This window comes from Rhamphochromis sp. 'chilingali', assembly GCF_963969265.1.
Source record: "Rhamphochromis sp. 'chilingali' genome assembly, chromosome: 4".
NCBI classification, from domain to species: Eukaryota; Metazoa; Chordata; class Actinopteri; order Cichliformes; family Cichlidae; genus Rhamphochromis; species Rhamphochromis sp. 'chilingali'.
Genome location: NC_137948.1, coordinates 40,490,160 through 40,778,517, shown reverse-complemented (window position 1 = coordinate 40,778,517; position 288,358 = coordinate 40,490,160). Strand labels below are relative to the sequence as shown.

The 288,358-nt window shown below is 41.1% G+C and overlaps 5 protein-coding genes and 1 long non-coding RNA gene across 11 annotated transcripts; 4 read left to right on the top strand and 2 right to left on the bottom strand.

The window, feature by feature from the left end:
- Positions 1 to 6,370: 6,370 nt before the first annotated feature.
- gtpbp2b (GTP binding protein 2b) lies at positions 6,371 to 38,314 on the bottom strand. Its single transcript, XM_080879400.1, has 12 exons — positions 37,920 to 38,314; positions 36,110 to 36,136; positions 31,600 to 31,784; positions 29,771 to 29,882; positions 29,355 to 29,552; positions 28,038 to 28,212; positions 23,897 to 24,116; positions 20,757 to 20,892; positions 13,068 to 13,126; positions 12,642 to 12,813; positions 10,274 to 10,438; positions 6,371 to 10,195 (listed from the first exon to the last, which is right to left on the bottom strand). Exons 1-12 carry the CDS (start codon positions 38,106 to 38,108, stop codon positions 10,007 to 10,009), a joined length of 1,827 nt encoding a protein of 608 aa, XP_080735526.1. The 5' UTR covers positions 38,109 to 38,314; the 3' UTR covers positions 6,371 to 10,006.
- A 45,046-nt stretch (positions 38,315 to 83,360) lies between these two features.
- On the bottom strand, positions 83,361 to 186,620 carry LOC308395830 (voltage-gated delayed rectifier potassium channel KCNH1-like). 2 transcript variants are annotated; one of them, XM_080880817.1, is made up of 11 exons: positions 186,334 to 186,620; positions 182,418 to 182,541; positions 182,209 to 182,315; positions 180,426 to 180,554; positions 159,285 to 159,403; positions 154,050 to 154,442; positions 140,254 to 140,683; positions 129,498 to 129,697; positions 127,950 to 128,202; positions 93,664 to 93,860; positions 83,361 to 86,012 (listed from the first exon to the last, which is right to left on the bottom strand). In XM_080880817.1, the coding sequence occupies exons 1-11, from the start codon at positions 186,404 to 186,406 to the stop codon at positions 85,173 to 85,175; spliced, it is 2,865 nt and encodes a 954-aa protein (XP_080736943.1). In that variant the 5' UTR covers positions 186,407 to 186,620; the 3' UTR covers positions 83,361 to 85,172. The 2 variants fall into 2 exon arrangements, with proteins under 2 accessions (XP_080736943.1, XP_080736944.1); XM_080880818.1 differs by lacking the exons at positions 180,426 to 180,554; positions 182,209 to 182,315; positions 182,418 to 182,541; positions 186,334 to 186,620 and adding an exon at positions 160,098 to 160,782.
- On the top strand, positions 165,478 to 169,033 carry LOC308395834. Its single transcript, XR_013971477.1, has 2 exons — positions 165,478 to 167,098; positions 167,778 to 169,033. It is a non-coding gene; the product is annotated as an uncharacterized lncRNA (long non-coding RNA).
- On the top strand, positions 184,235 to 215,991 carry rcor3 (REST corepressor 3). Of its 4 annotated transcripts, XM_080880824.1 has the most exons (14): positions 186,902 to 187,014; positions 187,795 to 188,593; positions 189,742 to 189,810; positions 190,347 to 190,403; positions 191,894 to 191,971; positions 192,097 to 192,149; positions 200,387 to 200,548; positions 200,728 to 200,852; positions 201,381 to 201,459; positions 206,335 to 206,550; positions 208,780 to 208,857; positions 209,070 to 209,127; positions 210,450 to 210,694; positions 210,926 to 215,991. In XM_080880824.1, the coding sequence occupies exons 4-14, from the start codon at positions 190,355 to 190,357 to the stop codon at positions 211,304 to 211,306; spliced, it is 1,524 nt and encodes a 507-aa protein (XP_080736950.1). In that variant the 5' UTR covers positions 186,902 to 187,014; positions 187,795 to 188,593; positions 189,742 to 189,810; positions 190,347 to 190,354; the 3' UTR covers positions 211,307 to 215,991. The 4 variants fall into 4 exon arrangements, with proteins under 4 accessions (XP_080736947.1, XP_080736950.1, XP_080736949.1 ...); XM_080880821.1 differs by lacking the exons at positions 186,902 to 187,014; positions 187,795 to 188,593 and adding an exon at positions 184,235 to 184,292; XM_080880823.1 differs by having other exon boundaries at positions 186,925 to 188,593.
- Positions 215,992 to 216,893: 902 nt separating this feature from the next.
- traf5 (Tnf receptor-associated factor 5) lies at positions 216,894 to 237,382 on the top strand. The gene is made up of 11 exons (XM_080880820.1): positions 216,894 to 217,032; positions 218,539 to 218,834; positions 219,154 to 219,217; positions 221,081 to 221,182; positions 221,467 to 221,631; positions 221,927 to 222,004; positions 222,566 to 222,640; positions 222,727 to 222,819; positions 223,294 to 223,434; positions 234,032 to 234,197; positions 234,863 to 237,382. The coding sequence occupies exons 2-11, from the start codon at positions 218,542 to 218,544 to the stop codon at positions 235,447 to 235,449; spliced, it is 1,764 nt and encodes a 587-aa protein (XP_080736946.1). The 5' UTR covers positions 216,894 to 217,032; positions 218,539 to 218,541; the 3' UTR covers positions 235,450 to 237,382.
- Positions 237,383 to 249,466: 12,084 nt separating this feature from the next.
- On the top strand, positions 249,467 to 274,682 carry LOC308395930 (creatine kinase M-type). 2 transcript variants are annotated; one of them, XM_080880982.1, is made up of 10 exons: positions 249,570 to 249,604; positions 250,062 to 250,108; positions 250,188 to 250,222; positions 250,902 to 251,100; positions 253,549 to 253,706; positions 254,028 to 254,160; positions 270,952 to 271,105; positions 271,908 to 272,031; positions 273,371 to 273,560; positions 273,921 to 274,682. In XM_080880982.1, exons 4-10 carry the CDS (start codon positions 250,923 to 250,925, stop codon positions 274,079 to 274,081), a joined length of 1,098 nt encoding a protein of 365 aa, XP_080737108.1. In that variant the 5' UTR covers positions 249,570 to 249,604; positions 250,062 to 250,108; positions 250,188 to 250,222; positions 250,902 to 250,922; the 3' UTR covers positions 274,082 to 274,682. The 2 variants fall into 2 exon arrangements, with proteins under 2 accessions (XP_080737107.1, XP_080737108.1); XM_080880981.1 differs by lacking the exon at positions 250,188 to 250,222 and having other exon boundaries at positions 249,467 to 249,604.
- The last annotated feature ends 13,676 nt before the right edge of the window (positions 274,683 to 288,358 follow it).

The following is a 288,358-nucleotide window of genomic DNA, read 5'->3' as shown; positions in this document are numbered from 1 at the left end:
GTTTCTTTAGAGAGTCTTAGCTTACATGTGTGTTTATTTCATATTTTCAGTTGTTTCCCTCCACGGCTAAATAAATCGGTTTCAGTAATGCACTGATATACAAGAATGGACATAAGGAGCTTCTTTCAAAGAAAAAACTCTGGTAGATGTTATTTTATATATTATGCTTTGTATGTTGTTCAGTATATTTCTATGCAAAACAAGAGGAACTTCAATACACAGCAGTTTATTCACAGTTGAAACCAGATATTTACACTTTATGGAAAACACAAGAACATTTTTTTACTGTACAACATCAATTTAGAGTAAACTTGTTTGTTTTGGATAAATAAATATTGAAATATCTTTTGAATTAGTTAAATGTCAGAATAAAGAGAGACAGAGCTTCTATTTTTTATCACTTTGATCAAATTTAGGAGTACATATACACTAAGTTTATTGTTAATTAATAAGAAAACTCCAGAGATTCCATTCTGAGCTGAAGAAGCTTCTGATAGGTTAGTAAGGCAAGGCAAGGCAAGGCAAGTTTATTTGTATAGCACAATTCAACAACAAGGTGATTCAAAGTGCTTTACAGAGACATTAGAAACAAGAACAAATAAAAAGCATGATTTAAAATTGAATAAAACAAGCAAATAAACTAACTAACTAATTAACAAACAAACAAACAACAGTATATAAAATCAAAACAGATAAAATCAGAACAGTAGATAAAATCAGTAGGTAAATGTAAGTTTTGAAATTTAAGCTTAAAAGTGTGGATTTGTTGCTTTATTCAAATGCAGCTGAGAACAGGTGAGTCTTCAACCTGGATTTAAATAAACTGAGTGTTTCAGCTGATCTGAGGCTTTCTGGGAGTTTGTTCCAGATATAAGGAGCATAAAAGCTGAATGCAGCTTCTCCGTGTCTGGTTCTGACTCTGGGAACTGATAAAAGACCAGATCCAGATGACCTGAGGGATCTGGAAGGTTCATACTGGGTCAGGAGGTCACTGATGTATTTTGGTCCTAAACCATTCAGAGCTTTATAGGCCAGCATCAGAACTTTAAAGTCTATCCTCTGACGGACAGGCAGCCAGTGTAAAGACCTCAGAGCTGGACTGATGTGGTCCACTTTTTTGGTCTCAGTGAGGACTCGAGCAGCAGAGTTCTGAATGAGCTGTAGTTGTCTGACTGATTTTTTAGGTAGACCTGTAAAGATGCTGTTACAGTAATCAAGCCTACTAAAGATGAATGCATGGACTAGTTTTTCCAGGTCCTGTTGAGACATCAGATCTTTTATCCTTGATATATTCTTGAGGTGATAGTAAGCTGACTTTGTTATTGTCTTAATGTGTTTTTCTATGTTTAGGTCTGCATCCATCACTACACCCAAATTTCTCGCCTGGTTTGTGGTTTTTAGATGTATAGATTGAAGTTCTCTGGTGACCTGTAATCGTTTTTCTTTGGCGCCAAAGACTATTACCTCAGTTTTGTTTTTGTTTAGCTGGAGAAAATTGTGGCACAACCAGTCATTGATTTCCTCAATGCATTTACCAAGAGCCTGTACAGGGCCTTGGTCTCCTGGTGACATTGTGATATATATTTGTGTGTCATCTGCATAGCTATGATAGTTTATTTTGTTGTTCTTTATAATCTGTGCCAGTGGGAGCATGTAAATGTTAAACAGAAGGGGTCCCAAGATGGAACCTTGGGGAACTCCACATGTGATACTTGTCTGCTCAGATGTGAAGTTACCTATTGATACAAAGTATTTCCTGTTTTCTAAGTATGTCTTGAACCAGTTTAGTACAGTTCCTGAAAGACCTGTCAAGTTCTCCAGTCGTTTGAGTAATATGTTGTGGTCAACTGTATCAAATGCTGCACTGAGATCCAGTAAAACTAGGACTGACATTTTTCCACTGTCTGTATTCAGACATATGTCATTAAACACTTTTGTCAGAGCGGTTTCAGTGCTGTGGTTCTGTCTAAAACCTGACTGGAAGGCATCGTAGCAGTTATTCTGTTTTAAGAAGTAACTGAGCTGTTGGGAAACTGCTTTTTCAATGATCTTACTTAAAAATGGGAGATTTGAGATCGGCCTGTAGTTGTTCATTTGTGTCTTGTCAAGATTGTCCTTTTTCAGTATAGGTTTTATTACAGCAGTTTTTAGTGATTCTGGAAACACACCTGATAATAAAGAAAAGTTGACGATCTGTAACAGGTCTGACTCTAAAGTCTTTGAGACCTTTTTGAAAAAACTTGTTGGCAGGACATCTAAACAGCAGGAGGAGGAGTTCAGTTGACCTAAGATGTCCTCCAGGTCTTTGCTGTTAATAGGTTGAAACTGTTTCATGGTGTTTAAACAGTTTTTTGGTGGACACAGTACATATCCTGGATCTGCTGTTGATGTACCAATTGCTTGTCTAATTTTTTGGATTTTTTCAGTGAAGAATTTGGCAAAGTCATTGCAGGCCATGGTCGAATGAAGTTCAGCTGCCACTGACACAGGAGGGTTTGTTAGCCTGTCAACTGTAGAAAATAAGACCCGAGCATTATGGCTGTTTTTAGTGATGATGTCAAAGAAGTAGGACCTCCTTGCATTCCTCAGTTGTAAATTATAATTGTGAAGTTTCTCTTTATAGATGTCATAATGAACCTGGAGGTTTGTTTTTCTCCATCTGCGCTCAGCTTTCCTACACTCTCTTTTTTCATTTTTCACCAGTGTGGAGTTTCTCCATGGAGACTTTTTCCTTCCAGAGATAACCTTCACCTTAATGGGGGCAATAGTGTCCATTACATTTAACATTTTTGCATTAAAGCTATTGACGAGCTCATTGACTGACCCTCTGGGCAGGTCAGGTGTTAATGGGAAGACCTGGTTAAAAATTGCACTACTGTGTTCAGTTATACACCGTTTTGTGATCACTGTTGTTGATATATTTATGTGGGCTGAGATTTTACTTTCAAAGAAAACACAGTAATGATCAGACACGCCCACATCAGACACAGTAACCTTTGAAATGCTCAGGCTCTTGGAGATCAGTAGGTCAAGAGTGTGTCCTCTATTATGTGTGGCCTCTGTTACATGCTGAGTAAGCCCAAAGTTGCCCAGAGTGTTACTCAGGTCTTTAGTCCCTTTGTCCTGAGGGTTGTCCACATGGATGTTAAAATCCCCAGCAATAATTACACAGTCAAAATCAACACAGATCACAGACAGCAGTTCACTGAGGTCATTAAAAAAGTCTGTGCAGTATTTGGGAGGCCTGTAAACATTAAGAAACACAACTTTGGATGGGGCCTTCAGCTGTAAAGCCACATATTCAAAAGACTGAAAACTTCCAGGAGATAGCTGCTTACATTGAAATGATTCATTAAATAAGACAGCAACCCCTCCTCCTCTCCTGCTCACCCTGGCCTCACTGATAAAACTGTAGTTAGGAGGGGTCGTCTCGATGAGAACAGCTCCACTGTTACTTTGGTCCAACCAAGTTTCAGTTAAAAACATAAAATCAAGGCTGTGCTCAGTGATTAAATCATTAATTAAAAATGTTTTCCCAGCTAGAGATCTAATGTTTAATAAAGCCAACTTAAGTGTTTTAGAGGTATTACTTGTCCCCTCATGTTTGGGAGCAGTCTGTGGCACACAAGGTATGTTTACTATGTTTAAAGATCTTTTAGAGTGCACCTCTCTGTGTTTTGACCAGGCCACATGTCTCCTGTCACCTAAAAGTACAGAGATTTTAAAACCTTCTAGTAAACAGGGTCCCAGCTTCTCCTGGGAAAAGTCACCACTGCCATAATCCTCACAGCCCGGACCCTCCACACATCACACATCAGACTGCGGAGACAGGGCATGAAGGTGGTAAGGAGGAACTAAGGGGGGCGAGGCTGGGCAATGTGACTTCGATTGCTCTGTTGAGGGCGGGGCTCGATGGCGAACCTTTGGCCGCTCTGGTGGGGGTTTATGGGGGACAAAAAGGGATTGGGACGGGGGGTAGATCTGAGCCCAGCATTGACCCGCTCCATCATCTCCTCAGTGAATTTCAGGTGTGGGGAGGAGGGAGAAAGGGAGGGGGAGGAGGGTGATGGCCTGTCAGGGGTTTGGGGGACTGGGGAAGGTCGTGGTCCCTGGTCCTGGTCGTTGGTGTTGTTGAGAGAGTTGGAGGCAAATAGGGACCCCTCTTCTTGCCTCAGATGTCTCTCCTTTCTGAGGCTCTTCCCGGGTGGGGGCAAATGGAGCTCCTCCTCAAGGTTTCTGCTGGGCTTTGTCTGTTCTTGGAGTACTGTTTGTTCCTCTTTATGAGATAACTCCTCGTTTATCTCAGCCTTGGCACCAAGCACGGATGGATGACGTATGGAATAAAACAAGTTGGAGGTGAACAGTTTCACCCCTGACTTGTTAAAATTAAATCCATTTGCTTTAAACAGATGCCTGCGTTCCCAAAAAATATTAAAGTTGTTGATAAAATGCACTGAGTGGTCAGCACATGCTGATATAAGCCATTCAGTGTAAACAACCTGCTGAATCTCTCGTCTCCTCCTCTGACCGGCGGTACAGGTCCACTGATGAATACAGCTGCATTCAGAGAGTTTACAGTATTTAATAATCCAGTAAAGTCCCGTTTCAGAACCTCCGACTGTTGTTTGGACACATCGTTTGACCCTGTATGCAGAACAATGTAGAGTCCATGTGAGTAAATTGGTGGCACAGCTGTGGATGCATATAAGGCAAAACACAGAGCCTGTTTCTGTGACATGGGAAAATCAAGAGATATCAACCAAAACACTCCTCAGTGTGTGGGATTGTAAGACTGGTACTGGTCCGTGGCCCGGGGGTTGGGGACCGCTGTTTAGGGTCTGTCTCTACCAGCTTTGCACATCTAGAGACTGAAATCTTTGCTCATTCTTCTTTGCAAAACAGCTCCAGCTCAGTCAGATTAGATGGACAGCGTTTGTGAACAGCAGTTTTCAGATCTTGCCACAGATTCTCAATTGGATTTAGATCTGGACTTTGACTGGGCCATTCCAACACATGGATATGTGTTAGAGCACTAAGGATTCGCTGAAAAATCCCCAACTGAAGATGGAGCCGAAGACAGAACTGTTACGAAAAGCTGAAGAGAGCAAGCTATCTTTCAAGAAGTGGATCAGCTCTCCACAGTCAACTAGCACTGCTAGTTGTGTAGCATCCCTGAAGATTGTAAAGAGGAGGAAGCCGTTCACAGACGGAGAATTTATGAAAGAATCGTTCATAAAACATCAGAGCATCTATTCTCCGACTTTAAAAACAAGCAGGAAATTGTTCCGAAAATTAGAGAAATGCCTCTTTCTGCAAAGACCGTCAGAGACAGGACCATTAAAATGGCAGAAAACATCAGCAGTAGGCAAATTGATGACATCAATTCAGCTCAATCATTTTCAATTGCCTGTGATGAGTCAAGTGAACGATGTTGAGCAGACAGTACTGTTATGCAGATATGTCAACTGTTATGGGCCGCAGGAAGAACTGATTGAACTCATACCGCTAAAGGGCCAAACACGAGGGCAGGACATTTGTGAGGCTGTTGTGAGTTGTCTAGAAGCTAAAGGAAAAAACACCACTCACCTGGTGTCAGTGTCTACTGATGGGGCACCCAGTATGAGATGAGCACATTAGGCTTGGTGAATTTACTTCAAAAGTCACTGGATCGATAGCTGATGGCGTTTCACTGCATCCTCCACCAAGAAGCACTGTGCGCAGAAACATTCACCCCGAATGTGTTGAAGTGATGAACCTCGTTATCAAGATAATTGCGAACAGATTAAGCCACCGACAGTTTTGTTCATTGTTAGAAGAAGTCGACAACGCCGATCTCCTGCTGCACAACAAAGTCTGGTGGCTGTCCAGGAGAGAGGTGCTGAAACGCTTCGCTACATGTCTAGAGCATGTGAAAACTTGGAAGGCTTCCGCTATCCTGAACTGGAAGACCTCGATTGTCTGGGTATATTTTACTTCATGGTGGATATGACAAGTCACTTGAACACGCTGAATAAAACTCTCCAAGTAAAGGGAAGCACGGCCCTGCAGACGCTGGAGAATGTTTTGGCATTTGAGCGCAAGATGACAGTGTTCGCAAGAGATGGACAAAAAGGTACGTTCTCTCACTTCCCCTCCCTAAGAGAGTTCAAAAAAGCGAACAATCAAAAAAATTATGATTATTCCCACCGTGCCATCATTGCATCAAGCAAGCCTGATCTAGAAATTGAACTGGCCAACATAGTGGATAAAGATTTAAATAAGTTCAAAACACTGACTGCTGGCTGAGAAAAAACCCGAAGAGGATGAGAGAACACTGACATGGACTCTGTAAATGGCCTGTATTTGTTTAGCGCCTTACTATCAAATCAAATCAAATCAAAATTTATTTATTTATATAGCACATATTAAAACAACAGTGTTGACCATAGTGCTTCACAGTCAGTATAAGCATGAGACAATTAAAACAAACAATAAAACAGGGCAACAAACAATAGGCAACAACACAACAAGCTAGAACAGCCAACTAGTTAGAATCAAAAGCCAAAGTAAAAAGATACGTTTTAAGACGTGATTTAAAAGACTGGATAGACTCGGCAGTACGAATATGAACAGGGAGGTTATTCCAGAGTCTGGGTGCCACGGTGGCAAAGGCCCGGTCTCCTCTCGACTTCATTCGAGGTTGTGCTAGGAGCCTGTGATTGGATGATCTAAGTGCTCTGTTGGGATTGTATAAGTGGAGTAGTTACTAGTTCCTAAGGACCCCAAAGCGCTTTACACATTCAGTCATCCACCCATTCACACACTGGTGATGGCAGCTACATTGTAGCCACCGCCGCCCTGGGGCGCACTGACAGAGGCGAGGCTGCCGGACATTGACGCCACCAGGCCCTCTGACCACCACCAGTAGGCAGCGGGTGAAGTTTCTTGCCAAAGGACACAATGGCCGAGACTGTCAGAGCCGGGGCTCGAACCGGCAACCTTCTGATTACAAGACGAACTCTTGAGCCACGATCACCCACAACGACGCTGTCAAAGACGCTCCTAATTTTCTTTTTAAAGCTGCTAAGTTGCAGCTAAATGTTTTATTTATTGTTTTATTTATATTAAAGTGGGTTGGTTTTTATTTTACTTTTACACAAATATAGGAAGAACTTACATAGGCCTACAGTTCAGTTTAAGATATGTCAAAGCAGGCCTACAAATGCACACTGCACTTCTGTTGTTTTATTTAGTTTTTAATTTAAAAAAAAAGATAAAAACTTAAAAGTTTACAAGTTCTGTTATTTTTTGCGGCTCCTGACTATTTTTTTTTGGGCAGATGAGGGGGCAAAATGGCTCTTTTGATGATAAAGACCCCAGGATTAGAAGTTCCCAAGTCCGGATGGAGGAAACAAATGCAAAAGACTACCATGATATGGAAATGTTATGGAAGATTTTTTTTAAAACGGACAGACTGACAGCCATAACTCAGAAAAGCTGAGAAGATGGAGAACAAAACCATTTTTCATAGTACGATGTCTAAAACAAACATCCTCTGTGTTAAAGTTGCAAATTGATGAAAGCAGAATTTGCATTTCTTACTGTTACTTTTTTATTTCTCACTAAAAGGGACGGTCAGTAAAAACTAATAAATTCACCCCATAACATTTAAATGTTCAGCTTTAGCATGTCACACCTTTCAGTACCACCTCCACGTTACACTGTACTGCAGAACTGGTAGTCTCCAACATGCAGAATCAAAATACAAAGTGCGAAATCAACCATCACTCCATTAAACAGCAATAAGATTGAAATGCTACACAGGATCAAGGAAAGTACATTCAATATTTAGCTTTACAATTGCACAGAACCCCAGAAAAATGAAGTTTACCTGCATAAACACTCCACCACATGTGTGTTATACTTGAAATGTGCGATTGTTTTTTAATCACTCAAAGGGCATGCAGGTTAGGTTTAGCTGCAAAAGCTGCCTGGCTTCTAAAATGTACAAACTTCTAATACAGCCAACAAATATGAATGGAGAGTTGGAACAAACTGAAACCTAGTAGCAAATATTTCTGCCATTCGTAAATGCAGATACTGAATGTACAGGATTTGATGGTTAAGAATTTAATACCAGTTTCTTCTACAAATTTTTTTCACCTTCTTGAGGGAAAAGGAACCTGTCACACTCCTGGAACACAGTGACTTATGATGCATTTAACTAACAGCTTAACTCCGGACGAAAATATATATTTCATCCAACATTCAGAAAGTAAATCATCCTCAAAAAATAACTGTAATGAAATCACCCGGTCGTCCTGCAGAAATAAGTATTAGCATGAAGTATGTTTTTACAGTTCTGAACACAAACTAGTACAATGTGATCTCAAATCAAAAGACCAAACATTTTTTTTGAATCATCAAAACATCTTAGGCTACGTTCACACTGCAGGCGAAAATGCATCAAATCCGACTTTTCTGACCCTATGCGACCCATATCCGATCACAGAAACTGAGGTTTTGGACTTGATTAGCATATGGGGAGACAATTCAAACAAGCTAAACGACTCCGTGGCCATATATACCTCTGCATGGAGCCACTGGTCCAAACGAGGCCATTGTTAAAGCACGGGCTCTCTTTTTTTCTCAGTGTCGTTCTTTTCCTAATAATTTTTCAAAATTATGTCGGTTATGACTGTGCAGAAATTGATAGACTGCTGAAACAACACCTACTAGCTCTGTAGCAGCCATTTTTACTTCTATAAGCAGAGCGTGTTGTGTGTGACGTCTTCTTTTGCGTCTTCTTTTGTGCATGCCGTGAACACTAGAGCGCATTTGCTGTTGCATTTTATTTGTAGTGTGAACAACCAGACAAAAAAAAGAGTCGAATTTGATCAAAAAATTGGAATTTAGCATTAAGACCTGCAGTGTGAATGTAGCCTTAGTCAACCATTCAGTACATATAGATCAGTCATTGCAATAATTAGTCCAGCAGTCCGCAACCCCCAATCTGTGGCAAAACTTCAAATTAATCTTCAGGCTTAAGTCCACTATGGTCATCCAGCTTAAGTTAAGACACAAATGTTTGTTGGAAAACAGCCTGAGTCATTTCGTACCGCGAGAGTTGAGGCTCGGGTGTGAAATTGATGGTTTTCAGGGTTTTCTATCATTAACTCAGTTAACTGGGTCTTTTCCCTTGTTGTAGTTGTGTGTCTTATTTGGAAATATTTACGCATTATCATAGCGACCAGCGAGCATTAAGGGTCAGAGAGGAGGATGTTACTCTCAATGTTGTTGGCGCATTTCGGGAGGATGTTGCTAATGAAGTTACACACTTCTGGTGATAATTTGAAATCACAAATTAATAGTTTGCCCACCAATGTTGTCAGATAATGGCGCCTGACTCATCCAATGCTTTGTGAAAAATACCCCAGTCAATGGCTAGACCGCGAAAAAACCACGGCAAGGGTCTAAAATGTTTGGCATCATAAGCAGACTCCTTAGAAAGGAATCCACCTAAGACTAATGAAAATAAAGTATGTGCTAAATATAATCTTCCCTCACCAAATTTCTTGATGAGTTTAAGCGTGCAAACATGTCTCTGAGACAGTACGAAGAGCGAGGTCAATCCGTCGTGCACATCAAGAGAAACAGAATTACACCTTCACTCCACATCAGCAATGAGTAAGCACTATTCATGCTTTTAAAATACTCCTGCTATCTTCCAATGACAGCGGCAATGATAAAAAGGAACCTTTTAATCAATCTGTGGCAAAACTTCAAATTAATCTTCAGGCTTAAGTCCACTTAATGGTCATCCAGCTTTAACTCAAGATATGAATGTTTGCTGGAAAACAGCCTTTCTGACATCACCGCAGGAACGGATGAGGACAGAAACATAGATCCAAAACAGGTGGGACTCCAACATGATGTGCATGGCTAAATTTGATCAGAGACCTATGTTCCCCAAGCAGTCATCATTCTCACTGCCTCAACATCTGTCTGTTTGATGAAGGAGCAATTTTTAATAATCCTGCAGGTTCTGGTCGTGGTTCTGGTTGTGATTCTGAGAAGGGGGCAGCAGGCAGGTGACATGGCCGATGCCTTTGGTGACGCCCTCCCTGAAGAGAAGCTTAGCGCCCAGGCGCAAGTACTCGGGGTGTTTGATAAAGCGGAAACGAACAACAGCTCTCTCGCCAGTACGCAGCTCATCCTGCAGCAGAAATCCAAGGTTACATGATGTGGTTACATAGAAGCTTGAAAAATAATCATGTATTATGTAATTTCAAACCTTTCCATGAAGGCACTCCACAGTGGCAGTCTGCCTGACATTACCAACGTGTATGGTGACCTGTGACCCCCGACGGAAAGTCTTGGCATGGAAGAGCAGGACAATGGCAGCTTCAAACTGACAGCAGATGGTTGGGTTCATCTTGGGACTGACCATCACCATGCCCTGTAACACCAATAACACACTGATGTAACCACAGGTTGTTATCAGCAGTTGTAGAATATTTGCAGGTCTTACAGGTATCAAAAAGCAGTCCTTTATCCATTAGTGCGCAACTTGTTACGAATAAATTGAAATTTTCCTACAACTTGGTTGTGCACACTCTCAGACATTTCCAGGTGGTAGAATCCAAAACTAGCTTCTATCATCCATAAGTTCAAGCTCACAAGAGAAATGTTTCATTTTTGGATAAATAATATGCCCACCTTCTAATACACAGGTTGGTATTTGAAGAGCAACGCTGGGTTCACATCCATCAACATATACAAGTTGTCAAAAACAAATGTATCAGCAATTTAGCATAAAAACATTCGATGGAAAGACAATACACTTTCCTCACATCAAACTATGCAAGTTAAGTGCAATATTGTCTCCTGTTGTATTCAGTTTGAATATTGATGATCTTTCTGTCAAGTTAAATGAATGTAAGACTGGGTGTATGGTGGGTAACCTCCATGATGATTTGGTCATTTTGTCTCCCTACAGTCCTGGTTTGCAGTAGTTACTTAGTTTGTGCTAGTTATAGTGCCCGGTATGATATTGCTTTTAACCCTTAAAAGCATGTTATTGTGATTGTTACAACTAAGGAGGATGACAAGGTAAATTTTCCATCTTTTCATTTAGCAACCAAGTACTGGATGTGGGGAACAACGTATAAAACTTGGGTCATATCTTAACAAGTGATCTTTGTAATGATGATGATGATGTGAAAAGACAGTGCTGTGAAGGTGTACGAGCAAGCTAATATCTTGGCACATACATCTGGCACTTTTTAAGCCTATTGTACTTTAAAAAAAAATACGGGTCATTTATGGTGTAATTATAGTAAAGCCATAACCAAAGCCAAACTGCAAGTGGCTTTTCAGGATGCATTTAGAATTTTCCTTAGACCAATTTGGACACCTGCAAGTCAAATGTTTTTCATGAGCAACATCCCACCTTTTCATGCCTTACTCAGGAACTATATGTGCCAATTTATGTGTCATTTGAACGAGTCAAGAAATTCAATAGTCTTGTGAGTTTTGTCTTTGTTGTTTTTCTTTTAATTATATGGACAAATTTTCTCTGAAAAAAAAAATACAATACAAAGCTACATCATCTCTCTGAACTTGTGTTCTCACCACTTGTGGTGTCTGCAGTTTCACCAATGACCTTAAAAATGTGCAGAGACCAAAAATGTGAATTTCTGTTTGGATTACCAGGAAGTAATCTGAGGGCTCAAATTACGGTCAGAAAGATTTTTTTGTTTTGTAACGTTGTAACCCAAAAAATCTGAACATGTTATGTTTGTGCATCCATAGATAAGAATTTCAGTGTGCGTAAAAAAGATTTGTGTTTGTAAAAAATAATTACAAGTTAAAGCTGAAAGGAAGAAATTTCTGGTCAAAATTTGCACTTTTAAGTTGAAACTCACACAAGCGAGGGAACTTGAGCACAGAGTTACAACTACGCAGTCTGATTTACAAGTACAAAATATTTATGGCCACAGTTAGAGCCCATAGTAATCTGATAACAGCAGCTGTACTGACAGCAGTCCAGAGGTGCATGAGGAGATGACCTACAAAGGTACACTGTGCAAATTTAAACTGAGTGAAGTTGTTGAGTTTTAGAGTCACAGAAGAAGTCACTATATCAAGGAAAGATAAATTGATTGAGACACTTTGTATGTAGGGTTTGCAGAGTTTTTACTTCCTAGACAATTCTTGCATGTACGTTAGAACATTTTGGGTTGTCGTCTGTCCTTGCCAATTATAGAGATCCTTTCCTCAACACATTGGGGGACAATTCAAAACAACCGTTGCTTCAAGTTACCTCTTTATATTGTAAGGTAAAGATCCTGAACTAATAACAGAATACTCTGTATTTTTAGCATGAGTCTGGTCTGTGTTTCGCAGAGAAATTAAACACCATTAATAAATTTGAAAAACTGCGACCATGAAGGTCGACTGCGATCCTTCCCTCTGTGTTTTCCAAATTCTCAAAGGAACTGCAAAGTAACTTCCAGTATAAATAAAAGAGAGCAAACAAAATATGCAATATACACACACAGAGATGTATGAATTTGTGCAAGTTACATTTAAAAAAAAAAACCTGAATCCCCCTTTAAATCATCTCCTACATCCTTTCATGTCTTTAGGTGGCCTCTAACCTTGCGCAATAGTGAACGGTCAAAGTTTCCCAAAGCCAGCGTTGCAGCCTGTCCAGCCCTCAGCACTCTGCAGGCAGAGCGGTTCCTCTGGATACTGCCCACCTTCAGACGCAGAAAACGGCCCTCATCAGTTGGACCCACCACCAGCCTCTCACCCTCCCTACACATTCCACTGAAACACAGACCGTCACACAAACACAAACTGTTCTTAGTGTAATGCACGGCACTTTCCATGATTACAAAGACCTGCTCTGTGTCCAACCAAGGACCCGTAAAATGAAAAGCTGCGATATATTATCAAAGATTCTATTCTTATAAAAGTCATGTGTTATATATATCTCTATGAATATTTGGGGTTCCCACTGTTTCAAGAATAAAATGTAAAATAATATTGACAACATATTAAAGCAGACAGTGCTATCTCACCTGTACAGAGTTCCTCCAACCACAGTCCCAACGTCAGGAACTGAGTAGATCTCATCAACCTTCAAACACAGAAACGATTAAATGTCAGTCTGTGCTTTCCACACTCCAGCATGCAAGTCACACACACGTCTCTACCACATTCTATTAGGGGCTGGTGTGTGTGTGTGGTGTGTTTTTGTTTTCTTTTTCCTTTTTCGGCGCAGGGTAGGCAGGGCGGTGATTCGCAGGATCACCAGCACACCTGTGGCAAATCAGGCCGGAGCTTTTATAGGGAGCTGACATCTGGTGTAAGAGTATTGCCTCTTCCACAAGTAGTAATGTGCGAGTTCGCTCTCTAGATTGGCATCTACGACCTGCCGAGTGTTTTAAGATCTTATTTTCCTTCCACCAGCCTGCCTCGCTCCCCGACTGCCTGTCTGTGCCTCTGAAGACTGTTTAATCGGTCTGAACTGGGAATCACCTTGCCTACCAATTCAATTACATTCAAATTCTTAATTACTTATTCCCCAAAGGGGAAATTTGTTTAGCAGCAAGACAACAATAAGAGTAAACAAAACAATAATGTTAATAATAATAATAACAATAATAATAATGATAAAAAGCCATTAAGTTATTTGACATTAAGGAGATGGGTTGCACCGCGAGCAGCCCACACACTCCACCTGCCTCAGCCTTTGTTCCAGTTAAACTTCTTTCCGAGTCTGTAACTCAGTTTGTGCCAAGTAAGCTCACCAACTCTCCTCCTAACTTATTTTCATCCTTGCCTTTTGTGTTCAGTCTCTAATTCTGTTCTCCTCCCATAGACCGGTCGAGTGCCCTGCCAGTTTTCCTGCACACCCCCGAACTGTGTTTGTGTTTTCTCTCTCTGTCACTGTGAATAAAACACAGTCACTGTAAACACAACACTGTCACTGTGAAACCCCTGGGGCCCGTTCTTCATACGTCGCTTACTACATCCAAGATCAAATGACACATCCAAGATCAAATCATCGCGCTAACCGTGAGCTCGCTAATCCGGTTCCCCGAACACACCTGCTGTTGACGATTACTACAGCTGGACGCAGTAATGTGAGATCACTGGGTGTAGTAAAAGGGGCTACGCATCGATAGTAGAAACATTGATCGGCAACCCTCTGATTGGTCGGCGAAAATGTCGAAGGAGTGCGCTCGGCTCGGTATTTTTCGGCAGCAGAGCAAGAACTCCTGAGTGAGGGATTTCAGGAGTTTCAGAGTTTAATCAGAACGCAAGGGAACACTGCAAAGGCTGCAAAAGCAAGGAGAGAGGGCTGGCAGAAAGTTGCTGACAAATCAAACTCGTAAGTAATTTAATAATAATAATAATAATATATTGGATTTATATAGCGCTTTTCAAGGCACCCAAAGCGCTTTACAATGCCACTATTCATTCACTCTCACATTCACACACTGGTGGAGGCAGCTACGGTTGTAGCCACAGCTGCCCTGGGGCAGACTGACAGAAGCGAGGCTGCCATATCGCGCCATCGGCCCCTCTGGCCAACACCAGTAGGCGGTAGGGTAGAGTTATCATATCACACCATATTATCCAATATTATATTACATTACATTATATTATAATATGTTATATTTTATCCTCTTTCACATTAGAGCCACGACAGGACCCACTAGAACATGGGAACAGGTAAAAGTGAAATATAAGAATATCCTACAGAATGGTAATATTTATCACTTATATTGCTTTTAGTCTCTTGGAAAGAGACCCTGGAATAATCTGTTTGTTTATAACAGCAACCAAGAAAAGGGCAGAGCAACAAAAGACAGGTGGTGGTCCTGCACCCCCTCGTCAACAAGTTGGTTAAGTAAATAATACCCTCACGGGAAAATCGATATCTCTCTATGAGCACACTGTCGCGCTGAGCTAAAGGATCCTGTCTGTCCCGCAATATACGCTGAATTCTGAAAACTCTCCTTATCAATCTTGCACCTTCTGCAATGGGTGGCTCGCGTATACGGACAGGACATGGCTGCGACAGACTTCCCAAATCCACCTTCGCTTTTATAGCCGTGGTCTCTCATCTTGATTACACGAAGTAATTTACAATTGGTACTCTGAAATATGAATTAAATCTGTAATAATCACATACATGTAATAGAATGTTAATAGTACATTTCCCTTTTTTAGGAAATGACCTGTATGTATCTGTGTGAAATCAATAAATGGATCAGGTGCTGCATTATCTTTAGTTACATTGATGTTATTTATTTATGGTGAAACAGTGGTGGAATATCGCTGTTGCTTTCGTATAAATGAAGCGGACATACCTGCGTGGCCGCGATCTAATCCTGTTTACATAAAGTAAACCTGCTCCCGAGCAGGTTTACGCTTACGGCTCTGTTGCTATGACAGCAAGTCCTGGATGAGCTTCGGGGAACCGACTGATCCAAGATCACGCGAAATCGTCAACAATCTAATCCGGCTAACCTACTTAGCGAGGTACGAAGAACAGGCCCCTGGTGTCTGCGTGTTCTGGGCCCACCACAGTTACTACCTAACACATTCTTTACCCTGTGCCAGGGGTCAGCAACCTTTAAGACCCAAAGAGCCATTTGGACCTGGTTTCCACGCAAAAGAAAACACTGGGAGCCGCAAATACTTTTTGACATCTGAAATGAAGATAACACTGTATATATTGTTTTTTACCTTTATGCTTTGTGTGAACAACTAAGGTGTGTTGCTTATGAAATCCATGAAGTGCTACAGAGAAAATTACATTTTATTTATGTAATTAACACATTTTGAACTCTTAAAGAAATATAACAAAAGGAAAGACACCCAGCTGAACGAAAATGATCCAAGTAGTGAACAAAAACTGCTGTGAGCCGCCACCCTTATATCGCCTTTGGGCTTTTGGAGCCTTGACCTGATTTTTAAAAAAGCACTATGCTGCTAAAAGAGGAAAAATAGATATTTGCAAAATTCTGCCTAAATATGTATTTTTCCTGGTTAATGTGTGTGGCGGGGTGTGGTCTGCAGCGCCGCTGCAGGAGAGGCCGACGCACCTGAGCGGCACCCACGATCACGCCTCACCGCCTTAACGTCTGCGCTATCTATGCTGTTGTGTTGTTGTTGGTATATGTCGGGCTGTGAGCTGAAAAGCTACAGCCGGCTGTATGCGTCAGCAACCGTGTGTGAAAAGTGGTCAATAAAGAGATGCTGAAAAGCATGTTCATGCAAACATCGCCGGGTCTGCTGTGATATGTTTACAACGGGACTTCTGCTCCTGAACCTCTGCGCACAGCGTCTGCAAATCGGGGCTGTACGAAGTCACTTTCATCTTTACGCAGGACTGTAAGCTGTCCTCTGTGAGGCGTGAGCGGTGTTTGTTTTTAACATAGTTCACGGTGGAGCTGCTGACATAATGTGGATCTATAATTGGCCTACCTGGGGTTGAAAGTCTCGATAAATGCGCGGCGTTTCGGCGGGTACACCGGCTTCCGTGAGTGTGACGCTTATTTTGAGCGATGAAAAAATAATAGAATATAATTGTATTTTTATATTTCAATATCACAATAATCTTCCAATTAAAAAAGAACTAACATAAATAAATTACACTTCAGCTAAATACTTCTAATTTGTTTGCCCAAACCACACGGAGCCGCACTACAAGGACTAAAGAGGTTGCCGACCCCTGGCCTCTACTTACACTGTGGTAAACAGATGCTGCACAATGAAGAGTGGTAGTAAGACTGCGAGTGCAGCTGCAGTAATGTAATAATTCATCTGCTTGCTTTCCTGAGTGTTTGGCTGCTAGCCTGTTCGTTACTCCACTGCCACTTTCCCATGCTGTGAAACTCAGTACTGTCATCATTACACTAATCCAATCATCTTCTTGCCCGCCTTCTTTAAAGCCAATCAGCCACTCTGTGTGGTTTAAATCTCAGTGCTCTGTCATTCCCTCTTTCAGGTTCTCATTCGTGTAACCCGATCAGAGCTCCATCTTCCTCACCACAACCATCTAGACTGGGAGAGGTCTTATCCTAACTCTTGTCACGCCTGAGAATCTTTTCTGCCATGATGGTCCATCAGAGTCTAATCGCCAAATACATTAGTTTATCTGTCACAGTAAATCATGTTCATATCATCCAAATGATCTCTAGTTATTGAACTGATGTTGTGGGGAGACATATCTGTTTTGGTACTGTGGGAACTCAACTTCTTTATATACACACGTATATAAGGAAATAAATATTTCAAATGTCAAAATATCTGTAAGGGAAATAATTACATTTAAGTTCAAACTTGGTTTGGTGTACGGTTATAGGAGGTTAAGTTGTGAGAGGTATCTCAATTCCCCTCATATGGTCCCCAGGCAGCTAAACTGTGGCGTGAAGGCAATAAAGTAAAATTAAAGTTAAAGAAAAGTTAGAGTTAGGTTAAGGTTAGGTTAAAATTAATAAAGTTTCGGGTACTAGGGCTGTTTGATATAACAATATAAAAATGTCTATCGTTTCCTATTATGCTATCGTTTGTTTCGTGGTGTCGCAAAATAAACTGTTTATGGCAATATTTTCATGATTTTGATGGTCATTGTAGTGGCTATATCAATTTCATAAAGTTCTCTCTTTCTCTTATGTTTAATATAACCACACCACAGATGGACAAGCAACTGTTTTTACGCGTTGTCGTTAGCAACAACGAGGTTAAAACCATGGCGTAGCTCCACCATCCGCTTGTTTGTTTTGCACATAAACCTTTCACAATAAAGTTCAAGATCCTGTTGAGACTTTTCAAAATAAACTGAATCCCGTTAAAGAGTGTGCAGAGTGTTTACAGATGAGAAGCAAAAAAGAGCCGCCAGGTGCTAAAAAATAAACCTTAGACTCAAACGTTAGAACAGGCTTTTCCCCGCAGCACGCCGTGTAATAAATAAACTTAAACCTAAAAATACCAGAATAGGGAGGATGGTGTCATCCTCCCTATTCTGGTATTTTAAAGAGTACTTAGCGGAAATATTAAGCAACCTAACCTTTTTCAAGAATAATTAAATAGATTCAACATCTTTCTTCAACAAATTTGCAGACTGCACAGATGGAACCTTCCCAAAGGAAAAAGTACTTTGGCTTACTAGGGTATATTAGACTTAATAGTTACTATATACAGTAATGGACTTCTATACATTTTACATCACATTAAAACTTTGGGTGTATGATTCAGATAGTTATTTATTAAAAGCTAGACATTTTAAATGAGAATAAGACAGAAAAGCATTTCATTGTGCCCTCCTTTTCCTGTTAATGCCCTACCTGCCCCCCTGGGAAAACTTTGCTAGACCCACCCCTGCACAGTTACCAGCCATCAGCTACGCAGAAAAGGATCCTGGTGTAATATTAAATAAATTCTAAGAACAGCTTATCAAGCTTAAACCTGCTGCTGTTGTTTAGCCTCTTTCTTGCGCAAAGTGGGCGATAAAGAAACAAGAGAGACGGAGTCGTGACAGAAAAGCCGATCAGCCGATTATTGATCAGTTTCATGATTGAAGTAGTGACAGGAGAGGGAGGGGGAGAGAGAGGCAGTCGCTCCATATATCGGTTGTTAAGCTTAACGTGGGAATGCTTTACAAACATTCAGAGATGAACTTATGAACTTGCTTTACTTCTCTCTGGGATCACTTTCTCGGAGATGAAATGCCGGTTTGGTAGTGAGGCTCCAAATACTCAACCAGACCACTGAGAGGTCTCGCACGCCACAGCCGCTCTATCACGTGACGCATACTGCTCGACGTGCTAAGGCTATGAGCCGAGTTACGCCATGTCACAAGTTTTGTGAGGTGCTTTTGTGATATTTAATGGATCGGATTAAATTTTTTATTTCTCTCCGATATCCGATCCAGTAATTTAGGCCAGTATTGGACCGATACCGATACGTAATATCGGATCGGTCCATCTCTAGTGTCATGCATCGGTTAAAACCAATGACTATTGGGTTTAACCGATGCATGTTCAATAATGAAGTACTGGGTAGAGTTATACTGAGGATAAAGTAAATCTCAAGGAAATTAATTTAAGTCAGGGCTATGTCACCAGAAGTGATGGAAAAATGTTGCTATATATCACTGACCCTACTAAATCATTGCCAAAAATTATGACAGTTCTAACTGAATTTGGGAAAATTTCTGGATACAAAATCAACTTAACAAAAAGCATATTGTTTCCGATTAGTTCTTTAGAAAAATTTGATAGCGCTACATTGATCTCGTTTCCTTTTACAATCTCAAATATCTTCAAATATCTTGGAATAACTGTAACCCGTGAATTCTCTGGCCTTTTCAAACGTAATTTTATTAATTTATACCATCAAACTGAACAGAACTTGGAAAGACTGTCTAAACTGCCCATCTCGCTTGCTGGCCGAGTAAATATCATTAGGACGAGCACTTTACCCAAATTTTTATTTTTGTTTCGATGTATCCCAATATTGATCACAAAAACTTTTTTTAAGAAAATAGACCAGTTAATCTCTCAGTTTATCTGGAACAAGAAGACACCCAGAATAAAAAAGATATTTCTCCAAAGATCCAAGATTACAGGAGGAATGGGGTTGCCTTGTTTTCAGTTTTATTATTGGGCCTGTAATATACGTTGTATGTCATTCTGGGGCGGGGAACATAGACCTGATTGGGAACGGATGGAAAGTATGACTTTTTTCTCTAATACTCTTAAATCTTTGGTTCATTCAAACTCAGATCTGGGTAAGCATAAATGTAAAAATCCAGTAGTGTCTGACTCACTAAAAATTTGGTCTCAAATTAGAAAGCATTTTCATTGGCGTCAATGTTCAATCTTTACACCATTAATTCATAATCAAGCATACACATTGCTCTCAGGATTAACATTCCAGCTATGGACTTCCAAAGGGATACACACAATCAAGGATCTGTTTATTGATAATCTTTTTCCTTCGTTTCAACAACTTCAGCAAAAACTTTCCATAGAAAACAGAGATTTTTTCAAGTATTTACAAATACGTCATTTTATTAAAGAAACGTTTCCATCCTTTCCCAATGAACCACAAAAGCTAGTTTCAGATGATCTGTTCCTAATGAACCGGCTAAAGAAAGGAGCCATTTTTAGGATCTACAACCAACTTTTGCAAATAGACAGTACAACTACATTGGACCACTTGAGAAATGCTTGGAGTGAAGAACTGGCTACTAACATCACTAAAGATCAATGGACTAAGGCACAAGAACTGGTTCACTCCACTTCTGTCTGCTGCAGGCACGGACTACTACAATTTAAGGTCCTGCACAGGCTCCATCTGTCTAAATTGAAGGTTTCAAGGATGTTTCCAGGGGCTGACTCAAGATGTGATCGATGTGGCCAGAATTCTGCCTCATTGTCACATATGTTTTGGACATGTCCTAATATCGCTACCTATTGGTCTAAAATATTTAAAACTTTGTCTGATATTTTTAAAAAACAGCTCCCCCCAGACCCAGTAATGGCACTATTTGGTGTAGCTACAGTTAAATACTTGTTTGCTTTGGGGTTTTTTTTTTCCCCCTCTCCCCCTCCTCTGAATATACTTATTTAGGTATATAAATGTGTATGTATAGACATAGATATATGATTGTTTATAAAAAAATAAAAAATGAAAAAAAAAAGAAGTGATGGAAAAAAAAGCACATGTGTGTACGTGGGTTTGGATACCTGAAACTCAGTGAGCTGCTGCATCAGCTCTTCCTGCTCCTTGCTGTTGCTCAGTGGAGGAAGGATGTTCAAAAAAACCTTCAGGAGGTCCAGATTCTCACCAGACACACTGGAAAGGGTGAAGATGGGTGTAATGCTGCAAATGTGCATCCAGCCAAACACACACACACACACACACACACACACACACACACACACACACACACACACACACACACACACACACACACACACACAGTGAAGTGAAAATTCAATTAAGTACATCATTAAGTGTAATATTTTTCCACTGTGGACATACAGATAAGTGAATTCACGATCATGAATAGATTGTGAATTCACCAACACAAAACCGTTCTTAATAGAAATACAAGTTGATAATGGGATAATACAGATACTACACACAATGTTACACCTCAGACACATAAAAGTTGTTGTGGAAATCTCTGACCAGTATCAATGGAGAACAAAGTAACTACAAGCTCCTGCTCCTGCAACAGAACACAAAGTGCTGTAATCAAATACTGAGCCACAACAAAAGACATAAAAGTATTTCATGTATGAATGACTTTTACTTTTAAGATTTACAATACAGTTTAGTGCAACTACTACATAGTCATTATTTTCCTGTGTAAATCGTTGGTTGTTATAATAAAAAATGTCAGTTGAACATATCATATAGCAGACACACACAGTGATATTTGAGAAATTACAGCCTCTAAACGCTTCCTGTAGGTTCCAATGAAAGTCTGGATTGTGGTTGAAGTTATTTTCGACCATTCCTCTTTATAAAACATCTCTAGTTCATTCAGGTTTAATAGCTTCCAAACATAGACAGCTCTCTTTAACTCACACCACAGATTTTCAATAATATTCAGGTCTGGGGACTGAGATGGCCGTTCCAGAACGTTGTACTGGTTCCTCTGCATGAATGCCTTAGTGGATTTTGAGCAGTGTTTCAGGTCGTTGAAAGATCCCGGCGCAGCTTCAGCTTTGTCACTGATTCCTGGACATTGGTCTCCAGAATCTGCTGATACTGACTGGAATCCATGTGTCCCTCAACTTTGACAAGATTCCCAGTCCCTGCACTGGCCACACAGCCCCACAGCATGATGGAACCACCACCATATTTTACTGTAGGTAGCAGGTGTTTTTCTTGGAATGCTGTGTTCGTTTTCCTCCATGCATAACGCCCCTTGTTATGCCCAAATAACTCAATTTTAGTTTCATCAGTCCACAGCACCTTATTCCAGAATGAAGCTGGCTTGTCCAAATGTGCTTTAGCAAACCTCAAGCGGCTCTGTTTGTGCTGTAGGCGGAGAAAAGGCTTCCTCTGCATCACTCTCGCATACAGCATCTCCTTGCGTAAAGTGCGTCGAATGGTTGAACGATGCACGGTGACTCCATCTGCTGCAAGATAATGTTGTAGGTCTTTGGTGCTGGTCTGTGGGTTGACTCTGACTGTTCACCATTCATCACTTCTGTCTATCCGAGATTTTTCTTGGTCACTTTCTTGCCACTTTGAGCCTTAACTTGAACAGAGCCTGTGGTCTTCCATTTTCTCAATATGTTCCTAACTGTGGAAACAGACAGCTTAAATCTCTGAGACAGCTTTCTTTATCCTTCCCCTAAACCAGTGGTTCCCAAACTTTTTTTGCTAGGCCCCCCTTTGTTTTACAAGAAAACTGTTCGCGCCTCCCCCTTCTCGCGCACGCACATGCACGAACACATCCTTCAACCACACACACCCATACTTTGCAGTTTCTTTCACACCTCACACATTTAGTAAACAATTAAGCAAATACAAGTAATCTGCAATAAATGACAGGTAGTGATAAAATAAACTAAATAAATAAATTTATCGAGTGGAAAAAAGTTGGCGTTCATCCTCCAGCTTCACTGTGCTAATGTTATGCTAACATAGCTGTGTCGCTAGCAATCATGTAGCGCAACATTATATACCAGGTAGTCCAACTTTAGTAACCCTGCAAACGCCACTGCTGTTTAGTTTCCTGTCTTCATTTATGTTGGAAGTGGTAGCAGAGCTGTACGTTTTAATTAGTTTCAAAAATCTCTCAGTCAGAACATGGTATGTCATGTTTAGGTGGAAACTAGCGAGCTAACTTCCTGTTAACTTCTAACTCCGTTAAATTTAATAAATTCTGTTTTCGTGGATGCCTGGATGTTAAACTTAATTGTTACACCTGCTAAAGCAGCAACGCTGATGATTTTCAGGGTTCGTACGGGTGCTGGAAATCCGTACGAACGGATAAGAGGAGAAATGATTCTCCTTTCTCTCAGTGTTCGTTTGACTTTGGGACCTGAAGCAGACGGAGTTTTGGACCCGGATTACTCCGCGAAGCTCCTTACTACGGCAGCCGTAATGCTCTGACAATCCATCAAAACATTTTTTAACAGATTTCTGCACGCCAAAATCGGTTCGAGGTCAGTAAGCACAACCAGAATTCATACATGAGACACACTCAATTTTTGAGAAAATTAAAGGATTTTAAGTGTGCCTTATAGTGTGGAAAATATGTTATACAGAAGAAAAGAATATATCGCGATATATATCGTTACCGCACGTGCTTCAAATTATATCGCGATATGGATTTTAGGCCATATCGCCCAGCCCTAACTGTGTGTGTCTCCTATATGATATATTTAACTGACATTTATTATTGTAACAACCAACGATTTATACAGGAAAATAATGACTATTAACAAGGTTGGCCAAACTTTTGCATCCCACTGTAGGTAGACCATGCAAGGTCACTATTACAGTGCAATATTAATATTAGTGTTCATTAGTTTATTTTCCTCCGTATTACCTGTTGGTGTCAGTCTTTGCTTTGGATGTGCATGAACAACAACATTGTGGTGATTACCCAAAATGCAATGCGATTTATGAATTCGACTTTAAACAAGTTTTCCGAAAATGTTATCATCCATTATAGAACAGTTATTTTGTGCTTTGTGTATCGTAGCAGTATTTCCATGACCTTCACTTATCATTTCTGCAGCACTATATACTGCTTTATCTATATATTAGTGAATTTTGTTTATACTGCTGTATACACTGTACAATTAAGCTATTCCCCGCCATACACAGTAGCTGATAAGTATTGAGTATTTTTACTCACCATGTGGACTGGGTGAACTGCTGTGCTGCACTCACAGCATCGTCAGGGTTCAACACCACCATGGGCACCTTGTTGCAGCCTGGCTGCTTCAGAACTCGCTCTAGTTGTCTGACTGTTCGCTCCACAGTGCCTCGGGAACACAGGTCCACTTTACTGACTACAATGAAGATAGGAACTTTCAGCGCCATGGCCAAGCCCAGGTGTTCCCTAGTTGTACCAGCTGGATGAAGGAAACAAATAAAATACTCAATTACCCAGAACACTTGTCTTGTGATGTTTCGCATCTTATGTGCATAGGAAATCTAAACGTTACAAGGCAGTTGGATCCAAGTGAGAACAATTCTATTTAATTTTTAAATATTCAAATTATTTGTGCCTAGAAAGTAGTCAGAGGCCTGGACTCTGTACTATGAAGTGAGTTAAACATACCTAGAGTATCTGTCAGTTATCTGGATTCACTTACCCAAACACTGGTAACCAGGATTAGAAGTGGAGAGGGAAAAAATTACTGTATAGTCGATTATAGGGCTGCTCGATTATGGCAAAAATGATAATCACGATTATTTTCACTGAAATTGAGATCACGATTATTTGACGATATTTATTTAACCCTTTAAGACCTACTATAGAACCAAGTCCACCAGAGCTTATATTATTTTTTTACATGCTGTAGTGCCATTTGTGGGAGCATTTCAAGTTGCTATACATCAATACAACTGTTATAGCCCATATTTTAATAATATGTATGCATTAAGTCCATAGTAATTACATAAATTGCAAAAAAGTGCAATAAACTACAAAAAAAATTGAAAATCGCTTTTGTTTTGTTTACATATATTTCTACTTGGAGAAATTTAAGAGGTTTATCCCTCAAAACTTTAAATACAATAAAGTTGCAAAAAATAGTTTACAACAACAGGAAATTTATTTTGAGTGTCTTCATAGTTTTATTTTGGAGATACACCAATTTTTATATACTGCAGGAAAAACAAAAAACAATCCTATGATGCAAATTTGCAAAGAAAACAGCATGTGCATCATTTCACTGTGGGAAGTGTTACGAACAGCTGATAGGAACGGCAAAACGTGTTTCTGGAATATTATGTTTTTGTTCCTGCAAGTGATTTTTATGCAATTTTTGCAAAGCTATATGTGGAACGAAACCGTGACCGAGGACAAGCTGATGGCATCAGATGTAAGTACAACTCCTCCGGTTTCATATGCAAAACAAATTATTGCGCTAGCTTACACGGTTCAGGTTCTACAGGGATTTAACAATAGTTACGCAAAACGGAGCATGCAGCTCTGACCGGCTTTAAAGGGTTAACAATGACTTTAAAAAAATAATATAAAATAGTGTGCAACACCACTGAAGTTTTTTTTTTTAAACTCTCTTTTCAACCAACGGCAGTCACTCTCCAAATAACTTCTGCTTAGCTTTCCGAGCTTCCCTCGGGTCCTCTTAATCAGCGGTCTCCAACCTTTTTTGCGCCACGGACCGGTTTATGCCCGACAATATTTTCACGGACCGGCCTTTAAGGTGTCGCGGATAAATGAGGGAGGGGCTAATAATCGGCTCAGTCATTTTTAATGATCGTTGAAAGCCCAGATCGTAATCGTGATTAAAATTCGATTAATTGAGCAGCCCTAGTCGATTATTGTTAAAATCACTCTGTGTCTTAAATGTTATAGGTTAGTAAGACCAGAAAAGAGGTGCTTTATCACTAAAGTGTAGCCTATTTGACACATGAAGGAAAGCTTGTAAAAATGCTGGGTGTGTTAACAGACTTGTCAATGCCTCTATCATTAAGTCACGGAAGAATCTGATGAGGTGTAGATGAGTATTCTGTTTGACTAATGTTTAAATTTGCATAAGACAGTTTTAGTTTTTATTCTTTCAGCTGCAGCTGCAGATGGTCGCATAATGGTCTGAAAGCAAGTAAAGAATAATTATAAAAACAAAATTCAAAGCCCTTTTTCCATTAGTACCTACTCAGAGCAAGTCGGCACGGTTTGCCAGTTTTTATAGGGTTTTCCATTAGTTCCTGTTACCAGGTACTTTTTAGTATCTGCTCGCCCGGGGTTCCAAGTGATCCCGACAGGTAGAATACAAGTGTGTTTGGACAGACAACACATCTCATTTGTTTCTTGTATCTTTTATACCACGTCATGACACCTCTTTTATCCAACTAACTCCTAGATAATGTCTTCATCAAATGAAACCCTACACAATCAAAGAGAAACCTGCTCTGTTCATAACGTACAGTGGGGCAAAAAAGTATTTAGTCAGCCACCGATTGTGCAAGTTCCCCCACTTAAAATGATGACAGAGGTCAGTAATTTGCACCAGAGGTACACTTCAACTGTGAGAGACAGAATGTGAAAAAAAAAATCCATGAATCCACATGGTAGGATTTGTAAAGAATTTATTCGTAAATCAGGGTGGAAAATAAGTATTTGGTCACCTCAAACAAGGAAAATCTCTGGCTCTCACAGACCTGTAACGTCTTCTGTAAGAAGCTTTTCTGTCCCCCACTCGTTACCTGTATGAATGGCACCTGTTTGAACTCATCATCTGTATAAAAGACAGCTGTCCACAGCCTCAAACAGTCAGACTCCAAACTCCGCCATGGCCAAGACCAAAGAGCTTTCGAAGGACACCAGGAAAAGTATTGTAGACCTGCACCAGACTGGGAAGAGTGAATCTACAACAGGCAAGCAGCTTGGTGTGAAAAAATCAACTGTGGGAGCAATCATCAGAAAATGGAAGCCATACAAGACCACTGATAATCTCCCTCGATCTGGGGCTCCACGCAAGATCTCATCCCGTGGGGTCAAAATGATCATGAGAACGGTGAGCAAAGATCCCAGAACCACACGGGGGGACCTGGTGAATGACCTGCAGAGAGCTGGGACCAAAGTAACAAAGGTCACCATCAGTAACACACTACAACGGCAGGGAATCAAATCCCGCAGTGCCAGACGTGTTCCGCTGCTGAAGCCAGTGCATGTCCAGGCCCGTCTGAAGTTTGCCAGAGAGCACATGGATGATACAGCAGAGGATTGGGAGAATGTCATGTGGTCAGATGAAACCAAAGTAGAACTTTTTGGTATAAACTCAACTCGTCGTGTTTGGAGGAAGAAGAATACTGAGTTGCATCCCAAGAACACCATACCTACTGTGAAGCATGGGGGTGGAAACATCATGCTATGGGGCTGTTTTTCTGCCAAGGGGACAGGACGACTGATCCGTGTTAAGGACAGAATGAATGGGGCCATGTATCGTGAGATTTTGAGCCAAAACCTCCTTCCATCAGTGAGAACTTTGAAGATGAAACGAGGCTGGGTCTTCCAACATGACAATGATCCAAAACACACCGCCCGGGCAACAAAGGAGTGGCTCCGTAAGAAGCATTTGAAAGTCCTGGAGTGGCCTAGCCAGTCTCCAGACCTCAACCCCATAGAAAATCTGTGGCGGGAGTTGAAAGTCCGTGTTGCTCGGCGACAGCCCCAAAACATCACTGCTCTCGAGAAGATCTGCATGGAGGAATGGGCCAAAATACCAGCTACTGTGTGTGCAAACCTGGTAAAGACCTATAGTAAACGTTTGACCTCTGTTATTGCCAACAAAGGTTATGTTACAAAGTATTGAGTTGTATTTTTGTTATTGACCAAATACTTATTTTCCACCCTGATTTACGGATAAATTCTTTACAAATCCTACCATGTGGATTCATGGATTTTTTTTTTTCACATTCTGTCTCTCACAGTTGAAGTGTACCTCTGGTGCAAATTACTGACCTCTGTCATCATTTTAGGTGGGGGAACTTGCACAATCGGTGGCTGACTAAATACTTTTTTGCCCCACTGTATCAGTTTGCGTTAAGGCACTGGAAGAGCAAAAGAACCCTGCTACAATCACGTCCAACTAGAAACAATATTCCTACAAAATTTACACATAGAATTTTTATCTTTTGGACATAGTGATGCAGTTGTTAAGTCTCTAAAAAGGTTCTTGGTATTCCTGGGCCATTTTTTCTGGAGTTTGCATGTTCTCAATTGACTGGATATGTAAATCTGTGGCTTACCCACAGGTTTTAGATATTAAAAAAACACAAAAAACAAAATACAGGCTACTTACCAATACCAGTGTTAGCGCTCACCACCAGCATGGCAAAGTCAGGGCAATAACTTGTGAGGCCGAAGATGGTGGTCTTTAAATACTTGTGGTGTCCTGCAAGGTCGATGAAGGTGATCATCTTGGAAGAACTTTCGCAGATCTCCTCAGCTGTCCTGGACTCACTGTAGTTCACAACCTTTTACAGGTAACATACAAGACAGGCTGCACCAAAGGACAGAATTGAAATAAAACACGTCTTTTGTTTTGTTTTTACAGTTTGATTGTTTATTGTCAGGGATTGTTTACAAATATAAATATGCTAATACCCTGAGTTGTGGTGTGCAGCAATGGCAACAACAACCACAAAGTGTTTTTTCTCTACCTGACTGATTTTTAAGAGTCAGGTAGAGAATCAATTAGGCAGCACATTAAAAATATACTTGCCAAATTTCAAATGCTGTAGTTCTTCACTGTGTCTGACACACTGCATTTAACACTATGGTGAGAGGCCAATCTACAAAGCAGAAATATGACCCATGAAATAAATTAGTCAATATCTGATATATAGTTGTAATGAAAAGTTTCCATACACTCGTCATGGGCATGATGGTAATTTTGGGCTTCTAAAGGTGAAATTGTTATACACCATAAATCTTTATTATTATTTTTTTTTCAGGATTTCATTAGAGATTGTGAAGGCAAAATATATTTTAGAACCTACTAATAAACAAAAGATAACAGAATACAGTCCTTAACATATCTAAATAATTTAGCAATGGTAAAAGAAGAGCATTATGCAAAATTTCAAACTGAACTTTAAATAAAGTTACAAAGCTGTTTCAAAAAACAGAGCAAACAAAAGTTAAATGTCCCACATTGACCAGATGCTTCTGGCAGCAATTAAAAAGATCCTGGCCTACTTCTGGCTGAATATTAGACCACTCTCTAGAATTTTAGAGTATTTGAAGTGATTTTCTTGAAATCAATTTGGCTTTTAAGCATAGTCCACAAATTTATATTTTTGTGTTGAGGGTGTGGCAAAGACCATTCCTTGAAGCTTAATGTTGGCCTGCTTTATCCATTCCAAAAGCATGCTCCAAAAATGTGACAAGAAATTTATATCAAGTTAAAAGACACTAGAACCCTCTACACCACTTGTTAAAAGATTTAAATTTGTTGTTTATAAAGTCATTAAAGATGTATACTGTACAATCATTCCACCCTGGAAAAAGCCCAGTTCAAAGAAATCACTAAAAGCCTCAAGGTAGCATGAATTCATGTCCATAGTGAATGTAAACTTCTGAATATTGCTAATATCCTAAGTGGCAAAGGGATTACCTCTCCTTTGCTGTTGAAGCCCAAGATCTCAAAGCTGATACTGGAGGTGCGTCCGGTCTGGATCTCATGCAAATGTCTGAAAAGGTTGAGCCGTGCACGGCCTCGTCCATTGTCCAACTCGCCTTGTGTCAGGACACCCAGCAAGGTTGACTTCCCAGAGTCCACATTGCCTAGCACTGCCACCCGCAGATCCAGGAACTGTTGCAGACCAAAACAGCAAGACAGAAAATGGGATCATATTTTCATAACCATTAAACAGCACTGTTTAAAAAAAGAACCCTTGGTGCTCTCTATAGTTAAAGCCTAAATGGGCAATGCTGTGATCCTTTTTAGAGTATTGCTGTGACACCACTGTTGTTTTGCCAGATTCAACTGGACTCTTTTTCCTCTACCATGTGTAACAGACAGACTCTTACCTGCTGATCATCAGGAACTTTTCGAACAAGGACTTCTGCAATTTTGCGCGTGTTTCTGTCTGAGTCGTAGTCAACCTCCCTCTCTCGGAGGAGAGTGATGTCAGCCCCGACTCTGAAATGAAAGAAAAAGACTCAAGTTTTATCATTCAATTTTCATTTAGTTTACACTGATCCCAATCAATTTACTGAGCAAAGCAGTAATAATTTTTCTTAGACGGCTTCTCCCAGTTTCAATTTATTTCAAACAGTGACTGGAAACCTGCCTAATGATTGTAGATTTATGTACCTAAGAAAATGTAATTAGGCATTCTGTGTCATGTGTGGAAAGTTAACTACAAAAATTAAAAGTGCTTTACATTACTATCAAAAAACAATTAAATAAACAAACAAACATTAGAACATTCAAGATTAGCAAGACTGCTAATGGTGAGTACAGCATAGAGTTGGGTATTTAGTACTTTAAGTAAGATTGCGATGGGATATGTCGCATTACATATTTAATAATCAATACTGATATACTGAACCTTCTCTAATTCCAGAGCTTAGTGTGTGTTAGAAAGTGCTGAGTTTTGGACAATGCCTGCCCAGGGGGTTGCTGGACATTCTGAACAGGGCCCGACTGCAGTAATCCAGCCAGGTGGTGACAAAGCCTTAATGGATGAAGTTATCTGAGTCAGTGAGTGATGGCCAAAGTTGAGAGAGATTGTGGCAGATTGGATATAAGCCTGGACTTAAAGTGCAGAGTCCAAAACAACACCCTGGTTGTGAACTTCTGGGGAAAGTGAGAGGAGGCGTCTGTCTGCGACAATGAGTGGAACACCAGTTTTCCACAGTAGGGCTTTGGGGGCCAGAACCAAGAGATCAGTTTTATTACTATTGATGCTGAAGTAGGTTAGATGACATCCATGTTCTGAAGCAATGCAGACATTTGACAAGCAATTGCGGGGGGAACTGGGTGGAGGGTTTGGTGCTGAGATAACATTGTGTGTAACAACACAGGCAGAGACCATCTGACAAACTGTGTTGGGTTGGAGAGGTAGGACTGAAAGCAGGAGATTACAGTACCAGTGAGGACAAGATATCTGGATATATGTGAAAGCTGGATGGTGTGAGAACAAGTGCCAAAAGCTGCAGAAAGATCTGGGAACTTGAGGATACTGATGTGGCCAAAATCATCTGTCATGATGTCATTAGCTATTTTGATAAGAGTAGTCTCAGTCCTGTGGTTTGTTCTGAAGCCAGACTGTACGGATTCATGGAGCTCATGGTTTGACATATATTGATGGAGTTGGGTGGCTCCTTCCAAACTTTTATGTCATGTCAAGTCATGTCACCAGATGAAGCACTGTTGCTGATAAATAAATTTGTTAATCTAGTCCTGATGTTTTTGTTAACAGTTCAGTTATTCAGGAGGGGCTCAGATAGGCCGATACTACTTCACATTGAAAGGAGCCAGCTGAGACTGTCGCCTCCTGGATAGTTTTCAGGCTAGGCATGTCCAGCATAGACCCAGGACCTACTGGAGAGATTACATCCAACAGATGGCCTGGGAATGATTCGATGTTTCCCCAGAAAATCAGGGTCAGTAATCTACATGTTACACTGATCCATATTATGAATGAAGCTTGCTAACCAAGCTTGCTAAGCTTAACAGATACTTAGCATGCCACCCTGTCCTCCAAACATAGTAATTTCTGGCTGCAAAAGAACCAGCATGACACTAACATTGTGGAGTCCAAAACTAATGAGTGACACCAGAGTGAAGACACTTATATATATTCTTTGGTGACGTCTTAATGTCAGCAAATAAATTGTACAAGATGACCTACTTCTCTGCCATCTTCTTTAAAGTGTTGAGTGAGGCCTTCATGTCAGCCTCAGTCAGGCCGACTAGCAGACCATTGTCTTCTACTCCTATCTGGTAGACAGCTTCGCCACGGCCCTCCTGCAGTCGCCACTTCAGCTGTGTGGCCAGATGCTCAAAGCGGTACTGTGTGGGGTTGACCAGCTTCAACTACAGTATAGAAAATACATAATGATACAGGTAGTAAATGGCCACAGTTTAACTAGAGCACTGCTTGCATAGGAGTTCTGAGGTAAAATAAAAAAAGTCAGCTACACTAAATCCAAGATTTTCAAAACTGAAGGATTTAATTCTTTAATTCTGATTCAGAAAGTCCTGATTATATTCAATTTAATTTTGACTCTGTCAGAAACATATACTTATGGTCATTTATCTTGGATACGTACCGTCGAAAGCACCCTCGAAACCTTGTAAATTACAAATATTTAATTCCAAACTATGTGACACTTTTTCTGCAATAGAGAAATAGTGTAAATCTAGGTATATAAATAAAGCTAACACTTCTGAGACCTCATCAGCATCACAGCAGATGCCATTGTGTCAAAGTAACTGATGATTAAACACAGAAAAATATGAAGGAGATTTTCCTGGCCATGTCTTTTTATAGCAGATACCCCCCCAAAGAAAACCATGAATCAACATATAGACATTACTTGTACAAACATTGATACTACTGAAAGTGAAAACCTACATAAGGGTTGTTGTTAATGTCTCTGACCAAACACTCAGAAACAGACTACAGGGTGGGCCATTTATATGGATACACCGTAATAACATGGGAATGGTTGGTGATATTAAAGTCCTGTTCAAGTTACGTTGAAACCAAGCACACCATTGTTTTTCTTGTGACATTACCAATAAGTTTGATGTGTCACATGGCCCTCTTCCTATTGAAAAAACAAAAGTTGTATCCAAGATGGCCGACTTCTAAATGGCCACCATGGTCACCACCCATCTTGAGGAGTTTGCCCCCTCACATATACTAATAACAGGACTTTAATATCACCCACCCTCTAGTGGTATGTGGGAAGTCTGCCCCACAAATTTTTAAGATTAAATAATATACCATGTTCTGACTGAGGGATTTCTGAAAAATTAAAACGTACAGCTGTGCTATCACTTCCGACATAAATGAAGTCAGAAAACTAAACAGCAATGACATTTGTAAGGTACTAAAGCTGGGCTAGCGTGCATATAATGATGTGCTATGTGATGGTTAGCATAATATAAACACAGTGAAGTTGGAGGATGAACGCTAATCTTTTTCCATTCAATAAAAGTTAATGTGAGGGTTCCCCATGGTTAGGGACCAATACAACTGCATGGCAGGATGCTGTAAACAAACCAAACTTTAGTCAGGAGAACAACTGAGATTATCCATCCACAATATGAGGTTAGTTTTACTGCTGCATGGGCTGGGCTGTAGTTATGTCATAAGGTTTTAAAAACTGAGCTTTAAAATGAACAGTGGTAATAAAAACGGAGAAAGGCCGACAGTGATCACAGCCTTTTTTAGGGGCTTGTTCATATTAAAGAGAACAAGATCCAAAGCAATAAAACATGTTAAAAACACAACAGCCTTAATAAACGCAGACCAATTTGGACCTGGAAGTAGGGTTCATACTAGGGTTGGGCGATTGGACGAATATATCTACTATCGACAATAGGCTGAGCCCATCAGCGATCGTTTTTATAAGAGCGATTTATTTATTTGTTTGCCCATGAGTAAGTTTGCTAATAATGATGGAGCTAACACTGTTTTAACTCTTTCATCTGCGAGCAAATGCACCCTCCTCAGAGTGTGCCCAAATGCTTGTTGATGGAGCTGCAGAAGCTGGTGATAGCCTAGCATACTCAGCCAGATGGTGGACACGTACCTGCTCATGCAAGTTATGCGCGCATAACACGTCTGTACAAGCAGCACACTGCTTTGATTACATCCTTAGGTTTACCTCTTTCATCCAGTTAAAAGCCAAAGAAATCCCAAATTGGCGAGTTTATACTTAATTTTTTTTTAGTGCTGTCAGCTTTAATGTGCCGTCATCATGACTAACGCGATTAACAATTAACCCATCTGGAGCGCAAACTGAGTCAAAATCCCTGAAATGTCTCTGTCAACACACTTCAGGCAGTTTGTTCAAAGGTTTTTCATTCTGCTGTCCAGATTGGTTGAGCGTGTTAAAAATTTTAATCACGTTAATCGTGACAGCCCTAATTTTTTGGGGGGAAATTAGTTTGTCCATGTCAGTCCGTGCATGACTACATTGCTCTGCCCATCAAAAAGTCTGCGCATGCAAGGATATTTTGCCCATCGTCGATTATTGGACTGACGAGGTGGTACTCATTGTGAAAATTTTGAGAACCACTGCTCTAGTGGGCCCTGCCCAGCACAGTGGAATCCAACTGGCATTTGCCATAGAAAATGCCATAGAATACCAGAATTAGCAGATCCACCACTGGCAGACTGCAGTTTTCACAGATGAGAGCAGAGTTACCCTGAATACATGTGACGGTCTAATTCAGCACAGCTATCCAGCCCATAAACAGATGACAGAGATAAAAAATCTGATGTTTTTAAGTGGGCAGTAATCAATTTTAGGAACTGTAAGGAGCTTAGGAAGAAGGATGCCTTTATGCCATTAGGCTAAAATCAGACAAAATTCGGGTTCCTTCCTGCTGGTTCACCAAGTTTATTTCAAAACTTTGAAGATATTTTAGGAACCTAAAGAAAATACCTATAATAAGAATATACAGCATTTAACAACAACCTCACCACTGGGTGACAGTTTTGATGACCACATTTTTAGTGTAGTTATCAATACCTTCCTAGTATGTTAAGCATTTTATTAGCCCACTGCTGAATTAATTATTCATAAAATGGTTAAAAATATGGAATCACCCAATATTTGTCCATTTATGTGCACGAACTAACTAATCAATCTAAGATATGCAACATAATTTTCCTAGTCTTTTCCACAATTATTTAATCCTTTCTCAGATAGCTGTTTTTAGTAGCACCAATTGACTCTTATTTTTTTTTTTTTTTTTTTTATTTGTAGCCAAACATGCTCTCTGTCACACAGTTGCTGCTGGTGGTAATAAGTTGGACTTTCTCTTGAGTTATCACATTCACAAGATTTTCTAAAAACTTGACATCTGACCTTGAGGTCAAGGCTACTGAGATTCAAACTCATTCGAGACTTTTAGCAGACATCAAACTGAAGCTAAATCCCTTCGTTCATGAGTTATCGCGTTCACAACCTTTTGTGTTCACGCCATCTGCTTGCTCATCGCCCAGCAGGTGATGGCAAGACCTTTTATGGCTGAGGGTTAAAAAACTTTAACAGCTTACAAATGAAAAGAAGTTCATCACATCATAATAGCTGACCCACATCCACCCATCCACATTAAGGGGACGGCCGTGGAGCGTGTGAGCAGCTTCAAGTTCCTGGCAGTCCACATCTCCGAGGATCTCATCTGGACGACCAACTACTCCAAGCTGGTCAAGAAGGCTCACCAGGGCCTCTTCTTCTTGAGGACTCTGAGGAAGAACCACCTGTCCTCAGACATCCTGGTGAACTTCTATCGCTGCACCATCGAGAGCATCCTGACCAACTGTATAACAGTCTGGTACAGGAATTGCTCTGCCTCGGACCGGAAGGCGTTGCAGAGGGTCGTGAAAACTGCCCAGCGCATCGCCGGAGCACCACTTCCTGCCATAAAGGACATCTACAGGAAGCGGTGTCTGAAGAGGGCTGGGAAAATCATCAAAGACCCCAGTCACCCATCACATGGACTCTTCACCCTCCTGCCCTCTGGGAGGCGCTACAGGAGCCTCCGGACTAAGACCACTAGGTACCGGAACAGCTTCTTCCCCACAGCTGTCAGACTCCTGAACTCTGCCTCCTGACATCTGACCCACGTTAACACACGGACTGGACATACACACACCCACAACCACCTACATACACACACAATGGACAACTGTACCCTCAAACACACAATAATAACATGGACTGAACCACCACTCACAACCACTAGCACTTTATATAGCCTCTTAACTGCACTACTGCATAGTTCTGTGTAAATAATCATACGATAATTTTTAATTCTACAAGTGTTTACAACTTGCATAGTTCCCATTTCTGTATAGCTGTATATCTCATATTTCTGTATAGTTTTTTTTTCATATTTATATCCTGTTCATAGCCTGTACATACTTATAGTTATAGCATATTCATAACATACTTCATACCGTGTACATATTACATACCGTAATAGACCCATTTCTGTAATATACTCACATATCTATATCATTGCTAATATATATTGTAATATATCTATATCATGGCTAAAACACTTCTGGATGGATGCAAACTGCATTTCGTTGCCCTGTACCTGTGACATGTGCAATGACAATAAAGTTTAATTCTATTCTATTCTATAATTTGGATAAGAAACAGAAGGTTAGTTACCTTATATTCAATGTTCCCTTCTTCAGCCTGGAAATGTAGAGAAATGTAGGGATAAGGTTAGTTAACACATTAATGATATGAACAAAACTGTTCTAACTATAACATAGATCATGTAGTCAAAGGTATGTTGCCACCCTGGCAACAGTTTTTCAATTTTCAAATCCAGAAGAAAGTGTTCAACTCCCCAGAATGTTGGTAACAGAGACACTCAGCCGTCATTCATCACTGCCAGGATGAACTAAAACACTAGAAGTCGCCACCCAGAGAGGTCACTGTGGGTGTGTTTCTCAACAGCAGGTATATAGCATATAGCAGCAGAATTGTGTCTCAACTACTTGTTTACCTACAACATGCTGTTGTCAGTTTCATAGTATAGGTCTTAGCATATGTATTGACTTAATGTGTTTTCATGTTTGAAAGGTTTTCTTTGTATTTGTTTGTCATCTTATACAGTCAGAAAAACACATACATATATCTCTGAATCTGCAATTTGTCATATTTATATGCTGTATTCTACTTATTGGAGGGCAGATTACTCTTTATATACTCCTTACATCTTGGATCTTTCTCTGTATTAGACATACAGACAAAAACTAAGAAACAAAATGATTTAACTACATCGATCTGCTTTTTTCAAGATTTAGTGGACAACCTCAAATTCTGCTTTTTCAACTTTTCAGGGCCTGACATTTTTTGGGCCATTTTCTTAGTTTCTCTTCGCACACTTTTCATTAATCTAGTAATGTATGTATTCTGGATGTATTCATATATGTGTGTGTGTATTCTCATTAAAATCTTGCTAATGTATTTATTTAAGTGAAGCATCAACTCTAAACAAACACTATTACTACAGTCAGGTTTCCAGATGTGCTGTTACATATCACTGTGTTAAGAAAACATACTTTTAGCTAAACATACTTATGTGGCCCCTCCTACTGCATGCCCTTTTCTGCCAACCGGATTTAATAATAATAATGGATTGCATTTATATAGCGCTTTTCGAGACCCCCAAAGCGCTTTACAACTCCACTAATCATTCACACACTGGTGGAGGCAAGCTACAGTGGAGCCACAGCTGCCCTGGGGCAGATTGACAGAAGGGAGGCTGCCATATTGCGCCATCGGCCCCTCTGGCCATCACCAGTGGTGAAGTGTCTTGCCCAAGGACACAACAACCAAGACTGTCCAAGCCGGGGCTTGAACCAACAACCTTCCAATTACAAGACAAACTGCCAACTCTTGAGCCACTGATTTAGTGAAATCCTCCTGCAATTTCAGTTTCCTGCGATAAATTACATTGTGATTAATCACAATCTAATGGATTGCTCAGGCCACTTCCTTTATTAAGTGGATTAGTATCTCAATTACTAGTCAATTGCCTTTGCACTGCGTACTTCATTTTAATATGTTTTCTCAACGGTTTGCTATTCCATATATCTCCCACCATTCTTAACTTTGCTCCAGTCGAGCTAAAACGTATTTGACTATTATAAAAATGTAGAAAAAAACACAGATTATTTTGCTGAATTAGTATTGCTGAATTCTTCACTTCACTTTATGAGAATGCGTCAAAATCTCTGGCCTGTGCGTGTGGAATGAGTTTCCTTCAAACCAGACAGCGGTAAAATATTGTTGTGTAAAATCAAGGTCATATAAGAGTATTTTCCGCCATGTTATAGGTAGCTGTATGGTGTAAACAAAGTGTAGCCGCAAATAACCTGCGCTCGACTATGGTTTGCTACAGTATCACTAGCTAGCTTAGCGGGCTGGAGGTCCCATAATCATGCCCAGGCTATAGAAGGGTAGCTACCTCCGGTGGTAAATACGGCGGTGGCGTTTTGTTCCTGTTGTTCTTTTTGTTCCTCCTTCTCTTTCCTCTTTTGCCTCTTCTCGTTCGCGACTTCTTCGACGTTATCCTATCATTATTACCCGAACCTGATCCCTGTCTGTCTCTGTTGTGTCCGACTGACACTGCACCACCTTCGGACAAATCCACCATCGCTAATCTTGGAGTGTCAGCTCCTAGCTTAGCTTGAAAGCGTAGTTTTCCGTGTAAGAGCAACTCACGGCAGTCAAGTAAAATGTAACACTGCTCGGCGTTGTAACATCACAGCGTATAAAACACACGGCCTGTGTGTGTGAAAACCTACAGTGAAGGATGCTCTCTCCTCAGCATCCCCACAACAGTTGGCTAATCTACTCACGTTTCCGGCTGCAACTTTCAAAATATTTCAGTGGGCGTAAACGGAAACGAACCTAAACTTCAAAATAAATTCATTGTTTGTTTAATGTTATAGTGTAACTTGTGTACTTTTTTTTAATTTATTGTATATTTTGAAAGCTTATCAGATAGTTGCTGGGGTAAAACAGTCCATAGCACTGGACAGAATTTTTTCCTTAAGTCCGTTACTCTAATAAAGGTAAAAGAGATGATATATGAGCAGAATTCCAAAAGAGAAGCATGAAGGAAAATAAATATCATGGTCCTGGGTCGGTGACCCAGTGTTTTTGGTTGTTGTACTTTTTCTTTTGATATTGTTATGTATTATGCTGTTGTGTTTTGGTTTCCCAGGGTTTCGTTTGTGCTCTCTCTGTTTGGTGTCATCCCTGCCTGTACCGCGCCGCATAAATTTCCTTGCGCTTTTACACCAGTCTTTACGGTAGCACCTTTTCGCTTTATGTGCCGATTGAAAGCCTATACCCGCGCACACGTGCTCGCGCGCGAACAGTCGCGCGCGCATGCGCGCGCACAAATTACAATGTAACGTCCCGATACAGTCAATACAATTATGGAAATGTCAGAAATTCATTAAAAATCATCCTGAGTAGTTGATGTACAACTTTCAACACATCCCCCCTCTGGGACACCTACTGTACCTGTGTGCCAAGTTTCATCCAGATTTACTGTAGAATTCCTCAGAAATTAAAGGAAACTTATATTCAATTCAATACAGTCAATACAATAGAATTATGTCAATTTTCAGAAATTCATTAAAAATCATCCTGAGTAGTTGATGTACAACTTTCAACACATCCCCCCTCTGGGACACCTACTGTACCTGTGTGCCAGGTTTCAGCCAGATTTACTGTAGAATTCCTCAGAAATTGCAGGGTACTTGTATCCAATGCAGTCGGCCAATACAGTAGAATTATGTCAATTTTCAAAAATTCATTAAAAATCATCCTGAGTAGTTGATGTACAACTTTCAACACATCCCCCCTCTGGGACACCTACTGTACCTGTGTGCCAAGTTTCATCCAAATTTACTGTAGAATTCCTCAGAAATTAATGGAAACATTTATTCAATCTAATACAGCCAATACACTACAATTGTGTCAATTTTCAAAAATTCATTAAAAATCATCCTGAGTAGTTGATGTCCAACTTTCAACACATCCCCCCTCTGGGACACCTACTGTACCTGTGTGCCAAGTTTCATCCAGATTTACTGTAGAATTCCTCAGAAATTAAAGGGTACTTGTATTCAATGCAGTCGGCCAATACACTACAATTATGTCAATTTTCAAAAATTCATTAAAAATCATCCTGAGTAGTTGATGTACAACTTTCAACACATCCCTCCTCTGGGACACCTACTGTACCTGTGTGCCAAGTTTCATCCAAATTTACTGTAGAATTCCTCAGAAATTAATGGAAACATTTATTCAATCTAATACAGCCAATACACTACAATTGTGTCAATTTTCAAAAATTCATTAAAAATCATCCTGAGTAGTTGATGTACAACTTTCAACACATCCCCCCTCTGGGACACCTACTGTACCTGTGTGCCAGGTTTCAGCCCGATTTACTGTAGAATTCCTCAGAAATTAAAGGGTACTTGTATTCAATGCAGTCGGCCAATAAACTACAATTATGTCAATTTTCAAAAATTCATGAAAAATCATCCTGAGTAGTTGATGTCCAACTTTCAACACATCCCCCCTCTGGGACACCTACTGTACCTGTGTGCCAGGTTTCAGCCCGATTTACTGTAGAATTCCTCAGAAATTAAAGGGTACTTGTATTCAATGCAGTCGGCCAATAAACTACAATTATGTCAATTTTCAAAAATTCATTAAAAATCATCCTGAGTAGTTGATGTACAACTTTCAACACATCCCCCCTCTAGGACACCTACTGTACCTGTGTGCCAGGTTTCAGCCAGATTTACTGTAGAATTCCTCAGAAATTAAAGGGTACTTGTATCCAATGCAGTCAGCCAATACAATTATGTCAATTTTCAAAAATTCATGAAAAATCATCCTGAGTAGTTGATGTACAACTTTCAACACATCCCTCCTCTAGGACACCTACTGTACCTGTGTGCCAGGTTTCACCAAGATTTACTGTAGAATTCCTCAGAAATTAATGGGTACTTGTATCCAATGCAGTCGGCCAATACAGTAGAATTATGTCAATTTTCAAAAATTCATTAAAAATCATCCTGAGTAGTTGAGGTCCAACTTTCAACACATCCCTCCTCCGGGAAACCTGCTGTACGTCTGGGCCAAGTTTCAGCCAGATTTACTGTAATATTCTTCAGAAATTGCAGGGAACTTATGTTCAGTGCAAGAAAGGCTGAAAGACGACCACCACTGAACAAGACACACAAGCTGAAACGTCAAGACTGGGCCAAGAAATATCTCAAGACTGATTTTTCTAAGGTTTTATGGACTGATGAAATGAGAGTGAGTCTTGATGGGCCAGATGGATGGGCCCGTGGCTGGATTGGTAAAGGGCAGATAGCTCCAGTCTGACTCAGACGCCAGCAAGGTGGAGGTGGAGTACTGGTTTGGGCTGGTATCATTAAAGATGAGCTTGTGGGGCCTTTTCGGGTTGAGGATGGAGTCAAGCTCAACTCCCAGTCCTACTGCCAGTTTCTCGAAGACACCTTCTTCAAGCAGTGGTACAGGAAGAAGTCTGCATCCTTCAAGAAAAACATGATTTTCATGCAGGACAATGCTCCATCACACGCGTCCAAGTACTCCACAGCGTGGCTGGCAAGAAAGGGTATAAAAGAAGAAAAACTAATGACATGGCCTCCTTGTTCACCTGATCTGAACCCCATTGAGAACCTGTGGTCCATCATCAAATGTGAGATTTACAAGGAGGGAAAACAGTACACCTCTCTAAACAGTGTCTGGGAGGCTGTGGTTGCTGCTGCACGCAATGTTGATGGTGAACAGATCAAAACACTGACAGAATCCATGGATGGCAGGCTTTTGAGTGTCCTTGCAAAGAAAGGTGGCTATATTGGTCGCTGATTTGTTGTTGTTTTGTTTTTGAATGTCGGCAAGGATTCCGCACGGCACTCCCCTCCATTCACCTCGCGAATCTCCGCTCTCTTCCAAACAAAGTCGACGAATTACTGCTCTTAAACCGGACTAACAAGGACTTTGCACGCTCTGCTGCCCTCTGCTTCACTGAAACCTGGCTCAGTGAGCGAGTCCCAGACGCTGTCTTAAATCTGCCGGGCTTCCAACTTCACCGGGCGGACCGCGAAACAGAGCTCTCAGGGAAAACAAAGGGTGGTGGAGTCTGCTTCTACATTAATGAAGGTTGGTGTACTGATGTCACAGTGTTACAGAAACACTGCAGCCCACACTTGGAAAGTTTTCTCATCAACTGTAAACCTTTTTATTCACCGCGGGAGTTTTCTTCCTTCATGCTGGTCGGAGTTTACATCCCTCCACAGGCCAACGCGAACAACGCACTGTGCGAGCTGGCTGACCAGATTACTACCCTGGAGAGGAAATTCCCGGATTCCTTTACAATTATTCTTGGGGATTTTAACAGAGCAAACCTAAACTACGAACTCCCTAAATACAGACAGCATATAGACTGCCCCACCAGGGACAACATCATACTGGATCACTGCTACACCACTCTAAAAGATGCCTATCGCTCTGTGCCCCGGGCAGCTTTGGGACATTCTGATCACTGCATGGTCCATCTTATTCCAGTTTATAGGCAAAAACTCAAACGTGCCAAGCCTGTAGTCAAAACTGTGAAGAAGTGGACTAACGCAGCAAAGCAGGAACTGCAGGACTGTTTTGACTCCACTGATTGGACTGTTTTTGAAGCTGCATCTGAGAACCTAGATGAGCTCACGGACACTGTGACATCATACATCAGTTTCTGTGAAGACGCGTGTGTGCCAACAAAGACCTTTTGCACATACAACAACAATAAACCATGGTTCACTCCTAAACTCCAACATCTTCGCAAGGCCAAGGAGGACGCCTACAGAAGTGGTGACAGGGTCCTGTACAAGCAAGCCAGGAACACACTGACCAAGGAGATCAAAGCAGCTAAAAGGATCTACTCCCAGAAGCTGGAAGAACGGCTCTCAGCCAACGACCCTGCGTCAATGTGGAGGGGCCTGCAGGAAATCACCAGCTACAGACGCCCCCCACCCACTATTGAAGCAAACAAAGACCTGGCCAACGAGTTAAACACTTTCTATTGCAGGCTTGAGACGGACAGACTCCCACGCCCCACCCTCCCCTCCCCAGGGACATTGCTTCAGACATTGACCCCCAACACACCTTCCACCTCTCCCCCCTTCACCCTGCCCCTCCCCAATCAAGACTCAACGACCACCCCCACCCTCCCCAATCCAGACTCAACGACCACCACCACCCTCTCCAACCCAGACTCAACGACCTCCACCACACCTCTCACCCCCCTTTCCTCCTCCCTGAAACTAAGAATACACACTCAGGATGTGAGCCGACTATTCCAGAAACAGAAGCCCAGGAAAGCCCCCGGACCAGATGGCGTCTCACCCTCCTGCCTCAAAACCTGTGCTGAACAGCTGGCTCCCATCTTTACTCGCATCTTCAACAGATCCCTGGAGCTGTGTGAAGTTCCCTCCTGCTTCAAACGCTCCACCATCATCCCTGTTCCCAAGAAACCCACCATCACAGGACTGAATGACTACAGACCTGTCGCCTTGACGTCTGTGGTCATGAAATCCTTCGAACGACTAGTGTTAGCCCATCTGAAAGACATTACAGGCCACCAGCTGGACCCTCTGCAGTTTGCCTACCGGGCAAACAGGTCAGTGGATGATGCAGTGAACATGGGGCTGCATTACATCCTGCAACACCTTGACCGCCCGGGAACTTATGCCAGGGTCCTGTTTGTGGACTTTAGTTCGGCTTTTAACACCATTGTGCCTGAACTTCTTTCCTCCAAACTCTCCCAGCTCAGCGTGTCACCAGCTACCTGTCAGTGGATCACCAGCTTCCTGACAGACAGAAAGCAACAAGTGAGGCTGGGGGAGATCACCTCTGAAACCCGGTCCCTCAGTATTGGTGCCCTCAAGGATGTGTCCTCTCACCACTACTGTTCTCCCTCTACACTAACGACTGCACCTCCAATAACTCTGCTGTCAAACTCCTAAAGTTTGCAGATGACACCACTGTCATTGGCCTCATTCAAGATGGTGATGAGTCTGCATACCGGCAGGAAGTTGAGCGGCTGGTACTCTGGTGCAGTCAGCACAATCTGGAGCTGAACACTCTTAAGACTGTAGAGATGACAGTGGACTTCAGGAGACATCCCTCAACTCTGCTCCCCCTCACCATATCAGACAGCCCTGTGTCGACTGTGAAGATCTTCAAGTTCCTGGGTACAACCATCTCCCAGGACCTGAAGTGGGAGACCAACATCAACTCCATCCTCAAAAAGACCCAGCAGAGGATGTACTTCCTGAGACAACTGGGGAAGTACAGTCTTCCACAGGAGCTGCTGATCCAGTTCTACACTGCGGTCATTGAGTCTGTCCTGTGCTCCTCCATCACAGTCTGGTATGGAGCAGCCACTAAACAGGACAGGAGCAGACTGCAGCAGACTGTACGGGCAGCAGAAAGGATCATCAGCGCCCCCCCTGCCCTCCATCCAGGATCTGTACCTCTCAAGAACCAGGAAACGGGCAGGGAAAATCATCGCAGACCCCTCACACCCTGCACACAGACTTTTTGATCTGCTGCCCTCTGGCAGACGGTACAGAAGCCTGCAGACCAGGACCACCCGACACAGGAACAGTTTCTTTCTCCTCGCCATCTCCCTTCTTAACAGTTGACCTGTCACACTGCTCCCACTGCCAGACTGCAACTGCACCTTATGTACATTTTGTAGTATTCATTCCACCTCATTCATTTCTGTATTTTATGTATATAAGGTTAGATTCGTTATTTATAGTTGGTTTACATAGCTTTGTGTATGTATGTGTAATGTGTATATATAGACACTTGTGTGTGTGTGTGTGAGATTTACATTGCTGTGCTTGAGAGCCACCATCTACCGGAACCAAATTCCCTGTATGTGTCTGCACATATACAGTACTTGGCCAATAAACACGATTCTGATTCTGATTCTGATTCTGATTCTGAGATGTATATTTGTGAATGTGGAGATGTTATATTGGTTTCACTGGTAAAAATAAATAATTGAAATGGGTATATATTTGTTTTTTGTGAAGTTGCCTAATAATTATGCACAGTAATAGTCACCTGCACACACAGATATCCCCCTAAAATAACTAAAACAAAAAAAAATAAAAATAAAAACTACTTCCAAAAACATTCAGCTTTGATATTAATGAGTCTTTTGGGTTCATTGAGAACATGGTTGTTGTTCAATAATAAAATTATTCCTCAAAAATACAACTTGCCTAATAATTCTGCACTCCCTGTAGGTCTGTTGACAGAGCTCTGTACAGGTCTGCTCGAGCTGACCTGAAAAGGGGTCCCACCTGTCCAGCAACAACACATGGCATGGAATAATAGACATCATAAACCACAGAGGCAGAACTGTGAAAACAGAAAACCTGAGTGTGCAGCTAGCAGAGGACATAAACAGCTTCTTTGCCCGCTTTGAAACACCACAACAGCAGCATTCATCTGCCTCAGCCCTGCTCCCATCCTCATCCTCACCTGGTTCCTGCACCGCTCCATTCACTGTAACGGAGCACGATGTCAGATGAGTGTTCCTAGCAGTGAACCCCAGGAAGGCGTCCAGACGGAATACGTGGTAAAGTGCTAAGACCATGTGCCCACCAGCTCACCCTCATCTCCACCAGAATCTTCAACCTCTCACTGGATGAAGCAGCCATCCCATCCTGTCTAAAATCAGCCACAATCATCCCAGTGCCAAAGAAGTCTCCCATCACCAGCCTGAACTATTATTGCCCTGTGGCCCTCACACCGGTAATCATGAAATGCTTTGAGAGACTAGTCCTTCAGCACCACCAAGGATTACCTCCCCCCAGAATTCGACCCCCACCAGTTTGCATACCGTGCAAACAGATTCACAGAAGATGCCATCACCCTCCACTCGGTGCTGAGTCACCTAGAACAGTGGCAGAGCTACGCCAGAATGCTCTTTGTGGACTACAGCTCACCCTTCCACCACTCGCCCATTGAGAGCCTACTAACTTACTGCATCACAGTATGGTACAGCAGCTGCACTAAGGCGGATAGAGCCACCCTCCCAGCATGTTTGCAATGAGTAGGAGATGCTCTGTATCTCACTGTACAACTGTATAGTGACAAAGGTATTGGGTTCTTTTCTAAAAATTGCTATAAACAGAGGAACCCAAACTGATGAAAAGTGGCGAATATTTTTTTTCAAATGACTATTTTTAGTGGATTTTTGATATAGAAGCAGAATGACAGAATGTTAAAAGAAGTTACTTTTAGTCATTCTAAGCTGGGCATTGCGTTCTCTGGCTGTTCAAAGCCATGGAACTTTAGACTTTCCAAGCAAATAATGATGGCCATACTGATGTTCTTTTCAGTACATTTTACTTTATGTTCATTTTCATTTTTATGATGTTTCTATTTTTACATAATTCCTCCCACATAGCAAAATTGGTATGGCCTGGATCTGTCCCACACAATGTGCTTACACATGGCCTGCGTACCGCAAAGAATGACGGCCCTATGGTGGCCCAGATCTGGTTTACCAGAGGTGGCCCACACATGAGCCAGCACAAGGCCAGTTGCAGACACACTGCTGGCCCTGTGCTGGCCCAGAACAGTTTCAGCTCTGGCCCCAGATGTCAGCCTAATGTGTACCTTAGCCATGTAAGCCATGTAATAACAACATGTGCTGGAACATAATAGTGCAAAAGTGACATGACGAAACTCTGTTCAGACAGTGAATGGACTGATTCTCATACAGCACTTTTTTACTCACCCATATTACTCAAAGTGCTCTATACAACATGTCACATTCACCCAATCAGGCCAAATGTGGCATGCCATCACATAAACAGTGCCATCTTACCATGCCAGAAGTCAGCCAGCAGTGCCGGCTTGACACCAGATCCAGGCAAGACCCGTCTGCTATGTGGGATGACTTGTTCTTTTGGCATTTTAGTTGTGGATTATGTTTGGACTGTGTCTCTTGCCCTTTCAGTATTGTTTCCTTGTGCTTCTAAGTGTCCCTTTGTTTCTTTTTAGGTTATGTAGTATGGGTTAGAGATATTTTGTATGTTGTTTTTGTTTAATAAATCCGCCTTTTGGATTATTCCCTGATGTGCCTGAGTTCTGTTATTTAGTGTCACTTTGAAAGGACACACATCCAGCATTGACATATAATTGTTCTTTCAATTTTTGATAAAGATTACAGTGAATTGAGATGTAACTTGGCCCAGAGGTACGGTAGGACGCCCAGAGTAAGAAAGTGTTGAAAGTTGGACCTCAACTATTATGGATGATTTTTAATGAATTTTTGAAATTTCCATAATTGTAGTGTATTGACTGTATTGAATTGAATAAATGTTTCCATTAATTTCTGAGGAATTCTACAGTAAATCTGGATGAAACTTGGCACACAGGTACAGTAGGTGTCCCAGAGGGGGGATGTGTTGAAAGTTGTACATCAACTACTCAGGATGATTTTTAATGAATTTTTGAAAATTGACATAATTCTATTGTATTGACTGTATTGAATTGAATATAAATTTCCTTTAATTTCTGAGGAATTCTACAGTAAATCTGGATGAAAATTGGCACACAGGTACAGTAGGTGTCCCAGAGAAGGGATGTGTTGAAAGTTGTACATCAACTACTCAGGATGATTTTTAATGAATTTTTGAAAATTGACACAATTGTAGTGCATTGGCTGTATTAGATTGAATAAATGTTTCCATTAATTTCTGAGGAATTCTACAGTAAATCTGGCTGAAACCTGGCACACAGGTACAGTAGGTGTCCCAGAGGGGGGATGTGTTGAAAGTTGTACATCAACTACTCAGGATGATTTTTAATGAATTTCTGAAAATTGACATAATTCTATTGTATTGACTGTATTGCATTGAATACAAGTACCCTTTAATTTCTGAGGAATTCTACAGTAAATCTGGATGAAAATTGGCACACAGGTACAGTAGGTGTCCCAGAGGAGGGATGTGTTGAAAGTTGGACCTCAACTATTCAGGATGACTTTTAATGAATTTTTGAAATAAACATAATTGTAGTGCATTGACTGTATTGCACTGAATATGAGTTTACTGTGATTTCTGAGTAATATTACAGTAAATCTGGGTAAAAACTGGCCCAGAGGTAAAGTAGGTGTCCGAGAAGAGGATTGTGTTGAAAGCTTGGCATCAACTTTTAAGAATGATTTTTAATGAATTTTTGAATATGCAACCAGACTGTCACGATGGCTGTATTGGGCTGTTCCATTGTAATTTGTGTGCGCGCGTGCGTGTGACTGTTCACGCGCGTGCGTGTGTGCGCGAGTCTAGGCTTTCAATCAGGATATAAAGCGAAAAGGCGCTACCGTAAAGACTGGTGTAAAAATTTATGCGGCGGATAGGAGGCGGCTGGCTTGACCGCGGCTCACAAATGACGGCTCACTTTACCAGTCTGCCCAGGGGCGGAGCGTGGGGGTGGCTTACTGGGCTTAAGCCCGGGTTGTTTTGTCAGAAGCCCGGGGTCTTTTGGAGTGTAATTTTTTCATAGTTAGATGTCTGGCTGACAACTGTATAAAACAAAAAGTACACACAATATTCGAAGCACATAGTGCACACTGTGGGAATTTACGACTGTGCGTGAATCCCCCCCTGATATTGGTATGATCCGAGCTCAGGCACTAAGTGACTGAGCGAGGGGGCGGGGCAGCTGCTGCCTGTGTGCGCTGTTGGAGAAACGGAGCCAGCCATACTAAGGAGAGCTTAAGTTTGACCAGTTACCAATGAAAATCATTCATACCGTACAAATAATGTAAATATGACGGTGCATCACGAAAGATTGATATCAAACTGATCACTTGACCAATATTACGTTACTCGCTCTTCAAGTGAATCAACAAATGGCGAAATGAAAAGCCGAACAAATGCTATTTTTTTAGAGTCTTAGCTTACGTGTGTTTATTTCATATTTTCAGTTCTTACCCTCCCCGACTAAATCGGTTTCAGTTATGTACTGAAATATAAGAATGGACATTAGAGGCTTCTTTCAAAGAAAAAACTCAGGTAAATGTTATTTTATATATTATGCTTTGTATGTTGTTCAGTATATTTCTATGCAAAACAAGAGGGATTTCAGTACACAGCAGGATATTCACATTTGTAACCAGATATTTACATACACTTTAGGGAGAAAACATAAAACATTTTTACTGTACAACATCAATTTAGAGTAAACTTTTGTTTTAGATAAATATTGAAATATCTTTTGAATTAGTTAAATGTCAGAATAAAGAGAGACAGAGCTGTCTATTTTTTATCACTTTGATCAAATTTAGGAGTACATATACATTAAGTTTATTGTTAATTAGTAAGAAACTCCAGACGATTCCATTCTGAGCTGAAGAAGCTTCTGATAGGTTAGTAGAGTCCATGTGAGTAAACTGGTGGCACAGCTGTGGATGCATATAAGGCAAAACACAGAGCCTGTTTTTTTGAAATGGGAAAATCAAGAGATGTCAACCAAAACACCAGGAAAAGAACTGTGGAGCTCCATAAGTGTGGCTCAATTTTGAATACAATTTGGTGCCATTTGCAATTAAGAAATACAGATAGTTTCTCTCTTTACTCTTAAAGTTAACAAATATGTTTTTTATATTTATCAATCTAAAAAAATAAACATTTAGTCCGATTTGATGTTACAATTAAAAAGTGTTTGTGTTTTGATCTGAACAGTACATAAATATGTGGTTTCAACTGTATATTTGATGATTGTCAGCACAAAGAGAGAGAGAGAGGAACAGAGAGGGAGATGGAGAACGAGGACAGAACAGATGAACAAGAGCAGGTGAGACACACATGTTAGTCAAATGGTTGTTTACCAAAAGTATCACCGTATCATAGGTCCTCATGTATCTCGTACCTAGTGTTTCTTTTTAGGTTTGCTATTTTTCAAATTCTATATTTATTAAGTTATGCAGGCTTGTTCGCACAACAAGGATAAATAATTATATAAACTTTTCTCAATCTAAATATTGTACTTTGGTGGAATTAAAAAATAAGTGTAGTGCAGGTCTATGATGATTTTTAGTGCTACTATCATCTAGTTCTGATTCTGGTTCTGTCTTGGTTAAGTCCTCAGTAGTCCTGATTTTGAACTGTTGTAGTCCTGTTTTAATTCCGGATCAGTTCTGGGTCTGGTTGAATTGGGGTTTAGTCCCTGTGTCTTGATACAGCCCCGACTTTGTTCTGCCTTGCTGCTTAATTAAAAAACTAGTTTAAGATGTCCTGCACATGTGATATATATTTTTCCCTATATGAAGTCATTCTTTTTTGAACAAAACTCAAAACAGAGCCTATTAATCTTTCAGTCATTTCTAACCCCCCCCCCCCAACATAAATAAATAAATAAATAAATAAATAAATAAAAATACCACATGCATACTACCCTTTAGGGCTAAGCCCCGGGTGTTTCAAATGTCTGGCTCCGCCTCTGAGTCTGCCTGTGTATCTTCCTCCGTCTCCCTGTGCATTCTCCCCGCGCTGTCCTCCCTGCAAGGTACCCTCACTGACGTTCAGGTTTTGTTGTTTAAGTTTTAGTTTCCCCAGTTTAGAGTGTTTTCAGTTCTGTTTCTCGCCACCCCTTCCTTTGTTTGGTACATCACTGTCGCAATAAAGCTCGCTCACTTCAGAAGCCACCATTGTTAATTCTCTGCGAGCAGTGAAGAACCAAAACTAGGACTTGCAAGTTTTGCCGTGCCCCAGTGGCCAGAGCGAAGTTGTGCTGCAGATCCCAGCATGAAAGCTGAGGGACCAGTCAGCCGGCAGAAAGGCCAGTTGATGCCTCGACAGGCTGGCGTTGCTTATGCATAAGAGAAAAGCAACAATACAGCATGCTTCACTGCTCCAAGACATCCGCGGTCCTTTCACACGGTAAGTATGTCTGTTATAGCCGTCGCTTCATAAATGGCTGTCAGCGCTAATTATTCAAACCCTGTCTAAAAGGCGACTCATTTGTTGTCCAAAAACATTTCCTCTAAATTTGCAAAGTTACTGATTTAAAAATATATATTTTCGATTTTTAGCTGGATGTCACACATATGCAACACACGATAGACTCTTGAGTATATTTAAATAGCAAAATTCACAATGGTATAACCATGTTAAACAAAAGATGCCCAAGTGTGCACCAATGCAGTTTAAATGCAAGCCTTTAAACTGTATGCTGATAAGTGCATGAAGTATACCTTTACCTCTATAGCTGAAAAGACTGTATTCATAATTTGTGGATCTGCTGATTTGTTTTTATGATTAATGAAAGACCAAGACAGACTTTTAATTCATTTGAAAGCCTGATGCTTAACATTGTCCACCCCAGTTGTAAAACTCAGAAACCAGTCTTACTTGTTATCATCTATCGTCCACCTGGGCCTTACACAGAGTTTCTGTCTGATTTCTCAGACTTTATATCTAATTTAGTTCTGAGCTCAGATAAAATAATTATTGTGGGTGATTTTAACATTCATGTAGATGCTAAAAATGACAGCCTCAACATGGCATTTAATCTGTTATTAGACTCAATTGGTTTCTCTCAAAATGTAAAAGAACCCACCCACCACTTTAATCACACTCTAGATCTTGTTTTAACATATGGCATAGAAACTGAACATTTAACAGTTTTTCCTGAAAACCCTCTCCTGTCTGATCATTTCCTGATAACATTTACATTTACAATAATTGATTACACAGCAGTGGAGAGTAGACTTTATCAAAGTAGATGTCTTTCTGAAAGCGCTGTAACTAAGTTTAAGAATATAATCCACCCACTGTTATCATCTTCAATGCCCTGTACCAACATAGAGCAGAGCAGCTATCTGAACGCTACCCCAACAGAGGTCGATTATCTTGTTAATAATTTCACCTCCTCACTACGTACGACTCTGGATACTGTAGCTCCTGTGAAAACTAAGGTCTCTAATCAGAAGTACCTGACTCTGTGGTATAATTCTCAAACACGTACCCTAAAGCAGATGACTCGTAATCTGGAGAGGAAATGGCGTGTCACAAATTTAGAGGATCATCATTTAGCCTGGAGAAATAGTTTGCTGCTTTATAAGAAAGCCCTCTGCAAAGCCAGAACATCTTACTATTCATCACTGATTGAAGAAAATAAGAACAACCCCAGGTTTCTCTTCAGCACTGTAGCCAGGCTGACAAAAAGTCAGAGCTCTTTTGAGCCAACCATCCCTTTAACGTTAACTAGTAATGACTTCATGAACTTCTTCACAAATAAAATTTTTATCATTAGAGGAAAAATTACCAATAATCATCCCACAGATGTAATATTATCTACAGCTACTCTTAGTACCATTGATGTTAAGTTAGACTCTTTTTCTCTAATTGATCTTTCTGAGTTAACTTCAATAATTACTTCCTCCAAACCATCAACGTGTCTTTTAGACCCCATTCCTACAAAACTGCTCAAAGAAGTCCTGCCATTAATTAATTCTTCAATCTTAAATATGATCAACCTATCTCTAATAATCGGCTATGTACCACAGGCCTTCAAGCTGGCTGTAGTTAAACCTTTACTCAAAAAGCCATCTCTAGACCCAGCAGTCTTAGCTAATTATAGGCCAATCTCCAACCTTCCTTTCATATCAAAAATCCTTGAAAGAGTAGTTGTCAAACAGCTAACTGATCATCTGCAGAGGAATGGTTTATTTGAAGAGTTTCAGTCAGGCTTCAGAGCTCATCACAGCACAGAAACAGCTTTAGTGAAGGTTACAAATGATCTTCTTATGGCCTCTGACAGTGGACTCATCTCTGTGCTTGTCCTGCTAGACCTCAGTGCAGCGTTCGATACTGTCGACCATAATATCCTATTAGAATGATTAGAGCATGCTGTAGGTATTACAGGTACTGCACTGCAGTGGTTTGTATCATATCTATCTAATAGACTCCAATTTGTTCATGTAAATGGAGAGTCCTCTTCACACACTGAGGTTAATTATGGAGTTCCACAGGGTTCAGTGCTAGGACCAATTCTGTTTACATTATACATGCTTCCCTTAGGCAGCATCATTAGAAGACATAGCATACATTTACACTGCTATGCAGATGACACCCAGCTCTATCTGTCGATGAAGCCAGATAACACACACCAATTAGTTAAACTGCAGGAATGTCTTAAAGACATAAAGACCTGGATGGCCGCTAACTTTCTGCTTCTTAATTCAGATAAAACTGAGGTTATTGTACTCGGCCCTGAAAATCTTAGAAATATGGTATCTAACCAGATTCTTACTCTGGGTGGCATTACCTTGGCCTCCAGTAAAGCTGTGAGGAACCTTGGAGTCATTTTTGACCAGGACATGTCCTTCAACGCACATATTAAACAAATATGTAAGACTGCTTTCTTCCATTTGCGCAACATCTCTAAAATTAGAAATATCCTGTCTCAGAGTGACGCTGAAAAACTAGTTCATGCATTTATTACTTCCAGGCTGGACGGCTGTAATTCATTATTATCAGGAAGTACAAAAAACTCACTGAAAAGCCTTCAGCTAATCCAAAATGCTGCAGCAAGAGTCCTGACAGGGACTAGAAAGAGAGAGCATATTTCTCCTGTTTTGGCTTCCCTTCATTGGCTTCCTGTTAAATCCAGAATTGAATTCAAAATCCTGCTCCTCACATACAAGGTCTTAAATAATCAGGCCCCATCTTATCTTAATGACCTTGTAGTACCATATCACCCAATTAGAGCACTTCGCTCTCGCTCTGCAGTCCTACTTGTTGTTCCTAGAGTATTTAAAAGTAGAATGGGAGGGAGAGCCTTCAGTTTTCAGGCCCCTCTTCTGTGGAACCAGCTTCCAGTTTGGATTCGGGAGACAGACACTATCTCTACTTTCAAGATTAGGCTTAAAACTTTCCTTTTTGCTAAAGCATATAGTTAGGGCTGGACCAGGTGACCCTGAATCCTCCCTTAGTTATGCTGCAATAGACGTAGGCTGCCGGGGATTCCCATGATGCGTTGAGTTTTTCCTTTCCAGTCACCTTTCTCACTCACTATGTGTTAAAGACCTCTCTGCATTGAATCATATCTGTTATTAATCTCTGTCTCTCTTCCACGGCGTGTCTTTTATCCTGTCTTCCTTCTCTCACCCCAACCGGTCGCAGCAGATGGCCCCGCCCCTCCCTGAGCCTGGTTCTGCCGGAGGTTTCTTCCTGTTAAAAGGGAGTTTTTCCTTCCCACTGTCGCCAAAGTGCTTGCTCATAGGGGGTCATATGATTGTTGGTTTTTTCTCTGTATCTGTTATTATAGGATCCACTGTACAATATAAAGCACCTTGAGGCGACTTTTGTTGTGATTTGGCGCTATATAAATAAAATTGAATTGAATTGAATTATTATACCTAGAACAAGAGAGTCTGATAGGTGTCTATGTTAAGAATCCTTAACAGCGGTTCGTGTGTTGAAACAACACTGTTCTCCCAGAAATTTGTCAGTTTCTTTTTCATTTTGAGTATAATTTTAAAATCTTAGTTCAAACTGCTTGAAAATGTATTTGCACAAGAAGTTTATTCTATCTCCTATAGTCTACTAGCAGAAAACTGTCTCTTAATGAATCAAACCTTTCTTTGTGAAGATGCATAAAGAGCCTTTATTTTACCTAGAATAAGCGATTCTGACAGGTGTCTACCCTAGGAATCCTTAACAGAGATTAATGTGTTAAAATGACAGTGTTCTCACTTTTAAAATCAAATCGAATCGATATTGAAATATTGATTCTTCTGATCCAGATATTTATGTTCTAAAACAGATTTTTATATTAAAATATTAATATTGCAGTCATTTGGGCTAAATTTTTGGTTGTAGTTAACAGGAACACAGTGGAAAATAAATATATTATTTGGATCGTCTAAATGATTGGTAGGAACTACTTCTTCCTCTGTCATTGTGATATGTGAAATATGCATGTGTAAATGCATCAAGGCTTATGTGCGTTCAATCCCTCAGTTGACAATAATGGCTGATCATAAGCATACGCATAAGCGGAGCTTTTTCAGCTCCATAAACAGCCAAGACTTGGTTTGTGACACGTGGCAAGACCACAAACCTTGTCATATACTATCAAAAGCAAATTATAACACCGAATATGATGAGATTATGATGAGGCGAACTGAAGAGAAGGAGAGGGACAGGTGCTGTAAAGGGCAAGTCTGACATTGCACTATCCAGGTACAGAGGGAGAAAATGTGGAGCTGTTGGCGACGTGTAGCACTGTTGATAAATTTTGGAAAATGATTAATGTCTAGGCTTAGGTTTTTGTGTCGAGTTTTAGTAATGTTAATTCACTTCATCCTTAAAACTACTGAATTCCCATTTGTTCAAATGTACACTGATTAACATGGTTATGAAATAAGTAATGAAATAAATACATGCTATAATACAAAGATGTATGAGTTTAGATTGGAGTGTGTCCCAGAGATCACCTCACATCAATCCAATTGGCTCAGATTTAGTCAGGTAAGGTTTAAAGTGGATTATATAGGCTAGGTGTCGTTAAAAAATACAACGTACATGGGGTAAAACAAGGTTTAGGTAAGGATAGTAAGATGATAACATGTATTTATAAAATGTTTCCCAGCTTTATTATTATTTTCAGTCAGTCACATGTGTTTTGAGTGATTGTTAATTAAATATTTTTAAATATAACCATTGACTTTTCAGATTTTTTATTTCTTGTATGATAATTTTTCATAATTAAAAAATAAGAAAAGGTAGTATGATGTCTTTTATTCAAGGTATAATTTGAAATACACTTTTTTATTTTGATTTTCAAAGCACATTAAGTTACTTGGTATCAGATTAGAAGGAAATGAGACATCACTCTTAGTTCAAACTACTTGAAAACCTATTTGCCCACAATGTTTCTTCTATCTCCTTTTCAATACAATTCAATTTGATTATATTTATGCAGCACCACATCACAACAACGGCTGCCTCAAGGTGCTTTATAATGTAAGGTAAAGACCCTACAATAACACAAAGAAACAGAGAAAATCTTAACGATCTAATGACCCTCTATGAGCAAATACTTTGGCGACCTCCTGCAGAACCCGGCTGAAGGAGGGGTGGCTGTCTGATGTGGCTGCTTGGGGAGAGGAGAAAAACAGGACAAAAGACATGCTGTGGAAGAGAGACAGAAATTCATAATAACTAATAATGGCACACATAGTGAGGTGAAAAAGAGGACTGAAGAAAAAACACTTAATGCATCCCCAGCATGGGGAATCCGCCAGCACACGTATTCCAGAGTAACTGAGTGAGGATTCAGGGTCACCTGATCCAGCCCTAACTATATGGTTAATCAAAAAGGAAAGTTTTAAGCCTAATCTTAAAAGTATAGAGGGTGTTCTATATCCTAACTGGAAAGCTGGTTCAACAGAAGAGGGCCCTTAAAGCTGAAGGCTCTGCCTCCCATTCTACTTTCTCCCATTCAATTTCTACTTTTATATACTCAAGGAACTACTAGTAAGCCTGCAGTCAGAGAGGGAAGTGCTCTAATGGGGTGATATTGCACTATAAGGCTATTATGACAAGATAAGGCCTGATTATTCACCAGCTTCTATGTGAGGAGCAGGATTTTAAGTTCATTTCTGTATTTTTTCCTGCTCTGTCTTTTTAGCCTGTCAGTAGTCTTGCTCCAGAATTTGGATCAACTAAAGGCTTTTCAATACATTTTAAGGACATAATAACACATTCCAGAATTCCAGCCCAGAAGTAATAAATGCATGAACTATTTTTTCAGCTTCATTTCAAATTTGAGAGATATTGCACAAATGGAAGAAAGCAGTCCTAGATATGTTGCATTGAAGCACATATCCTTTTTTAAAAAACCCATTTACTGAATTTTTTTTCAAAGTAAGCACATCACTACACCACACATCAGTAAGACCATTTCTCAGAGCTCATACCTTCTACCGTATGATATTTTATTTCTCAATGGATCTGTTGTTACAATAGGGACTGTAAACTTATTACCCAAGCAGAGAACCTCACAAACTTTAATTTTCTGATGTTGTGAGAGGATTTTATTATGTCAGGAAAAGTAATTCAATTCAATTCCATTTTATTCCATATAGTACCAAATCACAGCAAGTTGCCTCAAGGTGCTTGTGTAAGGTTCCAAAACTTTTTCTATGGAAATATGAAAAAGAGTTGTCCTCCCAAATTTACCTAAAACCTATAGGATGTAGTCTGCAAATGTTCCTCTAATAGTCAGGTAACAACTTAATGTTACTTGAGTGCGTGTCTTGCAACGACAGCACAAGTAATAAAGCAACTGTATTATTTGCTTTACTATTATTTGCAATGTTGTGATTATAGATATGACTAGTATATGTATTTTGCTCCTGTTTCTCAGTCTAGAAACTGAGAAATTTGTAAATCACCTATATATGAATGTGCTGATGTTCACATTTTCTTGGTTTGTAGGGCTCCGTACTTTGTGGAAATGAGCTAATTGAAAAGTTTTAATCTGACATAAGAATGTGAAGCAAGAGTTGATGCCCATCAAAAAGTTTAGACAGCAGGGTATGAACACAATGTCAGCTGTATTTGGTCTACTAAGAGTTATTCTCTGGACAGGAATAATGTAGAATAATTTAGAAGCTACCACCATTAGCGTCTAATGAGCCAAAACAGATGCATATTTGAAGAAACAGGTGAAGTTGGTAGTCCAGGTCTGGGTCTAATAATGATTAGTCCGGAGGTTTCAGTCTGTGTGGTTTATCCTCTAGCTTCATTCTGTTTTGTGGTTCTCTGATATTAGTTCGTTGCTGGGGCAAAGATCCAACACACAAGTCTTCTTTTTCTTTCTCTTCCGTATCCAGGAAGTACATCCTATCCTTTAAGGACTGAGGTGAAGTGGGGCATTCGGCTGCAGGTTCTGGAAAAAGAAAGGATACCTCATCAAAGTTTGTCATAGCTAGTATTCTTTTTTTCACAAATACAATCAGCAAGATGAACAGAAATTACTGACAAAAAAGTAAGAAAAAGTACATGCACAATCAGTAATGAAAACATGAACCCCATTAACATCAAATAAAGAATAATGAAATGACTGTGTTGGAAAAATGGAAAAATGGAGCCGCTGGAGACACCCTAGGGCAGGGGTGTCAAACTCAATTGCACAGGGGGCCAAAACTCAAGGCACACTTTAGGTCGCGGGCCAAACAAGATAAACATTTATTGAACATACTAAAAAAATGTTTTTTACATATAAATATGAATAAAAACAGGCAGGAATATTATTCCAGAATAAATAAACTTGGAAAAAATAAACTTTTAACTTCACCTTTAAATATTTTGCTCTCTATAAAAATATATCCTGTAAAAATTATGCAAGTTAGAAATATGAACATGCTGCCAAAAAACCCCAGAAAAAATGAATGAAAATTGTGCTTTTAAGTAAACGCTAAAATAACAACAAATCAAAACAATCAAAACAATGAGATTTTGTTGCTATTATGCCATATAAACTTTAAACTTTAAATAAATAAAGTTGATGATGATATATTAAAAAAACAAAATAAACTTAAAATATTTTGCTCTTCATAAAAATGTCTCCTGTCAAAATGATACAAATTCAAACTATAAAATATGAACATGATGCAAAAAACAAATTGTAAATATAAATAAAATTTCTGCTTTTCAGCAAAAGTTAAAAAAAACCCCCCAACAAATCATAACATTCAATTTTCTTTGCTCTTATGCCATTTTGTCAGAGCTAGATCAGAAGCTAGCATCTTTTAAGATGACAAGCTCGTTCAAGTTTGGTGTGAGGTCTTGTGTTGTAGAGATTCTCAGGATGGACTGCAGGTGTTCATCAGTGAGACGACTCCTGTGTGCTGTTTTGTTAACCTTCAACACTGAAAACAGCTTCTCACAGAGATATGTGCTACCAAACATACATAAGGTTTGAGCCGCATGTAGACGGAGCTGGGGCATTGCTTCAGGAATGGAACAGTAAACTGTGCGGGCCCTTCAGTGTCGTACTTTGTCTTGAGTGTGTCCCATTACACTGCAGCTCCATCAGCTCCATCTGAATCTGCACAGGTGCAGTTTCCATGTCAACTGTAAATGGGTTGCGAAGCAGTTCGAAAATCTCTTTTTGTGCTTCTCTCACCCCAACCGGTCGCAGCAGATGGCCCCGCCCCTCCCTGAGCCTGGTTCTGCCGGAGGTTTCTTCCTGTTAAAAGGGAGTTTTTCCTTCCCACTGTCGCCAAAGTGCTTGCTCATAGGGGTCATATGATTGTTGGGTTTTTCTCTGTATCTATGAAGCGCCTTGAGGCGACTTTTGTTGTGATTTGGCGATCGTGGCCCAAGAGTTGGGTGTTCGTCTTGTAATTGGAAGGTTGCCGGTTCGAGCCCCGGCTCAAACAGTCTCGGTCGTTGTGTCCTTGGGCAAGACACTTCACCTACCGCCTACTGGTGATGGCCAGAGGGGCCGATGGCACGTTATGGCAGCCTCGCCTCTGTCAGTCTGCCCCAGAGCAGCTGTGGCTACAATTGTAGCTTGCCTTCACCAGTGTGTGAATGTGAGAGTGAATGAATAGTGGTATTGTAAAGCGCTTTGAGGGGTCCCGAAAAGCGCTATATAAATGCAATCCATTATTATTATTATTATATATAAATAAAATTGAATTGAATTGAATTGAATTGAATTGAATTGAACCAAACCAAAGTGCCGTGCGAACTCAGTGCGCAGTGCACTCAATTTATCAGCAATGTCCGCATTTGGGAACACTGTTGCACTGACTTGGTTCAACATTACTTGGCTACAGGGAAAGTGAGGCAAGTTGCACTGGTGCATTTGTGACTCCCATAAGAGCAGCTTCACTTGAAATGTCTATACTGCATCATACATGCCATGTCCATGAACTGACAGATTTCCTTGCTGAGCTAAAAAACTCTATTGAGAACTTTCCCCAACTCAGCCAACGGACCTCTGTATGATGAGAAATGTCGGCAAACTCTGAATCTATTTCCTCCATAAAAGACTGAAATTGCTCGGATAAAATTTACAGTTTGTGTTATGGTGCTCATTACATGCTCCATTTTTAGGACTTTACCACACAGCGTTTCCTGTTGTATGACACAGTGATATGCTGTTAACTCACCAGTACAGTTCTCCACCTGCATCTTTACTTGCATCCTGCCGACTAGTCCACTTTTTTGTAAGTCCAACAAGTTTGTCCCAGGGCAGTTTCATGTCAGTTACACTTTGACATATGTTTTCAAAAATGTATTTTCCTGTCATTGTCCAGTGCATTGATTTAATGTCCTCTGTAACGCGCAAATTTGAGTCCACTCCACGGATGAAGATGGTCAGCTGTGTAATGTTCATCATGTCTGTACTTTGTTTCACAGCAAGAGAGTATGCAATAAAGTCTTTGCTTCTTTCATACAACTGTGTTCTTAAATCAGTGGCCGTCTCACAAACCCAATTAACAATCGTATTTCTGCTCAGGCTCACATTTGCCAAAATCTGCGTTTTGTCTGGACACAACATGTCACACACCTTCATCATGCAGCTCTTCAGAAACTTTCCCTTGGTAAATGATGGGGTTGATTTGGCTATCTCATCTATCACAGTAAAACTTGCTTTCACAACAACTTCACTTTGTGATTTTGCTCTGGTGAAAAACGTCTGCTGAGATGTCAGATTATTCTTTAGTTCTTCTACTTTCTGTATTTTCTGTTCTGCATTTAGGTTTTCTGGCTTATCCCGATGTTTTGTCTCAGAGCACCATCTTAAATTTAATTCCACATTAGCACACAAATAAGACACGTGGCATTAGGTACTGGCGGTAGGTACTGGCAGGCCAAGCGGAACACGGCTTGGGGAGTGATGAAAACAAAACGCGAATTTGGGAGGAGCAGGCCAAGGAAAAAGACTTTCAGGCTGCCTCAAAGAGATTTTGGCAAACTGTTAGATGACTTAGGAGTGGAAAAGTTCCAACTAAGGATATTGTTATGTAATGTAAGGAATACTGTGAGGACTTCTTCCCACAGACATGTCTTCCATAGAGGAATCCGATTATCTGGGGACTAGGGGTAAGGCTCGTTTATCACTGGGGATCAGGTCACTGAGGCAGTTAAACAACACCTTGGTCTAGAGCCCCTGGGTTTGCCTCTACAATGTTCATGGAGATGGTGAGTCCCATCTTCAGAAGGATGACTGTAGGGCATGCTCCAACCATCGGAGGACCACACTTCTATGCCAGGGTGCTTGAAAGGAGAGTCTCTGTTAGTTGAACCTCAGATACAAGAGGAATAATGTGATTTTCATCCAAGTCACCGAACATCGGACCATGTCTTTACCTTCTCTAGAAAATTTGAAATATGTGGTAAGTTATTATCTTAGTTCTATAGATTCTATACGTTCCAAATTATTATGCAAATTGTGTTTAAGTGTCATAAAGATTAAATAAGTTGTTTTTCAATTAAACCCATGGATGGAATTGTGCTCTTTGGATGATTGAAATCAATATTAGACACCTATGATCATTAGTTTGCCAGGTGAGCCCAATTAAAGGAAAAACTACTAAAGAAGGATGTTCCACATTATTAAGCAGACCACCATTTTCAAGCAATATAGGAAGGAAAAATGATCTCTCTGTTGCTGAAAAGCGTGAAATAGTTGAATGCCTTGGACATGTAATGAAAACGTCAGCTATTTCACGAAAACTTAAGCGTGATCACTATAATGTAAGAGATTTGTGGCTGAGTCACAGCACGCATGGGTTCGTGCAGATAAAGGCACAACGAGGAAGGTTTCTGCCAGACAAATACATCAGGTTAAGAGAGCAGCTGCTAAAAGGCCATTACAAAGCAGCAAATAGATATTTTGAAGCTGCTGGTGCCTCTGGAGCCCTGCGAACATCAAAGTGTAGGATCCTCCAGAGACTTGCAATTGTGCATAAACCTTATATTTGGCCACCCTAACCAATGCTCACAAGCAGAAACGGCTGCAGTGGGCCCAGAACTACAAGAAGACTAATTTTCAAACAGTCCTGAGTGCCGTGCAACCCTGGATGTGCCAGATGGATGCAGTGGTGGATGGTTGGTGGACAGCTATCATGCCTCAACAGGGCTGCAACATCAGCAAGGAGGTGGTGGAGTCATGTTTAGAGCCGGAATCATGGGGAGAGAGCTTGGTGTGAAAAAGACCTCTGCAAAGTATGTGGAGTTTCTGACTGACCACTCTCTAGAAGAACTGTGCCTTCTGCAACAAAACCGTCTTCATGCAAGACAATGCACCATCTTATGCTACAAGGAACCTCTGCATCTTTGGCTGCTATCGGCATAAAAGAAGAGAAACTTATGGTGTGGCCCCCATTCTTCCCTGACCTCAATCCTATTGAGAATACGAGGGTGGGAGGCAGTTCACATCCAAACAGCAGCTCTGGGGGGCTGCAAAGACATTCAAGTAGAAACTTTCCAAAAACTTACAAGTTACATGGATGCAAGAATTGTAAAACTGATATCAAACAAGGTGTCCTATGTTAATATTTAACTTGACCTGTTAAGATGTTTTTGATTGAAATAGCTTTTGATTTCAGTAAAATTGATCTACTAATGCTGCAAATTCAACAAATGACCATTTTCAATTCTTTACAACTATAAAATGTTTTGAAACTCTGTGTGCTAAAAAAAATCGACTGACTGTACTGCTGTCTTTATTGGCCTAGATTCTTAAAAAGAGAGATTTCTAATCTCACAAGTCTTATTTTTTCTTCCATGTCAGTTATTAATGGCCCGTTGGTATGTGTAATTTACAGCAAGGCTGAAGAATCCATGCCGGCAAGGGTGAGACTTTATTTTCATGGGCACACTATGCGGCCAATCACATCCAAAGACAGACTGGTATCATATCATTATGTGAAAGAAGGAAGGGGAGCAGACGCTCCAAGACTGCAAGTGTAGTGATACAGGCTGAGTACACAGAGAGAAATGGGAGCAGGGCCATTTTACAGTTCAGTATTGAAATACAATATCCCAAAAAGCTGATTTATCTGGACGTAGCGTTTTCAGTGGGAGAAACGTTTCGTCACTCATCCAAGTGACTTCTTTGGTCTCAGCTGACTGCAGGTTTCCCCAACCTTATAAACAGTACATTTGCATAATGACTGAAACTAGAACCACTAGGAGTGGAGCCAAACCCGAATACGGTATTCAGAAAGGTACAAATAACGTGTTTTTTTTAAGAATACTTATTTTGAACAAATACTTAAAAAAATATTCATATTCGGGAACAAGAAAAACTTTATATCAAAAAGCTGAGTTTCCTTATGAGACCGCTGTGCATGACTAGATGAGTGATGTGTAAAAGAGGTGACTGACATGGGCTGCTCCACACAGCAACAGAGAAGGCTCGGCTGAGCGAAAAAAGGCTGAACTGCATCACTATTATTGTTGAATAGATTTTTTTATACCTTAACTGAGTTCCGGAGGCGGTTTATAACTTTCGCGAAGATCGGAAGATTATTCTATTACGCTGCATTACTGAAATAGGCTGTTGACAGAGTAACGTTAACGTTCGGTTTAAAAGGTTAAAACAATGCTTGTGTAGTTGTGTTGAATTTTATGCACTTGTGGGAGTTATATGGTACGTTTAAGTTAGTTTTGCAGACAGCAAGATGTGGGCTATAGAGTAATTAACTTTAGCATAGCTTCCTGTCACTCATTAACTTAGCTGAAACTCCCCACATGGATTTGGGCAATCAAACAGAAAAGAGTGTTGCTGTGTGGAAGCATTTTACAGCCAGTACTGCAGATTAAACCAAAGTGATATGTAATGTGTGCAAAAGTCAAATCAGCAGAGGCAGATATATCAAACATCTGGCAACATCTGCATAATCACATGCACTTAAAGCATCCTCTCCTGGTACTGTCTGCCAACTCCCCCCACAAGCATCAATCCCCCCACCAGCACCAATTCATCATCACAACCATGTCCTGCCCCTGCAAGTCAGTTTCGCTGTCTGTTCAGTGTCCTCCAACAAGGAGGTGGTGGGGTTCATAATCTTCACAATGGTATTTTATCAGTTGGTGGTTTAATCATGGATGAGGCAATTGCTGTTATTTTCTTTTCGATGATGTTCCTTGTTACATATTCATTGCTGGATTTATGGAAAAACATCAACTAATATTGCATATCCATAATTATTATAATGGATATAATTAAAGAACACTTACACTATAACGTTAATTCGAAGTTAAACGCAAAAAAACTTGATTATTATGCCTATTTAGAATTTTACTCGAATGCACATACAAATACTTTTCCACCCTCAACAAATACAAATACGCCTGCTTTGCACATCTCTAAGAACCACTGAATAAACAATCGGCTGGGAGGTTAGTTCCTTGATCATTAGTATGCAGATTGTCATGACCGTTGATGAACAACCACTGATCAACACTCACTCATCAAATGCCACTGATCAGTGGCCATGAGTACCATTCACAGAGAGTTGGGGAATAGCTGAAATCACAGCATTGTAAGATGGTGAAAGATGTACCCTTAGGTCCCCTCCTCGATTCAGAGATGGTCTTTCCCTTTTCACGTAAATGGCCTCCTTGACTCTGCGCTCAAACCAGCGTTCCTTCCTGTCCAGGATGTGTACATCCCCATCGCTGAAAGAGTGTCCACTGGCCTGCAGGTGTAAATAGACTGCAGAGCCCTGGCTTGACGAGGTATCTCTGTGTTGTGACATCTGCTTCGCCGGAGGTTGTTTGGTTTCCCTGATGTACAAGCCAGTTCTCAATAAAAGGCACTATAGTTTGCAAAAGGTACCTGAAGGAATCTTAGACCAAAACAAAATGTTCAGGTCTAATGAAACAAGAATTGAACAATTTAGCCTGAACGCAAGCATCAGATCTCTAGGAAAGTCAAAGTCAAAAAAACTTTATTTATCCCCAAGGGGCAATTAAGAGAGGAGAAACCCACTCATCACCTGGCCAATACCATCCCTACAATGAAGCATGATGGTGGCAGCATCATTTTGGGGATTTTTTTTTTTTTTTTTTTTGGTTGCAGGAGCTGGGAGACCAGTCAAGGTTGAGTGAAAGATTAATACAGTGTAGTGGGGTTTGGTTTGAGGCTCAGCTGCAGGGGAGGGGTACAGCAGCATGTTCAGAGGACAGCTTCATTGCAGGTTGTGCAGCAGTGTTGGTGGTGGGGGCAGCTGGGACATTTTCCCCAGGAATACACGCTTACAGAGGTCAGGCAGGTGTTCTGTGTTGCTGAGGGGTCAACACCCTCCCTCAGTCCAGGAGAGACGTGCAACGTTCTGGTAAGATGCTAGGTGGTATGGACTATGGTGGATATAGTGAATATAGCCGCCAGGTTATGATGGATTTGGGTTGCATGCAGACCCTGGTTCACCAAACCCTGGTTTGGCCCAGGACATTATTGGAGGCGGAGTGGGTGAAGGTTAGGTTTATGTATGGAGAGATTCATGAAACAAATATTAGGGCAAAAGCTAGTTGGGAAGTCAGCACATAGCCCGTGCCTGACGCTTCCTATAATTCGGGGAAGAGATTCTCCGGGGTTCAATAACTTGTTGTGGGAGGGCATGGGGATGCTTTAGCAACCTTTAGTGGAGTGTTTGTGCTGCTCACAGCATCAATGTGGTGTTGTGCGACACTGACTCTGAGGAGGAGCAGACAGCGGGGCCTTTTTGCTCCACAGAAGATTTTCCACTGGAGCAGTCTTGACAATACCCTAGACTCACCCTTCCACCAAGTGATAAAAATTTATGGTCACTTGGTGCGCCCTGAAGCAGCACGCACCTACTAGCACTTTAATATTGATTAAAGATAGGCTGTATCAAGTGAGTTGTGACACTCGCACAGAAGAACATACAATGTTGTTGGTGCCTAAAAGTCGCCAGGAAATTAACCTCTTTTTTTTTTCTATTTTTTTCAGTACAACCCCACGGCAAGGCACATTGGATATGTTAAACACACATAGATATCACTTATTATTTGCTCTGGTAGACTTCTGGTATCTGCCTTTTTTTAATGAGGGACCACAATATTCATAGCTCTATGCAATGAGGATGTAACACTACTTCTAAAATAGTCTGAAGAAGCAAGATTTATGTAATTGCTCTGCATTGTGTTGACACTTGGCACTGAAAAAGACAATAGTGCCAGAATGACTTCTTTAAACTTGCTTACTTTACATAGATGCACTCTAATGACCTTTATTTCCCACTGCTGTGTAGTCAATTACTGTAAATTTACATTTTATTATTAAATAATCAGCCAACAGAGGATTTACAGGGAATATTGTTATAGTAAACCACTAACCAACCAATAATAGAAAACCTGCTGTACCTCCTGAGCCACAGCCATGCAAAAAACAAAACAAAAAAAACATGTAACTACTGGTCCGATCAGCGAGAGAACCAGAAAAATAATAGATTCCAACACTGTTTTAGCAATAGCCAGTCTATTGACATTTATTTCGACTGATAAATGAAAATTGAATGAATGACAAAGATAAGAATGTTGTCACCTGATTGGATCTGTAAAAATATAATCTTATTTTGCTGTGATATTTTTTCAATTTGTCACCAGTTGGTTCCAGCATTTCTCCATGCAACATAAACTATATTTACCGCTTACGTGGCCTTTGCTACTTTTGTGCGCTTCATCCTTTTCCGCCTCATGAGGGTCACCTGAGGCCTCTTCAAGCCTGCGATCAGTAGCAGCAACCTGGGCCGCGACTTGGTGAGCCAGCTTCTCAGTAGCGTCCCCTTGGGAAACCTGTAGAAATAGCAATATATTACAGCATGGAGAGCCACACAGCACTTTTTCATGCTTTCTAATTTTTTCTTCTTTTTAATACATAAAAGATTAACAAAAAAAAGATAGTATAATGTTTTTCCAAATCTCTTTAGCAGCATTTATTTAGTATACCTTAATTCATAGATGGATAGATAGTAAAGCATGTAAAATTTATTCATATTTGGGCCTGATCCTTGGGGTGGACCAATTATTTGGCACGGCGTGTTATGGGGTTTAAAAGCCACAGAGATCTACAGTCCTTCTGATTAATTGCTCCTTCCATAATTCCTCTTCTACACCACTGCAATCGGGAAATATAAAATATTTAGGTATTAATGTTTCTCCCAAGCTTGAAGATCTAACTAAATTAAACCATATCCCACTTTTAAAGAAGGTAGAAGATGATCTGGCTAGATGGAAATGTCTACCCATATCACTCATGGGAAGGGTTGCCGCTATAAAAATGATGGTCTTACCAAAAATAAATTATTTATTCTCAATGATCCCAACTAAACCGCCACAAGATTGGTTCAGATCTCTAGATTCATGTATGTCCAAATTCCTTTGGAAAAATAAACCCCCACGTATAAGCTTAAAAACACTACAAAAGACCAAGGATAAAGGAGGACTAGAACTGCCTAACTTTCAGCACTACTTCTTAGCCAACAGGCTTCAGTTTATCTCAGGATGGCTAAAACATACCCTCTTAGATGAACCTTGGCTAGATGTAGAACAAGCACTTTGCAATAATCTAGAGCTTATCAGCTCAAACATCCAACGACATGAATGCTTCAAAAGCGTCAACATCAGCTCTTCTCTGACAGCATGGTGGGAGTTTCTAAAATTGATGGAGTCTTCATTAATCCCATGCAAACGTACACCTATCTGGAACAACCCTGACATATTATAAAACAATAATATGATAAACCTTTCAGATTGGAGTGGTAAAGGAATCAAATATTTAGAACATATACTAGAAGGAACAGAATTTATTCCATTTGACAGACTGGTTACACAATATGGGATCAACAAGAAAAGATTTTTAGAATATCAACAAATTAAATCCATAGTAAAAAAGAAATTTAAACCGGGTCAAGTTGAACTACAAACACCACCAAGTGTGGTTCAATTTCTTACTCTTAAAACCCCCAAATTACTATCCAAAATATACAGAATGCTTTCTAAAACAGATGAATCAATATCACTTCCTATTGCAAAATGGGAAGCGGATTTATCAGTTAACTTAGACCAAAACTTCTGGTCTCAGATTTGCTTAAAAACCTTTCATCTAATCAGAAATCCCAGTCTTCAATTAATTCAATACAAAATATTACATAGAGTGCACTATACAGGTCATCGGATGTTCAAGATGGGCTTTACGTCTACCAACAACTGCTCACACTGCCAAACCAATTCAACGGACAATTACATCCACGCTCTTTGGTTCTGTCCACCAGTTCAGAGGTTTTGGCGCGAGATATGTGAAGACTTATCAAAGTGTCTGAAATGTAACATTCCAACTTCCCCTTTAGTGTGTTTGTTGGGCAGCTTAGATAATGTCACTACAGAAAAGAATATAGCCCATATGGTTTTCACTGCCCTATGCATAGCCAAGAAAACTGTCCTCATGAACTGGAAAAATAAAAATAACCTTAATTCTAACCAATATAGAAATTATCTATTAGATTACATTAGTCTTGATACAGCCTCTGCCACCACATCAGATCAATTGCTCTGGGCTCCTTTGATCAGCTCCATCACCTAGCGGGGGTGGGGGGTCATAGTTTGATCCCGCCTATGCTGTTGTGATTGGTGTGGGGGTAGGGACAGGCTTAGGGCGTCGGGGGTTCCCCAGGAGCATCTTCCTTGGAGGGCTCAACCCAGGGTAGCGGTCATGGCCTATTAAGGGCTCTGTTGGCTCTTAGGTGACGGTTTCCTCGTGGATGCGTGCAGAGGGGCTAGGGGAGGGTCTGTGCTGACGGACGTGGGTTACTGACCTGGTAGCCTGCCCTGGGGGGGGGGTCCGGGACGGACGTGGGGTTGTAGGGGTGCTCCGTCTCCGGGCTGGGGCCCTGGCTGGGCCTCGGGGGCTTGGGTCCTGGTTGGTGTGTTGCCGGGGTTGTGGGCGGGTGGGTGTATGGGGGCCCAGCCCTGGCGCAGAGTGCCGCCGGTGCATCGAGCCACCTGGGGGGCTCTTCGACTGGTGGGGGAGGTTGTTACATCTTGCAGGGGCTTTCCTCTCTTCAGGAACTCACTCTGCAGGAGGGGGAGATACAGGAGAGGTGGAGGAAGATCTCAGGCTGGGCGTCTGTTGTCTTATGTAGTCTGGAAGATGAGTGGAGGAAGGGGTGGGTGCAGTTTTCTCTGTGGTGGGGTCAGGCGGCGCTGCTGTACTGGGCCCCGGTCCGGATGGGCCTGGGCCCCCTTTCCCTGGTGGGTTGCAGAGTATGGGGTGCCTACTGGGGTCAGCGGGGGAGCTGGCCCCAGGGAGGGGTCACTTGCCCCTCCCTTCCTTCCCTCCCCATCTCCAGCTGCCTCCCTCTTCCCGCTCCACCACAATCACCCACACATGCAGGGCCTTTCCGGTAAAGATATGTCACCAGGGTGCAGGGGAGGTAGGGAATGTGATTGTGTGTACAGCGTCTCTTCATGTCTGTCTCCACGTTGGGTGAGTGTTGAGTAATTGCATATGAGAGCATGAGGGTGGGAATGGATGTTTGCATCTGTGTGTGCCTGTATGTCTGTGTCTATATGTCAGGTCGGGTATCAGACGCCACCTCTTTGGGGACATCCCAGGCCCTCCAAGGTATGGAGGCCTATCTCCCCCACCACTCCCCCTGGCAGTGGCAGACGCCCTCAGACATCGGTGCGTTGGTGGGTCTTTGTGTCCGGGGATGGGCGTCCAGGTGCACACCGGCTCACTCCTTGGTGGCTGCTTATCGGGGCCTAGAGCCTGGGGCTCGCTCGGGCCACTTCGGGGGTGGGGTGCCCTCGGCCTCTCGGCCTGGGGCTCGGTCACTCAGGCACAGCTGGCTGCCGGCGGAGCTCACGGGCACGTCACTGCAACCCCCCCTGGCTTCTGCTCCGCGGCTGCTGAGTGACCCCTCATCTGGGACTCTCCTCAGCTCTTTCTGGGACAGTGGCGCGGCTGCCCCTCTGTTGGTCTTCCTTGGTCTCTTGTGTTCTGGGGGCCTCTGGATGTCTGGAGTCTTGATCTCCTCCATACCTGCTTCATGCCCTGGTGGACGGGGCTGAGGCTCCCCACACCCTCTAACAGATCATTACATGAAGCAACCTTTTAAATACATGCAAGTGTACACACGGGTGCTCACACACACAAATGACACCCTTTTTGGCTCCTACCTCAAAGCACACTGTGCGCTGTCGATCTTACGTGCTGCACAATAATGTTTAATATTTAGTATTTACCGTTATATTCCCATATATCACAGGTGTCGAACTCCAGGCCTCGAGGGCCGGTGTCCTGCAGGTCTTAGATCTGTCCTTGATCCAACACAGCTGATTTAAAGGCTAAATGACCTCCTCAACATGTCTTGAAGTTCTCCAGAGGCCTGGTAATTAACTAATCATTTGATTCAGGTGTGTTGACCCAGGGTGAGACTTAAAATCTGCAGGCCCTCGAGGCCTGGAGTTCGACACCCCTGCCATATATCATTGTGATGTTGTTTATTCTATTGCTCTCGTTTTCTTCTGCTTGTTTTCTTTTTTCATTCTCAACAGGTGAAATTAAAAAAGTATCTACTGTTATCTACTGTTATTGTGATGGTGTTGTTTTTATTATGTTGCTCTTTGTTGTTTGTTTTCTCTTCTGGTTTTTTTATCTCCATACAGGTGATCCAGGTGTTTTGTTTGTTTTTTTTCTTCCCCCCTTTCTCACCATCTCTTCTCCCCTCTATTTTTCTTTCTCTCCCTCTCTTTCATTCTTTCTCCTTGTCCTATACCCCAATCATGTCTGTCCCGTCTTTAAAAAACGAAAATAAAATAAATACATAATTATGATAAAGGTCAATCAAATGGACCAATATGGCAAGGCCATGATGATCCACTTGGTAAGTAAATCCACTTGGCATCTTTCTTGGCCTTCAGACAACAATTCTGATGGCTAAAGATCCAAACGGGACAGGCAAAAAAAAAAAAAAAAAAGTCACCGTGTTTATAAAAAATGCATCTCAGCTGCTCCGATACTCCTGACACATATGGGATCACTACAGGTTTTCGCTTAGGCAGCGGTTGTCCTTCTCTCCTGGATCAGCTGGAGCTTTCTTTGGTGCTTTCCCAGCTTTGACAAATGTCCAGCTGGGATAACCACATTTACTCAGGGCCTTCTTGATGTGATGTTCTTCTGCTTCCCTGTCTGCTGTGTCTGTTGGGATGTGTTCGCTCTGTGTTGTAGCATCCTGATGACACCCAGTTTATGCTCCAGTGGATGATGAGAGTCAAACCTTAAATACTGATCCGTATGTGTAGGTTTACGGTACACATCAGCTTTTAGATGTCCCCCATTACAGATGGAAATCTCAGAGTCTAAGAAGACTAACCTGCCATTTTTCATATCCTCACTGGTGAATTTGATGTGTCAATCCATGGAGTTAATGTGATCCGTGAAATGTGGTACATCCTGAGATTTGATTTTACCCTGGTGTCACCCTGAATCAATGGCTTGGTGGTGTTCCAGGGTAGGATAGCAAAGCCCTCTTTTCCACTTCTTCCATGTACAAATTGCCCACGATGGGTGAAACTGGGGAACCCATGGCACACCCATGTTTCTGCCTGTAGTACTGACCCTTGTATGTGAAGTAGGTGGAATTAAGACACAGTTCATAAGGAAACACATTTGGTCGGTGCTGAGAGTGGTCCTGTTGCTGAGGTTGGGGTCATCCTGTAATTTTTTATGGACTACCTCAGTGACTGGAACACAAGTGAAGAGAGATGTAACATTGTCCGAGACCATAGTTTCATCTGCCACCATAATGACACCTCTCACCTTCTCAACAAAATCCAACGTGTTCTGTTGCTATGTTCAGATGGTCAATTTTGGGGAGTTCAAAACCAGTTTTTTTAAGTAATGCTCAAGCGACATTGAACTGTCAAATATGACATCCAGTTTCCTGAGATTCAAAAGAACCCAAGAGCCCAAGAAGCTTGGTATCACCAAATGTCATCAGCATCACTCAGCTATCCTGTTTTCCCTGCTGCTTGGGACAATCTGCTGGCGAAAGCTCTCTGAGGCTACACTACTTTCAGCTGCACCGTCTAGTGGACCCTGGCTAGCTACAGGTTTTTCAAGGGTGTGGAGCCGGGTCTCCAATTCTTGTGTCTGTGAAGGTCCTCAGTCATCCAGGTCATAGTAGCCATAGGAGCTTGGAAAGAAAAGCATCTGGACTTCTTTAAATCCTCCATACATGGTAAGGGGCTTTCTTATGATGTCAGTGGCATCTTCTTTGCCCATCTTATTATCCCAGCAGGGGATCTGATGCCTGTCAGGGCATAGGTATTGTCCAGATCTTGTTCTTCCCATGACTCAGGACTTGGCTTCCTCGCTACACATATATGGTTGGTGCAGCCTCTTCGTGATTTCCTTTTGCCTACAATGATGCCGTTTGGTAGAATGATCCATTAGACTACACAGTCTACAGCAATGACATTTCACTGTCATGAAATATACATGCTACATTTAAGATGGCGGCGCGCACAGACGCAGCGGCCCGGAGCTCCTACACTTTTGCACTTTTGGTGGTACTGTGTATTATTTCACACAGTCTGGGGTTACTTCAATACAACAGAGATGATCTACTACAACTAAGCCGTGGAGATCTTCAACTAACATCCGAGTATCTCATCCCCCCGGAGATCGTTAAGCAACCCCCGGGGCTACCCGCAACAGCAAGCCGCAGGAGGAGACGTTGCGAGCGGAGGCAGAAGAGAGGCAAGCGGGGAGGCCTGTGGGCACGGCTAAAGACTAGTCCATTTAAACCACCACTCCCGATCATATTCCTCTCCAACGCCCGTTCAATCCGTTACAAACTGGATGAAATACGACTGCAGATCGCCACTCGACGGACTTTTAATAACTGTTCGTGCATGATTTTCACTGAAACCTGGCTGGACAGCGCCATTCCCGATGCGGCTATCGATCTAGCAGGCCGCACCGCCTATCGAGCCGACAGGTCTGCGGACTCGGGTAAGAAGACTGGCGGGGGGCTGTGCATCTATATTAACAACCTTTGGTGCACGAACGTCACGGTAACGGAAAAACTGTGCAGTACAGAGGTAGAACTGTTGGTGTTAAAGTGCCGTCCATTCTATCTCCCTCGGGAATTTTCTGCCGTTTACATCTGCGCTGTTTACATTCCACCAGATGCTAATGCTAAGCTAGCGTTAGCACAATTGAGCAGCAGCATCAATAACAGCCTGGTAGCACACCCGGACAGTGTCTTTATTGCGGCTGGGGATTTTAACCACGCGGACCTGAAATCTGTACTTCACAATTTCCACCGTAATGTGAAGTGTGCTACCAGAGGAGATAGAACGTTGGACCAGGTGTACACCAACATGGCGAATGCGTACAGAGCCCAGGCTTATCCCCACCTGGGTCTGTCAGACCATCTCTCCCTTCTGCTACACCCAATATACACACAAAAGATCAAGAGCACTGGGATTACAACCAAAACCGTGAGAACATGGCCGCAGGACGCTATTCCGATGCTTCAGGACTGTTTCCACTGCACAGACTGGGATGTATTCAAGGTGCAGGACACTGACAATCGTGTCGCATTGGACAGTTACACCTCCACTGTCTTGGACTACATCTGTTTCTGTGTGGACAATGTAACAACTTGGAAACGATTCCGTGTGTTCCCTAATAATCCACCCTGGATGACACACGGAGTTCAACAACTTATTCGAACGAGGAACAACGCTTTCAAATCCGGGGACCAGGAGGCATACAGTGCTGCCAGGGCCAACCTGAGAAGAGGCATCAAGACTGCCAAGCAGCAGCACAGGAGGCGTATCGAGGCCAGGTTTGAGAACAACACAAACCCAAGGCAGGTCTGGGAGGGCATCAGGGCTATCACGGACTACAAAAGAAGAACACCATCACCCTCAGCCGACAGTTCTACTCTGGCTGAGGATCTAAATCTCTTTTATGCCCGTTTTGACAGGGAGAACACCGACCCTGTCCTGTCCCCTCTCCCCTCAACCGACCCTGCTCCGGTCCTGAGCACTCATGAGCTGAGGCGTGTGTTCCGGAGCATTAACACCAGGAAGGCGGCCGGGCCGGATGGAGTGCTGGGCCGGGTGCTAAAAGACTGTGCTGCGGACCTGGCGGACATCTTCACCTCTATATATAACACCTTGTTGTCCTGTTCACTGGTACCATCCTGTTTCAAAGCAGCAACCATCGTTCCCATCCCAAAACAGTCAAATGTCACATGTCTGAACGATTTCAGACCTGTGGCACTCACCCCCATTCCCGCCAAATGCCTGGAGAGACTGGTCATTAAACACATCAGAGCTGCTTTTCCACCATCCCTGGACTCGCACCAGTTTGCATACAGGGAGAACCGGTCAACCGAGGATGCGATCGCCACAGTGCTGCACACATTACTGAAGCACTTGGAACACAGGAACACCTATGCACGGCTCCTCTTTGTAGACTACAGCTCGGCTTTTAATACCATCCGGCCATACAAACTCCATCCCAAACTCCACCAACTGGGACTTAACTCCTCTCTGTGCAACTGGATTGTGGACTTCCTCACTAACCGTAGACAGAGTGTCAGAGTGGGTAAGAACACCTCTTCCACCCTTGTGGTCAACACCGGTGCCCCTCAGGGGTGTGTTCTGAGCCCTCTGCTATACACTCTCTTCACCCATGACTGTATTTCCTCCTGCGCGTCCAATCTCATTGTTAAGTTTGCAGATGACACTACAGTGCTCGGACTTATATCCAACAATGATGAGACAAACTATAGGACAGAGGTGCAACAACTAGAGTCATGGTGCCACGACAATAACTTGGTCTTAAACACCAAAAAGACCAAGGAGATCATTGTAGATTTCCGGAAGAGGGGCCATAACAACCATCTGCCTCTCTTCATTGGCAGTGAGGCGGTGGAGAGGGTGAGCAGTTTTAAATTCTTGGGGGTAACTGTGACCGAGGACCTGTCCTGGGGCAACCATATCACCTCAGTTGTACGGAAGGCCCAACAGCGCCTCTACTACCTGAGGAGACTGCGGAGCGCACACATTCCCAGATCTCTGATGTTGAACTTCTACAACTGTGCCATCAGCAGCGTTCTGGCGTATGGATTTCTAGTGTGGTTCCCCAGCTGCACCAAGGCCGATCAGCAAGCACTCCAGCGGGTGGTGAAAGAAGCTGGCAGAATTATTGGAACAAGTCTGCCAGAGATCAGTAATATCTTCCCCACTCGCTGTCTGAGGAGGGTGCACAGTATCCTGCGGGACCAACATCACCCTGCGCGCCACCTTTTCCATCTGCTGCCCTCAGGGAGAAGGTACAGGTCTATACAGGCCAGAACATCCAGACTGGCCAACAGCCTGTATCCACAGGCTGTGAGGCTCCTGAACTCTCTGCCCCCCTCTCACGGACAATAACCATATCCAACTTCTTAATAGCAATGAACTGGTCTGCATTGGTGCATCATATCTTTATTCTCTTCCCCCTCCTGCCCCCCCCCCCCCTCTTTCTTAAATAGATAACTATCATATCTGATATCATATCTCACAGTACAATAATATTGAATGGGTTGCATTGTTGTATTTTGTCATGTTTCTCAGGTCTTTGTCTGAATTTCTACGAACATTATTGCTAAGGATTGTCTTATTGCATTGGAGTCACACTGGGTTAAATATGTACACTTGGGTTTTAAGGGGTATTTATGGTTGTATGGAAGCCCCAAACGCAATTTCATTGTTCTTGACAATGACAATAAATAAATAAATACTAAAAAAAATATATTCAGTGTTGTCTCATTTTAATGTGACATTTGTTGTATTCTGTATCCATCTCTAATAATCGGCTGTTTACCACAGACCTTCAGAGAGCCCTGATGAAGGGTCTTAAGTTCCTGTTGATCTTGTACAGTTTTATGCATTCCAGGATCCACGTGTGAGACCCACAGGCTCAGCTTCACTGCTTTTCCTTGGAAATGTGGTGCCATTTACTGAGTGGGTCTTTGTTGTTTGACCTAGCTGGACTAAAATAAGAAAATCTACCTGTTAGCTGTAATGTTAGGGTTTGTAGAAGACTATGAATGAGGACTGTGCAGATGAGAGTCTGTGTAGGTCACCAGACTGACAAGTTGGAGTCTGACAGTAGGATTTCCCCCCCTCGGGCCGGGTCTACTGAGCTGCACAATCAGCTGGCAAACCACATGTTCGCAAGACACACTCAGAGCTGTTTTATGCAGTAACATAGTCTTGTTTAGCAAGCAGAACCAAGCAGTACACAACACAACAGTTTACTACATGCACATCAAACAACAAACATCACTATATTTCCTAACATCCATCAGCATGTTTGCAGGAAAAAAAATCTCAATGTTACACTCTTCCTCCCTTACATTTGGGCTTTGCTTCTCCTCATTTCTAATATCCAGTAACCGTGTCAGTGAGGTGATGTGAGAGAAAAAAAGGTCTCCAATATATATATATATATATATATATATATATATATATATATATATATATATATATATATATATATATATATATCTTACAGTTCTTATCTTTCACTTTGTTTGTAGTTCAACAATTTGGACAAATAACCAACTGACCAATCCCATTCTCACCTATCGCTGTTTTTCTCTGAGTCAGAAATAGAAAATAGGGCAGCACCTTGAAAAGAAACACTCCTCACCGAAGTACCATCATAGCAAAGGATTTAGCATGCTTAAGACTCCAGCTTCCCATTCTTGACAATCAAGCAGCAGTTTGTCAATATAAGAGCTGTGCAGTACCATGAAGCACCTGCAACCTTTGTGTCTTTATATGAGTTGAGACCTGCTGGGCACAATGGAAAAAAGGAAAAAAAAAACCCTCCCAATTGTTTTAACTTTGTGCTGCCCAAGCACACTGAAATCAGCCAAAGAGAAATCTAGCAACGTTCAGACCGAGAAGAGTCTTGCTGACACCATTGTTGTCGCCTGCTGGGCTCAATGTTAAATGTACCGAGGGTAACTGTTTGTGTTGTCCCCCCCAATCTTTAGTCTTCATCCATTTCATTGTCTTCATCTGATTATTTCTTGTTTAGCTTCTTTCTCTCTTCAAGTGCTCCTATAGGCTTCAGAAAGTGAGGGAAGTTGCATCTTTACTTTAAAATGAGTTATGTAAAGCCATCTAACTAAACATCTTCAGTACAAAACCTCTTGACTCATCTCAATCATTTTCTCCTTTTATTTGTTTAATCTTAAATTGTAAATTATTTTAATCCCTACCCAAGCCTACTACATCTTCCTCCTTCACAACAGCTGTTTTTTACTGCCTGGTTGCCAGCATACTTAAGAAATCAGAGGAACCAGTTAATATTCTCCTTGTTTGTCCAAGATGTAGCAGATAGCAATAGCAGCTCATTATTATCTGACAATAATCTGGCTGGGCAAATCATGAGCAGCAATGTCACAAAAGCTCCCTTCTGTCTGTTACAGCATGAAAAGAACCATTCATCTTAAAGAGAGAACTATTACTAAGTTGTTTAAAATTATAAGCAGATCTACAAGTTTACAGGACTGTCAAACCAGAACACATGCGTCAAATTCATCAGGAGTTCTCACTCTGAATCTCTTAAATAGTTTAAAAGTTAGCAGTTTTAAACTGCAGGAATCCCAGTCATTGTTATTCATATCCAAGCAGTTTCTTACCTAATCATTCAACCTAGCAGTATTCCCTACAAACACAACAGAAATAAGTCCTTACCAGTTGACCCCACACATTTGTTAGGTTATGCCCCCGGCAGCCCTGCAGAGGTAGATATATGATCCCCACTGCAGTTTTTTCCTCACACACCAGAAGGTTCAGCCAGGATGCAAAAACAAGTCTGATAACAAACAGAAGGCCTTGACCTGTTCAGGTGGTGTGTATGTGTGTTGGGGTGGGGGACAGGGGGTAGTGGCATACACACACACACACACACACACACACACACACACACACACACACACACACACACACACACACACACACACACACACACACACACACACCTCTGTAGGGGCAAAGGCGTACTTTAAAAAGGCGGGCCCACTCAGCAATTCTGACTGCAAATGGCAATGGGTGATCCCGAGCTCAGCTAGCCTGTTGACAAGTTAAGCCAAATATGCAGGTGAAATGCTGCCTTTCCTATTTTTAACCTGAAAATAAGTTTGAAGTAGCGATGGACTGAACTGAACTCTGCATTCATTCAACTGATTTCAATGCATTTGGAGAGTTTAAAAATGAAAACTGTTCAGCTTTTTCTGTGCTCTTTGTGGAATGTGACGGTTATCAGGGCCAGATACAGTAAAACTCCAGAAGAAATATCCACGCCGCTGGTAAGCTAAAGATGAAAGTAGTGAAATGTGAAACCAATTAAATTGCTTGTTTCAAATATTCGAAACATTTGACATCTAAGTATTTTTGCATTTAATTCCTAATTGCTTAAACAGACTGTTAAAGTTTAATGTCAAGATGACTACAATGACTATGTTATAAAATAAGTTTCACTAATTACTATGCGTTTAGGTAGCAGCCTGATTACTAAAGTTTTGAAGCAATAGCAATCCTGAGTTTAAAGAGTTCAAAAACACTCAAATTTAAGCTCACTAGAATGTTGTGCTGGAGACACTAAAGTATCTTTTTCAAACTATTGCCAGTGTGTACATTCTTATTTCCATATGAGTTATTGTGTTCGTGTTCATGTTCATCTAGCTAAAACACTTTTTCAAGTTAAAGTCAAAGAAAATGTCACCACTGTTAAGATTTCATCAGGGATTTATTATTTACTGCCAAATATTCTTACCAAAGCAACACATTTTAGACCTGCACTATTCAGTGTCTGTCTTAAAATTAAACAATAAACTTTAAATATATATTTTGGTACTGTGAAACTACTACTTTTATTTATACATCTTTTTATTTATCCATCCATCAGACCATCCATTTTCGTCTGCTTATCCAGGACCATATCATGGGGGCAGCAGCCTCAGCAGATAGGCTCAGACCTCCCTCTCCCCAGGCACCTGAGAAACATCACAGCAATCCCAGACCAGGCGAGATATATAAACTCACCAGCATGTCTTGAGTTGGAACACCACACAGGAGGCGCCCAGGTGGCATCCTTGTCATCCTTTATACATATAATAAGCTTATTTTCCAAGTGTCTAATTGATTTTTAAAATGTCCCTGGTCTAAGAAGAAGTAACCTGCAGGAAGTGGAAGCTGTTCATTTGTAGCCCTCTAGACCATGCTATGGCATGAGTATAATACAGAAAGGATGGAAAAACGGGAAGTTGGTTGTAGATGTATTTTTTTCTTCTCAGTCTGAGAGGATGACCCTCTTGTTTGTTCTCTGCTGCAGTGAGGAGGAGGATTGGCACTGCAATACAGATCATCAGTTGAGGAGGAGAAAGAGGAAAGTGGGAACAGGGAACAAGAGAGGGAGGGGGCTTTGCAGAAAGCTTTTTTTCAAGGGTGAGGTTATGGGGATCCCTGCTGGAATAGAAAAGATTCAGAAAAAAAAGATCCAGAAAAAGGAAAAGTAAGCAGAGCTTGGCCCAGAAACAAAGAGACAAGCTGGATGCGGATCTAAAGCAGGCTGTGATTTTATGTTGCAACTGATTTCATTAGTGACATTTCTGTTGTATTCAGGGATTATACATAATAATTATATATTCCACCCTGAGGAGTAGTCCGCTTTTCTCCCTGTTTAGACCTAGACCAAACAGTATTGTTAGCTGTTAATATAAAGACTTGCTTCTGACTTTATAACTTAAAGCAAAATTTGGAAACTTAAAGTTATTTTCTTATTTACATATGGCTTAATAATGATCCTTATTGCTGTTTTAGAGGAGCGGTGCTTCAAAGGATAGTTGCAGATTTCTGTCAGAATCTGCAGATTATACAGTACAAATAAAATGTTAACGTTTCTCCAATACTGTCTTCCCAACAGTTTCACTGACATCTACACGGGATGGCCAGGAAGCGTTTGCGATGTCTTATCGGGCACTTCTCCGACGCTGATAATTGGCGTCTGTCCTGTGTCAGTGACATAAAAGACAGATTTAATGCGACATGACCATTCAAACAGCAGTCTAAAACTTTTAAAACATCAGATATGCATCGGATTCAGTACCACATACAAAAGTGACCCAGATCGGATTTGAAAATATTGGATTTGTGCCGTTCACACTGTGATACCATGATCGGATGTGGGTCGCATAGGGTCATTTGATGCGCTTTCGCCTGCAGTGTGAACGTAGTCTAAGAGGCTCTAATGTAAGTATCCTGTTAATGCTGGTGGTGTCAGTTACACAGGAATGCATTTGTTACTTGGAAATTCTGACACCACTTCACATTTAAAGAAGAAAGGGATGGGCAAAATCTGACCGTGGGATGCATACTCTGTTTGCCAGCAACCAAGCTGCTCTCGGCATCAAAAGACTCCACCTCCAACCTAAAGAAACATCTGGGAGTAAGATGTTTTTTTAAAAACTAACGTTGACCACACATGAACAGGCCCTAAACACCATGGAGATGCGCATGCTCTGATGGAGCTTGGGAATTACAAGACGGGACCGTGTTACGAACAAAGACATACGGAAGCGAATAGGCGTAGCCCCAATTAAGGAAAAGATGCTTGAGTCCCGCCTGAGGTGTTATGGACACGTGATTCGAAACGATGAGAACTCTGTAGAAAAAACGGCTATGATGATCGACCCAGAAGGATGCACCTAACAGGTGGGACCAAATGTTTGGTCACACCTGGTAAGACCAAAGGTGGGGAAAAAAACAGCCAAAGGCTGGACAAAAATCCCATTGATTAAAATGAAAATGTTCATCAACGTCAGAAAAAAATTATTTTGCAAAGTGAATAATCAACAAAAATAAATTGTATTGAAACATTCAACACAATAACTCTTATACAGTTATCTATTTAAAGTTGGTTTTGTCTTTTTACCTTTAAAGACTTTAACTGAAATACATTAAGTCGCAACAAAAGGTTTCTACTTCTATCTGTGTCTGTTACTGTGAGCAACAACGTTCTTCTTCCAAAAAATACACAGCAAAGATACAAGTACAAGGTGTCTTGATGACATTTGATGTGATTTTATCAATATTCTTTGTGCTGATACAGTGTTAGTTCATAACAAGTGAAAAATGGAAACAGACCTAACAACAAACAAAACAAAATCTATCTATTTATTTATTGTTATGGTCGTCATGCACAGGTGACAGTCGCAACATATATGTGACTAACAGAAAATGGTAAAGTTTAGAGAAGAGGCTTCAGATATCCAGCCAGGTAACAAGTAACAGTAGTGAAGTAACAAGGCATTCAGCTAGATTTAAGCATTTCCTTTAGAAAAACACATTTCAGACACAAGCTTCATGCAGGGATGACAATCAAAATGCATCAGTGTTGATAGCAGTTTCCCCGCAGGACAACATGACCTTCACAACTTCACACAAATAACAACCAGTCTCTCCATAAACACAGCATATAGGACAATGGTTGCATATTATGACATATTATCACACTGAGAGAGGACACACCAGATACCAAGTTGGGATACATACATCTCAGGTTATTATTTAGACAAGTCAAGAGGTACATTTTTGACATTTTTTGAATGACACACTTTATTTTCTGTGCCTTTAAGTAATTCTTTATCAAATTTGTCATGAAGCCTGACATTTGAAATTTTACTGTAAAGTTTTCATTTAAAGTTTATAGTTGGCACAGTTTTAGTGTTTTCTTCATGCTTGCAGACAACACAGAGCTTACATAATTTACATAATTTCCTAGGGATTAATAAAGTAGTCTGATGCTGATTAAAGTTGCAGAACAATATATGCATGATGCATTCTTTAATAAAGGCAATATGTCTATGTTGGTTCTCAATCATCCAGGTAATGGTAGTCTAGGCAGCGTGGAAAGAAAATTAAATAAGTCCAGTTGCTTTCTTTCCAAGCTAATAGAGACATTTAAATGATGTGAGGAAAAGTTCAGTGAATAAACACCTTCTACAGCTTAGTATGAAAGAATGTACCACATGTACATTCTGTTTTGTCAGTGGAGACCCTTGTTTACAATACAGACAATACAGTTTACAATTTATGTGGACACATGATGTAAAGCTTACACTTCAATTTGTTCAACTGCATGGTCCTGTGTGCTGGAAAGTCCATATTTCTTCAGATATTGGTCAAAATTTGTATAATTAAAAGTTAATTATAGAAATAATTTTACTAGGTAATAGGTGATAATAGGTGTCCCTACCTACCATAGTAATGTGCACATCTACCTAAGGTTTGGCCCATCTTTGGCCATATTAGGACTTTCACTAGCTTACAAACAGTAATTAATGAGAAAAAGAGATGAAATCCAAACTGGAAGCTGGCTCCATAGTTGAGGGGCATGAAAGCTGAAGGCTCTGCCTCCCATTCTACTTTTAAATACTCTAAGAACAACAAGTAAGCCCACAGTCTGAAAGCAAAGTGCTCTTGTGGAGTGGTATAATACTACAAGGCCATTAAGATAAGATGGGGCCTGATTATTCAAGACCTTGTATGTGGTGAAAAGGATTTTAAATTTGATTATGGATTTAACAGGCAACCAATGAAGAAAAGCCAATATAGGACAAATATGCTCTCTCTTTCTAATCACTTTAGGTACAGTTCCTTCAGCAGTTTGGATAAACTGAAGGGTTTTAAGGGAGTTTTTAGACATCCTGATACGAACGAATTACAGTAGTCCAGCCTAGAAATATTTTAGAGATATATTGTGCAAATGGAAGAATGCCGCTACATATTTGTTTAATTTGCGCATTGAAGGACGTATCCTGGTCAAAAATTACTCCAAGGTTCCTCACACACACACACACACACACACACACACACACACACACACACACACACACACACACACACACACACACACAGATATATAATTTTTGTATTTTTATATTTTTAATGTTTTTAAAGTTAAGCACTTCGATCAGTCCTTGACCTTCAACAACCATGACCTTCACCTTTAGCACAGTTTAGATGAAAAATCATTAGCGCATTAGTGTGTGTAACTTGGCTTTCTACAAGGAGGGATAGGGATTCTTATGAATTGTTAATGGATGATGGACACTTTGCAATGACATAAATTTTGTCTTTTGGCTAGATAATCTAAAATGTTATTGTGGCCTGGAATTTTTCACTGCTGTGAACACACCTTAATATTAGTGAATGAAAAAAAAAGAGAAAGAAAGAAAAAAAGAAACTAATGAGAGTTGATGAACTGCCCAAACAGAAGTAGTGGTCCAGAGGTGGTGGCTTAAAAGTATCAACAAGTTATGTTGACTGAAAACACAAAAACTTTAACAGAAGTAAACCAGTCTTTGCTAAAGTAAGGTAAAGTAAAAGAATATCTGGCAAGTGATTTTTTTTTCATAGGAACTGTTTTAAATGACATATTAAATAGTAAATTTTAAAAAATCCAACAAAGATTTAGGGGCCTGAAGGAGGCACTAACTGACATACACATAAATATCTTATTCAATAGCTCTAGTAATCTAAATGAAGAAACATTATTTAAAATCTTTCTGTCAAAATGGTGTCAAATATGAATGAATGCAGCTTTAACTATTTGTGTGATATTAATTACATAAGACCTTAAATTTAATCCTCATTTTAACTTTTTAATATTTTGTACAGTATGTTATGTTATGTTATCTTATTCTATTCTATTTTTTTTTTTATTTTTACTGCTCTTAACTTGTGCTTTCTGCTGTGACCCAAAAATTTCCTACGTGTGGGACTCATAAAGGTTTATCTTATCTTACATGTGGATTGCGTTTTCTTTTTTAATTCGTTTTAAGGCCCCTTGCTGCTCGTGAGGGCATCTACTCATTTTAATAAATCCCTTGAAGCAGGTTGAGCAGGTTTTATGACATAAATGAAACTTCACCTTCAGAGTGTGAACTATCTAAAGACAACAGTTAGCATTTAGGCAGTAAAAGCCTAACTGTGTTACCATTCGGTGTCCAGTACCTCAGCTTCTTTACAAACAAATCAGTAGTTTAATAAGTGTACAATACTTGCCAAAACGTGGTTCTCTGCATGTATTTTAGAAACACATAGGATTCTACAAAAAGTCAAAGACAAAGATTATGACATAAGGTCAGTTAAAACAAGCTCAGAACAACAACATCATATACTTTATAAAAATCCTATCCTTATCTATTTTCTAGAATGAAAAAAGTAACCAGAAACAGAAAAGTTGCCTCCTACACCACCCTAAATACAAGCTACAGTGAGGGCCTTTCTAAGCAAAAGGGAAAAACAAAGTGTTCTATATTGACAATATGGTCAAGATAGCACCAGCATTAGCAAGTTGGCTCTGATCATCTCGTTATAGTAAAAGCTTACCAAGTTAACTTTTGTGGCCCTTGCTTTAAATATGATAGCTGTCTAGAGTATTCTGTACCACTTCACTTTTTTTTGTCTAATTTGCATCTTGAAGTCACCTCACATGCCACAGGTAAAACTACAGCCTTGTGATGCACAAACAATATGTATTCAGATTATTAGTAGGTGGGAATAGGGTGGGAATAAAAAAACGCTTAGGTTTATGTGTGTCAAAGTCAATAATCAAGAGAAGACTTCACCAGTGTGAATACAGAGGGTTCACCACAAGATGTAAACCATTGGTGGGCCCCAAAAACAGGAAGGCCAGATTAGATTTTGCCAAACACCCTCTAAAAATCCTTCACAGTTCTGGAACAACAACATCCTATGGACAGATGACACCAAGATCAAGGAACTGCTCATGATCCTAAGCATACCACCTCATCAGTGAAGCATGGTGGTGGTAGTGTCATGGCGTGGGCATGTATGGCTGCCAGTGGAACGCGTTCTCTTGTATTTGATGATGTGACTGTTGACAAAAGCAGCACAGGTTAAAATATGCCATGCATTTCACTTGCTGAAGACAAAACTGAAGAGAAAATGCCCCAAGAACAAGCAGGAACTGAAGACGGTTGCAGTAGAGGCCTGGCAGAGCATCACCAGAGATGAAACCCAGCGTCTGGTGATGTCTATGTGTGTGCTGTATTTGACTGCAAAGGATTTGCAACCAAGAATTAAAACGTGAAAGTTTGATCTATGATTCTTATTCTTTCCCATTACTTTTGGGAGGCACATATGCAAACCGTTCACCTGATTTGGATATAAATACCCTCAAATAAAAGTTGACAGTCTGCAGTTAAAGCACATCTTGCTCGTATCATTCCATTGAAATCCATTGTGGTGGTGTATAGAGCCAGAAATGTTAGAATTGTGTCGGTGTCCCAATATTTATGGACCTGACTATCTCAAAAAGAAACGTAATGCTGAAAACATAAAAGGTGCTTTTGCTGTCTTTATGTCCCAGGTATCATATGGTATATGATACCATACAGACAGCATAGGATGAGTATGCTGAGTATGATATGACAATGATGAATCATCATTAACCACAATTATCCGAGCCATCTAATTTAATTGAAGCTGTCCTTATCAGAGTCAGGAGATGGTGGCCGAGAGAACTCGAAAAAGGACCCAGATGATTTCCTTGATTTAAGAAGTCGTAGCACCTCTGTAAGCTGTGTCTCCAGCACTGTCATGCGACTGTTCAGATTTCTGATGTCTCCTTTTAATTCTTGTTTGAACTCGAGGATAGACGCTTGCACACTCTGCTCTGGTATTGGACAAAAGACCCTCTTTTCATCAGACTGGACTGGGCTTCGCTCCTGTGGTGTTCTGACACTGCCAACATTATCTAAGCGGAGATCGCTCTTTGTGATGCCACTGTCACATGAATCTGTTTTCCTTAGAGACACCTCGTTGTGACACTTAGTTCTACCAGTCAGCATTTCCATGGACTCAGCCTTGGAGACACTGCTCCACGACTCAGCTTTCACAACTGACTCTTTGAAACGTCCCCACCCTTTAGCTTTGGGTGGCTCTGCAGATTTGCAACCAGTTAGGCTGCCATTTTGGATGCCGGGAACATGAAACATGGCTTGGCTGGATGCCCTGGATGATGAAGATGTGGAGGAACTGGTGGTTGCAGTTTGGTTCTCAGTTACTATGACAATACTAGTAGAGGCAAGCCTCTCTGGACCTCTGGATGGCTCCAGGTGAATAACACCTTTCTCGACATCACCAGTGGCCTGACTACCCCGCTCAGCAGCGAGACGGGCTTCCTTCTGCTGCCGGAAACGCTGAAAGAGTCGTCGAACTGGGTGGTCTGGTGGGAGGTTGAGAGGAGCCTCATTCTTCCTTTTCAGCATCTCTTCCTCTTCACGTTTCACATCACTGATCTTCCGAAAGACAATCTGTTAAGAGATAGACCATAGTTATTGCAGCTCAAAGAATCAGTACTGTGGTACTGATACTGATGAATCTTCTTTGTTAGCTTTCCTATCTGGCTTTAAAGGTACTTTATTTATAACGATTTTCCAGTCTTACTGACCACCTAAACCATTTAAATGACACATAAATTCACTCCACTCCCACATCTAAAACACTTACACTGCCACTTTATGCTGCAGTTACTGTGTTGTTTTAACCTATAATGTGTTTAAATTCTTTAGACTTTTCTACTATTATTTATTTATTTATTTTTTTTTAGAAATGTAATGGGCAGTAGACTTACCCATTTTCTTTATTTTGCTATTTTCTTGGTTATATTTTGCCAACGAACTGTTTTATACAAGGCAGCTTATAGCTAGAATTGTAAACTCGTTGACTCATTGGGTTGTCTAGAATGATTACTGAACTGAAGCCAGATGACGAAAAGATATCCCGGGTATAGCAAACTTGTTTTATTGTACAGGCCCCATGTATTAAACTGGAAAATTTATTAAAATTCCCCAAGAATTTAGGCTTGTCTTCATACAGTTTTCTTGTCAATGAACAGGAAATGTAAATTATTGAATAGCCTATTTAATATCAGCTTTTGTTATCAACACAAAAAGAAAATTTGTGTTTGGTCAATTATTTATTTGCTGTAACAATGCTTCTTTGTAATAAATTTATTTCCTCTTAAATGATGCCACAGTTGTTGGAAAATGCATTTGTGGCTTCAGCTGCAGAGTTGAAAAATAAAAAAAAACTTGCAAAATATTTTCTGCCAGTGCCACAACAGACTGATCTGTTCGATTATTCTCTCAAACATAAGGATTGTGAAAAGTTACATTCAAGCTGTCAAAGATCACTCAGGTAGGAAGGATGTGTACCAAAGTTCAGTGCATATTAACACTGAATTCAAATGAAGATTCCACAGGGCAGGATTATCTACAAATGGTATTCCAGTTCAGTTTGTGTCTTTGTCCCATAAACAGAGACATACACACAGAGAAAGAGGAGATAGAGAGCACTAAAGGAGAAAGAGCCAGAGAGAAAGTGGTGAGCTGACACAGAGAGGACCATAACAGTATCTACCCCCACCAACAGGACCAGGAGACTGCCAGTGACCCACTGACCTTGTGAGAATGTTGGGATGTCTACAGTACGGTGTACATTTTAGGACATCCTCAGGTCTCAGGAAAAAAGCTGTCAGGTCTCAGACAAAAAGTCGTCAGGTCTCAGACAAAAAGTCATCAGGTGTCAGGTCTCAGAAATCAGGTCTCAGAAGTCAGGTATCAGGTCTCAGGTGTCAGGTCTCAGGTGTCAGGTCTCAGAAGTCAGGAGTCAAGTCTCAGAAATCACATGTCAGGAGTCAGGTCTCAGGAATCAAAAGTCAGGTGTCAGGTCTCAGAACACAAGCTATCAGACAGAGAGAAGCCTCCTTCAGGTGGCACTTTTGTCAGGTCCCAGCCAATGACTGTAGAAAACATGGACGACACTACAGCACTTACTCCCATTGCATAAAAATGAAGCCAAAATATCCCGCTTGTAGACGCTGCCATGTTGCACTTTTGGAGCCAGAGTCTGCACAGTAGCGACTTGAGGTGGAGCGCCTGCGTGACGCTCCCGTCCACACACCTGCTGGATGTGACCACGAACAAGTCCCCTACACTTTTTACGTAGCCCGGCTGCTCCAGTTTATCTGCTGATGGGTTTACCGCGACTGACGACTCGTCCAATTAAGGTAAATACAACCATGTCACTATTATCAAAAAACCACACAGCTTATCATCTTATAGTTTTACAGCATCTAAAATCACTCTGTTGTTAATTCGTGTGCTAGATTAGCCGCTAGAATATACAATGTGTTGGAGGCTTGTTGCTAGCTAGTTAGCGATGCTACACACCTGTTACTCTGCAATAGTCTGCAAAGTGATTCAGCACTCCTTAGTTTTTGTTATCCAGTTTTAGACAGAGATTAGATCAGCTGCCCAATCCACAGAGGCCCAGGGTTACTGTTAATATTAAAAATGTAATGCTGTCCTTTGAGATTTTAACATAAGACTGAAGATTTAAACACTTTTAGACCAATTACACTGACAGAGCACTCCACAGCCTGCTAACATGGAAACCTTAAATACTACACTCTGATGAGTACAAGTGTATATAAAACTGCTTCATAATTCGATTAATATCCGTTGTTTTATAATGCTTGACATGTTTATTATCAAACAGTGATGGTATAACGTTTGTATCTGTCCTGCCTTTTGCTATTTTTGCTAAGAGATGGCCAGGTTTGTTCCCAGATTCATAATTTATGCTTATCAAAGAAAATTGCTGCCTTTGCTCTTTTAGTCAGTAATTGATTTAAAGCTGAGCGGGCTGCTTCTAACTTCTTAAGTATAGTTTTGGACCTTTTAAACTGCACTTCTAGTTTTTGTATTATGTGCTCTAAACCAAGTTGTTCTTTCATTGAAGCCTTTTTCTGCGCTGTGGTGTATGAGATAATACTACCCCTAAGATAGGCTTTAGCGGTTTCCCACAACAAAGATGGGCTTACATCTTCCGTTTTATTAGTGGTCATAAAAACATTCCACTCTTTAGTGATATACTCAATAAATAAGGATTCATCCTCCATCGGCGGGAATATGGCTCAAAATAAGGTGGGTGAATATTTATACTTACTACTGAATGATCAGATAATGGACAAGACCTTATTGAGCACTCTTCCATCCTATCCAACACCGTCCTGGATGACAAGAGCAAATCTATTCTTGAGAAACTCTGATGGGGGCAAGAAAAAAAAGTGAAATCCCTATCTGTGGGGTGAGCTACTCGCCAGGAATCAAAAATTTCTAGATCAGAACAAAACTCTATCAGTCTAATGCTTTTTGGTGACAATTCACCCCCTGGTGGAGATTTATCAACCCTAGGATCAGGAACACAATTAAAATCACCTCCCAAAATCAAATATGGAGAAGCTATGGCTGAAACATGGGTTAAGAGATTGGGAAAAAAAGAGACATCTTCTGAATCTGGACCATAAACACATCCTATGAAAATAGATTCTCTAAATAAGAAACCAGATATAAGAATGTAGCGTCCTTCCTTATCTTTTATGACTTTTTCTATGGTTAGAGGCAGATTACGATGGATAAGGATGGCGGCTACTCTACTTTTTGTATCATAGGATGAGTAAAAAACCAACCCAACGTGTTCCAAATCATTTAAATGAGTTTCTGACAGTAAGGCAATTTGTGTTTTTCCTTCTTCAAAAATGAAATATTTTTTTGTCTTTTAACAACATTATTCAGCCGTTTAACATTTAAAGAAATTATTTTAAGATCAGTCATATCAGCTCAGCTTTTTTTTTTGTTATAATTTTTTTCCCCTCTCTATTATAACATGATGTGTGGGAAACCATTTCTCGGAGTGCGCTACTGCAAATAAGCAAACTGATGTTTCCATAAAAGGGAATGTGGGTAATTTTAGATGCATTATATAGACACAAACACGAAAAAATAAATAAATAAATAAACAACAGAAACAATAGCCACGCATATTAATGATAAAAAAGGAGAAAGACAACCCCTAAAACCCCCCCCCCCCCAAAAAAAAAAACGATCCTGCGATCCATCAAAAAAGAAAACTGGGTCCCGTGAAACCGAGCAAGAGTCACTGACAGAGAGGCAAAAAGAAAAGAAAAGAGAAACAAAAATTCCCCTCCAAACTCCCGCATGCCACCGAAAAAGCCAGCCAACCTCATTTATATTTCTTTTTTTTTTTTTTCTTTTTTTTTGCCTGTCCCGTTTGGCTCTTTTGCATCAGAATTGTTGTCTAAAGGCAAACAAAGATGCCCAACGGATTTACTTTACCAAATTGACCATCCCAGCCTTGCCGTAATGGTCCATTTGATTCACCTTTTATTGTTTATTTTATTTTCACTTACTGAATACGGGACAGACTTGACTGGGGGAAAGAAGGGGAGAAAGAAAGAGGGAAAGAGAAACAGCTGAGAAGAGGGACGGGGGAGAAGGGCAAAAAACATAAACCAACAGAACGGGCAGAGAAAAAAAATGCATCTATCGATCACCTGGATCACCTGCTGAGAAAGAAAAAAGAAAACAAGCAGAAGAGAATAAGAGTAATAGAATAAACAACATCACAATGATATATGGGAATATGACAGTAAATACTAAATGTTAAACATTATTGTGCAGCACATAAGATCAACAGAACACAGTGTGCTTTGAGGTAGGAGCCAAAAAGGGTGTAGTTTGTGGGTGTGATCACCCGTGTGTACACCTGTGAGCATGGACGCGCTTGTTTTTTTAAAAGGTTCCTTCATGTAATGATCTGCTAGAGGGTGTGGGGGGGGCCACAGGGGAAGTGGTGGTGGGGGGAGATAGGCCTCCAAACCTTGGAGGGCCTGAGGTGTCCCCAGAGAGGTGGCGTCTGATACCCGACCTGACATATAGACACAGAAATACAGGCACACACAGATACAAACATCCATTCCCACCCTCATGCTCTCATATACACTTACTCCACCACTCAACCAACGTAGAGACAGACATAAAGAGACGCTGTACACACGATCACATTCCCCAAGCGTACTCTAAGCCCCGGGTCTAGGTACCCTTGCCCCTGGAGGGGGAAACTGCCTGATGGTTTCTGCCCAGAGTTTTATAAAACACTAAGTCATCTTCTTGCAGGACCATTGACTGATATGTTTTTAGACTCTTTTAAGAATGAACAATTGCCCTCAACACTTAGACAGGCTAATATTTTGTTAATTTTAAAGAAAAATAAATCACCAGATAGGTGTGAATCATACAGACATACAGCCTCATCAATGTCGATGCTAAATTACCCTCCAAGCTATTAGTAAGGAGGCTTGAGGGCATTCTCCCACTGCTTATAAACCCTGATCAAACAGGCTTTATCCAAAATCGTTTCTCATCTACAAATATTAGACGACTATTAAATATTATACAATACTCGAATCAGACAAATTATAAAGCCTATGTTATATCTTTAGATGCCGAAAAGGCATTTGCCAGAATCGAGTGGACATATTTATTTAATGTATTAGAAAGATTTGGCTTAGGTGAGGGTTTTATTGCATGGATTAAAACTATCTACTGTATAGGAATTTCTTTTACTTACGTATTAATCACATTATTTTATTGTATAATGCCTTGGTGCCACTGGATTTTAACATGTCTGACACTCATACTGAAAGACAAATGGCGGGGGTGTAGCAAGGAAGCAGACAACTCCACAGGAAGAGTCTTTTGTCTCTTCGAGGACTCTGGGAGGTAGCAAGGGAGTCTGAACCTTAAGGTGTGAAACAGCTGTGTACTGCCTTTTGTTCCTGGAGAAGGTATTTAACTGAGAGCCATGCTAGGCTCAGGGAGACTCTGCTGACCGTCTGTCCCGCGGACATGCAGGGACTTCATCAAGCTTGGTTGTCTGTTGTCTTTGTGTGTTTTGATTAAAGAATGTTAGCTACCGCTCACCGCTTGTCTGCAGGCTTTATTTAAATGGAAAACTTCCACAACACTACAAACTTCCAGAAGCTTGTGTCATAACTAATGGTGTACAATCATCAGCGTTTCCACTGCAAAGAGGTACGAGGCAAGGCTGTCCCCTGTCCCCTTACCTCTTTGCATTAGCACTTGAACCTCTAGCTGACACCATTCGCCAGCACCGAGATGTGCATGGTATAACAGTGGGTGGAACAAATCATAAGATAGCATTGTATGCTGACGATATTTTGCTGTTCTTATCAAAACCAGAACAATCAACACCAGCTATTATGTCTACTATACATGAGTTCAGCTCATTCTCTGGTTACAGAATTAATTTTGGGAAATCAGAAGTCATGGGTGATCAGATTAACTCTTTGCCAGATATTTCTAATCCCTTTCAATGGTCCCCCAGCGGCTTTACATACCTTGGGCTAAACATTCCACCAGTTCTTAAAGATTTATGGAAACTGAACTTATCACCAGTTATAATAAAAATCAAAAAAGATTTAGATAGATGGCAAAAATTGCCGCTTTCTCTTATGGGGCGTGTGAACTTAATCAAAATGAGTATTCTCCCGCGTTTATTTATATCCCCTACAAATGCTACCTTTACTGATCACTCAGAAAGTTTCTTGTGATATAGAAAAAGCCTTTTCAAAATTTATCTGGCGTGGCAAGAAACCTAGATTAAGGATTGGAACTTTACAACTGCCTATAGATAGGGGAGGCTTAGCCTTACCAAATTTAATTTTTTATAATTGGGCATGTCGTAGCCGTGTCTTATGGGAGTGGCTACATGCTTATCTAAATTCTCACTCTCACCTAGACTCTTGGTCCACTTTACCTTATTCCCTTTGGAGCATAGCTGTCTGTGACAAAAAAACAATATTACAAATGGGGATTAAGAATAACCCAATCATTTATAGATGCTTTTCATTCTTAAAGTCTTATATGTTGAATTGAACTATGTGATCTGTTCAAAGCCTCCCAGTCAGTGCTGTTCAAAGGTGATCATTTAGGACTTCAGCAATAATACAGACAACAATGTAGTTAGCAATAAAACAGTTTTATTGGGAATTAACTTAAAAAACAAACAAACAAACATATGTCTCCTATTTTTTGTCACACAGGAAAGAAGCATCAATATCTGATGAGAAGACTCATTTATTTCTTTTGGGGGGGGTCAACAGGAGAAGAATATCTCTAACAGTTGATTTGTTCACATTTTCACATCTTAATTTTTAAGTGAAATGTGCATTTGGAGTTTATACACTTTGTATATAAGGCAACCGTTTCCTTTTGCAGTATTTTTGTGTGTTGCGTTTTTAACAAAAGGGGAACAAAGCCCAACATCAGTAACCCTACAAATGTCACTTCTGTTTAGTTTTCTGTCTTCATTTATGTCGGAAGTGATAGCAGTGCTGTACGTTTTCATTTTTCAGAAATCTCTCAATCAGAACATGGTATTGTGGCTTGTTGGGAGTGGCTAGTTATCTCCGATCATGCCTTAGGAACATGTGTTGATGAGGAAGATGAGGAAACTGTGTTATTTACATCTGTTATTGTTACGTGAATCTTAACTGTACCTGTTAATTTTACAGTGTAAATTTACTGGCAGTTATTGTTCGATGGAAATAGATGTTTATACCATGAGTGAGTTCATGTGCTTGGTCATTAAGGCTCTGAAGCATCATGTAATGCAGTGAGTATCTCACAAAAGGAGTTCTCCCTTCTTCTTTTTGGGGTGGAATAGCTAGCTCAACCTCTACGTGGGCTTTTTATAGTAAAGACGCTTCACCCCACCACAGTATATTATTAATTTGGAAATTGTTTTGAGAGATTTCCTGTATACCACTAGAGGGAACTCAAGTACCACAGTTTAAGAACCACTGCTGTAAAGAAGGCCTGAAATTCATCCAAAATGATGTGAGAGTTTTAATTTCACATACAGTTATTGCTGCTTAAGGTGCTTTTACAATGTACTGAATCACGTGGTAAATTAAATTTTTCTTAGGACTGTATAAAGTCCCGTGAAAAGGTTTTTTTGGCATGACTTAAAATACATGTAATAGATACTAAATATACATCAGTAAAGCAAACTCACCCTCTTCCTCAGGTTGTAAGTAAGCACCAGGTTCTTGGCAAAGTGGTTTGCAAAGTTGGCGTAAAACTCCAGAACTTTTTGCAGCGCATCTCTTTTGATTATATGGAGGTCACAGTAGGTCAATGCTCGGACATTAGCGCAGGACTGAGCCAGTGTCATCTCCTTCCAGAACACGTCACCAAACACATCACCTTTACCTGCAAAACAAACACAGTTAGGTCCACAAATATTTCAACAGATACAACTTTTTTCTAATTTTGGTTCTGTACATTACAATGAATTTTAAGTGAAACAACTCAGATGCAGTTGAAGTGTAAAATGTCTGTGAAGGTTCTCACAGACATGTGAAAACTTCAAGTATTTTTTTAACACAATCCCTTCATTTCAGGAACTCAAAGGTAACTGGACAAATTAAATGACTAAAAAAAATAAAATGTTCAATTCTGATACTTGGTTGAAAACCCTTTGCTACCAATGAAAGCCTGACATCACCAGATTTCCTCCTTTTCCATGCTCTGCCAGACCTCTACTGCCGCGGCTTTCAGTTGCTGTTGGTTTGTCGGTCTTTCTTTCCAAATTTTAGTCCTGAAGTAAAATGAATGCACATTTGGGTAAAGATCAGGTGACTGACTTGGCCTTTCAAGAATATTGCACTTCTTTGCTTTAAGAAACTCCTGGGTGGCTGGGTTATGTTTTAGGTCATTGTCCTTCTGTATGAAAGGCCACCCAAACAATTTAAATGCATTTAGCTGGAATTGCTGTCCTGTGTCACATCATCAATAAACACGAGTGTCCCACTTCCACTGGTAGCCATGCATGCCCAAGCCTTACCCTGGCTCCACCTTGTTTTACAGATGATGTGGTATGCCTTAGATCATGAGCTGTTCCATGTCTCCATACTTTTTTCCTTTTGGTAGAAGTTGATCTTGATTTCATCTTTCCAAAGAATGTTTTTCCACAACTGTGCTGGCTTTTTTTTTTTTTTAATTATGAGTGGCTTGCGCTTTGCAGTGAACCCTCTGTTTTTACTTTGTTGGAGTCTTCTCTTTATGGTAGGTGGATATTGGTGTGCCTACCTCCTGGAGAGTGTTGTTCACTTGGTTGACTGTTATAAAGGGGTTTCTCGTCACCATGGAAATTATTCTGCGAGCATGCACAACTGTTGTCTTCTGTGGACATTCAGGTCTTTTTGCATTCACCAATACTTTCTTTCTTTTTTTTTCAGGATGTACCAAAGGGTAGATTTTGCCACTCCCACTATTGTAGCAAATTCTCAAATGTTACTCAAAGAGTATTATACAGAATAGACACTTGTATTAAGTTATAAAAAACACAAGTTTAGAGAACAATGTTTAGAACACAGATAAAAAACAAAACACACATAAACTTAACATCAGTACCTGCTTATATAAATACCTAAATGTGTGAGTCAACAGGAAGTTAATATTAATAACCAACGGCAATGACAACATGCTGCTTTCTAGTTTTCACAGTAAGAGACACATAAAAACGACATAACACTGAAATACAGTACAGGAAAATTTTTTTAAGGGAATTGCCAGTTAAAATTTAAATTTTCTTTGCAGCACAATTCAACCAAAAATAAAACCACTACATGTAAATGTACACAAAAGAAATTTCCTTCATGAAACTAAATGAATTCTACCACAATAACTGATTTGATTTACAGCCTAAAGATCACTGGGATGAGCTCTCAGCCATATGGCCATGTGACTGGGATCATACCTTTATGTGAAAGAATGGAGGGGGGCAGACATTTCAAACACAGCATTTATAGTTGTACAGGCCAGGTACACAGAAATACAGGGGAGTTGGATTTAAATGAAAAGTTAGGAAAAAAATGAAAAACCAAGCGAAAATGTTAAATGAGAAGCATCTGGCTGCATCTCAAACATATTGGAGAACTGCAAAGCTGAGTGCAGAATTTATAGCATAAGGAGCTGGCTAAAGTGATGCCGGTTTTTATTTTGAAAACTAAAAGCTAACACTAACCTTGTTTCAGAGAACAAACATGGCTTACCCACAATTTCTTCATTGTCTTATCCTGAAATAAAGGATAAACAAAGATCTGATCCAACTATCAGAGAAGTCATAGCACAGATTGTACTGGAAGAAACACCTCACCCCACCTCCAGCAAAGAGCTCCCTGATTTCCCATTTTTGCTGTGGGAGTTAAATCGCTTAGAACTACACAACAAGGTAAAATAATAAGGCAAGATGCAGGACCAAGTGACCTATCAATTGGTTCTCCCTGAAGAGTTCAGAGCCTTAGTGGTTCACAATTTGCACATGGACCAACTGGGTATTCCCAGAACCCTTTTTAGAACTAGGTTTTATTGGCCGCTGAAGAAAGAGTCCTCTTGAAAAAGCAGCTGCTCTGGTAAACATTAAACTTCTCAACCATTAGAACTTGTCCATGTGAACTTTCTCAATCTAGAACCAGACAGCAGTAACCCAAAGAACATCCTTGTAATGACACATCATTTCACTAAATAGGCAGTTACCATGCCTAGACCCAACCAGAAAGTTAAGACTGTTGTTTGGGGGATAACTTTATTGTCCACTATGGTGCCACATACTGATCAAGGGCCTGATTTCGAATTCACACTCACAGTATACACAAAATCTCAGGTCAACTTCAGAGAAAAGTTGCAATCTAGCTTCTTGAAATGCACAAAAAGCAGCAGATAAAAAAAGGCCCATTTGACCGAAGGGTAACATCTTAGTGAGAAATGTACGTTTACATGGCAAACACAAATTAGTGAGAAACTGAGATCCATGTTGTAAATGGTAAATGGCCTGTATTTGTATAGCGCTTTACTTAGTCCCTATGGACCCCAAAGCGCTTTACACTACATTCAGTCATTCACCCATTCACACACACATTCACACACTGGTGATGGCAGCTACATTGTAGCCACAGCTGCCCTGGGGCGCACTGACAGAGGCGAGGCTGCCCGACACTGGCACCACCGGGCCCTCTGGCCACCACCAGTAGGCAACAGGTGAAGTGTCTTGGCCAAGGACACAACGACCGCGACTGTCCGAGCCGGGGCTCGAACCGGCAACCTTACGATTACAAGATGAATTGCCAACTCTTGAGCCACGATCACCCACTCCAGTAGTTAAACCTGCTGGAGACCTCCCTGTCACTATGTCACCCACACGTGACATACTGATCTCCTGCTTCCCTATGGTTTTCCAGCTGTCAATCACTAGTTTTTATATAAATAACCAATGTGAATAAAGGGTTTCCAAAATCAGGGTAAGTTATTGTTTCAATGATTACGACAGCCCAGTAGAAATAGAGAACCATATTTTATTCGATTTTGTTTTCCTTAATATTGTTATTATATTATAATGTTATATAATATTATTATATAATAAGAAGAATAACACCTTTGGATTACAAGATAATTTATTAATTTGTATATTGTCTAAGTTGACAATTTCTTGGTTTAAACGGTTTTATTGGAATGAGGGAGGAGACTTCATCTGCTCCTTCCTAGCACTCATGGTCAGCCAGAGCAGGTAGAAAATGCAACGCATGCAACACGAGAACTGAGAATTAAGTTCGCAAAAGAAGGAGAAAGAAAACCAAGCATTTTGTATCTCTAAAAGTATGCATTGTGAGCAGGACGGCAGCCAGGAGCAGGGTTCCAGGAGCCTGAGTTAGTACGTGAGCGGTACCGGCTAGATATAGTCGGGCTTACGTCAATGCATGGCTTGGGCTCTGGAACCAGTCTTCTGGAGAGGGACTGGACTCTCAGTCTGGAGTTGCCCCTGGTGAGAGGCGGTGGGTTGGGGTGGGTATCTGGGTATCCCTTTGGCTTGCTGCCTGTATATTGGGGTTTCTCCCATTGGATGAGAAGGTTTTCTCCCTACTGGGAGACTTCAAACCTCACGTGGGCAACGACAGCGAGACCTGGAGGGGAATGATTGAGCGGTGTATTGTTTTTGGACATAGCAAACACCATGTTCAAACATAAGAGTGTCCATAAGTGGACGTGTGCAGTGTTGGGGAGTAACGGAATACATGTACCGCCGTTACGTATTTAGAATACAAAATATGAGTAACTGTATTCCGTTACAGTTACCGTTTAAAAAGGTGGTATTCAGAATACAGTTACTTTGTTGAAATAAATGGATTGCACTGCGGTACTTTCCTGTTTCATTTTGTCGCGGGTCAGGACTGTTTGGGTTTTGTTTGACAGCTACGTTCTTTCGTTCCAGGCGGCAGCGTTACGGTTGCCATGGTTACAGGGCGACGCTCTCTCTCTCTTTCTGCGACTGTGTGTTTCCTGGGTGAGAGAGCGCCTTTTCGTTGTTGTTGTTGTGCTAAGCTAACAGGCAGAATGCTACAAGCATAGCTCTAAAGAATGTAGCATCATGGGCAGTGTAGTCCGTGTTGCAGGGAGAATGCACTGCCATACACGTTATGTGTCTGTGAGCGCGAGGAGGGAGAAAAAGGCGAGTGGAAAGGTACGAGTTGTCATCGAGGAAAAACGGGAGCTGGAAACATGTAAATATAATAATAACCACTGCAGCCAAGAAGAGTGCCTGACGAGCCCAGTTGTAAGTAAGCTATTAAGACTCGACTGTACACCGTGTTCGTGTTTTCCTCCGAAAACAATAAGTTCCGTTGGAGCAGTCTTTCAACACCTCTCTCTGTCTCTCGCAAGAAAAATTGACCCACACAACAAAGTAAAGCTATTTTTCGGCTATGAGCCGACAGGGACCCCGCCGTATTAGTCAGAGGTCCCTTTACTACAGTTCGGAGTCGCGGACCTTCAGTAATAGTAATAAATCACACAGCAATAGTACATTCACGTTGTTGTAAAAAGCACGATAATATATTAAGTAATCCAAAGTATTCAGAATACGTTACTCTCATTGAGTAACGTAACGGAATACGTTACAGAATACATTTTGGGGCATGTATTCTGTATTCTGTAACGGAATACATTTTAAAAGTAACCTTCCCAACACTGGACGTGTGGCACCAGGACGCTCTGGGCTGCAGGTTGATGGTCGATTTTTTTAATTGTATCACCAGACCTGTAGCCATATGTTCTGGCCACTTGGGTAAAGAGAGGGGCTGAGCTGTCAAGTGATCATCACCTGGTGGTGAGTTGGATCAGGTGGCAGGGGAGGATGCTGGAGAGACCTGAGAGGCAGCTGATAGGTACCGACAGGCAAAGTAGAATGCAGTGCGGGCAGTGGCTGAAGAAAAAACTCAGGTGTAGAAGGAGTTCAGAGAGGCCATGGAAAAAGACTTTTGGACTGACTTGAACAGATTCTGGCAACTCAGGAGGCAACTCAGGAGGGGAAAGCAGTGCTCTACTTGTACTGTGCATAGTGCCAGTGGAGCGCTGCCGACTTCAACTGAGAAAATTGTCGGGCGGTGGAAGGAATACCTTAAGGAGTTCCTTAATCCCATTGGCACATCTTACGTGGAGGAAGCAGAGTCTGGGGATAAGGGGATGATTTCTGGGAGTCAGGTCATTCGGTCCTTATACAACCGTTCCAAGAGCTTGGTCCGCATAGCCAGCAATAAGTCGGACTCATTCCTGGTGGGTGATGGGCTCCGCCAGCCCTGGCCTTTGTCACCAATTCTGTTCAGAATTTTTATGGACAGAATTTCTAGGCACACCCAAGTGGCGGCAGGCTTTCACTTGGGTGGTCTCAGAATCTCATCTGTTCTTCGCGGATGATGTGGTTCTGCTGGCTTCGTCGAGTCGAATGACCTCCATCTCACTTTGGAATGGTTCGCAGCCAAGGTGGTAATGAGAATCAGCACATCCAAATCTGAGGCCATGGTCCTAAGCCAAAAAACAGTGGAGTGCCCACTCGGGCTAAGAGACAAGTTCTTGCCCCAAGTGGAAGAGTTTAAGTATCTCAGGGTCTTGTTCATGAGTGACAGGAGAGGGAGCGGGAGATCGACAGATGGATTGGTGCTGGGGCTGCAGTGATGCGGACACTGTACCGGTCTGTTGTCGTGACGAGAGAGCTGAGTGTGCAAGCGAAGCTCTCAATTTACCAGTCGATCTACGCCCCTACTCTCACCTGTGGTCACGAGCTTTGGGTAGTGACCGAAAGAACGAGAGGCAGAAATGGGCTTCCTCCAAAGGGTGGCTGGCCTCTCCCTTAGAGATAGGGTTAGAAGCCCAGCTATCTGGGAGGGGCTCAGAGTAGAGCCACTGTTCCTTCACATCGAAAGGAGCCAGTTGAGGTGGTTTGGGCATCTGACAAGGATGCCTCCTGGGCCCCTCCTGGGTGAGCTGTTCCAGGCATGTCCCATCGGGAGGAGCCCCAAGGGCCAGACCCAGGACATGCTGGAGAGATTATATCTCTCGGCTGGCATGGGAATGCCTTGGTGTTCCCCCGGACAAGCTGGAGGAGGTGACTGGGGAGAGGGAGGTCTGGGCTTCTCTACTTGGGCTGCTGCCTCCACGACCTGGCCCCGGATAAGTGGAAGAAGATGGTTGGATGGATGGAAGTTTTAAAAACTCCCTGGAGTTGGAAGCTGGATTACTTAATTGGCCTAGGAGGTGGCAAGCTGCCAAGAACCCACTCTTTCCATCTATCAGAGAAGAAACCCACCAATTCCTTCTCCTCCTTAATTGGCCTAGGAGGTGGTAAGCTGCCAAGAACCCACTCTTTCCATCTAACAGAGAAGAAACCCACCAATTCCTTCTCCTCCATCAGTGGAATGCTCTAATATAGCAAAACTAACACAGCCCACATACTGTTACTGACTATTACTATTGGATGCACCCATGAAGAAACAACTGAATTGAGATCATTTATATATGATGTCGCTCCATGGGACAAGACTCAGCAGTCCATCTGCATCTTAAGGATAAAGGACACTCTTTCGAGGATGCCAATGTTCACATTTTGGACAGAGAGGACAGATGGTTTGAAAGAGGAGGGAAAGAAGCCATTTATGTCCACTGTGAGCGACCATCTTTGAACAGAGGCGGTGGATTACAACACCAACTGTTTGACATCTATAATCCAGTTTTGAGATCCCTTCCCAGACGCCTTAACGCCCACTCACACCCTGGGCCATCTGACCTCAGGAAATCACATGATAGGGTGGGGCCAGGCTTCACAATGAGCTCACCCGAAACCCTGGCTGATTGTGACCCACACCCGTTTTCACACCTTGGCTCATGTGATTAGGTAGAGAATCATCAGGGGGTCCTTTGTCCCTCTTTGGGGGAAAACTCCCACTGGGTTTAAATCTGGGACTCTCCACCATTTGGCCCTTAGAACTGAAGAAGCTTCTCGGATGAGAGGTGAACGTCTTCAAGCAACTTAAAGAAGTCCAGACGCTTTTCTTTCCAAGCTTCTTAGACAACCGAATTGAGACTTGACTCTACAGCTTGGAAAACCAAACAGCAATGCAGTACTGACTAACCCCTTCTTAGTTGTCAGACTAAAGAAGTATTGACTGCAATGAAATTTGTAATTAAACTCTAAAATCTAATGTAAGTCAAAGAACTTCTAAAAGTCTGTAATGAGATAATCTGTTAAGAGCTTCCAAGCTACTAATATCTTCCAGAAGGCACAGATCTGCTGCTATGCCTTAGGTCAACTGATAAACAAACATGTGAGACAAATTTTACTTGATACTTTAAAATCAAAAGAGGAGCAGATTCAACAAAAATTTATATTGTGTTTTTGTTAACAACAATGTTAATTTTAGGCAAAAAAAATAATTTTTCCATAACATTTTGAAATTATGGCAAGTATTGATCATGTTGATGAGATAGAGGTCTCAGAAACCCATGTATCAAAATATGATACGAAGGGCGTAATAGGGCTAAACTGCTAATAGAGGGATCGATATCAGACACACAAGAAGAATGTAGACAAGTAGGGGAAAAATTTGTCTGACAGACATCTCACTCAAGCAGAGGGAGGCATCCTTACAAAAACCTTGAAGCTTTCTGTCATGCTGAGAAAATGTTTGCTACTCAAAATCATCACAGCCACAGAATCAGAAATTGGAAACAACATTGCAGATGTTGTTTCAGAAGTGTGACAACAACAGATAAATGTTTTAGCCTGTCTCAGCAATGCAAAGCACCCAGCATCCAATATTACCATCAAGGAGAGCATCAAGGAGTGGAAGACACTTATGCACCACAGTAAAAAACAAAACAAACAACAACATCATTGCTTACTTATTTTTTTCTGAGCCATTCAGGGGTGGATTGGTGTGTTTCTCGTCATATTCCTACTGCATAATCCAAGTGTGCTTGACCTTCAGGGCTCAAACTGATGGCTGGACACTCTCCGTCAGGATTTTCTGGTAGAGAGCAGAATTCATTTATATATGATGTCGTGTATAATGTTATATATGAATACCGGTCAATAGTTTTAGAAAACCCCAATTTTTCCAGTTTTTTATTGAAAATAATGCAGTTTGATGTCTCATTGCACTCTGAAATGACAGTATAGTACAAATAAGAAATTGGAGTTAGAAAAGAAATCATGGAATCAATATATAGACCTAAACTTATTGTATTCTAAACTTTTGACTCATGCAAGTAGCCACCTTTGGCAGATAAAACAGCTGAACACCTCTTTTCCTATCTTTTGCAGAAGTTCCCATAAATGTGTTGCCCTTGGTTACTTTGCTTTCACTCTGCTGTCCAGTTCATCCAAAACAGCTTGATGGGGTTTAAGTCTGGAGACTGTGCTGGACACTCCATGTTTTCACGCTTACCATCTTGTTCTTTTTTCCTGAGGTAGTTCTTGGCAAAGCTTTTACGCATGGCTCTTTGCCTTATTCTGATGCAATCCTAGCAATGGCTTCCTTGCTGCAACTCGTTCTGTCACACCTGCACCTCGAAACCTTCTCTTCACATTTGAAACTGAGACTTGCTTACTATGACCACTATTAAGCTGTGCTTGAAGCTGTTGTCCTGTGAGCCACCTATCATACAACTGTTAATGTTCAGAAACTTGTCCTCTGAGTCAGTTGTGGCTTTGGGTCTGCCAGACCTCTTCCTGTCAGAGGTTGCCCTCAGTACTCACTGACGCCTTGACTTTCTTTGCAAACTCTGGCAGTTCATCGATTACCTTTGTACCATTTCATGCTCTTCATTGGACTTTTGAATTGCAATGAATAACTAGAAAAATTGGTGTGTTCTAAAACTTTTGAATGGTAGTGTGTACACATATAAATATATGTATATGTGTATATAAAAAAAGACACCCAGCGCACCCCTGCGGGCGGTTTATCCTTCAAGCTCGGGTCCTCTACCAGAGGCCTGGGAGCTTGAGGGTCCTGCGCAGTATCTTAGCTGTTCCCAGGACTGCGCTCTTCTGGACAGAGATCTCCGATGTTATTCCCGGGATCTGCTGGAGCCACTCGCCTAGCTTGGGAGTCACTGCACCTAGTGCTCCGATTACCACGGGGACCACCGTTACCTTCACCCTCCACATCCTCGCGAGCTCTTCTCTGAGCCCTTGGTATTTCTCCAGCTTCTCATGTTCCTTCTTCCTGATATTGCTGTCATTCGGAACCGCTACATCGATCACTACGGCCGTCTTCTTCTGTTTGTCTACCACCACTATGTCCGGTTGGTTAGCCACCACCATTTTGTCCGTCTGTATCTGGAAGTCCCACAGGATCTTAGCTCAGTCATTCTCCACCACCCTTGGGGGCATCTCCCATTTTGACCTCAGGACTTCCAGGTTATACTCGGCACAGATGTTCCTGTACACTATGCCGGCCACTTGGTTATGGCGTTCCATGTATGCCCTGCCTGCTAGCATCTTGCACCCTGCTGTTATGTGCTGGATTGTCTCTGGGGCATCTTTACACAGCCTGCACCTGTGGTCTTGCCTGGTGTGATAGACCCCAGCCTCTATGGATCTTGTACTCAGAGCTTGTTCTTGTGCTGCCATGATTAGTGCCTCTGTGCTGTCTTTCAGTCCAGCTTTGTCCAGCCACTGGTAGGATTTCTGGATATCAGCCACCTCCTCTATCTGCCGGTGGTACATACCGTGCAGGGGCCTGCCCTTCCATGATGGTTATATATATATATATATATATATATATATATATATATATATATATATATATACATATATATATTAGGGGTGCAATGATATTCGTATCGATATTGAACCGTTCGATACAGTGCTTTCGGTTCGGTACGCATATGTATCGAACAATACAAAATTTTTAATTTATTTTATCAACTTTCCTTCTGACGATGCTGTCTGTGTTGAGCGCTCAGTGAATCTGCGTTCGACTACTCCGCCTAGGCTCGACAGTGCAGCCTAGGCGGAGTAGTCGAACGCAGATTCACTGAGCGCTCAACACAGACAGCATCGTCAGAAGGAAGAGCGCAGGGCAAGCTAGCGAGACAGAAGTTAAGCTCTCCTTGCAACATGGACCTCCCCCACCCTCATTCAGATCTGGCGTTTGGAATTATTTTGGTTTTCATGTGACGTATGACCCTGAAGGTAAGCGAGTCATGGACTAAAGTAAAACAGTATGTTGGATGTGCCACGCAATGCTCAATTACATGGGTGGGAGCTAGTGTGTTAGCGCAGTTAGCTCGTTAACATGTTGGCCATCTAGCCCCATGCACGGGGCGATCGGCGGTAGCTCGTTAACGGAGATTTGCCGTGTTGTGGCGTTAAGGTCATTTCAACGAGATTAACCTGAAAGCACTAGTGGGAACACAACGAATATGACTGCACGTTTACGCCGACATCATCCTAGTGCAAAGACAAAAACAACAAGCATGCTACTAACTTTAGCCGAGTCATTTAGACAGCTGTTAGCACATGATTCTCCTTATGCTGCTGAGAATATAGCCCAGAAGAAGCGGATAGTATAGCTTTTATTTTGGAAAGAGCCATTTCTCTGTAATAAACTCTCTTTTCCAAAGATGAGTGATTCCTCAATCAGATACAGGGCTTGCAATATCGCTAGCCCGACGTCCCGGGGCTAGAGATTTTTTCAGTCGGGCTACCAAAATCTATCTCTTCCCTGCCCGTCGGGCTATTGTAGGAAAAATATATGTCAATGCTTTTGCATTCTTTCAGAAATGTAGCTGGGTAATTATGTCATTGGCATCGGTGAGCCACTGTCAATATGTGACATATTGAAGTCGCGTTTGAATTTGCGCTTGTTTTTTTGCTTTCACTTTGCAATCATGCGAACTGTGTATAGAGAGCGACAGCACTGATCTGTGAGTGATGATAATTTGTGCACCAATTCCTCTGACATCGTCTTATTAATCGTTAGCTTACTATGCAAACATGACAAGTGAAATCTCCCGCAGCAAGCTTAAACATGTGAGAGGTTGATCGCGCAGAGAATCGCTGAGCTTATGTGAGTGCGTGTGTAAAAGCAGCAGGATATATATTTTAGTTCTGCTGAGCCAAATAAGACAGGTCAGGGTGAAGAAGTGACAGCCAAAGAAAAGCTTACCACAAAACGGAGAAGTTATGACAAATGAGACTATAAGGCAAAAAGAAAGTGCAGCTTTATGGTTTCATGGACAAAAGAATTTCTGTGGCTGCAATATGACGAGCTAAATAACCAGGGCTGCACATAAGTGGTCCGCAGGTGCGCATTCGCTGTCAAAATAAAAAACACGCACAAGGGTTAGGGTTAAATTTAAAAACTGTACTTTTGAGTTAAAATATATATTTATAATTTTAATAAATGACAAATTAAAAATGCATGAACATTTTTTTGTATCGAAAAAATATCGAACCGTGACACCAAAGTATCGAACCGAACCGAACCGTGAATTTTGTGTATCGTTGCACCCCTAATATATATATATATATATATATACACACAAAATTCCCTTCTTTCCCCTACAGGTGGTCTTTATCCTTCAATATGGGTCCCCTACCAGAGGCCTGGGATCTTGAGGGTCCCGTGCAGTAACTTAGCTGTTCCTAGGACTGCACTCAAATGTACAGAGATCCCGGATGTTGTCCATGGATTCTGCTGGAGCCACTCGCTTACCTTAAGAGTCAGTGTACGGAGAACTCCGATTACCACTGGGACTACTGTTATCTTCACCCTCTACATCAGAGGTCTCAAACTCAAATGAGCTGTGGGCCGCTGCTGCCACTGTCATTTCATTTGAGGGCCACTTTAGTGTTCAAGTTGTACACAAAAAACAAATAAACAAACAAACAAACAAGAAAACACCCAGGGGGGTTATGGCGTCCACCTGAACGGCAGCAAGACTTCGAGCTCCGACGTTAACATCCTTTAAGTACGCCTAAACAGCGGTTAAAAGTCAACCTTTTAGTGGCTTCCTCTCCGACCTAAGCTTCTGCTCTGATCTAAACAGCTAGGATGCCGACTAAACATAGGTTTAAATCTAAAACAGCCGGAAAGGATGGATCAGACGACGATGCTAGCAACGAACTTGAAACCGAGAAGATGGAAGGAGCTTGTGCTAGCGCCCAACAGACTGAGACGAGTGTTTTGGCCGCAATTCCGTCGCTGAAAATACACTTCACTGCTCAACTGCAAGAAGTTATAACATCAAACCAAGAAATAAAAGACGCAATTGGAGTGTTTTCAGAGAGGCTTACCTCAGCAGAAACTCGCATTAGCAAAGTTGAAGACGACGTCTCTTCCCTCACAAGTAAAGAGGCTTCCCTTCAAAAGAAACTTCAGGAACTCCTGCTAAAAGTGGACGACCTCGAAAATAGAAGCCGGAGATCCAATCCGAGACTCGTCGGATTACCCGAGAATACTGAACAAGGAGAAATCACAATATTTTCCCGTCCCAAAATGTCAAGTAGCCAGGTTTGTACCTGGCTACTTGACGTTTTGAGACAAGGCTGAAATACCCCAAATGGCCCACCCCGTGTGGTCATCATGAAGTTCTTGAATTATCAAGACAAGTTGAGGGTGATGAGAGCGGCACGTCTGAAGGGAAAAATAACGCACAACGGACATCACGTGATGTTTTTCCCTGAACTGTCGACGGAGGTCCAGAAACAGCAGAAACAATACAACCAGGTAAAACAACAACTCCGTGAAATGCACATAAATTTCGGACTGATCTTTCCAGCAAAAATGAGGATTTTCCACCACGGCAACAGGCTCCTCTTCCACACACCAGTGGAGGTGGAAGATTTCATACGAAGAGTCCGGCAACAAAACGAGGGATAAATTCACGCCCACTCCAAAACACTATCATATCTAAAATGTGTAATTCTGATGAACAATTTCAGCTCGGACTTACAGTGGCTTTGGTTTACAGGTATGATATAGATGGCCTTAGATATGTTATGTTTAAATCTTTTCATTCATTTACATTATGTGGCCACTTCTTCAGTTAATACGGTTAATACAGATCCAAACGGGACAAAAACAAACAAACAAAAAAACCCCAAAAACGGTCGGATCTAAGTTTGAAGCTTCAAATCAATACTAGGACGCTTTATCAGCTCCTTTTCGTGGATCTGATGCATAACCAAGCTGCAATGACTTTGGGGAGGGAAGTTTTGAGATCTACACTGATGGGAGGTCTCTGGGTTGTTTTGTTTTTTTGTTTATAAGAGTTTGTCTTTAAAGTGCAGTGCTCTTGAAATAATAATTTGTGAGTTCCGACAGGGGAGACGAGATGTAGTCAGGTTCAGGTTACTAAGGGCACAAACTGTATGAGTAGTTATTCAAATATTGAACTAATTTCCTGGAATGTAAGAGGCCTTAGGAAATGTATTAAACTGAAAAGAGTAATGGATAGAATTAAACAATATCACCCAAAGATAGTCTTTATTCAAGAAACACACTTACTTGCGAGTGAAATTGCCCGGATAAGGAGGAAATGGCCAGGTCAGGTTTTCTCTAGCCACTTCTCAACACATGCTAGAGGAGTGGCAACACTCATTCATAAATAAGTGCCCATGTGTATTAAAAAAAATATCTTGGACCCTGCAGGGAGATTCATCATCCTACAATGCTCCGTGCTGAACCAAGACTTAATTTTAATTTATATGGCCCCAATATCGACAACTCCAGCTTTTATAACAATCTATTCCTCTCTATTGCAGCCCTCCACAGTGAGATAATTGTTGGGGGGGACTTTAATTGTACCCTAGAGCCTAAGCTTGATAGATCATCAGGTTTAGACTCTTCCCATCCAAAATCTAGACAAGCCATACAACACTTTATGTCTGAATTGAACCTTAAAGATATATGGAAATTAAAAAATCCAACAGGGAGAGAATACTCCTGTTATTCAGCCAGTCATAATAGCCGCAGTCGCATAGATTATTTTCTTATTTCAAACTCTCTTATCCCCAGAATTAACAGCTGTTCATATAAAAGTGTGCTTATATCTGACCACTCATTAACCACGCTTAACTTTTCAGTTACAATAGCTTTTAGACGTAATCCTGTTTAGCGTTTAAAACCACACTGGGTGCATAATAAAAATTCTTGGAATATGTAGGCAAAAATATTGATGACTATTTTTACTTTAATAAATCCGAAACTACAGCCTCAGTAAGATGGGAAGCCTTTAAGGTTTTTATACGTGGGCAGATGATAAGCTACACCAAAAACAAAGCAAATAAAAATTATACTGAGATGTTGGACCTCGAAGGTCAAATAAAAGAAGTGGAACTCGAGATAAACCTAAATGACTCTAAAGAAAAACAACAAAAACTTTTAAGATTAAGAGTAAAATATGATAAATTAACTACTGAGAAAGCCTCAGCAGGACTATTTAGACTGAGACAGACCTACTATGACCAGGGGGAGAAGGCAGGAAAACTTTTGGCATGGCGCATAAAAACGCTACTGAACGAACAAACAATAAATGAAATTAGAACTGCAGACGAAAACACCACAGATCCTCACAGAATAAATGAACTCTTTGAACTCTACTACTCACAACTATATACCTCAACAGGAGATGCGACTCAAGAGTCACTAGAATCCTTCTTTGACTCAATAAGCACCCCTTCACTCTCTGAAGAAGCTCGATGTGAATTAGACTCTCAGTTATCTATGTGTTACACCCCGGCCTAGGCAACCGGCGTGCAACACAGGAAAAATAAAAATAAGGGGAAAAGGCCCCCAAGCTCACTGCTCTTAAGGAGGGCGAACCCATAAAAAAGACTAATACAGGCTTCCACAAAAAAAAAAAATCCCAAACGAAAGTATCGACAACTATTTTCATTAAAGCAAAATATGATATTTATTTACATCAAAACACCAAACTAATTACAACGGGGAGGAAGATTGCGACCATGACATACTGAAACACAGGGTTTAAATACCTAGAGGGAGCAATCAGGAAATGGACAACAAGAGGGAAACACAGCTGGGGCAACGCTTACACTGACGAGACAGGGACAAGTAAATTGAACACACTAAGATAACACAGACTTTCAAAGTAAAACAGGAAACACATAACAGTCACGCCAAAACAAAACGCCTAAAACAATACACTGCCAACCCCAAATCGTAACAATGAGTGAACTGTCGATTGCAATTGATAAATTAAAAATGGGAAAAACTCCCAGCCCAGATGGAATCCCACTAGACCTTTTCAAAATATTTAAAGACAAATTAGTACGCCCTCTGTACGACATGCTAACGGAAAGTTATGATTTAAAAGAGCTTCCCCCCTCCTTGCGTAATGCACTCATAACGGTATTCCCTAAGCCTGGGAAACCGCCTACAAAATGTGAATCTTATAGACCAATCTCATTAATAAACTCTGAAGCCAAGATAATAAGTAAAGTACTGGCAAACAGACTTGAACGATACCTTCATCTTCTCGCTGATACTGACCAGAATGGTTTTGTAAAAGGCCGGCAAGTGCAGCATGGTATTTGCAGAGTACTGAATGTACTTTACTCAAATTCAGAACATCCAGACATGGCTCTGCTCTCCTTGGACGCAGAAAAAGCTTTCGATAGGGTCGAACATTATTAGCCAAATTGAGGCAGTACCTTATAGAGATAGTTATCTCTATAAGGTACTGCCTCAATTTGGCTTTGGCAGTTACTTCATGACCTGGGTCAAAATATTATATAATAAACCTATAGCCTCAGTTAGAACTAACAACATCATATCTAGACCATTCTATCTAGGTAGAGGTACACGTCAAGGCTGCCCCCTTTCGCCTCTTCTTTTCGTCCTAGCAATTGAACCATTGGTTATTGCGATAAGGAGCAATCAAAATATCTCTGGCATTAGAACAAATAATATTGAGTCCAAAATTGGATTATTCGCGGACGACATTATCTTAATGCTGTCCAAATTAAAGAGCTCAATTCCCCACCTAATCAAAACAATTAACTCCTTTGGCAATATTTCCGGTTATAAAATTAATAAATCCAAGTCGGCCATCCTCTTCTTTAAACATTCTGAAAGAATTAAACCACCTATTCAAACAATGTTTCAAGTTGCCAGAGACAGTCTTACCAATCTAGGTATAAAAATCACTTCAAAAATTAATGATTTGGTACATGCAAATTACTCTCCTACAATCAACTCTCTTGTTGACTTAATCAATAGATGGTCTATGCTGCCAATCTCTCTGATTGGACGCGGAAATATTCTCAAGATGAACGTTCTTCCAAAATTTCTATATCTCTTCCAAGTCATTCCTCTCAGCCCTCCAGATGACTTCTTCACAAAGGCAAAAACAATATTCATTAAATTCATTTGGAATAATAGACGAGCCAGACTGCGCCTTTCGCTACTATATCTCCCGTATGACAGGGGAGGTCTGTGTGTTCCAAACCTCAAACGGCACTACTGGGCTGCCCAGCTTTCTGCGGCCTCATGCTGGTTTTCAACGACAACCTTACCCTGGGTAACTTTAGAAAGGACAAGCACTACCCCCTTACCGCTCAGCACTTAACTGTACTCCGCAAAGTATAAAGATCTGATAAAAGATACATCAAACCTCTTTGTTAAAAATACCATCCGTGTCTGGTTCGACGCACTCAAGTTTAAAGATGAAACACCTGCACTATCCCAATTCTCACCTATCTGGGGCAATAGGGCCTTTAAATCCGGTTGGAAAGATTTGGGCTTTAAAATGTGGGCCGTCAGAGACCTGTGCAAAGTTGCAGACCTATTTGACAAGGACACCCTACTATGTTTTAATGGCTTGACACAGAAATTTGGTATTCCAACCAAACATTTTTTCAAATTTCTTCAAATCAGAAGCTTCATTTCAAAAACTCAAAAATCCCTAACATTGCCTACTCTAAACTCATTAGAGGACATAGCAATAAACCATCAGCTTAAGAAGGGTTTAATATCCCGTTTTTACAGCAACCTGGGTGCTGACCCATGCAAATTCTTAGGTTACTTAGACAACAACTGTATCTGTAAGCATGTGTGAGATCAACTGAAGCCTGGAATGTGATATTGTGTGGAGATTTAAAGTTGCTGGTAGATATTAACGGTGTCTCAGCTAAGGCAGAAGACAGCAGACACTGCACAGTGTCAACAAACTGTCTGGCTGTGGAAACTGAAGCAGTGCCTAGCTCCGGAGTCGCATGCGGCTCTTTATCTTTAGTCCTTTTAGTGGTGGTTTGGGAAAATACATTTTTTTAAGTAATTAGCTGAAGTGTATTTTATTTATGTTAGTTATTTTTTAACTTGTAGTTCTAAATTGCAAGATTATTGTGATATTGAAATATAAATATAAAATTATATTCTATTTTTTTTTTGATCGCTCAAAATAAGCGTCACACTTGCGGAAGCCGATATACCCTGCGAAACGCCGTGCATTTATCGAGACTTTCAACCCCAGGTAAGACAATTCTAGATCTTCGGATCCACATTATGTCAGCAGCTCCACCGTGAACTATGTTAAAAACAAACACGCTCACACCTCACAGATGACAGCTTACAGTCCTGCGTAAAGATGAAAGTGACTTCGTACAGCCCCGATTTGCAGACGCTGTGCGCAGAGGTTCAGGAGCAGAAGTCCCACTGTAAACATCACGGCAGACACGACGATGTTTGCATGAACATGCTTTTCAGCATCTCTCTATTGACCACTTTTCACACACGGTTGCTGACGCATACAGCCGGTGTTAAAGCGCACAGCCCGACACACACCAACACAACAGCAGAGAGAGCGCAGACGTTAAGGCAGCGAGGCGCGATTGCAGGTGCCGCTCAGGTGCGTCCGCCTCCCCTGTAGCGGCGCTGCAGACCACGCCCCACCACACACATTAACTAGGTAAAATACATATTTAGGCAGAATTTTGCAAATATCTATTTTTCATTTTTCAGCAGCTTAGTGCTTTTTTTCCCCAATTATTTTTTTAAAAGTCAGGTCAAGGCTCCAAAAACCCAAAGGCGATATGAGGGTGGCGGCTCACAACAGCTTTTGTTTGCTGGATCATTTTAGTTCAGCTGGGTGTCTTTCCTTTTGTTATATTTCTTTAAGAGTTCAAAATGTGTTATTACATAAATAAAATGTAATTTTCTCTGTAGCACTTCATGGATTTAAGCAACACACCTTAGTTGTTTACATAAAGCATAAAGGTAACACTGTATATATTGTTTTTTTTATCTTCATTTTAGATGTCAAAAAGTATTTGCAGCTCCCAGTGTTTTCTTTTGCGTGGAAACCAGGTCCAAATGGCGCTAAAGGTTGCTGACCCCTGGCCTAGCTGATTGGATTAGTTGCTGAAGTGTTTTGCCAAATAAAATGACTGGCTTTTAAGGAAATATTGATTATTGCAATTTAAACTGTATGAAACGGAGTAAAGCTGTGATTAGAGTGTGAGGGGAGAAAGGACCAACTGCCCTGAAGGTGAAAAAGAAGATGATTGAAAAAAAAAAAAAAAGGGGGGGGGGAGTAATTTAATGCAGTGTAAAATATTATTTTTGACAAAAAAAGAAGAAGAATCAGAGGGAGAGTGTTAACAGTGTTAACAGGATGAAAAATTTTATTTTTTAAAAGTGTCAGTGTGTCAGTAGCAGGTAAACCTGGACCTGGATCAACCCACCTACCCACATCAGTAACATAATTAGAACTACACTCAGGCTCAGTTTTTGGCTAAACATTTCACAGCTTCAGCTTGTATGAACAATCATGGATAAAGAGATGCCCTCCAAATCACAAGCTGGCAAGTCGATCTGCAATATCACTGTGTGTGAAAGGACTCAAGATTTGCCACACAAGGAGTAAAGGTTCAGAGGAAGAGACTGAAAAATAACACAAGGCTGAAGAAAAACTGCCCATGGGACAGTTGAGAATGTACATGTCACAACTATGAACTGCTGCAGGATGTGGTAGAGGCAGACAGCAGTGGTGAGAAGGAGGAAGTAGATAACAACGAGGGAGAAAAGAACATGGAGGAATAGCCTGAGCAGAGATAACACAGTAGGTAGACTGGTCAGGGGTTCAAAGGCAACGAACGGCTACTCTGATGTATCCTTGAGCAAGGAAGGTACCGTCTCTACACACTGCTTCCCGGGTGCTGGATCAGTAGCTGCCCACTGCTTCACTGAGTGAATGGGTTAAATGCAGAGGACAAAATATCTCGGGACTACATGGGGTTGAGAAATAATGAAGGCTGTTTTTAATGTGGGAACACATAAAACCTGGATGATTAAGCATTAAATTCAAAGTGTTTATTGTCATGTGTATAAAGAAAAGCATGTCTCTGTGCAACGAAATGCTTTCTCTGTTGTCCACACACAGATGTCGGGTTAATATGTACAAACAGAACTAGAACAGATAAAATAGAAATACAGGGTGGGCCATTTATATGGATACACCCTAATAAAATGGGAATGGTTGGTGATGTTAAAGTCCTGTTTGTGGCACATTAGTATATGTGAGGGGGCAAACTCCTCAAGATGGATGGTGACCATGGTGGCCATTTAGAAGTCGGCCATCTTGGATACAACTTTTGTTTTTTCAATAGGAAGAGGGCCATGTGACACATCAAACTTATTGGTAATGTCACAAGAAAAACAATGGTGTGCTTGGTTTCAACGTAACTTTATTCTTTCATGAGTTATTTACAAGTTTCTGACCACTTATAAAATGTGTTCAATGTGCTGCCCATTGTGTTGGATTGTCAATGCAACCCTCTTCTCCCATTCTTCACACACTGATAGCAACACCGCAGGAGAAATGCCAGCACAGGCATCCAGTATCCCTAGCTTCAGGTGCTGCACATCTCGTATCTTCACACCATAGACAATTGCCTTCAGATGACCCCAAAGATAAAAGTCTAAGGGGGTCAGATCGGGAGACCTTGGAGGCCATTCAACTGGCCCACGACGACCAATCCACTTTCCAGGAAACTGTTCATCTAGGAATGCTCGGACCTGGCACCCATAATGTGGTGGTGCACCATGTTGCTGGAAAAACTCAGGGAACATGCCAGCTTCAGTGCATAAAGAGGGAAACACATCATCATGTAGCAATTTCAAATATCCAGTGGCCTTGAGGTTTCCATTGATGAAGAATGGACCAACTATCGTTGTACTCCATATACCACACCAAACCATCACTTTTGTTGGTCCAACAGTCTTGGAGGGATCCATCCAATGTGGGTTAGTGTCAGACCAATAGCGGTGTTTTGTTTGTTAACTTCACCATTCACATAAAAGTTTGCCTCATCACTGAACAAAATCTTCTGCGTGAACTGAGGGTCCTGTTCCAATTTGTGTTTTGCCCATTCTGCAAATTCTGTGCGCCGATCTGGGTCATCCTCGTTGAGATGCTGCAGTAGCTGGAGTTTGTAAGGGTGCCATCTGTGAGTAGCCAATATCCGCCGAAGGGATGTTCAACTAATGTCATTCTCCAGTGACATGCGGCGAGTGCTACGCTGTGGGCTCTTGCTGAATGAAGCTAGGACAGCCACTGATGTTTCTTCATTAGTGACAGTTTTCTTGCGTCCACATTTTGGCAAATCCAACACTGAACCAGTTTCACGAAAGTTAGCAAGCAGTTTGCTAACTGTAGCATGGGAGATGGGTGGTCTCGTAGGGTGTCTTGCATTGAAATCTGCTGCAATGACCCGGTTACTGCGTTCACCAGATATCAACACAATTTCAATCTGCTCCTCACGTGTTAACCTCTTCGACATGTCAATGGCTGTGAACAAAGAGAAACTTGTAAATAACTCACGAAAGAATTTACGTTGAAACCAAGCACACCATTGTTTTTCTTGATGTGTCACATGGCCCTCTTCCTATTGAAAAAACAAAAGTTGTATCCAAGATGGCCGACTTCTAAATGGCCACCCTGTAGTATAAATAAATAAATGGAGACAAAAATTGAAGTGTTAAATAGATTTGTGTGCAAAAGAGCTATGAGCTTAATATGCTGGTTTAATATTTAAGATGACCTGATGTGCGAAAAATTATTATTACTGTTAAAATAGGTCAGCTGTTCAAGAAACTAATTGCAGTGGGGAAGAAGGAGTTGTCCATCCACGAACTTCCCTATTGGAGGTGACAGTCATGGGTGTACAGTGTGTAGAGGATGGGACTGAGGACGCAACTCTGTGGAGTTGCCAGGAGTCGCCAGTGTTTGTAATAATGCTGGCTGAAGTCCTGTTGCTGATCCTGACAGACTGGGGGCCTGCCAGTCAAAAAGTCCTGTAGCCAGTCACATACCATGCAACAAGACAGTAGTATTGTAAGAGCTGTTAGCTGCTAATAAAAATAAAAGTAATAAAAGTATATTCAGCAAGTGAAACCATGCCAGTTGACCCCAGAACCTCCAGAATTGCATGATATCCCAGAGCACTTATGGGCAACCTGTCATGTTCCTGGGTCATGCGACCCAGTGTTTCTGAGTTTCATGTTGTTTTGTTATTTCATCTGTATTACAGTTTCTTTTCAGTTATCTAGTTATTCAGCCATGTTTAGTTTGCAGTTTAGTTCATGGTTTATCAGGTTCCCTGTGTGTCATGTCTACGTCTCCATGTTTCCTGTTTTACTTTGAAAGAGTCCAGTATGTTCTTTGTTCATTGTATTTAGTTTCCCTTCCCCTGCCCTGTCATTAGGTTCATGTGTGTCAGCAGTGTTCCCATGTGTTAAAGTTCCCATTGTTGTTTATTGTGTCTTATGTGTCATGTTTCTGGTCTGCCTGGTTAATGCTGTCATGCCTGTCTTGTCATGTTTTCCTGTTTATTTTGAAAGTCTAGTTTTCATGTCGTTGTGTTTTAGTTTACATTTCCTGTGCATCATTATGTTCACCCCAGTCAGCTGTTTCCTCATGTGTCTCCACTTCCCCCGATAACCTCATGAATGTATTTACTTCCTTTGTCTCTTACTGTTCATTGTTAGGATGTCTGCCAATTTCCCTCATGTCATCTAGTTACAGTCATAGTTCCTGTCACAGTCATAGTTTTACCTTTTGTTATCATGGTCAGTCATAGGTTCGTCATAGTTTATCATAGTTGTGCTTGGTGTTTCATAGTTTCATGTTTTCAGCCGAAATAAAGGCTCGCCTTCAGTTTGCAAACCAGCTCCTTGCCTCCAGTGTCTGCTTTTGGGTCCCCTCCAACAAACACACCGGCGCACCCCGCCATGACAGTACGTCCTGACCATGACAGACCCAGCAACAAATAGCAGAGAAGTAATCCAGGCAGTGGAGTTGTTATGTTGCCAGTGGAGGAGAGGGAGGAAGTTACTTCACTGGTTGCGGGTAAGCGTCAAGGCTTTTCCCTAGTTATAAGAAGCGCTACCCCCTCTGATCTTGAACTACCTCCGCAACATCCTCCAACCCCGTCCATGGCAGCATCAGTGGCCTGGTGCGCGGGCTGCATCACCACAGCCCCGTGGCTGCGCAGCCTCGCCACCGCCAGCTGTAAGCGTGCGAGTTGGCACGCTGAAGTTTGCCACAGTGCCACACCCTTCTTGCGCCCGCTCCGCCCCTCAGCTCGCCGGTTTCTACTTTGCCGTCACAGGATGTTGAGGATGCTGTGGAGGTCATGGATTTCGACCTCGAAGAGCGGCAGCTCGTTGCATGCGCTCAACTAGAGGAGGAGCTCTGGTAGAAGCCGTGGCTCACTCCTAACTATGAAGAGATTTTCCTGGGAACTCGCCTGGCTCTCGGGGGTCCCCTGAGCTGCCGGGAACCTACCGCTCCGTCAGCACCCAGCTCCCCAGCCTCTGCAACACCGCCTGGCGCCCATGAGGCACCGATGTCTGGGTCATCCGAAACTACCATCAAAAAGAAACGCCGTTCGCGTCGCTGTCGCACTGCACAACGACCGGAGGTGAGTGAATGCAGTCTTTCATCACCAGCCTCCATTGAAACATTAGAAGTTGAACTAGATTCAGAATTACAGATTCAAGAGTCAAAGTTAAAAGAGACTCATAGTGTGAAGATGGCTGACTCTAGTACTGAGAATGGTGTGGTCTGTTCGTCTGGCTTCTATGAACAAGGAGTAAGACCCACATGGACTGTGAATCCCAGCACTGGAGAGTTTCAGCCTGTGTTCTTGTCACCGCCACCCGAACAGGTGTTTGACTGTCCAGCCTCTAAGCTGACCGGGGAATCCCCTGTTTTGTGTGTTTCTGTTTGTGAAAATAAAGACACTGTTTCAGAATTAGCCAGTGCTAACTTTAGGCTGAGTAATGCTCTTCTAACCAAGCCACAGCCAAGAGAATTTGTTTCAAAGATGATCATGGACAAACCTAGTAATCTTGTAGGGACCTCTGACACTACACTTAGATTGAAAGAGATTTCCACAGGCCATAATGTTAATTGTGTGGGGAGTGGGGTGGAAGTGTTTTCTTCTGTGTCATTTAATGTGCCTGGGGTTCCATCAAAGACTGAGTTATCTGTGGCTAATGCATCCCTTCCTGACTCTGCTCTGCTCACCAAGGAGCTACTTGAAGAAGGCCCCTATGCTTTCATAGCAAGTAAGGATATTTCAGAGGAGACAGGTCATGAAATAAAGTATGAAAAGACTGAGTGTGAGATGTGTGATCACGTTTTGCCTGCTTTTCCTATTTTCAATGAACTGAAAACTGAAAATGCTGATCATGAACTCACGTTGAAACTTGAAGACGACAATATGGATTCAAATCATGGTAACATGAACTGTGAAACGTCCCAACCTGACTTGTGTTTTCCTCAGAATCTTAAGCAGGGTGTTTTTGGACTGTTTACCTCCAGCACTGCCACCTCCAATCAGAAGACTGTGCTCCACGTTGCCGCCGTTGCCGTCCACACGGTCGGCCACCAGACCTGCTCTGTTATGGACTGTTGAGCCGTCGACCTCCAGGTCGGCCGCCGGAACCTGGTGTTTATGGACTTTTGTGGTATCGTCCTCCGGGTCAACCCCCTGAATGTCCACATCGTAAACTGTGTTCTTTGGACTTCTGGAGTCAGGGTTCTGTACCTTTTTTGTTTCTGTTTGGGATTCCAGGTTATTTGTTTTTTGTTTCTTGTGTTCTTGGTCTGTTTCAGACCAAGTAAGCATCAGTAAGCCATTAAAGCCAGAAGCAGTGAATAGAGGCCCGCACTAGCAGACACAGACAGTTTCTACCCACAAGCGATCAGGCTTTTGAACTGTTGACATTCTGCACATACCATTACACACTCACTTCAACTACTGGACTCGACACATTGTCACTTAAACCACTTTAAGTCCTCACTTCACAGTTTTGCACAAACTACTTTAATACTTTCAATGCGAGAGATCATATGACCGTGCAGCATTTAAAAGCGTGGAAGTACTGACCTTACTTTGAGTTTGATTCCATAATAAGTGACAAAAACATTAGCGTCCACTGTACACTGCGTGGGAAGAAAACGTCTTTAAGTTAAAAGTTAAAAGATTAAAACTAATAAAACAAGTTTTAAAAAGAGACTTTTTCATTTGATTACATTTTATATGATGGATTATGCAGAAAAAGTAGAATTGGGCTGAAAGGTCTATCGCTTTATTACCTATTCAGGTTGTAAATCATGTTTTTAAAAAGTAACTAAGTAACTAATTACTTTTGAAAATAAGTAATCAGTAAAGTAACGGGATTACTTTTTTGTGGAAAGTAATCAGTAATTAGTTACTGATTACTTTTTTCAAATAACTTACCCAACATGTACCCAACACTGGGTACATGTGACTAAACAGAAGGTTTAGTAAACACGTCGCAACGATATTCCTGTGTGAGGCTCAGTCATTTCATTTTTGCAACTAGGGCTGCCACAAACGATTATTTTGATAGTCGACTAGTCACCGATTATTTTTGCGATTAGTCGACTAATCAGATCATCATCCATTGGACATACAGCGTACAGCTTATTGCACCAGCAGCATCTGGTCTTATATAACTATCATTAGCTTACAGCTTGAAGTGTTTGTGCTAACTAAAAATAAAGACAAGATGGTAGTTTATTAATTTTTAATGAAATTTGCAGATTGTTTCGGTGAAGTTTAATAAACTCCTTGCTTTCTAAAATATAACAGGACACCGGAGTATATTCTTCAGCGTCTCACACTTCTGATAATCAGCTGTCTGCTTGACAGTTTTAGCTGTGCAAAAACTATAACTTTAATCTCAGCCAAACCGATTTACTCAGGAACAAATAAAATACTAAAGAAAGCCAAACTAACATTTTTAAGTTATCTAAGTGACTTATATATATGTTTAACCTGACTAGCGAAAGACGGCGGTGGGTTTGAAAACGATTTGCCGGGAGTCCGGTGTTCTCACGGCTCTAGTTAGCCTTGCCCCCGCCTAGCTAACAAGCTAGTGGGTAACAGACGTCTCCGAAAACGTCGGAGCGCTTTTGAAAATATGTGGTGTCTTGATAAACTGAGCAGATATTTGAGGTTTACACAGCTACATTCTCGCCTGAAAATATGTTAAACGTTTATTTTGTGACCCAGAAAGAATAATAAGAGTAAAGTTAAAACTAACTAGCTGCCGCCATTGTCGACAACTGCGCTGGGCTGCGCTATGAATTCTGGGACACAGCTTCTTCTTCTTCGGGGTTTAACGGCAGCTGGCATCCTTGTACATGCAGTGCTGCCATCTTCTGTTTCAGTCCGTTATTACACTCTTAAATCCTACTACTCATTCCTGCGTCCTTTGTGATCTTACAAAGCTTCAAACGATGCGTCGACTATTAAATTAGTCGTCGACGATTTTAATAGTCGACATAATCGTGACTAGTCGACTAATCGTGGCAGCCCTATTTGCAACACTTAAGAAAAGCAAAATAGCTTCATATTCATTACATGACATAATGAATTTACAGTCGCATCTCCCTTTAAACATCAAACAAACAACAACAACAAAACAATTTTATTAATGCAATAATTTTGAATACTGCAATGCATGCCTTAGCATAAGCATAGACAGAGAAGGGAGAGGAAACAAAAGCAGGGCTGCAGGTCCGGTGTCATGCTTAGGAATCAACCACACAAGCCACCTCTTCCGAGCCTATATCTATTCAATGCCAGATCCCTTGTGCATAAAATGAATGACCTGAAATTGCAACTAGTGGGAAATTGCTATGTCCATGACTGCTCTGCCTTGTTCATCATCGAACCCTGGCTTAATCCGGAATACCCGATGCTAGCGTGCAGCTAGCAGGACGCACTTTGGTCTGCTGGGGCAGGACAAAGGACTCCGGTAAGAGCAGACCAGAGTGCGTCTGTATTTATTTGTATGAAAGCTGGTGCAACAATGGGACAATTATAGACATAAACTGATCCCCAAACCTTGTGTACATATCTAAAAGATGCCAGACTTTTTTTCTAACAAGAGAACTGACAGTAGCGATCATCACGGCTTTGTACATTCCACCCGACGCCAGTGTAAACATGGCGCTTGCCCATCCTGCTGAACACCACTAACAAACAACAGCAGGCCCTGATGGTGCCTGATAGTGTTCACATTGTTGCAGGTGATTTTAATAAGGTCGACAAGAAAACTGTACTCCCAAAATTCTATCAGCATGTCAAATGTCCCAACAGGGAGAGAACACCCTAGATCATGCGTACTCCAACATTAAGCATGTATATAGAGCCATACAGTACTGGACTGGGACAAAAAAATCGGCCCAGGCATTTTGACTAGAGACTGGCCCACCAGGCATTATAGGAAGAACCAAAGAGGCCTTTGAATGAAAACAAACACTGTTGTGACAGTGATGTACACTGTCTTGTTGGTATATATGTATCAGTCTAATAAACTTAAACCTACACCATTCTCCCTATTCTGGTATTCGAAACAGTACTTAGCTGAAACCCGAAGACTGCTTGCTCGAGTTAACCTCCTGAACTATCTACAACACATAGTGGAAACCTGACATTAAGACAGAGAAGACTACAGGTGAGACATGATCGTTACTGAATATTAAAAATAATAAATGACAGATTTAGTGATATTTTCATTAACTATTTATTTACCACATCAATAAACCGCATGGCAGGCAAAATATTTTTTCTAACATGGCAACCGTTAAAAAGTGAAAGGAGACAGAAAGACAGGTGAGAAATAAATAGAAAGAAAAAAATCAAAATAAAACTTAATTGACTTTTTGATGGTATTTTACACACAGTACTAGGGATGGGTACCGGTATCCGGTGCCATTATGGCTCCGGTTCTGACATAAACGGTAGTAACCAGACCGAAAAGCAGCGCACATTTCGGTGCTTTATTTCGGTGCTTTTTTTTCCTGAGCTGTGATACACTTCTAGCCAATCATTTTACGTTTCCGAGGATAGTAGGCGGGTCCAGGTACGTACGTTCTTTTAGAGCAGAGCTACAGATTAAAAATGCCCAAGGCGAAGCGGTCAAAAGTCTGGCTGTACTTCACAGCAAAATATGCAAACTCAGCAGCCTGCAACAAGTGCTTTAAGCTGATACTGTGATACTGTCAAAGGAGGTAACACCTCAAATCCGATGAAACACCTGGCGACGCATAGCATTTTTTTTAAAAGCCCAGAAATGCGCCGTATTTGATAGCTTGCTGCGAGACCTCACACCGAGCGCATCTACTGCGGGTGTGGTGCCTGTTATCGGACCCAGAGTTAGCAACATCCCCAAAAACCCGAAGAGGAGAGTCCTGGCCCCTAGCCCTGCCAGTGTAGCAGAAATGATGAGGATGATGATGCAGCAGCAGCCGTTCTTCTCTGCGGGAGTAGCTTAATGTTGTTCGTGTGTAATTTACGTTGAATAGGCTAACCACGTTATTACATTAATGCATGTCAGGTGAACTAGCAAACATCATCATAGCTACATGCGGCTGTCTTCTTGTTTGATGGCAGATACTCCCTTCACCCTGGCCAAAAAGGCTAAAATGACCAAAGAAGAAGTGGAAAACAGTTAAACATGAGAGGTTTTTGGACAAAGTTTGTGTTTTTTCCATTGATTAAGCACTGCTTCCAGCCAAGAGTGATACCATATATGCCCCATAGCTGCAGAAAAGGCTAACATTGTTATCTTTTTACAAAAAAAAACAACAGCTGAACATGAGAGGTTTTTGGACCAATTTTGTGTTCTCCATTCTTTAAGCACCGGTTCGAGCACCGTTTAAGCACCGGCACCGTTTCAAAAATACCGGTTTGGCACCGGTATCGGATAAAACCTAAACGATACCCATCCCTAGAGGCGACTGCGGTCTCCAGGTAGAAACAGGAGTGATACACCTGCTGCTGTCAGACCTGCAGGTATCAGGCTGTGATGTTCTCCTTCATAGTGGACAGAAAATTTTTTTTTTGGAGTGGCACAAATAATTTGTGTGGCATCTTATTGAATGCAGAACAGCTGATTGTTATGTAAATAGTTTGAAATGGTTATTTGAAAAAGGGTAAAAGGTAAATAGCTGCAAATAACTTTGTTGTTTGCAAAACTTGTGCATAGGATTTTAAAATTGACAATTTATAATTGCATTTAAAGTTATGAAATATGATTCATTAAACATGTTTGTGGTTGTTACAATAAAAATATAACTTTTTCTACTCGGATTTTATGTTTTTTGTCTGATTTTTAGATCAATTGTGTTAATAGAGTATGTCAAAATGAAAACATGACTGTAAATTCAGACCTGTGAGGTTGTGCTGAAAAGAATGATACCAAACAAGGCAAAGTAAATAGTTTTTAAAGGTAAAATGTAGAGGTAAAATCAAAAGTAGTTAAAAATGGCCAATTATACCCTGGACACCAGAGGGTTAAACATTACGCAATAGTTACTTTTCAAGTAATTAATTAATTAATTAATTTGAGAATATTGTAAATCAGTTACTAACTTTTTTAAAGAAGTAAAGGAAAGGAAAAACACCACATATATATTGTTTATCATGACTCTGGTTTTACGTGGCCTATCAACACAATTTAAAAACTGGTATATATCACCTTGTTGCTTTGACATCTTAAAGTGGTCATGTGATTGGCTTACCATGACTACTTTATTCCTCCTCAGTCAAACAGCAGCACTCATGCGGTTGTTTTGCCCCCTTATATTCAGGTGTTGTGCCAAAAAGCGATCGTTTGCCAGAAAGTGATTGCCGTCCACGGGAGTGCAAGCAGCTGTTTAAAACTATAGCGCCCAGATTACTTACATAGTAAGCTACTTCCGTGCAACTGATATAAGATGAGGTAAGCTGAACAAAGCTTCAGCCGTCTGTTTGTTGAAAAATAGTAATGCGACTGCACCACATTTTCTTGTTAGTAACTGTAATGGCGTTGTAACGATAGAAATAGTAATTAGTTAGATTACTCGTTACTGAAAAAAGTAACGCCGTTAGTAACACCGTTACTTGTAACACCATTATTCCCATCACTGCTGATCAGTAAGATAACCTGTGTTATAGAGTCTAAAAGCTGCTGGTAAGAATGACCTGCAGTAGCACTTCTTCCAAGACTGTGGGTGTAAAAGTACACTGCTGAACGAGCTGCTCAGTGTGAGGTGTTGTCCATGATGGATCTTAGCTTAGACAACATCCTCTCCTCCCCAACCTGCTCAATGGACTTCAGCGGCCAGTCCAGGACAGAGCTGGCACTCTTGACCAATTTGTTGAGTTTCCCCCTGCCCCTCTCTGCCATTCCACCACTCCAGCAGACCGCAGCCTAAAAGATGGCAGACGCCACCACAGTGTCATAAAACGTCCTTAGGAGTGTTCTGTTCACCCCGAAGGATCTCAGCCACCGTTGCAGGTGGAGTCAACTTAGACCCTTTCTGTAGAGTGCATTTGTGTTCGTGGACCAGTCCAGTTTGTTATTGAGGTGAACCACCAGGTATTTATACTCCTCCACCGTTTCAATGCCGAAACCCTGGATGTTCACTGGTGTAATAGGGGTTGTCTTCTTGCTGAAGTCAATCTGTGGCATTGATGCAAAGTTGGTTCTGTTCACAGCAGCTGACGAAGTCACTGATGACCCCTCCTGTATTCCAGTTTGTTTCCCTTTGACACCTGACCCACAATGGCGGTGTCGTTTGAGAACTTCTGGAGATGGCAAGTGTCCGTGTTATAACTGAAATCTGCAGCGTGCAGGGTGAAGAGGAAAGGGGCGAGTACTGTTCCTTGTGGGGGCCCGGTGCTACAGACTACCACCTCAGACACACAGTCCTGCAGCCTCACATACTGGGGTCTAACCCACTGCAGCTTCCCCCTTAGCACTGAGGGTTGGATTGTGTTGAAGGCACGGGAGAAATGAAAAAACATGACTCTCACAGTGCACCTGGTGCTCTCCAGATGAGAGAAGGCCCAATGCAGCAGGTAGATGATGTTCGGCTGGTAGGCAAACTGCAGCGGGTCTAGGTCTCTCCCGACTAATGGGCGAAGGTGGTGTAGTATGATCCTCTCCGTGGTCTTCATCAGGTGTGAAGTCAGTGCAAAGGGTCTGAAGTGGTTCGGCTCCTTGGGGTGCGTTGTCTTTGGGACCGGCACCACGCAGGAGGTCTTCCACAGAATGGGGACCCTCTCCAGACAGAGACTGAGGTTAAAGATGTATGTGATAGCCTCATAAAGTTGATCTGCACAGTCCCTCAATAGTCTGGAGCTGATTCCATCTGGACCCGTGGCCTACCTGGTTTTCATCTTCCTCAGCTGACTCTCTGTTCATTCCCTCTGTGTTTCCAGATCTGAAAGCCCTCCAAAAATTGTGGCATAGGCACACTTTTTTCAGGTCATCTCTGAATAAGCCTATGATTCAGAAGTTCATTCATGAGGATGATTGCAATTGGGTTGCTGGTAAGACCTGTTTACAGTGTAGGAGGTGCTCCAGTCATCCACAGGATTTTCTCCCTTTCTCCCAGAGTTGCTGTCCAGCAGAAAGCTGTGGGGTTGCTGGACCTGATTAAAGAAAGCTGGGAGGAAGGTACAAGCCTGGCTAAGAATACGATTCAATACATGCTGGACCTGAGAGCAAAGCTGCACACATTGGGGAGGTTATGACCTTTAGTGGTCACGTGGCAAATGGGTGAGGTAGACTATGAGGTGGTGCGGTGAAACAGAGGTGGAGCCACACAGGTATATCACCTCAATCTCCTAGAAACATGGAGAGATGCTGAGAGGCTTCTCTGATGAGTCTGAAGGAGAGAGATTAGTTGGGGCCAGAGGTGCCAAATTCGATCATTCCCATCTTCCTCCATTGTGATGACCATCTCACACAGGTCCAGAGAGCAGATGTTGCTACACTGCAACAGGAGTTTGTAGATGTGTTCCCCTCTGCCCAGCCATATGATTCCCATGGAGTGCCCCTTTGAAACACAGCCTGGTGTGACCCTGCGTTCACAACCTTACAGGTTACCTGAGCACAAGAGACAAATGGTTCAAAAGGAGTTGGCTGAAATGCTAAAGCTGGGAGTAATAGAAGAGTCACACAGCACGTGGTGTAGCCCCATTGTTTTTGGAGTAAAGAAAGATGGGGCTATATGGTTCTGTGTTGAATATCTCAAGGTGAATGAGATCTCACAGTTTGATGCCACGGGTCGACGAGCTCCTGGACTGGTTAGGCACTGCTCACTTTTTGTTACAATGCTTCTTCGGTTTGGCTTGTGTCAGATCCCCAGCGCCTCATGGACCGCATGCTGTGTCCACAAGCTACATATACTGCTTCTACCTAGATGATGTTGTCATCCACAGTGAGACCTGGGTGGAGCATGTGCAGTGGGTGGCAGGGGAGACTGGCTTTCGCAGCCGGTGAGCATCTTCTAATCATGCCTTCCCTATTTCAGTAGTGGCCATGCCGGAAAGGAAAAAGGAGTTGTGATAGTGTATTACACAGACAGATTTTCTCATCAGTCCAAAGAATATTTTCCCAAAAGACTAATCAAGATGTTTTTTGGGCAAATGTGAAATGAAACTTTGTGCTCTTTTTGGTCAGCAGTACATCACAAGGTTTGGACAGCTGATGTGTGACCTTTTTCTATATTCTAGTGGTAGATGAATAGTAATAATAGTGGTAGATGAACATTTGACTCTAAAATGTATGTTTCAGGGTTCCTGGGTTGTTGATCCAGTGTTTTCAGTTTGTTTATGTTCACTGTTTATAGTCCATGTGTTTCCTGTCTTAGTGTGGTAACCTTCTGACTATGTGCATTATGTCTAGTTCCACGTCCTGTTGTGATTAGTTACATTAAGTTCAGCTGTGTACTCAACACTCTCTTATCACCATCATCATTAGCCTGTGTATTTAAGTCCTCAGTTTCCCTCAGTTCCTTGTCTTGTCATTGTAGTTGTCAATTCCGCATGTGTATTTCAGTTCAGTTTGTCCCTGCTTCGTCTCCGCTGCCAGACGTTTCCGCACCTGCTGGTCCTGCTTCATCTCCACCACCCACAGCTCCCACGCCATCGCCTGTAGCTCCTCCACCCGCGACTCCCACATCGTCACCTGCAGCTCCTCTACCCGCAGCTCCCACGCCATCGCCTGCAGGATCCACCTCGTCTGGTCCTGCATGCCAGCCACCTGCCAAGCTGCCCAACAGCCTCCATTCACAGCTTGCCCTGTGTCACTGCCATTTTCTATGCGGGCCGTCCTCTGGATTGGCTCTAGCGCTGCTGTTGGCCATGGGGCTGCCCGACTGAACTGATTCATCTCAGCTGCTGGCAACGGTGCAACCCACCAGAACTAATCAATTTTAGACAGCCTTCGTTCTCATCATGCAGAAAGTAACAAATAATCTGCCAAGTGTGTGTGTCTAACTAGAAGCAATAGCGTTTGAAAGACACCATTGATCTGTTATTTATATTTGGTCCACATAGTGTGGAGGGTTAATAGCACTACTATGAGAGCGTACAATGGACAATAAATCATTTTTGTTTCAACAAATGGGCTATAAGAAATGTACAAATTAGTTACTCGGCAATGGGGAAGGTGTAATATAATTAGCTCACAAATTAGCCTATAATTAGCTCATTTGCCTAATTATAGGCCAACTTCCAACCTTCCTTTTATCTAAAAAAATTGTGAAAGAGTAGTGGTAAAACAGCTAACTTATCATCTGAAGAGGAATGGAGTTTTTTCCTATCTGTGCTAGGATCAATTCTGTTTCCATTATATATTGTTCTCTTACGCAATATCAATAAAAGGCATAGCATACATTTTCACTCCTATGCAGGTACCCAGCTTTATCTAGCCACAAACCAGATGATACACATCAATTAGTTAAACTATAGGACTGCCTTAAGACACAAAGGCCTGGATGATCTCTAATGCTTCTAAATTCATATAAAACTAAAACTCCTAAATATCTTTGAATTTTTGAACAGGATATGACCTGCAATTTGCATATTAAATTAACATGTAGGATTCCTTTCTTTCATATACACAATGTTTCTAAATTAGAAACATCTTTTCTCAGGGTGATCCTGAAAAACGAGGTCAGGCAAGGTTAGACTTCTTGACTACTGGAATTCATTATTATCAGGCTGTCCTAAAGACTCCTTTAAAAGCCTTCCGTTGATCCAAAATACTGCAGAAAGAGTAGGGGATGAGAACTAGAAATGGAGAGCTATTTTTGACAAATCATAAAGTTAGGACTAGATCAGGTGAACATGAATCCTCCCTTAGTTATGCTGCAGTAGCTCTAGGCTACTTAGATACCATTAATTGCTGCCTCTCTTCCACAGCATGTCTTTTGTCCGGTCTTCCCCACTCTCATCCCCTATGGTCGCGGCAGATGGCTGCCCCTTCATGAGCTGGGTTCTGCTACAGGTTTCTTCCTGCTTAAAAGCAAGTTTTTCCTTCCCACTGTCACACTGTCTTTTAAAAAGACTAAAGCTTCATTTTTTAACAATCTTAGCCTTATTCTCTAACTGAAGACCCTCACCTAAAATGGCCACCACCTCATCGTCCTGGATGACCTCCAGCGATCCTGACACGACGAAGCAAAGGCTGTCCACGCTCTCTCCAGCATGATAGATAAGGTCACCAGGGGCACTGTGGATGGTCTGAAACTCCATGGCCAGAGCCCGCAGGCAGCCATCACTGGCCAGGCGAAATGCCGGGTGTTCCTTAAACACCTTCCTGTTGAGGTGGACACAGATGTCTGCTCGCATGTCCTTTGGACAAATCTGCAGCACCTGCAAACAGAGTTAGACCAAGGTGACGTCACACAGAGCCAGATAAATAATGATCATTGCTAAAATGTCATCAGTAGTTATATTCAGGATTTCCTAAGCTGACGTGAAAACAGAAATACAGTTAATGCAGACATAATGATGCTGCCCTTTTTATGCTTCATTTCCATGCTGATGAACTACATTCTACTTACTGTTCACCAGCAGTTCACCAGCAACTTTTGAAACTTATGAAATCCTTGAGATTGTTTTTCACTGTATCATCAAAACATTTAAAAACTAATATCAATAAAAACTGAAGTTGCACATGGAATAAACATTGTTCCACTGCCAAACCTTTTGGTCATGACTGCCTGAAGTATTGACTAAGTACAGGATTGGCTGTGGCACCTTCCTGATGTATTCATGGATCTTTGTTGTTTTATCCTGGACAACAAAGACACTAACTAGTTCTTGGCCTCCTTCCTTCTCTTTAGCATACAGTCTCAAGATGCTCGATTTAGGGTTTATACCCTCCATGCACGGTAATCAGCTTTGTTGTCTTGATGTCAGTGGCTTCTATGTCCTCCTTTGGCCATATTATTATTCCAGCAAGGTATCCGGTGGCCAGTGGGGCATAAGTGTCGATTGCCCAGATCTTGTTCATTCCATTCAGCTGACTGCTCAGGACTTGTCTTACTCTTTGCAGGTATTTAGTGGTTGCAGTTTTCGTAGCAGCCTCTTCATGGAAATATATTGTGATTTATTTGTGCAGAAGAGTATGAATGGTTCCATCCATCCATCCATCCATTCGCTTCCGCTTATCCTTTTCAGGGTCGCGGGGGGCGCTGGAGCCTATCCCAGCTGTCATAGGGCGAGAGGCAGGGTACACCCTGGACAGGTCGCCAGTCTGTCGCAGGGCCAACACACAGGGACAGACAACCATTCGCACTCACATTCATTCGCACATTCACACCTAGTGACAATTTGGATTTTCCAATTAACCTATCCCCACAAGCTGCATGTCTTTGGACGGTGGGAGGAAGCCGGAGTACCCGGAGGGAACCCACGCAAACACGGGGAGAACATGCAAACTCCACACAGAAAGACCCCGGCCTGGTGTTGGAAATGAATGGTTCCATTTTTTCAAAACTAACTTAAAAATTTAAGAATTCTGGTTTCAGTTTGGTTGGGCAGTGATGGTACTGCTAAAACTGTAGCTATAACTGTATAGAAGCAAAAATTCATAATAAATAAAAATACAACCACAACCAGCTGTTTCACTTCCAATAACACAATGATTTGGACTGAATTCTTACCTTGTCAGTATCAATGCCTCTTGACATGGACCAGGTGGACACAATGTAGTCCATCACACGCTCACTCAAGCCTTTAGGGACCTGGTAGAGCTTGAGGAAGTCTCTCACACTGTTGAGCATCTCATGGTACCTGTTGGTGTTGGCATACATCTGCTGGAAGATGGTGGTGACGTTACCAAAAATGGTGGCATACAGCAGCGCTGTAAACAGAGGACAAAAAACATTAAGTTCTTATACTTCTCTACAAAACCTACTGTTACATTGTAGATGTTATATTGTCAAACCTGTCTTTATTATTCACAAAACAGAATTTCAGTGTCGCAGCAATCACTTCAGTCACTTGTAGATGTGCTCAAATACCATATTATAAGATATGAAATGCTAAAAACTTATTGTGTTACAGAATAAGTTTAAACAGAAAATACAAAAATGTGAAGACCATACGAAAGTCCAGTATGAGATGCATGAAATGCCTTTATCCATTAACTATCTAATTCCATTGACCACTGCCACAGTCATGCGAATAAACTCTGCTTAAGCTGACAGAGGACTCTGAAGAGTCTTTTGATTCAAACAACGACAAATTACTCTGATAAATAATATGAAGGCGTCACATCAGACCATAGAAGATCTAACTCATCAGTCCAGGAATCTGCAGTCAATTTTCACTTACAGCCCTGTGACTGCTCTGTCAATGACGAGGATGCACACATCCTTGACAGGGAGGAATGCTGGTTGAGGCCATTTATATGAAAAGGGAAAGACCGTCTCTGAATCGCAGAGGGGGCCAAAGGGTACATCTTTCACCATCTCCCAATGCAGTGACTGCATCCTCTCTGTCAATGGCGCCCATGGCCATTGATCAATGGTCACTGATCAATGGTCAGTGGTCACTAACATATTAATGACCATGAAACTGACCTCACGGCCCACTTTTAATCAGTGGTGCTAGGTTGGGTAGGAAATTTCTATCCATAGCAATGCTAGAATACTTGTACAAGTTGTCTGAAATTTCTGAAACTCCTCATTATATCAGCTACAAATAGCTCCTCATTTAGCTCCTAGTTCAAAGAGATTGAAGTGAAAGATAATAAAAAGTGACAGGTTTTTGAAAGTTTTTTTGAAATCAACAGCAGAGAAAAGACCAGATTTGTAAAAGCACATCAACATGTTGTGTGATTCACTTAATAGACCTCAAAACACTCTTTGAAATAACAATGACAAAGAAGTGTTCCGGAAAGAAACATAATTTCAGTTTTATCATCTGTTTACTTTCTGTTAATCAGGCACTTAAATGTAAATGCTCAATAGTTGCAACTGATTTTTTATGGTTTAAGGTTTTTGTTCAGTGAAATCACAGTAGAGGACGGTGCAGAAGTTTAGTAATCTTACAGCATTGAAAGGTTTGAATCTCCTTGTTGACTCTGGCCTTTTTTTGTGGAGTTTTAATGTTCTTACTGTGTCTGTGTGGGTGCTCTGGCTTCCTCCCACAGTCCTAACATATGCTTATAACATATACCAAGTTAACTGGGGATTCTAAATTGATCATCATTTTTGTTATAAAGCGCCGTGTGACTGTTTTTAACTGTGGCTTGTGTACTACATTACAGGACTGGCATTCGTTTTGTGCTGTAAATCATACAGAGACATTCATTTCCCAGCCCAGACTAACATATTAAAAAAGACAAAATCTCTGATTAGCTATTCTCACCTCATGTAAGTGATCATTTGAGAGGTGCTCTAAGCAAGAGGACATTTCTAGCAAACAGGCAATTTTTTTTTACTCTAAAGATGTTTCTTTGGAAAGTTCTGTTGTATTTCCTACAAGGTAATGAACGTGTGCACTGGTGTTTCTCTGTATAAAAAAATTAACCTTTAGCAAATCCACAGCTCAGCCCATCAGTTGAGCCCATACAGTCTATCCCTGACTCAGCTGCTCTCCCTCACTGCCTGTCAGCAGTATGCACTCTGGGTCATCAGATCAATGCCGACCCCATCCAGCATGCAGCAGGAGCCTGCTGTCATCCACTATGAACACAGTCAAAGTGTGGAGCTGACCGCAGCATAGAGAACTTGCTGTGACCTCCCGAAAGGTTACTGTGCAGCCTCAGCACAGAGGTGGAGCTGAGTTGGTGTTAAAACAATAACAGCAGGTTCAGAACAGATGCCAGGTCTATAGGTCCACTACTGAGCTGTTGTGCGCAGCAGTTAAGATGTTTCTTATTTTGTAACATTAATTTATTCACAAACACACTCAAAGCTGAAACTTCTCTCCCATCTACCAAAGCAGTCAAGCTGCTTTAAAAAAAAAACTTAACTAACTTAACTAGTTAACTTCATGTTAAATGACTGTTAACAAACCTGTCTTCTGTGCCTTTTTCAAGTTTCAAGCCTTCCCTATGTCTATTCCTCGCCACTTCCCAATTCTTATGTACAGTCGTGTAAATATTTGTGATAGGTCATGTTGGGTTATTGTGGATTTGGGTGTCTTCTCACTTGGAGTTCTTCTCACTGAATAAAACATGTGTGATTTGATCGCTGAGTTTACTGAGCCTGCTTTTGGGTCCTTTTAGTTGCGCAGGCCTCTGGGCTGCCCTGTGACAGTACAGACTGGTCAAGCCATGGACCCAACAGACCCGGTTCGCTCTGCAATTGCCAAGCAAGGTGTGTAATTAGGACAATATGAACAGGTTCTACAACATCTAACTGAACAATGTAAATCTATTGGGGGTAAGCAGGATGAGATCTTACCCAACATTTGAGAATGACAAACTGCAACTCACCCCGAGCTGGTTCTGTGCTGAACCAGGGGAGGAGCACTGGCTTAGGCTGAAGTGTTTCTCACGTTCTGTCCAGTTTCCATGTGTCCGTATGATGCTATTCTGGGTGAGTTTAAAAAGACCTTTTCTCATCTTGCTTTTGAGGGCAGTGCGGCAAAGAGATTAAATTAAATTAAATTAAATCTCAGGCAGGGAAACGCAGTACAGCAGAATTTATTATTGATTTTTGCACCGTGGGGTTTTCCATCATACCCTGAATGATCAGATGCAGGACCACCTGGCTTCCTGTGATGAGCTGGCCACATTCAAGGATTTGGTTGAGAGGAACTACTGAACCTAGTGATCTTTCTTCCTTTCCGCTCCCATTTCTCGTTCCGGTCCAGCTCCTTTGGCAGTTACTTCTGAAGAAAGGAAAAGGTACGAGGTATGGGGATACGGGTAGGCGGATCCACGGTTAGCTCTAAGCCCTGTCTAATGCTCCCTGTGACTATTAGCTTGCCCCGTGTGTCTCACTCATTGAATGCGCTCATAGATTTGGGCACTGAGCAGAGCTTAATCGACTTCGATTTCGTCAGTGAGCTTTGCCTTCCACTCACAAGACCCTCTGCAGTTTGCATACCAGCCCCACTTAAGGGGTGGACAATGCAGTGATACATCTGCAGCAGAGAGCGTATTCCTCCCTCAACAGACACAACACCACAGTTCGGATAATGTTCTTTGACTTCTCTAGTGCCTTCAACACCATCTAGCCTGGGCTGCTGAGAGAGAAGTTGGAGGACATGCAGGTAGAGGCTCCACTGGTCCAGTGGATCAGCGACTACCTGACAGGCAGACCACAGTTTGTGAGACTGCAGAGCTGTGTGTCAGAGAGTCTGAACAGCAATATTGGAGCACTCCGGGGAACTGTTCTGTCCCCTTTCCTCTTCACCATCTATAGGGCCGACTTCAAGTACATCACAGACACTTGTCTCCTCCAGAAATTCTCTGATGACACGGCCATTATTGGAAGTGTGGGCATGGGAAGGGAAGAGAAGTACAGAGGACTGATCAATCGTGAGGTGGTGTGAGGTGAGCCACCTGCAGATGAATGTGGCCAAAACAAAGGAGCTGATGGAGGACTTCTGAAGAAACAGATCCTGCATTGGTGAGACTGACGTCGAAATAGTCACATCCTACAAGTATCTGGGAGTTCATCTGGATCACAAGCTGGAGTCGTCTGCCAACACAGAAGCTGCCTACAAAAAGGGTTTGAGCTGATTTTACTTCCTATGAAGGCTCAGATCCTTATGCGGCAAGCTGCTCTATACGTTTTATCAGTCTGTTGTTGGGAGCACCATCTTCTTTGCTGGGGTGTGCTGAGGTGCGGGCATCAAAGAGAAGGACACAAAAAGACTGAACAAAGTCATCAGGAAGGCTGAGTCTGTTGCTAGCATGAAGCTTGCCACCCTGGAGGTGGTGATCAGTAACAAAATGCTGGGAAGAGTGCTGGCAATCATGGACAATGACTCCCACCCACTCCATAACACACTGGACAATCTGAAGAGCAGTTTCAGCAACATGTTCCTTCAACCTTGCTGCCTGAGGGAATGTTACAGGAGGTCGTTCCTTCCCACTGCTATCGGAATCTTTAATTTATCTACGTGGATCAGATCCACACATGTGGAACAGCATTAATCACACCTCAATGCACCCTGGTCACTTTTGTACACCATGAAATATTTTCACACATATTTGTCTTTTTTATATTTATATGTATATTTATGTTTATACCTATATCTCTATATTTATCTATTTATCTTAATATATATCTATCATAACTCTGTTTCTACACTCCTATTATATGAGTGCTTGTTGTTTGTTGTAAACATGCTGATATGACAACTTAATTTCCCTAAGTTTCTCCGATTCTGATTCCCTTGAATCACTCACCTTTTCCACATTCAGGTTACTAGACGCTCTATCATTCTAGGTTTCCCATAGTTAGAGAAACACAATCCCCACATAGGTCGTAAAATCTCTGTGTGGGCTCTGTTTTACAATGCTTGCTTGAAAACCGTCTTCATGTTAAAGCCGAAAAATGTAAGTGTGGTACTTTCCCATGAATCCCTGGCTAAGTCTGTGTTCCCCGCATGCTTCAAGAAATCCACAATCATCCCTTTGCCCAAGAACAACAAGCCCTCATGCCAGAATGACTACCGGCCAGTTGCACTGACTTCAGTGGTTACGGAGGTGTGCGAGACGCTGTTCAAGAACATTATCTCTTCCTCCATCCCAAACACCACAGATCCGCTCCAGTTCGCCTACTGACCCAACCGATCCACAGAGGATGCCATCGCCCATGTCCTGCACACCACCCTTAGCCACGTGGACAAGAAACAGAGTAACTATGTGAGACTGCTGTTTTTTGATTACAGTTCAGCGTTTAACACAAGAGTGCCCAGTAGACTGTTCACTAAGCTAAAGGATCTAGGACTCAACAGTCGTCTGTGTGCATGGGTGTTGGACTTCCTCACTGGCAGAACTCAGGTGGTGAGGGTGGGCAGGTGCATCTCGAACAGCATCACCATCAGCACGGGAGCGCCACAGGGGTGTGTACTGTCGCCAGTGCTTTACTCCCTCTATACTTCAGACTGTGTGGCCACCAGTGTTGGTCAAGTTACTTGAAAAAAGTAATCATCAACTAATTACTGATTACTTCCCAAAAAGTAATCCCGTTACTTTACTGATTACTTATTTACAAAAGTAATCAGTTACTTAGTTACTTATTTACTTTTTAAAACATGATTTATCCCCTAAATAGGTAATAAAGCAATAGATCTTTTAGTCCAATTCTACTTTTACTGCATAATCCATCATATAAAATGTAATCAAATGAAAAAGTCTCTTTTTAAACTTGTTTTATTTGTTTAACATTTAAACCTAATTTCTGCATTTTCCAGCATATAAAATAAAATAGTTTTTTGTGTTTACACTCACTCTATCAAATAGATGCACGTAAAACACAGCAGAAAATAAATAAAATCAAAGACTCAGCGGTCCTGTTGCTCTATTTTCACCTGTAAAGCAGGAGTGGGGTAGGCGGAGGTTTGCCCTGGTGCAGGTGTGCCGCAGCGGTCAGTGGAAGGATACGGCAGTTTCTCTGTGAATTACACATTGCTGTGGCAGCGTACTGTCGGTGCTTACTCAGACATTTAGGGTTTTTTTCGCTGTAAAAAGAAGTTTTCTTCCCACGCAGTGAGCAGCGGACGCTAATGTTTTTATCACTTTTTACAGAATCAAACTCAAAGTAAGGTCAGTACTTCCACGCTTTAAACGCTGCACGCTCATACTCTCTCCCGCACTCGTTATATTATCCATTTTTGATCTGCACACAGCTGTCGCCACGAATGTCGCACTCGCTTACGTCATTGACATGAGACACTCTCGCAAAAAAATCATGGTTTTAGTAACGCAGTAATGCACCGTGCTTACGGGAAAGTAACAGTAATCTAATTACCTTTTCTGCAATAGTAATCCCTTACTTTACACGTTACTCAAAAAAAGGAATCAGATTACAGTAACGCGTAGCCCATCTCTGGTGGCCACCCATGGCTCCAATACCATTGTGAAGTTTGCTGATAGCACAGTGGTGTTGGGCGGCCTACATGGATAAAGTGGATCTCCTCAGACCTGGCATGGTCTGCCCACATTCAGGTCTAATCCAAAAAGGCTAGGCAGTGCCTGTATCATCTCCGACAACTGAGGAAGTTCAGGGTCTCTCCAGGGATCCTCAGGACTTTCTATACAGGCACTGTGGAGAGCATCCTCCATCACATCACATCCTGGTATGGGAGCAGCTGTGTCAGAGAACTGATCCATATGGCAGAACGCTGCTGCAGGGAAATTGAAGGCACCATCCGTCTCACTCTCAGAGAGGAACCAGACCCTGGCACAGGTCTACCCAATCTTCAATATGTACCACGATCTACCCATGGAGCTGCCCTCCATTGGGTCACCCAGGTGTGAGTTGAACAACTTCGCTATTAAAACATCATTTCTGGTGGGTGTCATTGGTTTTCCAAAGGAGCACATTTTGTTCCGTCACATAAGCTACCTACAGCCACTGAGACCCCCCTGGATAGGAACACTATTAGTTGAAAACTTGCCATATTTTTGCATGGTGCACAGTTTGTCCTCAATAAATTTGAGGAAACTACACAAATTGTAAATGAAAGAACAAAAGTCAGACCTAAAGCAGCAAATGAGCAGTATCTGAAAGACAAAAATTCAACAAAGACCTAAGTGACTATCAAGAAACATTTCTTAAAGAATTGAAATAGGGAGAAAAAGCTAGGCTATGTCACAATACAGAAAAGATGGACTGAAAATCAGTGGCAACAAGTTATGGAGTGATTAATACAAATTAGAAATTTTTGGTTCATTGTTAATATTTACAGAGGACATCAGGAGAGATGTACAAGACTGAGTGTCTACACCAATCTAATATAGTGAATGCGCTGTTATGGATGGGGCTGCATTTCAGCAAGTGGTGCTGGGGATTATAAATGCAGTGGCTTAATTTTTCAATATGACAAAGATCCGAAACACACTGCCAGTGCAGTAAAATTTGGATAGAGAAACACAAAATGGAATGATATTGGTCACGCAGTGACTCCACGGAGCTCAGGCTTCAACATTATTGAAGGGATCATTTTGACAGAAAACAAGTAAAGGCATTCAACCACCAAAGAACAGCTTTGGAATTACCTTTTTCCCAAAGATTGTTTCAAAAAATTACATGAAAGCGAAAGAGAGAAAGAAAGTTAAGGCTATGAAGGAATAAAGAATAAAGGATACAAATCTAGAATTGACTTTCAAGTTCATTAGGAAACGTTTTTGATTATGTCAAACATACTGTATTTTGATGTATGCTTTTCCATGTTTCAAGAAATTGCTGGACCTATTTACCATTTTTCTAGCAAAATACATAGAAATGGAGATGGCTCAAAACTTTTGCACATACATTTATCAGTATGAATGCATGTGTGTTTTTCACATTGGGCCATGTAGGTTTGTCCCCCCCCCCCTTTAATAATAACATCTTCATTCACTGAATTTTGTGTTTATCTTTGTGAAATACTTAAATCTGTTTGATGATCTCAAACATTTAAGTGTGGTAAATATACCAAAAACAAATTTGGGAAATCATGAAGGGGACAAACACTTGTTCACACCACTGTAGATGGCTTCTTGCACTCCTCTTTTAAGCCATCTATCTTCTTCTTCTTATCCTTTAGATGCAGATAGACAGCTGAATTTTGTCTTGTTGAAGTGGCTCTTCTATGTTGTGCCATGGGTTTACTGAGTGGCTGTTTCTTTTCTCCAGTGTATGTCCGAGCCTCACCGTACTGCATAGCATACACTATTTTGTTTGTATGCTATGCAGCTATTTTGTTTAGCTTGCGTTTGGGAGTTTTCTCCTTGGGATTAACCAGTTTTTGTCTGAGGGTGTTGCTGGGTCTGAAGTACACTGGGATGTCATGCGTGAATAAAATTCTCTTGAGTTTCTCTGATAAACCTGATAAACAAAGAATGACAGTGTTGTTCCGTTTGTCATTCTGTTTGCCCAAAGTTGGTGTCAGACCTTCTCTCCTGTGCATCTTTGCTGATTTGATGAAGGCCCAGTTGGGTTTAACAGTTTTCTTTAGATGTGTGTGTTCCTTTTCTTTCCCTTCTGGCTTAGAGGGAGCGTTTTCTACCCAGTGTTGCAGGGTCCTTATTACTGCAAATTTGTGTTCCACAAGGTAGTGGGAGTCAAAGAGTAGGTACTGGTCTGTGTCTGTGGGCTTCGGGTAAACTTCAGTGTTAAGGTTTCCATTCTCCTCAATGTGCACTGCAAAAATGGCAAAGTATTATTCTGTAACTACTGTACTCTGTACCACCATTTGGTTTTAGAGCTAAAGAAGATTCTTGGTTGAGAGATGAAATGTCCTCAAGAAACTTAAAGAAATTTCATGATGAGGTTCTTTCCAAGCTCCTTAGGCTACATAAAATGGTGAATCTCTTGGTATTATCACAGAAGTGATGAACAGATTTCAGTCCAGCATCTCTGATGTAGATATCACAGATGTAGAATGTTCTGGAAAGGAAATTAACCATCTATTTTTGTCTTTCCTGCAGATTCCAACCTGATATTGCAGTTAGCATTATAACTCTCTCACTCGTATTCCTAATGACCCAAACTGATTCTCCAGAGGCTTTCAGCCACTTTGTGGACAAGAAAGGTGTGCTAATTACAGCTTTCATTCCTTTCGTTCCTTGTGAATTCTAATAGGAAACCAAATGGTCTACCCAGACCAGACTGCTTGGTAGCTTCAATATAGTCTCAGTACAGCGTCTTTACAAGAGTTTCAAAGGGACAAGCTCTCACAGCCACATAAATCACTGCACACTCAAAAACAGCAACTAAAACTGGGTTAGAAATGGATTTTCATTAAACACTCTGGGGCCTAATTTCTGAGGTTTGCTGCCTAACAATGCCATCACAAATCAGATATTTTCATTATTTTCAATTTGCAAGCGAAGCTTTAGACACCTATTTCATTTGATTACCTTTTCTGCAACATTAGGTGTGTGAAGCTGATCTAGGCTAACAGACTGTAGATTCTGATATGACACAAGGTGACAGGAGCTTCCGATCAAGGAGACAAATTGTCAACCCTACAGCTCCTCATTCTTCAGCTCAGTGAGGAAAAGCTTTTACGTGCAGATGTCCTCTCTGCTCTGGAAAACATGAAACTGTCTGCTTGCCTTTACTTTCAGCAGTTACATAAAATAGACTGTTATTTATAGTGCAAAGACAAAGACATTAGAATAGAAAGATTTATCTTCTGCAGAGTAGGAATGGGAACAGAACATTTTATGATATTGTTGGTGGGAAAAAGAAAAAGAAATGTATCTTCTGGAGAGTCTGAATACCAAGAGCAAATGCAATGGAAGCCTAACAATAGTTTCTGGGAGGGGTCAGCAATTCCGCAAGAAAAAAAGACAGTGGTATTGTCAGTGGTATTTCTAGTACACTAAACTAGATGGAGATGAATAGTTTTCTATATTTAAATTTATATATTTTCTATAAATATTTAAATACACTCAAGTTGGAGAACACAGGATGTTACATTAATTTTGCTTCGAAAGACAGTTGGAGGTCTAACAGGACAATTATCTATAAACTAAACCTGAACTTAAAAACACAGACATTGCACACAGTCCTGTGGTTTAAGTTTACCTAGTCCTACATTAATATAAACCAAACACACATAAGAATAGGACAGGATATTTGATCATTAAAATATTATTCACGTGTAGGTTGACTGACAGAGCTATGAATCATAATATCCTCTCTCTCTGGATGTTTCATTTTGACAGTGTTGTGAGAAGCTTTTGCTTATATTAACAATGACGGTAACAAAGGCTGTATGTTGTGAAAGGCCTCTCTGGTAGCAGCTGACTAGAGCTTAAAGAGCATGCTTTAGCTCCTTACTTTTCGGGTGTACAGTATAACTACAGATATTCCAGGATTTACCAGGTTGTATACTGTAACGTTAGGTTGGTTAAACATGGCAAAGCCTAGACTAAGACTTTACAGATTGCTGACACTGCCTTAATATCAATGGGGAGATGTTTGACAATCCAGTCAGAGTCATAAAGAACTAAAATAAGTTGTTTTGACAGGAAGAAATGATTTACGAGCAGTACAAAGAGAGTGCAAGAGATAATCTGGAGACTATAGAAAGAGACCTGGTCTCAGCATCATGGAGTCTGTCTGGTGTCATAAGGGGAAAAAAAGACACTGAGAGAGTCAAATCCACAGAAAAACTGGTAAGTTCAGCAATTTTCCTGCCAAGTACCTTGATAAACTCAAAAAACAACTGGAAGGCAGAAATGTTTTGCATATTTGGCACAGAGAAATAAGTTGAAAGGAAATGACAAGGACTCACATCCAATCATCATCATGGCTACAGCAAAGATCTTCTCTCCATCTGTGTTTGGTGCTATGTTTCCAAAGCCAATACTGGTCAGACTGGTCATGGTAAAGTACAACGAAGTGATGTAGGCTGAGTCTTTACCGGGCCCGCCCTCCCAGATGCCTGAGCTCGAGGCATTGAATCTGTATGGCGTCCCAACTGTCTCTCCTAACAGGTACAACCAGCTGTCCATCCTCACAGTGTTGGTGTTCTCATCAATCACCTCATAGTATCCGATGCTGTACCAGATACAGGCCAGCCAGTGGGCTGCCAGGCCAAACACACAAACCAGCAAAACCAGCACAGCAGCGCCATACTCAATGTAATGATCCAGCTTTCTGGCAACTCGACCCAAACGCAGCAGACGTACCACTTTGAGAGAGCTAAAAAGGCTGCTGATTCCCTGCAAGTGAAAGAAGAGATAAAGCAGATAAGAGAAAATATGACACCGTAGGAGGGAGGGGGACAAATAAAGAGAAAAAAGGTGAAAGAAGAGTACAGAAACAATTAATTTTATGAAAGATTTTTCTTGTTTCAAACATTCAGCTCATCATGGGAATCTAAGGGGCCTTTTCCATCAAACATGCTGGCATCAGTTCACACAAACTGTGTGCTTATAATAACTTTGCTATTATTGTTATTTTTACCATGTAACCTATAATTATGCAGGATCACATCATCATCTAATCAGTATGTGACATGTCAGTCACGTATCTTGTTATGTGAAGATCTTGTTGAATGAGTGTAAACTTGAACCAGATTTCAAACAAAAGGAAACAGATTTTATCAATAAAAACAAACTGTGAAATATTGATGTCTTTGTTTTTGCTGTCCATTGCATCTTTTAGCCTGCATCAATCTCGATTGTAATTTCTCATGTAATAAAACACTTTTAACTGTTATTCCACTCAGTGTTACGTATTTATATTGGGGCCTCTCTTTGTGTTGAGTGGAAACTGAGTGGAGACTTTCATTGATGCTTTTTTTTGGAAATGGTTGACCTGAAAATTCACTTCATTACAAGCTGTTTTCTTGCTGTGTTAGTCCTGCATCAGGTTGGTCACCTGTTCAGAGTGTACTTCGCTATGGTAGCTGAGATAGGCTACAGCCACCTTGCGACCCTAATAAGGATAAGTGGAAGAGAACGGATCAATAGATCTCTTTATTCACCAACTTACCCCCCCTCATTTCTAGGAATACCAACAAATCATTTGTTTGTTTTTTCCCCCCATGTCCTTGACATAATTCATTAAAATTATTGTTAAATGATAAGTTCTGTTTTCTGGTTATCATAGAAATAATTATTTATTGATGACAATACATGTTAATAAGAAGCTGAACTGCCATGTTTGCTTTATTTTTTGTTATTTTTATTTTGTAAGACTGTTAATCCAACATTCTAATCTAATTCTAATCTATAATTTCAGTACATGACACCAAACCAATTGTGATGATATGGTCTGACACAGAACATGATGGCAACAGTATTGAATCCCATTGTTGAATCCCATTTATTTTAGTTTAGTTGAATTTGTTTTTCTTTCATGCCTCTACAATCTTGCGTTGAGATCAGGGGTGGTACCTCTGGATTGGCAAACCAGGGGTGTGGTTCCCATCTTCAAATAAGGGAGACCGGAAGGTGTGCTCCAACTATGGGGGGATCACACTCCTCAGCCTCCCTGGGAAAGTCTATGCCAAGGTGCTGGAGTCCGTCCGTTAGTCCAACCACGGTACAGGAGGAACAATGTGGTTCTTGTCCCAGTCATGGAACACTAGACCAGCTCTTTACCTTCTTCAGGTTTCTTGAGGACGCCTGGGAGTTTGCCCAACAAGTCTACATGTATTTTAAGGACATGGAGAAGGCATTTGACTGTACCCCTCAGACTGTCCTGTGGGAGGTGCTTCGGGAGTATGGGGTATTTGGCCCATTGCTATGGGCCATTCGATCCTTATACAACTGCTAAAAGAGCTTGGTCTGCGTAGCCAGCAATAAGTTGGACTCATTGGGTGTTGGACTCCACCAGGGCTGCCCTTTTCTGTTCAGAATTTTTATGGACAGAATTTCTAGGCGCAGCCAAGTGGGGGAAGGCTTATACTTGGGTGGTCTAAGAATCTGATCTCTGCTTTTTGCAGATGATGTGGTTCTATTGGCTTCATCAAGTGACAGCCAGCAGCTCCGAGTGTGAAGTAGCGGCAATGAGAATCAGCACCTCCAAAAGTCAGAAAAGGGTGGAGTGCCGACTTAAATGCAGGGATGTGTTCCTGCCCCAAGTTGAGGAGTTTAAGTATCTTAGGGTCTTGTTCATGAGTGATGGGAGAAGTAAGCAGGAGATTGACAGACAGATTGGTGCTGCAGCAGCAGTGATGCCTTGTACCGGTTCGTCGTGGGGAATTGAGAGCTGAGTATAAAAGCGAGGCTCTCAGTTTACCGGTTGATCTATGTCCCTACCCTCACCTATCGTCACGAGCTTTGGGTAGTGACCAAAAGAATGAGATTGCGGATACAAGTGGTGGAAATGAACTTTCTCTCAAGATTTACCTGGCCTCTCCCTAAGAGATAGGGTGAGGAGTTCAGCCATTCGGGTGGGGCTCAGAGTAGGAAAGGAGCCAGTGAGGAAGTTCAGGCATCTGACAAGAATGCCTCCTGGGCGCCTCCTGGGTGAGGTGTTCTGGGCATTGAATGAGGCTACGGGGCAGACACAGGAAACACTGGAGAGATTATTTTTCTTGGCTGGCCTAGGAAATCCTTTGACAAGCTAGAGGAGGTACCCAGGAGAGGGAGTCCAGGGCTTCTCTGCTTAGGCTGGCCCTGCAACCTGGCCCTGGATTAGCTGAAGAAAATGGATGGATGGATGGATGGATGGATGGATGGATGGATGGATGGATGGGTGGATGGATGGATGGATGGATGGATGGATGGATGGATGGGTGGATGGATGGATTTTCTTTCTTTTTCTTCAGTCTGTGATACTTCATTCTGTAATAGGCTGGCCAAAACAAAAATGATAAGTCAGTGTTTAATTTCACCAACAAATCCATTACAGTGTAAAATGTTGATTCTATTCTTTTTATTGTCAAAATTGTTTAGATTAAAATGAAATCAGTTATACTACCCAATAAGGTAAAAGACTAAATGAAAAAACAAGTCAACTTGTTGTTATGTTGATGTACTGAACACTGCAGCTTCTAATAAAAAAATATTAGCTGCACAAATTGTGCTAATTCATAAGCAACAGCACTGTTAAAGTATTTTACAATCAGTATCATTACAAAATAGAAACAATCGAGGAGCTCATGTGACACTGTAAAAATCCAGCCAGGTCTACTAAAGGTCAAGATGAATAGAGGGGTAAAGATGTTGTTGAAATAGCCACAAAAAGATAAAGACAGTCAGTCCAGATGACATGCCTATGGAGGTATGGAGATGTGTAGAAGAGCAGGCCGTGGACCTTTTGACCAGGCTGCTTAACATAATCTTAAAGAGTGTGGAATGGGGAAGAGTACTCAGGGGTGCCACCAGGGATTTGGGGCCCCATGAAAAAAATATTAGCCCAATTTAGTGTTAGTTTAATGTTGCAAATCACGGTGGCCCTAAAAATATAACACTGTGCAAAGATTGGGTTTTAATATGATTTAGCTTAATGAAAGCTCTCTTCACCTGCATTAGTCATCGACAGTGTGCAAAATATATCCAAAGCAATACACACTTCTCCAAAAACACTCTGGTTATGTGGGTTGTAGTGATAATATACTATTATCACAAAATAAATTGTGTGTAGAAAAAATATGAATATAAATATAACATGTTCAAAGGGTCTGCCTGCACCGATTACATGTCGGCTAAAAAAAACCCAAAACATTATTTTCCATTAGAAATGAAGTAAGGTAACTAATACTAGGGAAGTCGAGCAGTTTCTTTCATATTGACTTGCTATGAGTGTAATTTCCACGTGTCTCTCTTTTCTTTTTTGAAACCCAGACTTCCCTTTTCACTAAGCTATTCTATTTTCTTACCACTCAAGAAGTGGGCAACACCTAGGAGCACTGGCAACTGTACCAAACCAGATCTTGACATAAGGAAGGACATCCAGAAGAGTAAGGTTTTATTCTTTTTTGCCAAAAAACAAAACAAAACAAATGGTAGGAAACATAAAGGAAACATAAAACCCTCCTTGACCATGCATGGAGGGTTTCACCCCAAATCCAGCATGCTGAGACTGTACACCCAGCAGAACAAGGAAGACTGAGGACTGGTGAGTGTCAGAACCACTTTCCAGGATGACACAACAAACATCCATCAGGAAGATGGCCACAACAGACTGTGTGCTTAGTGAATACAGCAGGCAACAGAAACCTGAGAAAGAAGATGAGCAAAGAGAAAAATCATCAGGCCCCTGCATAGTACCCCTGGCAGATAGAGGAAGTGGCACAAGATCATACCATGAAAGGCAAGACCCCAGATGGAGGCAGTGTAAAGTGCCCCTGAGACAGCCCAGCACATAACAGCAGAGGTCAAAATGGGACAGGAAGAAGGAACATGAGGAGCTAGAGAACTAAAGGTGCTGAGAGAAGAGCTTGAGTAGATGTGAAAGGTGAAGGCAATACCTAGTGGTAATCAATGCTCTTAGTGCAGTGTAGGGATGGGTACCGGTGTCCGGTGCCATGATGGCACCGGTTCTGACATAAACGGTAGTAACCAGACCGAAAAGCAGCGCACATTTCGGTGCTTTATTTCGGTGCTTTTTTTTCCTGAGCTGTGATACACTTCTAGCCAATCACTTTACGTTTCCGAGGATAGTAGGCGGGCCCAGGTACGTACGTTCTGTTAGAGCAGAGCTACAGATTAAAAATGTCCAAGGCGAAGCGGTCAAAAGTCTGGCTGTACTTCACAGCAAAATATGCAAACTCAGCAGCAACAAGTGCTTTAAGCTGATACTGTGATACTGTCAAAGGAGGTAACACCAAGAATCCGATGAAACACCTGGCGACGCATAGCGTTTTTTTTAAAAGCCCAGAAATGCGCCGTATTTGATAGCTTGCTGCGAGACCTCACACCGAGCGCATCTACTGCGGGTGGGTTGCCTGTTATGCAACATCCCCCAAAAACACGAAGAGGAGAGTCCTGGCCCCTAGCCCTGCCAGTGTAGCAGAAATGATGAGGATGATGATGGCAGCAGCAGCCGTTCTTCTCTGCGTGAGTAGCTAAATGTTGTTCGTGTGTAATTTACGTTGAGTAGGCTAACCACGTTATTACATTAATGCATGTAAGGTGAACTAGCAAACATCATCATAGCTACATGCAGCTGTCTTCTTGTTTGATGGCAGATACTCCCTTCACCCTGGCCAAAAAGGCTAAAATGACCAAAGAAAAAGTGGAAAACAGTTAAACATGAGAGGTTTTTGGACAAAGTTTGTGTTTTTTCCATTGTTTAAGCACTGCTTCCAGCCAAGAGTGATGCCATATATGCCCCATAGCTGCAGAAAAGGCTAACATTGTTATCTTTTTACAAAAAACAGCTGAACATGAGAGGTTTTTGGACCAATTTTGTGTTCTCCATTCTTTAAGCACCGGTTTGAGCACCGTTTGAGCACCGGCACCGTTTCAAAAGTACCGATTTGGCACCGGTATCGGATAAAACCTAAACGATACCCATCCCTAGTGCAGTGACTCCCAAACTAAGGGAGTGTCTCCAGCAGATCCCTGGAACAGCATCCAAGATCTCTATGCAGAACAGCACAGTCCTAGGAACAGATAAGATACTGTGGAGGTCCCTCAAGCTCCCACGCCTCTGGCAGAGGACCTGAGCTTGAAGGATAAAGTTTGCCAGCAGGGGCAAGAGGGGAATTTTATATATATGCATTTTTTTGCCTTTTAGTATATTTTAACTAAAAGGTAAATATACACTACCAGTCAATTTAATTAATTTCATTTAATGGTTTTTCTTTATTTTCATGACTATTTAAATTGCAGCTTCTCACTGAAGGCATCAAAACTATGAATAAACACGTGTGGAATTGTGTAGCAAATGAAAAACTATGAAGTAACTCATAACATAAATTCTAATGTTTTAGGATTTAGATTCTTCAAAATAGCCACCCTTTGCTTTGATTACTCCTTTGCACACTCTTGGCATTCTCTCATTGAGCTTCATGATGTAGTCACCTGAAATAGTTTTCACTCCTCAATCGATCTCATCCCAAGCATCTCGATTGGGTTTAGTTTAGGTGACTGTGGAAGCCAGGCCATCTAGAGCAGCACTCCCTCACTCTCCTTCTTGGTCAAATAGTCAAATAGCCCTTACCCATCCTGGAGGTGTGTTTGGGGTCATTGTCCTGTTGAAAAATAAATGATGGTTCAACTAAACGTACACCAGATGGGATAGCACATCTCTGCAGGATGCTGGGTTAGCCATGCTGACTCATTGTGCCTTCATTTTTGAATAAATCCCCAACAGTTTGACCACACCATCACACCTCCTCCTCCATGCTTCATGATGGAAACCATGCAAATAGAGACCATCCCTTCACACAAAGACACAGTGTCTTTGTGTGAGGAGATGGTCTCCATATGCATGGTTGCAAACATCTCAAATTTGGACTCATTAGACCAAAGCACAGATTTCCACTGGTCTAATGTACATTCCTTGTGTTTCTTGGCCTCCCCTGAACAGTTGATGTAGAGATGTGTCTGCTACTGGAACTCTAATCTGAAGTACTCTTGACTAGCAATTTTTGAGGCTGGTAACTCAGATGAATTTATCCTCAGCAGCAGAGGTGACTGTTGGTCTTCCTTTCCTGGGGCGGTCCTCATGTGAGCCACTTTCATGATAGCACTTGAGGGTTTTTTCGACTGCACTTAGGTCAGTTCCTTCATCGTGATTATGCAAATTCTCATGACCACTGATCAACAACCACTGATCAAAGACCACTGATCAATGGCCATGAATACCATTCACAGAGAGTTGGGGAATGGCTGCAATCACAGCACTGTAAGATGGCTTACAGAAGCCCCCTCCTCGATTCCCTTTTCACGTAAATGTCCTCCTTGATTCCGCGCTCAAACCAGCGTTCCTTCCTGTCCAGGATGTGTACATCCTCATCATTGAAAGAGTGTCCACTGGCCTGTAGGTGTAAATAGACTGCAGAGTCCTGGCCTGACAAGGTAGCTCTTCTGTGTTGTGCCATTCGGTTCGCCAGAGGTTGTTTGGTTTCCCAAATGTATAAATCCTGGCAATCCTCCTGGCACTTAACAGCGTACACTATGTTACTCTGTTTGTGTCGGGGGACCTGATCCTTGGGGTGGACCAATTTTTGGCGCAGCATTTTTTGAGGTTTGAAACCCACAGAGACACGGTGTTTAGAAAAAATATGTCTCAACTGTTCCGATGCTCCTGACACGTATGGGATCACTACAGGTTTTCGCTTCGTCAGCGGTTATCCTTATCTCCTGGATCGGCTGGAGCTTTCTTTAGGAGCCTTCCCAGCTTTGACAAATGTCCAGCTGGGATAACCATATTCACTCAGGGCCTTCTTGATGTGATGTTCTTCTGCTTCTCTGCCCGCTGTGTCTGTGGGGATGGTGTTTGCTCTGTGTTGTAGCATCCTGATGACACCCAATTTATGCTCCAGTGGATGATGAGAGTCAAACCTTAAATACTGATCCATATGCGTAGGTTTCCGGTACACATCGACTTTTAGATGTCCCCCATTACTGATGGAGATCTCACTGTCTAAGAAGGCAAACCTGCCACTTTTCATATCCTCCCTGGTGAATTTGATGTGTCTGTCCACCGAGTTAATGTGATCCGTGAATTGTGGTACGTCCTGATTTTCACCCAAGTGTCATCCACATACCTGAACCAATGACTTTGTGGTGTTCCAAGGTAGACAAAATAAAGACCTCTTTTTCACTTCTTCCATGTACAAAATTTGCCATGATGGGTGAAACTGGGAAACCCAAGGCACACCCATGTTTCTGCCTGTAGAACTGACCCTTGTATGTGAAATAGGTGGAATGAAGACACAGTTCCAAAAACAAACAGACTTTTTCAATGCGGAGAGTGGTCCTGTTGCTGAGGTTGGGATCATCCTGTAATCTCTTACGAACTACCTCCCTTCCGTGACTGGGATGCAAGTGAAGAGAGATGTAACATCGTACGAGACCATGGTTTCATGTGCCTCCATAATGACATCTCTCACCTTCTCAACAAAATCCAAGGGGTTCTGAATGTGGTGTTCAGAGCTGCCTACCAGCGGGTTGAGGACCAAAGCCAGAAAATAAGAGATGTTATAGGTAACCAAGTTGATCAAAGGAGCTTTCAAAGAAAAGCGTCTGGACTTCTTTAAGTTGCTTGAAGACCACTCCCACTAGGTTTAAATCTGGTACTCCCCACCATTTGACCTTAGAACTGAAGAAGCTTCTCGGATGAGAGGCGAAACGTCTTCAAGCAACTTAAAGAAGTCCAGACGCTTTTCTTTGCAAGCTCCTTTGACTACGATGACCTGGATGACTGAGAACCTTCACAGACATAACCAAGTTGATCATACAGACAATCGGTCTTAAAGGTGCATCCTATTTATGTATCTTCGGTAAACCATACAGACTTGGTGTAGATTCCTCTGGGTATAGCCTGTGGTATGAGGTCCGGTCAATAGCATTGTCCTGTTCTAACTGCTTCAGATGGTCTATCACCCTCCTCCTGTAGTCACTTCCGTGGTTTCGTTTCAGGGACTCATATGTATTTTCGTCACTAAGCAGTGACAAAATTTTCTCATGATAGTCTTTTTGGTTTAGCGAAACTGTACACCTACCTGTCTGTGCAGGTTCTCTGTCATCGTAGACTACAATGACCATTCTCGGACTTCTTTAGGTTGCTTGAAGACGTTTCACCTCTCATCTGAGAAGCTGGGTGTAGGTCATAATCAGCCAAGGTTTTGGGTGAGCTCGTTGTGAAACCTAGCCCCACCCTATCATGTGATTTCCTGAGGTTAGAGGCCCAGGAGAGGGCATTAAGGCGTTTGGGAAGGAATCTCAGAACGGGCATTAAGGCGTTTGGGAAGGGATCTCAAAATTATAGATGGTGTCGTAAACCACCGTAAACCACTGCTCAAAGACATTCGCTCACAGTGGACATAAATGGCTTCTTTTAATCCTCTTTCAAACCATCTGTCTTCTCTGTCCGAAATATGTGTACATTGGCATCCTCAAAAGACTGACTCTTGTCCTTTAGATGCAGATGGACCGCCGAGTCTTGTCCCATGGAGGTGTCTCTTCTGTGTTGTGCCATGCGTTTATGAAGTAGCTGTTTGGTCTCTCCAATGTAGAGGTCTGGGCATTCCTCGCTACACTGTACAGCTTGTGTTTAGGAATTTTGTCTTTGGGATTAACCAGTTTTTGTCTGAGTGTGTTACGGGGTCTGAAGTACACTGGGATGTCGTGCTTGGAGAAGACTCTTCTTAGTGTTTCAGATACATCGGCTACATAGGGGATGACAATATTGTTGCGTTTTTCTTTCTTATCTTCCCTAGTGTCTGATCTTCTTCTCTGTGCCTCTTTGCTGACTTGATGAAAGCCCATCTAGGATAGCCGCATGTTTTAAGCGCTTCCTTTACATGTGTGTGTGCTCCTTCTTTTTCCCTTCAGGCTTAGAGGGAACATTCTCTGCCCGGTGATGTAGGGTCCTGATTATTCCAAGTTTGTGTTCCAGGGGGTGGTGGGAGTCAAAGAGGAGGCACTGGTCCGTGTGTGTGTGGGCTTCCGGTAAACTTCAATGTTGAGGGTTCCATTCTCTTCAGTCCAGAAAAGGCAAACAGTTATCCTTTGTGTCTTCCCTGGTGAACTTAATGTTTTTATCCACAACGTTAATGTGAGCAATGAAGGATTCCACTTCTCGTGTTTTGATTTTGACCCAGGTTTCATCTACATATCTGTACCAGTGGCTAGGTACTCTCCCTTTAAAAGAGCAAAGAGCATTTCTTGAGCAACCTGGAACTCCCGAGGTCAAAATGGGAGATGCTCCCAAGGGTGATGAAGAATGACCAAGCTAAGATCCTGTGGGACTTCCAGATACAGACAGACAAAATGGTGGTGGCTAACTAAGCAGACATAGTGGTGGTAGACAAACAGAAGAAGACGGCCGTAGTGATCGATGTAGTGGTTCCGAATGACAGCAACATCAGGAAGAAGGAACACGAGAAGCTCGAGAAATACCAAGGGCTCAGAGAAGAGCTCGCGAGGATGTGGAGGGTGAAGGTAACGGTGGTCCCAGTGGTAATCGGAGCACTAGGTGCAGTGACTCCCAAGCTAGGCGAGTGGCTCCAGCAGATCCCGGGAACAACATCGGCGATCTCTGTCCCGGAGATCTCTGTCCAGAAGAGCGCAGTCCTAGGAACAACTAAGATACTGCGCAGGACCCTCAAGCTCCCAGGCCTCTGGTAGAGGACCTGAGCTTGAAGGATTAACCGCCCACAGGTGCGAATGGGGAACTTTATACATATGCATGTATACTCCAAGATGAGGATACACGCATCCTGGACAGGGAGGAACAGTAATTTGAGCAAGGAGTCAAGGAGACCATTTACGTGAAGTGGGGAAAGACTATCTTTGAATTGAGGACGTTACATCTTTTACTATATTGCAATGCTGAGATTGCAGCCATTCCCCAACTCTCTGTGAATGGTACTCACGGCATGTCATGATCAGTGGTTGTTGATTAATAATCATGACAATGTGCATATTAATAATCAAGAAACTGACCTCACAGCCCATCGTTCGTCAGTGGTGCTAGTTTCAGTAATCATACAAATGTACTCTCTATAAGGTTGGGGAAACTTGCATTCAGCTAAAACCGAAGAAGTCGCTTGGATAAGTAAGGAAACACTGAAAGTACTATGTCCAGATTAACAGAATCAACTCTTCTGAAAGTTAGCTAAAGTGTACTCTTGAGTAAGGACAGTATTTTATCCTGCGATGTTGTGGAAGAAGAGATGAATTGTCAATCTCCAGTAATGCCCCAAAGTTTCGATAGTGGCACCACTGCCATTTTTTTTATTTATTTACCTTACCTAAGGCTGAGGCTTATAGAGTTCTGTGCATTGTTCCTCTTCAATAAATGCCCAAATGTCAACAGAAGAAATGATTTTCTGAAACAGGGTGATACATCAGTATTTATGAATTCCTGTTCATATTTGAGATTTCTGTCTCGTCACTTTTCCCAAGTAAGCTCACAATACTTTTACACATCTTTCTTCTTCAATATAGTAAATATTTATGCTCAGTGGATGACTTTGAGTGGATGCGAATGAAGGCTAAGGTGATCCTTATAGGATAATAGCTTTTTGACCCTTTTACACTTCTGGCACACTTGCTGTTGGGGCTGTCTATGTTATGAGTTTTGGGGTTTTTGGTTCTTTCTAGAGTTTTATTTATTTGAAAGAGGATTATGTATTGTTGGAATTGAGCTGTCAGCCATTTCCTAATGTTTATATGTCTATGTTTATTTTTTCCCTACACCTGGTAAAATTTCCTTTGATATTGTTATTTCAAGTCTAAAGTTTTGAGTTTCTGTTTTTTATATCCTTAGGTTAATCCAGCTGTGTGCTCCTATTCTGTTCCTTCAGCCTTTTCTATGTTTGTCTTTTATCTCTGTCAAGATTACCCACACTTTGGAACCAACCCACCTTTAGAAGATTCATCCCCAAAAACCTGATGATTTGAGATTCAAGTGATCCAGGTTTTGAAAATGACAAATATACACAGATTTAACTAAATTTTCTTGAAAATTATTTGATGTGCGGAACTAAAATTTCAGACGGTAAGTTTGCCCATATGGAAAAGATATATATAAATCTTATAAAGTTTGTATCTGTCTTGTGTGAAACTTGTATGAAAAGCATACAAGAGTGAAAAATTATATAATGAAACTTGTATGTTTTGGATACTTACTAAAACAATATATGAAAGTAATGAGAAAGTGGCCACTTTCATGAGTAAATCATGTAAGTTTTTACTATTTCTTTTCTATATGGGTGGGAATGACAGGGATGACTTCCCTATCAGTGGGGCCGAAGTTACTGAGGCTGTTAACTCCTTGGTGGCAGGGCCCCTGGGGTGGATGCAATAGACCCTGACTTCCAGATGGCCCTGGATGATGTAGGGCTGCCTTGGTTGACATGCCTCTACAATGTCGTGTGAAGAATTAGAATTAACTCCTCCAATATAGGGGCCATGGTTCTGAGCAGGAAAAAGGTTGCATGCCCAATCCACCTAAGGGAATAAGAAGTAAGGATGGGAATTCCTTGGAACTGTTAGCCCGCTTGCCTGTCAATTGTCAACAACGCAATGACAGGAATGAGGCATGATGTCTTCCACAGCAGCGGGACCCTCTGCATACTCAGACTCATCATGAACAGTTTATGCAGGACAATGACAAGATAATATGTGACATGGTCTTCAGAGTCTTCAAGGGCCTATAATGGACTTATGTGCCAAGTTCGGATGCGCAACTCCTGACTGTGTAGGAAGAGTTGGCTATCAAAAAATCAAAAATAGACACACAGAAATTTGATGCATTACAGAAACTAGTTCCTCACTACCAAAGATTATTTAAACTATAGTATTTAACATTGATGTCTTTCTGAAAGACACATATATGCAGGTCTCAAAAGAGTAACCAACTTGTTAGCTGTGTGTAAGCCTATGTTAAACTGGAAGTTTATAACTGTTACATTTTATATGTATATTTTCTGTTGAGAAGTTACTATGCATTAAATAAGCCCAAGTCCTCTGTGGAATTGGGTTCGTAGCAAACTGCTTGAGTAAATTAAAATTCAGGCCAGTTTGCAAAGACTTAAAAACACATGAAGTAAAAAATAAAGTGAGTCTCTGAGATGAAAAATCCATTGTAGCTGCACTCTCACATTAATGCTGAAAGAAAACACAAATAAAAGAATATGAGTTGGAAGCCGGCACTCTGTTCTACGAAAAGTCAAAATATAGCTGCTCCCATAGGCGTTTTCTCAGCAAAATTCTGTCATATCTCTTTTAGTCAAGGGACACCCAAATCATCACACTTCCACCTCTATGTTTGAGCTTTGATTCTACAAGCTGAAGTTTAAGGGCCTGTGCATAACATAGGAAACTTGTTATAAAGATAATACATTACATCTTGCTTTGTATACACTGTGCTTTCACGTGTCTTCTCTAGAAACTCCAGTTTCTCCCTCAATCAAAAATTAGACTAGGCTAAATACTTCCAGTCTTAACCCAAAGAATATTCAAATTCTAAAGAGTTCTATTTGCTGGTCAAACCCAAACATGACATAAATCAGCCAATTATATTTTTTTGGTTTCAAAGATTTGCATAACAAGAGCTCATTCTCAACAAATGTGATTTGAATTGCTAAAGGTTACAAATCACTTATAATCATTTAATACTGTTATGATTATGGAAAGTCTTAATCAACCAAATGCCTTTGGATTTGAATGGAGCTGAATAATAGATTCATTGATAATTAAACACAGTAGTTATTTTCAATCTAAAACATCATCAACATATGTCCCTAAAATATCCCCAAATTCCAAGAGACTCAGTTGCACTGAACAGCTTATTAAGTCTGCTCATCTTAGGTACTACACACTGATTAGTTTTAAATCTGGTCTGTGACAGGAACCCAGTGTTCAATGATGACTGCAACCTCATGACTGAACAAAGAGGATGTAAAAACATAGCATTCATCTTAAATAAATTATAATAAAAATCCCTACAAACCTCATCCACATTCTCAAAAGCGTTGATAACATCATAAGGCAAGCAGGACAAGAGGTCGATGACAAACCAGGTTTTGACATAGTTCATGCGAATTAGTTTGGGATCAGAGATAACCTCTCCAGCTGGACCAACAAACGTAGTGTGGAAATTGAGGACAATGTCCACGAGGAAGATGACATCCACAATGCTGTCCACCACCAGCCAGGTGACATTGTTCTGCTTGGTCTTAAACGAGACATTGTAGGGCACCATGATAGCAGTGTAGAATGTCAGGATGAGGATAACCCAGTCCCACGTGGTCTTGAAAAGGCAGTAGTGGAGAATGATGTGTGGTGGTGTCTTTGGGGTTTCCTGTTTGTACTGAGGCAAGATATCTGAACCCAGCTGGAGAACCTGCAACACACACACACACACACACACACACAAAAGAGTTAGGCTGGGCTTAAAAGCAGAAAGAATATATTACCACAATGTGAACAAGCGATGCAGTATAGTACAACTTGTTTTTACCTGAAACTGTCCAGCCTGAGACTGAAATACTTTGCTAAACAGCACATTTGAGCTATCTTACAGTATTTTCTGTCCTATAGTAAGTAAGACATAACATTCAGCAATTATCCAGAAGTACAAAAACTTATTTTGGGGCAACAAACCTTTTAGCTTAGCACAATTCTTCTTGTTATTTAGATGTATTTATCTCTATTTTTGGCATGGTGACTATTACAAATTTAATTCAGATAATTTTTTCAGCAAACTGACAAAATGAGCTCATAATCCTCTATCTTCTATACATGGCTGATGTGTGACAAAAGATGTTTCTACAACTCTTTTTACTCCTGGGTTCCCTTGTCACAGTCTGGCGAGAGCAGACTGTATGTATTGTGAAGAGTGGACCCAAAATGCAGACACCAAGGAACTTGGATCAAAACTTGAGTAACAAAAAGCGAGCCGTTTAATGAGGCTGGCAGAAAAGGTACAAATAACGGGCAAGGCAAACAGAAATAAAATTAACATTAACCTAAACTGGGAGAACTAAACAAACAACATGGAAAAACCTGGACATGAAACCTAGAAACATGGCATGGAGAACCTGGCGTGAACAACAGACGACCTGACAATCACACACTGAAAACAGAGGACTTAAATACACAGGAGGTGATTAGGGGAAGTGGAGACACATGAGGAAACAGCTGGCACACATGAACATAACGACGTCACAGTGGGAGTGTAAAACTGAACATGATGAACACAGAACACCAGACCTCTTCACAATAAAACAGGAAACATAATGAGACATAGACATGACAACCCGAACTTGACAACGTAAGACACAGACATGAAACGCATGAAGAGCAGGGGGGATTTAACATGGTTGGAAACACGAGGGGAAAATAATAACTAGAAACACTTAGGCATAATAATACAAACTTGATAACAAATGACACGCAGCATGAAACACGAAGGTTGAGGGGAAACTTAAATACAGGGGAAGAAAACACAAGGAGTCTAATAACCAAATGAACTTAGATAACCTAATGAACAAAATAAACTCAAACTTAAAACGCTGGGTCAAAAGACCCAGGATCATGACAGAGCCCCCCCTTCAAGGGCGGATTCCAGACGCCCAAAACCATGAACAAAGAAAAGAAGCAGCAAGAAAACAAACACGAAACAAAAACAACACAACCCACCCAGGGCGGGCGGTGGGGGCCCAGGATGGAGGGCCAGAAACAAAACAAAGAAACCGAAGCACTCAGTCCAAACACAAGGGCTTAAGAGTCCGAGACCCTGTTTCAGGAGGGCGACCATGATCTTGGCAGAAAAGGAGTTCATGGCACAGTAGTTCAGGTGGCCGACCTGGAGGCCGATGGCACAGTAGTCCATAGTTCAAGGGTTCAGGGGGCCGGCCATGTGGAAGGTGGCAGTGGAGAAGCAAGCATGGCTGGCCACACTCGGGAGGCTTGGCTCGCGGCCGGCGGTGACGTGGACGAGACCCGTCGGGTGGCTTGGCTGGCGGCCGGCGGCAGTGTGGATGTGGACGAGACCCGTCGGGTGGCTTGGCTGGCGGCCGGCAGCAGTGTGGATGTGGACGAGACCCGTCGGGTGGCTTGGCTGGCGGCCGGCGGCAGTGTGGATGTGGACGTGACCCCTCGGGTGGCTTGGCTGGCGGGACGAGCAGAGGCGTGGCGTCGACCACTGGCTGGGTCGTGGCGGGCGAGACGAGCACAGGCGTGGCTGAACCTCCAGCTGGCGAGACGAGCACAGGCGTGGCTGAACCTCCAGCTGGCGCAACAGGACCAGGCGTAGCAGAAGCACAGGCAGAGGCCGAAGACTCTGACGAGGCCGAAGACTCTGACGAGGCCGAAGACTCTGACGAGGCCGAAGACTCTGACGAGGCCGAAGACTCTGACGAGGCCGGGCCAGACGAGGCCGGGCCAGACGAGGCCGAAGACTCTGACGAGGCCGGGCCAGACGAGGACGAAGACTCTGAGGCTGAAGCCGGAGCCGGACCAGGTGGAGCAGGAGCAGCTGATGCAGAGGCCGGACCGGGCGAGGATGAAGGCTCTGAGGCTGCGGCTGACGAAGCACAGGCTGGAGCTGCGGCTGACGAAGCACAGGCTGGAGCTGCGGCTGACGAAGCACAGGCTGGAGCTGCGGCTGACGAAGCACAGGCTGGAGCTGCGGCTGACGAAGCACAGGCTGGAGCTGCGGCTGACGAAGCACAGGCTGGAGCTGCGGCTGACGAAGCACAGGCTGGAGCTGGTCCTGGCGTAGCAGAGGCAGAACCAGGTGACAGTGAGGCAGCCACAGGTGGTGAAGCAGAAGGTGGCCAGACGGGCTCCTCAGGCCCTCCAGACGAAGCACGAGGCTGGACGGGCTCCTCGGGCCCGCCAGCAGACGAAGCACGGTGCTGGACGGGCTCCTCGGGCCCGCCAGCTGACGTGGCCCGGTGCTGGACGGGCTCCTCGGGCCCGCCAGCTGACGTGGCACGGTGCTGGACGGGCTCCTCGGGCCCGCCAGCTGACGTGGCACGGTGCTGGACGGGCTCCTCGGGCCCGCCAGCTGACGTGGCACGGTGCTGGACGGGCTCCTCGGGCCCGCCAGCTGACGAGGCGTGGTGCTGGACGGGCTCCTCGGGCCCGCCAGCAGACGTGGCGTGAGGCTGGACGGGCTCCTCGGGCCCGCCAGCAGACGTGGCGTGAGGCTGGACGGGCTCCTCGGGCCCGCCAGCAGACGTGGCGTGGTGCTGGACGGGCTCCTCGGGCCCGCCAGCTGACGAGGCATGAGGCTGGACGGGCTCCTCGGGCCCCCCAGCTGACGTGGCATGAGGCTGGACGGGCTCCTCGGGCCCCCCAGCTGACGTGGCATGAGGCTGGACGGGCTCCTCGGGCCCGCCAGCTGACGAGGCATGAGGCTGGACGGGCTCCTCGGGCCCCCCAGCTGACGCTGAAATAGGCTGCACAAACTCCAACTCAGCCCCTGGCTCCAATCTGGCCTGGATCTCGGTCCCACAGTGGCTTAGCTGGGCCTCATGGCTAGCACTTCCAGTGCAAAATGTCCTATAATTTGGCTTCTTGGAAGCAAAGTTCATAGCATGATCAATACACTGGGATGCTAGGTAGTTGTGCAGAGGGATAAGATATTCCGTGGAAGACTTGGCTGGTGATTTTTCAGTCTTAGTCATTTCATAAACATGCCCATGAACCTTTAAGGCAGTGTTTGTTCCAATATTGTCCTTAGAAAAAACGCGTGGATTCAGAATACAATCACCCACCTCATGTTGCTGTGAGCCGTGGTGACGACCTGGACGCCGCCTCCTCCTGGAAGCGGTGGTTGTGGAGGCCGGCGCCGCTACAGCTGAGGTGAATGTAGCACTGGAAGCAGCCACCGGTTGAGGTGAGGGAAACGCAGCACTTCTCTGCTGCAGTGGCGACATGGACATGGAGACAGGTGAGAGACTGAATAAGCCGACTCTTACTCCTGTAGCCGGTGAAGGAAGAGCTGCATCACCGCAGGGCTGGTGTGATTCAGCCTGCACACTGGGCACCTGCTCAGACGATGATGGTGAGGCAGAGGAGATCGTGGCTGTAGCAAACTTCTTTAAATCTGCAGGCAGGCAGTCCATAAAACCTGGGTTAGCCGTGGCTATCCGGGTCAACTGAGCCCGAATAGCCTCCTTCTCCTCCCCCTGCTTCCCTGCACAGGAGATAATCCAAAGTCCACGAAGCTGTGTAACACGAATCTTGAATTCAAAAAAGTCACTGAAATAAATGTCCGCTGGGTCCAGCATGGTCAGGTCGTTCTGTCACAGTCTGGCGAGAGCAGACTGTATGTATTGTGAAGAGTGGACCCAAAATGCAGACACCAAGGAACTTGGATCAAAACTTGAGTAACAAAAAGCGAGCCGTTTAATGAGGCTGGCAGAAAAGGTACAAATAACGGGCAAGGCAAACAGAAATAAAATTAACATTAACCTAAACTGGGAGAACTAAACAAACAACATGGAAAAACCTGGACATGAAACCTAGAAACATGGCATGGAGAACCTGGCGTGAACAACAGACGACCTGACAATCACACACTGAAAACAGAGGACTTAAATACACAGGAGGTGATTAGGGGAAGTGGAGACACATGAGGAAACAGCTGGCACACATGAACATAACGACGTCACAGTGGGAGTGTAAAACTGAACATGATGAACACAGAACACCAGACCTCTTCACAATAAAACAGGAAACATAATGAGACATAGACATGACAACCCGAACTTGACAACGTAAGACACAGACATGAAACGCATGAAGAGCAGGGGGGATTTAACATGGTTGGAAACACGAGGGGAAAATAATAACTAGAAACACTTAGGCATAATAATACAAACTTGATAACAAATGACACGCAGCATGAAACACGAAGGTTGAGGGGAAACTTAAATACAGGGGAAGAAAACACAAGGAGTCTAATAACCAAATGAACTTAGATAACCTAATGAACAAAATAAACTCAAACTTAAAACGCTGGGTCAAAAGACCCAGGATCATGACATCCCTGTTTGGTTTTCTGTATTAATGTGTGTCCTTTGTGTGGCCTGCCCTCCTGCTACTGTGCCTGGCACACATTCTCATAATCACCTCCTCAACCCTTGCAGTACCCCATCCCAGTGTTTTTTTTTGTTTGTTTGTTTTTTCATTAGGGAGAAAAAAGACCTTACTGTAGGGGAAATGGTGTTACCTCTGCCAGGCGTGAATGTTTATGAACATTCTCTCCTTTATGGACAGCTGGGGCAAGCTGCTGAAGAACTCCTCGACTGCTGGTTAGTGCACGAGTCAAACGAGCAAATTTACCCCACCCTGTCAAGGAGATAACACAACAGCATGAAGACACTGAAAACTTATCTTAACATTAAACATGATGAATGACTAAAACACTGCTGGATTTTGAAGCAACTAATGTTTAACCCAGTTAGCCATAGTAGGCTAGTTTTGTTGGTTTGGTTCTTTCCTTTTTTTAAACAATTTTAAATATTCCAACCATTTAATGTTAAAGACGGATAGCTTTCCATGACAGCAAACCGTAGTGGTATGACCCAAAGTATAGGAACATCAGAGAGATACTCCCATACAGCTTATGACAAAATTTAATCCGAAGTGATTGATGGCCCTAATCACGACCTTTTGACCTCCCCCCTCCCCCCCGGAAGTGTGTAATGAGCGTGACGAATTGCATCCGGAGAAGGGAGGGGGGAAACCTCCGGAAGCGCGCCATCTGTTGTTGGGAAAAAAAAGTTTTTAGAGGGAGGGAGTGCAGCGGGGGAGGAGAATAAAAAAGCAGAGAGGAGTCCGTCACAATTTCTAAGGCACAGACGCAAGATGGATTTCCTTCTGCAGCCCAGCAGCGTTCCTGTGTCCGATGAGATCTGCTCTCCCAAAGAAGAAGGCTTTGAATATGACATATTCAAATACAGCATATTTACTATGGAAGGCCTCGATCCGGACCTTATGACCCTACCGGAAATACTCCGGAAGTGTCTAGTCATTTTCAGACCTGATGCGTCATGTTCCATAAACATGAGGGGAGGGGTATGGTTCCTGAAGCACAGCGGTGATGCAGCAGCTGATTCTGTGCTGTATAGAGAGACAGAGCGGCAGTTAGTTTTCCGCAAACTCATAGTTTGAATTCTGTTTCGATATTATGACAATTTTCTCTGTTTTTTACAATAGCGGGTGTAATTTTACTTTCTTAAGCTGCACCGGCGTTTGTAATGGGAATAAAGAGTGACTTCCTGTAGAGATTTCAATAGTATTTTATTTTCCTATAATACAGACGCAGTAAAAAAAACCTTTAAGATACACCATAGCTTGTGATGAAAAGAAGAACTTTCTATCCGCTTGTAACCTACAGGCTGCCTACCCTATATGTGTAAAAAACGAATAAATATTCCTTAGTGAATACTACTTTTCCTTTTGAGAGACTGAAAAACAAACCATAATTGCCGTGACAGGCGATCTTGTTTCACACACACACACACACACACACACACACACACACACACACACACACACACACACACACACACACACACACACACACACACACACACACACCGCGGGCCAAGGAGGAGTGAGACGGCGGAAGAGTTTTTTTCTTCAATACTTTTACAATAGGTTTTCTCAATAGACAGAAAATGATGACGCTGAGGAGTCAACAGCCGATATTATCATTGCTTGTAACCCGGTAAATAATTTCGTACATCTCCCAATAAAATAAGTCTTAGTGGAAAAAAGCTCATTTTCGAATAAGTTTATTAAAGCACCCCCCCTCTGTGGAAAAGAGTCAACCATGAGGCGAGTTTTGTCAACAGCAATTGTCCATTTGGTAAAACAAATATCCGCCTCAAAGTCGTATTTTACCGTTGCAGAATGTGGAAAACAGACAGCCCTCACAGGAGGCACCATAGTTAAAATATTTAAATTTCAACTAAATTTGTAGTAATGATCGGATTTCCTCACTTATCTACACCACACTCCTTGTCCTTGATTTCTTATCGTTTCTTATCGTTCCTCTGTCCCTTAATAGAAACCACATATATAGAAACTATCCTCCCTTTCAGTTGTCTTTTGCACTTCCATATCGCAAAGCAGTTACTGTAGGTTATTTTCTGCTTATGCATTAATGTAATTAATTAACTTATTTATCCTTAAGTAAGGTAATGACTTGAGTTCTAATGCTTTTTGTCTCTTGAGTTAGCTGTCAATGTGGGATTTTTTTCCCCTTTTGTCCAGTTAAAGCTGCCTTTCATTCTTCAACACAGCTTAAACTCTAATAGGTAAGCTTTCTTGTAATTTCTTAGTTCTGCAGGCTTCTTGAAAGACATCCGAGACTCTTCTTTGGATGCTGGCTGCCTTTTGTTTTGTTTTCTGTCAAGATGATCCCACACTGCTTCGATTATCTTGAGGTTCGAACCCTGGAGAGATCAATCCATGACTGATGCATTGTTTCATCCAGGCATACTTTGACTACATTGGCAGTATGTTTGCGATCATTGTCGTACTGAAAAATGAAGTTGAAGCCAATCAGACACTACGTGGTATTACATGGTCGATCAAAATCTGGTGGAACTTTTCTACATTCATAATTTGATTAATTTGGATAAGAGCTCCAACAACACTGGCTGAAATCCAGCCTCAAAGCACGGTAGAGTATCCACGCTGTGTTAAAGACGGCTATAGACATTCACTGTTGTATCTCTCTTCGGACCTCTTCCATGCATATTTCAAATTTGGATTCATTACTCCATAAGACATATTACAGCTGATTTCTTTTTCCAGTCAATTTCTTGTGTAATTTGGCACACCTCAGCCTTATTTTTCTCTGTTCTCCTTCCTTAAGAATGGCTTATTAACAGCCACCCTTCCAACTCAGATAACTTTTGATGAGGTTTCATGAAATGTTTACAGCACTTGAGTTACTCGCCACGGCCATCCTAAATGCTAAAAACACTAAACTTTAATTCTAAATTACGTAATTAACGTTAACCAGAAAAAACAAGCCAAAGTCGAAATGTTGCTGAGCTGACCTGTGGTATGCTATGTCTTCTAAAGCACGTATAATGTAAACAGAACTGGTCTTTGCACAGAAGCCTGTGGAGCTTCATAATTAACCTCAGTGTGTGAAGAGGACTCTCCATTTAATAATAGCTGTAATAAAATGTTATGGCTGACGGTGTTAAACGCTGCACTTGGGTCTAGCAGGGAAGATTTCAACTTTTCAATATGAATGAAGGCTGAAAACTGATTAGATTAATGTCTGATGATCTTTTCTGTGCTTCTTCAAGTTTGTAACACCAAACATATTAAAGGATGATGTAAGGCTCACAGGAAGAGTTTAATTAGACACACATTTACTATTTTTCTTTATACTCTTTCTTTCTTGACATGTTTAATATGATTACTATCAGAGGAGAAAATGAACCTTGTGTAGTCTAAAAACTTTTTTATTTAATCAAACTGTAATGTTGTTGAACTCTGACGGACGTGTCTTTTAATCTTGTCAACAAATCCTTAATCATCTAAATCTGCCATTTATCATCTTGTAAAATGTTCCCTCTGCTTCTGTTGCACATCTCCCCCCGACACTCTCTGCTTCACCTGTCCTGTGCAGCTGGTTCAACCCCTGCCTGCCTCCTTAAACTGGGGTGTTTAAATCTCTTTACCTCTGTTGTGAACTTCACACAAAGTTTGTGGTAACAAAATCAAACTGACGAGGATCTCGTTTGAAAAACACACACACTCACGAGACAAAATAAAAACAGACTGCTCAAAGCAAAAGCAGAGCCCTCACAGCTGGTAGTACAAACACAGTGACAACATGCGTATTAGATACCCTCAGTGCCAAAAGCATAAATATGAAAAAATGTGATCACCAAGAATATCCTAAAAATGGCATTGAGGTGCGTGTTACAGTAAAGAAAAAAAAAAAGTAGCCAAATTTTCATCGGAAAATGTTGAATTTTTGTAAAAACAATGCTCTGTAGTTTGATACTGTCGTTGCAGACAAAGCAGATGTTTAAAGCCTTTGGACGCACATTTGAAACGCACTCATTCTCCTTATCAGCTGGAAACATTAAAGCCGTAAAATGACTTTTTCAAACGGATAAAAACTATTGAACAGCAGCAATGTTGAGCCTGTTCCAAAATTTGAATGTACATGTGTTGAAGGTGCGGGTCTTGTTGAATTATTAAACATACTTTCTTTAATTTTTCGAGCCACAAAAACAACAACTTTTAATTTTCTTCTGCTTGAGTCTCGGCCTCGGGTAGCTCTACTTATCATTGCTCAATCAGTCGTCTGTTTGTGCTACTTTTTTTCAAGGAGCAGTGGATTATTGGTAAGGGTGACTTTATGTGTTTAGTTACTTAAGTGGAAGTACTGTGGAAAGTTTTACCTTACATACATAGATCTACCAGTACAGCTTCTGAGGTATCTGTTTACAAAAATGTTATAATCTATTCAAAGGTTCTTTGCAATTTTACATTGATAAACATTATCCTTAACACATTTGGCCCACATAAAGTACTATGGCCATCACACGGTCATTTAGAATTGTTTAAATAACTCGTGTCTTAAGTCCTTCCATCAAACAGAAAATTAAAAAAAAAAAAAAACATGGTTCACTTTTACATCACAAAATGTTAGAAATATAAGCCGTTCATAACAACCTGAAAGGCTGGGAGTTTAAAATGCAAACCGATGGAAGCAGAAGTAGAAGACTATAATGTCTCAGAGCACACGGTGTCTATTAATGTGTAGACATGTATAAATAAGAGCTTAATAAAGATGCTTAATTTCTTAAGAAATAAACAGGTGGAGTGATCTTTATCAAAAGTGGATGTTGCATCTGTGGCTAAACCACTGTACCCAAAAAAACTTTAAAAATCTACTGTGTGTGAGGCTGTGTAAGTAAAGCTTGCCCTTCACACCTGCGTGTAATAAACCATTTGTTGGGGGTTGTGGATTTGGCACCTCAGCATTGTGAAAGTGGGGAAACATGTTTCTGGCTGTGCATAAGATTCCTCCTTACAACTTAGAATCTCAGTTCTAAATGAAATTCAGATGTTTTTTTAAGTATGGCTAATGTATTATTTGACTTCTAAGGCACGCACACACACACACACACACACACACACACACACACACACAAGAACAACACAGAGAAGAAGAAGAGGGGGTCGTTTTACTACACATCATAAAAACGCAATCATTCATCTTCCAACTGTATCTTTCTGTTCTGGCTTTAGAATCATAGGTTGTTTACTGAGCCGTACTTTGGGAGTCATACTGTTGTGATACTGAGGAGAAAAGGGTAAGGTTTGATAGACTAAACCATTACACACACAAAACTTGAATAACCTAAAGAGTGTGTGAGACTGCTAGCTGTGTTGTTCAGCATTAAACTCATCTACAAATGTGTTAGTAAAGAGCGACTTGTACTTCTGTCCCATTAAGCAACGGTTTAACAAATTTCACTGCAAACTATAAAAGGAATCTGGATTTATATAGAACATAGTAGTGATGGATTAAGTGCAGGAAACACTAGTATAAGGTGTCTATTGAACAAATCTCCTTCAGCGTTCAAAATGACCAAAGTGAGGCCTACAGGCGTTTCTCTCGATTGGTTGTGTTCAGGGAAAAAGCAGCTAAATACACTGAGACTGCTCCACATTGTTAGCGAGTTAACTCTGGATATCTGTAGGTTTTGTCAAACTTGGAGTGAACAAAAGCAGAAAAACAGTAAAAGATGCAGACAGTGAAAGTCTGGTTTATTTCATGAACACAATGAAACATTTTACAGTCCACAGAGCAAAGTAGCACACATGATAAATAGATACACATAACATGAGAAGTAAAACTCGTCGTCTTACCACATGTTATATTCTGTAAACTTAAAATAACCACAGAAATTAGAGTTTAGTGTTTTAAGTCATCTATTAAAAAACATGAGTCAACATTACTGAATTGACGCTTTAACGATGCGTCTTATCACCGTGTTTATGATGATAAAACATGTTCTCTCGTTAGTAGTTGTCTGCGCTGTCACTTGTCATGAAAATGTCCAGAGCCAGGGTTCCTCTTTAATCACCATTGATCATTAATAGGGTCACAAAAGATTTGTCACATTATCCCCATAAACAAAATTGCTTTTATAGAAATCATTGTGATACAAATATTTAGATTCTTGATTCACAATGTGCACGAACTCAAAATCTTTAGAGGTTCATATTTATAAAGTATCGCAAATAATACATTTATACCATTGTATGAGCTACACTTCTTGTAAAAAACTGATTGAAAAAAGCTCCTGTCATGACCTTCCTTCTGTGAGGACACACACACACAGAGAGAGAGAGGGGGGGAGATCATTAGGATTGGAGGCGTTTTTGGATTTTCACTTATTGTTGGCTTTACAGTCACATAAAATTCATTCCAATTTTTTTGCCTTTGCTTCAATTAAGGTGTTTCTTTAAATCTACAGCAGCTTCCTTTTCAAAAAGTTTACTGACATAGTAAGGAAGTAGCTAGGGAACTCAGTAAGTATGAGCAACAACAGCTTAGGGACTGTTTCTACAATAAAGAGGAATTCATCATCATCCGCAGTTCATCAAAAAAAAAAAAAAAAAGTGCCATTAAAAACAATTCAGCAGATCCTCAAAGTATGGATACAATCTGTTTTCAGCTGTAGAGGTACGCTTCATGTACTTATCAACATGCAGTTTAGAGGCTTGCATTAGAGTGCTTTGGTACTTGGGCCTCTTTTATTTAGCACGGTTATACCATTGTGTATTTAGCTATATAAATATGCTCAAGAGTCTATTGTATGTTTGTCATGCAATTAAAAATTCAAAAATATAATTTTTAAATCAGTAACTTTGCAAATTTAGCGCGGACCCTCACCCCTCCCTCCGGCTCCCACGGCCCCGCTGTCACCGTAAGACTCATACTCTTCCCCCACGTATGCTGCTATTTCCCCGCGCCCCAATAATTCTTGTCCTTTTTCTGTTGCAGCCTCCCACAGTCCCGTTTTCGGCGTTCCTGCGCGACTCATCTCCCGGTCCCTTGGTTTCTCGAGTTTCACGCGTGTTTTCCTTCTACCCTCCCGGGACACCTTCAGTTAAAATAAAGTTTATTTTCTCGTACTCCTGTGTGTGTGTTGGCTCTGCTTCTGGGTCCAGCTTGTGCGCTGAACTTCGGTTCATGACACTAATAGTTTTAAATAGAGCACCACAAACAACAGGTATTCCTTTAGAAATACACTTTTCTTGTGTTACTTCTAAAAACTACAGATTCTTAACTCTGCAACAGTTAGACAGAGTTGGTTACAGTTAGGCCCTCAACAGTCAGCAAAACAAGTCATAAAACAATAAAAGAGGCTCCCTTATCAAGAGCATCCCAGCACTGTAGTTCCATTACAATCAGTTTCCTTTATTTTATCTTATCATGTCAGAGGCCAACTGAAACCAAGTCCACCTATATAAAAACACCCCATCAGACACACAGTAGTTTCCTCAGCACTTCACAATTCCCCCCAAGGTATAGCGTTTTAACTTTTTATTTTTTCGGATCCCAGACACAGCGGTGTGAGGTAGTTAGCACACAGTTTGGACGTGTAGAAAACATTGCTTGTTTGGAACACATCAGCAGAGAGGTAGAGTTCATAGCTGTTCATAAGAGTTTAATTTAATCAAACCTCATTTTACGGATCTAAGTGGCTCCTCATCACTAGCCAATTCACCATTTTATTTAAATATCTGAATTTTCGGAATGAGGATCCAAGCGGGACACAGAGGCTGCTTTAACGCACCAGAATGCAAATATAAATAAAAGCCTGACTATCCTGAGAGCCTAGCTGCAGCGAGACCTTTCTTTCACACGGATTCCTGGATGTGCGTTGGATCCGACTTTGCTACCCACACAGAGCGTTTCTGACAGTCGGGCGCTGCTTATACAATAGAGAAAAGCAACAATACACCGTGTGTCTCTGCTCCAAGGTAAGGATGTCTGTTATACCCAGCGCATAAATGTCTCTGTGTTAACGCTGATTATTCAAACCCTGTTGAAAATGTGACACATTTGTTATCCAAAAACATTTCCTCTAAATTTGCAAAGTTACTGATTTAAAAATTATATTTTTGAATTTTTAATTGCATGACAAACATACAATAGACTCTTGAGCATATTTATATAGCTAAATACACAATGGTATAACCGTGCTAAATAAAAGAGGCCCAAGTACCAAAGCACTCTAATGCAAGCCTCTAAACTGCATGTTGATAAGTACGTGAAGCGTACCTCTACAGCTGAAAACAGATTGTATCCATACTTTGAGGATCTGCTGAATTGTTTTTAATGGCGCTTTTTTTTTTTTTTTTTTTTTTTGATGAACTGCAGATGATGATGAATTCCTCTTTATTGTAGAAACAGTCCCTAAGCTGTTGTTGCTCATACTTACTGAGTTCCCTAGCTACTTCCTTACTATGTCAGTAAACTTTTTGAAAAGGAAGCTGCTGTAGATTTAAAGAAACACCTTAATTGAAGCAAAGGCAAAAAAATTGGAATGAATTTTATGTGACTGTAAAGCCAACAATAAGTGAAAATCCAAAAACGCCTCCAATCCTAATGATCTCCCCCCCTCTCTCTCTCTCTCTCTGTGTGTGTGTGTCCTCACAGAAGGAAGGTCACGACAGGAGCTTTTTTCAATCAGTTTTTTACAAGAAGTGTAGCTCATACAATGGTATAAATGTATTATTTGCGATACTTTATAAATATGAACCTCTAAAGATTTTGAGTTCGTGCACATTGTGAATCAAGAATCTAAATATTTGTATCACAATGATTTCTATAAAAGCAATTTTGTTTATGGGGATAATGTGACAAATCTTTTGTGACCCTATTAATGATCAATGGTAATTAAAGAGGAACCCTGGCTCTGGACATTTTCATGACAAGTGACAGCGCAGACAACTACTAACGAGAGGACATGTTTTATCATCATAAACACGGTGATAAGACGCATCGTTAAAGCGTCACTTCAGTAATGTTGACTCATGTTTTTTAATAATGACTTAAAACACTAAACTCTAATTTCTGTGGTTATTTTAAGTTTACAGAATATAACATGTGGTAAGACGACGAGTTTTACTTCTCACTGTCCGTGTTATGTGTATCTATTTATCATGTGTGCTACTTTGCTCTGTGGACTGTAAAATGTTTCATTGTGTTCATGAAATAAACCAGACTTTCACTGTCTGCATCTTTTACTGTTTTTCTGCTTTTGTTCACTCCAAGTTTGACAAAACCTACAGATATCCAGAGTTAACTCGCTAACAATGTGGAGCAGTCTCAGTGTATTTAGCTGCTTTTTCCCTGAACACAACCAATCGAGAGAAACGCCTGTAGGCCTCACTTTGGTCATTTTGAACGCTGAAGGAGATTTGTTCAATAGACACCTTATACTAGTGTTTCCTGCACTTAATCCATCACTACTATGTTCTATATAAATCCAGATTCCTTTTATAGTTTGCAGTGAAATTTGTTAAACCGTTGCTTAATGGGACAGAAGTACAAGTCGCTCTTTACTAACACATTTGTAGATGAGTTTAATGCTGAACAACACAGCTAGCAGTCTCACACACTCTTTAGGTTATTCAAGTTTTGTGTGTGTAATGGTTTAGTCTATCAAACCTTACCCTTTTCTCCTCAGTATCACAACAGTATGACTCCCAAAGTACGGCTCAGTAAACAACCTATGATTCTAAAGCCAGAACAGAAAGATACAGTTGGAAGATGAATGATTGCGTTTTTATGATGTGTAGTAAAACGACCCCCTCTTCTTCTTCTCTGTGTTGTTCTTGTGTGTGTGTGTGTGTGTGTGTGTGTGTGTGTGTGTGTGTGTGTGTGTGTGTGTGTGTGTGTGTGTGTGTGTGTGTGTGTGTGTGTGTGTGTGTGTGCGTGCCTTAGAAGTCAAATAATACATTAGCCATACTTAAAAAAACATCTGAATTTCATTTAGAACTGAGATTCTAAGTTGTAAGCAGAAATCTTATGCACAGCCAGAAACATGTTTCCCCACTTTCACAATGCTGAGGTGCCAAATCCACAACCCCCAACAAATGGTTTATTACACGCAGGTGTGAAGGGCAAGCTTTACTTACACAGCCTCACACACAGTAGATTTTTAAAGTTTTTTTGGGTACAGTGGTTTAGCCACAGATGCAACATCCACTTTTGATAAAGATCACTCCACCTGTTTATTTCTTAAGAAATTAAGCATCTTTATTAAGCTCTTATTTATACATGTCTACACATTAATAGACACCGTGTGCTCTGAGACATTATAGTCTTCTACTTCTGCTTCCATCGGTTTGCATTTTAAACTCCCAGCCTTTCAGGTTGTTATGAACGGCTTATATTTCTAACATTTTGTGATGTAAAAGTGAACCATGTTTTTTTATTTTTTTAATTTTCTGTTTGATGGAAGGACTTAAGACACGAGTTATTTAAACAATTCTAAATGACCGTGTGATGGCCATAGTACTTTATGTGGGCCAAATGTGTTAAGGATAATGTTTATCAATGTAAAATTGCAAAGAACCTTTGAATAGATTATAACATTTTTGTAAACAGATACCTCAGAAGCTGTACTGGTAGATCTATGTATGTAAGGTAAAACTTTCCACAGTACTTCCACTTAAGTAACTAAACACATAAAGTCACCCTTACCAATAATCCACTGCTCCTTGAAAAAAAGTAGCACAAACAGACGACTGATTGAGCAATGATAAGTAGAGCTACCCGAGGCCGAGACTCAAGCAGAAGAAAATTAAAAGTTGTTGTTTTTGTGGCTCGAAAAATTAAAGAAAGTATGTTTAATAATTCAACAAGACCCGCACCTTCAACACATGTACATTCAAATTTTGGAACAGGCTCAACATTGCTGCTGTTCAATAGTTTTTATCCGTTTGAAAAAGTCATTTTACGGCTTTAATGTTTCCAGCTGATAAGGAGAATGAGTGCGTTTCAAATGTGCGTCCAAAGGCTTTAAACATCTGCTTTGTCTGCAACGACAGTATCAAACTACAGAGCATTGTTTTTACAAAAATTCAACATTTTCCGATGAAAATTTGGCTACTTTTTTTTTTTCTTTACTGTAACACGCACCTCAATGCCATTTTTAGGATATTCTTGGTGATCACATTTTTTCATATTTATGCTTTTGGCACTGAGGGTATCTAATACGCATGTTGTCACTGTGTTTGTACTACCAGCTGTGAGGGCTCTGCTTTTGCTTTGAGCAGTCTGTTTTTATTTTGTCTCGTGAGTGTGTGTGTTTTTCAAACGAGATCCTCGTCAGTTTGATTTTGTTACCACAAACTTTGTGTGAAGTTCACAACAGAGGTAAAGAGATTTAAACACCCCAGTTTAAGGAGGCAGGCAGGGGTTGAACCAGCTGCACAGGACAGGTGAAGCAGAGAGTGTCCGGGGAGATGTGCAACAGAAGCAGAGGGAACATTTTACAAGATGATAAATGGCAGATTTAGATGATTAAGGATTTGTTGACAAGATTAAAAGACACGTCCGTCAGAGTTCAACAACATTACAGTTTGATTAAATAAAAAAGTTTTTAGACTACACAAGGTTCATTTTCTCCTCTGATAGTAATCATATTAAACATGTCAAGAAAGAAAGAGTATAAAGAAAAATAGTAAATGTGTGTCTAATTAAACTCTTCCTGTGAGCCTTACATCATCCTTTAATATGTTTGGTGTTACAAACTTGAAGAAGCACAGAAAAGATCATCAGACATTAATCTAATCAGTTTTCAGCCTTCATTCATATTGAAAAGTTGAAATCTTCCCTGCTAGACCCAAGTGCAGCGTTTAACACCGTCGGCCAGAACATTTTATTACAGCTATTATTAAATGGAGAGTCCTCTTCACACACTGAGGTTAATTATGAAGCTCCACAGGCTTCTGTGCAAAGACCAGTTCTGTTTACATTATACGTGCTTTAGAAGACATAGCATACCACAGGTCAGCTCAGCAACATTTCGACTTTGGCTTGTTTTTTCTGGTTAACGTTAATTACGTAATTTAGAATTAAAGTTTAGTGTTTTTAGCATTTAGGATGGCCGTGGCGAGTAACTCAAGTGCTGTAAACATTTCATGAAACCTCATCAAAAGTTATCTGAGTTGGAAGGGTGGCTGTTAATAAGCCATTCTTAAGGAAGGAGAACAGAGAAAAATAAGGCTGAGGTGTGCCAAATTACACAAGAAATTGACTGGAAAAAGAAATCAGCTGTAATATGTCTTATGGAGTAATGAATCCAAATTTGAAATATGCATGGAAGAGGTCCGAAGAGAGATACAACAGTGAATGTCTATAGCCGTCTTTAACACAGCGTGGATACTCTACCGTGCTTTGAGGCTGGATTTCAGCCAGTGTTGTTGGAGCTCTTATCCAAATTAATCAAATTATGAATGTAGAAAAGTTCCACCAGATTTTGATCGACCATGTAATACCACGTAGTGTCTGATTGGCTTCAACTTCATTTTTCAGTACGACAATGATCGCAAACATACTGCCAATGTAGTCAAAGTATGCCTGGATGAAACAACGCATCAGTCATGGATTGATCTCTCCAGGGTTCGAACCTCAAGATAATCGAAGCAGTGTGGGATCATCTTGACAGAAAACAAAACAAAAGGCAGCCAGCATCCAAAGAAGAGTCTCGGATGTCTTTCAAGAAGCCTGCAGAACTAAGAAATTACAAGAAAGCTTACCTATTAGAGTTTAAGCTGTGTTGAAGAATGAAAGGCAGCTTTAACTGGACAAAAGGGGAAAAAAATCCCACATTGACAGCTAACTCAAGAGACAAAAAGCATTAGAACTCAAGTCATTACCTTACTTAAGGATAAATAAGTTAATTAATTACATTAATGCATAAGCAGAAAATAACCTACAGTAACTGCTTTGCGATATGGAAGTGCAAAAGACAACTGAAAGGGAGGATAGTTTCTATATATGTGGTTTCTATTAAGGGACAGAGGAACGATAAGAAACGATAAGAAATCAAGGACAAGGAGTGTGGTGTAGATAAGTGAGGAAATCCGATCATTACTACAAATTTAGTTGAAATTTAAATATTTTAACTATGGTGCCTCCTGTGAGGGCTGTCTGTTTTCCACATTCTGCAACGGTAAAATACGACTTTGAGGCGGATATTTGTTTTACCAAATGGACAATTGCTGTTGACAAAACTCGCCTCATGGTTGACTCTTTTCCACAGAGGGGGGGTGCTTTAATAAACTTATTCGAAAATGAGCTTTTTTCCACTAAGACTTATTTTATTGGGAGATGTACGAAATTATTTACCGGGTTACAAGCAATGATAATATCGGCTGTTGACTCCTCAGCGTCATCATTTTCTGTCTATTGAGAAAACCTATTGTAAAAGTATTGAAGAAAAAAACTCTTCCGCCGTCTCACTCCTCCTTGGCCCGCGGTGTGTGTGTGTGTGTGTGTGTGTGTGTGTGTGTGTGTGTGAGTGTGTGTGTGCGTGTGTGTGTGTGTGTGTGTGTGTGTGAAACAAGATCGCCTGTCACGGCAATTATGGTTTGTTTTTCAGTCTCTCAAAAGGAAAAGTAGTATTCACTAAGGAATATTTATTCGTTTTTTACACATATAGGGTAGGCAGCCTGTAGGTTACAAGCGGATAGAAAGTTCTTCTTTTCATCACAAGCTATGGTGTATCTTAAAGGTTTTTTTTACTGCGTCTGTATTATAGGAAAATAAAATACTATTGAAATCTCTACAGGAAGTCACTCTTTATTTCCATTACAAACGCCGGTGCAGCTTAAGAAAGTAAAATTACACCCGCTATTGTAAAAAACAGAGAAAATTGTCATAATATCGAAACAGAATTCAAACTATGAGTTTGCGGAAAACTAACTGCCGCTCTGTCTCTCTATACAGCACAGAATCAGCTGCTGCATCACCGCTGTGCTTCAGGAACCATACCCCTCCCCTCATGTTTATGGAACATGACGCATCAGGTCTGAAAATGACTAGACACTTCCGGAGTATTTCCGGTAGGGTCATAAGGTCCGGATCGAGGCCTTCCATAGTAAATATGCTGTATTTGAATATGTCATATTCAAAGCCTTCTTCTTTGGGAGAGCAGATCTCATCGGACACAGGAACGCTGCTGGGCTGCAGAAGGAAATCCATCTTGCGTCTGTGCCTTAGAAATTGTGACGGACTCCACCTCTCTGCTTTTTTATTCTCCTCCCCCGCTGCACTCCCTCCCTCTAAAAACTTTTTTTTCCCAACAACAGATGGCGCGCTTCCGGAGGTTTCCCCCCTCCCTTCTCAGGATGCAATTCGACACGCTTAGCAACAGATGGCGCGCTTCCGGGGTTCACCCCCCCTTCTCCGGATGCAATTCGTCACGCTCATTACACACTTCCGGGGGGGAGGGGGGAGGTCAAAAGGTCGTGATTAGGGCCATCAATCACTTCGGATTAAATTTTGTCATAAGCTGTATGGGAGTATCTCTCTAACATCAACTGATAGGTATATGAATGGTCAGAATGGTTCATTTGTTATTGAAGGGCAAGATCAGAGAGGCTAAAGACAATTACAAGAGAAAGCTGGTTTGGAAACTCCAGCAGAACAGCATGAGAAAGGTGTGGAAGGCAATCACTGGATTCGGGCCAATTAACAGCAGAGGAGCTGAGGGCGGTGAGGACAGAGCTAATGAGCTGTATGTGTTTTTCAACAGATTCATCACTGCAATGAATGATCACCACCCTTCTGACTTGCCTCTAGTCAGCGTGTAATACACAGCTACACCACTATTTCTCGCTCTCTTACCACCTGGCACCATTGCCCCTTGTAATAGTTCTGACACCCCTCCCCCATCTATCACTTTCACTCATGCCCGGGTTCAGAGACTAATGAGAAGACTCCACTCAAGAAAATCTGCTGGTCCAGATGGGGTGAGTCCCTGTGTCTTCAAGACCAGCACTCGGACTCCACAAAGCTGGGTCTTGAAGACCCAGCTTTGTGGAGTCCTTCATAAACTGTTCATGATGAGTCTGAGTATGCAGAGGGTCCCACTGCTGTGGAAGACATCATGCCTCATTCCTGTGCCAAAGACGCACAGGGAATGAGACACACTGGGGTCCCAGTGGCCCCCAGGATTTCAGACCTGTGGCACTAACTTCCCATGTCATGAAGACACTGGAAAGACTTATCCTTGACCAGCTCTGACCTATTGTCAGGCCACATCAGGATCCCCTTCAGTTTGCTTACCAGCTACAAGTACAGTGGGGCAAAAAAGTATTTAGTCAGCCACCGATTGTGCAAGTTCCCCCACTTAAAATGATGACAGAGGTCAGTAATTTGCACCAGAGGTACACTTCAACTGTGAGAGACAGAATGTGAAAAAAAAATCCATGAATCCACATGGTAGGATTTGTAAAGAATTTATTCGTAAATTAGGGTGGAAAATAAGTATTCGGTCACCTCAAACAAGGAAAATCTCTGGCTCTCACTCGTTACCTGTATGAATGGCACCTGTTTGAACTCATCATCTGTATAAAAGACACCTGTCCACAGCCTCAAACAGTCAGACTCCAAACTCCGCCATGGCCAAGACCAAAGAGCTTTCGAAGGACACCAGGAAAAGTATTGTAGACCTGCACCAGACTGGGAAGAGTGAATCTACAATAGGCAAGCAGCTTGGTGTGAAAAAATCAACTGTGGGAGCAATCATCAGAAAATGGAAGACATACAAGACCACTGATAATCTCCCTCGATCTGGGGCTCCACGCAAGATCTCATCCCGTGGGGTCAAAATGATCATGAGAACGGTGAGCAAAGATCCCAGAACCACACGGGGGGACCTGGTGAATGACCTGCAGAGAGCTGGGACCAAAGTAACAAAGGTCACCATCAGTAACACACTACAACGGCAGGGAATCAAATCCCGCAGTGCCAGACGTGTTCCGCTGCTGAAGCCAGTGCATGTCCAGGCCCGTCTGAAGTTTGCCAGAGAGCACATGGATGATACAGCAGAGGATTGGGAGAATGTCATGTGGTCAGATGAAACCAAAGTAGAACTTTTTGGTATAAACTCAACTCGTCGTGTTTGGAGGAAGAAGAATACTGAGTTGCATCCCAAGAACACCATACCTACTGTGAAGCATGGGGGTGGAAACATCATGCTATGGGGCTGTTTTTCTGCCAAGGGGACAGGACGACTGATCCGTGTTAAGGACAGAATGAATGGGGCCATGTATCGTGAGATTTTGAGCCAAAACCTCCTTCCATCAGTGAGAACTTTGAAGATGAAACGAGGCTGGGTCTTCCAACATGACAATGATCCAAAACACACCGCCCGGGCAACAAAGGAGTGGCTCCGTAAGAAGCATTTGAAAGTCCTGGAGTGGCCTAGCCAGTCTCCAGACCTCAACCCCACAGAAAATCTGTGGCGGGAGTTGAAAGTCCGTGTTGCTCGGCGACAGCCCCAAAACATCACTGCTCTCGAGAAGATCTGCATGGAGGAATGGGCCAAAATACCAGCTACTGTGTGTGCAAACCTGGTAAAGACCTATAGTAAACGTTTGACCTCTGTTATTGCCAACAAAGGTTATGTTACAAAGTATTGAGTTGTATTTTTGTTATTGACCAAATACTTATTTTCCACCCTGATTTACGGATAAATTCTTTACAAATCCTACCATGTGGATTCATGGATTTTTTTTTCACATTCTGTCTCTCACAGTTGAAGTGTACCTCTGGTGCAAATTACTGACCTCTGTCATCATTTTAGGTGGGGGAACTTGCACAATCGGTGGCTGACTAAATACTTTTTTGCCCCACTGTACCTGGGAATCCCACAGGCAAATGGGAACCATAAAGAGGCTGCTAGAAAAACTGAACCCAACAAATACCTGCAGGGTCAGGGAAGTCCTGAGGTGTCAACTGAATCGGAGAACCGCATTCGGGCTATCAACAACTACGACCTGCTTGTGATCACATACCCTTCTGCAATAATAAGCTGGTCAAAGGAGGTAGAGGACACTGACATCAAGACAAGGAAGCTCCTGACCATGCATAGAGAGTTTCACCCCAAGTCCAGCACCCTGAGACTGTACACTAAGTGGAAGAAAGGAGGCCGGGGACTACTGAGTGTCAGTACCACAGTATAGGATGAGACAACAAACATTCATGAGTACATCAGAAAAATGGCCAGGACCAACTGCATGCTCAGTGAATACCTCAGGCAGCAGAAACCCAAGAAAGAGGAGGAACCATCATGGAAGGACAGATGCCTTCACGGTATGTGCCACCAGCAGATAGAGGAGGTGGCTGATATCTAGAAATCCTACCAGTGGCTGGACAAAGCTGGACTGACAGATAACACAGAGGCACTAATCATGGCACCACAGAAACCAGCTCTGAGCACAAGATCCGTAGAGGCTGGGGTCTATCACACCGGGCAAGACCCCAGGTGCAGGCTGTGTAAAGATACCCCTTAGACAATCTAGCACATAACAGCAGGGTGCAAGATGCTAGCAGGCAGGGCATACATAGAACGCTATAACCAAGTGGCCGGCATAGTATATAGAAACATCTGTGCCGAATATGGCTTGGAAGTCCCGAGGTCAAAATGGGTGGTTGAGAATGACCTAGCTAAGATCCTGGGGACTTCCACAGACAGACAAAATGGCGATGGCTAACCAAACAGACATAGTAGTAGTGGAGAAGCAGAGGAAAATGGCCGTAGTGATAGATTAGGGGGGTCAGCAACCTTTAAGACCCAAAGAGCCATTTGGGAAAACACTGGGAGCCACAAATACGTTTTGAGATCTAAAATGAAGATAACACTGTATATACTGTTTTTTACCTTTATGCTTTGTGTGAACAACTAAGGTGTGTTACTTATGAAATCCATGAAGTGCTACAGAGAAAATTACATTTTATTTATGTAATTAACACATTTTGAACTCTTAAAGAAATATAACAAAAGGAAAGACGCTGAACTAAAATGATCCAGCAAACAAAAACTGTTGTGAGAAAGAAAGTCTCGATAAATGCACGGCGTTTCGGCGGGTATACCGGCTTCCGCGAGTGTGACGCTTATTTTGAGTGATGAAAAAATAATAAAATATAATTTTATTTTTATATTTCAATATCACAATAATCTTCCAATTTAGAACTACAAGGTAAAAAAGAACTAACATAAATAAAATACACTTCAGCTGAATACTTCTAATTTATTTTCCCAAACCACGAGGAGCCGCACTATAACGACTAAAGAGCCGCACGCCGACCCCTGTGATAGATGTAGCGAAACCGAATGACAGCAACATCAGGAAAAAGGAAGTTGGAGAAGTTCCAATGACTCAGAGAAGAGCTTGAGAAGATATGGAGGGTGAAGGTAACCACTGGCGTGCACAGATAGAGACGAGGTGGTGCTGAAGCACTTGCCCTTTTGCCCTCAGTCCAAAAAAGTGCCCTTTTGAAAGACGTGATTTTTTTTTTTTTTAAAGCTGCGCGATTTAAAAAGGTGTGAAAATAATGGCTTGATTTGTGCCCCTTCTTCAAAGACACCCGAACCCTGTCGCTTTTTCACTGTCACCGTGTCACGTGAACACGCTTGCAGTTCATTTGTTGTGAGGCGTGTAGCAGCGGCATGACACAGGACTACTTGGAGTAGGCATAGTAGGCTGACTATAGCGACTGGGAGCCACGGCGGACAACACGGCAGCTCTTTCCCTTCCCAACCAGTCAGGTAACCCATGAATCGAGTGAAATTATTCTGTTTGCCCTCTAAGACCAACCTGCAATTGTTTTGTTGTGAAGTAGCCTGTCAGAAACTGCACATGACAAACTTTGCCAGCTTACCCCTCCATCCATCCATATGGATAAACAAAAAAACGACACATTTAAAATGTAACCTAAACCATTTAGGCAACCCCACTCTCCATCAATTCCGACCTTTTTGCATACACTATTGAAAATATCACGTTATGCTATAGGCTACATGCCGTTAGGCAGAGGGCTCTTTTGAGCCCATTTTTCGTTACAAATTTTAGGATGATCTCACGGAAATCTGTGAATAAATACAAAGTTTTCAAACTGAAGTCAGTGACGGGAAGACATCACACTTTTTAGAGATGGAACTGCAGAAAAACCTAAAACCTTGACATGATTATGAATAATAGAATTATGGACGTTTCTCCGTTTTTGTGGATTAGCCTTTCCATAACTAACGTCAACTACTGTCCTACTTTGGTAAGATTGAAATTAATGTCTTTGACTGTCTTTAGTAGGTGTCTCCTGTGAGAAAGTTAGAACACCGTCCAACTGTCTAAAGATGCAGTCTTTAGCCTAACTGGTTGTTACTGACTCAGCGATGCTCGCAGACATTTACGCACTGTGTTGTGACCTGATTGTGACAGAACAGTGACGTTGTTATTGGTAGTTTGAAGGGTACGGTGTTGGGGGTGGTGCATGTTAAAAGTTTTGAGAAGCACTGGTTAGACATGTTAATTTTTTTTGGTGTAACATATTGGCAACATTAACACATTAATTTGCTAAAGGAAAAATAGGCAGTTCCCAATTGCCTGTGAAAACGACCATTCTGCCCTGTTCTTGTAATGACCACAGTCAGTCTTATTCGTTCTCATACATTTTGGTCTATTTATTTACTAATTTCAGCAAGCATAATGCCTAGGAAAGAGAGGCTAAGAAAGGAGAAAATAAAAGTCAAATTGCATTTAACCTGTGCGATTTTTTTTATTATACAAAGAAAAGGTTTTCCACATATGCAAAAAGTGCCCTTTTTTCCCCCTGGAGCACTTGCCCCCCAAAATGTCTGTGCACGCCACTGAAGGTAACAGTGGTCCCAGTGATAATCGGAGCACTCGGTGCAGTGACTCCCATGTTAGGTGAGTGGCTCCAGCAGATCCCAGGAACAACATCCGAGATCTGTCCAGAAGAGCGCAGTCCTAAGAACAGCAAAGACACTGTGCAGCACCCTAAAGCTCCCAGGCCTCTTGCAGAGGACCTGAGCTTGAAGGATAAAGACCATCCACAGGGGGGAGAGGTGAATTTTATACATATGCATGTATACTCCAAGATGAGGATACACGCATCCTGGACAGAGAGGAACAGTAATTTGAGCAAGGAGTCAAGGAGGCCATTTACGTGAAGTGGGGAAAGACTATCTCTGAATTGAGGACGTTACATCTTTTACTATATTGCAATGCTGAGATTGCAGCCATTCCCCAACTCTCTGTGAATGGTACTCACGGCATGTCATGATCAGTGGTTGTTGATTAATAATCATGACAATGTGCATATTAATAATCAAGAAACTGACCTCACAGCCCATCGTTCGTCAGTGGTGCTAGTTTCAGTAATCATACAAATGTACTCTCTATAAGGTTGGGGAAACTTGCATTCAGCTAAAACCGAAGAAGTCGCTTGGATAAGTAAGGAAACACTGAAAATACTATGTCCAGATTAACAGAATCAACTCTTCTGAAAGTTAGCTAAAGTGTACTCTTGAGTAAGGACAGTATTTTATCCTGCGATGTTGTGGAAGAAGAGATGAATTGTCAATCTCCAGTAATGCCCCAAAGTTTCGATAGTGGCACCACTGCCATTTTTTTTATTTATTTACCTTACCTAAGGCTGAGGCTTATAGAGTTCTGTGCATTGTTCCTCTTCAATAAATGCCCAAATGTCAACAGAAGAAATGATTTTCTGAAACAGGGTGATACATCAGTATTTATGAATTCCTGTTCATATTTGAGATTTCTGTCTCGTCACTTTTCCCAAGTAAGCTCACAATACTTTTACACATCTTTCTTCTTCAATATAGTAAATATTTATGCTCAGTGGATGACTTTGAGTGGATGCGAATGAAGGCTAAGGTGATCCTTATAGGATAATAGCTTTTTGACCCTTTTACACTTCTGGCACACTTGCTGTTGGGGCTGTCTATGTTATGAGTTTTGGGGTTTTTGGTTCTTTCTAGAGTTTTATTTATTTGAAAGAGGATTATGTATTGTTGGAATTGAGCTGTCAGCCATTTCCTAATGTTTATATATCTATGTTTATTTTTTCCCTACACCTGGTAAAATTTCCTTTGATATTGTTATTTCAAGTCTAAAGTTTTGAGTTTCTGTTTTTTATATCCTTAGGTTAATCCAGCTGTGTGCTCCTATTCTGTTCCTTCAGCCTTTTCTATGTTTGTCTTTTATCTCTGTCAAGATTACCCACACTTTGGAACCAACCCACCTTTAGAAGATTCATCCTCAATCGGTTGCTTGAAGGCAGTGATGTCACTGAAAGTGCAGAGAAACAGGACAACTTTGTCCTGCTCATTTCTGATTGGGGCAATCTTCATGAAAAACCAAACTGGCATCCCTGCGGAACAGAACAGGAAGTAAAGCACTGTTTCTCACAACAACAATCTGTCAACAAGGAAAATATAATAATGCAAAATTAAAATAAAATTTAATAAAGAATAACAAGTAGACAACAATTTATTTGTGATTTGTACTGTTTCACTGTAGTACTACATTTCCTCTGGGCATTGGCATGTTGACATGATGGTGTCAAAAATTCAAGTAACCATCGGTGGGACCACTCCATTTTAAATATCCAATTAAAAAATTTATTGTACAAAAAGGTTCTTTTAAACAATATAATTCTGATATCGACACCATCTGATAATATTGTGTGTACGCGGTCTACAACCTAAATGTTTTTTGTTCACACTCTCTGAAGTTCAGTGAGTGATCACATGCACCGTAACCCACTGCTATATCGGTAAATCAACAACTTTATGCCTAAAGCTGTATATACACCTGCTAGTCACTTGCAATGTAATGTATTTACTACCACGTCATATGCATACAAAGGTCTGCTAATCCTTTTTGTCTATACAATATAATTTGTTACAGCATCTGGATATCACTACATTATTTAACTGCTCCCCAGCCTGCCCTAACTTACAGTCCAGTGGAAGACTCCAAATTGCTGTTAGGTTACAATAATACTAACAGAACACTACAGGGCTTAATACTGAAGCTTGTTTACCTGTTAGGGACAAGTGAATTTTTCAGTGGATAAGTAGAATAGAAATTTCTTTTCATTATCAAATACTAATACTGCAGATTTTCATATTATTTGCTAATCACTAGTTTAAATTTACTCATCATCCACATAGAAATTCTCCAATTGTCATTTTACTACAAGAGTTTGTGTATAGATATTAAAGTTTATTCATTCATATACCGCAAAATCACAACAATTGCCTCAAGACCCCCATAATAAATATATAAAATGTAAGGAAATTTGTGTTTGGCAGAGCTGAAATGGGACAAAAAAAAGCCCTGGCATTTCTAGTTCAGACGGCAATATATGTAATGTATATATGTATATATTTCATCTTGTTTGATTGATTGAAACAAGTTGGTAATCTGTGATACTCTCCCTTCATAATTATGTTTCTCCATCTATTTTCTTACCACATTAATTTCACTTTCTCCATCTCTTCTTCACTTCTCCACAGTTGGTACTAGCAGGGGTGCCTCCAGAATTTTTTCATAGGGGTACATACAAATATTGGGGGGTAGCACCAAAAACAGAATTTCATGGGTTTTTTTTATGTTGTTGTCAAATATAAGTTACTTGAAAAATTTGTGACTGCCTGTCTGTGAAAAGCGCTTAATAAATAAACTTTACTTACTTTAGTTGTTCACACAAAGCATAAAGGTAAAAAAAACAATATATAGTGTTATCTTCATTTTAGATGTCAAAAAGTATTTGCGGCTCCCAGTGTTTTCTTTTGCGTGGAAACCAGGTCCAAATGGCTCTTTGGGTGTTAAAGGTTGCTGACCCCTGGCTAGGTAATTAAAAGGCTGTGAGCTTTTAGCATGGTGTGTCCCAGATTAGCATATATACAATTTCTAGATTTCTTGAGATCCTTTGGTATCTGGGTTTTTGAGGAAGCAGTTCATACAAACATTTTTGGATGCAGCTTACACGGTCATATCCAGTACTATTAAATACTCACGGTTTTTCTTGTACATCAGAATCTCAAAAGAGTTCATCTCGTAGTTCTCAAAGGTCTGTCGAACCTTCTCACTCATTTCCTTGTCTGTCAGCTCTCCATACATGAAGCTGCAGAGGAAAACCAAGTATTTGCATTGATACAGTACACATTTACTTGAGACAATCAGTCCTCAATAATCCATGCGGTGGTATCCATGTGTGTTGTGGTACCTGCAGGTGCTGCTCTTTTGCATGACCTCAGCACGATGGTAGCCAGAGAGTTTACAGAAGCCATCATTGCTATAGACGATTGGCCACTCCACGATCTGAGCGTTTCCCAGCACAAAATTGGTATCTGACCACAGAAACCAATAAGTGATAGTCTTCCCTACTTCGCAACATCACATGACTGAAAAATTATATGAATCCAGCATTCACAATATTTCTCCACATTTCACGAGGGCTACAACAACTAGTTTAAAAAATGCCCATTGCAGCCTTCCAGAGTCCACATTATTCTGATAAAATATTTTGGTTGTTCAATAGCACCAAACCCAATAGAGAAGCTAAGTTAAGCTAACTATTACGTAAGTAATTATTGCTAATCAATTAAGTGGTAAATTAAACTAATAAATAATTGCCTCACTTTTACACCTGTAAAATCAATGTTAAACTAATTATGATGATTCTTTTTATTTAATAACCAACTGGCCTACACTTAATACCTGTGCTATTAAAAGACAGTCATTTTTCAATTCAGTTCAATTCAGGTTAATTTATAAAGTGCCAAATCACAACAGTGTCCTCCACGTGCGTTTTATTGTAACAGAGGGGAAACCTCTAATAGTGGATGGGAATTAATAAGAATTTATCAATTCCAATACCATTATTATTGGTATGGATAAGTGATATTACTTATTGATTCTCTTACTGATTTGTTTGTTACCTGTTGAAGTTCAGGGTCTAGTTGCTGGACCAGGGATGGGATTCACTCAGCTTTAACATCAATCTAGGTTTTTAGCTAGCTTAGTGTTAGCATGTTGTCTGTGCAGGTACTTGCAAAGAGCCGAATTTGTGTTGGCAGCAAAATGTGTTTGTCCTGGATGGAGGTTCCACTTACTCTTGTATTTTTGTCCTTTTGTGAATTAAAAATAAAAGTAATGTCTATATCCACCTTTAAGAATGTGCCAAAATCAGCTGATTGTAGTACAAGTGCAAGTGGAATCAATGAGCAGGCACACAGACTAACAGTTCAAAGGAATTGAACTCCTGGGAACTGGTTCTTGATTCCCATCCCACCCCCAACAATCAGATGTTCTATGAGGAAATAAGGCGACGGCAGAAAAGAAAAACTCTTTTTTTTCTGCCCCACATTCTACTTTTACCTCAGGAACCAGAGGCTAAGAAAGTAATTAAGTAAGTAACATTTATTTATAAAGCACTTTTCACAGATAAAATATGGATGGTAAAATGGGGCCTGATTATTCAAGACCTTACATAAGGAGAAGGACGTTGAAATTTGATTCTGGATTTAACACGAAGGCAATGAAAAGAAGCTACTATGGGGAAAATACTGTCTTGCTTGTTACTTCCTCTAAGTACTCTAAGGAGCTTGGAAAGAAAAGCGTCTGGACTTCTTTAAGTTGCTTGAAGACGTTTCGCCTCTCATTGCTCTCAGGCGGTGGTTTACGACACTAATTGTCTGCCATCTATAATCCAGTTTTGAGATCCCTTCCCAGACGCCTTAACGCCCACTCACATCCTGGGCCATCTGACCTCAGGAAATCACATGATAGGGTGGGGCTAGGTTTCACAATGAGCTCACCCGAAACCTTGGCTGATTGTGACCTACACCCATTTTCACACCTTGGCTCATGTGATTAGATAGAGGATCATTATTGGGTCAATTGTCCCTCATGGTGGGTTACTTCCACAGATCTTAAATCTGGGACTCTCCACCATTTGACCATAGAACTGAAGAAGCTTCTCGGATGAGAGGTGAAACGTCTTCAAGCAACTTAAAAAAGTCCAGACGCTTTTCTTTCCAAGCTCCTTTGACTACGATGACCTGGATGACTGATAACCTTCACGGACATCTTCCTCTAAGTACTCTATTTTTCTTCTATTATTGTCTTAGGGTCTTTACAATATAAAAGTGCCTTGAAGTGACTGTTGTAAATTGACATCATATAAATATAATGAATGAAAACTCAAGTCATTAAAGTTGCTTATCTTTTCCAGCACGGTCATGGTCTTGGCACTGGATTTAGTGTGCTGCATTCCTTCTTGAGTCTTCATGAATGTCTTTTGTTAATATATAATTAGAGATGCAGTTACCCCCTTTTACTGAATAATGGCTGGTGTAATTCAAAGCATGTCTAGAGGAACTTCCTAGCATTTAAATTAGTGCCTGGTGATATGAAAAAAAAAAAAATCCATCCATCCATCCATCCATTTTGCAAGTATCTTTTCGATACCAATGCAGCACATTTACATTTCCTAGTATAAGCAACAATGGGACAAGTCTGGGCATTTCTGAGAGAGCACTAGCAGCAAAAAAGGGATTTGCTTTAACAACCAGTACTTTGCAAAACATTCAAGAAAATTGTTTCTTGTGAAACTTGGAACCACAAACTGATTATTATTATTATTATAAATGTAGAGTAGTGTCAGTTTGAATTAAGGCAGCTGAGTAATTTTATTCAATTCAGTGAGGTGTGATGGTAATGTTAGCTTACAGCAAAGGTAAATGTAGAATGTTACTATACAGGCTGTGATTTAGTAAAATAATTATTCCCCCCGATTAGTGTGGCTTTAGTTAAAGCAAATACGCCCATAGAGAGCAGCGAGTAACAATTAGAAAATTTTCTTAGTTTTATAGTGTACATATTATTTATTGATGCAATTTGCACTTACGTACTTTTGCTGTTTTTAAGTGACTTCATTTGTACTTTTCTTTGTTTTTAGAAGTAGGGTGGACCCTGGATAATTGGTTTCTTTCTCCTGTTACAGGCCTACACACCGCTGCTGTCTTGTACCCTTTGTTGCTTTGTTGCTGTTGTGTTTGACTGGCATCGATTGGTTCCTTGTTCTATAGTGCTTTAGTGTTAACAGTTTGTTATATTTTAATCATGCTTTTAGTTGTACTGCTAATAATTGTATTTTAAACGGTGTGTGTGTGTGTTTGTATTCCTGTATATAATATTTCCTGAATTTTGTGTTCTGTATTGCTTGATATGCATGTTTATTTTAATTTTCTTTAGTGAAGACACAGCTGCTTGCAGGGGGAGGGGGGCTAGGCACGTGTGGTGGAATTCCCTTTTGTGGATTGGAGTGTACATACCGGGAAACAAGTATAACGGGCCATTTAAGTTGCAGTGAGAGTGGCAGTGAGGATTTCAGAAAGATTGCACGGGTGAGTGATTGGTGGCACCCTTGGTCCCTCCTCCCTGTAGGTTGCCTTCAAGTGGCTAGTCTCCACCATTTTAGTTAACTATTTTCTTGAGCTGCTATTTTAACCAAGGGCAGCATCATGGCAGTGAACCTGGTCCTTTAAAGTAATGTTTATTAATAAAGTGTCTTAACGGTTTGGTACTGTCAGCCCTGCTATTTAGTTTGTTTTTATTCTCTGCAGCTCTAAATTGGTAGTTGTTTATCTAATAAACTTTGCTCTATGAAATTGATTTGCCTTACCCCTACTTGTTAATAAGGAGCCTATGTGCCTTTTGTAACTGTTACAACGTGTGAATATATATATATATATATATATATATATATATATATATATATATATATATATATATATATATATATATATGTGTGTGTGTGTGTGTGTGTGTGTGTGTGTGTGTGTGTGTGGGGAAAGTGAGGGAGAGCGAGAGAGAGAGAGAGAGAGAGAGAGAGAGAGAGAGAGAGAGAGAGAGAGGAATAGCCATCACTGAAAGTAAAGAGCTACCATAATAAATTTAAACCATAATTACTTGTGGTTTCAGTACTACTTAGGTTTTTAGCAATTGCCCGTGTGTGTTTATGTGGCTATGCCTGAAGGCGAAATGAGCAACAAAATCACAAAACATTATATATAAGAAATATATTATCACCATTTGAAGCCAGGTGCAGAACAGATCAGAACCGGATCGTATCTTACCGTTGGACCGGCGGACGATGTTCTCTAGAAACGTGTTCTGAGGGGCCACGAGACCCCGCCGTCCTCTCGCCATCCTGCCGTCCTTCTGCAATGAGCAGAGCGAGCTGCTTCCTGCCGCTCACATATTACATATAAACACGAGCTTCGCACGCTGTATAGTATGTGCTTGTGCTCGCTCTCTCCCCACCTCAGCAGGCTCGCTATTGGCAGATTATTGCTGCACAAGCTTCGAGATGGGCCAGAGACTGGCTGTGATAGAGCGAGCTTCAAACATATGTGGGGAGAGAGGGTGGATGCCAGAGGAGTGAGAGAGGCGTATTGATGCTTTATACAGTGAGCATTACATTATCATCACGTCACTGATTGTAATTAAAAACACTGCAGACATAATATTTCGGTATTAAGAAAACGTACCACAGTAAGTAATTGCACCTGTAGTGAAAACAAATGTGTGTTGTTGTTTTTTTACTTTATGCTGAAAATGTAAAGTGGGGCCACCTAAACGGAACCAATGTGCTTCAAAGTGTTGCACCTGGGTTTCCCGAGGTGAGGGATTTCGCTCGCTTTTCCAAAGAGAAATAGTTTTCAAGTCTTCAGCCAGGTTCACCGTTTTTTCTAAGTGAAAAAACTTAGAAATACAGTGAAATCTCTCTCTCTCACACACACACAAGGACTACGTTTGTAAGCTATACCGCATTTCTACTGTACCGAGTTTGCGGCCATGTGATCGTAACTGGAAAAGGCACTATGATATTGTGATAGTGCGCATTTATTTTCGGCACGACAGCTGTGCCATTTGTCTGTTTGTCCCATTTTAATAAACCACAATTTCGGCTGTGATAGTTGCAAAGGCTGGGTCGACATGAGATTGAACTTTATGGATTAAGAATCAGATGATACCCAAGATCATATGTGTCTTACAATAGACGAGCGAATACTTGAATGCATATATACGAACACATTCACATGAGATACAACTTATCTGGAAAGTATGTTTAAAAGATGTTCAGTTTGTGAATTTATTTATTCATGTTGGTGTAACTGCAATTTACTGATCTTCTCAAAGGAGAAATAGAGTGAAATAAAATAGATTTATATTTAACACAAAATGAAGCCTACGTGTTATTAGTTCTACAGGTGTTGAGTACTAGTGGTACAGATTTGATAAAGAAGTTATCGATACAGAGGCTGTGCTGTAAATAAGAATGTTTCCATTTTGCCAATAACTGAATGCCTGTTTAATGGCGATTACTGTAAAAATCAATTTATTTCATTAAAAAAGGCCTAATAACTTTTTGACAGAAGGTTAGCAGGCTATGCTGCTTGTTTTTAGAATTTTCTTATAGTGCAAGTATTTTGTGACTTTTTTTCCATCTTGTTCAAAAGTTATATTCAAAAGTTTTAGAGAAGAGCGCTCTCTCTTTCTCTCTCTCTTTCATCCCTCTCACCCTTCCTCCCCAGGGCTGACAGAGCTGTTGCCATGGTGAAGTGGGAGGAGTTGTCTGCTCTTATCTTGCAGGACAAGCCCAGTGCAGAAGATGAAACATGACCAAGGGATGGACAAAGACCATAAAGGGAGGGCCAAGTTTAAACCCTTGCCTTGGCCCAACTTTTTTAACCAATCACATTAATGCCTTTATTGTTCCATATTACAAAAATTCTGTTCAATAGGCAGTGGCATCCTTTCCAGTTTGTCTGATGCCAATAAATACTTAATAATCAATTGTGAAAACTTGAAAATTGTTTGGCAGTCCTTACTACTTTGCAGGCATTTGTGGTGCATAGCACTGGCATTACTGTACTGGTCAAGATATTGTCCACAATGCAGCTGTAGACACTGCTGAGGATTTTAGGCAACATACCAGACTACTTGGTATTACACGTCCTCACTGATGTAGATACCCAAACAGCTTACCACTTCCAGCTCCCAGATGACCGGTGGCAGGTGGAATCTCCTCTTCTTCCACTATGATCTCTTTTGTCTTGGCTGTGTTGAGAGTGAGGTTGTTGTTCTCGCACATAGACATCAGACCTCCCTTCTGTAGGTTGCTTTGTATGTACTGTGTCCTATCAGGGTGGTGTTGTCCACAAACTTTAAGATGATGTTATCTTTGTGATAGGTAACACAGTTGTTGGTGAACAGAGTGTAGCGGATGGGACTGAAAATGCCTCTTTGTGGAGTGCCCATGTTTATAGTAATACCGACTGAAGGTTTATTACCAACACTGACAGACTGAGGCTTCCCAGTCAAAGAGTCCAGGTGAGGTACAGGCCAAGTGTAGACAGTTTATGGGTGTGTTTGTGGGGAATGACCATGTTAATGGTGTTGGCATTGTTGTTAACAAAAGTGCTAATGTACCCAATCACATACTTAACGTAATCCTGTATGTTGATGCACGACCAGTCATTTACAGTCCTCATAGAAGTTATTTACAGCATCTTCAATCAAGTAATTAATCACAGACTATATTTATAAATTGGGAAAAGTAACTCTGTTGGTGAATCAAATTTACACTTTTAAATCCATGCAGACACAGAATCTCCTCCTTGGCTCTCTCTCACTCACAAAAACACTTGGCCAGGGAAACATCCAGGCTTCTGCACAGAAGAGATGACGAATTAGCAATCTTCAGAGAAACAATAGAGAAGCAGCCTTAAAGGACAGAGACAATCACTAACACTTATAGTGCAGCGTTCAGGTGAAAACTGCTTTGCTCCCAGCCGATGAAGAACAGGTACTTTGTCATCAACTTACATGGCCCTGTGTTAGTATTCACCCAGGGCTATGTAGGGTTAGGATTTTTCCCCCTTAATAATAAGCACCATTTGCAAAGTGAATTTCGTGTTTACTTGTGTTTTTTTCTCTCCAATATTAAAATTTTTTGATGATCTGAATCATTTAAGTGTGACGACCATATAAAAAAATAGAAAATCCTGAAGGGGCCAAACACTTTTTTCAAACCAAGTGATTAAATAAATCACAGGGAGTCTGAAGGCTTATATACCTGCAAGTATCTTCGTTATTACAGATATTATGTGTTAGTGGATTCCTTTAGCTTACAGTGCAGTTTAAATGCTTCATTGTTGTGCGGGATCTTTCTCTACTGGTCGCAGAGAGTCCACGCAGAAGGGTAATTAATAAGCAAATTTTAAACAAGAATAACAGGATAACAGGTAATCATTAAGTGTTGTCAGTGGTAGGACATACAGTATACAGTCTGTAATAACCTGACATACGATATAAGAATAACCTGACATGAATTTATTTGAAATTATGACATTTACAATGTGATTTATTGGTAATATTTACAGTTTCCGGATATTCTGCATTCACCGTTGCGTTATCCTAATGCTGAATCTGCATTTTGTTGGCACTAAACCTCCTGACTGTTTTTTTTTCTTCTTCAGTTTGTCTCGGCGGAGGAATCTCATTTCAACGGTACCGCAGCAGCAGGAGTCGCACTACCGCACCCAAAGGTGCGTAAAAAGACTTCCGCCGCCATGGTTAGGCCCCCAGCTACAGGTCTACGCAACTAAAATATCCCTCGGAGGAACAATTTGGATTAAAGATTTGCTAAAAACTAAGAAGAGATTGCTCGGTTGTTACACATAGCATATCGCAGCCGGAATTAACCGTGCAAGCACGGTGAGAGTCACGAGTAGGGTTACAGCGACACGGATAGAGCTGCGGCGACGGAATAAACAGCAGCAAAAGAAAAACGTCCAGCTCCTGCTGACATTTTATATCCCGACATAGAAGCTAAAATCGGTGAATCAGAGCGCAGAGATGCCGGGCATGATGGAAAAGGGCTCGGATTATTTAGGGAAGGGTCGTTCAAATGGCACCAAAAGTCCATCCACAGCCTCTAACGGACATTTTTCTGACGAAAGTGGCAGCGACGACGAACACGGTGATATAGCCTCGAACAGCTTCTTACCGCTCCCGATGTCCGTGTTTTGAATATGACTAGTTAAATTAAACTGTTTTCGTGGTTGTTGTTTGTGTTTTCCAGATGTAGGAATGCGTGTTGGAGCAGACTACCAGGCCACAATCCCCGATTTTGAGCCCGGTGAGTTTTTATTGTTTTCTACCTGAGTGGTGAGCCGTGGTAGCCTCGGTATGTGTACAGTATCAGACTGTACTGTACTACGCTCACTGCCAATACGTTAGTTTGCTAGTGGATTAAAACTGACTGCAGTAATAGTTAAGAGTCCGATTTTCAGTCGGCTTGCTGTGGTATCAGCTTGTTTTAAAGTCAGCGTAAAGGCCGCGGAGGCAAACATGAACCGAAGTGACACAAACTTCACTGACAGCTATGACTGTCGTGTTTCTTCCAATTTATTAACAACATAAAATGTCAGGTGGAAAAGTACGACTGGAGTTTGATCATGATTACAGTTCGTTTTGAGTCATATAATTAACCATGATCGTTTTATTAAAAGAGTGCTGTGCAATTCTCGACTCACACCTCATTTCGTCATTTATTTAGCATTTAGATAATTTAATTACATATTGTGAAGGTAAAATAGATTTTAAAACCTGCTAAACAATGTCCTACAGCTAAATAATTTAATTATTGTATTAGAAGAGCATTACGGCAAGGTATTTTGGATAAGGTATGGTATTTGCTATGCTAAGAAAAAAAACGGAGTGCTTACTGTGAAAGATTGAACCGGCCTGAAACCCCTTCAACTGCTCTGCTCCAGATTTCACTCTTTATTTGCTCATTGTACTTCCCCACAGTCTGGACTCTCTGGTAAGTTCAGCTATGGTCCCCCCCTGCTCTGTACAGCCAGCGACCCGAACGATTTTCCATGTGGTCTGACACAGCTCAATATTGCATCCATGACCCATTAAGCCTGCAATAATGAACATCAACTACATAGCTGTTAGTGGGGTAGAGGCCTTTCTCTTTGAAGCCATGTTGTGTTACGATAATTATTTGGAACAATAAGTGCCGTATTTGCTTCATTCAGCTGAAATACAGCTTAATTTTAAATTAATTTTAGTATTGATGTTTTCTTTTTCCTCCTTGGACAACCGTACTGAGGAGAACCATACTGAGACTATCATGTCCAACTATTGGAATACTCTCCCTGTTCACTGAGGTTTGCTGAGTCTGTGGAAGTCAGCCAGAGATATACAGTCTGGAATTTCAGTAGAGTGTGTTGTGTTAGTTCTGCTTTAGTGCAGTATATGTTTTCTCATCGAGTCTAGTATCTTTTTTACTTTATATTTTTTGGTGTCTTTTAATTTCTTTTACATTTTTGTTTATTGTTTTACCTGCTATAAAACTTTCTGCTGTTTTTCATTATTTTCATGACAGCACTTGATGACTCCTTTTTATGGCAAGTGCTATATAAATAAATATTGCTTGCTACTGAAGTGGCTCAAACAGAAGGAGTAATAGGAATAGTTCTTCCCTGATGATATGCTGTAATAACATATGTACAAACTGTATCTGGTGTATATCACTGATAAAATAACTTATAAGTGTTAAATTAGCAGCAGCTGAATAAAATCTGTTATTTTTATCATTTTTCTATAATGTTTGTACAGGTGCCACCAAGTACACAGATAAAGACAGCGGAGGGATGCTGGTTTGGTCTCCTTATCACACCATCATTGACTCCAAACGTAATGTTAATATTGTGTTTGACTGAAAATATTTAGTCCACCTTCTGTGATTTCTTTTTTTCTTTCTTCTTTTTGACACAAAAGATCAGATCCATCTAACAGTCTGTGTGTGTCTCCCTCCACAGTTGATGAATACATTGCTATTGCCAAAGAAAAACATGGATACAACGTGGAACAGGTGAGCTATACAGCAGCTGACTTTTCTTTTAAATGTGCCGCAAAGTTTAACTAAATGTGGTCACAGTCTGTATAGGGGAAACGTATTATCTTGTTCATTCCCCAATTGACAAGCTGCAGTAACAGCTGGTTGTGAAAAGTCTTCAGTTGCTGTTTTCAAAAAACTATAAAACAATGAAAAAGAATGTGGTAGACATGCTAGAGATATGACATTTTTTCCTATGTCACACATTATTATTAATGATATGACAACTTTTCCATCTCAGCCCCATATTTTTTCACTCATGTTAAAAAAAACTGGATCAGAAAATTGGATAGAAAATCCCCCACTGTTCTCAATGTAAAAGATTGAGGCTGTATACAGAATGACTCCGGTATTTACTAAACCCAACATAAGAGACACTGAAGTGAAGCAATACTTTCCTTGGTCCCAACCTAACAGCTGTAGAGTGCCAGCAGTAGCGGCCTTTAAAACTGCACACACTGTGACATTTTTCAGTTTGGGCTGCCTTCTTGAAGCAACCTTTGCTCACCTTGTGAAACTCACATGGAAAGTAGCTAACACGCCATCTTTACATTTTTGTGACAGTCACAAAAGAAAATAAATTACCAGTTTTAACTTTGTACAGCTCTCAAGTGTAATGACATGCTGGCTTTACTGCTAGAACCAATATGAGGGGTTATTTTCACCCTGTCCCACAACAACAGCAGTGATGGAAGAGATGTAATTCTTTTCACAAGTTGAAAATTTACATTTGTTTTTTCTAATCATAGGTAAGGTTTTACAAAATATGAAGTTAAGATTAAGTTTTAGGGGCTTTGTGAGTTGTACAAATGGTTTAGATTATTTCAGTACAGGGAGTGCAGAATTATTAGGCAAGTTGTATTTTTGAGGAATAATTTTATTATTGAACAACAACCATGTTCTCAATGAACCCAAAAAACTCATTAATATCAAAGCTGAATGTTTTTGGAAGTAGTTTTTAGTTTGTTTTTAGTTTTAGCTATTTTAGGGGGATATCTGTGTGTGCAGGTGACTATTACTGTGCATAATTATTAGGCAACTTAACAAAAAACAAATATATACCCATTTCAATTATTTATTTTTACCAGTGAAACCAATATAATATCTCCACATTCACAAATATACATTTCTGACATTCAAAAACAAAACAAAAACAAATCAGCGACCAATATAGCCACCTTTCTTTGCAAGGACACTCAAAAGCCTGCCATCCATGGATTCTGTCAGTGTTTTGATCTGTTCACCATCAACATTGCGTGCAGCAGCAACCACAGCCTCCCAGACACTGTTCAGAGAGGTGTACTGTTTTCCCTCCTTGTAAATCTCACATTTGATGATGGACCACAGGTTCTCAATGGGGTTCAGATCAGGTGAACAAGGAGGCCATGTCATTAGTTTTTCTTCTTTTATACCCTTTCTTGCCAGCCACGCTGTGGAGTACTTGGACGCGTGTGATGGAGCATTGTCCTGCATGAAAATCATGTTTTTCTTGAAGGATGCAGACTTCTTCCTGTACCACTGCTTGAAGAAGGTGTCTTCCAGAAACTGGCAGTAGGACTGGGAGTTGAGCTTGACTCCATCCTCAACCCGAAAAGGCCCCACAAGCTCATCTTTGATGATACCAGCCCAAACCAGTACTCCACCTCCACCTTGCTGGCGTCTGAGTCGGACTGGAGCTCTCTGCCCTTTACCAATCCAGCCACGGGCCCATCCATCTGGCCCATCAAGACTCACTCTCATTTCATCAGTCCATAAAACCTTAGAAAAACCAGTCTTGAGATATTTCTTGGCCCAGTCTTGACGTTTCAGCTTGTGTGTCTTGTTCAGTGGTGGTCGTCTTTCAGCCTTTCTTACCTTGGCCATGTCTCTGAGTATTGCACACCTTGTGCTTTTGGGCACTCCAGTGATGTTGCAGCTCTGAAATATGGCCAAACTGGTGGCAAGTGGCATCTTGGCAGCTGCACGCTTGACTTTTCTCAGTTCATGGGCAGTTATTTTGCGCCTTGGTTTTTCCACACGCTTCTTGTGACCCTGTTGACTATTTTAAATGAAACGCTTGATTGTTCGATGACCACGCTTCAGAAGCTTTGCAATTTTGAGACTGCTGCATCCCTCTGCAAGATATCTCACTATTTTTGACTTTTCTGAGCCTGTCAAGTCCTTCTTTTGACCCATTTTGCCAAAGGAAAGGACGTTGCCTAATAATTATGCACACCTGATATAGGTTGTTGATGTCATTAGACCACACCCCTTCTCATTACAGAGATGCACATCACCTAATATGCTTAATTGGTAGTAGGCTTTCGAGCCTATACAGCTTGAAGTAAGACAACATGCATGAAGAGGATGATGTGGACAAAATACTCATTTGCCTAATAATTCTGCACTCCGTGTATGTTAGAATTAATTAATACACAAAGGGTTCATCACACAGCACAATAGTTAACTCATAATATAAATAATTTAATTATTGTAGAAGGAGAACGTTGTGAATTTTGGATAAAGTAAAATTCGCCAACTTAGGATCGATCTGCAAGGGTCTCTGCCCCTTACACCCACCCAACCTACATAGTGTCTTAGTCAGGGATGAGTTGTTGCCCCAAGTGGAGGAGTTTAAATATCTCAGGGTCTGGGGAGAGTGAAACAGTAGATTGACCGACAGATTGGTTCAGCGTCATCTGTGATGCAACGCTGTACCAGACTGTTGTGGTGAAGAAGGAGCTGAGCGCGAAAGCAATGTTCCTACTTTGGCCTATGGCCATGTGTAACACTGATGTAGCGCTAATGAGTTAATACAGGCTAGGGATTGAGTGTGATTATTATTAATCAGAAGATTTAGGAATGCTACTGGAGCTGATGGGCAGTAATTAAATACACACAACACAAAATGCTTTTGCAGGTACCATGTATTTAACCGAAAGCAAAGAAAATTAAGAAAAGAAAATGAAAGCTTAAATAATCATTCCTGCTGTAGCTATTTAATTAATAGAAAAACCCAGTGGGGGTGCACAAAAACAACTAAGCAAATTCTTCTGGCTTATACCAAGCAATATAGATTCTCAAAAAAAGTTCCCCATAAATAACACATGTTAACATCAAAAACACTGATCCACACTGAAGTCCATGAGTTTTATCTGAATATCCATGAGAGATGTCCAAGCGCTATTGTCCATAAACGGGGGAACTGGTGTGTATGATTGTGGAAATCAGTGTATTCGGAAATTACGGGACAGAGCGTCGTCTTTGATAGCTTCCTACCAGTCCAGTGGAAGCTTCAATGCAGAATGAGTCCTGCTCCTAGCCGTTCATTGGCTCGCCATCCTTTTCCATACCTCAAAAAAGGTTCACCTGGCCTGCATTAAATAAACAAGGCCAATAAGAAATCACAAGAATAACATACAAAAATGTCAGCCAATTAAGCTAAATACATTAAGTTATTCTTGTTCCTGTGTACACAATTTATAAAAATAAACAAACAATATATTGGTTAAATATAATATTTCTAACCAATAAGGATTTAACTGAAAACATTTCAACTGCTACATACATACATACATACATACTATGTAGCTCCACAACATTTGTTATTCAACAACTATCAGTCAAATCAAAATCAAATTGTTTGGACCGGCAGCAGCCGATTAGGGTCAGCTGGTAGCGATACAAACAGTCAATTAAGAGTTCAAACTCACCAATTCCGTTCTGTTCAGTGCACAACAACATTATGGCTCTGGCTCACAGTAATCAGCATCTAAGTTGCATAAGTTAGTTGGTGTTAAAAAATGCATTAAAACGGGAAAAGCAAATGTTTGCCAATACACACCTGCAACAGCTCTGTCACCTGGCTTGCCTCCACGCATCTGACGGGAGGAAGCCGGGACAGGCTTACTATGACCTACATGCCATTCGATTGGCTGAGCAAAGTCATGTGGTTGGAGTCATGCATTTGTGATGCGTTCAATGGCAGGAAATAAGTGCAGGAAATTACTCTGGGTTACACATGCAACCCGATATCACAGCAAAATGTGTAATGGACATACTGGTCCAACATGTCCATTTCATGATTGAAATGTACATGCTTGCAGTAAGTTGCAGTAAACTGCAGTAACAGCAGGGGGAGACATTTTATTTCAATCCAACATGAAAATAATAATGAGAAAGTGTAGACATTATTAGACATGCAAATACATATTAGCCACCTAGCTTAATAGCTTTTGGCAATTGAGGACCCCATACTCGCTTTTTTGCTCGCTACCAACTTCTTGGCTTTAAATATTTACCCCTGCTGGTAATGCAACTTCTGCATGCAGTAATGCAACTTCTGCATGGGTGTCCATTTCACGTTTTAGATAGGCAAGAACCGGCATGTCTATTACATGCTTTGCCGTGAAACTGGGTTGGGCCATGAGCTCTGGGTAGTCACCAAAAGAAAGAGATTGTGGAAATGAACACCTAGGGACCTCCTTTAAAGATAGTTGGAAGAAGTATGGCCATACGGGAGGAGCTCAGACTAGGCCCACTACTCCTCCACATCAAAAGGAGCCAGTTGAGGTGATTTGGGCATATGGGAAGGATGGGTGCCTTCTGGGCATAGTGTTCTGTAAATGTCCTTCTGGGAACAGGCCCCAGTGTAGGCTCACGACACATGGAGAGCTGCAGGAGGTGACTGGTCAGATGGAGATGTTGGCGTCCTTGCTTGCTTTCTCACTCTTAACTTATATAGCGCCAAATCACAACAAAAGTCGCCTCAAAGCGCTTCATAGATACAGAGAAAAACCCAACAATCATATGACCCCCTATGAGCAAGCACTTTGGCGACAGTGGGAAGGAAAAACTCCCTTTTAACAGGAAGAAACCTTTGGCAGAACCAGGCTCAGGGAGGGGCGGGGCCATCTGCTGCGACTGGTTGGGGTGAGAGAAGGAAGACAGGATAAAAGACATGCTGGGGAAGAGAGACAGAAGTTAAAAACAGATATGTTTCAATGTAGAGAGGTCTATTAACACATAGTGAGTGAGAAAGGTGACTGGAAAGGAAAAACTCAATGCATCATGGGAATCCCCCGACAGCCTATGTCTATTGCAGCATAACTAAGGGAGGATTCAGGGTCACCTGGTCCAGCCCTAACTATATGCTTTAGCAAAAAGGAAAGTTTTAAGCCTAATCTTAAAAGTAGAGATAGTGTCTGTCTCCTGAATCCAAACTGGAAGCTGGTTCCACAGAAGAGGGGCCTGAAAACTGAAGGCTCTCCCTCCCATTCTACTTTTAAATACTCTAGCAACAACAAGGAGGCCTGCAGAGCGAGAGTGAAGTGCTCTAATAGGGTGATATGGTACTACAAGGTCATTAAGATAAGATGGGGCCTGATTATTTAAGACCTTGTATGTGAGGAGCAGGATTTTGAATTAAATTCTGGATTTAACAGGAAGCCAATGAAGGGAAGCCAAAACAGGAGAAATCTGCTCTCTCTTTCTAGTCCCTGTCAGGACTCTTGCTGCAGCATTTTGGATTAGCTGAAGGCTTTTCAGCGAGTTTTTTGGGCATCCTGATAATAATGAATTACAGTAGTCCAGCCTGGAAGTAATAAATGCATGAACTAGTTCTTCAGCGTCACTCTGAGACAGGATATTTCTAATTTTAGAGATGTTGCGCAAATGGAAGAAAGCAGTCTTACATATTTGTTTAATATGTGCGTTGAAGGACATATCCTGGTCAAAAATGACTCCAAGGTTCCTCACAGCGTTACTGGAGGCCAAGGTAATGCCATCCAGAGTAAGAATCTGGTTAGATACCATATTTCTAAGATTTTCAGGGCCGAGTACAATAACCTCAGTTCGATCTGAATTAAGAAGCAGAAAGTTAGCGGCCATCCAGGTCTTTATGTCTTTAAGACATTCCTGCAGTTTAACTAATTGGTGTGTGTTGGCTTCATAGATAGATAGAGCTGGGTGTCATCTGCATAGCAGTGTAAATGTATAGTATGTCTTCTAATGATATTGCCTAAGGGAAGCATGTATGATGTAAACAGAATTGGTCCTAGCACTGAACCCTGTGGAACTCCATAATTAACCTCAGTGTGTGAAGAGGACTCTCCATTTACATGCACAAATTGGAGTCTATTAGATAGATATGATACAAACCACTGCAGCACAGTACCTGTAATACCTACAGCATGCTCTAATCGCTCTAATAGGATATTATGGTCAACAGTATCGAACGCTGCACTGAGGTCTAGCAGGACAAGCACAGAGATGAGTCCACTGTCAGAGGCCATAAGAAGATAATTTGTAACCTTCACTAAAGCTGTTTCTGTGCTGTGATGAGCTCTGAAACCTGACTGAAACTCTTCAAATAAACCATTCCTCTGCAGATGATCTGTTAGCTGTTTGACAACTACTCTTTCAAGGATTTTTGATATGAAAGGAAGGTTGGAGATTGGCCTATAATTAGCTAAGACTGCTGGGTCTAGAGATGGCTTTTTGAGTAAAAGTTTAACTACAGCTAGCTTGAAGGCCTGTGGTACATAGCTGATTATTAGAGATAGGTTGATCATATTTAAGATTGAAGAATTAATTAATGGCAGGACTTCTTTGAGCAGTTTTGTAGGAATGGGGTCTAAAAGACACGTTGATGGTTTGGAGGAAGTAATTATTGAAGTTAACTCAGAAAGATCAATTGGAGAAAAAGAGTAACTTAACATCAATGGTACTAAGAGTAGCTGTAGATAATATTACATCTGTGGGATGATTATTGGTAATTCTTTCTCTAATGATAAGAATTTTATTTGTGAAGAAGTTCATGAAGTCATTACTAGTTAACGTTAAAGGGATGGTTGGCTCAAAAGAGCTCTGACTTTTTGTCAGCCTGGCTACAGTGCTGAAGAGAAACCTGGGGTTGTTCTTATTTTCTTCAATCAGTGACGAATAGTAAGATGTTCTGGCTTCGCGGAGGGCTTTCTTATAAAGCAGCAAACTATTTCTCCAGGCTAAATGATGATCCTCTAAATTTGTGACACGCCATTTCCTCTCCAGCTTACGAGTCATCTGCTTTAGGGTACGTGTTTGAGAATTATACCACGGAGTCAGGTACTTCTGACTCCGTGGTTAACTCACTGAAGCCTTTCATTGAGCTACCAAATAAACAAATTGGCACTCTCTTTCTGGCCACACACAATGCAGACATAAGTGTACACATTAGTTTTTGAATGCTACTGAAAATTGTTTTCTTTACAAATAACTCCCTGAACTAACACAGTCAATCCCTTAACATGTTTGTACTCTCTGCTCATGTTGCCTTTATATTAAATAATTTTTTGATTTTTAAAGAACTTATTTTAACACTCAACAACAAGACTGTCCACAAATGCCTCCACGTCACCAAGTCTGCAGCCTCTCATCCATGATCCACACTGCTTCATCACACGTCTGTAGCTCTTCAACTCCAGAACTCTGCTCCTCAGGCCTGAGACACAGATCAGCCTGCTTTGGCTGATCTACTCTCGATAGTTTTCCACACCCAAGTCTCGTTTGCTGTTTTACATGAATTTCTATGGGGTCAAAATGACATTGTTGGCAATTATTTTCAATCCCACACGTCCCCAAATTCACCATATAATATTTAAATTCCTTCTAAAAAAGTCATGAAATATAAGATGATGATGTTTTACTTTAACATAGTTACATGATTGGTCATTTTTACTCCTTTGCATTTTGACAAACTATTAACAAGTGGTTGTTAATAGTTTGGCACTTGGGCATGTTTCATTTGGCAAGATGATTCTACAAGTGAGAGCAGACAGCCCAGAATCTTTTCCCATAATTAGCAAGTACTATTTGAGTGTAAATAGGCTACTGAAATAGTTTTTATGTCTTGAAAATATCCTATTAGTTAAGTAAACAGCAGAACTGTTGTTATGAACTTGGCTTTACTGTAGGTTGATTATGCCAAACCATTTCCTTGTTTATCTGTAAAATAAGGATTTTTTTACACAGTTGAAGAATGACAGCTGGTGTATGACTACCATTAGGTCATTATTTCAAACTCATGTAGAGAACAGTAACAAAGAGTGGGTAGCTACAGAGTTAAAGTGAGTAAAATGAGCACCTGCTAATTAACATGGGATTTGGCCAAATGGCTTCATCTTTTAGCCTAGGCGGTTGGTGCTTTAAGCCTGTGGTATCTGTGTTTTGGTAACCCTTTGTGTGTGTGTCTTCAGGCTCTTGGCATGCTCTTCTGGCACAAACACAATATTGAGAAATCTCTGGCCGACTTGCCAAATTTCACCCCGTTCCCAGATGAGTGGACAGTGGAGGACAAAGTGTTGTTTGAACAGGCCTTTAGTTTCCACGGAAAGAGCTTTCACCGCATCCAGCAGATGGTAACCACTTAACACAGCAACATCAGTGTTTCTGATCCAGTAATGTAATGTTTCTGATATTAACAATAAACCATAAAGATTTGGGGGAGGGTACTGTACAAACAGTTTTGAGGTACTGTTTCTATGAAAATATCACGTGTTTTGTTTATTTTATTTTATTTATTTATTTATTGCTTCAGTTACCGGACAAATCCATCTCCAGTCTGGTGAAGTACTACTATTCATGGAAAAAGACGCGTTCCAGAACAAGTCTGATGGACAGACAGGCTCGTAAATTGGCCAATAGGAGCAACCAGGATGAGAGGTACAGCACATAGATCAACACTACTCCTTGAATCTGACTATAGTCCTTTGTTTTGAAAAAAAAAGTTTTCTCTTTTTTTGCTGAAAAGAAGGCATTTTGTCTCGTCAAAGCGCAAAGCACTCTGACACCCATTTATCCACGGTTTGTGGACATACCTCAGTTAAAAAATCTAGGGCGACAAGAGAGCATTTGTTAAGCAAAATGCCCGTCTCACCTGTTAAGCAAAAAGCCCGTCTCACAGTCAGACCTACCTGTCCCTGTCTGGAAATTGAAACTTTCCTGGGACATTTTGGGAATTTTTATGCAGAAACCATTGCAGACTCATGCCCTTGAGATTTTTTTAAATATGAAAAATCATTAAAATTGTTACTTAATGTGTCTGTTTTTATTGACTGACCTCCATCATCATTTCAGTTACCTAAAAACGTAAGCTCACAAAGAGTTAGTTTTGGATTCTACTGCGTCGGTGTGAGGTTGCTGTTGTGTGACGACATCCAGTGATTGGATTTTGGCTTATTGTTGCTGCAGTGATGAGGAGATACAGGATGCCAATCCCATTGAAGCCCACGACAGTGACTATGACCCCAGCAAGGAAACTAAGAAAGAGGTAATTTGAACACACCTTATTCCATTTTTTTTGTTAAAACCTTTGAACTTTACCATATACTGCTCACAAAAATAAAGGAACACTGTTGAATCAGAGTATCTGAAATACCAAGAGTTGGGCATGACTGAGTTGGTAATGGATCAGTGATGGTCTGGAGAAGTATATCCATGGAGGGATACGCAGACTTCTACAAGCCAGGCAAGGGTACCAGTATATCATTTGGGCATCTTTGGACCCACTGTCAGGCGTAGGGTCGTGGGGGTCCTTCTGGTGCACGACAGTGCCCGGCCTCATGCTGCAAGAGTATGCAAGCAGTTCCAGCAGACAACCTGGACAGGTGGCAAGTCTGCCACAGGGCTAACACATAGAGACAGAAAACCATTCACGCCAACATTCACACAGGGTTATATGTTAGGTTACATTTTTTTCCCTTCTTGGCAGTTATGTGTTTTTAGTTCATCTGAAGACATACATATATATTTTATCCTGTACTGGTGTAAGACAAATGATTACACGAAAACAAGGAACATAAATAAAAAAAAATAGGAAATACTAACTTCAGAGCGGGTTTTGTATTCTTATTGTTTTTTGTCCCTCCGTTTCCCTTCTCTTCCCCTGGTCTGTTGATTTCTGCGGTGGCAGTGGTGATCTTTTTCCTGTTTTTCCAGTTGAGCAGTATTGTTATAGATAATTTCATTGTGTATTCTGATTCCGATTCTGATTTCGATTGTTTTCTTGGTGAGAATCAGGGCCACAAGAGGGGGTGTTCTGATCTGTTTGGAGTTTATACTTCTTCTAGATCACCAAACAGAGAACGGGGCATTGTGGGATGTTGTGGTCAAGGATGTGGGATAATTTGGTAGTTGTTTCTTTCCAGAAGTTTTGTATTGGTGGACAGAGCCAGAATGTGTGAAGGTGGTCATTAGTGGTGTTGACTGTGCAGTTTATGCAAACTCTGATTCAGTCAGTCCCATGACATGTATCTTTTGCTGTGTGAGGTGTGTTGTATTACTTGTATGTTGGTGTTGTTAGACATGATAAAAATATTATTGCGGACTCTATTGTCATTTGTAAAATAACAAATGACCAAGTTCACAGGTTAGAGTTAAATGTCAACCATATATCTGTTATCCATCCTTCCATTTTCTTCCACTTATCCGGGGCTGGGTTGCGGGGGCAGCAGCCCAAGCAGAAAAGCCCAGACCTCCCTCTCCCCAGCCACCTCCTCCAGCTTGTCCGGGTGAACACCAAGGCGTTCCCAGGCCAGCCGAGAGCTATAATCTCTCCAGCGTGTCCTGGGTCTACCCCCTCCTCCCGGTGGGACATGCCCGGAAAACCTCGCCCAGGAGGTGCCCAGGGGGCATCCTTGTCAGATGCCCGAACCACCTGAACTGGCTCCTTTCGATGTGGAGGAGCAGCAGCTCTACTCTGAGCCCCTCCCGAATGGCTGAACTCCTCACCCTATCTCTTAGGGAGAGGCCAGGCACCCTTCGGAGGAAGCCCATTTCTGCACCTCCTGGCCGCCACCCGACTCACATTGCATCCGACCCCTATGGTGCCTCCTGTGGGTGGTGGGCCTGCAGGAAGATGGGCCCATGTCCCTTTTTCGGGCTGTGCCCGGCCACCAGACGCTCGCCCTCGAGCACCCTCCCCGGGCCTGGCTCCAGGGCGGGGCCCGAGTAACCCTATCCCGGGGAGGGTGAACTGTTCCCTCGATGGTCTTTTCATAGAGGTCTTCTGAATCGCTCTTTGTCTGGTCCCTCACCCAGGACCAATTTGCCATGGGAGACCCTACCAGGGGACAAAAGCCCCCAGACAACATAGCCCCTGGTATTCCTGGGACACACAAACCCCTTAACCACGAAAATGTAGCGATTTGCAGAGGGGAATCTGTTTTATTCTTGATATTTACAGTGGAGCAATTTGTATATATTAGTGCTATTTCTTACATTTGTAAAATGTAATATATTGTATTATTTAATTAGTTTAGTCATTTACTGTTACTGTCTTGGAGCAACGGTAACCCACATAATTTCCTTGAATTAATTAATTCCATAAATTCCAAAATGGATTATCTGCGTGGATGTTTAGGTCTTTTTCCCATTTGTTGATTGGAGTATGTGGTGCATTGTCATTAGAGAAGTGATGCTCAAACTTTTCAAAATGAGTGCCACCTCATAAAATATATGGCTCTTAAAAGTACCACCCTTATGACTGACATTAAAGGCCAGTAGTATTGGCCTATATAACACCATTTACACGAGACAATTTATTTCTTATATGAATGTTATTTATTTTAACTGTCATAAAAAGGATGTGACAAGGGATAATAATAACAACTGTACTGCATTAAAAACATTCACAGCAGGTGGGATATCCGTTCTTTAAGTGATGAGGTATGAATAAACTACTCTGCGTTTATCAAGGCTGTTGTGTTTTTAATATGTTTTAATGCTTTGTATCTTGTTTTATTTAATCAGAAAAAACCCTTAAAAAAAGGCAGCGATCACTGTTGGCCTTCTCGGTTTTTATTACCACTGTTCATTTTAAACCTCAGTTTTTAAAACCTTTCGATGTAACTACACCCCAGCCCATGCAGCAGTACAATAATAACTAACCTCGTAATGTGGATGGATTATCGCAGTTGTTCTCCTAACTGAAGTTTGGTCCGTTTACACTATCACGACATGCGATTGCATTTGTCCCTAACCATCGGGAACCCTCGCGTTAACTTTTATCGAATGGAAAAAAGTTAGTGTTCGTTCTCCAGCTTCACTGTGTTAATGTGTTTGTATTAAGCTAACCATAGCTGTGTAGCTAGCCACCATGTAGCACATCATTACATACCAGCTAGCCCAACTTCAGTAACCCTACAAACGTCACTGCTTTTTTAGTTTTCTGTCTTCATTTATGTCGGAAGTGATAGCAGAGCTGTATATTTGAGGGATTTCTGAAAAATTAAATCAGAACATGGTATATTATTTCATCTTAAAAATTTTGCGGCAGACTTCCCGCATACCACCAGAGGGAGCTCACATACCACCAGTGGTATGCTGGATATTAGTTTATTTAGTTTTGTGTTTTTAATGACTTTGCAGTTTTGTTGTTGCTGTCTAGTAGTGATGGTTGTAAGAAATTATCACAAATGTAATTTATTTGCAGTGAAGTCAGGGTTATCCCATATGGGTGTTTGAGTTGTAGGTGAGAATATAGTGTTTTTTATTTTATTAATCTTCCACCAAGCTATTGCACTTGTGATGTCTGATTGTATTGCTTATAAATGGTAAATCTTTGATTGATATGTCTTTAATAAAACTTAATGTGTCAGGGCGATCGTGGCTCAAGAGTTGGCAGTTCGTCTTGTAATTGGAAAGTTGCCGGTTCGAGCCCCGGCTCCAACAGTCTCGGTCGTTGTGTCCTTGGGCAAGACACTTCACCCATTGCCCACTGGTGGTGCTCAAAGGGCCTGGTGGCGCCAGTGTCCGGCAGCCTCACCTCTGTCAGTGCACCCCAGGGCAGCTGTGGCTACAATGGAGCCACAGCTGCCCTGTAAAGCGCTATACAATTACAGGCCATTGACCATTTTACAATCAGATTGTTCGATGTCCATCCATGAATGAAAGTGATGGGTTGAATGTATCCATTTGATGAGGTATTGTAGTTGGTTGGCTAAGAAGTACTGGCAGAAATTTAGTGCTTTTAGGCCTCCTTGAAGTTTTGACTGTTGTAATGTTGTTAGTTTTATTCTGGGCTTTTTGTTTTCCAGTAAAATGATGGTGTTATTATGTCATTATGTAATTTAAAAATTAATGTCATTTTGTATTCAGTTATGCTTGAAATTAGTGATGGAAGTCAAATATGTCATAGTAGATTTTTCCATAGGCTTCTATTACATGGGCTTCTTTTTGTAATTGTTTTATAACCTTGAATGCAGTAGGAAAAATGCAGAGTTAAGACACTTCTATAATGACTCGGACAGTTGAGAGTAGTCTCAAAGTGTATTTTTAAAGTTGAGGACTTTGATATTTTTCCCTTAAAGAAACAGTAAAAAGCAATAAATGTCCATGCTTGCCAACAGATGTACAGACAGACAAATTAAGGCCATTACTGATGTACCTCCTGAAAGGAACATATTTAATAAATAATGAAACGTTTTTGTAAAAAACCAAATTGATGAAAATGTAATGGTTTAATTCTAAGGTTGTGTGTAGCAGGCTATAATGAAAAAAAAAAAAACAGGTAAATACAACCTTGGATGAGCAACAAAACATGACATATTATGCCATGTTATTATTTATTTAAAAACAATTAAGCCAAAATGAAGGAACGAACTGGGTAAGGTTAAGTGCAGCCTTATTGCTTACATAGAAATTAAAAGCGTAAGCTGCAGCGAGGTACCTAACAAATTCACATTCAGTTGATTAACTGATCATCAGCAAGTGTGAGCACTTCTATAAAAGCAGAAGTTTCGGCTCCTGAGCTTTCAGAATTAGAATCAACTTTATTTGGCCAAGTTTGTGCACACAAGCAAGAAAGTTTGCTCCCATTAACTTTACCTATGTAAACTATTTTTAAATAGGCATATACAGACAAGAAAAATATAAATACGAAGAGAAGATAAAAAGAAAACCTCAATGTACTGAAGCAATTTTGTAAAGAAGAGTGGGTGAAAACTCCTCCATAACCAAATGAAAGATATATTCATTATATTTCAAATTACTGCTGCTAAAGGTAGGCTGACAGATTATTGAGTGATGCCGTATATTTCGCATTTTTATTCACTGCTTCAGCATTTTAGTTAGTTGTCAATGCTATTTTTAAGGCCTCATATAACTAGACTTTTATCAATGTTTAAAATCATTCTCTTACCTTCAGAACCAGGCAGAGCCCCCAGTGCCAGGATCTAAGGTAGCTTTGGGTCGTAGGGAGCATCAGACCCTGCAGCACCGGCATCACCAACGCTCCCGCTGTCGTCCCCCCAAAGGCATGTACCTGACCCAGGAGGATGTTGTGGCCGTCTCCTGCAGTTCCTCCGCTGCAAACACCCTTCTGCGTCAGCTGGATATGGAGCTGGTGTCTCTCAAGAGACAGGTAGCCCTCATCCACTTGACTACTGAACTACTAAACCTAAAAAAAATTTGTCTCCTCACATCAGACACTGGTCGCAAGTTTTCTTTGTGTCAAAATAACCCATTAATATTTGTCTGTGCAACCGTGGGAATATGTTGAACTACTAACAGACAATCATAAAATGGGTTTCCAGTTGTAGCCCCTTGGTAAGTAACAGAATGCTTAGCAGCATTATTCTTTGTTTTTAAAATACATAAGAGAACACTGTTGAGGTTATAGTCAAAATAACTTTTGCTGGATGTACCGCATACATGTGTGTGTTAGTTTACATTTTGAAATGGGAGGGCTTAAATTTGATCCAAGTGCTATTTATCACCCTTCCTGTAAATATTTAGAGAGGTCTTCACGGTTGTATTGATGTACGGAAACTTGAAATGCTTAAAAAAATGGCACTACAGCATGTAAAAATGATGATACACAGCAATCACAATGTACTGACATCAGTGAACTGGAGTGAAACTAGAAAGACATATAAAGAGATTGTCAGACTTAATAGACTGTTACATAACCCACAGGTAAGTGTAGTTAAGCACTAACAAAGCAGAGTACAAAATAAGCATCCTGTAGAAGTAATACAATTGTATCATTAGGTTATAGACTACAAGATATGAAACTACTACACTTGTAAAGAGTGAGGAAAAAAACGTTGTAAAAGTGCAGTCATGCTTTCTCAAAGTTCTCTGCACTTCCTGTTTCCTCTTTCCAAATATTAAAATAAAAACTCTACACATTTCTGACAGCAAACAACCGAAATACAATTTCCATGGCTATTTATTTGTTTTTATTACTTTATTTGCAGAAAATATTCATTTCAGTTTTGTGGTCATTTCTGTCACACTGGCCTAAAAAGTCTATATAATCCGACTTTTAATAATTCTTCCAATTTGTCCACCCGTCAGTTATAACACCTGCAAATTTGTCCCATTTCAGCCCAAACCTATCCAAGCATTTAGCTCCATGAACAAATTAGTCCTTTTGAATGATTTCTTTCATTGAATGCGTTCTGCCAGCTCGTCCATAATCTCGAACTCTTTTGTTATCCCACACACAAAGATGAATAACTGCATTTTGTCATCAACATCACAACACTTGTCCGTTGCCAAGAAGAAAAGGCCAAAATTGTCCAGTTTGTTTTTGAACTGATGCTCCTGATTTCCTGCAACGTCTTCAAATGCGTCTTTTTTCAGGTCATATTGGCACAGCAATGTCCAGGAAATACTTTTTGATAAACTCACCATGAGAGAACTGTTTACTAACTGTTTTATTCAACTTTATGGCAAAAAAAACAAAAACTTTATGGCAAAGCTCACCATGTCTGCTACATCCCTTAATGTCTAAAGCTTGGTAAAAAGTCCCTGTTGCTTTTGCAGTTTTGCTAGCAAATCTTCACATCCATTCCCACGCTGTATCAGTCAAGTTCTTGTATTTCTCTGTATAATGGTGATTCAAATGATAATTCTCAAACACAGCAAACTGCTCTCCACAAACAAAGAACACAGCTTTACCTCTTACTTCAGTTACTAAATACTCTTAGACCATACAACTCTACATTCTGCATCAAATTTTGTTTTTTTTTCTATCGAGGTTAGCATACATCCCTCGTAAATGTCTGTTACAATATATTCGTAGAGAAGCTGCATTTGTTTGGACACACTGAAGTATGTCAACTAAAAAAAAACCTAGTGACCTTCAGAATGACAGCAATAAAGTTTGATAAATATTTCCTCAACGTTCTTCTGTTTTTTGCATTCTCTTTATTATAGACTTTTTTCAAAGACAGAGTTTATCAAAGAGTATTTGGCAGCTGAAATGGGACAAATAAATGCTAAATACTTATTTACATTTGAATCCTACTTTCCTACTGACTTCATACAGCCTGGACAAGGAGCAGACAATGCCCAGGTCTGATATAGGTGATGGTGTTTCTTCAGTATGATGTGTAGGAGGCAGGACAAAGGTCCCGCATCTCTGTGGAAATTTATTGAACAGTTACCACAGCTGTTCTGATATGGGTGAAATTGGACATCACAGATTTTTTGCACCATGAATCTGAGATGGTAAAAAATGTCCAATCCAAACGACTGGGAAATGGCCAATCCCAGTGAGACATCTGAAAACAGCTTCAGGTTTTAAAGGGTTTTCTGGGAGTTTTGTTAATTCTCACCTTTGACTTTCTCGTCTATTCTTCAGGTCCAGAATGCCAAACAGATGAACAGTGGACTGAAACACATGTTGGAGTCTGGGATCGAAGACTTCAGACTACCTGAGGTACAAATACACTGAAGATGACTGATATTATGATGATTAAATTGCATGAAACTCGTCAGTTGAAGCCATTTATGGTAATGAGTTTTCTGCTATGATAAAGTTATGTTCTGATAAAGTATATATGTAAATGAGGATCCCTGTTGTGGAAAGTAGAAATGTTTTTATATCTTTTAGTTTGTCGTGTGTTTTAACTTTACTATTCAATATTGTAGTGTAACCAGAAGGTGAATGCCCGCTGGACAACAGATGAGCAACTCCTGGCTGTTCAAGGTAACCTCCATGTAGAAAAAGCAGCTGCTTACAGGTTTTAAAAGTAAAATCCACCAAATGGCATACATGAAAAAGAACTTCTTGGCTTTTATATGGGCTGGTTCTCACTCTTACAGCCATTTTTGACCACAGCAGCCAGTTGTTTTCAAAGAATAAACTTTAAAAATCCACTGTGAACAACTTTTCAGCACCAAGAAGTAGATTACATTTTAAATTCACTCTTATTTACGGAATATATATTTTATATTTATATATATATATATATATATATATATATATATATATATATATATATATATATATATATATATATATATATATATATATATATATATATATATATATATATATATATATATATATATATATATATATATATATATATTATTATTATTTTATTTTTTTTTTTTTTAATATATATTTTATACCAAATTACAACAATAGTCAACTCAAGATGGTTTATATTGTAGGGTTAACCTTACATTACTTTTAGGGTAAACAATGAGACAACCCCATTAATCAGACAACCTCGTGTTAAGCGAGCACTTGGCGGCAGTGGAAAGGAAAAACTCTCTTTTAACAAGGAACACACCTCCAGCAGAACCGGGCTCAGGGAGGGGTAGCCATCTGCCATGGCAGGTTGGGGTTGAGGGGAGGGAGTTTTGTCAAAAAGAAAAATTTGAAGCCTAATTGTAAAGTAGCAAGGGTGTCTGTCTCCTGAATACAAACTAGGTGCTGGTTCCACAGAAGATTGGCTGAAAGCTGACCGCTCTGTCTCCCATTCTACTTTTTAAATATCCTAGGAACCACCAGTAAGCCTGCTGTGAAACAATGAAGTGCTCTGTTGGGGTGCACCTTCCCCTCCAAATTAGACAAGCGTCATCAGTGCAGGTCTTTAAGTCCAGATTGAAAACCTATTTTTATTCCCTGGCTTTTAACTCTGTAGGAAACTGACACCTTCTTATTTATTTTATTGTATGTAATGATTTTATGGTATTTTTAATTTGGTAGTTGTTTTGATCTGTGTTGTTCAGCACTTTGGTCTGCCTGGTGTGTTCTTAAAGTGCTATACAAATAAACGATGATGATGATGATGATGATAACAGATTATCACAGTTAGAGCCTAACTGGTGAAAATAGAGGAGCATTTAAAAAAGGAGCCAGAGGTGAACACCAGAGCTAAAAGTGACTACATTTTTACTTTATGTACAAAAACATACCTCTAAACTGTAATGACTGCTAAATGGTGCTCTCATCCATTTATGATTTTTTCATTGCATATATTTGTGTAACTTTAAAAATCCATCTGTGTTGTTGTACAGGTGTCAGGAAGTATGGAAAAGACTTCCAAGCCATCGCAGACGTAATCGGTAATAAAACGGTAGGGCAGGTGAAGAACTTTTTTGTGAACTACAGGCGGCGATTCAACCTGGAAGAGGTCCTGCAGGAGTGGGAAGCGGAGCAGGGAACCAAAGCTCCCAATGGAGACAGTGCCACTTTGGGAGAGGAGGGAAAGAACAGCTCAAACACTCCATCAGGAAAGAGCACAGATGAAGAGGATGATGAGGTGAGGCTTCGTGAATTTAGTCTTGATTATTATTGAAATCATACTGGGTGGTGTTAGTAGATGTTTGAAGACACAGTTATCCAGTTTGAAGTCCAGTTATCTTGAATTTAACCATTCCTAGAAGTTAGTGGTTTTTCATTCTCTAATGTTATGTAAATTATCTTGGAACTAACTTCCAGAGCAGGATTATCTGCTTGACTTGTGTAAGTAACTCATTTTTGTTCTATGCAGGGTCAAGTCACTTCATTAGGTGCATCCCCTGCTGCCTCTTCATCATCTTCAGCTCAGACTCCAATGATATCTAGTACCTCCTCCTCTTCCCTTCACCAACCCCCTCCCCTTCTGCGCCCCTCCCTCCCTGCCACACCTTCTCTGCACCGTCAGCCTCCACCACTCCAACAGCAAGCCCGCTTCTTGCAGCCCCGATCCACGCTGCAGCAGCCCCCGCCTCTCATCCGTCCCTCCCCAATGCCACCCCGCCTTAACCCCCGACCTTCTGGTCCCTTGACCCTCAGTGGAAACCCTGCAGGGTCAGGTCTAAGCTCTGCCCAGCAGTGCTCCAGCCTGACTGTCCACCAGTCGGACACAACCTCATCTTCCTCTATCCACTAACAAATACACACTATTTTTGTTTAAGAAATGTCTAAGTCTTAACCTAAAGCTGTCTGAAAGACTGCTGCATTCAGGTCCTGTGGGAATATCTGCATATCCCTCAAAATGTTAACAGTGACTTTCATTGCTACTGCTAATAACCAGTTCTTTTATGACATAGTGATAGACAGTCAGGTGAAAAAGAAAGTACAATCTCCTTCAATTCTTAGGTTTTAAGTATTGGGAGAAGGGCTGTCATGATACTTAAATTTAATAACAACCCCAGTCACGATATAATAAAAAAAATCATCTAGACCTTCATGTGGCTCTAAAATGATTTCAATAAAACATTAGATGAACAACAACATTTTACAGTTACACATGACATACACTACCTTCAAAGGTTTGGACACACCTTCTCATTTAATTGTTTTTTCTTTATTTTCATGACTACTTACATTGTAGGTTCTCAATGAAGGCATCAAAACTTTGAAGGAACACATATAGAATATATATGTAGTAAGCAAAAAAGTGTGAAATAACTCAAAACATGTTTTAGAATTTAGATTCTTCAAAATAGCCACCCTTGGCACTCTTAGCATTCTCTCGATTAGTTTCATGAGGTTGTCACCTGAAATGGTTTTCCAACACTCTGAAGGAGCTTGCAGAGATACTGAACACTTGGTGGCCCTTTTGCCTTTACTCAGCGGTCCATCTTATCCCAAGCCATGTCGACTGGGTTTAGGTGAGGTGACTGTGGAGGCCAACGCTCCACCACTCTCCTTCTTGGTCAAATAGCCCTCACACATCCTGAAGATGTGTTTGGAAGGGATGGCATGTTGCTGTAGGATGGTGTGGAGCCATGCTGGTTCAGTGTGCCTGCAATTTTGCAAAAATCCCTAACAGTGTCACCAACAAAGCACCCGCAAACAATCACACCTCAACCTCCATGCTTCTCCATCAGTTCTTAAAGTCATGATAGACTGTCATGTCTCTTTACTTAGCTGCTTGGTTCTTTGCCATAATGTGAATTCTACCAGTTGTCAAATAGGACTATCAGCTATGTACCAACCTGACTTCTGCACAACACAACTGATGGTCCCAACTCCATTAAGAAGGCAAGAAATTCCACAAATGAATCCTGACAAGGCCCACCTGTGAAGTGAAACCATTTCAGGTGAATACATCTTGAAGCTCATTGAGAGAAGGCCAAAGGTTTGCAGTGCTGTCAACAAAGTAAAGGGTGGAAGCTAAAATATAAGACATATTAGGAGTTATTCTCATTTTTTTCTTTGGTGCATAATTCCATAGATTTTGCTTCATATATTTGATGTCTTCAGTATGTATCTAAAATGTAGAAAGTAGTAAAATAAAGAAAAACCATAAAATGTGAAAGTGTGTCCAAACTTCTGAGTGGCGTTGTATAGGCAGGGGTGCACATAAGTGGTCCGCAGGTGCGTATGCGCTGTCAAAATAAAAAACACGCACCAGATAAGAAGTTGCAACGCGCGTTTGCGTACATAAGATTTTCTGGAGGAGAACAGACAATTGTTTAGAACTCTTAAAGAAGTCGAAGAAGCTCCTTTAAGCAATTACTTTGGTGTTCCTCCACCTCCAAAGAAATGTCAGAAGGAGTCCGAACCGTAAAAGAAGCGCGTATTCTCGGAAAAGCGGTTGCAGGAGGTGAGCTGGCTTCACACAAATGATGAACGCACAGAGATGTGGTGCAGAATATGCCGTGAAAATCCCACTCGGACAACTTCTTATCTGGTGCACGTTTTTTATTTTGACAGCGCATATGCACCTGCGGACCACTGATGTGCACCCCTGTGTATAGGAATGGGCTTCATAGCTGGTATGAGGTGTTAGTATATGAGGCGTTTGTCATGTGTTGTTGTTCATCTACGGTTATATTTATCACATTTTTAGACCAACCTTTTAGATCTCCTAATGACAGGATTATTTCCCAATACATAAAACCATAGAACTGAAAGGAGGTGTAATTTCTTTTTTATATGAATGGACAGGCAACACATTTGTACAAAATATGAACTTAAGTTTTTAGTCTTTAATATTGTGTGCTGGGTTCATATTTGTCTTTCAACCAGTACATGTAGTTTCATGTCTACTACACATACTGGTTGAAGGGTAGGTTTTAAAGTTTTTGTTTTGAAACAAACAAACACTTTTGGAGTCTTTGGCTTGAAAGTCAAATGCTTGTAACAAAGTGTGTTGATTATTAAATGAGAGCTTTGTCATCATCACCTATTTCCCTAATAGAAAATGTGGTATGCCAAAGGATTCAACCCTCTATCCTTTTGTTGTCAGCCCTTTATTTTCCTTGGACACAACTTAAATTAGCAGCAAAAATTCAGCATGGCAGAAGTTAGTCATCTATAGAAATCGACTTGTTGATATAAGACAATTAAGAGTCATGTTAGCAGCTCAGTGAGGCTGTATTTGGGCGAAGCTTTGAGCTACACTACACATTTCCAAAATTATTCCGTCACCCATCCAACGCATTGAGTTAAGGGGTTCCACGGGTGTATAAAAGCAAATACCTAGGCATGCAGACTGCTTCTGCAAACAATTGTGAAAGAAGTGGTCACTCTCAGGAGCTCTGCAATGACAGCATGCTAAGATGTTCACATTGACAATATTTAATTGGTTTACCTTGTAGCTACCATCTATCTTAATTTAGTGTGTTATTGGGCTATATTTTTCATTTGTTTTGCAGGGATTTTGACTTTATAGTGGCTCAAGCTTAGTTGCTCCTTGAGATAATAGCTGGCCCTTCATAAATGGTAAATTGAGTGGTTCTTATCGAGTGCTTTTCTACTCTGAGCGCTTTACACAACTTCCTTGATTCACCCAAGCACTTTTTTTTTCTATTCTCTTTCTATGTAAGTTCTTCTATCTAACATTCACACATCGATGGATGCACTGGAGAGCAACTTGGGTTTAGTATCTCGCCCAAGGATATTTGACATACGAGACCGGAACCACCAACATTCCAATTAGTAGGTGACCAGCTCTACCGCCTCAGCTACAGCCACCCCAATTGTCTTAGCCTATTAGTAAATTAGGCCAGCATCTTGAGTAAATGACTTTATTTTAAATTGTTGTGTACTGCAAAAGTCCAAAGTAGAACTGACTGTTGGCCTGCAAATAAATAAATGCTTAAGTTAGTGTAAGTACACTAGTCCGGCATTATTAGTAAAACCATTAACAGATTAAATAAATAATCATCCTCTTATTACACTGCATTACTCTTTTGGTAAAACTGTGGGCTGTGCGTTTTTCTTTGACAGGTACTGCCCATGTACTTGTATCTATGTCAGACTAAGCCCATCATCCTATGGCAACGGTATTTCTTGGTGCAGCTTCCTCCAGCAGAACTCATACTCAGAAAAACATCTGCTTAGGATTGGCTTAAGAAACAAGCATCCTTCAACTTCTCTGAATCCTTTGGCTCTTGTGAGTTCTAGGGTGGGCCTCTTACATTGGAACACTGTCTACGTTGCCATATACAAATATATCCACCAGTGTTTACAGTCTTTGTACCAGTACTAAAACAGTCCTTGTGTTCCCTTTGAAGTTCAAGTTTCACTGTTAGGTTATTTTCAGATTTCTGATTACTGTATGTCATTTCCCACTCATTATACCTCAGGACATTTTTTTTAAATCAATTAATTAATTAATTAACTTATTTGTTTGTTTTCGTTTTTTGGATGGGGTGGGGGGCAACAAGACGCTGTTCCTATTGTAGCTCTAATAAAACTGTGGCCTCTGGGGGTTCCAGCAGGGCTATAAACTAATAGTTTTGTGTTAAACTCTGGTGACTTACGTTCTTTTCCTCAATGTCACCGGCAAATACCACTTACAAATCTGTACTTTTAGCAGAGTTACTGCAGCTTTTAGCAAATAAATGGGAGAAAACAGAGAACTATTAATTAAGAACAATTTTTCAGCAGAGGATTTATCCAGTTTAGGGGTAGCAGGTGGGAAAATATCCACGATGAAATATGTTGCTCAGCACAACAGTACCACTTTGAGTTTGCACATAGGAAATGGTTGAGTATAGTTTCTGACATGTCATTTAGCATAACGATGTACTCATGATATCAGTGGTACATAATCTTTCTGACAGGCCTTGTTATTCTGCACAAGACAACAATGTGTAAAGTTCAGTATATTCTTGAATAATTTGTAACCTAGTGTGCATCCAGTGGACTGTTAGTAACTTGTTCAATAATACTGATAAATCCTGCTGTACACTTACACTTGGTCATGTAGTTAATTTAATGCTTTTTGAAAACACTAAACAAAATTTTCACATCAACATCTTTTACATTTGTAGAAACATCTCCATCAGTCAAAGTAAAAGTTTTCCTTTAATTGTTCTATTGTTGTTGTTGTTTTCCCCATTATGTTTAGATTTTATTGGGTAAGTAAAAGTAAGCCATTTGAGTGTCTGCTATTTATTCCCTTTCTTCCTGGTGCTACCACTTTGGACTTGGTGTTTAAAAAAAAACAACTCATTGTGCAAGTGCTCTTAATGCTTTTTGGAATCACAGCATTCAATGTAACCAGAATCATAGAGTCCTTTGAGTTTCAGTATGGTAAAAAATATTGATGTTAACATGAAGCTCCTGACATGTCCTTCTGAGGCCATTTGCCAATGTCATTAAAAAAATATATTTGTACCATGACTGGTTTTATTCATCTTCTTCTTCTTCTTGTAAGTATTAATAATAATAAGACTAGTAAAATAATAACGCTTTATTTATTTAGCACTTTTCAAAGTCCATGTTGCAAAGACATTTACAGAGACAACAGATTAAAGCAAAAGTAATAAACGCAAGAAATAAAAAGACAATTCAAAACTAATTAAAAAGTCAGAGAGGGCCTTATCTTAAACTTCTTGACTTAAAGGTGTGTTTTAAGTCGGGGTTCCGCCGACCTGATTTCCTTCAGAGTCTGCAAGATCTCTACTAGTACTGGGTAACAACAGGTTCCGGATGTCGCTATGAGCAGGTACTTAAAAATAACCAATAAAATATTAAAGTCAATTATAAAATACACTGGGAGTCAGCGTAAAGGTGCCAACATGAGAGCATTGTGATCCGATCTCTTTGCTCTAATGAAAAAATCAAGCCGCTGAGGTGAAATTTAGCCGGAGGAAATTATTTGATATTCAATTCTGAATTTCACAAAGACAGCCAACATACCAGGTTCAAATGGTGTAAGTGGCAGGTATAGTTCTGTGTCACCAGCGTAAAAATGTACAAAAATCTCACTAAACAGTTAAAAAAAAAAGTAGCCTACGATAACAGCAGACAGATTCAAGAGAAGAGCCCTTAGAGTTGCACTGCAACTTCATTATGTACGCTGTATTTCGTTGGAGTGATGTAGCATATCAATCTAGATTACTGGATTTTAATCTGAGTAAATGTTCTGAGTACTTCTTCCAACAGTGGTTGATATTAATCTTGTAACTTGCCTTTCATTACAGTTTGAATGAAACGATTTTTCTTACCTCGTGTGAGCTGCAATAGGCCTATAGCATCGGGCAGCAGCAGGTTGTTGAATCACTTCCTGCATTAACGTTTCCTTCTCCTGCTGCTACGGCTGCGCTGCCTATCATAGGATCATCAATAGCGATCATTAACATTGATCCATGCTGGGACTGCATGGATCGCTGTCTTGAAGTGTTTTAATGTCTTCAGAGAGATTCACTTACTGAGGTAAGAAAACCAAACGCTGAAGCTTGGACTCACAGTGGAAAATGAAAGTAAATCAGCCGTGGTGCTCAGAGGGAACATCTGGCGTTCGAAACTTTTCAGAGGATAAACGCGTTAAATATCCGAAAGGTGCTTAAAGTTGTTTGAGAGAAGCATAGCAGTAAGTAAAACGGCCTCCAGAGCATTAATTTGAGCTGAAATGTAAAGAAAGACGCAGCAGCGGGGATTCCCCAGTAGACTGAGCACAGACAACACAACGACCTCTGTCTCTTTTACTTTAAATACATTTAACGCACAATTAACGTTGTTTTTACGGTTTCATAGCAGTATAGTAGCGGCAAAGATAAAGTTCACGTGTACCTATCATTAGCATGTGCTGTGTATGACGCCCCACTGTGTGCTGTAACTGTGCGCACACACCTAGAAATGTACAGTCTTGTTCTTTTGATGATAACGGGATGATTGATCCGAAATACTTTACTTTTAGTTATGATTTCCTAATGCGTTGTAGAAGTTGGATTTGTTATTAAAGCTCTGCCTATAGTTTTGTTTTTCTTTTTCTTTTTTTCTTTTTTCTTTTTTTTTTTACATGTATTACTATATATGCTACAGACTTTGGGGGAAAGCACGGTGGCACGGTGGTTAGCACTGTTGCCGCACAGCAAGAAGGTCCTGAGTTCAATTCCACCATCAGGCCGGGGTCTTTCTGTGTGGAGTTTGCATGTTCTCCCCGTGTTTGCGTGGGTTCCCTCCGGGTACTCCGGCTTCCTCCCACCGTCCAAAGACATGCAGCTTGTGGGGATAGGTTAATTGGAAAATCCAAATTGTCACTAGGTGTGAATGTGAGTAGGAATGGTTGTCTGTCCTTGTGTGTTGGCCCTGTGACAGACTGGCGACCTGTCCAGGGTGTACCCCGCCTCTCGCCCTACGACAGCTGGGATAGGCTCCTGAAAAGGAAAAGCAGTAGCGGATGGATGGATGGACTTTGGGGGAAAGCATGTTATGGTGTCAGAGATAGTAAGGGTAGATGAGTTTAAAAACCTGGGGGCAACCATTGAAAGCAATGCATTGTGGACAAGAGAGGTGAAGAAGTGGGTTGGGATTAGTGTCAGGTGTGATTTGTGACAGTGATACCAATGAAAACGAAAGGAAAGATTTACAAAATGGTAGTGAGACCTGAGGTTGAGTGGTTTGGAAACAAAGTTAGAGAGACAAGGCTGGCATGTGCAGAAGAGGAATAGTGGATATATTAGAAATGGAGACAGTGGATTTTGAATATAGACCTGCCAGGCAGGACAAAAAGAGGAAGACCACAGAGAAGATTCATGGATGTATATGCAGAGGGTTGATGTGACAGAGGAGGATGCTAAGCATAGGGTGTGTTGGAGTCAGATGATCCACTGTGGCAACCCCCAACGTAGTGATGCCATTTTACACTGCACAATTTTCTATATCATATTTCTATATTTCAATCACCTGTACTAGCTCTTTATTCTGGCCTCTTGCAAGCTCATGGCAACAGCAAATACAAATCAGGGAGGATCCCCGGAGGAGGCAAGCATTCCCTCTGAGACCTACTCGTTGAGGTCCGAAGAGTCGAGGCTGGGGTCTGAGGAATCCAGAAGGAGGTTGTCGGGCCCCACAGTCTCCTGGGATTCAGAGCTGGCTTCCATCAGGCACAGGTTAAAGTTTGTGTTGAAGCTGAAGGAGGAATTTGTTTGTCCAATCTGCAGAGAGGTGGTGCTCAATCCCCAGCAAAACTCCTGTGGTCACATCTACTGCTTCCACTGTCTCCAAGGACTATTGTAAGAGCTAGTACACCTTAAGATGCACACACACTGGCACAGTTCACATAAAACCACATTTATACTGACACAAGCCTTGTAAAAAATTTGATATAGTCTCCCAAAAAACACACGTGAAATTGAAAAGAACTAAAAGAAAAGCTGTTCAAGTTAAACATATTGGTCTTACAGTCCATCTATTAAAAAAGTTCAGTCAATTTAAGACATGAGCTGGTTGACATAGCACCCTTACTGACACAGTCTACCTTAAAACACACTTATTTTAACACATGTCCTCCTTAAAAAATGTATGGTTGGGTCATTGTGCTTGGTGTTGCAGGGAGAGTTCATCACCGTCCAACCCAGTTTGCCCAGTGGACAAAGCTGTGATCACAACAACTGAGGTGAGACAGAGGGCAGCTGTAATTTGTCAGGCAGACTTTTAGCTTCTGCAGAAGCTAGAGCTGTGCCATTTACGGTTTTCTTGGCAGGTCCAAGTGTGACATGCCAATACCAATTTTTACTGATTCAGAATTTCTTCATAAGAACTATAATTGACAGCATATAAAACAAACTTTTTTTTTAATAGAAACATTTATTTTCATAGTAAAATTAATTATTAAGATTTTTTATTTAATCAGGATTGTAATAATATATAGGATTGTCTCTCACTGAAACAACTGAAAATAAAGTGTCCTGCTACTGGAAAGAAGTGGGCCTCAAATAATGAACTAAAAGTGAGTTGCTATACACCCACCTTTACCTGATATGTTTGACCTTTTTAAAAAAAAAAACAAATAAAAGAAAAAAAAGAAGCAAATGTAAAAGATTCATATAGCAAAATAAATGGCCTATGGGTCAACAAACATGATTGATACCCTGATGTCATCTCCCTGGTCAAGAGTGGTTATGGTACAACAGTAATATTTACATTTTCACATAGAATAGAGGTGGGGTCAGACTGTCTCTTGCAAATTGAAACAGATCATTGCAATAAATAAATTAAATCCATTTGTCTTTTTTTTTTTAAATAAACACAATATCTTCTTCATACACATAGACTAACATCACAAGAGCCTGTGTTTTTTAAGCGATAACACTGAGGTTTCAACAATATTTGCTGTGTCTCTAATAGTTGTAGTGTACAGTAGAATGTTTCTCTTAAATTAGCTACCTGAGTGGCCAAAACCTATGTAATGAAAGTACAGAATCTAAACAGTAAAGCAGAGGACCAGCTGCAAACAATGACATATAAAAGTAAATGAGTTGCATAAAGTGATTTGAATACTCATGTAGAGTACAATAGCAAGATTTAAGAATCAGTCCATTTGCCATTATGTGAAACTAACTGTGAAGAAGTACATGTTTTACTTTGTCATAGCATACATTCATTATTATTCAATGAGTTTTTTGAGCTAGTTGATAAAGAAGTGTTTGTGGCTGAATAATGAAAATTTCACCGACCTTTGCTTCAGCACCACAGTCAGGTCAAGATTTAAGGTTAAATAATGTATAATTTGTGTGATTTCTCCTGTCTTCCTTCCCTCACCCCCAACTGGTTGCGGCAGATTGTTGTTCCTCTCTGAGCCTGGTTTTGCCAGAGGTTTCTTCCTGTTAAAAGGGGAGTTTTTCCTTCCCGCTGTCACCAAAGCATTTGGGGGTTTCCTGGGGGGGGGGGGGGGGGGGGGGGGGGGGGTTCCTCTGTTTTCTCTGTTTTATTGTAGGGTCTTTACCTTACAATGCAGCTTGAGGCAACTGTTTTTTTTAATTTGGTGCTATATAAATAAAATTGAATTGAAGTGACTGTGTGTGTTCAAGGTAGTGAAAATCCATGCTCTCAAATGTCTGTGAAGGTTCTCAGTCATCCAGGTCATCGTAGTCAAAGGAGCTTGCAAAGAAAAGCGTCTGGACTTCTTTAAGTTGCTTGAAGACGTTTCACCTCTCATCCGAGAAGCTTCTTCATTCTTCATTTGACCTTAGAACTGAAGAAGCTTCTCGGATGAGAGGTGAAACGTCTTCAAGCAACTTAAAGAAGTCCAGACGCTTTTCTTTGCAAGCTCCTTTGACCATGCTCTCAAATGTAACAGTATGGTTCTATGTTTTTTTGGACATCAGTGGAGCTCTTGGACACAGAAGGAAAAGATACACTGACAACACATGACGACACATGCAAACGGTGTTGTCAGTTTTAGTTTGAAAATTTCAGTGTTAGTTTGAAAATGCACTTTTGATTTGTTGAAGTTATAAGAAATATTTTTTCCATGCAGGTTTTCCAGGATAACTGCTGCAAACGTGAAATTTCCAGTTTAGAAGTGTACTGCACCAATGCCCCAGCATGCACGACTATTTTCACATTAAACAATCTGCAGGTAAACTCTATATATGCAAATTGTAGTCTAACAACTTAATAGATTAGATGTTCATGCTAAATATGCATATTGACTCTCTGGCCCACAAGGACACACCATGTTTTGCATAGCAGAAATAAGGTGAGCATGGTGTTTTTAGCTAAAATCTGTGTGCTAGTGTTGATAACAAGACTATTGAAGTTTTGGACATTGCCACTGCAATATCACTCTTTGGTTTTTCAAATAGCTGAAGTCATGTTTGGCTCAGATCTATACAACTGAGGTAATCTGTTCACTCCCTGCAGGAGCACCTGAAGTCATGTCAGTATGAGCAAGTGCAATGCACCAATACAGGCTGCATTGCAGTGTTACAGAGGAGGCACTTGCAAGAACACCTGACCAACATCTGTCCATACCGCAGGGAACCCTGCCCACACTGCAGGCAGCTGTTCCAGCTCAGCCTCATTCAGGTAAAGTCCACTGACACAGCACAGAAGAGGAACAACTGCACCTTTTCTTTTACCACTGAGAATGGTGATCCAAATCTTTCCAGCTGTTCTTGGTCCAGCTTTCTCAGGTCACGATTGGTGCTAATTACTAAAGGATTTCATTTGCTGTCAGGGGTGGACTTTATCTCACCAACGAAAATACACAGCCAAAATCTAATTGAATGCTTCTCTTCCTGAAGTGTAACTAATTTACTCTTAAAATACAGTACAAGTATAAATTTATGATGTGACTTTGTGGTGACTCTGTGCTCCATAGGATCATGTGCAGAGCTTGTGTCCAGATGTGAAGGTAGACTGTCCTGAAGGCTGTTCCCAAAAGGTCCCCAGACACAAGGTGAGCTCATCTTCTGAATCACATCATAGCTCTGCAGGAACAGCCATCATCTAACTGTTGCTGTTTCAAACAAACAACCAGCTGTAGTACACAAATATTCTACCAGAGCTGGTTGGTTGTTTCAGTTTTTTCTCAGTTTTAGTACTAAATCAGACATCATAACAAAACCAGAAGGGTATCACTGAAGGATGGGGGTGAGGAAAGAGATCAACTTTAACCAAGAAGATATATGTCCGCATTATTCAAATAGCAACTCTTGTACGTCAGTGGCACAATCTGAAATAACTGGCAGTTATGTATATCCCATCCCCTGCATTCAGTATATACATCATTTATATACAAAACAGTGGACAGCTTAGCAAAAAAAAGCACTATAGTGCTACCAGAGTCTAAAATAGTGAAAATTATTAAAAGGACATTGTTGCTGTAGTTATATATAGTATAAGCTGATGTAACAGTTTCTGATTCACATATACAGACCCCAAGAATTGCTGACCAATCAGTTAAGTATTCCACAAAGTCATCTAGTAACCTGATTTTTTTCCTTTTCTTGCTTTCCAGCTGACCAGTCATAGACAGTTATGTCCTGAAGTTAACAATGACTGCTGTTTTAAGAAATTTGGCTGCTCTGTACAGGTTAGTTCAACTGATGAAATAGTGAAATTGGTTGCTTGGACGTTTAAGATCAAGTGACTTTTTTCCTGTTATGCTATGATTCACAGGGTAAAAGAAGGAATGCCAAGCTTCATGAAGACAAAGCTATCAATCACCACATGCTGCTGGTCCTGAGGAGCAATACCCACCTGGAGAAACAAGTATTTCCACTTTACATAATGATATTGATACTGTACAACAGTACACATATATAACAGCAGTCATTGGGTTAGAGGCATGACGGTGAGGTTCACATATAAGCTCATGTTGACAGTGGTCCAGGAGTTATTAAAGGAATCAAAATGTGTAGGCTCCTGCAGAATAGCACGTGAAATATGAAAAAATCTGCTCCGTTTCAGAAAAACTCATAATTCACAATAATAATCAAGATTTCTCCAATAACATATTTTTCTTTTCTTGTGAGAGTTTAGAATATTCTGATTTTATAAGTAACTTAGTATATTATTAAAAATAAACTCTTACTTGAAAAAGTTACATTAAGTATTCAAAGGATTATATCCAAGATTTTCTCACCAGCATAGCTCATTTAGTATAAGATGACAAGATAAATGTCTAAGAGATAAATGTGACAACAAGCTGTGTGTTTACCTTTGACTGTTCTCTCCCTGTCTCAGATGGAAGTTTTCCAAGAGGATTCGCTGGAAATGGAGCAGGAGGTCCAGACAGACACTTTGCTACTTACTGGACTGCAGAAGCAATTCAGACCACTTTTGCAGCTGAGCAGCAATCATGAGCATGCGGTCTCCATGGCTCAGGTTAAAACACGGCTACAATCTGACTTGTCAACTCTCCATATACTGTCTTTACTTTTATCATATTTGTAGTCAGGATGATGCTGATGAATTTTATTTCAGTTTTACTTTTATTTTTTCGTAATGGCTATATTTAAACTTTGAGGAGCTTCTTTGACTTTCTGTCTTACAGTGCATCTGGAAACTATGCACAGCAGTTCACCTGTTCCACATTTTGTCATATTACAGCTATATTCCAAATAATAATAATAATAATAATAATAATAATGGATACTTTATTGATCCCCATGGGGAAATTACTTGTTTTTCTCTGCATTTGACCCATTCACTCAGTGAAGCAGTGGGCAGCCCACTAAGCAGGCGCCCGGGGATAGGATTGAATTGATATTTTTACCTTAAAATTCTAAACACAATGCTGCCTAATGACAAAGTAAAAAAAGGTTGCTTGAAATTATTGCAAATTTATTAAAAGGGAAAATAAGAAATATAACACCTACATGAGTATTCAAAACCATAACATTTAAAATTGAGTTCAGGTACATCCTATTTTCATTGATCATGTTTCTACAACTGGCTTGATCTGTGGTCAATTCAGCTGATTGGACATGATTTGGAAATACACTGTCTATATAACATCCCATAGAGTTTTTTGGCCTTTAATTGGCTTTTTTGATAGGGAGAGTGAAAAATCAACAGGAAAGCAAAGGGTGAGAGAGAGGGGAAGACATGCTGCAAAGGGCTGTGACTCAGACTCAATGCCCAATGCCATCCCTACAGTGAAGCATGGTGTTGGCTGTATCATGCTATAGAGATTTTTTTCAACAGCAGGAATTGGGAAACTATTCATCATTTAGGGAAAGATGAATGCAGCAATGTACAGAGGCGGTTCTGTAAATATCCTTGAGTGGTACAGCCAGAGACCAGACTTCGAACCTGATTGACAGATCAGGTTGAAACTGACTGCAGATCTCTAGAGAGATCTGTGCGCTGACACTCCCCATCCCTCCTCCCCACATGATAGAGCTTGAGATTTTCTGCAAAGAAGAAACTGCAGAAAAAAAGACTTGTTGCATCATACTCGAAAAGATTTGAGGCTGTAATTGCTTCAAAAAGTACTGCAACAAAGTATTGAGCAAATGTTGCATATACCTATGTACAACTGTTTTTTACTTTTACTAAATTTCAAAAGTTTCAAGCAAACTTTTTTCACTTTGTCATTAATGGTATTGTGTGTAGAATTTCAGGCTGAAAATGAATTTTATCCATTTTTAATGACGCTGTAACTAGGGATGGGTATCGTTTAGGTTTTATCCAACACCGGTGCCAAACCGGTACTTTTGAAACGGTGCCGGTGCTCGAACCGGTGCTCGAACCGGTGCTTAAAGAATGGAGAACACAAAATTGGTCCAAAAACCTCTCATGTTTAGCTGTTTTTTTTGTAAAAAGATAACAATGTTAGCCTTTTCTGCAGCTATGGGGCATATATGGTATCACTCTTGGCTGGAAGCAGTGCTTAAACAATGGAAAAAACACAAACTTTGTCCAAAAACCTCTCATGTTTAACTGTTTCCCACTTTTTCTTTGGTCATTTTAGCCTTTTTGGCCAGGGTGAAGGGAGTATCTGCCATTAAACAAGAAGCCGCATGTAACTACAACGCTGTTTGCTAGTTCACCTTACATGCATTAATGTAATAACGTGGTTAGCCTACTCAACGTAAATTACACACGAACAACATTAAGCTACTCACGCAGAGAAGAACGGCTGCTGCTGCCATCATCATCATTTCTGCTACACTGGCAGGGCTAGGGGCCAGGACTCTCCTCTTCAGGTTTTTGGGGGATGTTGCTAACTCCGAGTCCGATAACAGGCAAACCACCCGTAGTAGGTACGGCGCATTTCTCGGCTTTTAAAACAACGCTATGCGTCGCCAGGTGTTTCATCAGATTTGAGGTGTTACCTCCTTTGCACAGTATCACCTTAAAGCACTTGTTGCAGGCTGCTGAGTTTGCATCTTTTGCTGTGAAGTACAGCCAGACTTTGACCGCTTCACCTTGGGCATTTTTAATCTGTAGATCTGCTCTAAAAGAACGTATGTGAAATGAAAAATGATTGGCTAGAATCTGAAGCATATGACATCTCAGGAAAAAAAAGCACCGATATAAAACACCAAATGTGCGCTGCTTTTTGTTCTGGTTACTACCGTTTATGTCAGAACCGGTACCCATCCCTAGCTGTAACATGACAATATAGGGAAGTGAAGCACTGTAAATACTTTCCAGATTCACTTTAAAACAGCGGACACTGGAAGTTAAACCCAAAGAGGTTAAACCCAAAACAGGCCCCTTAAAGTTCAACTATACTGCAAAACCCCAAAAGTTACCAGAACCTAATTTTTTTTTAAGTTGAAGCTTATAAGAACTTCAAGAGTTTGAATACATTTGACACGTACCTTTTGACTGCAATAAAATTAGCACATTTAAAAAAAAAATGTTTATTAAGATTTTTGATATAAAGAAAAAAAACAGACAACACAACAGCAAGGGCAAAAAAACAGAAGGCAAAAAATTACACTGCATCAACAAAGATACTACTTCAACACTGGCAAGCTACAAAAATAAAACACTAGGGTGGTAGACTGAATTATTGATCAGAAGACTTTGTTTTAATACATGATCTAAAAATGGCTGCCACACATTAAAAAACGTACTAAGTTTGTCCTCTAATGTATACCTAATTCTCTCCATATGCAGTAGAGCAATCAGTTCTGCCAGCCACGAGGTACAATGTCAGACTTCCAGAGAGCCAAGATAATTTTCTTAGCAATTACCATTCCTAACAGAATTGTAGTTTGTGCAGCAGAGCTGAGGTGTAAAAGGGAAGAGGAGGATCCAAACAATGCAGTTATTGGGTGGCTCTAATGTGCAGTTGTACATATCAGAAAAACATTTAACCAATAGTTATGCAATTTGGGACAAGTCCAGAATAAATGGGTAAGAGAGCCTTCTCCAAGTTTATAACGATCGCATATTGGACTAATGGAAGGAAAAATCCTATGCAAATTAGTTTTTGAATAATGACGTCTGTGAAGCACTTTGAATTGAATTAATGGATGCCTTGCATTTATAGAACAAGAATGGATCCTACACAGACTCCTCTCCCAAACCTCATCTCCAAATAGCAAACCAAACTCTTCCTCCCATGCTGTCTTCAAAAAGTCAGATTTAAAAGTCAAATACTCTGAAAAACCATTCACAAAACCAGAGACCAACTTTTTAGAAGCCGGGGAGCTCAGAAGGAGCTTAAAAATTGGCTCCTCCTCCGGAAGAAATGGAAAGTTGAGGATACTCTGACGAACATAGCTTCTTATCTGTAAATAATGGAAAAAATGTGATGTAGGGAGAGAGAACTTGTTCTGCAACTGGGTAAATGATGCAAATTGCCTATCAATATATAAATCTTTAAGAGTAAATATACATTTCTGTGTCCAGACCTCAAAAGAGGCATCTAAACATGAGGGTGGAAATGCATGATTACGATATATTGGAGTATGGATCGAAGTGTCTGGTAGTGCACAACCTTTTTTGATCTGACTAAAGATTTTAACGCAGTTTAAAACTATAAAATTATTGACCTTGGTTCGCGGATTAGAAGACGAAAGAAGAAGAGCATCACTCTCTACAACCACCCGGGGGCGGGGTATTAGCAAACATGACCTTTTTGTACTCTTCCTGCCAGTAAGCAAGAGTTCTAGCATTCACAGCCCAATAATAAGACTGAAAACGTGGCAGACCAAAACCCCCTTAAGTTTGGATTTACATAGATGAACTTTTGATATCCTGTGAGTTTTAAAGCCCCAAACAAATGGTAATACTACTGAGTCGGCAAAAATATATAAAAATAGATATAAGAATTTAGGAGGAGAAACCATTTTGATTATGTTAATGAAACCTACCATGGAAATAGGGAGAGCCCTCCATTTCCTTTTTCAGTTTTTCAACTTGTGCAGAATAATTCAGCTTAAAGATCAATTTATGATCCTTAGGCAAAGTAACACCCAAGTATTTCAATCTATCTGTAATTTTAAAAGGCAAAGTTTTCAAAAACTCAACTTCCAGGTTTGCAGTCAAAGCCACAAACTCACTCTTCTGCCAGTTAATTGTATAACCCGAGATTTCACCAAATGACCTCACCAGATCCAATAGTACAGGAACAGATCACTCAGGATTTGATGAGAACAAAACAACATCATCCGCATATAAAGAAATGTAGTGCTTGATATTCCCCAATCGGACAGGGTCAATGGAGGGCTCATTCCTAATGTCTACTGCAAGAGGTTCAATAGCAACTGAGAAGAGCAAAGGCCTCAAAGGGCAGCCTTGTCGTGTCCTGCGGTGTAAAGAAAAAGGCGCTGATCTATCTTGGTTAGTGAGAATGGAAGAAGTGGGATGTCTATATAGCATATTAACCCATGATATAAACTGTTCGCCTAAACCGAACTTCTCCAATACCTAGGGATGGGTATTGATAAGATTTTCACGATTCCGATTCCATTTTCGATTCTGTTTAATGATTCGATTCTTTATCGATTCTCTTATCGATTCTCTTTAAAAAAGGAGAACACTAAGGTCGATTAGCTTAGAACATAGGTGTCAAACTCTGGCCCCCTAATCACATTTGGCCCGCGAAGCCATACCAAATTACTATCAGAGCTGGCCTACTGGTATTATACAGCTAATATATATATATTGTTTAGTATTAAGCTTTGCTTGTTCCATATTCAGTTTTTCAGCAAAACGTGTTTGAGTCCATAAGAAAAGATTCATTCTTATATCTGGAGCAATAAATATATTTCAATAAATATTAACGTTAGCCCGCAACTTTGTTCCAGTTTTGAATTTTGGCCCACTGTGTGTTTGAGTTTGACACCCCTGGCTTAGAACTTTGTTTTATATCTTCTCTTTGAACAAGATAGAAATTTAGGAGTAACATGGCCTTACAAACCCAGCAGTGAGATCTTAAGAGATCCAGCCTACGGCTCTTCAATGGGGTGTCACAGGGTCCCCAGGAAAAAAAATTGTAAATGTAAAATAATAAAATAAATATTCTTCAGTAGCAATAACAAAGTATAACATAAATTGTTCTGTGGCAATTACACAAGAATATCCAGTAATGTCCCTGCCTACAATTAAACACATTCACTTACCGAAAATCGGGGCATCTGCTGTGGCAAATGGGTGCAAGCCTTTTACCACAAACTTAGTCACTGCTTGGTGTCATTCATCTATCCTGGCCTGAAAGGAGACGCTACCGGTAGACTGCAGCGAGAGCTGCCAGCATCTGAGCCAGACTCTGTCTCTCTCATCACGGTCACCTAAAAGCACAGTAATGGCAGGTTTTGTAATAAGGCAGATCGCGCTAACATAATATGCACTGTTAGTTGATTATTTACCTGCCGCATTAACGGGAGAGGACGTGCAAACGTTACCGCTGCTGCTGGGTTGAGCTTCACGAGTCCGGAGCGGAATTAAAAACACGACATTCATTTAAGGTCATCGCGTGTTTTGTGAGCAAATGCTTTTGCATATTCGTAGTGTTTCCTCCCTTAAATGAAATATCTACTTTGCAAGTATTGCAAGTTGCCCTGTTGTCATCCGTTCTCGTAAAGTATAACCAAACTTTTGAGCGTTTGAGCCGCTTACGCGCCGTGTTTCCTGCCAGGTAAATGACGCTCCGCAACGTGATGACGTCATTCGGGGCAACTGGAATCGATAAGGGAATCGTTTGCAAAAATGGCAAACAATTCCAAGGAATTGAAACAGTGGGAACCGGTTCTCAACAAGAACCGGTTTTCGATACCCATCCCCACCAGTACCCCAAGCATATAGGCCCACTCGACCTGGTCAAACGCCTTTTCAGCATCTAAGCTCAGTACTGCGATCTTGCAAGTCCCCCAATGCCTATGATACATAATGTTCATCAATCTCCGAACGTTAAAAAAGGAAAACCTCTGGGGCACAAACCCAGTTTGATCTGGATGTAAATTAGCACATTTAATATATAAATTAAAAAATATTCAGTTCCTGCTACTTAAAGTTATAACTTAAAAGGAATAGCACAATAGAGTCACTTTTCCAATTTAGAAAAACTCAATTTTCAAGCAGTCTTTTGAATTAAACAAAAGTCAAATACCTGGACATTTTCTTGGTTTCCGGCAATAACACAATGTGATGTTATTATTCAAGAAATTATTTAAGAAAATAAAATCATTTCCTCAGAAAAAAACAGAGAAAAACACAGTTCTGGGGGTCATGTGGGAAGCAGCAGTGGTGGCAAAACAGGTTCGGAGGCCGACTGCGTGGGAAACAGCGGTGGTACAGGCAAAACTAAGGCTGCCATGATGGCAAAGAAAGTGCTGGTGTGGAAAGTGGCTGGTGTCAGTGCGACTTGGCAGCCATTGGCAGACGGCTGGTGTGCAGGGCCAGATGAGGCAGGACCACATGAGGCAGGACCAGACGGCGCACTGACCTCTGGTGGAGATGGAGATGGGGGAGACTGTGCGTAGAAGCTGCAGGTGGTTGAGCTGATGATTCAGTAGTCAGCAGCATGGAAGCTATGGGTGATGGAGCTGCAGGCGGTGGTGTGGCACCTGCAGATGGTTGTGCTGGTGATTGTGCTGGAGGTGACATGGCAGCCACTGGCAGTTGAGCAGGTGATGGCTGGGCGGACTATCCTAAGGCCCCGGCGGAGACGGATGGTGGCTTGGAAGCCGCAATCAGCTGGAGCAGCTCTCCTGAGCCTCCAGTGAAAACAGACATCAAACCAGCAGGTGTGGAAACCTCTGGGTGAGGCGAAGCTAGCTGGAGCTGCGCAGGGCACAAAGCCAGCTCAGGATGCTTCTCGGCCTGCAGAAATGTTAAGTCTTTTGCAGGCTGGATGAGCTCGCTTGAGCCCTCAGCTGACAGAGGAGGAGGCTGGGGCTGTTTGTGCCCAAGCTCTTAGCCGATGATGAAGGTGTCTGGGTCGGCTCACCCTAGCTCTCATCTGAGAAGGCTGGCAGAGCTCCCAGGTGGAAACAGCTGCAGGAGGTTGAGATGGCTCAGCCTCTTGGGAGAGTTTCAATCTCTGAAACAGCCACACACAGTTTGAGGATACATAAATCATTGTTAATGATGGAACAATGGACAGAGGAAAATACAGGGCTTAAATACACAAGGGAGTGTATTTAGTAATGAGGGACTCAGATACAGGAGGAGAGCAGGGAATAATCAAACATAATGAGACAAAGGGGAAGCTAAACTCAACATACTGAACACAGGACAAGGACTATCAAAATAAAATAGGAAGCATGAAACGGACACAGACTGACAGACTGAGACTCGGGAACAAAGGAAACATGAAACACAGAGACAAAAGTAACTAGATATGGAACACAGGGAAGACATAGTGACAGAGTGCTAAGACTCAGAACTAAGCATACAACACACGTAGACAAAATAAAGAGAACAAGAATACAGAACTAAACCTTCAACAGATACATGACACCAGGAACACAGGGGAGGCACAGAAACAAAACAGAAACTAGGAACTATAAATATAAATATAATACAAGCAGAAAACAATAATTCAAATAATATAACTTAAAAAAATTTCACAGACCCAGTACTATGACAACCAGCTTCCAGACCCCTGTACTCGGAATGATTACAGCGGTGTTCAGTCCTTGGGATAACTATAGTAGTGTAGGTGTAATGCATAGATCACTCCAAATATTATCAAGAAGTTCATCAGCATTTTTTGGAGGCCTCCAGTCTCTTTGATGGCAGACTTTCACAGTTTGGACATGTGCAGAGGTGGGCTGGTAGATATATTTGGCAAAGAATGTTAGATATTAATGAAAAATGAAAACAAAGTGGACCATTGCTAGAATTCAAAATCTCACTTTTGGTTTGAGGTTCATGCTAAATAATCTCTTTCCATTGTGGATTTTTTTTAAATTCAGCCATAACTTTTGCTGACTTGCTGACCTGTTTTGGAAGGTCAGGTCAACCAATGACTTGAATAGTCATTGGTTGAATAAGACAACTGTTACGTTTGGTGTAGATGTAGGTTTTCCCAACAGTCACCTCAAGGTGCTTAAAATTGTAAGGGAAAGCTTACAATATTAAGCACCTTGAGGTGACTGTTGTGATTTAGCACTATATAACTAAAATTGAATTGAGTAGAACAATTCAAATTAGTAGAACATGTTAAGCATACTCTGTTTTAACTCTCAGTTCACCTACATTGGAAATAATAATAATAATAATAATAATAATAATAATAATAATTAGTCTTTCAGAAGAAAGAGAAGTAGAATTTTGGATGGCTACTATCTTCTTTTTTTTTTATTCATGTTTTGGATGGACAGAAACATATACACATATACAACGGGAGTAATAATATTGTCAGTTCTCCGTCTTAACAGCAACAAACAAATAAGAGCTAACAATAGCTAAAGAAAACCAAAAGAAAAAAGAGAAAAAAAAGAAGAAAAAAAAACAGAAGAAACAAAATAAGAAACTGCCTACTGGGAAACACCAGCAAAAACAAGAACAAAAGGGGCAGAACACCCAGGTGCCTAGAAACTAAACTCGACCTTGACCAATTTCTTTCCTCTACTGGCTGTCAAAGAAAAAGAACAACAACAACAATGACAACGACATAAGGAAAACAAAATAAGAAAAAAAAAACAACGTATCACATTATCTAAGAGACATTGTCGATGTACAACAAAAAGGGACCCCAAACCTGATCAAAAATATCTTCTCTCCCCTTAACTCTGTACGTAACCTGTTCATATAATGCCATCTTGGACATTTGTTCAGACCATTCCCTGAAACAACAGGGGCTGGATGATTTCCAGTGCCTTATCCTGCAGCCTGTTATGAAAGCCAAACGCACCCATAGTCTCTGTCTTCTAGTGAGAATACTGCTGTCAGGTTACAGACCCAGGGCACACAAAGCTGGAGACTTAGAAAGGTGAAGATTAAAAAGATCATTCACAAGGTTAATGATCCCATCCCACAAATAATCATTTTTCCGGCATCCATACAACATGAACTAGGGTCCCGGCTTCCTCCTGACATTTCCAGCAGGTGTCAGTGTAAGCAAGCTTCAACCTGACTAGCTTACTGGGAGTCCAGTAATTTCTGTGAAGCAACTTGTATTGGATAAGCTGAGATTGTGCTTCACGTGAGCAAACATACCATGATGAAGCCAGCTTCTTCCAACTATCCCCTGAAATCTGAATTCCCAGATCCTTCTCCCAGCACTGCCTCAGCCCCTCCAAATTGGGAGAGTGCGCCTCTCTGAAGATCCCATAGAATTTGGATGCTCTGATTCTATTGATACCAGGAGCTGCAAACACCTCCTGAATACTAGATGGAGGGTCTGAGTTATTGTTCAAAATGGCTTTAATACAGTGTCTAACTTGAAAAAACCTCCAAATTTCCCTTGGATCCAGATTACATTCTTGTCTGATTTCCACAAATGATTTCATGCCAGTTTGCCCAAATAAATCCCCCACCTGGTTGATACCTGCCCTAAACCAAGCCTCCCACCTGAACGGTTTCTTACCAATTAATATTTTCTTATTATACCAGATAGAGGCTCTAGAGGTAAGATAGGGGCTAGTGTTGATAAATTGATGAGCTCTAAACCAGGTCTCTTGTATGAAAGCCAATACTGGATCTTTAAACGGTACTGGTCTTCCCCTCTGAGTGAGGAAGGCCTCTAAAGATGAGGGAGTCACAAGACTTGAGGACAGAGGACAGGGCGGTGAGGACAGAGCTAATGAGTTGAATCTGTTTTTCAACAGACTCAACATTGCCATAAATGCTCACCCTCCTACTGACTTACTTGTAGTCAGTGTGCAATCCACAGCCACAGCACTTTCTCTCCCTCCCCCTCCACATGGCACCATAGCTTCGGGTAAAAGTCCTGACACCCCTCCCCCACCTATCATTTTCACTCATGACCAGGTTCAAAGACAAATGAGAAGATTCCACTCAGGCAAGTTTGCTGGACACATAACTTATTTATTTGAACAGTTTCAGTCAGGTTTCAGAGCTCATCACAGCACAGAAACAGCTTTAATGAACAGCTTTCTTGTCCTGCTAGACCTCAGTGCAGCATTCGATACTGTTGACCATAATATTTCATTAGACCATGCTGTAGGTGTTAAAGGCACTGCACTACAGTGGTTTAAAACATATCTATGTACTAGACTCCAAGTTCATGTAAAAGAAGAGGCCTCTTCACACGTTTCACAGGGTTCTGTGCTAGGACCAATTCTGTTTACGTTATGCATTCTTCCCTTTGGCAGTATCATTAAAAGGCATAACATTAATTTTTACTGCAATGCTGATAATACCCAATTTTATCTACCCATGATGCCAGATAACAATGTTTTTTTCTGAAATTTTTTTTCTTTTTTGTTGATTATATTCTGTCTTTCTTAATTTTAACTACCATAAAATTTAGAGAATGTTTTATTTACATTTGATGTAAATAAACACACAAATTACCCCACTGTACCCATGTCTGTCTGTGTATTATCAGAGAACTCTTAGAAGGCAAGAGGATACCCTATCTTCTGTCCAGCTGGACCTCCAGCAGGTGTCTCGGGGGCTTCGTCCTCATCTGGAGGAGCTAGCACAGCTCAGGAAGTCTCTGGATGTTGCGATGCAGGAAGTGTCTGAAGTTGAGGCCCTTAGAGAGCATCTAGGTAACTGAACCTCAGACCTCTTTACCACAGTAAATGTAACAGCGTCTTCCCTGTATTAATAAATTGTTACTTGGTCAGATATGAAATATGCTGTCTTCATTTAGCAACAGAGACTGTAGCTAGACAATGTCAAGTAGTCTGGTGCGATCCTCCAGTAATATCTTTCACCATCCACCACTTGTCTCAACAAGGTTAAGAGAAGGTTCCAGTTCTCCACTTTCTTTACTTTCATGTTTTCAAGAACATGAAAAACGTTCTTAATCGTAAATTGAAACAATGAGTAATTTCTGCATTGATGCAATATAAAATGAAGAAAAATATCAGTTGTCCTCCTTCCAACAGTCTGTGCTTCTGATTTTGAAATTTAAAATACCAGATTAGGACCCTTTATGGACTTTTATGGATGTCGTTTAGTCTGAGCTCATTTACTATAAACTTTCTGGATAAAGTCATTAACACATAAAAGAAATGAGGTAAGATACTAAGGCTGCAACCAACAGTTATCTTCATAATCACAATCTGGAATCTGAAAAGGTTAATCCAGCCTTGGTGGTTATTACTCTGTTTTTCTGAACTAAATGAACAGTAAAATAATTCAACAATGATTAGACAGTAAAGAATATTTCAGGATTTCGCTAAATGATCTTATTATGTTCTTCAACCAGGAACCTTGGAGGAGAACTTAAAGCGTCACTCAGGCCTCCTACATCTTCATGCTGCTCAACTTAATCTCAATAAAAAGCACCTGCAGGAGCTTGAAGCGACATCTTATGATGGGAAGTTGATCTGGAAAATTGAAGACTTTGGGAAGAGGAGTGGGGCAGAGGCCAATGGTCAGCTGTCATGCCTGACAAGTGTGCCATTCTACACTGGACGCTGTGGATACAAGATGGCCATTAAAGCCTATCTGAATGGGGATGGGGAGGGAAGAGGTACTCACCTGTCACTTTATGTAGTCCTCATGCCTGGAGACTTTGACACTCTTCTGCCATGGCCTTTCAGACAGACTGTGTCTCTCTCTGTTCTGGACCAAAGTGGTGCCTCTAACCATCGGAGTCTCAGCTTCAGACCTGACCCTACCACCAAATGCTTCCAACAACCCACTCCTGAATCCCAGACCAATGTTGCTGTTGGATTTCCTTGCTTTATTTCCCACAATATGCTGCAAACTCCCCAAAATGCTCTGTACGTTAAAGACAACACGCTATTTGTGAAAGCTAAGGTGGATATGACAGGTTTTGAGCAGCTGTAAAATTTCTTCATTATCTGATGATAAGCTTAAATGACAATATTAACAAAGATATACCATAGGGATGGGGTCATGTGGCCCAGCCTTAAGATGGCAGCATAGCGGGATTGCTACTAAGACAGCGTACAAACTGTACGCTGTTAGTGTGGTTTGGAATATACAGCACTGAAATGTCTAAAGCTTCATCTGTCAAACGGTGTGAAATCTTTCCCGAAGACGCAAGACAGGCACTAAGACAACCGCACCAAATCCAGCACACAACACAGATGAAGTATTGGATGAGTTCAAATCAAATCTGAGACATATTGAACCAGGCGGCTCATATCGAGGAGGCTGAGGCTTGCATTGTTGAGGTAGAAAGCACACTTGAAAAAAACAGAAACATCACTGAACTATCAAAAGAATCCTACTTCTTGAAGCCAAAACAGATGACTTAGAAAACCGAGTAAAATGAAAGAACTTGTGCATCTTTGGCATAAGAGAGGAAGCAGAGGGGAAACAACCACTCTTCGACTTTATTAACAACATGCTACCTAAATGCTGGGGCTAGCGCCTGACAAGTCATTCACACTGGAACGAATACATCGCACGCTAGCCCCCGGGAAACAGAACAGAGCGGTGCTCATTGGTTTCTTAAAATTCCAAGAAAAAGAACTGGTATATTGGGAAGCAAGAAAACAACAAATTACACAAGATCACATTTGCATAGGATCTGTCTGCGGAAATGGTTAGGATCCTATGGGGATTTTTACCAGGTTGTCAAGCTGCTTATTGATAATAATGCCTTCCATGGATTCCAGCACAACCCCTATAGGCCCAGGATCCTGTACGATGGAAAGATCCACCTTTTCTCAACACCTCAAGAAGCTGAAAAATTCTATAAGAATCTGCCAAAGGACACATGAGAAGATGCCCATGATCAGTAAGTCGTAAAGGACAAGTTACTTAAACAACAGGTTAACCTTTAAGACATTTAATGAGACAGCTCCTGCTCCTACATAACTGATTAGCAACAGAGTCATTGACAAGAGACAGATAAAATCTTGAGTTTGAATTAATACAACATAACTGGGCATTTTAAAGCGCATATTCGTTCTAAGTTTAATCTGAATTGTTTTAGGATCTATACTAACAGCTGAGCCTTAATTAAGTCATTATTTTTTGCTATCGAGGGTAAACTTTATTTTATTATGGAACAAATTAGTACCTTTATATGATTAGTAGACACTGTCTGATTTATGGGGCTTTAGTGAGGTTGCGTTGACTAGTTACTCCTCAGTGATGTGGATTAACACCCTCCAAATATTTTGCTCAAGGGAAGGGGGAGGCATTTCTGATAAGTAAATGATAAGTAAATGCAAATGTTCAATCAGAGATTGTTTACAAGTTCTGTATCTGGTGTGTGTGAGTATGTGAATGTATGTGCAAACCTGCATCTCCTTTTTCCTTACTTTGTCTATCTTAAGTACACAATCTGATACTATTTTATGAAGAGGACAACTAAAGAAAACATTTTGAACGTTAACATTCCGTTAACATCCTCTTATAGGGGAATCAGTCTTATGGGTTGTAGTGATGGGTCGGTTGCGAACGAAATGGCTCTTAGAGCCGGTTCTTTGACGTGAACGACGAGAGCCGGCTCCTTATCGCGAGCCGTGGGGTTTTTTTTCTTTCTCTCACCCTCTCTCTCTCTGGCACTTTTTTTTCCGCTTCACTCCGCATGCGAGCCTTGTGCTTTACGCTGGGCAGAGGGGGGAGGGGCGGTAGTTACATTCAGTAATAATAATGGATTTGGATTTATATAGCGCTTTTCAAGGCACCCAAAGCGCTTTACAATGCCACTATTCATTCACTCTCACATTCATACACTGGTGAAGGCAAGCTACGGTTGTAGCCACAGCTGCCCTGGGGCAGACTGACAGAAGCGAGGCTGCCATATGGCCAACACCAGTAGGCGGTAGGGTAAAGTGTCTTGCCCAAGGACACAACGACCAGGACAGAGAGCCCGGGGATCGAACCGGCGACCTTCCGGTTACAGATACGCTTCCCAACCCCCTGAGCCATGGTCACCCCAGTAGCACAGGAACAGAGCGGGAGGGAGAGACAGAGAAAAAGCCAGGGACAACAACCTCACATTCATTCATTCATTTCATTTATTTGTTCATTTTCAGGCACAACAAATACCTATATTGAACATAAAATGCACAAAACAAAAAAAAAACATTAGAAAGGTATAGTAATCATCCACAACTATTTTCAGTTGCAGATGATAAAGGATTCAGAAAGTTAGTCATGCAAGCCCATATGACAGAGAATATGCATGTATTTTTTGTTTTCATATTATAATTTATATTTAATTGTGTTGTGGTTTGCAGTGTTTTGTGTTGTTTCACTTTAAATGTGTAAAAGGAAAAAGCTAAAAATTTAAATAGTTAAAAGTTGAAATGTGAATAGTTGATTTTTGTATTATATGATTTATTTATTACATTTTATGTGGAGTGAATAAATAAAAGTATATTTACGGTGGCCCCTACAGACAAAGCACATACAAACTTCAAATCATGTACGAACTCTGAAGCACGTACAAACTCCAAAACACGTAAAAACACGTACAAACTCCAAGACACGTATAAAAGACAACAGAAGTGCTCCAGGATGCTAGGGGCAGTGTTGAGCTTTTGTTACCTAGTGGCTACACAAGCCAGCAAGTACCAACGACCGGATTTGGTGTGTGGTAGTAACATGTAAATGAACATTTTTTTTTTTTAATTATTTGACTATATATGAATGCTTGTGTATAAATACACAAACAATACACATATGCTTTCATGCTTTCAATTGTGTAATTTAAGTGATCTAGGTAGCTCTGTTTTGGAAGTTCAGTTCATGCTAGAAATGTGTTTTGGAGTTTGTACGTGTTTTGTCTCTAGGGGCCACCGCATATATTTCTATATAAACATATATAAATAAAACCACTTTTTTTTTTACATTAGTAATTCCTTTTGTGCATAATTTTATATTATTGTTAATAATAAATTAACTGAAGCAACAAAACCTGAAGAGCCGGTTCGGGACCGAAAGAGCCGGCTCTTTTTAGTGAGCCGATCCGAAAGAGCCGGTTCTCTAAAAAGAGCCGGAAATCCCATCACTAATGGGTTGTGATACAAAGATTTTGTGTAAAGCGTTTTCTAGGAGATTGGATAAATATGTGCTTAATTTGATAATAGACGATCAACAAGGTTTTGTTAAAACGAGACAAGGCTATCACAATAGAAGACGTGTCCTCAATGTACTGTATGACAAAAACAATAATGACACACCACTGTTATCACTAGATGCATGCAAAGCCTTTGATAGAATAGAATGGATCTATCTCTTACAGGTGCTCCCCAAATATGGACTGGGTGAAACATTTCTCAAATGGATCTGGTTCATGTATACAAGCCAGACAGTGCAAGTTTTAACTAACAATAACATGTCAAAACCCTTTAATTTACAGCAGTCAACCAGGCAGGGCTGCCTCTGTCTGTTTGTGTTAGCAATAGAGCACAAACACAATGTTCAAATATAAGGGTGTTCATAAGTGCACGTGACACCAGGACACCCTAGGCTGGAGGTTGATGATCGATTTTTGTAATCATATCACCAGACCTGGACATTCGGGTAAAGAGAGGGGCTGAGCTATCAATTGATCACCACCCAGTGGTGAGTTGGATCAGGTGGATGCTGGACAGACCTGCCGGGTCACTGAGTCCAAATGGACCATGTTCATGACCTCCATTGCCGAAGTCACTGCACTGAGATTCAAGATTCAATTCAATTTGTCACGTGCATAGTACAACACAGTGAAATGTGACCTGATACGCTCCTCGACTATGCAAAAAAGAGAGAGAGAACTTTATATACAGTGAATGAGTATATACAAAGAGGACATTATGTGCAAGTGGGTGAGTTATATACTTTGTATAAATTAAGATAAAATAGAACAATCTTGAAATTTACAGCTAGTGTACATAGCGTAGGTAAGATGTTAAAGTGTCTTGTGCTGTAGTAAAGCCAGAATGATCAGGAGGTAATTTAGTCATTTAAATCAGCTGTGATGGATCAAGGACAAATCTAAAACCTGCAGGACCTCAAGGCTCTTCAGTAGGGATGGGTATCGTTTAGGTTTTATACGATACCAGTACCAAACCGGTACTTTTGAAACGGTGCCGGTGCTCGAACCGGTGCTTAAAGAATGGAGAACACAAAATTGGTCCAAAAACCTCTCATGTTCAGCTGTTTTTTTGTAAAAAGATAACAATGTTAGCCTTTTCTGCAGCTATAGGGGATTTATGGTATCACTCAAGCTATCAAATACGGCGCATTTCTCGGCTTTTAACAAAATGCTATACGTCGCCAGGTGTTTCATCAGATTCGAGGTGTTACCTCCTTTGCACAGTATCACCTTGTTGCACTTGTTGCAGGCTGCTGGGTTTGCAACTTTTGCTGTGAAGTACAGCCAGAATTTGACCGCTTCACCTTGGGCATTTTTAATCTGTAGCTCTGCTCTAAAAGAATGTACGTACCTGGGCCTGCTTACTATCCTAGGAAAGGTAAAATGATTGGCTAGAATCCAAAGTGTATGACATCTCAGGAAAAAAAAGCACCGAAATAAAGTACCGAAATGTGCGCTGCTTTTCGGTCTGGTTACTACCGTTTATGTCAGAACCGGTGCCGGTACCCATCCCTACTCTTGAGGCCTGGAGTTGGCCACCACTGCTTTAGATGGCTATCTATTTAAATTATTTCTTGATTCAACAGATCTGCCAGTAATCAGGCCCGCGTTTGTTTAGTGAAACTGAACTCAGCTTTCTAAAAGTGGTTAATCACCATTAATGGTTTAAAAAGAGGGACGATTACTTTTTTACACACGACCTGGTAGGTTTGGAAGATTTTACTCCCTTAATCAGTGAAATGCTCATTTAAAAACTGCATTTTGTATTTACTTTTTTTTTTTTAATTTACAATTTTTTGATGATCTGAAACATTTAGGTGTGACAAAACACTAGGAAATCAGGAAGGGGGAACACTCTTTCACACCACTGTAGGTGTCCCAAGCTTTACAGCATCATCATTCAAAAAGCCTTGAGGCTGCCAAAGGAAACAGGCATAGCACTGCAAATATTTCCTGGATGAACAATTCCCAATTTTAATGAATTAATCTCAATTCACTCTATTACTTAAAATGTAACATGTTGATAATTTTCAATTTATGCAAGTTCTAAGAAATTATCTTTTTTTTCATATATTTTTATTGAAATTTTCTTTTATAATTCAATTCAATTTTATTTATATAGCGCCAAATCACAACAAAAGTCGCCTCAAGGCGCTTCATAGATACAGAGAAAAACCCAACAATGATATGACCCCCTATGAGCAAGCACTTTGGCGACAGTGGGAAGGAAAAACTCCCTTTTAACAGGAAGAAACCTCCGGCAGAACCAGGCTCAGGGAGGGGCGGGGCCATCTGCTGCGACCGGTTGGGGTGAGAGAAGGAAGACAGGATAAAAGACATGCTGTGGAAGAGAGACAGAGGTTAATAACAGATATGATTCAATGCAGAGAGGTCTATTAATACATAGTGAGTGAGAAAGGTGACTGGAAAGAAAAAACTCAATGCATCATGGGAATCCCCCGGCAGCCTACGTCTATTGCAGCATAACTAAGGGAGGATTCAGGATCACCTGGTCCAGCCCTAACTATATGCTTTAGCAAAAAGGAAAGTTTTAAGCCTAATCTTGAAAGTAGAGATAGTGTCTGTCTCCTGAATCCAAACTGGAAGCTGGTTCCACAGAAGAGGGGCCTGAAAACTGAAGGCTCTGCCTCCCATTCTACTTTTAAATACTCTAGGAACAACAAGTAGGCCTGCAGAGCGAGAGCGAAGTGCTCTGATAGGGTGATATGGTACTACAAGGTCATTAAGATAAGATGGGGCCTGATTATTTAAGATTTTGTATGTGAGGAGCAGGATTTTGAATTCAATTCTGGATTTAACAGGAAGCCAATGAAGGGAAGCCAAAACAGGAGAAATATGCTCTCTCTTTCTAGTCCCTGTCAGTACTCTTGCTGCAGCATTTTGGATTAGCTGAAGGCTTTTCAGTGAGTTTTTTGGACATCCTGATAATAATGAATTACAGTCGTGCAGCCTGGAAGTAATAAATGCATGAACTAGTTTTTCAGCGTCACTCTGAGACAGGATATTTCTAATTTTAGAGATGTTGCGCAAATGGAAGAAAGCAGTCTTACATATTTGTTTAATATGTGCGTTGAAGGACATGTCCTGGTCAAAAATGACTCCAAGGTTCCTCACAGTGTTACTGGAGGCCAAGGTAATGCCATCCAGAGTAAGAATCTGGTTAGATACCATATTTCTAAGATTTTCAGGGCCGAGTACAATAACCTCAGTTTTATCTGAATTAAGAAGCAGAAAGTTAGCGGCCATCCAGGTCTTTATGTCTTTAAGACATTCCTGCACTTTAACTAATTGGTGTGTGTTATCTGGCTTCATGGACAGATAGAGCTGGGTGTCATCGGCATAGCAGTGAAAATGTATGCTATGTCTTCTAATGATGCTGCCTAAGGGAAGCATGTATAATGTAAACAGAATTGGTCCTAGCACTGAACCCTGTGGAACTCCATAATTAACCTCAGTGTGTGAAGAGGACTCTCCATTTACATGCACAAATTGGAGTCTATTAGATAGATATGATACAAACCACTGCAGTGTAGTACCTGTAATACCTACAGCATGTTCTAATCGCTCTAATAGGATATTATGGTCAACAGTATCAAATGCTGCACTAAGGTTATACAATACAAACAAATGTTTGAACATCCTCACATTCACACACCCATCCACACTTCAAACCCTTCTTCTTTCCCTTCTTTCTCATGAACAGCCTCCACCTCCACTCCCTATCATATCCTTGTATGGCTTCCACATATTCATAAAGTCCAATTGTTTGCCCTTGGCAATATATGTTAGCCTTTCCAGGCCTAGAGAGTCTGCAATTTCCTTCTTCCAGAGTCCCATGGAGGGAGCATCCATACTCCTCCAACATAGTGCAGTGCAATGGCTCTTCTGGCTTTAAGTAGTCCATAGTCCAGTAATTTAGTCTGTTTTGCCAGTTGTTTAAATTCCCTTGGATATTCCAAGTACACAGAGTTTACCTTTTAAAGGGATTTTTACCTTAAACATTTCAGACAGACATTTGATTGCATCTTTCCAAAATTCCTGGATTTTAGGACATTCACATGGAGAAGAGTTCCCTTTTCAACTTAACATTTAGTAGAGATGTCTGAAATGTGATTGGACATATGATGGAGCTTGATGGGTGTTTTATAGGTTCTCATGACCCATTTATATCGGAGAAGTGTAAAGCGCATGTTTATTGTTTGTTTTTGTGCTTTTAAGCAAGACTGGTTCCAATCACTTTCATCTATGTCCTCTTGGATTATCCCTTCTCCATGCATCTAACATGGCTGAGTCTTTGGCTGAGGAAAGCATCAATAAGTTATAATACATAGAAAGAAAGCCTTCCCTTTTGTATTCTCAATGCATACCTCCTGTATTTTTTGTAATGGTGGAAGGTCAGGAATCTGTTGCATTTTTGATGACATATAATTTTTCAATTGTACCCACATAGCAAAGTTGGTATGGCCCGGATCTGACCCACACAATCTGCTTACACAGGGCCCACATGACGGCCCTTTGGTGGCCCAAATCAGGTTTGCCAGATGTGGCCCGCACAACGCCAGTTGTAGACACACTGCTGGCCCTGTGCTGGCCCAGAACAGTTTCAGCTCTGGCCCCAGATGTCAGCCTAATGTGTACCTCAATCAAGCCATGTAATAACAACATGTGTCGGAACATAATAGTGCAAAAGTAACATGACAAAACTCTGTTCGCACAGTAAATGGACTGATTGTTATATAGTGCTTTTCGAGTCTCCCAGATTACTCAAAGTGCTCTATACAACATGCCACATTCACCCAATCACACACTTTCTCTAAACTGAGTGCTTCCTCACATCTGGTTGACATACACCCTGCCGTGACACCAGTCAGTCAGAAGTGCCAGCTTGATGTCGGATCCGGGCCACACCTGTTTTCTATGGGCCTGGGCCACATAAACCAAACCACAATCAAGCCAGATATGGCATGTCATTACATAGACAGGCCTGGCCCATATCTGGATGACATACGTCTTATCATGCCGGAAGTCAGCCAGCAGTGCCGGCTTGATACCAGATCCGAGCCAGATCTGTCTGCTATGTGTGTAAGTATTTAAGGAAGTGCTTTGGGGGTATTAAATATTTTTTGACCTGACCAAAAGTGAGCAACATGCTGTCTGCATATAGATCTTTAACTTTTTGAATCCCTTCAATTTTCCACATTTTAAATCCTCCATCATTTTTACCAGGAATAAACTTTTCATTACCCCAAATAGGAGTGAATTGCGAAAGCGTTGGAGGATCGCCGAAATTTTTATGTGTTGCATGCCAAATTATAATTGTGTTTTTCAAAAATGGGTTTGTTGTATTCTTTTTTAATATCTCGGTGTCTGAAGAATATAGAAAAGTGTTTAAGGGAAGATCTAGAACAAATTCTTGCTCAATGTTGACCCAGGATGTTGTTGGGCAAAAATAATGGAAATTTCTCCACAGCTGTAAAAGACCCAGTGCCAGTTATTGCACATGATTGCAGCTGTTGCTGCTAAGGGTGGTCCAAAAAGTTATTAGATTTAGGGACAATCACTTTTTCACACAGGGCCATATAATTTTGGATTTTTTTTCCCCTTAATAATAAATACCTTCATTTAGAAACGGCATTTTGTGTTTACTTGCGTTATCTTTATGTAATATTTACATTTTTATAATTATCAGAAACATTTAAGTGTGACAAACATACAGAAAAACAGAAAGGTGGCAAACATTTTTTCACACTATGGTATTTTTGGATGGGGAATGTCGCTGCATAGCCACTTTCAGATTTAGAGAAATTAAATCAGGTTGTTTGTTTTGTCAGGTTGTTTTGCAGGATGTTTAACAATATGAAAAACATAAATCATAATGACAACAGAAAACAATCAAAATTACACAAGTTGACACACACAAGTTGACACACACAGGTTTAAATGACTACTAAAGGTAGCTATCCTCCCCTGTGATCTGTTTGCTTGTAATAAGTGTATGTCTATAAAACGTTAGTGAGTTTCTGGGCTTGGGGGCATGGTGAAAGCAAAAAAATTATTAAAGGATCTCCAGGAGAAGATAGATGAACTTTACAAAACAGGAAAAGGATATAAAAAGTTATCCAGGAATTTGAGACTGCCAATCAGCAGTATCTAAACTCTGATTGAGAAGTGCATGTATCTAGCGTAGTGGGCATAATAACAGCAGAAAGCGCACACATACTTGCTCATATAAGTTACTATTGAAACACATAATCAGGCAACAACAAGAACCACTCTCATTTACATATTGCACCCTTGTGGAACCTCTCGCTACACTTTTTTTTTCCTGAGTGATGTATGTCTTTTATTCTCATTCATTTAAGCATCACACACAGTGAGCAACATTAGCTACACATTAGCTATGGGCACACTAAGGTTTGTCACATGGAATCTGTTGGAGCCAGAGGTTAAGGATAAGAGGTTAAATATATTTTAAAAAACAAACAAAACAAAAAAAAAAACTACAGGCAGACCTGTCACAGCTACAGATGAATTTAAAACACTTGTGTTTCCTAATGTGTTCTCAGCCTGCTATATCTTTAGGGGAATAGTAATTTTAATACATAAAAGTGTTAATTTATCGAATTTCCCAGAGGAACCCACCCGAGGGATTAATAAAGTTCTATCTTATCTTATCTTATTTCACAGTACTCAACAGAGTTATAGATCCAGAGAGAAAATTTCTAATCATGAAATTATCTATACAAAGATATGTATTGTAAGTGTATAGGGCCCAAATGTTGACGATATCTTGGTCTTCCACGCTTTTTTTTTTACTGTAGACTCTGAATATCTAGGTTGCTCTCTTGTTCTTGAGGGAGACCTCAACTTTAGACTAAATTAAGAAATGGACAATCTTAATGCAATAATCCAGGTACAATGGCTCGCAAAAGTATTCGGCTCCTTGAACTCTTCCACATTTTGTCACATTACAGCCACAAACATGAATCAATTTTATTGGAATTCCACGTGAAAGACCAACACAACGTGGTGTACACGTGAGAAGTGGAACAAAAATCCTACATGATTCCAAACATTTTTTACAACTAAATAACTGCAAAGTGGGGTGTGTGTACTTATTCAGCCTCCTTTGTTCTGAGTGCAGTCAGTTGCCCATAGACATTGCCTGATGAGTGCTAATGACTAAATAGAGTGCACCTGTGTGTGATCTAATGTCAGTACAAATACAGCTGCTCTGTGACGGCCTCAGAGGTTGTTTAAGAGAATATTGGGAGCAACAACACCATGACGTCCAAAGAACACACCAGACAGGTCAGGGATAAAGTTATTGAGGAATTTAAAGCAGGCTTAGGCTACAAAAAGATTTCCCAAGCACTGTTCAAGCGATCATTCAGAAATGGAAGGAGTATGGCACAACTGTAAACCTACCAAGACAAGGCCGTCCACCTAAACTCACAGGCCGAACAAGGAGAGCGCTGATCAGAAATGCAGCCAAGAGGCCCATGGTGACTCTGGACGAGCTGCAGAGATCTACAGCTCAGGTGGGGGAATCTGTCCATAGGACAACTATTAGTCGTGCACTGCACAACGTTGGCCTTTATGGAAGACTGGCAAGAAGAAAGCCATTGTTAACAGAAAACCATAAGAAGTCCCGTTTGCAGTTTGCCACAAGCCATGTGGGGGACACAGCAAACATGTGGAAGAAGGTGCTCTGGTCAGATGAGACCAACATGGAACTTTTTGGCCCAAATGCAAAACGCTATGTGTGGCGGAAAACTAACACTGCACATCACTCTGAACACACCATCCCCACTGTCAAATATGGTGGTGGCAGCATCATGCTCTGGGATTGCTTCTCTCCAGCAGGGACAGGGAAGCTGGTCAGAGTTGATGGGAAGATGGATGGAGCCAAATACAGGGCAATCGTGGAAGAAAACCTCTTGGAGTCTCCAAAAGACTTGAGACTGGGGCGGAGGTTCACCTTCCAGCAGGACAACGACCCTGAACATAAAGCCAGGGCAACAATGGAGCGGTTTAAAACAAAACATATCCATGTGTTAGAATCGCCCAGTCAAAGTCCAGATCTAAATCCAATCGAGAATCTGTGGCAAGATCTGAAAACTGCTGTTCACAAACGCTGTCCATCTAATCTGACTGAGCTGGAGCTGTTTTGCAAAGAAGAATGGGCAAAGATTTCAGTCTCTAGATGTGCAAAGCTGGTAGAGTCATACCCTAAAAGACTGGCAGCTGTAATTGCAGCAAAAGGTGGTTCTACAAAGTATTGACTCAGGGGGCTGAATAATTACGCACACCCCACTTTTCAGTTATTTATTTGTAAAAAATGTTTGGAATCATGTCGGATTTTCATTCCACTTCTCACGTGTACACCACGTTGTGTTGGTCTTTCACGTGGAATTCCAATAAAATTGATTCATGTTTGTGGCTGTAATGTGACAAAATGTGGAAAAGTTCAAGGGGGCTGAATACTTTTGCAAGCCACTGTAAGTAAATCCCAAAAGGTTGATTCTGTTCATCTGGACGTAGCGTTTTCAGTGGGAGAAACGTTTCGTCACTCATCCAAGGGACTTCTTCAGCCTCGAAGAAACCATAGAAAATGTTGAAATGGGGTGAGACTAAACAGTTCCTGTTCAAGCAAACGCACAGGACCTCCATTACCAAAAAAGTCAGTTGTTAGCAAAAAACAAGAGCGTGTTTTCAGCAAGAGAAAGTGATTATCGCTATATGACAGCACTGAAAAACAATCCCATTATCAGGCCAGTGTTGTTCAAGACCCCCGTGATGAGGAAGAGCTCAGGCATTGTGTATTGCCTTTTTACCCCCTTTAATTGGCCAAGACAGTGTTGGGCACCAAGTGCCCAACATTCCAGATTACCAGTCCAGTTTCAGTGCCATCCACATTATTTGTTACTTTCTAATTATATCACATTGCATTACCTTATTTACTTACCCCATGTAGAAAGTAGTTAGCTTTTTTGTTAATTGTTTTTCATAATCAGAATCAGAATACTTTATTATTCCCTATGGAAATTATGTAGGTGAAGTTGCAGAAACTAACCTAATGAGCCACCGACTAACCGATTGCATTACTTTGTGTCATGCCTTTGTCAGTTAACCTTCCAGTGTCGGTAGACACATAGGTGTGTCCAGATCATATGGCCAATTTAAGAAGACATGGCTGCAAGACTCAGCCTAGCTGAATCCCTTTAGGATTTAAAAGTATCAAATATCCTGGGTCAAGATATTAACTCCAAGTTGATGCATCTCTGATGCAGTAGTAGTAGTAGTGGAATAATGATTGATCCTAATTAAATTTTTTTTAAAAGTGAGAAAATAAATTGTATTAGATGGAGGAGTTGTACAAGGAGATGGCCACGCGCAGGAATGATTTACTGAACGACACAGGAAATCATTCCTGCCTGTGGCCATCTCCCTGTACAACTCCTCCATCTAACACACTCTAAGCACTGCAATAGTTACACCCTTTTTGCACACGCTCTACAGTAAAATAGCAATTGACAAAGTTCACAGGTTAGAGTGTAATGCCAATCATATATATTCCACCCCTGTAATATTCTTACCTCTGTAATATTCTTGATATGTATAATTGAGTGATTTGTATATATTAGCACTATTTCTTAAATCTGTAAACTCGGTAACATATTGTATTATTTAAATAGTTTGGTCTGTTACTGTTACTGTCTTGAAGCAACTGTAGCCCACATAATTTACTTAAGGATTAATAAAGTATTCTGATACTGATTCTGAAATGAGTAAAATACTTTACTAACTCATATTTTATTACTTAATTCGTTAGTAAAATACAAAATCCTTTATTTTTATACATTTGACTTTTCTGGTCCTTCATTCATGTCACATTTTTGTTTTTTCATGAGAATTTCCTGCAAACCTTTTTTAATTTTGTTGTTCGTAGGAGCAGTGTGTAGAATTTTGAGGTCAAAAATGTTTGCAATCCAGATGGATTACGGTTTTAATATTGCAAAATGTGGAACAAGTGAATACTTTGTGTATGTACTGTAAGTGGTGGAGTTGAAGAACTATGTATTACACATCCTTTACTTTAATTTAACCTTTGCAAAATAAAACTGTCAGGCTACTAGTGTCTTTCTCCCTCTGTGACTTTACCTACCCTCTATATTGGTACACGTAGTGTTTGACACCTGGTGTTCAATGTTAATTTTTATCAGGCGGAAGTGAAAATGGTAAATGGCCTGCATTTGTATAGCGCTTTTCTAGTCCATAGGACCCCAAAGCGCTTTACACTACATTCAGTCATTCACCCATTCACACACACATTCACACACTGGCGATAGCAAGCTACATTGTAGCCACAGCTGCCCTGGGACGCACCAGGGTCGTGAAATGTGTTGCAGGTAAGACAGGGGAGAGAAAGATTTAAATCTGATGCACTTTAACTAGTTAGGACACTGTGTTTTTAATTTCAGAAAAGACATCTACATAGCACCACTAGATCATCACTGTCAAGATTTGATTTCACAGAAAGCTGCTATTGAGCACATTTTTTAAGTAAATTAAAAAAAAAGAGAATCAAGCCATATGAACAAGACTGTTCAAAGCCATATGCACTGTAAGAATAGAATAGAAGTTAAAAAACAAAAAACCCCATGATGTCATACATTCTGAACTGAGGGATTAGAGCATGACCTCCCAAACACACATTCAGAGCAGCTCAAACATAGCAGCAGTGGTGTGTTGTGTGTGGTTATAAAAAGGGTGACATTGTGCGGACTGTAACTGGACTCCTGCAGGCTGCAGGATGAGATGCTCACCACAAACACAACTATTCTTAGATATTTTGTTGGTGTTGTACAGACAGCCATCTGTTTTTCCATCAAGACGACAATATGTGGAGGGTCAAACGTGAGTGTCCCATCATTTTCACTGCATGGTTCTTTTTTTCCCATTCACTGTAATAAAGATTTTTGCCATACACTGCATGACTAACATCTTTTATGTTACTTAAACTGAGAAGATGATCTAACTGATAATGTAACCAGTGGTATTAACAGGTTAAAGTCAGAATAACATCAAAAGCTAATATGTTTGCTATCAAGTATAGTTACAAGCCTGATACAAACATTAATCAGTATGTAGAGTGCATTGATTAAGTAGTAAAGAACGCTAGCATTTTAAGTAGAAAATCATCAAGTTTTCACCACTGGATTATTGGTTAACTGAAGTCCTTTCTGATCTTGTCTCTGGACCAATATTTTCATACTTATATGAAGATTTTTAAGACTGACTGTGTTTCTGTCTTCAGTACTGTTAATCTGTTTGATTAAAATTTTGATCTCTTACCTTTTTGACTTCTGCTCAGCTCCAGTTACATTTCCTAAGGAGGTGAAATACCGGCCAATTTTAGAGGTAATTATATCAATGTAAGAATAAGAATAAGCAGTGTGATACAGTGTAATTCAATAAAAAGAAATTGTGTCATCTACAGCTGAAGTCAAACATAGCAACAGAGTATATCAGAAGGTAATTATGGATTAGATATTCTTGATCACTGATCATTTTGCAGACGTGAACTAACAACAGACACTCAGCAGCCTCACTGTTTTTACAAAGTGGGACAGTTCTTAGCAGTTTTCCTGACTGATTTTAAATGCTGTCAAAATCTACTCTCATAACATGAATACAGTGTAAGATCATAGCAAAAGGATGAAAATTTTCATTAAAAAAAAAGTAACAGAAAGATGACAACATTACATTTGTCATTCAGCATTGTGGCTGTGTTATTCTGTCAACCCTATAATGCACTTAAACACATATTTGATACATGAGTTTCTGAGACCTCTATCTCATCGACATGATCAATACATGCCATAATTTCAAAATGTTATGGGTAAAATTCTTTTTTTTCTAAAATTGACATTGTTAACAAAAAGTTGCCAAAAACGCCCAACGTGTCAAATGTAATACAAAAAATATACAATAAATATATTATAAAAATATAGCATATACAACATGATGTAGCCAGAAAATGTTTGTGGATTTTGTTATAAGGGTTAATAAACATCTCATTTTTTAATTCATATATTAGGAGACCTGGATGTAAAATGTGATGTATTGTTCTGTGAACAGCAGTGACCTCTGGGTTATTAATATAATAGTTGGTCACTTTACTCTCTCTTCTGTGTTTGTCCTTTCTCTTAAGAATTTGATTCCCCCTGACCCCATGGCCCGATTTCACCTGAAGAGAGGTTTCCCTCAGGAGGAGTTTCCTGACTTGTGCAGGAACTTTACCTGGATGGGTCGAATCCTCACACTGGATCTGTACCGCCGACAGTTTAACCGCTGCACCCAGAGTGGAGTAATCTTTGATGACGTCATTCGTCCCGGCCTGGAGGAACCAGGTGATGTATTTTTTTGTTGTTGTTTTTTTTAGTTATTTTGTATGTGTGAGATTTTTCTTTGCATTATAATGTTGATTTAAGTTCAAGTTTTATACAGTTTACTGTTGCATTTGGTTCTTTTTATGTGTTTGAGTTTATTTGCTTGAATGGTTCATGGTTTCTTGTTGGTCAGGCTCCTTTTGACTCTTTGTCTCATCCCTGTGTCTCCTGTGTGTCTGTGGTGTCTTTTGGGTTTATCTGGCTCCTCACTCTTGTCTCTGTTTATTCTCCCTGTGTGTCTCACTCTCTCTCTTTGTGTCTTAGTCATGTCTTTTTGTTTTGGCCTTGTCTCCCATTGTCTTTCCTCCATGTCCCATGTTCCATGTTTCAGGTTTTTCATGTTTCTTATTTTTCTTGCTTCAAGCAAGTCATAGTTCTTAGTGTCTAGTTTTGCCGAGTTTAGTTAGTATGTCTTAGTCTCCTCTAGCCTTTTGTTTTTGTATTTCCGTGCACAAGAAACGGCTCGCTTTTTGTTAAATTTCAGTTTTGTATCTGAGTGTCCACTTTTGGGTCCATACCACAAACACATGATCTGAGTCTGCAAATCTTTACAGAGAGGCCAAAACACAGAATTACAGCAACATGAAAATTAGTGAACAATTGGTAACTAATTTGATAGTATTTACATATATAAAAGAATTTGAGATTTGCATGAAAAAAAATCATAATTATCGTTGTTTCATTGTTGGTCTAACATATAATATAATATAAAGTTAGCACAAAAACTAAGGAAATTTGTTTGGTCAGTTATTTCTTTGTTCTAATTATGGTTTCTGGAAATAAATCTTTTATTACTGGAAAGCTTATTTCCCCTTAAATGATGCCATATTTGTAAGGAATATGTGCATTTGTGGGTTGAGAGTAGAGTTGAGTGGGTTGTCCTCATGGAAAACTTGCCAAAACTTCTCTGCCAATGCCAAACTTGCAAAGTTTATTTCAATAAATGAATTGTTTTAAATTTATACAATTATTATAAAAACGTATAAAATAATTATTCTATTAAATCTGTTTTGAGCTTCTGGTACTCCAAGTGCTGACAATTAGGATTAAGCAGTACCTGCTATAGCAGTTAGTTGATGTCTGCTCCAAGCATGCCACGTTTGACTGATCTGGACAGGGCCCATGCCACAGGGCAACTTTAATCTGGTGTTCGATAAAACAAAGGTGCAGTATCATTTGGATGAGTCCTAGTATCATATTCAGAGTGGCATCTAAGTCCCATATAATATGGAATGTGAGATAGGCCACAAAGAAGACATCACCACAAGAAGATCATTTCCTCACCCTGTCAGCACTTAGGCAATCTTTTACAAATTTGCAATCCAGAAATGAATGTTTGCATTACCCAGGCAATTCAGAGCAAAGTGCACACCGCCAGTCTTCAGTCTCCTGGGCTGCCAGGAGGCCTGTAATGACTGCCCTTCACAGTCAGGCCTGTTTGCACTGGTCTCTATAACATGTTCAATGGAATCTGAACATGTGGAGGAATGTTACATTCAGCAACAAGTCCAGATTTTTGCCTACAGCAACTGGATCATGGATCAAAGTGTGAGAAGAAGCACAACATTATTACTATTAACTGCTGCTCCAACTGAGTAAAAGTGTGATGTTTCTGGTTCTTAAATAGCACTTTTCTGCTATCTGAGCACTCAAAGCGCTTTACACAACTTGTTCATTCACCCAATCACACAAGCACTTTCCTAAGTTGTTAGTGATAACATTCATTCACCTATGGATGCATCGCAGAGCAACCTGGGGTTAGTATCTTGCCCAAGGATATTTGGCATGCGAAAATCCAAGACTGGAGGAGACTAGGACCAAACTACCAACCTTCCGATTAGTAGGTGACCTGCTCTACCACCTGAGCTACAGCCACCCTGCACTGGGAAAAAAAGGAGTGCCACATTGGAGGCAATTTCAATGCAAAGAGATACTGAGATAAGATCCTGCAAACAGTTGCAATGCTGTATCTCTACCTGTCATGATCCTGGGTTTGTAAACAGCATTTTCAGCTTTGGACTCTCAGTCTTCTATTTGATGGTAAATGGACTGGTTCTTATACAGTGCTTTTCTACTCAAACTGAGCCCTCAAAGTGCTTTACACAAATTGCCTCATTCACACCATTCACACAAGCACTTTTTGCTTACCCTATTTAAGTGCTATCTAATATTCACACACATTCATGCTCTGATGGATGCATAAAGTTTACATACTTTAAGTTTAAACACTTTAATCTGTTTTACTTTACTTACTGTTTTACTAATTAATCTGGACATTTATTGAAAGAAACCTTAAACGAATGAAGTCCAAAGTGGTAATTCCATAAGCATCTGTGGAGAAATTTTTAGGTAAATGTTTAGATTATTCACTTGGTCCTTCTGTCACTTTTGTTCCTTTTTTTAATGAAGGAGATTATTTAGGTCCTGTAGCTGTCGGGTGTGTTGCCGGCGATGCCGAGTCCTACATCCTGTTCTGTGATTTCTTTGACCGAGTTATTGAAGCATATCATGAACAGAAGATCACCAGCCAGACACCAGAGAGTGACTTGAACTATGACAACTTGAAGGTAGCTACTCAAAACACTGTGAATAATAAACCTGAAAATAATTGGAGCATGAATTGAAGGCTGTGTGCCCTACAATCAGCTGATTTCAGTTCGTGTTGGAGGATGAAAATATTGGAGCAGTTTATGATCAATAAAATTAAAGTAATGTTCATATGGACATTCATTTTATTGACTGATTTTTTTTAATTGATTTTATTATCAATTCCCATCCCAATTGATCTGGCTAATAAATTGTGTGTGTGTGTGTGTGTGTGTGTGTGTGTGTGTGTGTGTGTGTGTGTGTGTGTGTGTGTGTGTGTGTGTGTGTGTGTGTGTGTGTAGGGTGGTGATGACTTGGACAGATCGTACGCTGTACGCTGTGAGGTTAGTGTTGTTCGAGGTATTGAAGATTTCTGCTTCCCAACACACTGCAGCCGAGGAGAGCGCAGACGGCTTCTCACACTGGCTAGGCAAGGTACTGTAAGTCTTTATTTCAGTACTAACAAAGTACAGTGCCAGTACAAAAACACAATCAGTCCATCAATCCATCCATCCAATTCAGGGTCACAAGGACCTGGAGCCCATCCCAGCATTTACAGGGTGACAGACTACACCTTGGAAAAGTTGACAGTCAATTACTGGCCTAATAGAATAGAATAGAATAGAATAGAATAAACCTTCTTGGACCTTCCAAGAGAGAAAGTTACAAATGTGTTTTTCACTTAGCTGTTGCCTAAGAATTTACATCCTAAATCGTCCCTCCTTCTCCTCTGAGATATGGACAAGGAGTCTCACTATCTGTTTAACGTCTCCCATGAACTTACAGTGCCCCACTGTGTGTGTATGTGCAATAAGGTCCATTTGTGACATGCATATTTGCATATAACTAAGTGACAAAGTGATATTACTATCGATAAAGTGATCAATACATAGAATAAAGAAGTTTGCCACCACAATGGCTAACACTAGCATCACTGCATGTAGCCACGCTCTTTGAAGATCATCTTCGCTTATGAAAGTATTAGGTCACAGCAGTACTAGCTAGCTATTGTTTTTAGTATGCTAATGTGCTCTTTGTGAATAAAGTTTAAAGCAGCTCAAACTGTAAGAGCCAGCACTGAGCCTTGTTTTACACAGTGTTAGAGCAATAGCTGCAACCTACAGCTTTTAAATGATTTTTATTCATTAGTAATTACATGTAATTTTAATTAAATTAAAATTAGTAATTTTATTAAATAGTAATTATTCATTCATATTCATCCCCAACTGGTTATAGATGATTATCAAGGACCAAGTTAAGCTAATCCCAGCTTCTCTAACACTGCAGGTTGAATCTTGGCATTAAATGTCTGGTATGTTGCAATGAGTAGCATTTAACCAAGTACTGTACCTAGTCAAGTGTGTGATAAAGATACAGAAAGTAAAATTTTATTATTAATAAAATATATGTAAAGAAGCCAAAATTGATTCAGTTTATTACTTTTCTCAGAATGCTCTGTGCATATAAAGACCCTGTATGCTATGATGGGGAGCTCATCACCCATCCCAACTGCTGCTTCTGAGACCTCCGTAGCACTCGCCCAGCTAGATACAAACAATCAGTCTTCGCGAGAGTTCAACTTGGTTTCACTGGTGGAGCATTTGCAGTTACTTTTTTGGGCCCTAAATATTATTTCTAGAACTAGCATAAGTGAAAGTTTTAATCCATCCATATTCTTTTGTTTATCTGGGGCTGGATTGCAGGGGCAACAGCCTAAGGAGAGGAAGTCCAGACCTCCCTCTTCCTAGCCACTTCTTCCAGCTCACCTGGGGGACAACTGAGGCATTTCCAGGCTTTCCTCTGAGATGTACTCTATTCAGTGTGTCCTGGGTCTACCTCAGGGCACACTCTATTCAGAACACCATGCCCAGGAGGCATCCTAGTCAGATGCCCAAACCACCTCTTTGATGACTCGTTACGCTATATCAGCCATTCTCTGGAGAAAATTCATTCCCAATTTCCACTTTTTGTATCAGCAATTGCATTTTTTAAGTCACTACAAAGAGCTTATGACCATAAGTGAAGGTATCGATGTATATCAACCAACTGACAGCTTCACCTTCATACTCAGCTCTCTTTACCAAAAACAGACTAGTACAGTATGTAGGTCACTGCAGAAATCCATCTGTCAGTAGCACACTCCCGTCTCCCCTCACTCATGAACACGAAACAAAAACGTCTTTATTTTCACAGAGGTCAAAAATTTAGGTTATTAAGTCCCTGCAGATATTTTAGCTGATGTTTACATTTTCAATAGATCTTTGTGCATGTAGGTTTGTTTGTTGACAACAACTTCTCTGGGAGATGAGGACGCGCCCACATTTGTTTCATTGTAGAAGATGTTACGGCTTCAACAGCACTTTGAGTCAGCTTTTTGGCATTGGACTCCGAAACAGGAAAACCTGCTACCTGAACTTTATGCAGCAGAGATTGTCTCAGTGATTTTCGACTCTGTGTCCTCTGCTTTACTTCCTACTCGCTTCCTTCTTTAGCCCACAATTCAAATCATTCCAAAAGTGTCATGTACATTTATTGAAAAGAAAGTCTGTAACTTGCTCACATTTGTAGTTCTACTTGTTTACTGAATTATATTTAAGAAGAGTCAGGTTATTCACATAACTTAATGTTTTTTTCCATTTTTGCATTGTGTTTTACAGATTCAAGTTTCAACAAGTTTATTTTCATATACCCTGCAAAACACAAGTGGTTACATAGAGCAATGAAATTCTTACTTTGCAGTAAGAAACAACTAACTAAAATAAAGAGTCAACTTAATCCTAAGCATAGAAAATAGCATTGAAAATAATAAATGCAGTAAAACAAGTGATTTGTAGCACTTGTAGTTTATGTATCTTATGTGTGGGTGTAGTCAGAATTTAAAGTGCAAGTAGTTGCAATACTGTCACAGCGGTAATTTAAACAGAGTATGTACAAATTGCAAATTTAATAATTTAATAATTTTTAATAATTACAGTTCGACAATATTTCAGTGATTCAGTAGCCTGATGGCCTGTGGTTAGAAACTTTTTTTAAGTCTGGCTGTCCTTACTTTCACTCTCCTGTAGCATCTGCCAGATGGCAGGAGCGTGATCAGTGTGTGCTGTGGGTCAGTTCGGTCCTTAATGATGTTGTGTGCCCATTTCCTGGTCCAAGTGTTGTAAATGTCCCGTAGTGGTGGGAAGGGTACTCCACAGATGAATTGTGCCGTTTGATTCACACGCTGAAGAGCGTTCCAGTCTAAGCTAGGAATCACCTTTGAACAAAAATCCCTTTTAAAAAATGCTCTATGGGTTTAATTTAGGGTTTAGTTTAAAGCACTTTATTGGGCAGAAATAAGGTGCAGCATATAAAGCCCTGAGGTTGGCCTCCTTGTCAAGATAAAGCCATCCCCAGCTTTCGGGTTAAGAAATTTCTTTTTACAGTACTCATGTTATTTAACCAAACTTTTGATGGTTGGTGTGCAATTTCTGCTTTAAATACATTCATTGTTTATATTTAACAATCTAAGCTCAGATTTCGAAGGAGATAGTGTGAATGTGTATAAATGTGTGTGTTTTCCACGTCATTTACGGTATACATCACAGCATCGGGCACAGAACCTAAAAAGCATACAAAGAAAATTAATAGGCTGAATCAGTTTCAGCTTTGGTTTTCATCACATATATTTTATTAATAACTACATTTCACTCATTATCTTTACAACACATTTGACTACCTCTGGTCGCAGGTAGTTAAAAGATTGATTCCCATAAATGCCATAATCTTCCTTGAGAGACACTGTTACAGAAGTGTAAAACATTTAAAGCATAAATAAAAGATTCAATGAGCTTTACAGATTTTGCATGCGGTGTTCCTCTGTGGTCAATTTGACCCAAAGTTGTTTAAGCTATGTAAAACATGTCTATCTGTGTATGTGACCTAAAATTCTTACACCTCATGTTTAGGGATGGGTACCAGTAATGGCACCGGTTCTGACATAAACGGTAGTAACCAGACCGAAAAACAGCGCACATTTCGGTGCTTTATTTCAGTGCTTTTTTTTTCCTGAGCTGTGATACACTTTGGATTCTAGCCAATCATTTTACCTTTCCAAGGATAGTAGGCGGGCCCAGGTATGTACGTTCTTTTAGAGCAGAGCTACAGATTAAAAATGGCAAAGGCGAAGCGGTCAAAGTCTGGCTGTATTTCACAGCAAAAGTTGCAAACTCAGCAGCCTGCAACAAGCGCTTTAAGGTGATACTGTGCAAAGGCGGTAACACCTCGAATCTGATGAAACACCTGGCGACGTATAGCATTTTGTTAAAAGCCGAGAAATGCGCCGTATTTGATAGCTTGCTGCGAGACCTCACACCGTGCATATCTACTGCGGGTGGTTTGCCTGTTATCGGACCCGGAGTTAGCAACATCCCCCAAAAACCCGAAGAGGAGAGTCCTGGCCCCTAGCCCTGCCAGTGTAGCAGTAATGATGACGGATGATGATGCAGCAGCAGCTGTTCTTCTCTGCATGAGTAGCTTAATGTTGTCCGTGTGTAATTTACGTTGAGTAGGCTAACCACGTTATTAAATTAATGCATGTAAGGTGAACTAGCAAACACCGTCGTAGTTACATGCGGCTGTCTTGTTGTTTGATGGCAGATACTCCCTTCACCCTGGCCAAAAAGGCTGAAATGACCAAAGAAAAAGTGGAAAACAGCTAAACATGAGAGGTTTTTGGACAAAGTTTGTGTTTTTTCCATTGTTTAAGCACTGCTTCCAGCCAAGAGTGATACCATATATGCCCCATAGCTGCAGAAAAGGCTAACATTGTTATCTTTTTACAAAAAAACAGCTGAACATGAGAGGTTTTTGGACCAATTTTGTGTTCTCCATTCTTTAAGCACCGGTTCGAGCACCATTTAAGCACCGGCACCGTTTCAAAAGTACCGGTTTGGTACTGGTATCGGATAAAACCTAAACGATACCCATCCCTACTCATGTTATGGTCACTATATGTACCTAAAAGATTAAGCAGGGTATACTTTAGCACTGACCTGTTTTGTGGTTGACAAGATTGATCTCTTCACTGTAAGAAATGTATGTAAAAATTACCTGAAATAACTGTAAAATGGCAACGGTAAATTACCATCAAATCAAAAGGAGTAAATGATTGTAATATCTATATTAAATTTCTGTATATTGACAAATGGTGATTTGCTTTTATTTTTACACTGCTAATATGTTGAAAATATATTAATTTACAGTAATATGGCACATAGGTGGCTCACCCTACAATTCTATATGAATGACAATCTTTCCTGCTTTTTTTCATTTGAATTTACAATTTACAACTGTATGTTAATTACTCAAAACATACCGTGCTTTTAATTTTAACAAAATGTCAAAACATTGTTAGAATTATTGTGAAAATTATGGTGAATTTTTTTATATATATAACAAGCTCAGACCATTTGATAAAACAGTATATCTTAACAGTAAATATGAGCAATTACTAAAAATAAGTTCTACAGTCTCACCAAGTAAATAAGACAGCTATTTACAATGAAAAAAAGATTTTGTGGCCTAAGTAATGGCAAAAGGCCATTTTCTATTGTAGAAGTCATTAGCTTACAGCTTTAAGTGTTTAAGGTATGTGCTGACTAAAAATAAAGACAAGATGATAGTTTATTAAATTTTAATGAAGTTTGCAGATTGTTTTGGTGAAGTTTAATAAACTCAGCCGTCTGCTCCTTGCTATCTAAGATATAACAGGACACCGGAGTATATTCGCGAGCGTCTCACACTTCTGATAATCAGTTGTCTGCTTGACGTTTATTCAGCTGTGTAAAAACTATAACTTTAATCTCAGCCAAACCGATTTACTCAGGAACAAATAAAATGCTAAAAAAAAGCCAAACAATAAAATTTGTAAGTTATCTAAGTGACTATATCATGTTTAACCTGAGTAGCGAAAGACGGCGGTGGGTTTGAAAACGATTTGCCGGGAGTCCGGTGTTCTCAGCGGCTCTAGTGAGCCTTGAACCCCGGCTAGCTATTGAGCTGGTGGGTATCAGATGTCTCCGAAAACGTTGGCGCACTTTTGAAAATATGTGGTGTCCTGATAAACTGAGCAGGTATTTGAGGTTTACACAGCTACATTCTCGCCTGAAAATATGTTAAATGTTTATTTTGTGACCCAGAAAGAATAATAAGAGTAATATTAAAACTAACTAGCTGCCGCCATTGTTGGAAACTGAGCTGGGCCGCGCTATGAATTCTGGGATAGGTTGGGCCACGAAGTATACACGCGACCCATCCTTCAAATCTGGGGAAATGAAGGCCGCATTTGTCGGCCACATTTGTCGGAGTCTTCGAATTTGGACAGGCTTCGTCGTGTCGCTGTAATGTAATTGGCCTAAAAATGCGGGCACAGCAGGATGTGGTTCCTGAATTTGGACACAGCTACGATACCGGACCCTGCTTCTTCTTCTTCAGGGTTTAACAGCAGCTGGCATCCTTGCACATGCAGTGCTGCCATCTTCTGTTTCAGTCCGTTATTACACTCTTAAATCCTACTACTTATTCCTGCGTCTTTTGGGATCTTACAAAGCTTCAAACGACGATTTTGATAGTCGACCTAATCGTGACTAGTTGACTAATCGTGGCAGCCCTAGTCAGGGTATAAATTCAGAGGCTAAATGCCTTTGTACAAGCACACCCAATTCTTAGGAGTGCAAAGCTACAGCACAATGGTGTATAAAAATCCAAGCAGCTAGCATGTGTCTCTAACAAATCAGAGAGCTCCTTATATTGCACAGCAATTGCATTGCCTTTTCAAGGACCAGAAGAATCAAGGAAATGCTGAAAGACATAGTTAATCTGTTAGCTAATCCAAGAGCTAATCCCATAGTTAATTCAAAAACTATACTAACATAATCCACCATCCATATAATCGAATCCACAAACTAACAGGAAAGAGAAATGCGGTGAGGAAATGGATTTGAAAATGTGAAAGTGAAAATTGCATTTTAAATATCAGAAATAAATGTTTGATTTTTGAATGCATTTAATTACTTTTCTTTTTTTTTAAAGAGTATTGTTATGTTGGTGCTGGAAAATAAATTGGAATTATATAGAACATATGCGGTAGAGCAGGGCGATATGACCAAAAATATTTATCACGATATACATTTGAAAATTTGTGATAACGATATAACTGACGATATAATTGACACTAGACAAAATACTTTACAACTCCACAACTTTATTAGTGCAAAAAAAACCCATCAATGTAGTTTCACTTAAACAAGCAGCTGTTTTTTATGTGCATTAAAGTTATATAAAAATGTAACAGTGCAAATTCCTTGCTGACAGTTTAACCAAAAGGCATTTCCAGTGGAAACTGGCCGACATATCCTCAGCACAACCATGTATAATATCCACAAAACTTAAAAAGAGGTTATACACACACAATACGGTAATACTATGTTGAAGCGCAGTACGTATCAGAGGCGGAGCCAGACATTTGAAACACCCGGGGCTTAGCCCTAAAGGGTAGTATGCATGTGGGATTTTTTTTTCTTTTTTTTGGGGGGGGGGGGGGGGGGGGGGTGTAGAAATGACTGAAAGATTAATAGGCTGTGTTTTGAGTTTTGTTCAAAAAAGAATGACTTCATATAGGAAAAAAATATATATCACATATGCAGGACACCTTAAGCTAGGTTTTTAATTAAGCAGCGAGGCAAAACAAAATCAGGGCTGTATCAAGACACAAGGACTAAACCCCAATTCAACCAGACCAAGAACTGATCCAGAATTAAAACAGGACTACAACATTTCAAAATCAGGACTACTGAGGACTTAACCTTTTTTTTTTTTTTTTTTTTTTTTTTTTTTTAAATGACATCAGAAACAGCAGTATGCGACATTACGTGATGGCAGAGCTTCAGTTCATCCTTTGTCATTTTTTTTTTTTTTTTTTTTTTTTTTTTTAATAAATAGGACAGGGGAATGAATGAGAGAGAGAGGGGGAGAGAAAGAAAGAAAACCAAAGGGGAGAAGAGACGGTGAGAAGGGGGGGGAAGAGAGACAAAAAAAAAAAAAAAAAAAAAAAAAAAACTCCTGGGTCACCTGTATGGAGAAAAAAAAACAAACAAACAAACAAACAAACAGAGGAGACAGCAAACAACAAAGAGCAACATAATAATAGAGAAAACAAAGCACCATCACAATAAACTAGCTAGTCATAGATATCAGTATTTACTAAGTAATAAACAATATTGTGCAGCACGCAAGATAGACAGCGCACAGTGTGCTTTGAGGCAGCAGCCAAGAAAGCTTTAGTCCGCGTCTGTGAATACCCATGTGTGCATACCTGTGTGGATCAGCATGCTTGCATTCCAAAGGTTTCTCCATGTAATGATCTGCTAGGGAGTGTGGGGGGGCCTCAGCCCCGTCCTCCAGGGTGTGAAGCGGGTATGGAGGAGATCAAAACTCCAGACATCCAGAGGCCCCCAGAACACAAAAGACCATGGAAGACCAACAGAGGGGCAGCCGCGCCACTGTTCCAGTAAGAGCTGAGGAGAGTTACTGAGGACTTAACCAAGACAGAACCAGAATCAGAACTAGATGATAGTAGCACTAAAAATCATCATAGACCTGCACTACACTTGTTTTTTAATTCTACCAAAGTCCACTATTTAGATTGAGAAAAGTTTATATAATTATTTAGCCTTGTTGTGCAAACAAGCCTGCATAACTTAATAAATATAGAATTTGAAAAATAACAAACCTAAAAAGAAACACTAGGTACGAGATACATGAGGACCTGTGATACAGTGATACTTTGGTAAACAACCATGTGACTAACATGTTTGTCTCACCTGCTCTTGTTCATCTCTGTTCTGTCCTCGTTCTCCTCTCTCTCCCTCTTTGTGCTGACAATTATCAAATATACAGTTGAAATCAGATATTTACAAACTCTTCAGATAAAAACACTTTTTAATTGTAACATCAAATCAGACTAAATGTTAATTTTTTTTAGATTGATAAATATAAAAAACATATTTGTTAACTTTAAGAGCAAAGAGAGAAACTATCTGTATTTCTTAATTGCAAATGGCACCAAATTGTATTCAAAATTGAGCCACACTTATGGAGCTCCACAATTCTTTTCCTGGTGTTTTGGTTGACATCTCTTGATTTTCCCATTTCAAAGAAACAGACTCTGTGTTTTGCCTTATATGCATCCACAGCTGTGCCACCAGTTTACTCACATGGACTCTACTAACCTATCAGAAGCTTCTTCAGCTCAGAATGGAATCTCTGGAGTTTTCTTATTAATTAACAATAAACTTAGTGTATATGTACTCCTAAATTTGATCAAAGTGATCAAATATAGACCGCTCTGTCTCTCTTTATTCTGACATTTAACTAATTCAAAAGATATTTTAATATTTATTTATCCAAAACAAACAAGTTTACTCTAAATTGATGTTGTACAGTAAAAAAATGTTCTTGTGTTTTCCATAAAGTGTATGTAAATATCTGGTTTCAACTGTGAATAAACTGCTGTGTTTTGAAATTCCTCTTGTTTTGCATAGAAATATACTGAACAACATACAAAGCATAATCAATAAAATAACATCTACCAGAGTTTTTTCTTTGAAAGAAGCTCCTTATGTCCATTCTTGTATATCAGTACATTACTGAAACCGATTTATTTAGCCGTGGAGGGAAACAACTGAAAATATGAAATAAACACACATGTAAGCTAAGACTCTCTAAAGAAACAGCATTGTTGTTGTTCGGCTTTTCATTTCGCCATTTGTTGATTCACTCGAAGACCAAGTAACGTAATATGGGTCAAGTGATCAGTTTGATATCAATCTTTCGTGATGCACCGTCATATTTACATTATTTGTACAGTACGAATGATTTGCTTTGGTACCTGGTCGAACTTCAGTTCTGCCTGGCTGCGTTTCTCCAACAGCTCACTCGCAGGCAGCAGCTGCCCCGCCCCGCTTAGTGTCTGAGCTCGGATCATACCAATTTTAGGGGGGATTTATGCACAGTCGTAAATTCCCACAGTGTGCACTATGTGCTTCGAATATTGTGTGTAGTTTTTGTTTTATACAGTTGTCAGCCAGGCATCTAACTATGAAAAAATTACACTCCAAAAGACCCCGGGCTTCTGACAAAACAACCCGGGCTTAAGCCCAGTAAGTCACCCCCCGCTCCGCCACAGGTACGTATCACTCCGCGAGGCGCCTGCCTACGATAGCCGTAATGCTCCGACAATCCATCAAGCGGTGTGGGTTCGTAGCTTAGCAAAGTCGTACTAAAACATTTGACAGATTTTTGAGCGCCGTGTACATAAAATCGTTTCGAGGTCAGTAAACACAACCAGAATTCATACATAAGGCACACGGGATTATAAGGGGCTCTGTTGATTTTCAGAAAAATCAAAGGATTGATTTTAACTGTGCCGTATTTTCCAAACAATATGGTAATAACGACGGCCCGCTAGCATTCTCTACCAAAAATAGTGCTTTGTTGTGTATCTGACGGACGAAAGCTAAACCAGTTCCACCACTGAAGTTGCAGCATTTTTACAAACCAATTCTGGTTCATCCGTTTCATTTAACGATCCACTTTCGCTCTTCTCATTCTGCGTCGCCGCCATGTGCATATGTAAACATAGGCACTGCGCATGCGCGTTTTACCCATATTCTATCGCCATGTTTCATTTTCCTATCGGTGCCCAAAATTACACCGGTATTACCGTGAACGGTATGATATAGCCCAGCCCTAATATGCGGTATTATAAGGTACTGTCTTTGAATGGTATAAAGAATCCCATTAAGAGGAGTAAGATAGTTTCAAAGCTAAAAAGGGAACAAATTGATATTGCGTTTCTACAAGAAATGCATCTATCAAAGGAAGAACTTGAGAAGTGGAAGAGAATGGGGTTCAAAAATATTTATTATGCCTCACATAGATCAGGGGAAAAAAGAGGAGTGGCCATTCTGATACCGAACAAGGTTGGTTTTGAGTTTACTGGAGAACATAAAGATAAAGAGGGAAGATTTGTGTTGGTGAAAGGGAAAATGGAACAGGAAGACGTCACGCTGTGTAATATATATGCACCCCCTGGTAGTAGTACAGGGTTCTTTGAGGGTTCTTTATTGCCACAGAAAGTGTTGGAACATGTATATGTGCAGGAGATTTCAATTTACTTCTCCATCCAAAATGGGCTACAACTAGCTGAGACCGGCGGGGAACTAAATTAGAGAAACAAGTAAAAACAATGTTATCTGAGTTGGGGCTTATAGATATATGGAGATATTTACACAAAAATGAACGCAAATTTACATTTTATTCAGCAAGACATGATATGTACTCAAGAATTGATTACTTCTTTACTTTTAGTAAAAATCTCTACAGAGTGAAGGATTGTATAATAGGACAGAGAGATTTATCTGATCATTCGGGACTAACTATGAAGATTGGGTTTAAAGCTAGCCCCAAAAACACCTTATGGAGGCTTAACACAGGTCTGTTAAATAATGACTCATTTAAAAGAGAAATGGGACAGGAGTTAAAAACATATTTAGAACTCAATGACAATGGAACAGTTAATCCTACAATTTTATGGGATGTGGCTAAGGCATACCTTAGGGGTAAAATTATTGCAAAATGTGCAGTCCTAAAGAAGGTGAGAGCAAAAAAGCTGTCAGATTCACAGGAAAATTTGGAATAATTGGAACAACTGCCGGTTAAAGAGGAGAGCCACAAAATTTTAAGTGAGGAAATTGAAAAAAAATTAAAATATAATAGACAACGGTGTTATGAGGCAGGACCCAAAGCTGCTAGGCTATTATCATGGAGACTCAGGAGGCAACAACAGGAGAACACTATTCATAAAGTTCGAAATTTAAAGACAAATAAGATAACTAATAAACTCGAAGAAATTCAGAGAGCATTTGAAGAATATTACGCTGAGCTATACACACAACTGGATAAAGCAGATGAGCATAAGATTCAGAATTTCTCATCCAGCCTAGATCTACCATTTATAGGTAAGCAGCAGAATGAAAAACTCGTCAGAGGAATATCAGCAGAAGAGATTAACACTGGGATCTCAAAACTCAAGACTTTTAAAGCCCCAGGATGTGATGGATTTCCACCAAAGTGGTATAGGCAGATGAGGGAACCCTTAATCCCGCTATTAAAGGCCTCTTTTAATTACACTCTGAGTGGGTGGGGGGGGCGCTCCCACCATCGTGGCGGGAGGCGTATATCTCTGTCATACCAAAAGCAGGGAAGGATAAAACTGACCCCAGAGGTTATAGACCTATTAGCGTGTTAAATATAGACTATAAACTATTTGCTGCGATTTTGGCTAAGAGGTTAAGTACTTGATGCCGCTGCCTCCTCTATCAGCGTGGGCATCAATGTAACAGGCTTCATTGGTAACAGACAAACAAACGATAATATCAGAAGGGCCATTCATATTATTGACCAGATACTTAAAGGGAAAACTGGAACAGTTCTAATTGGGCTTGATGTGGAAAAGGCATACGATACGGTCGGGTGGGAATTTCTGTTTCATGTGTTGAAGAGATTTGGGCTATGTGACAGGTTTATTCAATGTATAAGAATGATTTATATGTCTCCAACAGCGAGGATCTAAGTTAATGGAAGCCTCTCAAATCAGATAACACTACAACGTGGCTGTAGGCAGGGCTGTCCGTTGAGCCCACTGCTCCTTAACCTTTTCATTAAACCGTTGGAAGAGACTCGATTGGAGGGGGTTACAACAGGGAACGTGGAAAATAAAATTTGCTTGTATGCAGACGACGTGCTGGTAGCGCTAGGAAACCCGGAAGAGGGAAATCCTCTGCTTATGAAAATACTGGAAGAATATGGCAGACTGTCTGGTTATAGACTAAACATTCAAAAAACTCAAATCTTGACATTCTTTTTTAACCCCTCAAGACAATTGGTAGCAAGATATAGATTTGGATGACATCAATCTCAAATGGAGTATTTGGGGATCCTGCTGACAAAAGACCTTGCATCGTTATATGAAGTTAATTATAATTGGGTGAACAAGAAGATATATGAAGATCTGGAGAGGTGGGATTACTATCTGGCAGCCCAGATCAGACCTCTAGTGTGCTGGTGTAACTCTAAGTTTGAGGCAAAATGGAAGGACATTGAGCTTTCTTTGATGGATTTCCCAATACAGTCTGTTCTGGGCAGGGCCGGCCCGTGGCATAGGCCGTATAGGCAAATGCTAAGGGCGCCGTCCATCAGGGGGCCAGTGCCACAAATGTTGGAAAAAAAAAAAAAAGTTGGTACTATTATTTCTAAATACAAAAAATAATCCCACGTTAATTAAAATGCAAAGTAAAGCTTATTTAATAGAAATATTATTTGTTAGAACATTACGCCCCCCCCCCCCTCCCCGCACGGTGCACCCCCTCCCTCCCGGTATCATGGTTCCTTTTGGACGTCACCACATCAAAAAGTCAACACAAGATGTCAAAACGGCCAAAACTGTCAGGTGCCCAGGGAAGAAAAAAGAGAAAAGAAGAGGAGGAGAAACGAGAAAAAGACAGAGGTAGGTAACGTTAGCCTACATGAAATTATTTGTCTGAATGTGATAGTAACCTAAATTTTTAGCATTAAGCTAATGTTACATGATTCGCTAATTGCTAATCAATAAATAGCTAGTTAACTGTTTTAACGTCAGTTAATATTGTGGAGGGGGCTAAATTGTTATGGAAAATAATAATGTAACGTTAGGTAATTACAGTACTCCCACCTTTCCCACCATTCCTCATTTGTATTCATCTTTTAAGCAGGTGTTTTTTGTTTACATTGTTATTGCCTTCTGGTTAGCTAACGTTTACCCTGCAGGTAATAGTCACTTTTCCACCCCTGTATATATTATAGTTGTAAGCCTAGTTGTTAAAGTGCACATCATTAATGTTAATTAAGCAATATCACATGAGAGGGAATGCTGTTTTTTAATATGAGCACTGCTGTGATTCGGTCAAAGATAATCATAACATAACATTCTCATATGATATTATACTGTTACTTTGCATTCTGCTATTCAGCATTTCACTGTAATGATGACAATAAATTGAATCTAATCTAATTTGCATATCAGTTAACATCATACATATATCTCTTTGGTTTTTCATTTATATTATATAATTTCATTTTATTCCTGGAATCATATGTTTTTATTATTAGACTTTAATACTCAGTGGTGTCACATACTCCTCTCTTCAGATGCACTGTTGAAGTTTCTAAATCCCACCCCTGGGCCATCTACCACATCTACCGCTGCTGCCTCCACTTCAGCAGCACAACCCACCAGTGATGCAGCTTTAGCAGCACAACCCAGCCATGATGCAGCAGCATCAAGCGGTCTTCCTGTTGCCTCCACCTCAGCAGCACAACCCACCAGTTTTGCAGCAGCATCAAGCGGTGTTATTGTATTTCATATATTCATTTTTTTATTTTTTGTATTCATTTATTTATTCATATATTTTTTTATCTTGTTAATTATTCTGATTGTGAATTTGCTTTCTTTAAGTAAAAAAAAAAGGTCAAAGACAAAGCTATTCAGTTTCTTGTGAGTACATACACTACACTGCCGATGTAGGGGGGCGCCACCTAAAATCTTGCCTAGGGCGCCAGATTGGTTAGGGCCGGGCCTGGTTCTGGGGTCTCTTGAGAGTTTACCACAGGCATATCAGATGCAAAATTTATGTGTAAGTTTTTCCCTGAAAAAATGGGCAGATGTGATTACAATTTTTGGTCTTAATAGGGAAATAGGGTTGCTGGGATGGCCAGCGTATCTCCCACGCTTCCTTCCAGCATTGTTAGACCATAAATTCAGGGAGTTGTCCAGGCATGGAATCACTGCAATCTTGGGGAGCTGATGAATTTTGAGGACGTGTCAGATTTAAGAGATCGGCAGGGAAGATTTTTATCGTTACCTACAGGTTCGGAGCTTCTTCCGGAAGGAAATTAGAATGCTTGACGCAGATGCTAGTGGGGTGATCCAAATATTTATGGATGCTTATGGTGAGAACATTATAAGAGGTACTATAGGCAAAATGTACAGAAGTTTTATAGCTATGAAAAAGACCTCAACAAGATATGTAAGTCATCAATGGTAAAAAGAAGCAGGTATAACTATCTCAGAGGAAGATTGTTGCGGATGTGGAAAAATGTGTTATCTACCACAAATTCTTTAACATGGTGAGATTTTGGATGGAAGAATTTAATTAGATTCTTCATCACACCAAAGCAGAAATCCAAAATAAGTGGTTCAGGCGCTTCATGCTGGAGGGAGTGCGGGGAGGTCGCTGCAGGTTGGTTTCATGTCTTCTGCCCTAAACTGAAGACCTTTTGGGAGGAGATTAAACAAATGGTGATGGATGTGCTGGAAGTAACACTGGACTTCTCCTTTAATACCATGTACCTTGAGAATATCCCTGAGGATATAAATAAAAGAGACTCATACTTTTATGGTTGCATTCAAAAAGGCAATTACTAAATGTTGGTTACAGACATTATTAACACAATTCATCATATGGAACTGATTACCCTCTCACTGCGGCTACAGAAGGAGAAAGGAGAGAGACTTTGGGAATGATGGGATCGTTATACGTCAAGAGACTAGAAACTGATACCTCTGTGATGCAGAGGGACAGCTGCGAATTTGTTTGAATGGAACATGCACCTGTGCAATATGTAATATATGTAAGTAAAACAAGGCGTTGTGTATTTTGGAATATGTGAACATATGTGAATGTGTTAGTTTCCCTTGCCCTCTTTAGTTCTGTATGTAAAATAAGATGAAAATCAATAAAGAGAAAGTATTAAAAAAAGCTTAAGCAAACTGCTAATTGTGACAGTTAACCCTTGATGCCTGTTAAAACCTCCCAATTCTTTGATCCTTGGGCTGAAGGAAGAACAACACTCGGTGTATAACTGTTCAATCAACAATTTTAATCCATACAATCCATACAACACACACAAGCCCCTCATCTTCTTGGATCACCTTTATACCGATTTTATCCCTGAAAATGAGAGAGGTCTCATAGGGCCTCACCTACCCATTTATGTAATTGTGTGGGACAATGTCAATTTCCACCATAGCCCACTCATTAGGAGCTGGTTTGCAACGCATCCAAGGTTGGTCATGGGGTTCCTACCACCTTACTCTCCTTTCCTCAATCCGATAGAGGAGTTTTTCTCTGCTTGGAGGTGGAGAGTGTATGAGCATCATGCTCAGGATCAGCCGTCCCTGCTCCATGCTATGGACGCAGCGTGTGACGACATTACAGGAGATCAATGCAGGGGATGGTTGCGGCATCACACCGTTTCTTCCCTCGTTGCATTGCAAGAGAAAGTATCCGCTGTGATGTGGACGAGAATCTGTGGCCAGACGGACAACAGCGTGTAAATAATCAGGAGGGTGAAGACAGTGGACAGCAACCACTGAATAAGTCCTTGTTTTTTGATTTTGTGTTCATACAATTTACTACTGTAATGTACATTTTCTTTTTACATATGTATGAAATTTTCTTTGCGTGTGAATAAAAAATGGTTATCATTTCCTTGGTAGTTTGAGTGATGTCAAACCTTGGAGGCTACTCTTTTCTGTTGTATATTGTTGGTCCTCTGCCATAGTGACAAAACATCTAAACATTTTGTATGGCAGTACTCACACAATGCCAAAGGGACGATGCATTTTGGGGGCACTGACTATTCAGATTAGAAAGAAATGTAGTTTTGACACATGAGGGAACTGTTTTAGGAGAGATATGAGCGTTTGCAGGTGGACCATGTTGTTGTGATCAACTATCCAGGTTTATTTTGACAAAAGCACCAAGAATGATGAGAATGTCCGATCTGTGTCGAGAAATGAGCCAAAGCTATTGAGAAGGATCTTTGCCATTTTGGAGACACTGACTGTTTAAATGAGAAAGGGATTTAGATTGAAGCCCGAGTGAACAGTTTTGGAAGAGATATGAGCTTTTGCAGGTGAGCTATAGTGTTGTGCTAAACTGTAAGATTGTTTTGCCAAATGATCTTAGAGTTTTGAGAATGTAATTTCTGTTTCAAGAAATGAGCCAAACCAATGGAGAAAAACTGTAAGATTTTTTGTCAACAAGGTACCAATGACACCAAACTAGTTACCAATCTCCTGTTTTTCAGCTTTGCAGCAACTGGAACAGGAGCTGGCAGGTCGACTTCTCTTACTAACGGACTTAAGCCAAGAGCAACAGAGTGAGCTGAATCTTAAAGCTCCAACTTCCTTCCAGCTCCGCATAGGTGTGGCCCGGGACTGGCCTGATGCCAGGGCAGTTTGGTCAGTATGGTTTTCTTGGATATAGAACCTGCTCTGGTCGCAGGTAGTTACAAGTTTGATTCCCATAAATGCCATAATCTTTCTTGAGAGACACTGTTACAGAAGTGTAAAACATTTAAAGCATAAATAAAAGATTCAGTGAGCTTTACAGATTTTGCATACGGTGTTCCTCTGGGGTCAATTTGAACCCAAGTTGTTTTAGCTATGTAAAACATGTCTGTCTGTGTGACCTAAAATCCTTACACCTCGTGTTATGGTCACTATATGTACCTAGAAGATTAAGCAGGGTATACTTTAGCACTGACCTGTTTTGTGGTTGTCAAGATCGATCAGTTTTCAAAATGAAATGAAATGGCAATAGTTAAAAGACAGCTTGAGATTTCAAAATCAGGACTTTTTAAACTAATAAGTGATATGGGGGTGGCTGTAGCTCAGGAGGTAGAGCAGGTCATCTACTGATGGGACGGTTGGTGGTTTGATCCCTAGCTCCCTCAGTCTGCATGTCCAATATCCTTGGGCAAGATAATAACCCCAAGTTGCTCTCCAATACAGCCATCAGAGTATGAATGTGTGTAAATGTTAGTCAGAAAGCACTTAAAAGCATAGAAGAAAGTGCTTATGTAAATGGGTGAATGTGGCATGTTGTATAAACTGCTTTGAGTGCTCTGGGTTATATAAGAGTCAGTTCATTTACAATCTTGGCTACATCCATCTTTTAAATACAATCTATAGTCACTGTCAGCTTGTGATGTTTAAAATGAATTAAAGTCAGATGTTTAATGTGCCATAATTTTTCATGCAGGGTGAGTGAAAACAGGAGCCTGTTGGTCTGGGTCAACATAGATGAGCACCTCAGGCTGGTATCAATGCGAGAAGATGCCAATGTGGCTGAAGCTTTTCAATGCATCTGCATCAGCTTGCAAAAGGTAAATTTTAATAAATGAATAAATAATCCTAATAAAATGTTCACTGTACCCCCTCCCCCAACTTGTTGCTTGTACATTGGGTTTTTTCCCAGTGGATGAGAGGGCTGCCTCTCTGCTTCTTCAGATTGGGTATAGGTGCTGACTGTCATTTGCACTTTTATGCACCAAACAACAGTTGAGATTCCCTACTCTTCTTGAAGCTGCTGGGTGTGGTGCTGAGTGTTCCCCACCTAGCATCTTCATTGTCCTAACAGGGAACTTCAACACTGACTTGGGCAACAAGTCAGGTTTGTTATTGGACTTCTGTTGAAATGTTAATTTGTCAACAAGAATTAAGATGTGCCGTGTGCACTTATAAACATCCTAATGTTTATAAGTGCACATGGCACCAGGACACCCTAATTTGCTGGCTACTGACCAATTTTATAATTATTATTATCCGATCTATAGCAAGGAAGCACAATGCACTTTCCATCCTAGTCATGTGCTGAATGAGCTCTTTATCCTCTCAATGATATTTGATTGTGCATGGGAGTTTATCATGTGTACATGTGTTTTGTGGACTTGGAGAGGATTCAGATGCGTCCCTTGGGGGATCCTGTGGGAGTTGCTTAGGGAATATGGCGTATCTAGCCTTTTGCTATGAGCTATTCAGTCCATGCACAATCTCAGTAAGAACTTGGATTCCCAGCAATAAGTTGAACTCATTCCCAGTATAAATTTAATGTAACAGGGCTCAATACTATAAATCATAAATTTTATGGTCAAAATTTCTAGGCAGAACCAAGTGGCAGAAGGTAGATGATGTTGCTTTGTTGGCTTCCTGAGATCAGAGGGAGCTGAGTATGAAAGAGAAGTTGTTAGTTGACCTGTCAGTTTACATCTATACCCTAACTTATGGTCATGAGTAATGACTGAAAGAATGAAACTGATACAAGCAGTGGAAACTGGAGATAGTTTTCTCTGGCTGCAATAGCTAATGAGTTCAAGTCATTCAAGAGTGACTCACAGAAAAGGGGCTACTCCTCCAACTTGAAAAAAGACATCTGAGGTGGGTGGGGGTGAGGTGGGCTTGGGAATTTCTCAGTTGTCCAACACGTGAGCTGGAAGAGGCAGCTTGGGGGAGTGGGGGGGGGGGGGGGGGGTGTCTGGACCTCCTCTCCTTAGGCTATTGCCCCTGAAACCCAGCACCAGATAAACAATAGAAAATGAATGGATGGATATTTGTTTTTCACTTATGCTAGTTCTAGAAAAAGTACTTAAGGCCTTAAAAAGTAACTGCAAACGCTCCACCAGGGAAACCAGGTTGAACTCATGAAGACTGATTGTTTGTGTCTAGCTGGAAAAATACTACAGAGGTCTCAGACATCCCTTTATCTGGAAGCAGCAGTTGGGATGGGTGACGAGCTCCCCGGCTAATGTGGGTACAGGTCTGAGGATCAGCGTCCTCATCAAACTGCAACACCTTCCCACACATAAACACCTTAAGGATGTTCTGAAAAGACTGAGGATCAACATGGACAAAACAGGTAAACAGAAGACCTAGATCTGATATTTCATAGCTTCAAAACTTTGACTAAGTTTTGAATTAATTCATATTAAATCAGTTTTTGCTTTTTAAAGAACTTATTTTAACATTGCACTCAACAACGAACAAATCCTCCCTAACAAAAAAGTGTAACTTCAAGGGCCAAATTGTGTTATATTTCTTCACGTCAATATACGGGCCACAAGTAGGGATGACGTGGGTCAGTATCAGTACTGGTATTTGGTTTTAGCAATACTCATGCTGTATTTACCTGGTATCAGATCAATACCACATTTGCTACATCCCACACCACTAACTGTCAGTGTTGGATTTAAACTTTCCAAATCTCCTCATTTCCCAGATTCCCCGGAACTCTATAATATAAGCAACATGGCAACCTTTGGCTTTACCGAGGTCGCACTGACCCAGCTGGTGGTGGACGGGGTTAAGCTACTTACCATCATGGAGAAAAGGCTGGAAGGCAACCTAAGTATAGATGAGCTTGTTCCTGCACAGAAGTAGACACATTAGGAAGACAAGTGGCTGAAGGAATACTAGCAAAAAGAAATGATTGCTAAGAAGACTATGGAAAAATATACCTTGCCTACTTTGATCAAGATAAAGATTAGGTTGACAAAAGTTTTACTTTACAATGGGACTTCACGATGGATTAAAAAAACAGATGACATGAATTAACTAATGGATCGCAAAACACTGCAATTACAAAGAGTAATGTATTTCTTTTACAGAGAATACGTGTCTGATGGAAAACAGCAAGAAACAAATCCTTCATAAGGCACTCACTGAAATCATTTTAATCCTTATTGACTGTTATTGGTGCACAGTAGGAGGAGTCCATAGGGACTAAGTAAAGCGCTATACAAATGCAGGCCTCTCTGGTTCTCTTCCACAGTATGTCTTTTGTTCTGTCTTCCTCCCCTCACCCCAACTGGTCATGGCAGATGGCCACAGCTCCCTGAGCCTGGTTCTGCTGAAGGTTTCTTCCTGTTAAAAGGGAGTTTTTCCTTCTCACTGTCACCAAAGTGCTTGCTCATAGGGGTCATATGATTTTTGGGGTTTTCTCTGTTGTATTATTTTTAAGAGTGACTATTGTTGTGATTTGATGCTGTATAAATAAAATTGAATTGAACTAAATTGAATTATCTGGTGATTAAGGGAGTTGCACTGTCACTGCATTGAATTCTTATTGTGTTTGTGTTATTAATATTATATGGATGACAAATGTCTGTCTATTTCTATGTCTTGGATTCCTAAGATCTCCTGAAAAAAGAAATACTACAAACAAATGTCTTATCCCAAAAGTAAATGGGTTGGGTGGGCCGCTCTGGGTCCTGTGGGGCTTGGCAGTGCTGCTGTTGCGGGCCCCGGTCTGGCACACTAAATGGCATCCAGAGGACAGTTTGTTTATTCAGCCTCGCCTGTGGTGCCGGTGCCCACCTTTCAATTTTAAATACATGTAATTGAGGGTTCTCGTGAGGGGCCGTGCTGACACCAGCTGCTATCAGGCAGAGGGTCGTTGGTACCATGCCCCTCCCATGTTTTAAGTGCACTCTAGAACATACGTAGTAACACCAAAAATGAGTGGGTAAAGGGTGAATTCCCCATTCACCTTTAGGTCATGAAAGCATGATGAGTTTCACAAATTGGTTTTGGCTGATGCAAACTCTGATGAAGGTCAACACCATGCAAAGCTTTTGTTGGCAGGAATTCTGGAAGTTGTCAAAACCTGAGAACTGGAATTGGTGCAAGGAAGAGTGGAGTCAATACACCCTTTAACAAAGCTAGGATCTGCTTTAAAAATTGGGGAAGCATTTCCAAAGGTAAGCATTTTAGTTTTCTTAAAAGGACTGTGCAGCCAACGTACAGATTTTGTCATTTTAAATTTCTGTCACAAAAACACTTTCACTCAGCGCTCTTCACAACCCACTAACAATTTTGAAAAATTAAATATTTTTTTTTATGCAATTCATTTCATAAACAATTCAAATAACATTCAATTCATATCTGAGTGTGTAGTTTAAGACAAAGACACCTCACAGGTTGTCAACTTGCAGCTGCACTAAATAGCACCCATTAAACACCAGAGTCAGAATCACCAGTGAAGAGGCGACCTCAGGATGCTGGGCTTCATGCCATGAAAAGCCATATCTTAGACTGAACAACAAAAAAGAAAATAAACTGAGATAGGCAAAAGAGCACAGACATTGGACAGTGGATAACTTAAAAAAGGTGTTGTGGACAGATGAGTCTAAGTTTGAGGCCTTCGGCTCAAACAGAAGAGTATTTGTGAGATGCAGAACAAGCAAAAAATGCAAGAACAGTGCTGTGTAATGGCTGGGGGTGCTCCGGAAGATTTGTACAGTGAAAGGAACAAGAGTTTGCAACACTGTGCCATACCCTGTGGACAGAACTTGATTGGGGCCAATTTCATCCTACAATAGGATAATGACTCCAAAAACACCTTCTGTCACAATGTGTCAGCAATATTTAAAGAATAAGAAGCCAGCCAAGTATTCTGGCTGTAATGGAGTATCCAGCACAGTTTCTGGATCTGAACCCTGTTGAGCTGTTGTGGGAGCAGCTTGAACATATGGTACAGAGGGTGACTCATCAAGCCACCCTGATTGTGGGAAATTGTTCAGGAAGCATGGGGTGTAATATCATCTGATTACCTTGAAGGACTGACAGAATGGTCTCCTATGGCTGTAATTGCTGCAATGTCCTGTTCATTTTGTATATCCCCTATTCGCAACAATTTCTTGCATGTTTTCATGGAAAATGAGAATTTCCAAGTGATCCCTGTTATGGAAAATCTTGATTAAAACTGCAACCAACAGGCGAGCATGTCTTTTGAAGTGAGGTTTATTAAAAAAAGCAAGAAAAACACTGCAGTGGAGAAAAACGTTCAGATGACAGTCCTAACCTGGTTTTCTGAGGGAAAGACACCACCCTGAACCCTTTTATACCTCCCAAACAAAGAACATTGCACAGCAGATCAATTATTAGCAGATCCTTATCTCTTCAGTCTAGGAACAGGTCCGACCAACTGTCATCTCCTCTGCAACAGGATGTCCAGAGCCCTCAAGAGGAAAATGAGTCTGCTTGTGAAGGTGCAATAAAACTTGGGCCCCACTTGTGATTAGGGATGGGTATCGTTTAGGTTTTATCCGATACCAGTACCAAACCGGTACTTTTGAAACAGTGCCGGTGCTTAAACGGTGCTCGAACCGGTGCTTAAAGAATGGAGAACACAAAATTGGTCCAAAAACTTCTCATGTTCAGCTGTTTTTTTGTAAAAAGATAACAATGTTAGCCTTTTCTGCAGCTATAGGGGATTTATGGTATCACTCTTGGCTGGAAGCAGTGCTTAATCAATGGGAAAAAAAAGAAGGAAAAAACACAAACTTTGTCCAAAAACCTCTCATGTTTAGCTGTTTTCCTCTTTTTCTTTGGTCATTTCAGCCTTTTTGGCCAGGGTGAAGGGAGCATCTGCCATCAAACAACAAGACAGCCGCATGTAACTACGACGGTGTTTGCTAGTTCACCTTACATGCATTAATTTAATAACATGGTTAGCCTACTCAACGTAAATTACACACGAACAACATTAAGCTACTCCCGCAGAGAAGAACGGCTGCTGCTGCATCATCATCCGTCATCATTTCTGCCACACTGGCAGGGCTAGGGGCCAGGAGTCTCCTCTTCGGGTTTTTGGGGGATGTTGCTAACTCCGGGTCCGATAACAGGCAAACCACCCACAGTAGATGTGCACGGTGTGAGGTCTCGCAGCAAGCTATCAAATACGCCGCATTTCTCGGCTTTTAACAAAATGCTATACGTCACTAGGTGTTTCATCAGATTCGAGGTGTTACCTCCTTTGCACAGTATCACTGTTACGTTCCCCCCGAAGGGGTCTAGGCATGCGAGTGAGGGGACCAGTAACAAATGAGTCGGGAAACAGAATGAAAAGGAAAACAGACAGAGTTATTCTGTAATAATATAGTTTTATTACAAATGACAAGGAGGCTGTCTGTCCAAAACCCAGCAGAAAACCACATACGACCACAGAGGGGAAAAACCACCCTGCTCACAGCTCGTCCCCTAATTAAATAGCCTCAGAGGTGATTGCTGACTGGATTCAGGTGGCAAATGAGGCTAATCAAGAGCAGCTGTGTCCTGGGGAGAGAGGAGAGTGAGAGAGACAGACGGGGTAGGAGTCTCACAGGATGTAACAATCACCTTAAAGCACTTGTTGCAGGCTGCTGAGTTTGCAACTTTTGCTGTGAAGTACAGTCAGACTTTTGACCTCTTCACCTTGGGCATTTTTAATCTGCTCTAAAAGAACGTACGAACCTGGGTCCGCCTACTATCCTCGGAAAGGTAAAATGATTGGCTAGAATCCAAAGTGTATGACATCTCAGGAAAAAAAAGCACCGAATTAAAGCACCAAAATGTGCGCTGCTTTTCGGTCTGGTTACTACCGTTTATGTCAGAGCTGGTGCCTTCCCTACTTGAAACTTAGGAGACTCATCCTCTTTTGTCAGCGGAGTTGTGATCAACCTCTGCACTAGGGTGCAAAGGCACGGGATGAAACAACAGCCACAACATGTAAGTATGGCAACAAATGTGGCTATGGACATCAACAAAGACACCACTATAGCTTTATACTTACCAAAATGATTACTAAACCAGTCATCCCAGGGATGCCAGAGTCTTCTGTCATTTTAGTGGACAGCATCCTCAACCCTTCCAGTGCTCTGGTTACAGAGCTGTGTTATCAGGGATAAAAGTACAACACAGAGGATCCACCATAGCACAAACACCCCCCTTCTCAGCCAAAAGCATGTCCAGGGCCACCCTGTTCTGCCAGGCCATCAAAGAAGTGGCGGCCAGTTGTTCAGATAGGCCCGCAACTGCATCCCGTGTCAAATTGGCCAGTCGCTGAACATTATAATGAACATAGTTTATTCTATCTACATTTTTATTTGGAGTTATCCATAGGAAAATGGATTCAAACCTTCCTGCAACCTGGTTGGCCAATTCATACTCATCAGGAACACCTATAAAATCTATGTAAGTTGGGGAGTTTTTAGTTAAATCAAAATCTTCTGACGTGGCTCTGCAGGTCCTACCCACATGAGTCTCTGCAGTAGCATGAGATCCCGCTAATACTATAGGAAGTGCCAATCTTACAACAGTGCAGGCTCCCGACCAGCCTCTCGGCAGGGTGTCCCTCAGAATTTTGTCACCAGAACAGGTCCACACGAGCAACATTAATGCTGCTCATCTTTGCCCATTCAGTGACACCTATCACCTTATCACACCATGCCTCACCTGGAGCACCTATTGGGGTGACACTTACCCTGGTCAAACAGGTGTAGTTTACAGCTTTTGGGGAGAACACAGGGGGAATAACACCCTTCCTGGGAAGAGGGGTACCCAATGTAATACAATCATGATCCACCCTTTCCTTCATGTGGAGCTGCAACATGCAATCAAATCCCGGCCTGTCCTCCCAAAACAACAAAGGGGCTGGCACTGTGAACAGTGTGGGGTGTGCTCTAGAGCAGGCTACACATTCTGTCATGTCATTAGACTTGGCTGTGTAAGTTACCCAATCCAGCCATACATTCTTATCTATATAACCTGTCTCTATTTGCACCACATCTTCAGGTCCAGTTGTGTTTAAATAAGTAACTAATTGATGTCCTGACAACTCCGTCGGGACATGGGCTGAGGTTGCATTTGACGTGGCCATCCCAAACTTCACACTAAAAAACCCCAGTGGATCTGAACCCCCGATATCTACCCCCAAGGTTAAATAAGTCCATCCGCTGCTCCCACAACTTTTGTCAAAACAAAGTTTTGTTGTATTTTTAATGTTAAAATCAATGGGTTTACCTTTCTTGTGGCTGCATCTCCTCCCACCTGAGCACTAGTCAATGAAAAATATGTCTGCACTTGTGCATTGAGGCTACTGTAAATATCAACACTTCACCGAGTTCTTTTGATTCCTCAGAGGCATCTGATGGTGGTGTGCCCAAAATGGTGGTGTGCTCCTAACAGTTTTATAACAGACACTCTCATTCTAGTCTAAACAACAGTGTCTCAGTAACTTTCCACTGGAGATGGTCCCCTCTTATCTACATTTTCTCAGGCAAGCGTGAGCAAGAGTCTACAGCTTTCTACTCCCCAAGGGCACATGGTCTAATGCCTTTATTTTTCAGGGCTGTATCCACTTAATACTACAATATATAACTTTATAACACTTATTAATAAAAAGCATAGCATTATTGAGGCACTGCAAATTATTTAATCCTAACAGGTCCCTCCTTTGATCTGCCTCATGGCAGATGAACATTATTAAAAGTCATCAAGCATCATCATGTTGTCTGCTTTGGTATCAGATCCCCAACAGCCCTGTTATCCAACCTTACCAATAATCCTTGGATAGAAGGCACACCACCACAAATTACCTAAATAGATGTAAAAACGAATAAGAAACGGATTATCAATTCCAAATATTCATGCATTTCCTATTTTCTTAAATGATGTTCTGAGTCCTCCCAGGGTTCCAGTTACAGAACCATCTCGGGCCATGTTCTTGAGAATGAAAGTGCAGCACATCTCTCCAGACATTACACACACCCCCTTTTTACCCACTAGGTGTCAGTTCTCTTAGTTATCATGCTTCTTTTCCCTCTCTGGGCCCCCTTTAAAGAGTGGGCCATATATGGGATGACTGCTGTGTTTGGGCAATTGTCATAACATAAAAATCACAGACTACTACTAAAGCTAATTCTCAGATATCCCATTATTTTCTATCGTCCCCGATCCCCATTCTGGTTGTTTCCTGCTTCCACCTTTGTGCTCAGACCAGAACCTCTGCCTGAGGAGCTTTTGACATTTATTTCTGCAGCTACCAGTGTCTAACAGTTGGGTGGTTCTCTGCTCCTCTTCTTTCTTCAAACCTCAGGGGTCGACTACCTTTCGGTTCATTGCATAGATCAGGGGATTTATTTTGCCCCATGTTTCTTTTGGGGTCTCAGCTGAGGCCCCCTTTCTTAGCCAGACCCTCCTTGGTCTGGTGCTTCTGGATTTCCGCCTATCCGTTCATGGTTATTGCTGTAACAAGTCGATACAGTTGTGAATATGGCCAATTATCAATCAGTTATCAATCAATTATAAAATAATAGTTTTATTTTCGGCATGCTTCAGTCAACCACTCTCCCAGAGGATCTTCAATCCCAGAAAATTCCTCCTCCTCATTTAATAAAGTCTGTTATCCTTCCACGCCCTGGTGACTGGCCCATCCAGAGCTGTATCATTTTGAAATATGCATACAACAAGCCAAACCACACCTTAGTCACACCAACCCTTTTCCACCCTGAGGATGTCCAATGCCATCCTAGTCTGGACTGTCAAAGGTGACTTTAACGCCGACTGTTCTGACAGTCCTGTTTATTGCATTTCCTGGTCATATTAGCCAATCTCTGCATATTGGAATAAACATAATCAACATGGTCAACATTATCCATCCATTCATCCATCTTCATCCACTTTATCCGAGGCCGGGTCGCGGGGGCAGCAGCCTAAGCAGAGAGGCCCAGACCTCCCTCTCCCCAGCCACCTCCTCCAGCTTATCCGGGGGAACACCAAGGCGTTCCCAGGCCAGCCGAGAGATATAATCTCTCCAGCGTGTCCTGGGTCTCCCCCGGGACCTCCTCCCGGTGGGACATGCCCGGAACACCTCATCCAGGAGGCGCCCAGGAGGCATCCTTGTCAGATGCCCGAACCGCCTCAGCTGGCTCCTTTCGATGTGGAGCAGCAGCGGCTCTACTCTGAGCCCCTCCCAGATGGCCAAACTTCTCACCCTATCTCTAAGGGAGAGGCCAGCCACCCTTCGGAGGAAGCTCATTTCTGCCGCTTGTATCCGCAATCTCGTTCTTTGGGTCACTACCCACAGCTCGTGGCCATAGGTGAGGGTAGGGACGTAGATCGACCGGTAAATTGAGAGCTTCGCTTTTACACTCAGCTCCCTCTTCACCACGACGGACAGGTGCAGCGTCCGCATTACTGCAGCCCCAATCCGTCTGTCGATCTCCGGCTCCCTTCTCCCATCACTCGCGAACAACACCCCGAGATACTTGAACTCCTCCTTGTGATTGGGGCAGGAACTCATCCCCAACCCGGAGTGGGCACTCCACCCTTTTCCGGCTGAGAACCATGGCCTCAGATTTGGAGGTGCTGATCCTCATTCCCACTGCTTCACACTCGGCTGCGAACCATTTCAGTGAGAACTGGAGGCCCCCACCCAATGAAGCCAACAGAACCACATCATCCGCAAAAAGCAGAGATGAGATTCTGAGGCCACCAAAGTGAAAGCCCTCCACCACTTGGCTGCGCCTAGAAATCCTGTCCATGAAAATTATGAACAGAACCGGAGACAAAGGGCAGCCCTAGCGGAGCCCATCACCCACCGGGAACGAGTCCGACTTATTGCCGGCAATGCGAACCAAGCTCTTGCAATGGTTGTATAGGGATCGAATGGCCCGTAGCAATGGGCCAGACACCCCATACTCCCGCAACACCTCCCACAGGACACCCCGAGGGACACGGTCGAATGCCTTCTCCAAGTCCACAAAGCACATGTAGACTGGTTGGGCAAACTCCCATGCACCCTCAAGTATCCTCGAGAGGATAAAGAGCTGGTCCAGTGTTCTGCGACCAGGACGAAAACCGCATTGTTCCTCCTGTATCCGAGGTTCGACTAGCGGACGAACTCTCCTTTCCAGCACCCTGGCATAGACTTTCCCAGGGAGGCTGAGGAGTGTGATCCCCCTGTAGTTGGAACACACCCTCCGGTCCCCCTTCTTAAAGATGGGGACCACCACCCCGGTCTGCCAGTCCAGGGGTACTGCCCCTGATCTCCACGCAACATTGTAGAGGCGTGTCAACCAGGGCAGCCCTACAACGTCCAGAGCCTTCAGGAACTCGGGGCGGACCTCATCAACACCAGGGGCTCTGCCACCAAGGAGTTGTCTAACTTCCTCAGTGACCTCGCCCCCAGAAATTGGTGGGTCATTCCCCTCATCCCCAGGGCAACTCCAGACTGACACAGAGTCCAGCCCCTCTCCAGGAGACTGGTTCCAGAGCCCAAGCCATGCGTAGAGGTGAGCCTGACTATATCTAGCCGGTACCTCTCAACCTCACGCAGTAACTCAGGCTCCTTCCCCACCAGAGAGGTGACATTCCATGTCCCTATTGCCAGTCTTGGCAGCCGGGGATCAGTCCGCCAGGGCCTCCGCTCCTGGCCGCCACCCGGCACACAATGCACCCGACCCCTATGGTGCCTCCTGCGGGTGGTGGGCCTGCGAGAGGATGGGCCCATGTCTCCTCTTCGGGCTGTGCCCGGCCGGGCCCCATGGACTAAGGCCCGGCCACCAGACGCTCGCCCTCGGGCACCCTCCCCGGGCCTGGCTCCAGGGCGGGGCCCCGGTAACCCTAACCCGGGCAGGGTAAACTGTTCCCTCGATGTTCTCTGCATAAGGGTCAACATTATATTGAGTGTTATTGTCAGGGTAGGTGTAGAAAAGAGGACTGTATGCAGGACTCCTTTGGGAGAAGACAGTGGATTTACTTACAGTGCGGTAAAGGTGCAACAGTTCAATTATATATATATATATGTATATATATATATATATATATATATATATATATATATATATATATATATATATATATATATAGTGATGGGTGCCCCAGGTGTGGTCTCCGCCTTTTCCTCCTAGCAGTGCTCGTGGCCGTGAAGTGAAAACACACGTAGCGACTCCTTCCAAACAGTAATCCCAAGTGGCGGTCCAGCTCCCGTGAGCTCTCTCTCCGTTTCCCTCCTGGTGGCAAACACACAAACACATATGGAGTAAACAATCCTCAGATCAACGTAACTGCCACAAAAACCATTCGCGCTGCTCTACCGTGCTTCACACAATGATCCAGCGCAGACCGAAGCTCGATCGCCCTGTTAAGAAGGCAGTCCGGGAGATGGCGGATAATTGGCTACAGCTGGTTGGCTCCGATCGACAACAGGTGCGGCCAGTCTCTGCGAGGGAACACTCTCAGGAATGCTCGTCACCGCTCGGAGGTAAACAATCCCGTTACGAGAGAGAGAGAGAGGGGGGGGGGGGGGGGGGTAGAGGGGAAGGGAGCGACATGCACACAATAACACATGGGCAGGCAGCCAGGCGAGGGCTGTCGGACCATGACAGTTATTTCAAAATATTATAGATTCTCACCTTCAATCCTCATGGGGTTTTGCTGAATTATGGTTATCTAGAACTCCTCACTGTTTCTAAATTTGACCATAAGTGAATTTTATGTTGTTATCACCCCCATCGGGGCTTACCTTTCCCACTTTTCGTGATATTCCTCCCTCGAACATTTGCAATTACCTTCCTTTGGTGGCGAAAAACTTGTGGTGTGATCAAGTGGGTGCTATAGGAAACAAAAGCTCCGGACAGAACAGTTATCAGTCATGTGCTTCATACAAAATTTGCATATATTTTGATTTCATGTTGATCCTCTGAGTGTAATGGTACATTTTAATTTGAATTTAACAAAGTTCAACACAATGGGTTTTCTTTATTTTGCTTTTGTTCTTTTTGCAGTACCACCTCCTAGCACATGCTCCTGTCGGCTGTATTCTACTTTTAATGATTGGCTATTTTAAAAGGAAAAAACCTCAGTCACGTGGACCAGGGTTTATTATCACACAACTCTATTTTGGACCATACCCTTTGTTATTGCTTTGGTTGTGCCGATTTTCCTATAAAATATTTAATTGGCCTTTTACAATGGCCTGCGATTCTGAATGGTAAGATGTTCCAGTGATTAATCATGTCAGAACTTGTTCTCCACTTCTTTCAGATGTTCGTTGTTACAGTGGAATCTTTTGTCAGATTTTTAACGGTTCTCGGTACTTCATGTCTTTGTATCAGTTCATTTCACAGCCATTGTATGACTGGGTTTGCGTCTTTTCTCACCTGGGTTTTGCTTCTTCCTAGTTGGTGAATCTGTCCACCATCACAAGAAGATTTCCATGTTCTTTGTTGTCTTTTTGTCAGCTCTGTCTGTAGAATCCATTTTCATGTCCCCAAAAGGAGCGTCAGTGTTGTAAACTTCCCTTTTTGAACACTGATACAGCTGCTTTGGGTTGTGTTCATTACAGGTGTTGCATTCCCTCACACAGTTTTCCACCATCTCTGCCATGTGTGGGTGTCACTTACAGGCCTTCCATATTCTTTTACGTCTGTTTCTGCTCTCATGTGAAGGACCATGTGGTCGTTTTAACAATAGCTGACCAAGTTTTGTCAGGGCAACTTGATCTCTCAACATGTACTTTCCAACGTCCACTATTCTGTGTTGTTTGTTTCTCCACCCGCCCACTGATCTTGTAGGCTCCTGCATCTTTGTTTTAATGTCATCTTCTGTCAAATGATGGTAATGACTCCTCTGTTAGAGCATTTGTTTGTCAGGTCTGCTGAGTCTGTATAGATGTTTTACTCCTTCCTCCTCCTGAAAGTTGTACTGCCTTTGGTGAGAGCCAAAATTTCTGCCACCTGAGCTAAGGCAGATTGTGTGATGTTTCCTCCTTCCCATCAAGGTTCTAATTCACTATAGCAAGTTTTCTCAAGATTTGTATGTACCAGTGGCTCAGTTTGTAGATCTGATGTCAATCTGATGTCCGTAACTGCTTCTTTTGCAGTCATGTTGTTGATGCTTCCTTAATGTCATTCCTTCAGCCATGCTGATTACTTAAGTGCTATAGGTGAGTCCCCTCCTTTGCATTTACCAACCACGCAATGTGATACCCTAATCAAAACACAGCCAATAAAACACAGTGTTCTTCATGCAAAAATCAGTACCTCAAATTAGCAGCCAAAGGGTTAAGTCTGCAGTTCCACACTCTCATGTGAAGCTACACTCTGTCTCCCCCTCTGGTCTCTTTTGTCCTCCTGCTCCTGCAAAAAACAAAACAAAGCATCCACCCTTTTCTTACTGGCGTGGTGAATTGTTTGTCAACATTTACTAGTCCTAAAGTTGGTGCAGTCTTCGTCTCAGTATCAAGTCAGTCAAAACTTTATTCTACATTGTCAGTCCATCACAGTCCAGTCACATGCATTCATTCACACGCATCCATACCAGATATTGCTGATAGTGGAGTCTCACGCGCAACCTAGTCCAGTCTCCATCAACAGCAAGATAACGTCAGATTTTTAAAAGGAAAACAATTCTTTATGATTTTGGACTGGATTTATTCACTGCAATCCTTTTAGACTCAGGACTTACCATCTCATGTGGTCAGTGTCCCATATAAGTGAATTTCTCCAAAGCCCATTATAACCATGGAGAAGCACACTTTGTGACTGTTTCCAGTAAGAATATTTCATAGCACTTTAAACTTCAATCTTCCAGGCATGGTTAAAAAAGAGCTGATTCTTAGATCATGAACTCACAAAATATCACCACCGGTAAACCACGGCCTGAAGCGTGCCCTGGGCTCCTGCCCTCCTCCTTTTCAGTCTGTTTGCGACCATTGCTGCTGCTGCTCACAGTTCTGTCCATCCTGGTTCTGACCCAAATTGGGGCAGTCCTTTCTCCAGTGTCCATGCTTGCCGACCTGCGTCTTCTTCTGTGTTTTGTCCATTCTGAGGTGGCTTTTAACCTCAGTTGCTCCTTCCATCTCTGCCACGCCCTTTTCCCTGCTGCCCGATCATCCGTGTTGGTCCGTCACTGCCCTGCACAGTGTTAATACAGAGTTAATACAGAGTTATTCTTTTGCTTTGCTTCACTTTTCATCCGGGCTTAATGGGCATCTCATCACAGCTCTGTCAGCGGAAGCTGTCTGGGAATTTCCCCCGTGTAGTGAAACGGGCCTTAGGTTTAGCGCCCTCCATCTCTGCTGCATGAGATCCCTTTCCTGCAGCACTGTTGACATTTTCAGATTGTTGTGGTGGGTCCAGCTGCTGCAGCGTTTGGTCAGGGTCATGTCGAAGATGGTAGAGGGGAGAGAAGTGAAGTGAAAAGTGAGTGCCATTGTCACTAGTGATTTTTCCCGGGATGCCCCATCTAGGGATGATTTCTGACAGAAGAGCTTTTGCCACCGCGCTACCATCTGCATGCTTGGTTGGGAGCACTTCTAACCACTTAGAAAACATGTCGACTACCACCAAACAATACTTCTTTGGTGTTAGTTCAATGAAATCCATCATAAGATGGTAAAAGTGCATGTCAGGTGGAGGGTGTGCTACAGTATCTACACGAGCTGGACGTCACACATTATTGGTCGCGCAAATTAGACACTTTTAACAATACTTTTCAGCTGCTGCAGAAAAGCCTTTTGTGAACCACAGCATTGTTACTGCCTGTAGCATCCCCCCTTTGGACACATGGTCTAACCCTTGTGCCCACTGTCCCGATTCGCGATGTTGAGAACCAAAACAAAATACCAGAGGCCCAGAAGGATGCAATCAAACAGATAAGTTTATTGAACACACGCGTGGGAAGATGTACACTGCAAAACATCAGATGTAGATCTCCGCCCAAAAATACACTTCAGATTGCTTTTATAATGTCAGGGTTGGGTAACGCCCCTTGTCGCATTGTACAAGAACATAATTTGTATCTTAAGAACATCATTTGCAACTTTTACAGACAATGATCAATTTTAAGAGATAAATGCGACACCAAAGTTCCCCTCTCTGGCATCTTTTTCCAAATATGGCGATGAATTCAGGCCCTGAAGATCCCCAGGGACTTGTCCTCCTCTTTGGCCCATCTTCTGTCACCTGTTACTAAGCAAACTCAAATGCAACAAGAAACTGAATACATCCAGGCCTTCACTCAAGCCTGTTTCTAGATTATATGTATTATATATGTTTTGTAGGCGTGTATGCAGTTTTAACCTTCTATAGCTCCAAGTCACTTACACAATAGATCGCCCAGACATCGCGCCGAACAAGGCTTACAACCTCCAATTAATTGACTGAGCTTCAACTCTTTAATAAGCACAAAATGCAATGTGTATAAAATGGTTATAGCTGCACCTGTATTAAAAAGGTTAATGTAATGCCAACAGCTTCAATAAATGTTTTAATGAAAAGATGATTAATTTGATTAATGCAATGGTAATAATGATAAGTATGAGTAGCAGTAAAATATTTTCTTTATTTCCACAAGAAACCAAGGGAAAAAATGCTTAGGCAGGCATGGGCGGCCGTCAGAAAAACACCAGACAGATTGCGTCAGTATGCAGCCAGATTTATGCCAGAGATCTTTCTCTGCCTGAGAGGCAAAAGAAACAGCAGAAAGGTCAGTGAGGTCAGGTGTGGGCAATGAAGCTAACACAAGTTAAAAGGACGGCCCCCCTGAGGCAGCTGCCTTAGCAGATTTCAGAAACTTCCTATGTCTCCACAGGACACCAAAGTCATGCACCACACCAAATGCGTAGCGCAGGGGTGTCCAAACTTTTTTCACTGAGGGTCATATGCATAAAGATTTAGGAGGGGCTGGGCCACTTACTAGAAATTAGGTATATAGCCTTAACTTTAGTGTATTAAAGTTAGAAAAATAAATTAAAAGTGGTCAAATATGTTATATTGTTGAATATAATTAAAGACAAAGCTACCTTCATCACAGCTTTCCATAAATGGATCTTTATTGACTTATTCAGAAAAAGCTTTGGTAGCTCATTCTCAGAACAGCAGCCTCAGATTTCTT

Bases quoted from the DNA above. Each gene is read 5' to 3' on its own strand.
- gtpbp2b (XM_080879400.1), bottom strand. From the start codon at position 38,108: ATGGTGGATTTGTCCGAAGGTGGTGCAGTGTCAGTCGGACACAACAGA. The intron at 29,883-31,599 runs GTAGGTCATCTT...CTTTCATTTCAG, and splicing joins TTAAAGAAGATGGCAGAGAA to AGTCGGGGCTGACATCACTC. The intron at 29,553-29,770 runs GTAAGAGTCTGT...GGTCTGCAACAG, and splicing joins AAGTTCCTGATGATCAGCAG to TTCCTGGATCTGCGGGTGGC.
- LOC308395830 (XM_080880817.1), bottom strand. From the start codon at position 186,406: ATGGCGAGAGGACGGCGGGGTCTCGTGGCCCCTCAGAACACGTTTCTA. The intron at 159,404-180,425 runs GTGGGTTGGTTC...TCTCCTTGACAG, and splicing joins TGAGGATGAATCTTCTAAAG to GGTGGGGTAAATTTGCTCGT. The intron at 154,443-159,284 runs GTAACACCATTT...TGTGTGTTGCAG, and splicing joins AACATTCACGCCTGGCAGAG to GTTCTCCAGCTGGGTTCAGA.
- rcor3 (XM_080880822.1), top strand. From the start codon at position 190,121: ATGCCGGGCATGATGGAAAAGGGCTCGGATTATTTAGGGAAGGGTCGT. The intron at 191,972-192,096 runs GTAATGTTAATA...CTCCCTCCACAG, and splicing joins CACCATCATTGACTCCAAAC to TTGATGAATACATTGCTATT. The intron at 206,551-208,779 runs GTAGCCCTCATC...TCTATTCTTCAG, and splicing joins TGGTGTCTCTCAAGAGACAG to GTCCAGAATGCCAAACAGAT.
- traf5 (XM_080880820.1), top strand. From the start codon at position 218,542: ATGGCAACAGCAAATACAAATCAGGGAGGATCCCCGGAGGAGGCAAGC. The intron at 218,835-219,153 runs GTAAGAGCTAGT...TTGGTGTTGCAG, and splicing joins CACTGTCTCCAAGGACTATT to GGAGAGTTCATCACCGTCCA. The intron at 234,198-234,862 runs GTAACTGAACCT...TTCTTCAACCAG, and splicing joins GGCCCTTAGAGAGCATCTAG to GAACCTTGGAGGAGAACTTA.
- LOC308395930 (XM_080880981.1), top strand. The intron at 250,109-250,901 runs GTAATTATATCA...CTTTCTCTTAAG, and splicing joins AATACCGGCCAATTTTAGAG to AATTTGATTCCCCCTGACCC. The intron at 253,707-254,027 runs GTAGCTACTCAA...GTGTGTGTGTAG, and splicing joins TGAACTATGACAACTTGAAG to GGTGGTGATGACTTGGACAG.